At 41.1% G+C, this 264,871-nt stretch overlaps 4 protein-coding genes across 12 annotated transcripts; all 4 read right to left on the reverse strand.

Moving 5' to 3' along the window:
* Nucleotides 1-17,566: 17,566 nt before the first annotated feature.
* Nucleotides 17,567-77,098, reverse strand: PRDM5 (PR/SET domain 5). 3 transcript variants are annotated; one of them, XM_066184884.1, is made up of 16 exons: nucleotides 76,898-77,098; nucleotides 72,492-72,575; nucleotides 65,195-65,317; nucleotides 60,396-60,579; nucleotides 59,479-59,653; nucleotides 58,659-58,751; nucleotides 58,263-58,384; nucleotides 56,455-56,534; nucleotides 53,284-53,368; nucleotides 48,353-48,444; nucleotides 46,809-46,902; nucleotides 45,619-45,779; nucleotides 43,306-43,399; nucleotides 32,132-32,217; nucleotides 22,642-22,746; nucleotides 17,567-18,140 (listed from the first exon to the last, which is right to left on the reverse strand). In XM_066184884.1, exons 1-16 carry the CDS (start codon nucleotides 76,988-76,990, stop codon nucleotides 17,976-17,978), a joined length of 1,836 nt encoding a protein of 611 aa, XP_066040981.1. In that variant the 5' UTR covers nucleotides 76,991-77,098; the 3' UTR covers nucleotides 17,567-17,975. The 3 variants fall into 3 exon arrangements, with proteins under 3 accessions (XP_066040981.1, XP_066040980.1, XP_066040982.1); XM_066184883.1 differs by lacking the exon at nucleotides 48,353-48,444 and adding an exon at nucleotides 51,856-52,013; XM_066184885.1 differs by lacking the exons at nucleotides 48,353-48,444; nucleotides 76,898-77,098 and adding exons at nucleotides 51,856-52,013; nucleotides 76,318-76,338.
* Nucleotides 77,099-96,323: 19,225 nt separating this feature from the next.
* Nucleotides 96,324-117,378, reverse strand: NDNF (neuron derived neurotrophic factor). Of its 4 annotated transcripts, none has more exons than XM_066184889.1 (4): nucleotides 117,027-117,378; nucleotides 100,342-100,536; nucleotides 99,255-99,379; nucleotides 96,324-98,385 (listed from the first exon to the last, which is right to left on the reverse strand). In XM_066184889.1, the coding sequence occupies exons 2-4, from the start codon at nucleotides 100,533-100,535 to the stop codon at nucleotides 96,995-96,997; spliced, it is 1,710 nt and encodes a 569-aa protein (XP_066040986.1). In that variant the 5' UTR covers nucleotide 100,536; nucleotides 117,027-117,378; the 3' UTR covers nucleotides 96,324-96,994. The 4 variants fall into 4 exon arrangements, with proteins under 4 accessions (XP_066040986.1, XP_066040983.1, XP_066040984.1 ...); XM_066184886.1 differs by having other exon boundaries at nucleotides 100,342-100,965; XM_066184887.1 differs by lacking the exon at nucleotides 117,027-117,378 and adding an exon at nucleotides 116,529-116,798 and having other exon boundaries at nucleotides 100,342-100,965.
* Nucleotides 117,379-134,887: 17,509 nt separating this feature from the next.
* On the reverse strand, nucleotides 134,888-183,571 carry TNIP3 (TNFAIP3 interacting protein 3). The gene is made up of 14 exons (XM_066185074.1): nucleotides 183,506-183,571; nucleotides 182,130-182,170; nucleotides 168,271-168,356; nucleotides 161,264-161,396; nucleotides 155,336-155,422; nucleotides 153,773-153,862; nucleotides 153,137-153,202; nucleotides 152,125-152,256; nucleotides 149,846-149,974; nucleotides 147,540-147,656; nucleotides 145,042-145,167; nucleotides 143,425-143,586; nucleotides 140,835-140,895; nucleotides 134,888-135,060 (listed from the first exon to the last, which is right to left on the reverse strand). The coding sequence occupies exons 3-14, from the start codon at nucleotides 168,333-168,335 to the stop codon at nucleotides 135,029-135,031; spliced, it is 1,200 nt and encodes a 399-aa protein (XP_066041171.1). The 5' UTR covers nucleotides 168,336-168,356; nucleotides 182,130-182,170; nucleotides 183,506-183,571; the 3' UTR covers nucleotides 134,888-135,028.
* An 8,125-nt stretch (nucleotides 183,572-191,696) lies between these two features.
* Nucleotides 191,697-205,438, reverse strand: QRFPR (pyroglutamylated RFamide peptide receptor). 4 transcript variants are annotated; one of them, XR_010721133.1, is made up of 7 exons: nucleotides 204,997-205,438; nucleotides 196,957-197,115; nucleotides 196,282-196,343; nucleotides 195,308-195,543; nucleotides 194,869-194,966; nucleotides 193,469-193,923; nucleotides 191,697-193,253 (listed from the first exon to the last, which is right to left on the reverse strand). XR_010721133.1 is itself a non-coding variant. In XM_066184890.1 (6 exons), the coding sequence occupies exons 1-6, from the start codon at nucleotides 205,334-205,336 to the stop codon at nucleotides 193,520-193,522; spliced, it is 1,299 nt and encodes a 432-aa protein (XP_066040987.1). In that variant the 5' UTR covers nucleotides 205,337-205,438; the 3' UTR covers nucleotides 191,697-193,519. The 4 variants fall into 4 exon arrangements, 2 of the variants coding, with proteins under 2 accessions (XP_066040987.1, XP_066040988.1); XR_010721134.1 differs by having other exon boundaries at nucleotides 191,697-192,880; nucleotides 192,972-193,923; XM_066184890.1 differs by having other exon boundaries at nucleotides 191,697-193,923.
* Nucleotides 205,439-264,871: the final 59,433 nt, after the last annotated feature.

Below are 264,871 nucleotides of genomic sequence, written 5' to 3' on the forward strand. Positions count from 1 at the left end.
GTTTCCAAAGTATTCCCACAGAACTTCAGGATTTTGGGTATTTAGCAGTCTACAAACAAGACTTTTTTGTATTTTAAAGAAATATCTACCTTTAATTAGAGGACGAGCAAACCATGCTCCCTTTTTTGTTTTAGATTTTTAATGTGCTATCTCCCACTGTAGCAATCATTTAATGTTTTGTTTTATTGTTGAGATTTGGAAACAGAAAACTCTAAGGAGAATGAACTGAGGAGCAGACAAAAACCAAATTAAACAAAAAGTGCAGCACAAAACCAATGTCTCTTTTTAACCTGAAAATTGTCCCATATGATTGTTAAGACAGTCTTTGCCGCAATATCAGAAGCAGAGGTTCATAAAGAAACCCAGGGGTCCTTCCTTTGCCACTTTGGGATTCAGAGCCTAGGGCTATAAAATCAGCTTTTCCAGGGGTAGAGAGCCACAAAACACACTTAAAAGGAAGTTATGCACCTGCCTTCCTTCCTCTCTCCTCAGAATGGCACATACCAAACTGTAACCAACTTTTTTAATCCAGGCCATTCCTCTGCAAAACCAGAGGGCAAAGCTCAGTCCATATAATGTGTATGTTATAAAAGTTTTTAAAAAAACAAAAAACAACAAACAAACAGAAAATGTATCTTCTCCAAGCACACATTGTGCTTTATACAATTGTTCTTGGTTCCCCGCTCTTGTCTTTCTCTTCTTGTTGGTTCCCCGCTCTTGTCTTTCTCTTCTTGTTGGTTCCCCGCTCTTGTCTTTCTCTTCTTGAACTGCAGAGAAGACCACTTGTCTTATGTGTGTACAGCCCTTAGCTCAGCTGCCAAGGACCTCCAGGCTATACTGAAATGTAGAAGACAAATAAGATAATGGAACACACACACTCAGGGTCAGTCTCAGCAAATCTCTTGATCAAGTAACTTCTCTGAAACAATCAGCCCTTTAAAAGAAGCATGCAGCTTTTTGCTGAGTTTTGTAAAATTTGTTTTATATATATAGAAAGATGGGTAGTGGTGGTGTGAAAATTAAGTGTTGTGTCACTCCAAGAATCTGACACAAAAAAATACAATATACTGTTATCGTATAAATCCAACCTAGGCTGGAAACTGGCCAGTGCTGCACCATTTGAAATTCAGTTTGCATACTGTCACTTATTTAAATCTAAGGGTAACACTACATATCAAAAGCAGATTATTCACATATGGGGAAAATAAAATAAAGGAAAAAATAATTACAAAAACATAGCCAAATCCTAAGTTAAACCAAATCCAAATAATAATCTCCGGGCAAGCATTAATTATGTGGTCAATTGAAAAGCCACTGCTGCAACTGTGGCCTGGGGGACAGGGATGGGAGTGCTCTGTTGATCAAATAAGCCACAATACTCAATGCAAATTTAATACTACTGTCCTGGGTTGAAGTATATTCTATCACCATCTTCATGAACTGTTGAAACCAGGTGAGGCAGTGCTCCCTGCCTCCTCCACTCTGGCTTATCTTCTGTTAATGGGCCCATCAGCACCTTTGCTACACAGCTCACAGATAACCCCCTCCTGGACTACCTCCTGTTAATGGGCCCATCAGGCCTTATCACATGACTCACCATCCCATTGTGGGATGCTCCGCCCAGAGGGAGAAACCAAGCATTCCAGCCTGGATATAAGCTGAGACTCTGAACACCAGAGGGGCGCTTACCCACTGGATTCCCAGAGGACCCGAGCTACCAGACCTTTCTACAGGATCACTGCTTCAGGAAGACCACCTCATCTGGACTGCTTCCATCACTACGCTCAGGTTGTATTCTGACTCTGTCAGCGGTCTTTTGTATTATTGCATCGATTTTATTTTACTTTCTTTCCTTTTTTCTTTTTTCCTATTAAATTGTATCTCTGACTTGGAGCCTCTCATTTGTTTTGCCTTCAAACTACTACAACTACATAGTTCGTTTGAGCAGATATTACAGGCTGAGAGTGTTGCTTTAGTCCTGTGGTAAACAGCAGCTATATCCGTTGTCAAGTGCTTTCTCACCATCTACTCTGAGGTCCTGCTGGCACAAAATACCCAAGGCCAAGCCATGTCTGAAAGGATTCAGATCCTCTGCATCTCTCACTCACCCACTGAAGGGTCACCAAACTAAAGAACATCTCCACTGAAGATGATATGGCCATTGATTTTAATGATAGCACAAGAAACTGTAATGAGCATGTGCCCTGCAATACTGTTCAGTTCATAAGAAACTATAAGTTTCCATCTGCACACTATTTACTGAAACAAGCCAGCACAGCACCTTCCCTTCCTCTCCAGCTAATGACAAGAAATACAAATCATAGTGTGGCTGTTCCATCCATCAATAATTCACATGTAGGGCAATATCAATCTGCTGGGTGATGCTGAGCAATCTTTTTTGAGTCAGCAATGTCTGTGTCCCTTCTGCTGGTTCACAGAAACAGATCTCCTGCAAATAAAAAGTCAACATAAGTCTCTTGAACTTCAGGCATATGTTAGTTTGCACACCATCCATAGCAAGAGCTGAGAGTTTCATTTTGTGGTTCAGTTTTCCAAATTCAGTTTTTACCTGGATGCAATTTCCTTCACAAACTTTCCAACAAGATAAACTTCCTCAAGAAATCTCAGTTTTAAAAGAGCAGAGGAGGACTTTTAAAACTGTTAACAAACATTTCAGACTTGGATCAGATCACTGACTACTCTCAGGGGAATTTAACACTTGAAAATGGCAGAACTTCTAAGAAATAGCTGCAGAGTTTCCTGACTGGCTGCGTCCTCCTGAAAACTTGCTGAGTTTTGCAACTTTTGCCTTTCTACAGTGAGATAAAACTGAAGAACACCATTGAAGAGAAAGGAGTTTGTATGAATGTACTGGCATTGAAACTATAGTTTGATAAAAAATATCAAGCAAGTTCTGTAAATGATTATGCTCCCACGAGTTTACCAGAATATGAATTTGCCTATCATCCTAAGATGTGACTTACTGCTTTTATCCTCCCAGATACCAACTGGTAAGCAAATTTCCAAGTTTCATGCCTGACTGCACAAGGAAGATGGATTTTGAATCACCCACAAGCCTCAGAGCAGAGCACTCATCCCCTTCTCCACTCAGAAACACAAATGGTGCCACATGACTTATGTGGAACTCAGTGTTGTCTGGATTTCTAACATCAGTTTAACACACTGAGAAATGCAACCGCAAATACCAGCCCTAAAGAGGCGAGAAAGAATACATTCAGCCTCCCAGATATTCCTTCAGAGGACACAGAAGTTAAATTACCTCCCAGATATTCCTTCAGAGGACACAGAAGTTAAATTACTCAAAAAGCTACTCACTGTAGACTTTTCACTGGGATCTAGTTAAAATGTAAACAACCATTGGAAATTTAGTTTGTTTTTCCTCTTCCTGTGTTATGCAACATACTCAAGTTACAGAAGGCTATTTTTTCAGCTGGATCACAACATGGTACCACATTTGCAGACCAGTGCTGATGTTTCATTAATGATCTCCATAACAAGAAGATCATTGTTGTCTTTTATGTAAATGTTAGCTAAGTTACATTAAAATTTACTACATTCTTTTGGATGGCCCAGTATCAGAGAGCAGGTCATGTTTCCTATCAGTAAGGACATTCCAACAATGTACAGGCTATTTTGGGTGAGTGCCTGGTGATTAAAAAAGCCACATAGTTAATGAAGTCTGCCAGGAAAAGAGGAAATCTCAGTTGTTCAAGTCAAAACAAGAAGAGAACCTGGTTTGTTAGGTGACATTTAAACTACTCCATATTAAAAAAAACAAAAACAAAAAACATTTTGTGCAGCTGAAACTCTTCCTAGTCAAAGAGTCTGATCTAACAGCTGACTCAGAAGAGTTTGAAATTCTAACTTTGCCACAGACTCAGAGCACGGCCAGGCCAATTAATTATTTCATTCGTCATTTATCAACCACAGACTAGAAATAGTACTTGCCTTCATTTTTCTTTACTATTTAACTAAACTGTAAGCTCACTGGTTAGGAATAACTAACTAGTTACGCCAGAAAGTGACATAGCCTCCCAGGCTGTGAGAAACAACAAGCAGAAGACCACAGTGCACACATCAAATAAAACTGTAATTCTAAGAGTAACATTTTCAATTGGCCACTGAGGTTTTATTTCACAAATCTCAGGAAATACATTTTCCCAAATGAAAATCTTTTAGCATGGTAAAGAACTAGTATCATATTAAAAAAAAGAAAAATTTACACAAGTCACAGTTTTAGGTATGAACTAGCAGGAAAATGATGACAACACATGTAACACCCAAACACTGTTCCAAGCTGAAAACAAGTCTTCAGACCAATTTTTTTTTTTTATTACAGCTTATGTACTAACTTTGTCAAATAGAAAAACATGAACAAAGATCCACCCAATTCCCTCCTCACATGTGGACTCCAACACCCAGACAAGCAACATTTATGCAAACTGGAGATGCTTTAGGAAAAATCCAGCACAAGACAGAACCTATAAAGTATCAGTAACAAGCAATAAGCAATTTGGGTTTTTTTTGTTTTTTTTTTTTAAGAAACCACAACCTTACTAACCTGCAAGAAATTTTCCACAGAGATTGCCACACAGTGGGCTCCTCTTGGATGGGTAAAGTGGGCAGCAGGGAAGCAATTCCAGGGAGATAAAATATCTTCTCATTCAACACAATGCCTCCTTCTCTCACCAACACTTGTGGGTCTCATTCAGCTCCTTCTTTTGGAAATACTGAAATGCTGGATAACTGCACGTGTAGTAAGGAACCAAGTACCCTGGTATTTATCTTCCCAGTTTCTGCTTGGACACATAACCAAAAGCAGTCACTCTCAAGTGCCCTTCTGAATAAACCTAATGATGCTGGCTGCCCTCTATTCAGGCAGCTCTGAAAATGTGAGAAAAATGTGACTGAAATACCCCTTAATTGAGCAGTTCAGTAAAATAATGATCAGTAAAATATTTAAATAATTCAGTGAATCAGTAAAACATTAAAATAATTCAGTAAAATATTTTACTACAGGGGATAGTAACAGTTACATTGCACCGAAGTTAAAAACACATTACAGGTTGGGTCAAACATACCAGAACACAGCTTTTCTAGGGATCTTGACCTCTACATACTTCTTACGTCAGAAAAAACCCTATTCCTGCTTCTGCCACTTGCAGACACGTTTTACTATGTCAACTTTTCTCCTAGAAATCCACAGCAGTGCACAGCCACTGCAGTGAGAGTTTGAGCAGGGATCAAGATCTGGCAGGTGCCTCTGAAGAAAGGCTGCAGAAATACTGCAAAAAAATATTGGTTCAAGTTGTGAAATCTGCAGGGAATACACCACTCATTTTGCACATTTGTTCTTCTGCAAGTAGATGGATGCATCTTTCCAGACTTCTTGGAGAAAGATCTAAATAGAGAGAAAAATGGACAGGAAAGGAAGGGTTGAGAAGGTGACATGGAACAGCAACAATAACCTGAAGGGAAAAGGCAGAGGGAAAAAGAATTAAGTGGGAAAATAGATTTTGTATCATTCCTAATTCTACTCCAAGAATTCTACTAAAATAAAAGATTCAGTGGAATTGAGAACACAGAGGTAAAATATTCCAAGGAAACACTTCTGACATTTGCCAGGACTTCTGCAATTCCATTTTCTTCTATTTCACATGAAAAAAACACCTCAACTTAGATGAAAGTATGAGCTCATTCTGCATCTCATTTGGCATGCACCTAGACTCTGAGATATTCTCTCCTCAGTTTACACACCCTATCCTGCAAAGCCCCACCTTTTAACTATTTCTGCTAGAGAACAATACTGTTCTTGCAGTCTGCTGCTAGCACACTCTCACCGGTTACTCCAGCAGCACCACAGCAACAAGAATGCTGTGAGGAAACAATTCAGCCTCCTCAAAAGAGGCAAATTTGTGTTCAAAATGCAAATATGGCTAAAGGACAGTAGGAAAAAATTTGTCATTCGTGGCCACAGAGGAGGTACAGTTCTTGGCTAGGAAGATCCAAATTGCCAGAGCCACTGCAAGGGATTGTAGTGAAAGGAAACACAGGATCCATTACCAGCTCTTGTCTTTTCCCCTCCTTACTTCTACACTTGGTTATCTATTCTCTTCTGCCACTGAATCACTACAGAGGTTTGTGCAAATCAGATATAACCAGCTTGGCCCACAGAGATCCCAAGTTTCTGCAGCTCCTGCTTCACTCAATGCAAGATGCAAATGTTTGGATTATTGGCAAACAGGGCAATTAACTGCCTTGTGTTTTAGCTTCCTAGTACAGAAAGTGGGAGCAATTTACCCCCTCCTTTTCTCAGATGGGAACACCTGTTCTTCTGCAGCACTGGAAAGGTGAGAAAGCAAGACAAGGAAACAGTCAGAGGACCTCTTCAGGAGTAACAGGAATGTGAACACTATCTGAGCCAGCCTGATAATTACAAGGAAATGAGAGCAGATCTAAATGACGACTGGGTGGGAAGTGGCCCTACCCACAAATGGACAGTCCTAGCAGGTTCTGCTCAGCAGCTCTTTTTGCTGTAACAATATTATTGCACCAAAGTGAAATATTTTAGCCTCACTCCAGTAATAAACGAGGCAGGCAATTGTTCTGGAAGAAAAGTTTGCTCAATGTGATGGAAGCAGCTATTGCCTACTGGAGAGAAAATTCAGCAGAAATCTCTCTATGTTCTGGTATTCTGGACTGAGCCTGGACTTCCTGCCCTGCTGTCAAGAAAAGGAATACTCTGCAAGCAGGAACTCAGCAGAAGACAGTGGTTTGAATATATGTTGCCTTGGTCTGGCATACTGCCTCTTAAAACAGTTACACCTTTTCTCACAACCATAAGACTTTCTGGCTTTCCTCTAAGTCAGATAAATTCACCTAAAACATGGAGTGCAAAGCAGATCTAGTCAGAGTGCATAGATTTTATTGCTGGAATCTACTGGGCATCTTAGAAACCCTGACACTCCAGTCTAGGAGTGTAACATGAATAATGAAAACATTTTGATAATGAGACTGTCAAGCAGAAAACCTAACAGAACACTTTTAAGTACTCAAATGCACTTTAGGTGTAGGTGCACAAGCCCTTTGGCAGCCAATATACTGAAAAGAAAACATCAATATTTGCAGAAGCAGAACACAGACAGGACTTATCCAGATAATGCTCCAACGAGACTCTGACTTCCTGGCTTGTCACTGACACTGTCACCCCATAAAGCAATGCTGGGCAGCAATTATGGAAGGGCAGTTATTCACCACTAAGTCAGGAAAGGGAAAGAAATGAATGAGCTTTCCCAGGCTGCAGTAGTTCCAGATTGTCTCTCAAAGGGCTGCATCAATTACTGTCACTTATTTGTCAGCAGTGTGCAGTGATTAATTGGCGAGATCCACATTTTTCGTGCCTTACGTCCGACATGGCTCGGCTCCCCCATCTGTTCTCACTGGTGTTAGAGACCACAACGTTCCACACCACAGACCTTGTCAAGGCTGTACTAATGTCTCACAATGGACCCAAGCTAAAAGAACTTAAAACCCTACAGATTACCTAAATGTGCTGAAAACAGAGATGTAAAGAGAAGTGACTGAAAGATTTAGTAGAAATGAAAGCTGAGATGCAAAAAACAGCAACAGGCTACATTTCTTCAGCAAAATGAGACTGTCATGTTGGCAGAATAAGGGAGTTTGTTGTCAGTATTAAAATATGTGGAAAAGTTTTTATCACTAATTCAGAGTAAGCAGCACTTTACAAAAACCCCCAAGATATTTACAAAGTAAGTTGTTACTTAGCAAGGACATCAAAAACAGCCTTCAACTTCTCACATCCTTACTTCCCTATTCAGCAAGGCATTTGAATGCCTTTGCTTTGTTTTCTAAAAAACACATGCATTCTATGGATTTTCACGGAAGTCCAACACGCATTTAAATGTTTCCTTGGAGTCCTAGCAAACACATACACACATGTATTTGCTAGGTGGGGAATAAATAATTCCATACACATACTAGAGCACAGAACAGCAGGACAGTATTGGGTAACACACAAACTTATGGTTGTAACTATAACAAAGGATTACTTATCAAAATACCATTTATCATTTATGTGATCATTCTTGTGCGTAGAGATGAATGTGCTTTGAAATTTTATTTCAATGTGTCACAGCATGGTAACAGCATCTTCCTGGGTCCAGGAGTCGTGGTCTATGTGAACTCTGCCAAGGAAATTGCATAGATTTACTTTAATGTCTTTATCTCTTGCAATTTCTATCTGTTGTTTCACTATTTGTAACAGCACCACCTTCACTAAAGTGACCTCTAAAGCCTCTGGTGCCATACTGCAACATCAAAGTGAACAGAGAAAAAAACCAACAAAATCACGGAGATTACAAACCAGCTCTACATGAGGTAGCATATGACACACTGAATTGAATTTTCATGCATTTTGAATATTTTTACTGCTTTCTCAAAATTAAATGAAAAAAAAAATTCTGGAACATCACACGAAATATTCAAATGTAAGCACAGAGGAATAATGTTAATATAGGGGAACATTCATGCCAAAATGCAACTGGCCATGCTTCTGTGATGGCTCTAACCATGACTCCATGCTGGTTATCACAGTATCAGCACTGTCAGTAGGACAGACCCTGACAGCTCCTCATTCCATGCTGTTGTGCAGAACAGAACAAAACCTTCCTATGAGATCTGCCCTTGATGTGGGATTGACTGGTCCCAGACGACAGGTTGTGGTGCATGTCTTGTCTCTGTCTCTCAGGTGCCATCAGCACCTTGGACAGTGAGAGGAAACAAACAACAATTTCCAATTTCTGCTCAAGAATTCACTTTTCACACTTATTTTTCAATTCTTGACTTTGGTCCCATAGTGTACATTTCTCCTTGCTTGTCCTTTGACAGTTATGTTTTGTAAGATATAATCTAAGAGGCTCTGTAAAATATTTTGTGTTGACACAATGACTCTATCTGATAGTTCATTCATTTTACCTTAGCAGAGTCTCTCTGTTGCACACCATGAACATCAAACACTGCTTCCTCCCATTTCTGTAGCAAAATTTAAAGCTGCATTGGCTTAAAAGCATTAACAACATTATGCTTTATTCATTATATTCTACCTTGCAGGCTCACCTACACTAATCCTCCTGGATGCATTCAGCACAGGAGTGATCCCTGGCCTCTGGATTTAAAGCAATTTACTACTACTGCACACACAGCAATACCTTAGACAGAAATTCTGGGTGGGATTGGAAAAGTGTTATGTTGTAGAAGACTCTCATCTGTCTACCTTATGACATTAGAAAAAGCTCCCAAAGCTTTGAATATATCAGTGGTATTTCATATGCCTTGTCATTATCTTTCAATTCATGCTTCCCTGAGACAGATTTGAAGAGCAATTGCGTGACAATAGGGGGTGAAAAATAACAACAAATGCTTGACAAATATGGTTCAAAAACAGACCAAAAGAACTTCCCAAACCAGAGAGTAGGCAGAACAATTCCTTTAGTCAAATAACGCATTCAGAAAAAATGCGGAAGAATCCTTGAACACATACGCCCCTTTCTGTTCTAGGTAATGCAAATTAGTCACCAGATCATCACAAAGACCTGTAGTCTTAACACCCAGACAATTTAAATCTAGAGTATTTAATGCATTTAAAATCCACAAGAGGGTAGACACAGAGGTAAATTGAAGACACACATAAAGACAGCAGATCAAAAGAAGCCTCAAGACCCTGCTTGGTGTTCTGAAATATTTGTGGTTGGGTTTGTCTTGGTTCTGTGGTTTAAGAAGAATTTGACCATTTGATAGGGGGAATTTTATTAATAATGCATTTAGACTCCTGATTAAAAACATAACCTTGCCATATGCTGAAAATATGAATCCTATTAACCAGGTTCAGGCAATTCTTCATTTGTTTTGAAACCAGCTTTGGTTCCACAGATAATTATAATGACCAAAGAATTTGCCTTGTTCAGTCATTATTAAAAATTAATTCACCTTCACAGCAACTCTTGCCTACAGTGTACATGTTTTGATCTGTGTATGTGCATGCATGCTACACACGTAAACTTTTTAACTTTAATATACTGCTTGTGTCTACTGTAAACAGTGAACTCCATAACCACACTCTGGCACATGTATTTACTGTGATAATTTCTTCTTCCTACATAAGTATAAATCAACTTCCCAAAGCAAAGCTAAGCAAGTGCAAGATGAGAACAAGAAAACATTTTTCATCTTCTCAGAGGATGTATTGCCAAAATCTACAGCAGATGTGGATTCACCTAAGGTCAGTCTGAAGTGAAACACAGACCCAAGGATTCATTTGTGATCTATTTTGCTTGGTTTCTCGAAAATACTGTTCTTTAAGTCTGGGGCTTCTCAAAACATGGCATGAGGAACACCAAGCAGAAAAAGAGATAGTGAAAGCAGTTTATCCAGCCAGGATCTGCTTTCAGAAACAGCAAATGCCACATCCACTTTGAGTGCACAGCAAATATGCAGCTCCAGATTCTTTCAGAGTAAGCACATTCAAAAGTTGGTTTTATATTTCTGAAAATACCTTTTGAAGCAAAACATTTATGTGTTTATCCTCTACAGACAGAGAGGTGAACTGTGACTAAGATGGACAACATGACAGCAAGCCCATATGATGAGCAGACCTTGCCAGACTAATTTAGCAAACACCACAGTTAATCATAGGAAATTTGTAATTACAGGACTACTATTTGTAATTACATTTGCTACTGATTGGGCTTTTATATTCACAAGGGAAGTTACCAGCAATTATGAAATAAGTCTGCTAGGGAACACACACATGTTAAGACTTCTTAAGTTTACTAAATTTATGCACCTGACTAATAACTTGACAGCATGATCAGTAGTACGCTCAAGAGTAACAATCTACAATCACAACTAAAGGCTCCAAAACTGACAATTAATTTTCTGTTTCTGGAAAAATCTTGCCTTGTAGCATTTAATACAACTCAGAAGATATAACCTTGTTCACCACCCACACTGAGCAATCACATGGCTGGTAGCTGTTAGCCTGACATCTAAGTAGGATGATTCTTTGTAAGACTTGTCAATTAAAAAAAGATGAATTAGACAACTGCAGCTGAAAGGGTAAATAATTCAGAGTGCCACTAAAATATACAGCAGGAAGGTACCATTCTGGTACAAAGCAAATGCACTCATTTATACCAGGGAAAACCATATTTTTTTTTCTTTTACTTCTCATGGGCTATCAATTGTTTAAGTTTAAAAAGAAATAACTAAACTCGCGTACCAATCAACAATTTCTCTCTCTGACTGAGAACAGCTAAATTTTAACCCCTTTGCCACCCCTATAGTGATTGGCTGAGTCATATTCAGTTTTGTGGTGGCCTTCTACAGACTGACATTTAGAATTGGGAAAACAAACAAACAAACAAACAAGCAAATGAAGTTCAAACCATTGATTTCACAGCTTTTTTCTACTCCAATTTTCATTTGAATTCCAGAGCCACATTCAAACCCTACTATAATTGCTAGGCTAATGAAAAGCATCCAAGCAAGGAGAAGAACCACAGCCACCCTTGCTGCACTGTAAAGGTGTGAGCAGAAGAATTTACAGAAGGTTTGGTTTGCAAGTTTAATACACCTGGCCTCATTTGTAGCTCCAACAGAACTAACTGATCTCAGAATCTTTTTCTATATTGACAAGCTAAGCCCAGCCCTGTAATCCCACACAAGTATTTTGGACATGGCTGAGGAAATAGTTTAGAAAGGGATAACCTCACCTGCTTGAGGTTATCTAGCAACAACTGCCCTTACTGCAGAGGAAACTTTCCACTGCAGTCATTTGAGGAAAACTTTTGGGTTAGGTTATTCAAAATTTCAGGATTTTCTCTCAGACATACAGAGTGAGTTTAGAAAACAAAAATACAGCAAGAGATACAAGAGATTTTAAGAAGGTGTCTTTACATGGCTCAAGGCTGTCCGAATCACAAGGAAGGACAGGAAAGCTGAGGCCTTGGCACCCTCTGCCCAGAATAACCCAGTAATACAACAACCATCTTCTGCAAAAGCCAAAGTGTAGAAAATGTCCTCTGCATATGCTGTCAGTGTCACCTGGCAAGATTGAGTTTCAAGCTAAACTCTGTGCTCAGTACCAGAAGGGAAGGCAGCATCCTGCCCTGGTTAGAAACAGCAAACCCCCATAAACACAGAAAAAGCGTGCATCTTGTAAAGATTAGTGTACTCTTAATTGAATAATTCATCCTCCTCTTGCATTTTCGACACTGAAATAACAGCTATTAAATAAAATTATTAAATAGCTATTTTTAACCATGGTTTTATTATTCTAAGTTTTTAATAATTTTGTTCTAAGTGATAAAGGAAGAAAACAAAGTGAGATGTGTAATAACACATTTTTTCTTCCGTGCCCAAAGGGCTTTTTTCATTTCATGTCAGCAGATCTAATCCCCACTTTACCTACTATTAAACTGAACAAATTGCACACAGATGCACAAGGTAAACCCTCCGAGTTTTATCACAGTATAACAGACCTATCTGAAAAAGTCAGAACATGCCAGACAAAAGGACTTGAATGTTGTAAAACATTTAGAACAAGATGTCATTTTGTGAAACGATTTTGGTACTTCCTGTCTTGCAAAGTGGATTTATGATCTACCTTGAATTTGGCAGATCAGGTTTGTTAAAGAATATTTTAAAGTCTGAGGCATGACACAGAATGATCACAACATTAGTACCAAAGAGATAACCTGACTAATGCTGCAGTGGAGGTCTCTCCTCCAGCAGCAACCTTACCTGTTGTAGCACTTCCTCTCAGTTTTGTTTGAACAGCTGGTAAACTGGAAATGAACTTGTGGATTTAAGGGCTTACAGTCTTTTCCCTGTAGAAGGATAACCAAAAAAACCCTGAAACTACAAACCCAAAACAACTTTTATTATTGGTTCCTTTTTGCTGAATGCCCTTCTGAAAGAAAAACAGAAATTAAAACAACCTCTCTTTGATTATTGTTCAGCCAAGAACATGTTGCTTCACCATGCAACAAATGGAATTAGAAAACTGACTAGTTATTCGCAGCTCACTATATGCTACATGTACCTGATGCTGCTGCTGTACAAACATGCTGAGACACTTCCACTGCTTCAGAGATTTGAAAGATAAAGTCAATGAATACATGACCAATGATATCTGAAGTACAGCCGATCATACCTGTTTGTGATGCAAGATGTCTTATGGGAAATTTATACACAACCAACAAATTAATCATAAAAGGTTGCAATTTTGTCTCACTGTTGCTCTAAATCTTTTTGAATGAAATATCAAATTTAAACTGGGACATTTTCTGGTTGTATTTGTACAGAAGCAAGTTCCTGCTTATCAGGACAACCTGCTAGCAAAAACCTGGACAGTGGAGTCAAATTCCAAAATTTAGTTACTCTACTAATTTCCAGAAACACACACAGAATCAGACTTCCAGAGCCCTATGAAACTGTGATCTCGCCTTTCCATTCTAGCCTTTTATATATCTGACCTATATAACACTTTATGCATATGCATGCACACCTTTTTCATGAAAGTCTTGTGGGATCACACCATTTCAAAAACCTAGGTGACAACTCTTACTATTTTTTCTCTATCCTAAATTGAATAATAATTCCTAAATCCAAGTTTCCTTGGGTTAGTCGCTGGAAAGACCTCATGGTCGCAATACTGTAACACCAGGAGTCAAACACTAAAGTGGTTTTGTTTTTGTTTCTCCATCTTACTACCTAGATTTTCTGATGTATCAGGCCCAGGACATGTGCAGTGATGGAGATCCAGGAATCTTTTCCTGCCTACTTCAGCTGGAGTCCATGGAGACAAATGGACCATCAAGTCTCTCCTGCACTTGTGACACAGATGGGTGTTTCCCCCTCATTTCCCTCATCACTGGAGGGTGATGACAGCTGGATATCAAGGCCAGCTCTGGTCCCACTGCTGCTGTAATGTGAGAGGCAGCTGATGTTAGCAAACTCCAAGACATTGCTACTTGAGCATAACAAACGGGGCTCAGGGAAAGTGAGCAGCAAACACTTTGCAAACACTGAGCTCTGCCAGTTCACTGTCTTCCCCTGCCCACAGCATTGCAGAGAGTCAGGAACAGGAGATAAAACATACTAAATAGGCAGTAACTATTAAATAAAAGACTGGTTATCCCAAGTTGAAATGCTCAATGAATAATTTTCCAGGTCAAGAAAACTTTCTGTGACAACTTTTCAGCTGTGACTTAAATTTCTCCCATCTTATTGATGTACCACAGAACATACAGCTATCAGAATTCACGTTGAAGAACACAACTTTACAGCTGTAACTGCCATTGCATTCTAAGCTCACACTTGCCTAAAAAACCCAAATAAGCAGATTTCAAATCTGAATGTGAAGAAAATTCCAACACTTCAGTGCACTAAGTACATAACTGAACTGAGAACATTTTACAGTATCCTGATCACACCCTGACAGCAGCACACTGAGGTCCTCCACTCAAAGTGGTGCTTTAGAGGGAACTGTTATGCTACCTTTTAAATTGAAAAATTAAAATAAATACAGAGTCAGATGTCTTAGAAGAAGAAAAACACTGGTACTTATTGAAACAAACACAGAGCATTAAAAGCTGCAATCTAAAACACAAAATGCCCAGCAGAGGTTAATTTACACTATTCCCTCCTTTTTCTGATTTCTACTTAGGACTTGATAGCTTAAATTAAAGAATACATGAAATCCTTCACAGTCATACAGACAGACCAGAAATCTAACATTAGAAAGGAAATTTATTATCCTAATGATTTGTATCACCTTTGGGCCACACAGCTGATCAGAATGAAAAGCAAAAGGAACTAGTCAGAGTGCTGTTGTTCCTAACATCAGAGATCCAGCTCTCTCCAAGAGGGGCCAATGGTAATGGAAAAACTGGAAGAACAAATGGAACGGTATCTGCAGAAAATTACAGAACATGGGGAAAAAGTCACAACCTTCTAAAATTGCAGTGACTACACACTCTTACAGGAATATCTCTAGATTTTCATATTATTCTTCAAGGCACCACTTAGTATGGAAATGTCAGTATTTTAACAAATGCTGATTAACAAACAAACATACAAACACAACACTAAAAAATTTACAATTACCTTCAGAGCAACAGGTTTCGCTTTATCACTTTTCAAAATCAGGTGAAGGGAACATTCTCTATTTTTTCCAGGTAATACCACCAAGTGGGACACAGTCAATGGAAATTTTTACTCAAAGAAGAAGGGTTTGCTGGTTTGCTTTTTTCCCCCCCTTTCCCCCGTTTTGGTTTGCTCCTTTTTTTTTTCTTTTAAGAAAGCTATGATCAAATAAAAATACGCAGCATACTGGTAAGTCTGCCTTGCACATAAAATCAATTACACAGTTCATGAATCCAGTAATGTGAAACATATTACCTCTGACTGGGAGAAATTCAGGTCCCCATGGAAAGAACAGGACAGCTCTTGCTGTGGAACCTGGAGTTGCCAAGTCAGGTGCTGGCTCTGTAGCAGCTCAGGTCTGCAGCCATATTAGCCCAAAGGGAAAGTTCCTGGAGGACAAGATAGAAAAGATGCTCACCTGGAGCTGGGCTTCAACCTCCTGCACCTGCTTCTTGTGTTTGCCAGGAAGGTTTGAATTCCCTCATTGATCCTGTCAATCCCTTGTTCTGTTGACACCATTAACAAGATCAAAGCTTCAGATGCTTAACTGCTGTCACTGATTACATACAGCAAGATTAAACTTTATATATTGTAGCTTACCTAGAAATAATTTTAAAAAAAGGACATTCTCCTCTCAACTTACCAATTTTCACAACTGCTCTCTTCTCTAAAGCAGATATTAACCCATAACACGTAGCAACTTTGCAGTACAGATTTATAGCAAAAATCCTATGCCAAACATGTAAATTGGTTAAATTATCCTCTTTTTCTCCCCAAAAGGATTTTCTTCTTTGTATTTTAACAGACTTGTCCCTCAAAAACTCCTTAGAAAACCTTCACTTTCATTTTTGTTTGTTTTTTTGGTTTGTTTGGTTTTTTTAGTGTTTTATTTTCCTTGTACTGTTCTTTGTGCCTGAGTTTGTTCTGACCAAACTGAAGAAGGAAAAACATAAAAGGCTGAAAAACTAAGAATTGGAATCTTGGTTTTCCTATGACTCAACTCTTCCTTTCACTGATGTCAAAAAGGCAAACAACAACTAAAAAGTAACCCACCCCAGACATGTCAAAAAGTCACCAATCTAATTCTCCTTGGAGATAATTACGAACACATAGCTAAAAAACCATCACACAACTGAGTATATGATACTGGTTGCTTTTTGCTATCTAACACTTAAAATTATATTATTTTTGTAGTAACTACCAGTAAATTAAAGTTTTCTGGACCTAGAAGTAAACTGCTCTGAGAAATTGTAACAAAATCTCTATAAACAAGAAAAAGAAATATTCTTTACTCAACTTTATAATGCTTATTTCAACAATATTTGTCTTAAACACATAGAATACACTTGATTTATATGAACAAATGATATGTGGAATGGAACTGGCAAAGTCTCCAAGTTTCTCCTACCTCTCAGGAAGCAAATAGGGCATGAAGGCTTAGGATGCTTTTACACATAGGAGGTTGCCACAAACAAGAGAATTGTTCATAATTACACTGCTCCAAAATCTGCAGGAACCCAGTTCATTTTGCAAAACACTGACAGATTCAAAATTAATCTGAACAGTTTGCTAATGCCAGAGCCTTAATATTAACTGCTGATAACTCAGGAATTCCACATGCAATCACCCTCTGAAGTTACAGTTTTACTGTCCTTGTAGATAAGAATTTCTTGGTTATCTGGCTGTACAAGAGGGCCTGTGGGAACTCTTTTGAAGAGTCTCCTGCAGTAAACAACTCACTCTGATAACATGAAGAATTTGATTGTTACTTGGTTTTAAAGCAGTATTTTTCCCAGTGCTTATGAGCAGAATTAAAAAAAAAAAAAAAAAAAAAAAAGAGAAAGGTATTTAAGAGGTATGAAGAAATCCAGGGCATCTGATTCAGCAGGAAGAAACACTGTGGGAACCAGCTAATCACCAGGAAATCAAATACCTGTATAGTTAACAATTCTAGCTGCTCAAGCCACCCTGTTAAGATGTCTTTCCACTTGCCTTGCCCGCCACAGTGATAAGTATGAACACAGTACTTAAAACTAAATGGCTCAAAATTTTCACTTCAGTCTTGTTTCATATAACCAGAAGAAATAAATCCTCCTCAATCTCATACAGGAATACTGAACATCAACAGATTTCCACAATTCTCTACCCACACATTTTGGCATCTCAAGAACCAATTCAAGTTAATGAGTTTCAAACAGTAATGAGAAAGCTGCAAATAAAATGAGGCAAAATCGTGTTACAACAAAATGCGGAATTATAATATGAATTAAACAAGCCTGGATACAATCAGCAGTTAATTACAATGACAAATTCTGTGTGGTTTCAAATTAAATAATTTTAATGAAGTCTTGTAGCTTTAGATACAAAAATACAGTTGCAGACAGCCAAGAGTTTCATTGCAAGTGTCCAGGATTTCCAGGCACTGCTACTAATATCTAAGTTTCTAAGAATGTCATTAACAAAGAGAAGTTTTCTTAAAGCTTCTTTGTTTAAACGAGAATAACATTTTTCCAAAGTTCTTATATCTTCAATACTTTTTTTATTTCCAAGCTGTTTTACATCAGAATATCTCTGGGTTTTTTCATTACTAACATATTTTAAACGATATTGGGAAAAATAATGTGTGAAATCATTACAGTTGTCTTTCCTGACTGGCCAGGTGGAAAGTCTGGAGTTTGTACACATGCAAATGCACCGCTTTGGATCCACTCCTCTCACTGAGGCCGTATTTAGCTGTCAGTTTCTCCATGGACATTTTCCATGTGCACTTTGAGGTAGTCATTCCTTGTAAACTTCTTGTGGCAGAGCTGGCACTCTGCCATGGGGCGGTTGGGGTTGTGGGTCAGCTTGTGTCGGATCAGCATCTTCTTCAGGCTGAAGGACAGGTCACAAACCTGAGGCAGTGAAGACAAGACAAAGACAAAGTATTGAAACTTCGAGCATGTGTAACACTCCTAAGGTTACATCACTGAGGCCACAGGCACACATATGTGCAGTATTTAATAAATGAGCTGGTCCTTGGAACAAAAACTCCTTCAGAGAACACCTGAAAGATTTTTACTCTGCCTGGCATCTTTTTATATTGTATATTAGGAGTGGTACCACAGGCACAAGGATGCTGTCTGTCTAAAAAAGATTCAATCTTCAACACCTTGAGGTGTTCTGGCAACATTGTGGTGCTTTGTTCAGATTTTTTAAAAGTTATTGTTCTATCTGGGATGCAGCAAAAATGATGACAAAACATCACAAGCATCCATCAGTTCAAATGAAATATTTCCTTCCTGACCTTCAGAATGACACCTGCAGCTTCCAAAAGAATCAGTTCCAATTGCTCAGTTACAAGGAGGGAGGAATGACAATGAAGAGGTTCTGAAGACTGCAAGAAAGGTTAATTACAAATATAAAGGAAACCTCGTTGTTCCAGCCTTTCTCTGCCTGGCCAAGAAAATTGAAGACATACGGTATATGAAGGTGCAATTCTTTTGCACTATTATCTGGTGTGCTGCTTTCCTTCCTCCACTGTACTCCAAGCAGTCCAGTTCATTCTGCCATTTGAATAAACGGATAGAGCAGGAGGGACTCTGCCATACTAAAGTCACCGCTTTATAAAAATCCCTGTACTGAAGTTAAAATGAAAAACACAAAAGGTTAAAAGAACAAGTTCAGCAAAAAAAAGCTAGAATTAAAAGTTAAGGCAAGACACCAACACAACTAAAACTGTGCAGTTATACTGTCACATTCAACTACCATGCAAGGAAATACTGTAAAATGAATTTGACAGGGAAATGAAGAAAAAAAGAAAAGGAAGCAGCTGCTGATTTGATAAATGAAATAGACAAGAGTCATATAATTAAACAAGAACGAACATCTATAGACTTGCACTCTAAAAATTTCATGTTGATTCCAGACAATATCTCCTTCATGCAGAAAAAGGCACAACAAGAGCTGACTATCCAAGTAGATCATCTTGACCTCCAGCATATGGATTTTATGCCAATTAAGGCAAAACCATGAAATGACCAGAAAATGGCAATGGCCAAAGGCAAGTTTTGTACCCAAAATAATTTCTCCCCACACTGTGTGTGCTGCTGTCCTAGAATAATTCTGACTTTAGGACATGATGTAATGCTGAAGACTTTCATACAGTAACTGCAACTCTCCAGCTTTTCCCCCATGAATAATCTCTAAATAAACCTCTTTGAGACCCAAGCAACAGCCACCCTTTTGTTACTGACAGTAACAATTACAGCCCCCACTGGTCAGCTCTGAGAACTGCTTTTGCCAAACATCGGTTTCTGTTTCTCCTCCACAGAGCACACAAAGGGAACCCATAACATTTATCTAAACACAGGCATAAATCCCAGTGTGGCATAAATCCCAGTGTTAGAAGTGTCACACACTTGTAAATACTCCATGTTTCTTGAGAGCCAGGAGGCCAATCAGGGATATACACACACACAAGATGTGTGTGTGTTCTGTGTATCTTACACACACCTCTTCATTTCTAAAATGAACAGCTTATAACATAACCTCAAAGTACATTTTTTCATTTATTCCATACATGTAACCAATATAATGTGTCCTTCCGTTCCTCCAAGGCTCTAGCACCTTGTGTTACCTTCTTTCTTCAAAAAGAGCATGGAATGCCCAGGATTATTAAAGGTATGGCACATCTTGCGCTGTGCTTATGCAGAGAAGTTGCAGATTTAAGAGTTGGCTTCGTATATCAATTTTGTAAGCAAGATTGCTATTTTATAGATTTACAACCACTCTTGCTAATGGGCACTTGAGATCTAATCAATCTCTTCAAAATGATCAAAGTTTTGGTCAGGTAGGGAGGATGGTAGAGACTGACATTTGAAAGAAAGTGTAAGGTCAACCAGCGGCAGAGTGGAAAGAAATACTGTACTGGAAAGAAACCAGACAGGCAGTACTTGACCTTTCTTCCCCCTAAAAATAATCTATTGTCTCTGAGAAACTGAAGTTCAATTTGCCTTCCAGTAAAAAACAGGCTGGTCCATTGAGGACAGATATCTAATTTGCTATGAAAAATTGCATTTCTATTTCCATATTTCAGTTATTTTCACTTTTCTAGGTGACATGTATTAGAATTGCCATCTTAAAATGGGAATATTCAATTTCCACTATGATCCATGGGATGTGAGAGCTTTGAGACATTAAGGACTGAAAATGCTTTTGCTGACTGATAAGACACAGAAACAGACACATAAATAAACTGTAGCACCTTCCTCAAACAGAGTACAAGGATTAGTTTCACACATAACTCAATCCTGCACTGTAATGACTGTTCCATGTGCCTGAGAGAGTGAGACAGGAAGAGAAGACATGATTTTTATTTCTGACTCTGGAAAAAAAATCTGTTTAAAGCAAAAATACAGACTAAAAAAATACTAAAAGAATTGGTATGTGGTATTCTAGAGATAAGAGCTTGTGGAAGTTGTTGTCATGAATTACCACTCAAGTCGTAAGAAAAATAACAAGAGCATCTACAGCTATCTTGAGCTGAATAAAAAATTGTAGGTGAAAATACTTGAGTGCAAAAAGGAAATTTAGTATCAGGTAGCCCCCAATAAATGTCCCCCACAGGGACATTTTTCTGTAATTGTCCACTACTGGTTTTCATGTAACTTCTACATAAACATCTGGAATCATGCAATGTGCAAGGCAGCTCTGGAGGACTGGGCTGCTCTGGGTGACATTTACTGTGCCCCCAGCATGTGCAGATCAGCAGCCCAGGTGAAATAAGGAGAAATTATTGAAAACATCAATTTTAACCCTCTCCAAGTGTGCATTAAGCAACAGACCATGGTGGGCACCTGGGTGACTGGAGCATGCAGGAGTGGAGGAAACTGCTGTTATGTCTAAACCCCGAAAGGTCAGCAGCCTCTGGCAGTGTGCAGCCAGCAAAAGGCTCCTTCTGGAGAGTGATTTCGGTGAAACAAGGCAGAAACTTGGAGTACAAAAAAATATCACCAGTAACTGAAGGTACACTCTGAAAAATTCTCAAGCAAAGGACCAGGACTAGACACAGATTACAGCTGTTTCTAGAAATGCTATGGATTGGGAAAGCACAGCTCTACTTAATTCACGAGGAAAACTGAAGGAATAGCTGAAACAGGGAAATATGTTTTCATACAGCTCCTATTTCTAATTAAAGCAAGGAAAAAGAATAAAATTGAACCACCATACCAAGCTAGTCTGCAAAAGCACACTCTGAATCCAAGAGCAGTGAATCTTGGATCCACAGTGTGGGAAAAACTGCATTTACACTGCAAGCTGGCCAAGAGCTGATAAACAGTATAACAAACTGAAAGCTGAAAAAGTTATTGACAATGATTTGGAATTAGAGAAATCCTCAAGGTACTATCCAGGGCCAGGCTGAGATTATTCCAAAAGAATACAGTAAATCTCCTAACTTGTAGACACCAGCAAAATATCTTAGTTGAACTTTTTCATGAAATCAATATATTTTATTCTCAATGAAATGACATCAGATAATTCATTAAAAACCAGAACAGTTAACAGACCCTTGAAACCTTTCTGCCAAGCTGTTATCCTAATTTTGCATCTAATTATATAATTTCCTGAGCAAATTTACAGCTGGTCAGACTGAGCCATCTAGGATATAACTGAGAGCTGGCAGTCCCCTGTGACTGCTTCATGAAGAGTCAGTATCACAAAACAAAACACCTACACTAATTCTACATCCATTCTGATGCCTTTCTCTAAATCCTTGAGCAACGATTTTGGCATTTGATAGTTCTGAAAGACATTATTCCCCAGCAGTTTCTACGCATTCAGCCTTCCCACCTACCTCCCAAAAGCTGAGAGATGTTATGTATAAGGGGGGGGCAGGCTGCATGAAGGGTACCTGAGAGTGATCTATGAACTGTCACAGGACACGCTGCATTTCAGCCCTAAGAGCATGCACAGCATCCCAGATTTCCTCACTGAACTTCACTTCACTCTTGCTGTTACAAGAGGCTGTGAGCAGATGTTGAAAATATCAGACCAGATTTCACAGGCAATTCTGAATCCATATTTGTGAAAATCAGAAGCACTGAGATTCCATGTAATAAATGAAATCCCTTTTCCTACACAAGCTAATCTCCAACTATTAACCTGTCATACAATTCATACAGGAACCCAAGCAGCATGAATTTGTAAACGGTAACATCCAAATTGCATTACTAATGGTGAAAATAACTCCTATGGGATCCAAAACCATAAAAAGAACGGGTGTGCATGGCTCTTGGCACACAAAAAGGGTACATGAAATTCCATGAATGGCCTTTCATTCCTTGGGCAATGCAATTAAATCCTGCTGCTGCACTGAGGTTGAGAAGACAAAGGGGAAGGAGGAGAGGAACTCACATCACACTGGAAGGGCTTTTCCCCGGTGTGGGTCCTCATGTGCTCATCCAGGCCTCGCTTCTGACTGAAAGCCTTGTTACACTCCGAGCACTGATACGGCTTTTCCTGCATTGAATAACAACAGCGAGTGAAAGTGAGTCAACACAGAGCCCAGGTCATTAAGGAAGTGGAATTCCATGCTGGATGGTGCAAGTTTTATTTTCTCTCCAAGGTATTACAGTCAATGAAAACAACAGAAAATGACTTTCAAATGATTAAGTGAAAGCTGGGAATGCTGTGGCCTGACAGTTTCCACTTCAGCACCCACTTATGAAATAATTATCTGTTCCAGTCTTTCAAACCCAGCCATTTGGGGATTCTGCTTTTTGTCATGTGAAAGGTTCAGAAACATAAAATTTCAATGTTCTTTCCTTTATCCTCCACAAATGCTTAAAGCATACAGACAAGTAAGATTATCCACAAAAACTTCAAGTTTGTTTGGAGGTTTCCAAGTAGAAGAGGTGAGGGGAGGAAGAGGAGGTACAAGGAAAGCTTGTGGTAGCAGAAAACCTTATTTTGAAAAGTGGTGACAGAAGGTTAATCACATACTCAATGCAGAATCTCAAACGAAGTGCAGATGGCAACCAAACCATCTGTATTTTTATTAGAACTATTGGTTAGCAGCCATGGTAAAACATGATGTTAGAAAAGACGAAATCTCACTAACCTCAAATAAGTTATTAGAGATACAAAAGGAAACCCACTTATGTAAAGATATTTTTCTTTGAAGTTCTTCCTTCATATAGGAATTTATATAGGTGTAATTCTTCCTTGATTCCACTAAAGTTACAAAAGAACTGTATAGAAATCAACAATATAGCAATTAAATGAAAGAATTAGTATTATGGCACTGCACATGGCCTCATTAAAATTTTCATTTTCTAGAGGCACACTTATTTTTGAACCAACTAGACTTCCTTCACTCTCATTCTACTTCTTTCTGTGGTCACTAGTTCTGTACACTGCTTGAGTTCTGAAGACAGGTATTTTAAGGCAAAGTAATCATTTTTTACTAAATTAAATTGAAAGCAATGACTATAAATCAATAGGCAAAAAAAAAGCAGCTAGATCTATGAATTAACAAGTAATAGGTAGCAGTCAAGTTCTTTTGGGAGATGATGGGGGATCCAAGGATAAGTGAGATGGAACAACACAGGCATTAAAGCAACAAAGATAATAAGCTGTCTGATTACTGAATTCCTATGCTCAGTCTCTGGGAACCATCAGGTCTCCATACATTGCTGAATCCTGCCAGGATACACCAGCATTCACCACACACCTAACACAGTGCACTATCAATTAGTGCTGGGTATGTCCCAGTCTCTCTCTTTAGGGCAGTTCTCTGCGGGTCCAGAGATCTCAGTGGGTCAAAGACGGGGTTCTTTCATTCTGCAGTCTCCTTCTATCAAGTTTCCTAGAAAAGACATTGTTATTTCTGCGATTCTTCAGCAGACAGGAACACAACAAATTACCTCAAAAAGATCTGACTTGATCTGTGAAAAAAAAAAATTATCATTGAGACCAAAAGTTCATGTCACAGGGAGCTTTGCTGACCAGACTAAAAACTTCATGGAGCAGAGTCTGCACTTTAAAGGGGAATGTAAGAATAAGCCATGTGAAAACCAGGTTTCTGCAACAACCCCTTAATTGGTTTTGCATTGTGGTTAACACAAACCATATTTCTGTGAGTTCTCCAAAAGCAGCCTTTCTGTGTGGAGGCTGTTCCCCAGAAAGTGCAAAGTGAAGTATACAATGTGCACATCTTAAACACCTACGAAAGCATTCACTACTGCAAACTGCACCAGGTGGACTCACTCCCTTTTTATTATCTTGGTCTTCAGCTATCTGAAGAATTGACTTGATAATGACCAGGTCAATCATTCCAGTGCTGAATGGATTTCAGAACTCCATTTTGGACAAAGAGCCATTTTACTCTCTGGGAAGCTGGAGTCACAAACCTGGGCTGTATTATCTTCCCCCAGGTTATGCTTGGCTGTTATATATTTTATATTTGTATCATTCTCTGTGGCAAAAAAGGGTGTATCTAACATCCCCTTGGCATTTGTATTGAAACTCACATATGTAATGAAACACATATGCATGAAACACATCCAAAGCTGTCTTTGATCTAATTTTAGATCCCTTCCATCTGTATATTCCAGTGACTTCAGCAGACATGATTCTGAGTCACACCAGCCTCCTCTCCCCTGAGTGAAGCTGCTCTCCATTCACATCTGTGTCTGTTTCAGGAAAATCAGTAGTGCTGTCCAGAGCAAAACTTGGCCCTCAGTTTATCTCCAGAGAAAAAAAACTTTTACTTTTTGTTGGTTTTGAAGAAAACATCATCCTCATAGATCAACTTCTTGAGAACAAAACAGTCTGTGCTTTTCCTTTTCTCTTTGCTCCTTCTCCCCCTCAAGTCAAATCTCCGTTGCACAATGCTTGGAGAAAGCAACATTTATAACATGGAAAATATGATGTTTGCTTGGCATAACCATCATTGCTTTAAAAGTGAGCAGAGAAAAAAAAGATAAAAACCATGGCAACAGGTCTGAAAAAGTTAATGCCACAGTGAAAGGACAAAAGGGACCAACGCGGAGATAAAAAGAAAACTGGACAGATTTAAAACATCAAGAAAGGGGAAAAAACCTGCTAACTGTGAACGAAACAGGAGCTCATTGGGAAGATGATCCAAGTCTGACTTCAGAGGAGTTAGCAAGTGCTGGTACTGTAAATCTGCCTTCTGTTGAAGAAGCATCTGCCAGGCCATGGCTATGGTGGCAGGCAAGCTGAAGAATTACATGTGTTTTCTTTTACTGACAATCTAAATGAAGAAGGGAGCAGGGAGAGTGAGAGAGACTGGACATGGCTGATACTGCAGTGATTTAATATCACAGTTTTAAAGCATGCCAGGTATGAACAGAAATATGCAGATTAGGATTTACAATCTTCCTGCCTCTGAACAAGGAAAGGCCAAGCAGAGCCCAATGGTACTCTGGAAAGTGCTTTGCTGTAAGACTGACACATGTTAACCTAAAAGCTCCCATCTCAGATGGGTTTCACCATTAAGACTGGTGAATGAGAGAAATTAAAACATTTCTAAAACCACATCAAATAAAACAGTGCCTGCAGCACATACCCCTGTGTCTCTGGATAGCTGAATCACAAATCACACCATGAATTCTAAACAAGCTGTGCTTTGCATTAGAAAGATCTCACTCAGAACATGGCAAATCTCAAGGACATTTGATGCACCTTTGACAGCTTGACACAAAGTGTGCAGTGTCCTGCAAGCACAGCAGATGGAAATACTCAAATGCAGAATATTTGAACTGCTAGCTGCTGCTGCAGTTGCCTGTTTGTCCCTTAAAAATATAAATACATTATGTACATTGAGTTAGCACTTGTGCACTGGTTGCTTCTGTAAACCTGGTCATATTGGTTACACTGGTGAAATGTGAATTACTTTGGTAGGAGTCTCTCCAACTTGCTTTTTAAATTTGAATTTAGAACTATTGCATCAGCTCCACAATTACAGCAAGACAAACATAATTTAAACATTACTATTACAAAATAAACATATCTCAAGATTAAAATAAGAGTTAAGGACACAACTAAGGAGTTGAGAACACAACTACCAGCTTGATGGGTCTGTATTTTCAACATGCATGTATTTTCAACCAAAGCTTGAGAGAAGTTCAGAGAGAAAGAAAAAGGTGTTGTATTACATGTAAATACTTACACTTGTGACATGAAAATGAAAATTGACAGACATGAATAATGGTGATGGCACAGGACACAAAAAAAATTAAAATAAATAATCCTTTCCTTTCCATTATACTAAAACAGAGCCCTCCTTTGCTCCCAGAAACATCTTAAAATGCCTGTTCATGAGATAACATGTAACATCATCTGCTTTCAAAAGGTGTTTTACGTGAAAATTTTGAACATCAGTATTATTCTTAGTAAATATGATTTATGTGCTTGCATTATCACCTGAACAGAGGGTTAATACAAAGGCTGTTTTGAAAAATAATCAGGCAAATGGAAAAATGTGGCCTAGGATGAACAAACATGACCAGCCAGATGGCATTAAAATACATCAGTCATGTCTGAAGCTACCAGGAGTTCGTTACTCTCAAAGGGAAATCAGGAAATCCTACAGCTTTGCCAACCCGCAAATGCAGGAAACCTGCTTACACTTAAAATCACAGATAGCCCAAGTTAGCAGACTCCAGCTTTGTATCCAAGTGTGAAAAAAGTTCAAGAACTAACAAGAAGCTCTCTTAGTAACTGGAAAGTTTCTGCAAGTTACAGCAAGTGGCTGACCCAGAGACAGAGGCCTACTTAACTTACTAACATAACATTGACACTGGAAGACAAAGGGTGATGGGAATTTACAGCTCTACAGAAGTAGTAGGGATTTGAAACTCATAATATTAAGCCTCAATTAAAAATTACTTTACAAGAGCATGTTTCTTCTGTCGAAAAGTAAAATCCCTTAAAAAAATATTTCCAACAACTAGAGCAGGCCAAGAAATTTTCCTGTTAAAACAACTGTGAAGTAATTCTGGCAGATTTAAACAAAAATGTGACTTTTATTCAAAATGACTAATGTTTTTGTTAGAACAGGTCTCAATTAACTCAGTTTCAGGAGTATTAAAGAAATAATATTTTTTGCAATAAATTTATAATTAAAACAAAAGCATGCATCTTCCTGCCTGCCAGGAAAAGAAAAAAAAAAAAGTGCATTTCTAAAAAAGATCCACGATATGCAATTCACGGGGTTTTACCATATCATTAACTTCCCATTTTCATGGTAGTCCTGCCTATTTTCTACCCATAAACTGAAAAGTTCTTATTTCCTTGTGGTTTTCTGAACTGCTGAGGTAATTTTTGCCCCTAAAATTTAGTGAAGGAGCGTTTATTTAATCAGCATCTATGAAAATTCAATAGATGTTCACCTGTTCCTGGAAAATAACAGTATTGATAGAGAAAAACGACATTTCCACTCTACGAGGAAGGGATGATCATCATTCAATATTACATAAAGAAGTGTGAAAATCTAGGTGCAGTGGGATTCAAACCTTTCACATTCTGCGTGCAAACACAGATTCCAGAGGCAAGGAAACCACAGTCCTGGCAAAGCCATCATCCTCAGGCAGATGTCTGGGAACTCACCCCTATCTCACCAACAGGGAAATACAGATAAAATCCGAGATGGAAAAACCCCTCCAAATTCAATCAACACATCATATTATTTCATTACTCACTGTCATGTGCACAGAAGTCTATTTTTTTTTTTTTTACAATAGTGTTCTACGGTGCTTCTAAAACACATGACCCTTTTTCAAACTTTAAGCTCAAATATTTCCTGGGAAACACAGGAAAAGTGAAATTATGTCAATATTGTCCTTGCATTATTTCTCATTTAGAATTATTTTAAGATTCTTCTGGTTAAAAAAGAGGAGGAAGAGTAAAGTTCCAAATGAGAGCCTTGGAAAACCTGTTTAACTCTGGACCTCTTCCTGTTCAGCGAAAAAAAACTGTCTGGAAGAGCCCTCTACAGGAGACTGCCTCACTTCCATACTCACTATGGTTTCTCCCTATTCCCATGAAATTCATAAATAAAACTTGAAATTATTTCAAGGGTGGTTAATTTCCCCACATACCGTGGTTTTAAATGTATTTAAATATTAATGTGTTTTAAAATAGTAGGTACTTATGCATGAAGCAAAAATGATACACTGATATGCCTCTAATTTTTAAATTACCTCAGGAATGTACCTCATTTAAGCACAGGCTGGCAGCTTCCACCCACTGGAACTCAGATTTTTAAACGAGCTATGAAAATTAAATATATCTGTTATATGTAAATATGAAATATTCAAATCAAGTGATGAAAAGCCATTTTCAAATAGCGTTGACTCTTTCTGTTTTCCATCACTGAATCCAACTGTAGAAGAATCACCATTCTCAGAAGTAATGAAAACATCAATTTAACATGACAACAACTATGGGCACCTATCAATGGCTGTACTTCCAAGCATTACCAATTCTATTGCTGTAACACAATAATTTTTCCACATGTTTAAGCTCAAACGTCAGAATGTTAAGTCAGGCACTGAACGAAGCCTTAGGAAAGAGCTGCAGGTTCCTGCAGTGTGAGGGTTGGAAATGTGCATGTAACTCCCTCAAAGCTGATACGGTCTGTAAACTCATTTCATCAACAACTTCACTGAGTTCCTCATTTATGTTTTCCTAGGCTGTTCTATTTCTCCTTAAGGAAGGAAACCCCAAACCCATCAAACCATAAAGCAAACACATTTACTTTCATAGAAACAAATCAGTACTCAGGTGACATTTTAATGTCAGGTGGGTGGTGTTTTCTGCCATGCCCTGGCCAGCAGGGGTTTGGCCTTACCTTCTCTGTTTAATCCAGAGCTGGAGCTGACACCTGTGGCCACCCAGGCTGTGCTCACTTTAGCAGCTGCCAGACCTTAATCAACTCTCTACAATGATTTCTCCAGCAGCTCTCTCTGAACCCCAGCATCAGGTGTGGTATTTAAGCCCACTGGTAAAACACACTGAGATTTAATCTTTACTGTCTTTGGTGAATGTCACAGAATTACTTTTAAGCTACTTCACAAACTTTCCAGCCAAAAAACCAGATTCCTTTTTTCAAGATATTTAGGAGAATAGCCCTTGCAGAAGGGTGCTAAGATTGTGTTTATTTCCACACTGCTAGGCTCAGCTGATACAAAAATACCTTCAGGATTTTATACATCTCGCTATCTATTCTTTCAATAACGACTCAGCATGCAAGAATAAATTTCAAATAAAATGTATGTGTAGGAAAGAGTAAAAAAAGGAAGAGCCAACAACCTTACACCATTTTGAAAAAGTCAGAACATGCGATGACTGAAAAGAGAAATTTCAAGTGTGACTTCCTGGTTTTCCTTGTTCTTAGAACTGACAGAAGGACCCAGACCTTTGGCAAACACAGTGCAGTTTTTATTTTCTAATCTTTAGTTCACCTTTGTTTAAATAGCCTAGGAACACAGAACAAGTCCTAGTGCATTAGCACTGAGCTCAGGGGTCTCAAACTCTTTCTGCACAGGTTTCTCACTTCCCTGGAGAAGTCCTTACACAGCGCAGTTAGAACACATCCTGAACACTCCTTCAGAGTCAGGACTCAGATCACGAGCCCTCACTTCAAGAAAGACACACCTGAACAGCTCAGCAGCTGTTTTCTCTGGTCAGAGGGGGTTGGTTTGGTTCCCGTACTCTGCATACCTGACAAGCATCAACCTACTACTAAGATTAAATAAATCTTCACATTCTTGCCAAACACACAAGAGTTCTTGTAAATAATGGTGTCCTCCCCATTTCCCTCTCAGTATTGTTGCTCCCCCACTTCCTTATTCCCCCTTTCCAATTCCCTTCACCACTCTGTTCTTTCACATCAGCTAAAATATATATTTATTACCTTGTACCTGCACTAATATTTACTCGCCTGAACAATAAAATAACAGCTTATTATCCCACAGTACTTCATGGATAATGTTCTGCAGAACAGACTCAAGAAGAATTCCTCCTTCTGGCTTGAAAATCCATGCAAGTTGGTAATAAATTTTGTTTTCTCTTCTCTTGTTTTTATTAATAATTCTAGCCCATTTTTTTTCCTCCTCCTACTAAGACCACCTTTGATTTTTTAGCTGTCCAGTTCTACTTAAATAAGGTGAACTGTGAGGAAGAGGGAAAGTTGGGACATGCAAGATTATAGTAACAAGCTTCAATTTAGAAATTACTATTAATGTAGATGCTATCAATACTGATTTTTGTTACACCAAAGTAAAAAAAAAAAAAACAACAAAACTATTTACATGGAGATAAAGGAACAGGTAATGGCAATCAAATATGAATGAGCCTCACTGTCAAGTTCTGGAATAGGAGCAGCATTACCACAAAAAGAACCAAAATCTAATCAAGTCTAAGAAAACAATCTTGGCCTGCATATTTTAATCCTACAGCATAGCTGTGGGGATGAGCAGCAGTCTGCTTAGCACCTTCACACACCAAAATAAAAAAAAAAAAAACCTTTCAGATGTAGATGATCAATGCATCTCAAGTATAAGGAAACACTGAGATCACATTTGGTGTGAACAGAGTTCTTTGTACCTCTAAGGATGGTGTTTGGCCTCCATGGTACAGCAGAGCATTTCCTGAGACATTTTAAAGCAAATGTTATTATGTTCTTAGTGCAATACAAAGGCTGTCTACTTACAATGTCTCCATTTATTAAAAAGAAATATCCACTCCTTAAAATTTATTTTCCTAACTCCTCCCTTTCCTATCAGCTAAGAAATGCCTAGAAGAAAACACCACTTGGTGTAAATCACTGTAGACTGTAAAAGCCTAATATCATTATTTTTTCCTCTATTTTTCTCCTATGGAGGCTGAAGGGCGTTTGTTGTTTTTACTCAAACTATATGGAAAATTAGGAAAAAAAATTTAATTTGGCACTGTTTCAGAGCTTGCTTACCCCTCACAGTCATGCAGAACTTAGATGGGTCATGAAATTTCTCCTGGTGCAAACACAATTAAGAGGGGATAGTAACAACAGATGAGAATTTATAGCACTTCTTAAAGTGATTTGACAGCTGGAAGATAGGAGAAACAACCAACAACATGGGACTAGCCTGTTCCCAATGAACTACCAAGAAGGGCTGCAGAAACTACTGATTACTTGTATAGTTTGGGGTACGAAAGCTACCATTTTATAGCTAGAACTTCACAGTTAATATGCTCAAGACCCACACAGAACAGCAGAAATTGAAACAGCTTTTACTTTTACTTATTTAGAAAGCAATTCTGTGTGCCCATTTGCATATGGAGACTACTAAGTTAAATGTCACCTTTCCTATTTCCCAGTAGATGCAGAATTTTCTTGGTTTGGTGTCAAGGCTGCACTGATCTCTGTGAGCTGGAACAGCACCCAGTTAAATAAAAGTTATATAAAAATTGTCATCAGTTAATGAAGTACAGCCTCTAGAAAAGCTCACAGTGACTGGACTTTATAGGCACAGTAAGAATCAAATCACTGGATATTGAAGTTTCAGTAACAGTGAAGCCTTTACAGAACTGTTTAGTCAGTAAACAACATTAATTTATATCTATAAATAACCATGGGTTAAATGAAGTAATTAAATAGTAAAGCTAATATTTCAACATATAAGAAATGAAACATAGAAAAAATAGAAGATAAGGGAGTTTTAATTAGAATTTGTAAGTTAATGACTTGAATCTTTGCCTCTTATTTTAATAGGTATAAAATACCTTGTTTGGCAGAGCCTAATCCCTACCCAAACAGCAATGAATTACTTTTCACCACATGAGTCACAGACAATCCTCAAGGACCCATAAAAACTCATCCTTGTGTGGGGCTTACCCTGGTGTGGGTGCGGATGTGCATCTTCAAGCCGTCGTTCTTGCTGAAAGCTTTGTCACAGTAAGGACACTGGTAAGGACGCTCACCTGAGAACAAGAGAAGCATCAGAACCCAGAAATGTGCCCTCAGAGGATGAAGGCCTTGCAGCACAGCTCTTCGTCAAACTGAACCGCTTTTCTCGTCAAAGAACAGATTTAAACTTTAGAAAAATTACAAATAATCCTGCTGAGCGGGATGCAGCGCTGGATCAAAATATTCCTCTTTGCTGACTGATTTTGTACTACAATATATGAATACACACAGACAGCCTTGGGGGAAATTAAACCAAAAAGAAAACACCTAATGACCTTGCTCAAACCACATTCTACAGTGATTTACACATGGTCACTTTTATGGTTAGACATTAACTGCTCCCAAATATTTTTTTCTATTTCACATCTGGTCGTTATTAGAGGCCTCTGGTGTCAGAATCCCAATGAAAAACAAAACCCACTTTTTAATAATGCTGTATCTATGTTAGAAGCCAGTTAATCAAAAGTTTCTGCAATATTTGTGTCCCAATTTATGACTGAAATAGAAGCAGAAGCAATCTTAGCATCTCCCTTGCAGCATCCCATATCTGAAAGGTATTTGTTTAATGCTCCATTACACTGGTGTCATTTGGCATCTATTTTCCCAAACTCACATTAGTGTAATGTGGATACTGAGCTGTTCAGAGACAAGCAGTAAAGAGTTTCTGAGCACCATCATTTGGAAGAAATATATTTTAATTTTTAACTCTTCAGGCAATACACTGGAATCTGAGCCTACTGCCTCCTGTTCCTGTACACAACACTGTAAAAGCAAAGACCAGGTTGTTTTCAATACAAAACACAGCAGAAAAAATTATTATAGAAAATTTTCTGTCAACAAAATGGATTTTGTTCTACACAACCATAATGCTGAAGGTGTCTTTTCAAATAAAGGTCTGTCACAAGTTAAGTAAAGCCTATTTTATAAAGTCAATGCACAGCTTTCTGCTCACACAGGTATTTCTGCACATTTAGGTTTTACACAATATAGATTTGACACCAAATGTCAAGCACTTACTAACACTCATACTCCATCTTGTAAAATAGGCAAGTAAGATTAATTACATTTTAAAGTTCAAAAAAACCCAAACCACACTATTTCACTGATATCCCAAAGATACTGACTAAGAGTTACTGCTGGACATGAAATCTCCATATCCATACATTGTGTAGAGATTCAAGGGCACCCGAGGTGAGATGGTTATTGAAGGAGGAGGATGGCCACCCTCCCCTATTTTGTAGACAGATTATTTTGTTCTTTTCTGTCTTTTATTCAGGTATAGGTAACTGTGAATGACAGAAGCACATGATTGGCCAACAAGGCACTTCTAAACACAAATACTTTTCTCTCTTGTGTTCTGTCATGTCTCAGAAAGCACAACTGTGTGAATTGGGGTTTGGGGTTTTTTGGGTTTTTTTGGACTATGACAACAATCTCTGTGTTAGAGCTGTGTTTCCACTGAGCAGTCTGATATATGATCCTCTCTCTCCTGACCCTCGATGCCTTTAATTCATGCCTCTGAAATTCAAACACTCCAACAGTTGCCAGTACTCAAATATTTAATTAACTCAGCTGACATTTTTATGTCTGGAGGCTTTTGATGGAGAATTTAAAGCTTTCAGCAGTTTGTAAGCAAATGAGCGATGACGGGTAGGAGTTGTACCCTCCTTCCTCTCTCCCCCACCCTCATGTCTCTTTAGAGAGAAAGACTTCTGCCTTCAAAGGATGGGTTTGAATTTGTCAGAAACAAATTAACAATGTCCCTCTGAAATCAAGCACGGACACCATGGTTCTTGACCAGTAAAAATGCCAGTAGAGGGCAACAATGACTCCACAGCAAGGAGTCATACCTGAAAAAGTCAGGAGCTGCTGTTACAAACTGTCCACTGACAAAAATCTTCACTACTCCAAAACTCAAGGTTACTACAGAACAGAGAATGCCAGCTCTGACTTGACATTCAAACTAGGAACCATCTTGCTTTACTAAATTATATAAATTTGTCATGCACTTTTGTCAATAATTGCCAGTAAAACTACTTAAAAGGTGTTCCTAAGTAATTTTACTGCTGCTCTTATTTTTTGTTATTTTCTTTCAACGCTGGAGCCTGCATGCTTAGAATTTATTCAAGCGTCCTGGTGCTTACATAAGCGTCTACCCCGTGCATACACATCTTTTAAACTTGTAACTTATCTTCTGCCTCAAAAGGTTTTAGGATTTTTACAAAATTAACAATGGGTCTCTTAAAATAAATCTAGCTAGCAATAGGCAAGTTTCTTAGTATAAATTTCTTACTAATTGCTTTCTGGAAAGGACCTCTGTTGTCTGTCTCAGAAGTGAATAAACTGCCCTCTGACAATGTATCTTTTTTGCCATTTACTGTCTCAGGAGCCCAGGTAACTAACTTAGATTAAATATCTGGTCTTGTGGACAGCAGATCTGGCAAGATTATTACAACTCTACATATCACCTTCTTTATCTCTGGTAAATATTAACTTCCTTCCTTCCTTTGCTAGCCTAGCAGACTTGAGACAATGAATGCTAAAAATATTCCTCCCACACATGAAGGCTTGCTGAAGTGCAACATTTCATAGAAAATTATGGCCAGCGTCCACAAAGGAGAGGGGTTTGTGTTTGCACAAAGTTTAGAATTGTCACTGAGACAAACTGGAGAGTAAGGGCCATGTGATAAAAGCTCCTGGGAAAGTGGCATTATCCGTCAGGGCTTTCACATCCATCTACAGCCAGACAAGCACTGCCAAAACCCCATTATAAACATGGCAGTAATAAACTTCAGGTTGTGCACAAGAAATTGTGGAGATTTCCAGAAGCAGAACTCCTCTGATCAGAAAATGAATGGATCCCTAACAAGGAGATTAAGAGCAAAAGTTACCAAGACAAGCATTTTAAATATCTTGCAAGTCATGAACCTCTATTTCTCTTGTCCTCACAAGGAGTTACTAAGAATCAAAGTGAAAGAAAGTGATTTCCACTATGATAAACTACAATTTCTTCTTGGATTTGCAGCTAGAAGAACATTTATGAGATGGTGCCAATTTTTGGTAACACCATACTAAGAGGGGGTGCACTTTAGGTGAAGTCAATGCCAATTAACAAGTATGCCATTTGCACTCTGCATTTTTATATAAACTGATTTTTATATATAGCTATATATATAATATGGAAATATTTTTATGTTTGGGTGTTTTTAAAGTCATCTTTCTAAACAAAACTATTGCTTTCATTAAAATAACAGAACAGTCAAGCAAGTCAAATGTAACAAATGTTAGCTTCACCCCCAAGCTACAGCTGACTGTCATGTCCCTGCTGTTGCAGAACAAACTGCTCAACACATTAATGTACAAATAACACCAAAAAAATAATCCTGGGATAAATTGCAGTGGATTTAGCATAATTCAAAGTCTAGACATTCTACTTCCAGATTTTGCATGAACAAAAAACCAAAGCTTTTAACATAATAAAAATAAATTTAACCTTAATACAAGGATTATGAAAAACAATTCCATGATTGAAAAACATACGGGATCTTGATCTGAAACCATGTTATAACAGAACTGATTTATTTTTCCCTCCATCTCTAGCTTGAGATCACGATACCTAGTGGACCTTAATGTAGCTTAAGAAGTTAAATACCAGATTCTCCCATTCTGGTTTGACTCAAGAGAGTTTCCCATGAGACATCTGCAATCAGAGGCGCTCCAAGGTAGGATTTATACTGAGTTTAGCACATAGATATCCCAAATTCAGATACAAAACAATTAAGAAGCAAATCCATGTATACATTAGTCTTTGAAGATTTCAAGACTTCACTGGCTACAGCTAGACATTGAATAAGTACTTTGAGACAGTTAATCAAACTGGTCATTGCTATCTTCACATTGTATTTTGCATTCCCTGTAGTCAGCTGAGCCACAAAAAAAAAGCTGTTTCTCAAGTTAGGTGGAAACCTGATAGAAGCACCAATGTTAGTGATTACTTCAAAACAACGATCTCAAATAAGATTAAACAAATATGTACTTTACAGGTGAGAAATGCATTCCCACCCAATAAGAAAAATGAAAAAGGAAACATCGAACTGAGAAATATCTGAATTAATCTGAAGAGACTGCAACAAAAGTGTCTGAAGAACCCAGCAAGCCAAAGGAACAGACTCACTGCTCTTTCAAACCATACTCAAGCATTACTTCTATTTCATCTGTGAAATTTACAGTCCTGTTTACTGTCCCTGTTCCCCTGCAGCTTGCTTAGTCACTCAAATACAATTCTCAGTATTCATGTTAGCCTTCAAGCAGGATACCCTGGCTTGCTGTCTTTACTGGAACTCAACTGCTCAGTTAAGGAAGGAAGAATTTGATTTATGCAGTGAAATTATCAAGGTGGGGGTTTTTCATATACTTTTTAATATGTCTCGGCTCAGTTGCTCAGTTGGGGTATTCAGGTCATCAATGGTTTTGGTCAATATTCACAAATATCAGAAAAAAGCCTACAACAAACTGCACTGAACATCACATCAAGTGCAGCAGATGCAGCCTCAAGGAATTCCTCGCTTCGGTTTTCTTTATAAAATGAACAAATATAATTACAGCAACGCGGTCCCTCAGACTGTTCCACAGACCATTTCTCATGTTCCAGATACAGCTCCCTTTCAGATGGTGACCTATTAATTATTGGGATTAGAAGGTTGTTTCTTAAATAAAAATTTTTATATTTTTCTGTATAAACATATATATATGCATTATTTCAAAATACCAGCTTTCAGAACAGTTACAGCAAAACACAATCCTTTCTAAAGTGGCCTCCACCATCGCCCAACTATGATGGAATGAGCACAGTTCACCTGGGGAGGAATTTGGAGGCCATCTGGATCACACATTTAACACTCCTAACCAGATGATCCACAGGGCAGCCCAGAACAGGAATTTCAACGGGGCTTTTTTAGTCAGAGATAATCTGGGGTGATGACAGCATTCAACGGCAAGTAAAGATGGGCAAAAGGTTAATGGATGTAACAAAATCATAATCTGTGACATCTGCTTTAGAACACTGCTCACAGAGGGCACCTGACAGCTTCACACATTTATCCTCAGCTGCTCTTGCCCTTAAACAATGTTCCCACTCAATTAAAAACTTCGTGTCCTTAACTGAACATTATTCAGTTAATGCTCTATGCAAATATGTACACACAAACACAAATAAACCTCAAATACACAGATCTGAATTTCTCCCACACGGAAAGGGACTTCATTAGGAATCAAAATTAAATTAAACAGGAACTCAATGAACCCAGTGATTCCAACAGAACGTCAATTAGAAAATGCCAGGAAAACAATCACTGAGTAAAGATTAAAATTCACAAGTCAAGAAAACATTCAGTAAATTTCACCACTTTGGTGTTGCAGGCCTGTGATAAAACCAACACCTCATTAAAATAATGAACTTCCTCTTGTGTAGAGGTGGCTATTTTCTAAATCCTGAGTAGCATCTCCAAAGCATTGAATACCCTGCATCTCTCAGGCAGTTCTGTAATTCTGACCAGGGATTCCAGGGAGGGAAAAGAACCGAAGAGTAATCAAGAAGCTTGGCCAACTGCAGCAGTGAGCTGATTTCCTTATGACATCTAGACTAGTCTTAATCCAGACTAGACAATAAAAAGTGATCTGGCCTGTGCAAAATCCTGGCCTGCCTCCTTCTCAGCCACTAAACACTCAAAATTTAGCACTTGAGAAGATACAGAAGTCCCCACAAAGGAACAGCTCTCTCTCATGCAAAGAGCTAAGTAACTTTGTGATCTGAAAGATAAAATACTTGAGGACATCAGATGAGACAAGACGCAGTGTTGGGTTTGTTCCCAAACCAAAACACCCAGAAACACCAAAAGCTCAGGTAATTTTATACTCATAGTGGGCCAGATAAAGAAAGAGATAACTCTGCTCTGAGATGAGTCCTGTGCTCCGAGAAACACTCTCACAGGTATGGGGCAATTAGAGAATTTCTTACTTAATTTTAACCAACATTCAAATCTGACAGACTCTGAAGACAAGAGATGAAATGCCTCTGTTTTTTCAGGTGGTTTGTTTCTTCACTGATGATGAATAACTCTAAGTTTGTGTATTTGTGAATGTTTTCTAAGTAAGCTCCAACACTCATTTTCCAGGCACCAGGGAGAACTAGAATTGGTTTCATGTAAATCAACTATGTGTATTTCCCATCCACTAAAAACAGTCACATATTTAATAAGAAAAAACCTCAAATCATTTTCTTTCAAAATAAAGAAAAAACAGAAGGCTTTAAATGTTTTTTTTCTATTACTTGTCTTTTTCTAAGTATTTAGCCATGCTTAAATTTTTGAGGTACGGAAGTGGTATTTTCACAGCTGAGATGGTTTGTTCTCTGCAAAGTTCAGGGTTTATTCAAAAATTCAGATTATTTCTAGTTAAGACCAATAAAACGTTTGCCCTATCTGGTCCCTCAAAATTACCATGATATAATTGAGATATTGGCTATTTGCCACTAAATGAATCATTAAGACTAGTAAAAAACCCTACAAAATAAGACTATCTGAATCCATGCAGTAAAGCATGAACTACCATTATTACTTACATACAGGCTTCCATCAGTTCTACAGTGATATCAAGATTTTAAGTAATTTTAAGTAATAAATAAAAAACAGACACAACTTGAAAGAACAAACCAGTTCCATTCTTTCCAGCTATCACTGGAGTTAAACAATCTGATTTCCCTATGAATGGAAAATGTAACATCTATTACTTCAGTGAACCCAATGGTCAACTAAGTCTTTTAAAGAACATGCATTAATCAGTAACTCATCTGATCTAAAGATATCTCACTCAAACAATCTACCCCTCAAAAGAACATTTCTTCATTCATGGGTGCACAGACAACAAGAAGCTGACAGCTGCATGAAACTTCACAGGTATTTTTAAAGATTTAGCTGTTGTCTGGAGACGAACAAGACAATGATGTATAAACTGAAAGGTTTAGAAATGCAGAATCCTTACCTTTGAGGCCTTCTGCAAGCTCCTTTTTAAACTGGGTAGATAAAAGAGGGATCATTTTTAAGTTATTAATAGAAAGAACCTAGCTGTAGACATTTGCAAGCTGTTCACTGACTAGATACAGATACATTCTGTCACATACTTCATTGGCATATGAGAGGAAGTTCCTTCAAGCTTGCCTTCTATCTTTTTTCCTATGTAAGAAAATATAAATTACCTGTAAGATAATTTAGCAGAAGATCTGCTGGAATCAGGATCCTGGCTGTATATTATTATGCACATGAATAAACAGTTTCTTGTTTAGCTATTAAACCATTGGTGATATATTTTACACCATAATAAATTAAAGTTATTTATTTTATCTCAAACTCATTACTTCCTTCAACTACTTTGTAGTCTTCCGTGTTCAGAGATGACTGCACTACTGTTAAAAACCAAAGATCTTTATTGTTATAACTCCACCACTAATATTTTGCTTGCCCAGGATTTTTTCTTAGAAGTTCAAAATTTGAACTTAACCATTTATACAGTTGGGACTTAAGAAGAATTTTAAGTATACGCAAAAATTTGGTTAAATTGTATAAATGGGACTACAATGGCAAAATTAGGTGCATAACATCAGGCTCAGTGCAAGAGGCATTTCAAGAAGGCAATCAGCACCTGAAGTTATATATTTTTGAAGTCTTATAAAGCAATCTCTTCTTACATAAAATGAAAAGGTAAGATTAACTGTGTTGGCACAAAGGATTTAGAAGTTTGTGGTCCAAATGCTTTTTGCTGTTTTAATGTAATCTCTTGGTAATCTCTTTCATTCATGCACATGGAAGTAAATTTCCAAAGAACCTTCTCAACCCATGCTTAAAAAACAAAGCCGCTTTTTGCACCTAGCAGACTATGTAACATATAACAATGATACAATAAGTCATGGCTTTCCAATGACATAGAATTGAAAAATTCACCTTTTCAGAGAACATCTAGGATAGATGTAAAATTATAGTTATCTTACTGGCTTATTAGCAGGACTTGGACTAACGGTGATGGTAAAAGCAAATAAGGTTATATTTTAACCTATATTTGCATGTAATTTTCTGGAAGACATTTACGGTCATTAGTTGTTTCTCATCAGTCTTTAAGTAACAGTAGGGGAAGGACAGCATAGAAAGGACAGAATTACAGTTAAATCCCCTAGTTCTCCTAACTCTAAAAGAAATTTACCTGCAAATATAAACCACTTCAGAACAACTTTCACTGTTGCACAACTTGATGTGCTACATCCCAAGGATGGAAGGGATTAGAACACAACTAATTAGGAAGGCAGTATAAACAGCAGACAGATAAAATGTGTGTATATACCCAGATCACACAGGCACACACACATCCACACACACCCCCCACAGCAATTAACACCTTTAAGCAGATATGCCTAAGGAAACTGAGAAGCTGCACAAACTGCAGCCAGAAACTGCTAACACTGAAAGTAGCTTAAAACTTCAGGGAAGCAATTAACCTCCCAGTCCCTGGGTTTCAAGCCCATGGAGCAGACCACAGGATTTCTTTTACAATTTATGAACAAGCCGAGGAATTTATATCACAGTCAAAGGATTCTTTTGCTGAATTAACCCCAGATCCCTGTGACCCGAAGAAGTCATAAACCAACAGGATACAGGAGAGGGAGAATGTGCTCTACTGTTTCAGCTGACCTGCAGAGCGCTGTGTCATGCCAAGGCTGAAACCCAGATGATGAATTACAGAGCAACACTCCAGGTTCAGAGGCAAACATCACTCCCTTCCCTCTGTACATGCACATGCAGACACGTTCACTCACCCCAGACCAGCTCAGTCACTGCAAAAGGCCAAGTACTGTTTGGGCTCATTTACAGAGTCTTATTCTAACGCAGAAGAGGGAAGAAAATTGCTTATCCAGGAAGCAGGCATGTCTGAGTGGAACAACATTTAAGAGCACATGCTGCATATTAAATAAAAGACAAAACCCCACTGAGCTTCTCTTTTTGTGTATGGATTATTAAGAGTATCAAAAATACAATTCCAAAGCAGAACCAAAGAGGTACCCTAGAACCTCAGCTTTTGTAAAAAATAACTTCATAAATATAAGGAGGACAAAAAGTGATGCACAGCTCTCTTTTAAAATAACCTCTACCTGAATTTATTTTGTAACTACAGAACAAAACCTCTCACACAAAGTAGACAATTAAACAAAGTCTGGCTGACCACAAAGAGAAAATGGGATAATGCAAATATCTGGACACAGACCTCAAACCTCATCACCTGTAATCACTCAGACAAGAGGTCTTTGCAATATTTACATTTATGGTGGACTGCTGAGTTGCACCAAAAGCTCAAGGCTTATTCAGAAGGATGAATCATCTCCTGAAAACAGACAGTGGCTGCTTGTTTCACTTCTAGCTCAGAATGCAAAGTGATACTTTGAAGTCTGACCGAAGAGAAAAAGGATGGCACAGTTTTGAAATTATTCATTCAAACCCAAAGAATTTAACAGACACCAATACCCTGAAATATTCATCACTGCAACATTTAGAAATTTAGAAATTCATCTCTGAATAAAGTAAGTTCATGGCTCCACTATTCGATGAACTGAAAATTTCTTACTGCTCAGAAATTCCCTGAAAAGTTGTCAAGGGTTTTCACATTGTAGGGAACTTAAGAGTGCTCAATTTTTATTTTTTTTTTACTGTTTGCAGATGACCTGGACTTCCTTCAGCAGCTTCCCTTATGCTCTTTGGGAATGATGCAAGCTATTCCTCAGAAAGCCATGTTTTCTCAGGCTCACTGAATATTGGACAACAATTTCCTCTCATGATCAGTGTGCTTGTGTCATGACCAAGAACAAAAGGGCTGAAGCCTTCAGGTTTGTTTGGTGAAACCAAAAAATACCATCTCTCCAGAACTGCAACTTGGATCCAGCTATGGCAATTTCTCACTCAACTTTACATTAAGCATTTTTCCATGGAACAAAAATATTCTTTTGAAACCTAAAGTCACAAGTTAGCAGCAACTTCCTCCCATTTTTCATCAGGATAATCAAATATTGGCCAGGAACCATAACAGAGCAACCATGAAAATCTATTTTGGTTAATTCTCACAGTGAAAGACGCAAACTACCAAAAATGGAATTGACACTGTACTAGCAGCAAGAGAAAAGGATCAGAGTTTATTTATCAAAGATCATTATAAATGAATTTAGCAAGGCATTTTTCCTGAATTAGGAACAATGACTGCTTCTAGCCTCTTAAGTAAAAAAAAGAGGCCTTGAAAATTTCCCTCCTGCAGCATTATTCATTCATAAACTGTTTCCACAGTCCATATTGCTGTAATTCCAACCTTTATCATCTCCTGGCAAGGCAGTTTCTCCCACTGCATTTAATTTACAAAGGTACTAGAAATCTTCAGTGCCTTTCTGCTTCAAGCAAGTTCAAAATGTCACAGCCCCCTATAATAGAAGTTACAAATTTTGCAAGGCTCTATTCTCAAGGTCGGAGGTCCCTGGTGTGTGGTTTCCCAAAACTCCTGTTAGCCCAACTACTAAATTTAGGAAAGCCTCCTTGAGAGAGCTGAAATCTAACTGGTAGCAGCACACATGTGAAAAGCATTTTTACTTGGACATCACCAGAGCATTTTCCCAAGAGCCATCTGCACTGTGAGCCTGAAAAACTGGGCTTTCTGCTCCAAAACTGAGGGCAATATCAGCCACACACAGAAATTACTGTCATCTCCCTGCGAGCCAAACTTAGTTATGCAGAGGGAAAAAAATGTCATGCCAAAGGCAAATCTCCACCATTTTATGTTGCAAACAAATCATCACAAAGAAACCTCTTTCAGCTGCCTGATGCCACTTATTCCAATGAATGTGTAAACTTGTAAAATGAAACCTGACAACAACTTTTACACATTGAGCAGGTAAAATATCTGACTAAGACGCTGTGTTCAGCCTACCTGTAAATTTGCCCGTTTGTAGATACATAAATTGTGGACACAGAGATACCTTGTTACAGATTTAGAAAGTCTTCTCTGTTCATTATAATAAATACCTGTATGGCTTCGAATATGAACTCTGAGTGTTCCGTTGCTTGCAAACTTCTGTCCACAATACGGGCAAATCTTCTCTTTTTCTCCTGTGTGAGTCTACATGGGGAGGGGAGAGAGAAAAATGACTGTTCAGCACTAAATAAAAAAGTGAAATATGGAATATTTAGTTGTATTGACACTGAATGCTATTACCTCCATTATGTATTTTAACATCACACCAGGCAAAGAATCTAATTAGCTCTTGGTGTTAGAGAATTGATCACGAAAAGAACATTGTAACTATCACCAGTACTAAATCACTGAGTTTGTGTTTAGAAATCAAGCTTTTAGGCCTAGAGAGCCTCACTGATATAAGAATAATTATTGGGAGTTAGGTTTGTTCCTTCTTTCTCTAAAGAAATTTTTCCCCACAAGTTACCAAGGAGACCAACTGTTGGATACTTGAGAGTACTTAACCAAAACAAAGAGGTGGACAAAAGTGGAAGGGGGAGGTAAGGCAGGTAAAAGACAAAGCTTGAGGCAGCTGCGGTTCTTTTTCCGGTGTTCGGGGAGGGAGAGAACGGCTGTTGCTGGCTGGAAGAGTTTCACTGTGGCCAAAGGGATCCAGTCCTGGGAAAATCTACTATCACCGGTTCGGCTTGAATCCCGAGTTTTCCCTGCCACCCGCGGGAGCTGGTCCAGGCCCTGCCTCGCCTTTGGCTTCTTCGGCGCTGCTCCTCTTGCTGTGGCGTGACCCTGCACCCCCTGCGCTGCCGGGACATCCTGCCCCTGCTTTCCGAGACACCCTGCCATCCCAGCTACCAGCCCCGGACTTTCCCACTGTTTCAGCTTGGTGCTCTGAGGATCCTGCAGGGACACCGAAACCAAACTGCCCTGGGTTTTGTGAAACAAAGCCCTCAAGGTTCTTGGTACTGTTGTCGTTTGTCATTAATGCTGTAGTTGTTTGGTGGGGGGGAGTTTTTTTGTGTTTGTTTGCTTTGTATTACATACTAGTAAAGAACTGCTATTCCTATTTCCCAAATCTTTGCCAAAGAGCCTCTGATTGTAATTTTACCTGGCAGATACCTGTCTTCCCAAACCAAGACAATAATTATTTCAAAATAGAAGAAAAACATATTACAAACTCTCCCATCCAAACTGTGAGGTCAGCAGCAAGATCACCCTGAAATCAATTACATACAAGGTCACCATCATTTTTCACTCTGTACTTTCAACACCCAATTCTGAACTGAAGATTTATCAGTCTATTGAATTACTTTTCCTTATAACTGCGGTACTCTTCTCCTTATAACTGCGCCTGTTCTTTCAGTGGAGAATTTCTGATGACTTCATTTAGAAGTGTTAATTTAAATGAGATAGGAAAGATAACACATTCAGTTATATGTGCTGCTGTCTATTTGGGTTTTGAGCTAGCACATGATCCTCTTCAGATAGGGAAATTAATTCTTATTTTGATGAAAGACACTGAAATGACACAAAATTCTTCATTACATCATAAAAAACCTGTATCACATAGTATATTTCATGCTGCAGCAAGAGTAAATGAGATCTCATTTCAATACTGGATGGACTTGCACTGTTTTCATTCCCTGACATTAAAGATATGAATGCTAAACTCCTCTTGATTAGGATACAGTTATTTGGAAATCATTTGTATCTCTAGCAGGAACATTGGGATATACCAGACAGACAGCTACTAATTCATTCCAAAACACCCAAATACCAAAAGGATTCCTGAGAGCAATACACTACAACCACAAGGCTCACAAACACAGCCAGTCCTAGTCTGACAGGAGCACAAAGCAAAAGCAATTCCAATTTTACACATATGTGTCAAGCACATACTATATGGCAAGCAATACATGCATGATGTTTAAACAAATTCTCACAATCTGAATTAGGTGGCAACACCTAAACTGACTTTTCTCAGCCGGTTTTTCTTGACTCAATTATTTTCTTTGCATTTCTTCCCTGTAATATCAATCTCACCTCAGGCCAAACTAGTGAGCAAGCCTCCTTGTAAAGTTTACCCCAATTCCATTGCAGAGTTTGGTGGAAAGGAGGGTGGTAAGAGCAGTGCAACCAGGTCCATCCTGCCACACACCTGATGCTGGAGCACCTACAGTGAGTTGATACACAGGCACCAGCTGTGGATTCTGCTGGGCACCAATAACCTCACTATTGCAATCAGCATTTCAGGGTAAGGACAATCATAGCTTTCTACTGAAAAGCCAGAAAGGCAGAAGCAGCTGGGGATTCTACATTGAATCACAACCTTAAGGACACACAAAAAATGATCAGCTGATTCTACTCACTTTCTTATGGCTCTTCAGGACTGAGGGTGTCACAAAAGCTTTGTCACACAGGTCACACTTGTATTTCTTATGTCCATCATGTACAACTTGAATATGAACATTTAATGTGTCCTTTCTTTTGAAAGTGGCATCACAGTGATCACACTTGAAGGTCCTCTCACCTAACAAAGAGAAAAACAGATTTTCCTGAGCTACTATCCTCTTCAAAAAAAAGTCAAAGCGTATGTTTTTAGAGAAACCTTCAGGAAAACCTACAATTCACACACAGTGAATTATGTATTTGGGATATTCTGCAAATGGTTGTTCATTAGAATACACATTACTGAACAGGTTTTTAACATTTTCCCCTAACATTTAGCATTGGGGAAAAAAATTATGACATCCAATGCTTTAAAAAACTGCAGAAGCTTTGAAAGATAATTGTAAAAGAACAAACTACACTTGCCAATCCAATAATTCATCTAACAGAAACACTGTTATGCAGGATTAAAAAAGGAAAGATTTGTGGTTTTCTTAGTTATGCCAGTATGAATATTCCTCAAGACAAAGTACTGTCTTTTAAGCTACAAGGATTTTAGATCATGAGCATTTTCTAAAATCTAAACTGTTGATATCCAAAGGGTTGAATGATAGTCTAGGGCTCTGCAAGTATTAAAGATGGAGAAAATTCCACCAAAAATAAATCTTAACACAGTCAACTAAAAAAAAAAGGCAGAATGCCAAGAAAAGTTACTCATGAGGGAAAACGGCCACAGCATTTCTCTGAGGTGCTCCAGTTCTATGCCAGAGGCAGCAAACATGAGCCTGGGCTGGCACAGGAGAGACAATCTCAGTGTCAAGCTCTAAACTGGATTACCTACAAAAGCTGAGCAAGTCACCAACTTATCTCTGTTTCCATTTGTCCTTTCTTAAAATGGAGGGAACACTATCACACTTAATGCAGAAATAAATTTCTTGCCATCAGACCTCTATTCATTGCTGGATTTTTTACAGCATATTTGGATTTGCATTTAAGTGCATCTGAAGGCAAGGATTGAATTTGGCTCTGAAATTTTTAACTCCCTGGGTACAGAGTTGAATCTTAGAACCAATTTAACAGAGCAAGTTGCATATTGGAGCAAGGGGCAACATGTTTGTTTTTCTCAGTCACATCTGAGAATGGAGAAAGCTGGTTTTCCTCTGACACTTACTGTTATGGATTAACAGATGTCTTTGTAGAGAGAAGGGGGTTCGGAACAAGGCTTTGCATTCCTCACACTGGAACGGTCTCTCCTCAGAATGGGTCTGTAGACAAAATACAATGTGTCAGACGGAAAGGCTCATGGAAATCCATCAGCGGTCATTATAGTAACTACAGTTAATTTTCTAGACAGGACGCAGGAGGGGATATCACAACTGGAAGCACCAAGGGATGAAGAACTAAAATAATCATTCTACCATTATTCAGGATCCTGAAAGCCAGCACAGCAGCTAATCAGTAACTGCGCCTTCCCCATCCTCACAAGTGTCACATGAGGTGTGCACTTATAAACAGAAACAAATAGAATAACCAGAGAAAAAAACTACAAGCACAGCTGCATTGCTCCAACTGCACTAACACCGGCCTGGAATACTTTTTAATATGAATAAATCCTTTTAAGTTGAATGCACACAAACTCCTTTCTTTTTGGTTAAGTTTTAAGGCAAAACCCATCTGATTTTCAAGACGGCACCTAAAGTTTGGCAGAGAAAATTTCTCAAATCATGAGACTACTTTTATATATAGCTTCTTTTATTGAAAAAAAAAATCAAACAACAAAAACCACCAGATGAAAACCAAAGCCATGGAAGCAAGAGTATTGAGATTTTTGTTTGCTTTAGAAAAATTCCTTGTAGCTGGAAAACAGCCTCAAAGCTATGAATAAAATAAAAGGATAAGCTTGGATGAATCTCCCAGACCGCAGAGTTGTTGAAGCAAATTTCTTTTCTGAAGCTTGGGAAACATCCAACTTTATTTTACTTTTATAAATTCCAAAGCACTTTCCCTGTTTACTAGTGTTTTTAACAGATGTCCCACTGTAGATAATAAGTTGTAATGATTAATTTACTATCTACCCAATTTCCTACTATTTTTGCAAAGGAAAGCAGGTTTTTAAAGCATCAGCATACAAATACTTTATTAGCTCACAAGGACCTTATTATGAGCTGGAGTGCCCAGAAAAAAAGGGGATGGACAGTAAGTGTTTCATAATATGCAGGAAATTAGGTAAATGAGTTATTTTGGTAGATTAAGGGCAAATATTAGCACAGTACATATTTATATAATCTATTTCTGCTATCCAGAATCCACACAACTGTTATTCTACCCCTTCAACTGTGGGGAAAAAAAGGAAGCTGTGGGGAGACAGCATAATTCTTGAGAGGTTGGCTGAGGGCCTTAAACCCAGTTTGATTTTAACACCAGTGTCCTCTCACATACACACAGCACCAAAACCTGAGTGTCCTGCAACGGTTTAGGGAGGCTTTGGGTTCAAAACCAATTCCTTGACCTCGGCCTAAGTCACTGAAGGCAAAAAGGCTGCTGAAAGACCATCACAGGTGTGAAATGTCTCTCATGTTCCTTGAAATCTGCTGCATACTCCAGCCCAGACTACAGGTCCCCATCACAGCTGGCATTAGCTGACAGCCTGCTCAGCCCCCCTGGCAGTGAGGCCAAGGATTGACAGGACATGAAGAGACTGAACTGCCTTCTCACCTCAACAAGGGGTTCCTCCAGAACAGGGTTGGGACACATTGACGAGACACTGTGGGGAAGCTCGCAGTGCTGCTGCCTGTGCTGTACCTGTTCTGTGGATAAATAGAAGGGTTCAGTCTCCAGAGCTGTCAATCTGGCACCTTTCACGAGCGCAAAATTCATGCTGCTTATTTAAAAAATGCCCTGGTTTGGAGCACTCACCAGGTGAGTGACAGTTCTGAAGAGCACAGTGATTTGTACAGAACTCCTCCTTAGCATCTCCTTTACACTCTCCTCATCTTTCGATCAAAATACACAGATTCATCTGCACATCTTAACTTCCCTACAAAAAAAAAATCACCTGACTAGGCATACCCACACGCAAAGGTACACAGATCATCCCAGCAACTGAGGATGGGCTCTTATGGAGCATTTCATGGCAGCCTTTTCTACCACAGCAGCATCTGTGGAGGCTTAAACCCAGCCCAAGGCTACTTATTCCCAACAGATAAACTGATGGAATACAGTTGTTTCAAATCATGACACTCCCCAGGACCAAACAACCCTGGATTAGCCATAAACCCTTTAAAATCCTGTGTCTGATGACCTATTTCTGCTGACTGCCATGTCCTCATATTTTGTTCTCTGAACTCATCCTCTGTACATAGCAACAAAGGAGCAGATGGAGCGAAGACATCTTCGGTGTGGAGGTAATCTGCATTACATGGCTCAGAACATGCACCCTCACCCAGTCTAACCTGCAGGAAAAGTGACTACTATTATCTGTAGCACAACCCCTTTTTGCCTCTTCATTTCAGATAGTGCTCTCTTGCCTTGTCACAGAAATGAAACTGTATTCAAATGATCGTTTAAGACACAGCCTGAACTCTCATAGAGGACATCTGAGCTGGTTCCATATCCCAGAACTTCCCAGCCTTGACACCTCCAAGCAAGGGGCAAAGCCAGCTTGCACATGCAGCTATGCAGAGCAGTGCAGCACCTGTTGGCAGGAGCAGCAGATCACAGAGATACCACAGTTCTAGCCTCAGAGCATAACAAGTGCTGAGTTAAGGTTCACATCCCAATGCTCCACTGAACACAAGCAGACACAGTGGAGTGGCCACGAGCGTATCTCCCAGTGAAATCCTGTGAAATGTGAGGAACTAATCTCCTTCTGCACTTTTGAAATGATCCAACAGACACCCACATCTGAAAGACGTTTAAAAACACCTGTTGTGGGAGCCATTTTTATTCTGAGACTTCCAACACGAAATCAGGTTAAGAAAAAACCCCACACAGGAATTACAGAAACAACAGCAACAAGTTTCCTATCTGAAACACAAATCAAGAATTCAAAGGCACAAAATGTATCTGTACTCTCTTATATATAAAAAGGATGCAAGCCTGCTGTAAAATCCAAAGGTTTTTTAAGCATGTTACTATCAAACTTTAAGGTATGTTTTCTGTTAAATGCTGTTGATTTAAGTGTTTTTAACTCCCATATCCATCATTCCTTCTGCAGGCATCTATGTTCCCTGCTACTAGCCCAGTAACCTAATCCTGAAACCCAGAAAAGTTTTTACACCCTGAAATTTAGAGTTCAATTCTCTTCCTCCAAAAGAAAATAAACCTAGAAGACAACTTGCAGGAAACACACATCTAAAAATCATTAAAAACCCAAGCTGAAGAAATACATAGAAGTATCATACACTATAAAGTTTCACATTTACACTGTTCCTGGATCAGCATTCCTGTGAACAAGCAAGAAAACCACTGTACTCTTTCCCTAGGCAAAGCATTCCCAAAATCATGGCACTCAAAACTATTCTGGCCTCCCAAACCACCACATCCTTGAGTTCTATGCTACAACTGGCTTTTGTGCACATACATCCAGACTCCCCTCTGCTGTCTGCTACCTCTCCTCCTGTTGTTACCTAGGTGGAGAGAGGTGTGTCTAAAAAAGGAACTTAGGCCATCCATGTCAGTTTCCTGTCTCTCTTGTTTGCCTCCTCACTCAGCAAGTGAATTTAGGGACCTACATGTGGATGGGTGAACAGCCACAGCTGTTTGGGTAATCTTCATGCAAACACAGGAACAAGCTTCTCTCAATCCAGACCAGAGTTGATTTACAGCCAGTACTAGGTGCAAACAGGTCCAGGAAACCAGAACTCCAACATGCTCTAAGGAATTCCATCGAAATTCCATACCCACTAAAGCTGTCTAAATTCTAATATTTTTCCCATTAAGTGGAGCCTCTTATGCTTGCTTATGCTGGTGGTGCTGCTGCGTTAAACACAGAACTGGGTCAAAGTGTTCACTCCTTCACACTTAATCCTGAAGTCCATTTTCAAACCAAACTCTCTACTTGTCATCAATGGCAAGTTAACATCAGGAAACATGTAAAAAGTAATCATTTAAAATATAGAGCTATCTTTCTAGATAATATTTTATACATTTTCCTTAGAATATATCTAATCTGCAGGGTTCTGTCCCATTTTCTTAAACTCTAGAACATGAAATATGATGTATGGGAGCTAATCTTGTCCTTCAGCAGGCTGCTGCATGCTTTCTTGTTTTAGACAGTCATCACCATTTCATCCTGTGAGAGGCATTATTATTGCTCTTACATGATTTATGGCTGCAAGTGCAAGAGATGGTGCAAAGATCCTGTGCCAAATTCCCAGATGGAATATAACACGAGCCACACTGTGAAAGACTTGGAGGTATGGCTATATCAGGGTTGGGATTTTTTTCTTGTTTGTTTTTTTGTTTGTTTGTTTTTGGGGTTTTTTGTATGTGTTTTTGTTTGTTTGTTTGTTTGCTTTTTCTTTTTTTTCTTTTTTTTTTTTTTTTTTTTTACAGTCTAGTAATTCTGAAACAGCAGTCCTGGATAGAGCCTTGCCATTAGAAATGTAAGCCCATGTTAAAACCAATGACAGGCATTACTGAAATTAGGCCAAGCAGATTTGAACTTCAATCAACACAGGCAGAACATCCCCTTGTGAATCTATTTTTCATGTAATGTTTCTTCTGATGTTGTTTTAATACATGAACACTGCACCAAGTTCAAATTTAGTGTAGTTTGAAAGCATCTGCTGCTAAGTCCAACAATGACTGCAAGGGGACTACACATAGTTTTATTCAATTACACTGTTTAAAAAAGTATTTGAAGACATCTTAAAGGCAGTAACATTAACTTGGTAACCTAGTACTTAAAAAAACCCACAACTAAAACAAAGCAAAAAGTAAAAACAAAACAAAAAAGTCAAAATGGGACTTATTTGATGCTTTTAACCAAGAAACTATGTTTTTCTTCTGCTTATTTAACTTTTTTGTTTACTAGAATTGATTCAGCCTTTTGAGATTTTGGATATAACAAAGAACACTAAAACTACATTCTCCAATACTTTAATCCCATGTTTATAAGCATGGCAGAGCTTAACGATGAACCACCTAAATGAAAAAAAAAAATCTGCAAATCTGAGGCTGGCAGACCTGTAAACAACAACAGCAGAGTGCTTTACCTTCTTGTGATTCTTGTAAACATTTCTGTGGGCAAATCCCTTTCCACAAAGCTTGCATTTATAAGGCTTATCTTCACTGTGTATTATTTTGTGTGCAGTCACTTGATCAAGTCGTTTGAAGGACTTATTGCAAACCTCGCAGGTGTAGGGGCGTTTTTCTGCAGAAAATGAGTGGGGGACATTTAATCTCCTGTTTATGCAGGGGGAGAAGATGAAAGGCAGAGACAGTCATCTCCTCAGAGAGATTTCTGCAATTAAGTCAACCCAATTAAGATTAAACCAATTAGACAGACACCTAACGCCCTTTATGTTAGACAGTTAAGTCACTCCACAAAAGATGAGCCATGGTGTATCTCAAGAAATTGGCACATTCTTTGCAATACTCGTTGCTAAAACTAAACTCTGATTAATTAGCTTAAATCAAAAGAGAATGACTTCAAAGAGGAAAACTGTGTTTCCAGATTACAAATGTGAAAGAGGGCATGACAGTTTAAATGTTTTAAAACTTAATTAACAATATACATATTAGCTTCCAAACTCAGAAGTTCCTATGCAAAAAGCCTTTATGCTTCAACTGGTGACTGCAACTTAACTGCACTAATGCTCATCCAAAAGTCTCAAAAGAAAGCCAGGAGCCTCTGAGATACAGATAATGTTACAAGAAATGAGCTTTTGCTGTGGATTGATACCAAGAAAATAGTTAAACTCTAAGCCTGTGCAGCTGTAAAAACCTGCGTTTAAATGCTAATGAATTTGACAGAACAATGTTTGTGTTTCCATTGTGTTGCTGATGTTTCTAATCACTGGTGAGGGACACAGAAAACGCTGGATTTGCAGTGACGAGAGACCCTGGCAAAGCCAACTCATGCCACACTGCCAAACCTACAGATGGGACACTCCCTGCTCACAGTGGCCGCATGCTGGCACAAGGGAACCTTTGTGGGTGATCTGTGGATGGACTGGCCCATGAGCTGCTCTCCTCTGACTTAGAGATGCTATAAAGCCAACTAACACATACACAGATTGACAGGAAAACAGTGTGTAGCACAGATCACTGACAGCACATCCAGCTCCCAGCCTCTTCTCCTCAGCATAAAACCTCAGGCAGTGGTTTTTCACCTCCTCTCTAACCCATGCAGCAACTTTTGGCCCCACCCCAGCTCGCTGACCTCATCTACCCCAGCTAGCACAACAGAACAGTTTGACAAAGCAGCAGTAGGAAGACTACACCACTCCACTTGGAATTTTGGAAGGCTTGGAAAGGCTGGCTTGGACAGTTCCCTCGGAACCTGAGATTGGCTAGCCCAGCTCAGGACAGCACAGATTTCATTAAGCCTTCCATAAGAAACTAGGTAAAACTCCACATGCATACATACATACATGAAATACACATCCACACACATACAGTGTGTCATTTCTGTATGTTACCTGAGTGAGTTATCATGTGGCGTTTCAGTTGGTTCACTGATACGAATTTCTTGTCACATTCTTGGCACTCAAAGATCTCATGGACCTGCAAAATGTTTTATGACAATTAAATGTGTGTCTAAAACAAGACCATAACTCTCACATAGACAGAAATTCGCTAACAGAATGTAGCTACCCATTAGCCAGTAGCTATACTAATACTCAGGAATATTCTGAGATATTTCCCCCTTGCTTGTCCCTTGCTGAAAAACATCATCTCCCAAAAAGTAAAAATTCATAACTGCCAACGAAAAATTCATAACTGCCAACAAATCATTACAAACAACACTGCAAGTTTGCATAACCTGTGTTTCTAACTACCAGATCCATTTAAAATACCATTATTAGGAAAGCATTAAAAAACCAAATGCAGACTAACTTGTCAGGACATTTTCTTCTAGACAAGACACATGCCAAAATAACACAGAAACAACTTTATAGCTTCGGTCAGAATTTTAAAAAACAAGTACTACCACACTCTTGAAGGACTGTTTCTCTTAAAAGCTTTTAGTGGCCAGACAATGGAGGGGCAGCATTGTCTCAAACTACAAGTGCAGTATTTTCAACATCACAGCACGCTGCAGCATTTAGGACTAAATGGTGGAAAAACAGGAGGCAGTTGAGAGCAACTTCTGGTAAATAAAAAATAAAGATTGCCCAGTAGGGCAAAACACTGTTCAGTGTTAAACAAAAAGGTCAGAAATTAACCCAAAAGAGATGCTTGGAACTAGAAGGTAAAAAAAAAGGGGGTCAGGATTAGCAAGCAGAGGGGATTTTTAACTGTGACTCTACTCACACCAATTTTGCAGGAAATCCAGCTCTACAAAGTTTAAAAAGTTCAGAGAGACTCAAGGGTTCTTCATACACACTCTCAAACTCTGATCAAAGTAGGATCTACCTTGGTTTGGTCCCTTGGCAGACAACACTACAGCTGAATGGAATTGTACAGGTCCATGTAAGAAACCTGCTGAGACATCCAGAAAGGCCCCAGCACAAACCAGTCCGACCAGTGACACACAAAACCTGCATTTCCAAAGTCAAAAAAAAGTCTGACTGCCCTACACTCAAAGGTGTCCTTAATCTTCTTTCTTAAAAGAATGAGCTGCTTTACCATGAAAACGTGTTCACAGTAAAAGTCAGAAGCTCAGCTCAGAGCTGTATGGGCAGCAAGAGAGAGACTCTCCCAGCTCACCTGTAAACATTGGAAGTGCAGCACTATCAACTCTGACTGGGAAAAAGAAACCAGCAACCCTGGGATTTGTTTGAATGTTTCTTCCCTTTCCACTACAGAACAGTGGAGCACCAGTGGAGAGGCCTGGCAGCCTCTGCTACTCACATGTACCTGCTCACTTTGAAATTTGAGTTCCTGTGAAGAATTCAAATCCAAAATAGGAGATCGTTATATTGAATCATTTAGCAGGAATCTGCATCAGTGAAGATTAACAGTCCCCTTGCTTTCCTCCTCATTATTATCATTGCTGAGTGATTGAACTTTGGATTTTACTCAAACTTCAGAATTCAGTATCAGAATAAAGTTGGACAGTTAAGGGACAAGCAGTGCACAAGACACAGGAAGCTAAAAATGAATTTAAATCTGATATGAAAGCTACAGACACGAATGACAATGTCTTCAGAAAGTAAACTTGTATCAATCCCCTACAGCCACCCTCTTTACCTCCTTTCTCCGTGTTTGTCAGACTTTTCTCTTTCTATTGTTTAGGCCTGTTTTTTGTTGCATTTTACCTCTTTATTCTCTACTTTTATTTCTTTACATTGAAATAAGTGGGGGAAAAAATCCGTCTCTTTCTCCTGGTTTTACCTATTATTTTCTTACTGGTTTTATTGCCTATACAAATGTTTTTGGCAATGTTGATAATCCTGCACCCACTTCCTACAAAAGGAAATTAATTCAAGCAAACAAACAGCATGAGTACTACCGTATGCAATCTCCTTCACTACCTGATATAAGTGTGTAAATCTGGAATACCCATTCTCTGGGTGTTTTAAAAGTAAAGCCAATCAAGAAGAGCAAAGAAAGTTTTATGCACAAAATCTTCATTGTGATTCTTAAGGTAAGTGCTCAACTGACACAATCAATCATATTTGAGAAACTTGTGTGTCACAATGTCTGCCGAGAATTACACCTACTGAAACAGAACAAACATTTAATAAAAAGGACACACTCACCAGGATATTTTGCATTTTAAAGGCCTGATGTGCACAACCTGTGCCAATGTGTAAAACTTTTAATAACATGTGGCAAGGCATACCATGATAACAAAATACAGCCCTATTAGACAAAAAACGCAGGGCACACTAACACAAGCAAGGAGAAGAACAAATCAAAAAGGAGGGGCCCCACCATTTCCTTTGCATATTTTAATTGATATCATTTATATCCTCAATGCATTCAGGTTATAACCAGGGCATTATGAAAGACTTACAGTTAATCTGATAAACAGTACAATGCAGCTTTTTGCAAAAACAGATTCTCCTGGGTTTTAGTGATTTATCAAATTAATCTTGCAGGGACTTCCTTTGGGTATAATGGATTCAGAATCTCATATTCACGGTTCATCTGTATTTCTACATGAACACCCTTATTTCCAATAGATGCTATTCCAACTCTTAACCCCTCCTGTTCTGGTTATAAAAGATTATGTGCAAAAACAAAAAGACATTAAAAATTTGGGTTTGAGAAAGAGTTTTTTTTACTACTGCATAACTACAATAGAAGTAACTCCCCTAAGCGATATTTCAAAAAGTTGTAAGAAAATTACTGTGTTTTGTATAAAAACTGAATGCTCATGAACCTATTTTATAGTCTGTATGTATGCTATCATTACATAACCCAGTGTTTAAGAAAGCTGAAGAACAGCAGGCAACTCTGACTTAATGCTGGACTGCACAAGCATTTGGTAAGAGATGCAAGAGAAAACTTTAGGGAGATATTTGGCTTGAGCCAGTGTGACTACAAAAATAAATACCCACACTAAACCAGGTTGGCTTTGTAACCATGAAAGAGATCACCCAGAGGCTTGCATTACAGCAGCTTGCAAGTGATGTGAGCAGCACAGCCTCACATCTCAGGGAAGTCAGGGCCTGCTGTGAGTCAGCCTTCCTTTCACTGACCTTTCGATGCTCCTGGAGATTTGCTGCGGAGGAACATTTCTTATTGCACACTGAACACATCAGCTTCTTCCTAGAATTTCCTGAAACAGAAACAAAATACCACCAACACCTTAAAGAAGTGCTAAGAAAGAACCTATATGTTTCCACTGAGCCTGTGACTTTTCACAGGTCATTTGACTGACATAAGACTTTCACATTTGTAACCCATTTTCAAAGTGCTCTTTATCAGGAGTTCTCTATGGGTGTCCAACAAACCAGTCACTGCTGGAATGTAAATTAAGAAAACCAGAACAGTAAAGAAAACACCTTTCAAATAGATGTTATCATACACCACCAATCCCACACGAAGAGCACAATTCACAACTGAGAACAGCTCACTTGGCAACTGAACAGCTCATTTCATCCAGAAATCAATACAGGAGTTAGTGAAGTAGTGACAAAAAAGACCTCAAGTCAAAACCATTTCCCATTTTTTTTTTTAATTTAGAAACCATTAAGCATTCTACTATAGAAAAAATCAATAATGGCCTTTAACTGAACAAAACAGGGAAATCGTATTAGCACCAGATCCTGAATTCAAATCTTGTCTAAAATGTAGTTTACAAAACAAGCTATAGGTCAGCTACCAGATATTTTCCTTCCCTCTTCACAGCTGCTTTAAAAAGTCACAGAGCACTTAACTGAGTTTATCTATTACTTACCTTGAGAGATTCATTTTAGTGCCCCACAAAGCCACCATAAACCTAACCCTTTGTTTGTAATTTAAGATGCCCATGCAAGAAAGTTCCTAGCTTAGGTAAAACACATCCACACTACACTGAACAGCAGAAACATTATAAAAGTAAAAACTTATGACAAGTGTTTTTATACACAAATAGACGCATAATATAGGAATACACTTAGTCCTTCAATGTGGAATTCATGTATCACTACATAACTGACGAAAGCTAAGCCTAAATATAACAGTGCTCATGGATGAAAAAAATTATTACTGATACCAAAAAAAGGAGATACTCTTCTGTGAGAATGATTACAGAAAGGTTTCTCTACATTGCCAGAGTTTGGCAGCAGAAAGAGACTGAAAATCTTAAAAAGCATTTCAGTGCTGTCACCATCAACTGGAGACTGTTTCCTGTGCAGTCTGGAATTCTGCTGTCCCCACACATAAAGATATTCCTTTGACACAGAGAGAGGACACACAGAGGGAGTGCAGAATGCCAGAAGTGAGATGTGTGCTGTGGACCTGAGAGCAGTATTTTTGCCCCTTCATGAGTCAGAGTGAAGTTTGAGTGAAAACTATTCACAGCACACAGATACAAAACCACTAGGGCCTAAGAGGACCAGTGGATGGTTTGGTCTGTCTTCCTGCACAACAGACGCTACAGGATTTTATGCAACCCTCATCAAGCTTAATCGTTTGATTAGGCAAAGTAAAGACATCTTATTGTGTCCTGAAAATACCAAAAAAATCAAGAACTGGCCATTTCCTGTAGCAGTTTGTGCCAGTGGTTGATTTTCCTCACTACTGAAACATTTTGCTTCATCTACTCTATGCCTAGTTTAAACTTCTCAAGATTCCTATTACATTTTCTGCAGGAGACTAATGATTCATGTGGCCCTCAGTAATTTCTCCCTGGGGGAGGAGGAATAGTAACTCTTGCAATTAAGTTACTTCTTCATTTTCTATTTGATACAAATGAATCCATTAAAAAAGAAACCAAAGACAATGTTTTCTCTGATTTGCAAATTTAAGGCTAGGACATGTCAGAGGGTTTTTTTTTCTGAAAAAACATTAAACTCTTTCTTACCACTGTGAACATTTTCTTTGTGTTTTTTTAGGGCATCCTTGCTCTTGAACCTCTTCCTGCAGCTATCTGCCTTGCATATGAACCTGGCATCCCCTCTGCACGCCTCCTTGTGCTGCTCATAACTACATGGGATAATAGAAAGAGACAAAAAAAAAAAAACCCGCATCAGGCAGTGTCTCCAGAAACCAGAGCTGTAGTAAGTACTCAGAGCTGAACACATGCTGCACTGCAGAGTTCCAAGGCCACCTCATGCATTACTTACAGCAGAGAGGAATGAAAGCATTTGAGTCCTTGCCCTGTTAGGATTCCCAAACACTACCAAGCTTTTTGGAAAGCTAACATGCAAAGGGAGGCCAACAAGGACAGGACAGCAGTCTTGTAACTCGGACACAAAACCTCGATTCTGAGCTGAAGGCAGTATTGCAAACAGAGCACTGGAAACCTCTGGAGGAGTCTCCTGGGCTGATATTCTCTGTGCACTGAAGAACACTAAGAGACAAATAAAGCAAAAAAAAAAAGTAAGGGCAACATTCTAACAACTTACACAGGCTTGCAGCAGCTATAAACCATACATAGCTTTACAAAAAGTAGATTAACAATATGTAATTAAATGCAAAATAAAAACTAATATATCTATCTAATTGTAAGAAAATACATATATAAACAAAAAAGAAAACCAGCTATGTTTCTGTGCAGAAGCAGAATTCTAAGATATACAGCTTTAGTGACAAAACAGCATACTTACACTCTCAAGGACAATAAAGATATGTTTTTAAATATCACACCTTTTATGTTTCTATTTGGTTTTTCCAACACCCAAATATTTAATTAAGCAAAAATTAACCACCGGTTTTCCTTTTTTTTTTTTTTTTTTTTTCCCTAAATCTTACTTTAATTCTGTACCAGCATCCACAGCTTGAAAATTACACCTCCTAAACTACCAAATATTCCACTGACAGAGAGCAAACTGCTGCTCTGGTCTTGTCTCCAGTGTATGACTTCAACACATTAAAAATCATCAATATTTTTGCAATTCCCATTGAATTCTACAACAAATATGAGAAATTAAGATATTAAAAGATTAAAGCAAAGGGTAAGGGTATAAATACAGATGCATAAAAATTAAAGCTTGGCTTGTGATTTGGTCAAGAGAAATATTGGATCAAATAAAATTGATTTAAATGATCCCTGAAAAAATACTCCTGTTTCTACTCACTGTCTTTGAAGAGCTTGTTTAACAGGGAATTTCTTTCCACAATTTCGGCATTTAAATTCCTTTTCCTCACTGGGTTTTTGGTGAAAAGTCTGCAGATGCTCAGCTAGGATCTCCTGGCTGGCAAAACTGGATTCACAGTTTGGGCAGCCATGGTCCTGTTTGCAGGTGAGGGGATCTGCATGATTGGAAGCAAAATCAATGTAAAGGAGAAGGTCCCAGGTTTTTTGGTTACATTAAGAGAGATTCTCTGCCAGAAACAGATTATGCAGAATGGTGGCATGAAACTCACAAAAAACCAACGTCTCTGAAGGGATTATAGACAACCCATTTTAAGTGGATTAGCATCAGCATTACTGAAAATGGATGGAAAGTATTAAGATGGGTGTGACTTAGACTGTTGGCCCAAATTAGTCATTCAATTCAATTAGAACCTCAGTGCAATTAGTCGTTCATAAATTCATCTTCATCTTTGATAAAGATGCTGAGAATTCCCCAGACAGCTCAGCTCACCTTCCTTTTCCTAGACATCTTACTTTAGGATTGGCTGAATAGCTTTATGGGAACGTTTATTTCTCTCCCACCTAAGTAAGGAGGAAGCTACCCCTCTTAGAGCAAAAGCTCAGTGTTCATACGCCTGTGTGTCAGATGAAACGAACTCTGTCTTTAGTTCAAAAATTAATGGTTACTACTTGAGAAATCCAGGCTCACTCATTCACACAGTAATTCACAAGACTGGCTGCTCCTTATAAGGCAGTGAAGTCAAACTCAAACCCAAAAAGAGATAGAAATAATGCAAGAACTCAGATTAGATCCCAGGGACCTTCCAAGTCCTCAATCCTATACAGCTAGTGTTGTAACTGTTTCTTCATTACCACTTTCAAGCCCTCAAGTTACCCTATATTTTACATATTGCTCACCTGCAATTTTTTCACCAGCTGGTTGCACTTCTTTATTGCTGCCACTGTCTTCATGTTCCTGGGTAACAGTTACTTCCTGCTCCTCCTCCTCCTCTTCTTCCATGTCACTGTCCAAGTACCCAATCAGAAGTTCTGTGTCTGTTTCAATATCTTCCACAGCCAGATAGAAAATATTTTCCCCTTCCTGTTGCAAACAGGAAATAGAGGCAATAAATAATTATGTCAGAAAAACAAAAATCTAGACAAGCATGAGACCCTAAACTAATATTATCCCTCAACTATGGAAAGGTTGGCTCCACTCCTCAGGGAGCACAACAGCCTTGTTAAGACTTCTTTCCCAGTGTGGCTGCATGGATAAGGGTGCATTTGTATTCTGCTATTTTGGGAATACTCCCCTGTCTCGCCTGTGAGACTTTTCCACTATTCCCGGCAGCTTAGACCAAGGTGGAGGTGGCATTGAAGTCCTCTCCTGCCACACTCTGCTTGACAAGAACTTCAGGGTTTGAAAATGAAATATTTGAGAATTAGAAAAACAGCAAAATGTAGATAACCAGCACAGCTTTATCTCACTCCCCAGCTGAGTGCAGGAATTCTAACACAGCCTCCAACAGCATGTTTACATAGTGCTATTTTCTCTCTCTCTCCCTCTCTCTCTCTCTCTCTCTCTCGTTAAGATTCCCAGCCTTCTCCAACAGGCTTTCACCCCTGGTCAGTTATCTTCCCTATCAAATTAGAAGGCACATCTGGAAAATGCTCTTTAAACCCTGTGCTGGTTTAAATCAGTGTAGGTCCACAAAAGGCCAAAGGATCCAGTCCCCATTCTGCACAACAGCACAAACTACATAACGATAAGCTCCAAAAGCTTCTGCATAATGCGTGCACAAGCTTCCAAATAGCTACATAAGCTAAGAAATTTGGGCTTTGACAATACTTGATTAAAGTTACCAAGGCTAGCACTATGGGGTGTGGGGAAGAATCTGCACATCTGTGCCCTAAACTGATACTCTGTAAAATAGATACACCTTTTTTCTTTCTATATGTGAACCAACTGCTTTAGGTACTGACCAAAACACAGGAGACTCATTTCTATGCAGTGAAGACTCCCAAGTTCTATCACAAATCTTCAAGCTTATCTGATTAACACCCAGAAAAGTTAACTGAAGCTTCTCTGCCCTGCATCTAGCCATATATTTTGTAACAAGCTTCCCTGAGCAAGGACAAGGTAATGATTTTTAATTTTTGTAATACACTAAGATTAACTTAAACTGTCAACAGGGATGTAGCATTCCTCGAGCTGCAGAAGGTCTGTTATATTTTACACAAGATACTGTCACACAGGAGTGAAACCTACTTAATTCAGAAAACTCGATAGAGCTACTACTTTCAAGGATGCATCACTTCTCTGTCCTTATCTCAACAGCAGCATTGGAAAACAAAAAATTATGAGGTTTTTTTTTTCTCAAGATCTATTCTGCTGTCCAGGTATCTATCAGCACACCAATCTAACCTCCGTACACACCTAAAAGTTGCTGGGTTTCATATGTCTCTGTCAAGTTGCAGAAACCTTTAATTAAGTACAGTCTAAAGCCAAAACAAATCCTCTTGACATGAGGAAAAGTAAAAGGTTTTTTCTACACTCAGCCTCTACACAGACAGGATAAAACCATTGGGGCAAATCTCCAATATATCACTGTTTAGGACAACCTTATTCTAAAAGTGAGACAACCTAATGAAGGGAAGCACATCTCTATTACTGGATTACCAAAAATAATATTGAAAATAATTTAAAAATTAAGGATTTTGAAAATTAAAAGAAAAAAAAAACAATTAAAAGTCATGTATCCCAGGCAAAAATAGCCCCAGGTACTAGGAGCTGTCAATGCTTGAGTGCTCTGGGTTACATTTGCATTGGTAAGAAATTCACTTTGGTGCCAGCCCAATCTAAACTCCTTTCTCCTCCAAGGTTAATTTGTTTGGCTTTTCCATCCAAACAAATGCTAGTAGCCAGGTATTCAGAGCACTAATTAATCAAGATAGACCCACTTGCTGTAGTAGCCCCTCAAGGCAGCATTTTGAGTGAAAGCAATGGAAGCTCTCCAGAAACCACAAAAGAATTTACACCTCTCCCTCCACCAGCAGCACCTGCATGAATCACATTAATCTATGTGCATGCAGACACAGTAAACAGTCTCTTAAATTATTTTAATAACCCTCCTGTTTCTAAGAACACATCTGCAGCCATTCCACCTGCCCAAGTGCTTAGACCACACTGGCTGTTTTCCTAACACTCATCTGCAGCAGACCACAACCTCCTCTCATATTATTCCTGGTTTATTATTCAATTATTTTTTTCTCACCTCTGCCTTCACTGTCATGTTTTACACTATAAGCCACACAGACCTGCTCAGCAAATACAGTTTTCTAACAGCCCTTGCTATCTCCTTGTTGGTCCACTGCAGGTACCTCTTCCATGCAGACTCTTGGCCTTTCCATATAGTTACACACCTTCATACCTGCTTTGTAAGAGGGAACATGGGATCACTGACAGCCCATCACACTTTCATCCAAAAGCATGAAACACTTATGTTTTCACTCGTGAAAGTTTAAAACACAGGAGGAGGAAGCGGGACAGTCTTGTGTTACCTGAGGGAGTGCAGGGCCTTTCCATCCTTCAGAGCCTGAGCAGCAGGCTCCAACCCAGCCTTCCTAATCCTTACCCACTTTGTCTCTGTGCCCTCAGTGTTACCTGACTTCCCTCTGTATCTGATTCCCTGGCAGCAAAGCAGCTCTTCAGCCTACCTGTTCTGCCAGTTCTCCCTAGCTACCTCTCCAAACAAGCACACTGCCTTTCCCAGTCCTTCCCTGCAGCTCCAGGATGTCAGGTTCGGCAGAGGTAAAACCAATACAGGCAATGTCTGAGGGCAGAAACGGCAATCCAGGAAACGTGTGGAGATGATTTCACACACGGCCCAGAATTCAGATTATACCCCATCTAAAATACAGCACCTGAAGCACACACACACAAGATCCAGAAGCCTCAGCTCTCTCTCCTGATCTATTCCTATGGTGTTATACTGCATGGCAAGGCAGAAAACCTCTGAGACACAAATGTGAGACTGAACAGAACACAAGGCTGAACTACTACAGCAATTCTGACATTTCTCCATACTGCAGTTTTTAGTAATAGCTGGCAACGAAGGCTAGAATATTTTTCCATCTGAATATTCTGTATTAGGATAGGCTTTAAGGTCCTAAAAAACCCCATGAGATAATTTAGCAGATTTTTATTTGTTTCTATCATTTCCCTTCTCAAGAAACCCACTGGTATGCACTGGATATCCCATTAAAACTTCTATTCAGAAGTTCAGGTCATCTACTGGAACGATAATAACGAACATTAATTGTTCACACTGCTCTCTCTTGTGAACCTTACTTTGCATTTGCTAACAGTGACTGTGCACTGATGAGGTGCTAATCACACGTCCTGTATGAGAGCCTTTCTTATCTGCTACCATAAGGAGGTCAACAAATTTCATCAGAAATTAAATTTTGTTTTCTTGGCACGGAAAAAAAAAATTTTTTTGTCTGGCCTCAAAATAAGCTGTAATCATTATGTCAGGAACACGTAGGCTAGTCCTCGGGGAAAAAAATCATCTCATGATGAAAAAGCAGAACAGTAATTTTAAGAAATGCTGATAAATAATTCCGATTTTTTCTGACTGCTTGCCAATTCGGATTACATCAGCAAATACCTTAAGTTAGCCTGAAACAACATTTTGTAAAGTATACATTTTGAGAAAAAAAAATTCACAGTCATGTAATTCTTACTTATGTGGGAGTGGAAATTAATTTACTGTGAAACTGAGCTGTTAAAAAAAAGCAGATAGCTAATTTCTCTAGTAATCTCCAAAAGAACAACAGCAGGAACTGGAAAGGTATTCCTGTCTCAGCTGAATCCTGTAAAGTCACAGAATGCTTCCAAAAATGAGCAATTAAACAGACTAAGACTCTTCAGCCTGAGAGAAGAGCTGTCAAATAAGAGTGAAAGTATGTAACAATTCCAAAAAATCAAAGATGGCATAGAAAAATGAAGTAACTATTCACTGCTATACCAGAACTAGGAAATCAAGTGAAATTAAGGAGTGTCTATTAGAAAAACAGAAGCATATTTCAGCATAATTAAAGCGGTGGAACTCATTACCACAGAGTGCTGCAAACGACAACTGTAAAAATGAAAAAATGAGCTGGATATATTCAGATCAACAGCAAAGACAAGAAAATTATCTTTTTTATTAATTTATCCTCAGGCACTACATGATCATCCTGTCGGATAAACAGATTGTCCAATTTCCTCTTTTCTGCTTAAATATTTTCAGCATCATGCTTCCCTTCAAACCTGTCACACTTTCATAATAATTATGTAATATTTCATGTATATTATATGATACTATTAATTTTATTGAACAATAATGTAAATGCATGATTCTCCTTTACACACACCTAAGCCCATAGCCAAGTTTGGCATGAAACACATACAGGTCTCTAAATAATTAGTCCTTAAACCTTTCAAACAGCATCAGACTCCAAGGACTTTCCTGGTCTCTCATCCTACCACTCTTATTTGTGGTATTATCTGAAGTACGAGAGTTCCCTTCTAAAAAAAAGAAGGCAGAAAAAGAAAAGCAGCTGGCTACTTTCCTCAGATCTTGCAATTCTATCACAAGACATGAAGGCCAAAGAGGAGATTAAATTAGTAAATCAGTAACAGGGAGCAAAAGGTAGGAATCCCCCAAATCTACCTGGATGGCTGCCAGGTTCTTCTGTTCCTGGGATGGAGCCTCATGGACAAACCGCAGCCAGTTCGAATGGCGTGGGTTGCTGGCATCCAGGACATAAAGGACCTCACCTTTGCTCCCACGGACCTGAAACATTTAAAAAAAAAAAAAAAAATCCCCAAGCAAAATTAACATTTTAAAAATGAATATGTCCAGGTTTTCTCCACTCAGTGGAAAAAAACCAAACCAAAACAAAACAACAAACAAACAAACAAACAAAAAAAAAACCACTTTAAAAAAAAGAATTGTGCACACAAAATACATCCATCTCCATATGTAGACTTTTTGGCTACCATTAAAGATCCATAAAATTCAGACGATTTTCAACAATTTTGACAGAATTCCAGCTTACATTGAAAAAGGGAGATAATAGAAATAAAAACTTAGTATTAACTAAGTCATAAATAAGTAATTCTTCTCTCTCAAAACATAAAGACACTGCTGTAAAATGCATCTCTCACTGCCAAAAAATCCCTGTTTGCTTCATTTTAAATAATGGATCAGTTGAATCTCCACTGATCCAGACAACAGAGAGCCATGCAAAAAGGTCGCCCAGTCACACTATTATTTCATGTGACTTATTTATATAATGAATGGATTTTATTTTCCATCTGTCAACAAGAAGTATCCAGGGCAGGTATTTCCTAAGAGCTAGGGAATTTGGCTATGTAAGATCAAAATTAGATTGTCTTTGTGGCTTTGTATATAAATTGCTCACATTCTTGCTATATTTGTTTCTAATAGAATGCAATATCATATTTCTTCAGTATGACTGTTTCAATTACCTAAACGTTTAGGGTATTATTAAAAAGACAAAAACTGTATTCTATTACAATAATAGCTGGTGACAGCACGTTGTTCTCAGATTAAGAAAAAAAAGAATTACTGTAGTTCTGCAAACAAATAAGGATCTTCAAAACTCATTACTGCTCTTCTGAAGGAAAAAGGACACATCATGAAAAGGTGCCAACATTGAAATGTTAAAAGCTCATACTTTCCAACACATGGATTAACCACAGTGAAAAGTGTCAAACCTACACATTGAAATGCACCTGGAAACAATATTACCTGACACTAAGCAATAATGGTTACCCAGAGAGGCCATGGATGTCCCATCCCTGGGAGTGTTCAAGGCCCGATGGGATTGGGCCCTGAGCAACCTGATCCCATGACTGGCATCCCTGTTCCCGGCAGGGGGGCTGGAACTGGATGGTCTTTAAGGCGCTTTTCAACCCAAACCATCCTGTGATACTGGAATAATCACCCAGTTAGTTCTACAGAGGCTTTGTGCTTTAGCGACCAAAGCACAAGTTACAGGAGCCCACCGTGCAGATCCCATAAAGGCTTCCATCAGATCTTGAATTGAATTGAATGAGAAGCAATCCAGGTCCTATTATAAAAACCATACATTACACCAGCTAACTTTTCATCATTTTTTCTTTATTTGCTTGATCCTTAAATTACAGAAGAATAATTTATATTTGCTTCAGTGATACACAGTCATCTCAGTTATGCTTTCAGAGTCTCTGCCAATCCATAAAGAGATGCCAAGCACGAAACAGTGCTTTAACACATAAGGAAACTATCGATAAAGGAATAAGATAAATCCCTTAAAAACATTCTGTATTTTCTACTGCTTTATTCACCTCATAAAGAAATAATGCTGCATTGAATATACAGATGTGAGCACAAAAAGTCAAGAAAAAGTGCAAAAACACTGTCCTTAGCATGGACTAGACTGGTGACATGAACCAATCCCTTTCTGGTTGCATGAATACGGAGTTTCCTCAATGAACTGATGGCAGTGGATCCCAAATGTAGCACTTCAAAACCAGCACCAAAAATGCATACACATATCCCCATTACGTACCTCAGACTGAGGAGACCAAGAATTATCTTCTTGAGAAGCAACACAAAAGGTGCCACTGAAGGAACTGAGTAGAATGCCTTCAATGTAAGATGAAACACATGACTGTCACCACACAGGGTGAGGTTCCATCTCAAAGCCAACCAGGAAAATTTGAATGAGGCCACATTAACAAGCACCAGAAGAGCTCAGGAACAGATGTGTCCCTGATCAACATACAAGCTCCCCATATGAAACCCTACACAGGCCTAAGTAACACCTAAGCTATGGCAATGCCCACCAGCAAGAGGCACTACTCCATCTGGCAGCCTCTCATGCTGCAATGAAATTATCCCCACATTTTCAATATACGTCCATATTTGTCACTTATGCTACTTCAAAATCATCCCAAGTGTATTGCAAATGCTGTACCATGCACACCTGGCAAGAGAAGAACAAAACTTCACTGCAAGTAAGCAGATGGCTACTTTTGGTGAAGGCGGTAAAGGCACTGCCTGCTTTCTGGAAATCACTTCCTAAACATTTCTAAATTGAAAAATCTATGTTCATCAAACAATCATGTAGAGAAAAGTACTGGTTTCTGCATTGCTTCTTTTTTGATTAGCTGAAAATATGATCTTTACTGTTGTAGCATAGAACAGCTAGGTGCAATACTTCTGCATCTTGGGTTTAGACCATCATAGAGCTCACTGCAGACTAGAAACTCATATTTTAACATTGCTGGAGAAAGCATTAAAAAAAACTCCAGCAAAAGAAAGCCGAGGCAGCAACTGCTGATTTGCTCACTCAGTAAGATGTCTGGGACAGAGACAGGACGTGACATTTTCCTTCAGCCAAAACATCCAGCAAGTTTTCCATGCTAATGAAGCTCCTCCTGGTGCAAGACATTACCTGACCCTGCCAGGGACAGAAGGGTACAGGAAGCTCACTCCCAGACTCCTGCAAACATTCGGTGGAGCTTTCAGGAGCAGGGTTGAACTTCCCTTTCTCTGGAATGACACCCAAACCTCCCTAAGCAAACGGTGTGTGATCTTCTGCAGTAAGTTCAGACTGGAATACAAACACCTAAGCCCAGCAACACACGCTTTTCAACCCTTTAAATATATCCCGTAACTGAAGGTGGGAGGCTAACACTCTCAGCTGCTTTCAGGAATAGATCCTTCTCATCACCAAAACCAAAAGATCATTAATGGGCCCCCTCCAAAAGTCATTAAAATTAACACAAACTCATACATTTAACATGGAAAAAGATGACTAAAACAAGTTTTAACAGAGTTGATTATAACAACATTAATAACTATTCTGGACACCTATCTATCCCATTTGAGAATAATTTACTAAAATTGAAATTCCAGGACACAGACTTGCAGTTGAGATAGTACACCAATTCCTGATTTGTGTAAAAGCCCAAATCATTTAAGAAATGAGAATAACAAAAGCATTTCTGAAAATTAAACAAATATTCACCCAAAAACATTTAAAAGCAAACAGTTTTCAATGTAAATAGTATTTGAGGAACAGTGACTGGGAAGGAAGCCTTCATACAGAAAAAACAAAAGACTATATTGTTCAGAACTAGATTTATAATATTATATTCACCTTTTCAGCAAACACAGAATTCATCTAATTAAGATTTATTTTATCATGAATCTATGGACATTATTTGACTGAATTCCTTGTGTGTAAGAGCCTTCCTATGCCAGAAGCACATTTTATAGGCAAGATATCAAAGAAAGAGGAAAAAAAAAAGAAGAAAGCCACTAAAACACACCAAGCCTAACATGCTTGACTTCTTATACCTCAATCCTAAACACCAAAGCTCTGATCTGAAGCTGGCTGCAGCCAATAGCAGATTTTCTGTTGCCTTCACTAGTTTTCAGGAAGGCTTATTTAACTGAAAACAACTGTCACAGCAAAAGTGATGAGAGTTAAGCAGTAGAAATGTAAGTTCATTTCATTTTCTTATATAAATAAACACAAACACTGGCTTCCATTGAAAAACTGATTTCTGATCTCTATGGTTTTAATGTAACAATGAAGAAAACATGATCCTGGCAGACAGACAGAAACCCAACCTGAAATATCTAACATTCAGCATTACATGGCGTATTATGTTCCATCCAACCCTGACCAACATTTCTTCATGCTATGTCAGAGGATTTGAAGAAGGACAAAATCTTTCCAGCCCTCCCTGTTTCAACGTTTGCCAAAATCATCACCAGAAGTACATGCCTGCCACAATCCAATAGGAGTGAAATGAATTCCCCTTTCTTGGTTGAGGATAATGAAGAAAAGGAACTGAACATACATAAATGAACTGGTATCTTCCCTTCACAAAGGCACATCTGAGCCTCCAGAGCAAAAACATCTGTGAACTTTTAATACCTGAAGATTATTCCCTGCTTGCCTTTAAGCACTTGCTTCTCCAGCAAATACACACAGTTCAAAGCTGCTATGCCAAGTTTACTAATACATACAAAGAAATATTTAACCAAGGTGTGAGTGGGATACTAAGAGTAAGAACAGAACTCCCAATTCATCACCAGCAACAAGCTGTGCCCTTCACCAGCACAACACTCAGAGAGCTGGGGGATACACAGAGGTGTTTTTATAACAGAAAGAAAGAGAAAGCACAAAGCCATTTTGGACATTTTTTTGGCTTTTTATTATCACTCTTAACTAAATGGTTGCCACAGGTTTGTTTGGGGTTTTTTTTTTTTTTTTTTTCCTTTCACACTATTCATGAATAAAATATTTCAGCCTGTAGCTCTTTACAAAGATAACAGCAAGATCAAAGATGCTTCCCACCCGCTGGAATCTTCCACTTCCCTGGAATCTGTTGAATGAGCAAGTATAAACCTTTGATTTCTTCACAACTATGCATGTTACAGGCAGAGTAATAGCATTCTGCTATATTTCATTAAAAGAGAAACTCTTAACATCACCAGGATTTTACTGAACAAAATCACTGAGCTCAATCAATCTTTTGGGTGCCACTTATCCCCTGAGACCAAAAGAGACCATAACGTGTGCAATTCCGTCCCAAAGTGATGCCTTGGAGATGCCAACTCACAGTGCTGGTCTGGGAGAAAAAGGAATGGCCTGATCAAAGCAGACCACACCACAGAGCACTACTCTGCACAACTAGAAATGCATGTGGCAAACTTCCTCACAGAAAAACATTCCATAAAATTGAAGCCTGGATCCCAGGCATCACATGCCAAAGAAAGAAATGTTGCACTAATGCCCATTTTTTTTTCCTTGACTTAAAAAAGCCTCTAACTGCTTGAGCCTTCTTTCTGAAGGTGGTCTCTCTATAAACATTTTTTTTTGACTGCCATCAGACTGTGAAGTCAGGCTTCAGTGTGCCTCCCTCCAATAGCCTTCAAATTAATTATTTTTAATATCTTTGGTACAGCTGACTACACACAAACTTGGCCAGTTTCTGTGCGTGCCTCCCACAGGCTCTGGAATAACCATCTACTTGAGCTGTTCAAGTCTTACTCTCTGCATTCCTGGTCTCAATTTTCAACTTCAGACTACTCCCAGCATGATTTAAATTATATTATAAAGCTCACGTTCAGATCAACTTCAGTAAACATGAACAACTTGGGTTAAAACATTCAGGAAGTCATAAAATTTGGTATGCAGGAATCTTTTCAAGGCTCTCAAAACTAGGTTACAGTAAGATATTATGAAATGATTTTAAAACAGCTCATAAAATCTCATTTTCTGATTTGCTGTCAACGGGGTCACATTAGTGTCACCAATAAGTACATGTATTTGCCTGTTCTTTTCTGTCGTGCAGAAACAGATAAATTTCGTTTAAGCACGAGCAGTGAGGAATCTGGAAAATCATAAAGCTTTCCAACAAACCTAAAGGCCTTCTCATTGCTGTAATCCACCCACTGTCCTTTCTGAAAACTTGTTCTAGCACAAGCATGTTACTGACTTAAAACAACCTGCAGAAACATCAGGAAGAGGCAAGGGAGTCAGGGCACAATAACACGTGCTGTGCTCAGCAAACATCTGTAACAAAGGCACATTGTATTGCTCTGTTTTCATCTGGGAACTGAGGGAGATGAAACTGGTTGCTCTGAGTTGCTCTCTCCCCAAAAGGGAAAAGGGAACAAATTGTCCACACCTCTTCTCTGGGAAAGAGCATTTAGATTAAAACAGACAAAAGAAAGGGAAAGGGAGAAAACAGGGCTTCACAGGCTGGAGTTAGCACCCACCTAGGAATACTTCACCACTGACGATATTTCTACTGAGTTTGGGTAAAAAGAGATGGGCTTTCAACACTCTCAGCCATCATTCTAGTGCATGGAATCTATCTGTAGCTCTGCTAAGGCTGCATCAATACTCTGCTTTCTTCATAAGCTGCTCAGTGATGTTAATGCCAGAGATTTTTCAAATAAACATGTATTTTGTGGTAAATGCACTGATAGTGCTTTAAGCCAGATGTCAAACAAGCTTTCTTTGTACAGTCCTCCTTCCACCTCTAACCACAGAAAGGTAAAACAGTAAGAAATGCGTCCCCTCCTCAGAGTAAAAGAAGACTAAGTGTGCAGTCAATAGAAACCGCTTGGCTGAGGAGAAAAAAAAAAAAAAAAAAAAAAAAAAAGAAAGAAGAAATTCTGCTCTAAGACCTACAGCAGCAAATAAAGATTACAAAGACAGAAGAGAGGCACCAGAAAGAAGGCATTTTTAACAAGTTGGAAATGCTGTTATTGCCAGTGTTTTTCAGTCAGTATAATCTCAACTGGTAAACTCAGATTTTACTTCAGGCACACACAGGTACAGCAGGAGCTAGGATGGGTTATGTACCTAATTACAAGAACTAATGTATAAACTGCTGTTCCTGCCTAATGCATACAGAAAACAAAAAGCTGCCCACAGCCCCAGGCTTCTACTTTGCTCAAGACTGCACACTTACTCATTGCACTAAAAACTGCTAAAATTTTAAAACTTAGCTTACATAATTTGCCAAATCCCAACAAAAGTGTTACACCAGGAAATTCATATTACAGCAGAAGAAAGCCATAAGCTGGTACCTGTTCAACAGCATGAATCAGTATCTCTGTAACTTACAATCGGCTTCCCAATTCAAACTATTTTATTTTTTCTAATTATGTTCACGTTTTAATGGCTTTTCACAGTGCTAATATATTTGTATTTGGCTTGACCTGATGTTTTTTCACACTACATTGATTAGAAACCATCATTTGCTTTTTCTTTAAAGAAGTCAATCCTCCTCCACCCAGGCAGCACAATTTAAAAGTACTAAACCTCACTACAGGATCGTTAAGCTGTGAAAAAAAACAGAAAGGATTTGTTACAGTAAAACTTAATTCTGAGAGCACTTTTTGCAAGGTGTGATGTCACTTTACTCACTTCCCACATGAGCCTGCAGTCTGTGCTCTCATCCAGATCCTGCGGCATTCGCTTCTCCCCTGCAAAGGGCCCAAACTTTTCACCCTAAGGAATAATTATAAAAGGAAAAGAATCAGTAGGGGGAAAAAGGAAAAAGGCTAGTGAATCACCAAACTCCAGGAGAGGAGTCATTTTTAGCTTCAAACACAAAAGGAGAGTTTTCCTTTATTGTCCTACTATTTGCCAAGGAGGCGCACATCCTTGAGGGTTCACCTCGAAGCTCTTTCCCATTCTTCTCATACTTCGAAGAATCCCATAAAACCATACCTTCCCTCTGCATGCTTATTTCTCCTTTGGGAAGCAGGATTTTTCCTTATCTTAAACAAGGCTGAAATTTACAAGGCAAATTTCTTACATTTCTAATAAAATTTTCAGGAAGCACCTTGCAACAGGCATCCAACTAAAACAAAGAACTTGGCAAGCACCATGTTTACATTGGAATTATTTGTGAGATTATTTGCAATGCTATTTTTCGAAGTGCCACAAATCAAAAAACTGAATAACTGAGGGCTTGATCATACAGAGAGATTTTTTTAAAAATGTAAGGGAGTATGCACGTGCTTATAAATTAATTTGAGCCATCACAAACAAAGTTAAAATGTTCTACCACCTGCTAGTCATAACACCCTCTGTGAAAGCATCCATGTTCTTCCAAAAGTATTTGGTGTCGAGGTTTCTTTCCTGCACAGATGTCACAGAAGCAGCAGGGTAAAATAATCAAACAGGACTTTCCTCTCCCACAGGCTCAACTTCCCCCCATACACACTGCCCTGTCCCTATTGGCGGGGACAGGCCCTAAAACCTGGAATGCAGGATGCTGTGTTCCTCCAGGCAGCATCCAGATCCAAAAGCACTTACTCTTCCAAGTATTAGAAATTTTAAGTGTGTATTGAAAAGCAACTTTGGTGTTTCTTTTAAAAACAACAGTATTTTGGTTTAAAAAAGTATTCATCTTGTCCACATATATCCCTTCCTGCAGGCACATTCCATATTCCCAGCAATAGCCTGCTACGTGCTTTCCTTCTTGCTTAGTTTTTACAGATTGCCTACGGGAAAAGAGAAAAAAGTGGAATGGAAAACATCCAATACTGCCCCTCCTGGAAATAGGAAATCAATTAAAAAAAACCGAAAAAAAACCGAAAAAAAAAAAAAAAGAAAAAAAAAGAAGAAGAAAAAAAAAAAAAAAAAAAAAAAAACAAAAAAACCACTTGTATTTAAAATTAAACCTGAAGTGGTAATAAACAAAAGGAAAAGAAAACTGGCATTGCAGAATGAGGCAACAGAACTGAGGGACAAATTTCTAAATGTGCACAACAAATATTTCACTTCAAGGAGCAGCAAAGCAGAAGGTAAAAACACAAGAGCAGAAGTCAGCAACTGGAGCCCAGAGCAACAAAGGAGCCAGACAGGGGCAGTGACAGTAAAAACTGGCACTCTGGGGCTTCCCACCCTTACTTCTCATTGATTTCCATACCTCCCTTAATCATTTTGCTGATAAATAATGTCAGAGTTCTTCCCTTGCCAGTTTTTCAAATCCTGGGATTTAAGACTCAGGCTGAAACTTCCTCCTTCTCTTACTTCATCAGCAAAGAAGGTGGAAATGGGTGAATACAGCTGTATGTGTACAGCACCTACAGTGTTCATTTCACTGAGGCCCATAGCACTGCTGGGATGAAGCACAGGAACAGCTCAGAACAAGAAACACCACACATCATTCCCATCTCAGTACTCCAAACCAGGAAATCTCTACTGCAATGTTCAACTATTGAAGACCTTCTGGAAGCTAGAACAACAGCAAAAGCAACAAATCCACCTCTGAACACAGAGTAAACATTACATAAGCTGCAGGTGATGCACATTTCTAAGCACTTTTTATGGCTTCTCAAATTCTGGGGGGAAACCAAAACCTGATGTCTTGGTCCATGGGGATAAGTGTAATTATTTGTTTAGCCTTTCAGAACATTTTCTTCACATATACATATACGCACACACAAACACATTATTTCTGGTTAATAAACATGTTGTTATATGCCAACATACATTAATCAAAAACATACTCAAAAACCACACCATTCCCTCTGATCAATACAAGTGAGGCATACATCACAGTCAGAAGGCAGAGAAAGTATTCAGTACATGAAAGCACATTCTTCCAATGCTGAAAAAGCTATTTTCAACAGTTGCTTCCCAAAAAGCAGCAGTGACTAATTTTACAGTGGCAGCAAAACACTGAGAAACGCAATGGCTCTCTGATGATTACAGAGAGCCTCATGATGTGAGTGCTCTGCAGCCTGAGGACAGCTCATGGAAAACAGAAGGTACACGGGAATCACAGCTTCGTTACGGTAACAAAACGCTCCCAAGTTTCATTATTACAGACAGAATCTTGAAAGCTCCGCACGCCTGAAGGTGCACAAGCAGATGGCAGGCAGCAGAAGTTCAGAATGCATTATTACCAAAACTTCACTAATAGCAGAATTTTCAGAGGCCTCCACAACACTTTTGAAGCTGGTACTGCAATTTCAGACTATAAGATCATCCAGGTTTTTTTTCTTTTACTTTCAGTTCAGACAACTGCAATTGTGTGGCAGGAACAGAGAGAAAACAGTGCAGTATTTCCTACCCAGCACCTTAGGTCTTACTTCACAATAAAGTGTCACATTCAACACCTCCTCCCAATCCCAAAACTCCACGGAATTAATCTAACACCTATAAACTACTCTTTATCACAGCCACGAAGTGTGGTACTCTTGCCTCATTAACTAGACAGGGGAACAAGCTAAGAGCACTTCAGGTGTGAATTTTCTTTCCATGGAAGAGTAAAATGAAGTCTGTCTGCGTCTGATGTACCCACCTGTGTCATTTACACACCCACCCTTCTCCCAACAGAGAACATCCTTTTTAGGTCCTCAACAAATTTTAGGAGTATGTTTTAAAAAACCACAGAGCAACTCAAGAGTTGGTTCCTCTGCCTGTTCTTTTGACCAGGGCTTTGCACACCACAGCTGTCTGTGCTACCAGCACAGGGGACTCACTGCCAAAGGGCAGGTCTGTAACCAACACTGTCACCAGACACTCCAAACTACAAACAGATCCTACTATTGCCTTTACCTTCTGCAGTGCTCACCAAGTACACACCGCACTTGCAACGCTTCTTCTAGGTGCTTGCACAGCTCTGACCTCACACACTTTGTTTGCCTGTACGAAGTCCATAAATAAGGTGGAATAATTCAGGCAGGAAAATTCTCTATTTGTCCCAGCATGCAGCTCTAATGGTTCAATTGCCAACATGTAAAGGACAGAAGCTCAGAGCCCCACAGCTCCGAACTGGGCATTCTGATTCCCATGAGTTTCACTCCAGAGCTCGCTCAGAGTCTAGGGATTAATGCTAATACTGAACAACCTTCCTTGCTGTGTGAACACACAAAATTCTCAAATCAAACTTCGGCAGAGAAGTTTTAAAGAACTAAACCAAATGATATAAAAGTGTTCCCTTTTCAGCCCCCCTCCCCCCCTTAACATGCAGGGACACCGTAAAAATGTGAGACCTCCACCCCACCGTGTCTAAGTCCCGTTGATGACACCACTGAAAAGTTGGGGAAAAAAATCAGAGCCAAAACGAGGACAAAGATGGAAAGGGAAACGTACAACACAGAAAAGTGTACACTAATGATAGGTTCACAGTTTCGGTATGCCTTTAAGTGTCCCAACAAGGCACCTGGACAGTCTCAGCTGGAATTTCATATGATCAAGAGACTTGCAGTTATGAGGTGTGAAGAGGCATCACCTGGTTGGGCTATGAGACTCGGTTCGGCTGAATAACATCGTTCGGGGGCCCGGCTTCATTATGCCTAAAAAAGGAATTAAACCGTGGCCCCGTCGAGCCCGGGAAGCCATGAGGGGGGTGACAGGAGCCCGAGAACTCCGGACGGCCCCCCCCTCCCCTCAGAGCGCGGCCCCTCAGGGAGGCGGTGCCGCCCGGCGGAGCTCTGCCCTCACAACTGGGCCAGACACGCAAACCAAGATTTTTGTTTTTTGGGGTTTTTTTTTTTGGTAACAATTAATTAGTTTTCTTTTAAAAATCACAAAACGGGGAAAATACAATTACTCAGAGCAAAACCTCCGCCGGCCCCCACGCCCCTTCCCGCCTGAGGCGGCAGCACCCCGGAAGGCTCCTTGTACCGGGAGCGGGGAGCGGGCGGGCGGTGCCTCCCGTGAGCAGAGGGAGCCCGGGCGGGCACAGCGCGGCTGAGACGAACTTGGAGCGGGGCAGAGGGGCGGGAGAGCCGCCCAACTCCCCGGTGATACGTGGCATCCGCTCCCCGCCGGGCCGGGCCGGGCCAGGCCGTTCCCCCGCCATCACCCACCTTCTTCACTCTGCGGGCGGTGTAGAGCCCCATCCCGTCCTGCACCCGGGACGACTTCAGGGCGAACCTATCCGGCACGTACATGCCCAGCATTTTTGCACCGAACTCGGGCCCCGCCGCCTGCTACCGGGGAGAAGGAAAAGGCTTACGCGGGACTTCCATCCCACCGGGAGCGGCGAGCTGTCCGGGGGAGGCGGCAGGAAGAGGGGCTGGATGCGGGGCTCCCCCGGCTCTGAGGGGAGGGGCCAGCCCGCGCCACGGGGCGGGGCGGCCGCAGGGGGCGCGCGCGCCCGGCGGGGCAGTGGCGGCAGTGGCGCCATGGCGGCGGTGGCGTCGTCGTGAGGGGAGGGTGGCGGGCGGGAGCGTCCCGGTCGGATTTATTCCCCTTTCTTTTTGTGTTCCGCCAATGCGGGAGGGCAGCTTCGCTTCGATACCAAGTAATCCTTCACGTTCGGGGGTTGGTTTCGAGGGAACGCGTATCTGAAGGCAGAAATTGAGCATCCTTGCGGACACGCAAACATGACGCTTTTTGTCTAAAAAAAACACCATTCTGTATATTCTTACAACATACCGGCAGAAGCATGGTTTTCTGCCTAAAACTAGACGCAATGTGGTCGAACTGGGACGAAAAGTTCGACTTCCACCAGGTTACTAAATCACACCAGTGCTCTTTCATAAAACTACAATATACATTATATATATGCACAATATTACGTTGACCTTCTAGAAAGCTGAATAGTTTTCTTGGGGATTTTTGGGATTTTCCTTGATGCCATACTAATTGTTGCTCTCTAAACTGAAGTGGTGGTGTAGCTAGAAAAGGGATTCGGTTATATCTGATTATGGAATTAAAAATGAGTATGAAGGCATGCAAGGCAAGCAGAAGGAAAAATAAGAAAAGGAGAAAAACTATTTATAGACATAATTTTAAATTGGGCTGCTAATGATAATAATTAAACCACTGGAGCGTAATGTCTTTTCTCTCTACCTCGTTACTTTAACAGATGTATGAATAGTAGACATTAAATATTAAAAGCTCGTAGTTTTCCCTCAAAGTATCAGAAAAATTCTATGTTGGTGTCATTTGGAAGGAACGAAACAAATGTCCTGAATTTTAGTTACCACATGCCAGATCATCGTGAAAGTGCTTTGAATGGGTTGGATTCCTGGCCATCCATAGGTGGACATTTAGGGAAAATTTTAATTTAACAATCAGGTCTATCTGAAGATGAAGCTCCCTTTGACTATATTTTGCTCCCTTATCTATTTGCACACAATGGCTTTTTGTGCTTAGCATCTATGGTGTTTTGGTTTAGCTATCATAAAGCTTCATAAGAAAAATAAATATTTACAAATGTTATAAATGACCAGCCAATTTCAAAAATATAAGGATTTATTAAAATTTGACAGGAAAAAAAAGACTTAAAGCCACAAGCAAAATACAGTTCCGATGCCAGCAATCAGCGCTGTGTTGGAAACACGGATCTGGCCGCTCTGGCAGCGAATCCCCCTTGGTTCACAATTTTGGTTTCATACAGTTTTTCTGGTTTGCACAATCTATTGCTTCATCGGTCTTTGTTTCACTGGTCCTTGATGCATATTTGTTATAAATGGCAGGAAACACAGTTTCCTCCTTGAAATGCCTTTATTAATAAACAGGGTCTCGAGGGGTGGCCTACGCCGCTGCTGCTCCCTTTCGTCCACACCGCTGAGGAGGAGGTGCAATCCACTTTGCTGCTCGTGCTGCAGAGCGGGAGTTCTTGCCTCGCAGGGGTTCCGAAAAACTCTCTTGGCACATGGAGTCCAGGTGTGTCTTGCTCTTTAAGTACTTTAGAAGTTATGGTGAGATACAAAAGCCTATGAAAACCCTCGGCATAAATACCCTTGTGTATGGTTAGTCCAGTGCTGTCCTTGGCAGATTTAAACTTTGAGTTGGCTCGTTTTGGCCAGGGGCTCTTTGTGTTGATAGGGTCCCATCATGCAGCTGGGCTCTTTTAATTCCCATAAGGGTGGCAGCAGCAGCCTGACTGACAGGCCGCTTGTCAGCAGGAAGTAGGAAGAGGATCTGACAGGAAGCGGAGCAAGCAGGGAACAAGCCAATGGGACGGGCTGGGTACAGGCAGGGTGCAGGCAGGTAAAGCAGCAGCAGAAATGGAGAGCGGTGATGCCAGGGAGCGGTGATGCCAGGGAACAGTGATGCCAGGGAGCGGTGATGCCAGGGAGCGGTGATGCCAGGGAGCGGTGATGCCAGGGAGCAGCAACAACTTGACTCGATGGAAAGGCTAAGTGGGATTTTGGGGTAAGGGATACAAAGTGGACAAAACTGCCAAACAGCATTATAACTCTTGAACTAAATGTAACAAAACATTACAACTCTATAACCAACAACTTATAACTTCATCACAATTCTTATTTATCACATATTCATTTGGTTCCTTTTCTGGTTGCTGGTCAGTCCGGTGAATAGTTTTTTTTCCGGAGAGGACTAGGTCTGGGCTTACGGGAATCCAGTATTCAGATGTACATCCTTGACGAGATAGAGGAGATTGATATCAGGTGTTGGTTGATCACTGGGCCAATGACCGCTGATGGCGGTGCTTAGCTCCGTCTCCCATGGAAGCCACGGTCCTTTCTCTCGAGAGTGGGCAATTCCCAGATTCCTGGCAGAGGCAGTCCTTCCAGGAATGTAACATTCCTTAAACTTAAAAATACGGGTTTATACAGCATATCATGATAAACACGAATTAATTTCCAAATATCTACCTGTAGTAGATGTAGTGTAGAAATTCGCGTATAAAATATTGTACGTGATAAATTTGAAATTGTCATTGTAAGATTGGATACCCAAAAGCTGTTCAAGGCGTCTCCGAAATTCCAAGGCCCATTGTACAACTGTGAAATGGCAGAATTTGCAACAGAAATGGCAAGGCTGAGCGGGAGATGCCCCATTCATCAAGGGTGGACCTCCACTTCACGGCTGATCAACATCTGGTATCAATCTTGGTGGAGGAGGTCTGGAGATTGAACAGATCAGCATCCCAATGCGAGGTTCCCGGAACACCTTTCATACTGTCAGAAAATTCTTTCAAAACCCAACTCTGAAATAAAGAAATACATGAATATGCGGACTTTCAATAGACATTGCCTCCGGGCAGAAAAATTGTATAAAATCCGTGTGTAGAGAACCAGCATTCATGGGCAAGGTTGGACAGCACCCTTGCTGCTGCTCCTCTGTCCACCCAGCATTCGATCGATGTTGTCCAATTTTATTGTGGCTGTTTTTAAATTGATTTTGGAAATTGCTAAATAAATAAATTCTTTGATATTGGATTGGCTATTGATCATTTATAACAGATTGGATGCCAATCTTTCTTAATATATATCAGATTAAAATGCTGGCGTTATTTTCCCTCTCTCAGACTTTTTCTGAAGGTCATGAATATTCTAAAATCATTTTACACTTTATGAAGGCCACCGTATTTTTCTCTTCAGAGGAGGAAAATAAAAAATCAATGGGGAAATCTTCATTTTGAACCTTAAAAGATTTCTTCTATGTGAAGTTAAAGGTAATAATACAGCACAGTTTCAATGCTGCTGTGCCCCACATGAAATTCCATGGCAGGAATCCACCTGTGGTGACAAACAAAATAATTGCAAGAGTTTTTGTCTGGAGTTACAGTACTTGTTGTTACAACACCATGCCAGAGGGGACGGTATGTTACTCCCTCCACTCGAGGAACAGCTAATTAAGTGTCACACTTATATATGTCACATTCTAACAAAAAGGATCTAAGACCAAAATGCTCTTCAAGATGTCAGAACTGAACATGCCAGCCGTTGAAGTGTCCAGCAGCTTAGAAAGAAAATGTGTTCTCCTAGAAGAAGAAGGGGTGGCTTTTCACTCCTAATCCCTTGGTTAGCTGGTGTAGTGCAATCTCTAAAATTTTTCAGGGACTTGACATTTCAATCCTCCCTCCTCCTGCTCTGCAGGCAGTTTGACAGAAATCAGAGAGGCTAATGGCTTTTTAATACTTTCAAGAGTTCCTTGCATCGAGCAGTATTAAAATATTAACTTTTGCAGCATCCATAGCAATGCCAGAATTAGATTCTGGCAGCTGACACACCTGAGAAAGGGTGTTACTCATGACAATGGCTCCTCCTTCCCAGTTTGAGCTGGCCCACAAAACATTTCTGCACTGCAGTTTAACCAAGTTTGCAAGTATGTTTTTAAAACTTCCTTCCTGAATCTGTGGATCTCCTCTCCAGTCCCATCCACTTCCTCTTAACCTGGTATGATCAGGAGCAGCTCTTTTAAAGCAAATCTTTGTCTTATCTGGATTGTACCTCATGTGTAGGACGTGAACAGTATTGTCAGACTGTTCCCTCTTAATTCATGTGTACCTGCACGTTTCAGGTGTGCAAATAATGCTTAGCTTTGACCAGAAATGCAAAGGTTTCAGTCAGGTATTTCCCTGGAATTTGCCAAGCCCCTTTCTCTGCCTAGGTACAAAGTCCTTAGCTTCATTTGGGACCATTGTTCTTTTTTCACGGTGACTTCCCAGACCTTCCACACTTCCCAGTGCCTTCCACACTGCCTTCCACACTGCCTTCCACACTGAAAAGGGGATTGCACTGACTCATTTTGCCCTGGAAGTTTTCAGGAAGGGAAGGTTCCAGCTCGCCTCTTGGCAGAGTCTGAGTGAAAGATGGGAAGAGGAATCAGCATAAAAACCTCTCAGGGTTGGGGTTTGTTTCCTTTCCTCAGCTACACAGAGTTCCACTTCGAGAAAAATAAACTACCTGAGCTTGGTAAGAGCTGTGCGCTCCTTTAGGACCTGCCCTGCTTTGGGGACAATGGCACCCTTGCCACCAGTAATCGCCAGGCACAAGGACTCCTGAGTACCTGGAACAAATTGTGTTGACATGGAGTCAATTTAAACCATATGTCAAACTACCAACTCAAAACTCAATCTCTTTCATGTAAAACAATCTACTTTCTGAAACAATTAAATGTGCCTGCTTAAAATATGACAAAAAGTCCCATCTATTCAGTGTCTCCTGGTGGTTTCCAGTTCTAACAATGTTTGTTTTGTCTGCATTTTTTAGTGCTCTGAAAGTTGTTCTTTCCCCAATGCACTTTGATTTGCTGAGCAAAATTCCTTATTCCTTTCAGAGCTATTTTTAAGGATTGCTTTTTTTTTTTTTTTTTTTTTTTGGTCTGCTGCGGTTTTTTTTTTTCCTCTACACTGATTCTTTTAAAGTTTTTTGAATTCAGCAAGCATCGAAATTAAAAAAAATATTTCCCCAGCAAAATTCCTCTTCTAATCAATGCACAGTTGGCTTTTTGGGTTTTCTGTAAACTAATACAGAATCCTTGTGTTGTGATATTCAAGGTCATGAAAAGCTGTAAATTATAAGGTTCATTTTAAACTTGTCTCATTCTTTGCTTACATGCACAGAGTAGTTGCTGTCAAAATATCTCTCTCAGATATTTGAAGACCTAGAATTTGGTGCCAGGATTTCAGAATTAAAATTTTTCTCCTTCCCCTTTGAATATACTAAAATTCAGACATGCATTTGTATTTACATTCCCCAGCTGGTGGCATATTAAGAGTTCACTTCTGTTGTTTGAGAGGGTTTTAAACTAGGGTTAAAAAAACTCAACAAAAACAACAACAACCAAAAAAAACCCCCACAAACATATAAACAAAACCCCCTAGATTTTTGGTAATTAAGAGATTAAGCTAGTAGTTCAGGTTTCACAGTGATGGACCTAAAAAGGAACATAATATAATGAGACTGTAGTAGATTTTCTTTTTTTTTTATTTTTGCTATCTCGCATGAGAACTTCACACAAGTGATATAGGAAAGAAGTCTAAAAAGCAAGTAGGGAATGGTTAAAAATACTTATTTTAAAACATTTAGTGTAAACTATCTCCATCAATTTCTTCAGAGACAGCAACTGACTTTATGTAGTAGCACATGAACTGGGCCACATCCTTGCACATCCCAAACCTGTCTCCCTCAGCTCAGGAGTATCTTATTTCAGCTTGAGAGTGACTTCCCTAATTGATGTTACCCCCCCCCCCCCCGTTTTTCCTGTCAGCCCCTTCAGGATCAACTCAGCCTTTCCTTCATTAATGGAAAGTGACTTCCCAGATCCAACCTCTCCCTGATAAGCTACTTCCTTCAGTCCTAACCATTCCCATACATGCCCTGGTGCATAAAGGTTATACCTTCCCATTTCCCATTACAGCCTGCTCTGGAGCTGATCCCGTGCTCCTTCTGGGAGCAATAAGCCTTAAACTTGCCTGCTTCCTCTTCTACTTGCTACCTAATCATGATCTGGATCTTCATGGAATACGAGGTTCATCACCAAACTAATTCCCATGCTGTGCCCTCTATTTTTATTTGTTGAAAAAACATGGAAATTAGGCACCTTTTCAGTACCTGCTCTGTGCCAGTCGTTTAACTCATCGTGTTTGGCAGTCCAGCCACACAACAAATTCTTTCTAAAACCTTGAAAGAGCTTTAATGTTGTGAAGTATTTTTCCACCATTCCTCAACAGGACATGAAGCTGGAACACCATGTTGGGTTTTTCTGTAGCAGGAAGACAGCTTACTATGAACTCACAGTGGTTTGCTGATATTATTTTAGCAGAAGGATGACAACTCTCATGACTGACCTCTGCCTTTAATGTCTGCACGGTGCTGTTGGATATTCCCATTTTCACTTCTCCATGAATCTCCACTACTTCGAGTATCATTAAGCTGCTTGACAGAATGTTTTTCAATCCTTGGAGAATGACTGCATACACACAGAAGGTATTTCTCAGAACTGCCAGCTATGGAAAATTCATTTTGCCATTCTGAGCACATATTTTCACAATCTGCGCCATCTTTTGCTCAGAGACTTATCTCAGGTCATCTTTCACATAATTTCTATGCACTTTGGCCTCATTGTCTTCCTCCCATTCTCAGTAAAACAACATTTGAACCCCCCTCTTTTCAACAGCATGAGTGTCCACTATACCTTCTTATCTTTCAGTATTCAGCTGTGCCTGACCCACCAGTGAGGGCTTAAATCCCCCAATTATCCACACTACATATGTGTTCATTTCTTCCTGCACTGTGAGCTGGAGCAACTTGATTCCCCTGCTGAGGAAACCTGGTCCCAGAAGGGAACAGTTTGCTTTTAGGTCTACAAAAGCCCAAACCATAAGGGCTGGACACTGTAGATTTGAAATGTGAGAGGAATTCTTCTGACACCAGGGATCTGGGAACTGGGATATTATTTGTAATGCTGTTGGATTTATTTTCTCTTTGTTGGGTTTTAGTTATTTTTAGAACAGCTGAAATCAACCTACCATGTAATTTGACATCCATGTCCTAAGAGGGAATAGCACGCACCAGAGTTAGAGCTACTGACTTAAGAATGGGGAACAGCTATGTTGAACACACCATAGTGCTTTCCTTGGTTCTCAGTCTCCTGCCTACCTGCCCTCCACTGAAGACACTTTCTCAGCTAACAACATTTTCCCTCAGGAAATACTTCTTTCCCAGGCCCCTAACAAATTCCTCTGGAAGAATGGGGAATTCTTACTGCTTTAACACAGGCCTAGAGGACAGACACTTAAATTGCTCTGTGGATCTTTGCTCCGCTCCATCCAAATATATGTTCTGTTCTGAGAAAGAGAAGGAAGCTCTGATTATGAAAATTTTAAACCAGTCTGGGACTTTTCCACCTGGAGGCCTCAGCTGAACCAGCTTCAACATTACTTTAGGGCATGAGTTGCTTTATAAAGCTTAGGGGGTTGCATAATCAGGGACACCATTTGCATGTTTAGAATGAACTGAGCCTAACAAAAACCAAACAACCAAAAAAAAAAAAAAATTTCAAACCTCCAACATTTGTCAGGAATTAAGTTCTCATTAAACCATGCAGGATAAGCATTTGAAAAAGGCTTTTCTGTTGAATGCTTCCACTTAAAAATTCTCATCCTCATTATATTCCATCTGACACCAGGGGTACTCAGCAGCTCTGTCCCAAACATCAATATGTCAGACTAGACTGTAAAAAATATAAGAATCATCAAATACATGATGCTGTCTCAAATGATTTTTGGATATTATTGCCAAGGCCTTCGAGGATCAACTGTAAATTTACTTATGCACATTAGAAAAACAAACAGTCAAGGAAAAATGAAAAAAAAACAATAGCTGTTTCAAAGGTTGTGTTCTTACAAATACTTCATAGTTAAATTACTTGGTTTTGAAAGCAATAGGAGCATTAAAGGCAGGAGTATAATTTTTCTTTATTCGTTTTATTATTATGTTTTTGAAATTAGGACAAAAAATTAGAAATGTGTCCTTCCTTACACGCAATGATAGGATGATTCAAATAAGTTCCCTCTTTCAGACAGAGCCTTCTATTTAAACTTTACAGGTCTACTCAGCTTCACAAAGCAGAGATGTCTGGAGACTGAAGTAATTGGGGAGAGGATCTCACGTGGTCCCCTGTCAGGAGCTACCTTCACTGTTCACCAAGAGCAGAAGCTGATTCAAACTCTTGATACACCTGCACTTTGGGGCAGAAGTTGATTTTGAGAGCAGATTAAAGTCCACAAGGAATTCTGTAAGTATCTGAAACTAGAGTAGGACCAATGGAAGAATGCTTCTGTCTGTATGTACAGAGCAATCATTAGATTAGTAAGAGTGTGTGTGTGCTCTGAAAAGCAGGCTTTTTGAAGAAAAGCAATAGTTGTAAAAGACTTCTGTAAGATGCCTGCTACTTCCTTTCTGAAGTGCTCACCCTCGGTTAACAAAACCCACAACTCCTCAGACTAAAGCTGGAGCTGGTTCTGCTTTTCCATGTGCCAAGCCTGCCTGTCCAAATGCTTCCCCTGAGCTGCAGTGAGTGCTGGCATTTCAGAGAGTACAATGGCACCCCCCTGGGCCGGGCTGCAGCGAGTTTGGGTTGGAGGTTGTTTGTGGGTACGCCGTTCTATTTATCACACAATAGAGTTTCTGTTTCTCCTTCGACCCCATCATGTTCAGTCACATGGTTGTTTTTGGTTTTTTGTTTGTTTGTTTGTTTTAAGTTAGGTTTTAAGTTATAGCCTGTCAGGCGCCCTGGGGCATCTGGACACTGGGTGCACCATAAACTTGAAGTTATTACTGCTCAGGACTGCCGTAAATGAGTTAGTCATCTTTATTCATAAGGCAGCAAGGCAATAGGCTGAAAGTACAGGGCAGCTGCATCTTATTTAAAAGTGTGTCTTTCAAGAGGTACAAGACATTAACATGCCCTTTTGGAAATTATATGAAAGTCTGCCCAAACTGTAATAAGTCATCACAGAAAGTCTGGAAAAAGTCCTGTCTGCACTCCAAGAGCAGCCACAGTTAGTCCCTGTACCACGTGTCTGTGCCCAGCCTGCAGCCAAGCACACTTGCCTGGTCTGTCACTGGGGATGAAAAGCATTCACCTGCGTAGAGTCACAGGATACATCACAGGGGATGTGCTTGTGCCTGACCCCTGCCTGAGCGAGGTTATCCTTGCAGCACCAAGGGAGCCCTGGGAGAACTGGCAGGGAAGGAAGCAGTGGATGCAGAGCACTTGGTGTGCAGTTTCTGGTAGGATCCTGCCTGTCTAACCAGTGAACTTTTGAACCCACCACCAACCTGGTCCTCCCAGAGGCACATCTATAGACATGGAGCCCCCAGCAGAAAACAGAAGCAGAGTCTCCATTTCCCTTCTCACTTTATTTAGAGAGAGACCATTTTTTGGCACTTTGGAGTTGCTGAATTCCATTATTTGTGCAATAATTCTTGACGCTACATTATTTCCATTTAGTTTACAACCTGCAATAGGAGTTGTTGGTTTATATGCCACACACTTTAATTCTGGTAAAACACCATAAAATAAGATTGGCAGTAGTTTAATTTTACTTTGTTTCACCTCTACAGACTTGGAGGCTGTGGGCATAACCATTACTCTTAATAAAATTCTGAAGGTTGGAGAAAAATTATAGTAACCTAACACGAAATTTTCATAAAAGACATAGGAAAAAGATACAACAATCTAAAAGTCTTGAAAAAAACCTTGAATAGACACGGGTGTTTGTTATCACAGGTATTTTTACTCTATTTAGTTGAACACAATCTCTAACGCTCTTCAGTTGGCTTTTGTAAATTTATGAATAGAGATTCAAGTCACATAATTTATGAGAGATTAAAGTCACATAATGACCCCTGATTTAAGAGCCAGATGGTTATTGGATCTGATAGGTCCCACTATTGAAAGCTATTAGAAAGAAGTGAAAATTTAAAAGGTTTCAATATACAAAAAAAAAAAAAAAAAAAAGAAAAGAAAAAGAAAGAAAAAGAAATCTGAATACTTTCTTCATAAGAAATCTAGTGTTTTGAGAGGTCTAGGAAGGAACAGCTACTGATTTTGGTACCATCCCATATGGTATTTTTTCCATCCCTTCAGCTTATAGTATTTGCCTAATAGGGGAACTCATCCAAAACCCCCATCACCATATAAATGGAGACATTTATCCATTTCAAATGCATTTACCTATTTCAAATGTCCATTTCATATGACACTGCTGAGGGCTGTAGCAGTCAACGTCAGTATTAACTAAAATTCCACAAGTTATTTTTAGCATACTCCAATTTTTAGGACAGACACTAAGCATACCTTATTACGACAAAACATATACTAAACATTTACTAAAAATCTTCTTTCCCCTCTCCCCTCACTTCCCTCCCATAGAAAAAATGAAAAAGAGGAAGAAAACATCAAATGTTAAAAATTCACATTGAAATGGAGAGAGGCATCGTCAGGAGCATGGTTTCCTGCAGGTTTGAGGAACCTGCAAGCTTTCACTTGTTCCTTCAGGCATCAAAGAGCATTTACCCCCTGGTCTTGTCCAAGGGACAGACATTTGAATTGCATTAAGCTTCCAGGGGGTATGTGTGCAAAAACTCCAGTATGGAACAGTCATTAAAAAGGCTGCATGTTTGCTATTTCTGTGGTTTGTCAGAAAGGTCATTGTTTAAGATGTTTTCATTTAATGACAATGTACCTCTGTTCTTGTTATTATTGTTTGTTTCTTTCATGTCAGTTCCTCCTCCTCAGTATCATTGTTTGTCCCTGTCCTGTGAAGTGTCTTGCTGTTCTGGTGCCATGGGGTTAGGAAGATGTTATAGATTTGTGAAACTTCTCACTACACTGGTGGTTCATTTACAGAGGGGTGAACTTATTGGGAAGATTTATTTTGGAGCAGGGAAGAGGAACCATATTCAGTTATGCAGAGCTCCATTACTTTAGCAGATGAAGGCTTGTTACAGTTCCCAGAAACTCCTCATTGGATCGCCACCTATCAGAACTGCCCTCTTAACCAAAGCCCCTACTTGCATTCACACAGTTCTACAACAGCAGAAAACGGGAGCAGAAATATTCATCCCATGCAGAAAGTACACCAAATACTAAACCAAATTCTTCATTATAAGCACATCTCCTGAACTGGCAGAAATAAGCAGCCCAGGCCACCAAAAACAAACAAACAAACAAACAAAACCAAAAAAACCCCCCCAAAACCACCACCAACTAAGGACCTGAAAGCACAAATTCCAGCTGAAATACAAGATATTAACCTTGCACAAACTGGAGGTGTGGGTAACTGCTCTTTTTCTCCATTATTTGAGAACTAAAAAGATGGTTTTCATTTTGAGATGGGAAAGAACAGTTTTGTACAATGGAAACATCATACAAAAAAGCACTCAACTTTGAAAAGATAGCAGGAAACATTAACAGATGAGTTAACAGTAGCTACATATCTATATTGCACGTTCCACATTTATCACAACAAACCCTTCTTTTTCCAGAAAAAGTATCTGGGTTAGGGGCTAGGACAGAGTATCCAATTTAATTGTTTCTCTTGGTATATCATGCTCCTTTAAAGGGGACAACACAGCCAAGTGGGCCCCTCTGCAGGGGAGAAGATGTGGTATCTTCATGTATGAGCTACTGGGTGTGCTTTAGAGGGGAGAAGCAAACATCAAGGAGACACAGCACATGGCTCAGGACATAGCTGAGAGCAGCAGGACAAGCCAGAAACCAGCCCTAGTGACAGTGGGAACAGTTCCCTAGGGATCACAATGAACTTGCAGTCTGCTTCAGCCCAGAAAGCCACAAAGCTGACTGAAAGCAAGACTGGAAGCAGGGACAAAGTGAGCAGCAGGGGATTTATTTATAAACCCTTCCCCATGTCTAGTCTGCCTTTTCTCTCTCTCATCTCTGTTGCAAGAGGTTTGTCTGATGTAGGCTTTGTTCAAAGAAAACCTGAGGTTTGAGTTGAAATGCTCTTTGAGTGAAGAGCTCTGGACAAACCTACCTCAGTGCTCTTGTCAAAGATTTGTATTCTTTAATGACAGAGGTATTTTGGTGTTTCATTTAATTATGATGACAAAGACTTGGCTGCTATGTGCAACACGGAAGTAGTGGCTTTGTCAAGCTTTACCTCTTAGAGAAGGGTGAGTGGGTGCCAGCACCACAAGCTGTCTGAGTGCAGGAACAGCCATGATCTCGGAAGCAATTCCTGCACACTTGGAAATAAAGGCAGCACGAGGTTCTGGTAAAAAGGATTTCATAACTTTCCAGTCTTCCTCCACTTCTCCTGTGCTCCATCTGAACTAGGAGCTGCTGACAAAAAGCTCTGGGCAGAGCCTCCTACAAAGCCTGTCCTGAACGCTAGACTGAGTTATTATACAATCAGCAGTGATGCCACTCGGGCAAGGCCAGAGGACAGTGATCAAACAGCTCCAAAACACAATGAGAAAAGGGCCTTTGTCGGTGCCAACAGGGAACCTATGACTACCCAGGATCCAGAAACAGTTATGTCTTGCTTTAACCCACTGCTCCCACCAAAGCAGCCTTTTCTGCGTGTCCTTTAGCCTGTTCCACCCGCTCTGGAGAGGGCATGAGCCTAATTACCGGCACTCAGCAGCCACCAATTACCGAGGGAGCAGAGCCCCTGCATTGTCCATGCCCTGTCAGGCAGCATCTGCCTGCCAAGCGTGCTGCAGCAGCCTTTGTCACCGTGCTGTCCCCCCGGCAGCCAGCTGCATAGCTTGAACGAGAGCGGGAGAGAACATAAGGAAGCCATTAGAGGTTGGGAGCAGTTGCCCAACATGGCTCAAAGAGGGATCTGAGGAAACATAATGGAATCACTCATGAGCAACTGTCCGTCCGGTCCACATCTGCAGGCGGTCTGCAGCTGCTCTGCTCTCAGCACAGACCAGACCAGCTCTCCAGAACAGCATTAGCTTAGTGTACCTGCCCATTAGTTTTAAAAGAAAAAACCCAAACAAAACGAGTGGTCTGTGAGAGAGTGGCCGTGAAGAGACGGTACTTGTGAAAACAAAAACCAGGGGGAGGAACAAAGCCTCCCCGTTGAACGACAAATGGAGAGAGCTGGCTCCAGCTTGTAATTACAACACCAACTTGAAGCAATGAAGCCAAGCAACTTGAAGTAAATGTATTTGTGTTTTATTTCACACTCAGCTCCCCAGCTGTGCGATGGGAAATCGAGGAGAAAGAGCACACTAATATTGCTGAGGCAGGACTGCAGCTGGCACAGGCATGGGTGCGTGGGAGGAAAAACATCCGGAGTGCCCACAGCCTTCATGTGAGCCCTGCCTGTGCTCAGCAGGGCTCCTCGGCCCTGTGTCCTCAGAGAATTAACTCATTTCCCAGGACACAGGAGGTAAATCCTGATTCCACTAATGAGCAAAATAAGACCCATAGTTAACTGCCTGAGGCACCCTCCCACCATCATCCCTCCCTCATGCTATCTGCCTTTGAGCTGTAACATCCTTTTTAACAGCCATACTATTTTATGTCCATAAACAGCAAATATTCGAGTAGCAACACTTTCACCTGCTCCTTTTCAGTTTTCTTTGCTGTAGACAGGATCAGTAAAAGAAGCCTTCAGAGGAAAAGAGGATCTCATTTTAAAGTGAAAGATAAATGTTTATCTAACAGTTCATCAAAGGGTACCTCAATTCCACAGTTTTCAGCAGGCAGAAATCAAATTGTGACTCAGTTGGCTTTCTAAAATACACGATAACTGCAAGATCAGATGCCAGCTCTGCATTCATTATTCACTTATGCCTATTTTGAGGTAGGTAAGTCCCTTTTTTTGTTAGACAAATTGTGCTGGGAAGTAATAACTAGCTGCATTCACAAAACCCATCAGTGTTACTGGGTCACTTCAACTTTCATTTATAAACAGTTCTCTTTAAAAGAAATGGCTTAAAAAAAGAGGGGAGGGAGGACGTTCCCCACAGCCTGGTATCAGCAGTGGTTGTCTAGGCAGGCTGAGGATTTTGATTATTATAGCCAGTGATGTGGACTCCAGAGAAGTGATAAAAGCATTCTTCCGACGTAGGCTTTAGAACCATCAAACACATGAAATAAAGTAAGATTTTGTCTCTCTGACAGGATTAATACCAGAAGTTTATAAACCAGTCTAAACACTTATTTAGAAGACTAAACCATCCCTGAATTGTGTCAGTTGCTGTTGTAGCCTTTCATGGATTCAGTGAAATGCTAAAGGGATTCAGAAATCCATAGAGCACCTCAAGACAACCAAAGAAAGGCTCTCCTCACTAACACAGAGCTACTGGGAAAAGGGTTTAATATGGAAATTATGTGAAAAGCTCAGCTTCTCCTCTACATATAGGATTAAATTGCACAGCCAGAAACAGCTGCTGCAGCTCAACAGGAAAATCCAACATTTGTAAAACAGTAGCTCAAAAAGGCAGGGAGTGGGGAAGTCAATATTTACAACACACTCATTTCTATTTAACAGTTAAAATAATCAGGAGGTGGGGGAGACTAAAGTAATTTACTTCACAAAATATCTCAATTTTAGTTCTCTAACTCTCTTTCTTCTAAACCAATGTGCAATTTCAAGTGTGGAACAGCACAGGTAAAATCAGTATTAATTACGAATTACATTAAACCACTGAATACCAGAATCATATCATTTTATAATCCAGACTCTCTGATCCTTCCCCCCCCCATCCAAAAAAATCCATACTTTGAGAATTAGTAGGATTATTTCTTAACTTCCATTCTAGAAGCAAAGCAAGCTACAACAGTGTGTCCCCTTTGTGGTGTTACTCCTACCTTACAACCAGATTTCAGAGTGAGACAAACTCTTCACTACCGCACTTGCTAGACTTAGAAAAAGGATTTGAACACAATTAAAACAAGAATTCAGATCTCTTTGCAAGGTATGCATTATAAGATTAATACTTAATAATCCTGTCAGCATTTATTTAAGCTAAGCCATTGGAGCAGAAATTTACAGTCCTTTTAGCTGCCTGTTGCTGCAAACACACATTTCTCTAAATCAAGGGAAACAATTAGGCATGTGACTGCTTACCTCTAGCAGGTGTTACCCTACATGAATATCCAAACCCAGAATTAAGACAGCCATAGTGTGTATCAATACAGCAATAAAACCCTCAAAAACCAGCAATTAATTCTTTCCTCTCTATCAGCCCTTCAGCAGCTTTGCCATTATATTTTCCACACACATTTGGGATACAAAGCATTTACTCATTGTTTGCTCAGAGAACGGAAAAAATAATTCTTTTGTTTACTCTCTGAAGTAAGACATTATAGCTGAAGTTAAACTTCTTAGGCACGAGGTTAGCAGGTTTAGGAGACCTCAAGAAGCAAACAGGCTTTTTCACACTTTTTCAGAAAAAAGGAGAAAAAAAGTGGGAAAATGTATTTTAATATGGCCACACTTACTAACCCCTCACAAATAACTGGTTGAAATACCAGTATCACAATACAAAATCAAGTGACTCTCTCTGACAGAGTTAAAGCATAAAAACAAAGCCTCTGAAGGTCTGAACATTCTCCTTTTACTTAAAAACAGACCTAAAAAAGCAAAGACAGACTGACCCACCTACCTTTAAGAACACACTGCCATCCTCCATCCTCCTATGGTAGGGGATGGCAAGGTATCTTCCAGAGGTGCCATGTATAGTTACATAGTTGGTCATTAAAGGAAGCAGCGCCACCAGTGGTGGGGCTGCTAATGGAGCCCAGCTACATCCTCCTGGACTCTGGGTGTTGTTTCCCTGGGGAATTGGCTTGCACTTTGTATCACTGCTCACATCAGTGGAAGTGGGGTAAAATCAGATGGAAAAAAAGCCACCTTCTTTGGAGGGCTTTTATTTTCCACATATATTGCCATTAAAAAGTCCATGTAAGAGGGAAAACCAGCAAAGAAAGGCATTTTTACAAGGTTTTCCTCAGATTTCTATGGCCTTAGTTGCCTTTGCTGATATGTCACAGGACCATGGTTTTAAACACGAACAGTTTAACTTGCCTCCCAGAAGAGGAAGAGAAATTGCTTGGACTTTGTTTATTGGGCAGAACTGTGCATCTCATTCTCCTTCACCGTCTACATGGAAGTGAAGTGTTTGAAAGAAAACCAGCGGCAAGAAGGAAGAGACAAAAAAAAAAGAAGTGTGTAATAATCAAGAATTTAAAAATCATGTTTCTCTAGCCTCCTAACATCACTGGAATGCCAGGACATCTTTTAAGTACTAGCAAACATTATCAAATGGAAGAGGACATCAAGGAAAATGGGAATTAGAATTAATAGATGCAGAACTGAGAATATGAGTTACCAGCTGTGCTGTGCACACCTGGGACAATCTCAATCAGACCAGATTCATGTATTGCCACAAAATTGAGGGCTGATCTCTGCTATCACAAAGGTTTCTGAATAGGTTTCCAAGCAAAGAGAGGAAGAGTTCAGGGTAGGGTTCCTGGTACACAGTTTCCCAGCATGGCTTATGTACTGAATTAAATAAAATGCATTTTCACATCCCATTTACCTGAGTATATCCAAACATGGTAACTGTAACTAGTGAAAGGACTTTGAGCAACCACAACTATTGCATTTTTTTGCCAAATGCTAAGGTAAATGTTTGCTGTTCAAAATAAGGATTTGCTTTCTCCCTGTTATGTTACCAGTCTTAAAACTGCTACTTAAATACCAAAGAAATATGGCTCTGAGACCCATCTGTTGTTGCTACAGGTGGAGTTCTTGAAATGTTTGTGTGTATCACTGATGGATTTATTCTGCAGCTTTGACACCATCATAACCTTTTGTTCTGTAACTCATGGACCATTTTGGGCTCTCTGAAGCTTCCATGGTAAGGCAGCTGCCACATTTGCCGGTGAGTAAAGCAGTAAAACCAAGTAAGCCCCCCTTGACTGATGAAGGTGTTGAAGATTATCTTGCTGTGGTTTGCAGCAGCTCAGTGACTCCTTAGCAGCTTTGAAACAAACCTCATCTGTAGAGAATTTCTCTGTTACAGTCCTGCAATAGATGAGCCCTAAGGAGGTGCTGCCATCCCTGTGAGCCACCTCTGCTGCTTTCCTATAACCCTGCGTGTTCCTCAGCTGCAAATTCCAGCATGGCATTCTGTCCCAAAGGGACACATACCATCAGTATGAATACCGAACTCCATGTAACCTTCTATTTCCCAGCTTAGGTTTCTATTTTAATTAACTCACCAGCTTTGTGCTTTAAAAAGCCCCTATGTATATTTGTATGTATATTTATATATATATATTTGATATACTGGCTTTTTTTTTTTAACCTTTTATACCAGGTATCTATCTATTACATTCTTTTTAGATTCTTTTCATATATGTTTCAATGCTGCCCATGCTATGACTTCTTACATGGGCTCTCTGCTTTCACAAATGCTCACTCTGGAGCTTTCCCAGCAGATGAGACCTATTTTACTTTAACACCTGCTTCTGTCACCTCTCAGTAAAGGCTGACTTATATTTGCACTGTATAAAAACAGTGCCCTTATTTTAACGCTATCCTTCAAAGAACAGCCTCTCTCAGATCATTAAGACCTGAATAATAATGTGATGATTAGTAGATATGGTACTAGTATGGTCTCAAATTTCATCCAGAAGAGTAAATAGAGCTAGCTGTTCAGGAAAAGAAGAATTCCAGTGAGAAATAAAGACAACTGTTGTGACATTTTTCTTGGAAAACAGTGTGTTCACAAATAGAAGCTGCACATACCTTGGGGAGTTTTTTAATTTTGTGACATGCTGCAAACATAAGGGGTTAGCAGGCAGAAAAGCCAAGTGAGCTGGGTGAATATCCAGAGAAATCTGGCTAAAGAGAACAAGCAGAGCTGGAATTGTGGTAAAGCATGTTTTGAAGTAAACATCATACTAGGCCAGTGGAAGGGGTACTCATCCCCACACAACTGGCAGCAGTAAAGAGAGAAATGCTTTAAAAAATTATCTTTAGCTTAAGGATTCAGTAGCTTTCCAGACTATGAAATATTGGGAAAGTATCTCCCTGGCAACTGGTGATCTAACCTTTGTACCAGTGTCCTGTTCTTGAGGATTCCCCACTAGAGTTGCCTACTGTTCCTGTACACCCATGGTAATCCACCAAGCATGTGTTTTTGAGTTCCTTTAGGAAATCAGAGAGATCGTCTCCAGAGAAATCTGAATTCCCATTCTTCCATTTATTATATAACCACATTAAACACAGCAGATGTCTTCTGATCAATCTTCATAGGGTACCTACGGGGTTTTTTGGGACAATCACAACAAACTCAGCATGTGGAATGGCACATGAGCTTGTGCAGCCACAAAACCTTACTGTAACGCACCGGTCTGCAACCTGGAATGTGCTGGGGGCAGCAGAAAGGAAAACGTGAGGAGCTCAACACTGTGGGGCCGAGGAAAACTGGAGCTCGCCTCTGCAAGGAAGGACAAATCTGGTTTTCCCTGTCAGCAGCCTAAGAGGAGCCTGCTCTCAGCATTTATACGGATTTCGGTCCCTTTCCCTCCAACCTTCACTGCTTGAAATGGGGCTGGCCTAGCTGCTTCTCTGAGGAGTGTTTTCTGTTAAGCAGCTCTCTACAGGCTTTTGAATCAATGGAGGTGATGTGGAAAAACAAAGGGGACAATTTAGAAAATATGATATCTAGAAATATAATATCTTAAAGAAATCTACACCATGGAAATAACTGCAAATTAAATTAAACTACCTGGGGGTTTGGTAGCACTACCATTCTTGTCAATGGAAAAAGTACAATCTTTTCAGCTTCTTACTATTGTGGTCAAACCCAGCAGCATCCAGGAAGCAAATGCTTCCAATGACAATCTCACAGAAACAAACAAATGACCATACAAAAGATCTGCATGGTCACCCTAACTCAGAATCCAAGCCATGATGAAACAGGAAAACTGAATTCAGTTCAAGTTTCAGCATGTCTCTTCTGTCCCCACGTCTGTCTGCCCACTTAGAATGTAAAAAAAACCAAAAGGCAACAAAAAGTCAATAATACATAATCTAATATTTTTAATTTTATGTACAGGAATATAATGTTATGGCAACTTTGTACATGAAATACATACAGTATTTAAACATGAAAATCAGTTAGGTAAGAATTTACATTAGCAATGAAACTGCTTCATGTGCAGCCCAGTTAATACTTAGTTTAGATCTGTATTTTACTGGGGGCAGATTTTAATACTTTACAATCATAGAAACATAAACATTTAAAACAAGACTCTATAAAATAATTTACAGAAACCCTACCATCTACACTGAGAGAAAGGGCATATGTCTGTGAGCTGTGTGTGTGAATAACAGGGTGGAGAAATTATGTATCTCTGCCTTTTAAAGTATAAAATAATTTAGAAGCAGTTCATGCAATATGGAAGCAAAGGCGTGCCAGTTCCTTCGAGGTTTTCTGCTACCTTGGACATCTACTGAGCATCACATGTGGGTCACTGGACACGATAACACCGCTGCCAGGTGCTACCAGACAGCACCAGCCTCAGTTCCTCCAGACAAGGACTCATGTAAACATAAATATACAAGCTGATATCTTTTCTACACAGTACAAATACAGGTCACAACTTCTCAGCTGTGCAAATAGTCAATCCGTATACTCGGAAGCAGGATAATGCTCAGTCCAGAATTCCTCGTGTTCCTCTGTCCAGGGCCACTAACAGAACTTCCTTGTTTTCACCAGTTTGCTCTGGTATTTCACCGAGTGTCCACCGTGTCCTATCACGTAAACATCCAGCAGGTAGGACTTGCCAGGCTGCAGGCCTCTGATTGTCTCTGTGGTCACTGCTTTCTGGATGTTCTGGCTGTGGAAGTATTTACAGAGAACCTTTTCTGACTTTTTCCTCGTGTCTGGACCCAAGCACTGGTTCTGCTCTCTTTTCTTCTGCTCATCGTTGTAATTGTCATCCACTTCTCTCTTGTAGATGCAGAATTTGTTCCTCTCCTGCGTGCCCAGCCATGCCACTGTGACCGAGGAGCATGTGCGGAGCTTGTCAAAGGCTTTGATCCGCGTATCTTCGGGAAGGGAAGGGAATGACTGCTTGTTAGGCCTCGTTGTAGCCAGGACCTTTAGCATGGAAGCGCCTTTCTTGCTGCCCTTCAGCCTAATAAGGTATTTTGCTTTTGCTTTCCCCCGGAGCTGGAACTGCCGCACACCCTCCACACTTTGAGACAAGAGAAGTTTCCCATCCCTCCTAACTTGGATCTGAACAACATCCAAGCAGGAATGAACAGAAAAGGTGACTTTTTGGTGAGATGATACAGGGGCAAAACGTAGAAATTTGGCTCCCTTTCTTTTGATGAATACATCTGTAACTTTGCCATCCTTCAGCTCAATTGTTTTCTGCTTTGCCTCCTCCTTGGTCCTGGCAAAGGTGCCGACATAGGCGGTGCTCATGTTGGTGTTGGTGTTCACTGCAAACATGTCAAAGTAGTACTGCGTGTCTGGCTTCAGGTCAGACACGGTGAAGATGTTCTTGTTCCCAATACAAACTCTATGCAGGTCAACTCTTGGCTTTGGGGGTGTTTGCCGCCCAAACTTGGATGATTTTAGGAAACCACGTTCTTTGCCAGAGTTGTTGTCTGCAGGGAAGCCAAAATGGGCAAAGTCAAAGGGACTGAAATCCAGGCCTGGCTTTGGAGCCATCATGAACGCATCATCAGAGCTGAGTTTGGCTTCGACAGCACAGAGGCTTTTGAAGTTGTGCTCCTTGTTGATGACTATGCAGTACTGGATGGGCTGTTGCAGTAAGGAGGCCGTAGGGCTGGGTTTCCACGCCAGCGTCACTGTTGTACGTCCCAGAGAGGTGACATCGATTCTGGGATCATATGGTAACTCAGGATAAGGCTGGTCTGACTCTGGAGTCGTGGTTGCATACACTTTAAAATGGGTGTCCTTCTCTGTTGACAGCAGATCCAGCTGGTACAGCCCAGATGGGGAACTAGAGGACACAAAGTACTCCACGTCATTGCCTTTGTAGGAGAAGAGCTCCGTGCCTTCCTCATTGGTAATCTGCTGTTTCTGTTGCTCAAGGGGCTCTGGATCACCTGGAATACAAGCAAAAGAAAGCATTTGTACAGACACTCTCTGCAAATGTGAAAAACAGAGCTCCAACAGGCACATTTTACTACATAAAATACAAATGTGAGATGGAAAAGGAAGGTTTTGTCGTCTGAGGAAGATGTAATTGATCAACACTTCTGTCAAATCAGAGAAGAAAATTGGTTGTCACTCAGGTTAAACCCAGACACAACAGAAATTCCACCTGATCAGCGTTAATGGAGTCTCATGAATGGTAGCTAACACCTTCCACTGGAGTGCCAGGAATCCCACTTGGAGTTGCCATGCAGTTTTTTTCCCCAGGGGAAACTCACTCACCTGCCTGTTCCTGGATGTGGACCCTTGGCTTTGGCCGTCTGAGTCACACTAAAATTTTGTTGCTAAACACAGTGGGGACCAGAGGTGTGTCTGCCATACAGTGTGGTGTGTGTGACAGTTCAGCATGTGTGTCAGAGGCTCTGGCAGCTCTTTTCTCTCCTGAGCAGCACCTACATGGCTCTGTATCTGGAGATGAGCTCCTTCAAGGGGTGAGCTCAGTTCTGCTGCAATGCCAGCCCTGTCTCTCCAATTCTTATCTTGTGTAAACGCTTCACAGCAAAGCCCCCAACAAACTGAGTCACTCTAGGCAAACAGTTTGCTCTGGCAGCATCCAGACCTCTGTGACTGCAACCTCAGCTTTTACTTCTTTGTAGCCTTTTTCCTTTTCATGTTGCTCCCTGTTGTCAATCTCCTGCACTGGAAGACCAAAACAGCAGATCATAAAGACAGGCCTGCTGTGACACTCAGTGTTTGAGGAACCTTAAATCCAGAAGAAGAGCAGGGAAGGGGATAGGGGAAGTCACTGATGGTTTGTTACCTGATCCTTCCCCACTGGCTTCCTCTGGAAGCTCCTGCACACTCAGTTTCCACTCCAGAGGGGCATCACATGGTGTCACTGTCACTGCTAAGGGAGTGTTGTCCTCTTCAACCACGAAGAAATACCTAGAGGGAGGTTAACAGACCCACGCGTCAGGAACTCCTGGTGGCAGTCAATGGACAGGGATTGATTTAGCACAATCAGGGATGGTCGTGGTGGGGCCACAGAGTCAAAAGTGCTCCCAGCAGGCAGAAGGAGCATGGAAAGGCTGGTGGGCCAGAGCTAAGGATCAGAGTTCAAAATTCTGTGTCAAGGCAGAGCAGAGGCGTTTCTGGCCTCCTACCCTCCCCTCCCCTCCAGTAGCTTTACTTTCTACCCCTATTATATTACCTAGGCACAAATAATCACAGAAGGAAATGAGGGAAAAGAGATCTCTCCTGGAACTTAGGGCTATGCTCTTCTATACAGGACACACGTTTTACATTGTATCCAGGTAAGCACATAGATACACATACCCAGCTGCCCTCCCAACACCCCTCCAGACACTACACATCACCTATTGTAAAATGTTCCTCATCAAAGAAGGCTGGAGGAAGAATGTGATAATGAGGCAATGCAGCTCGTCCCTGAATTCCCTGGAGTCTCAGGTTCTTCCCCAGTGTAACCCTCAGTATTTTCTGACCCATAGGGTGGAGTTTGGGAAGTGAGGAGGTCAGAGCAGGCTGCCTCATGCTGCTTCTTTAAAGCACAGTAGGGAACAATGAAGAGGGACAAGTGTGGTGGGTCAAGCCTGTAGTTTTCTAATTTCCTTCCTGCTCCCGTTGTCTTCAGACATGTTAGTGGCCCCACTTCAGGGAAATTCTGCAGTCTGGGGGAGCTCTGGGCTTATCCCAGAAATCAAATAAATTGGACAGACCCTCAGCTGGGGAGGCCAGATTGGGGTGGAGGCTCGCATATTTACTTCACCAAATTGAACACTGGCATTTGTATTTTTCTGGTTGGGATCCAGTTTTTATCTCAAAGCACCCAGCAACCAGAGCTACTGTCTTTAAAGTTCAGCTTCCTTACTCGGGCCAGACAGAAATACCTTTTGGGGGTGTCTCGGAAGAGGTAGCTGCTGATTTCAGCTCCATCGGGGATGACTGATGAGTCGTGGAAAAACGCCTTGTCCCTGATCTGCATCTGGAAGAGCTCCTCATCCCTGGTGGGCAACTTCTGGGGCCTGGACTTGGGCGGCAACAGCAGCAGCAGGAGCAGCAGTGGGCAGTGCAGCAGGAGCATCCTGCAGCAATGACAGGGAGTCCCACCTCAGGAGGGGCACCACATGCAGCTCGTCTGTGCTGGAATGTGGGCACACCTACAGCAACCTCACATGCATGTTGCGTTTTGCAGGCACCTTCACTGCCCCACAGACGCCAGGAAAACTCACTGTAACGACTGAACTCGCACTGTCACAGCACTTGGATAAAGGGTGTCACCAAGAGTTTCCCATCCTGAACTGTGACTGAAGCAAGTCCAGGCACTGGTTTCAGACTGGATTCGCTACCAAAGAGCAAAAGCCTTCCACATGCTTTGGTGAGTTACACTTTGATGTTTTGCATAGCAGAGACAGAGTTCACTGGCCTTGGGAGCTACAGTAAGCACAGAGCAGATGGAGGGTACATCAGCTTCACTTCCCTTAGGAGATTTTGGCTGGGCTTCCAACAATCCTCTGGAAAGTAAATATTTCCAGTGAAACAGTTCTTTACAAAAACAGCGAATTAGGAAAACATGTGATACAAACCCACACATATTCAAAGCACATTGGTATTAGCATGCAATTCAGCGGGGTTTAATCCTCAAGCCTGATGGGAATTGCAAAACACAAAAGCAGAGAATCCTTTACAAATTAGGCATAATAATTCATAATCTCAGGCTTTCATTATTATGTCTATAACTAGGTCAGAATTGACTACCCTAACATACACAGTGGGACAGGCTGGAAATCTCCTTTCAGTACAATAGATAATCTCATATATAATGGCTCTGGGATGGAGGGGAGAGGGGAAAAAGCCCATTTCAGGTACAAGTATATCAAGTTTAAATTGTTAAATGATAACCATTTTTAATTAGGAGAAAAAAAAAAAAAAAGACATTTAGGCCATTACCTAAACTGTGTTAGCACTGATTCTGGGGAGAAACATGGTAAAAAGCTGAGCTAGCATGAACAGTTTAATCTTGTCCCTTGGCTGAGTGTGAAGTCATGCACTGTTCTGGGTACTGCACTGTGAAGTAACCATAACTTTATAGCAAACTCTTTCTTTCACCTTTAAGACCAAATCTGCTGCTGAGATAGCTCTTTTTCCCACCACCCCTAATATTTTATGTAAAAATAGCAAACATGAAGCTCCTTGAGAAGTGGCACACTGCAGTCCAAGCCAACTGCTCTTCCTACATCCCTCTCCCTGCTGCCTCCAGCTCCCCTTCTGCCAGTGCTGTTCTCAGGATGGCTAAACACAGCCACTCACATGCTGCACAGCAGGGCTTCTGACACCAGCAAGGCCCTGGAGGGCTATTTTCACCCTCATTTTGCTTTCTCTGCCTCTGACGTTGTTATTTAATCATTCCTTCCACCAACATGCAGGTCCCCCCCATTCACCCTCTCTGCTCTTCCCTGCTATCAGCTCATTCCCTTCCCCCTTTCTACTGTTTTCTCCAAGTCTTGCTATCCAGCTCAGTTCCTTCATCTTTCTATTTTCCCATTGAAATTGGTGATGGGAGAGGGAAAACACATGGCAAACTCAGCAGTATCCATAAGCCAGGAGTGAAGTGCACTGAGCACTCCCTTACAGCACGCAATTTTAGGTCTCAAATGGTGTGCTCTGTTATCATTTGGGATGGTTTAATGACAGGTTACTGCATTGCTGTGCCCTACAGAAGGGAAAGGAGTCCAGGACTTTACCTAACACATGCAATTGCTACCTACAGGTAAATCCTGATTTAGCTTTCCCAGCCTTTGTCAAAATCTACCCCAACCAGGTCCTGAATTAGCTTTTGATGACAGTGGATACAGTTCCTCAAATTCAGACTGAAGTGTTGATTCTTACCAGCAAAGTTAAAGACATTTGACCTTTAGGAGCAAAGATCGTAAGTCAAAATACTTGCTGGCTTGAGTCATTGAAGCTGGCAGAAAGCTCCCCTCACACAAAGCACGATGAGTTTCGTGTGCTCTATCACGCTGTTTATTGATTTTTCGAGTATTATTGTTGGCCAATAGGGATGAAATTCCTTCCAACTTAATCACAACTGTTAGAGCAGATTATTTGGTTAGGTAAGAAACTCTGACACTTTCTGCAGACAGCGTCCTCCACTTGAACTCCCTGAAATTGCAATCCTGTATATTCCCATAGTCAGTTCCAGCGCAATGTAACCTCTACTAAAATAAATCATTTTGATTATAGGCTAAGCTTCACTTCTTAAATAATTTCACTAGCTAATGCACTTTAAAAACTCCCATAAACAGTGTTTCTACCCCACTAACAGCCACAGAGCAGTGACAAGGTACAGATTTGTCTACAATTTCTTTTTCTAAATGCTTCTAAAAAGCATTTCAGCTTAACAATAACTCCAAAAAGACACATTAAATTTAGTTCTGTGATCCCTGCCCATCCCACACATGAAATACCTTGCAAAGTTGTCAGCTGCTACTGAAAAAGGAAACTTTTATAATCTCTGTTCTTTGACAAATTAATAGAATTTTGAGTGCTTTCATTTTCATGTATCTAACCTCAGAGGCTTAAAATGGACCCTGTTTTCATCCATGACACTTCCAAAAGTGGGACAACAACAAAGAGGCATCCAAACCTTGCTCACAGTTTTTGGAAGCTGTGCCATCAGTGTTATACCACCCTTTCACACCAGTTAATAAACAGATTTGAGTTTTTGCAGTGCACTTGTTATAATTTGGCAGGGTTTCAAGTTAAACCCTCTATAGTTTACCCATGCAAAACATCAAGAGGAAAGCAAAAAGCCCATTTATTCATCCCATGTTTGTTTCTGGGCAAGCTCACCAATAACTTTGACAGAGTCCCTCAGAAAATGCACTTGCTAGATGTGAGCCTATGAATTCATGCTCTGCCACCCAGCCCACAGAAACCCCCAACAAACCATTTTCTTGTCTTGGATTCGATTTTAGAAGCCAGGTACAAGCTGAGGCCTTAGCACTGCCCTGCTAAGCCACACAAATTACATTAAGTACGTTGTGTGATTTTTTTGTTCTCTAGGCTGTGCTGCCTCCCTAAATGTCTTTTATTCCATTTTCTACAAGTTTGTCTTGTTTTCTTTTCTTCTAAACTCTGAGTCAATATTTTATTGATATACTCCTGCTGACTGGAGGGATTTGGCTGCTGTTTATCACTGAATTTAAGAGAGTGCCAAAATAAACAGTCCTAAGTGAAATAATAAGCACCCTTTTCCTTTTCCAGGATTGCAAAAGTGCCCTCTAATGGCCCATCTGTACCTCTCACTTCTTCCCCAAACTCTGTCTCAACTGAGCCTTAAAGCCAGAGGGAAATGTCCTGCTGGCTGACCAACTGTGGGAGTCAGACTGAGGATGGAGCATCCAGAGGGTCCCATCGCCTCACAGACAGGGCTGCTTCCAGGCGACAAGGCCACTCAGTTTCACCTGCCAGGCATCAAGACACTGAATCCAAGCAGGCTGAGGTAGCCAGGGTAGGTGGCCAGGGTTTCCTTGGATTTGAACCCGGAATGCGGCAGTGCTGTCCCCAGGTGAGCAGCTCCCAGGCTACACAAACACTCCAGTAGCAAGAGCCACACCTCAGGAGAGGTTTGCTCAATGAACCCAGCTGTATTTACCTAGAAAGATCAACAGAAGAAAAATACATGTTGTACATTGGAGAGGGAGATACATGATTTTAAACACTTCAAAATTCACCACCTTGCCAGAGGCTTGAGGCTTTTCCCTTCTTTCACAAAGTATAAATAACCATTTTATAAACGGCATTTTATAACCCTGAGCTATAAGCGCATACATGAAAACAATTGTTAAGTCAGGTCGCGGGTTTTATGACAATTACAATTAATTCCTATCTTTTTAATAATCTCCTTACCCAACCTTTCCAAAATCCCACCCACAAAAGCCCTTCACAGCCCTCTCTCCTGCCTTTAAGACCTCCAGATAACAAACTCCATCTGCAAATCTCCAGGTAAACTGCAATTAGGACCAGAAATGGAGAGGATAATGGGATTTGCAGCTGGCTCAGGTTCTGTGAGGGACAAATTAGCTGGAGTTGTGGCAGCTCCTCGTGGGGTTTTCCCACAGGCTCAGCAGGATGGGCACATCCCCAACCCAAGCCAGAAACAGGTGGCCTTGGGGACAAATGAAATCACCCCATTTTTGATTCCCCTGCTCAAGCCTATGGCATTTTCTGACTGACCTTTTTTTCCCAGAACTGAAACGTGGCTGTGCAGGGCGTACTCTATAAGGGATCAGAGGCCCCCTGCCTGCATCCCACCACAGAAATCCCACCCAGCAAGCCAAGGATCCATTTTGTTTGGCTGTTGGGAATCCAAGCAGTTGTGTCCTCCTGTTTGGGCTTCACTGTGCATTTATTTCACACAGACACTCACAGGAAGGCTCAATCTCACCGAACACACCTATGCTGTGGAAAAAGGGAGCAAAGTATTGGATTCATCACATGCAACACTGGCACCTGTTCATGGTCATCTTCCTTGACCTATGGAAATAATTTGCTTTACTCCTCAGCTGTCTGCAGGTCAGCCACACCTGTGAAGGACTTAAAATACCAAAACAAAAAAGATCTGGGTTTACCTGGAGCAACTGCGTCTGGAATAACCAAACCCTCACGTGAATGGGAAGAGTGCGACTGTAATTTACTGAGGATAATTTCAAGGCACTGCCTGACACAGTGCTCTTGGGTTGCATTTCTTCTCTTTTTATTGTATGGATGGTTAACTTTTTTTCCTCCTTACATCCTATTTTTAAACTCTGGTGTGCTGGGGGTGGGTTTTTTTTTTTCTGTTTACATTACCCATGCTGCATCTCATAGTAAGTCTGCAGATTTATTGACATGATTTAAGTCCAGCTTTGGAAATAAAAGGGCACTGTGTGACTGCTTTGACTTATTATAGGAATGCTGCAAGTAAAGAGGCCGTGAGCTTCTCCATTATACCCTCCTTTTCCAGAGATATATGCCACAAATACATGCACCTCAGCACACACAGTTATCACCTGAGCAACAGAGTTTAAAAGCACTTATAAATTTGGATTGTAGTGCAATTAGTTCTTTTTAATGGGCAAACAAGGAAAAAGAATGCATTTGCAATTTAAGCATTTAATGGAAGCTGCTCAGTTTGTTTGTTTAGGGGGAGACCAGAGGGGAAAAGTGAAGGTCTGCTGTTTAATGCTGACTATTCCCTAAAGGATGTGGAAAACGCTTGGTATGCTTTTCATTTGGACGTTTTTGTGATTCCTTTTTTTTTTTTTTTTTTAGCATTGCTTTTGAAAACTTGTTGTTCGGTCCTGCCTGGTGCCTGGGGAAAAAGCATGGGCCAGGCAGGGCTGTGGGACCTCTTCAGGGGCTCAGAACAAGGAATGCAGCCCTAACAGGGATGCAAGGGTGTATCACTGTCTCTGTGGATTTTAAAGACCAATTTTTTGTGTAGTGCCACAGCCAGCTTGACATGGCAGCTCCCGTTGGCAGGACCAGCTGTAACTGGGAGGGCAGGAGCTCCCAGGGACCTGTAATCCATGGATTAAAGCTCCCTAAGTATGCAGGGACATGATGGACTATAATGGCCCCTTTGAAGCATGGAGAGTCCACCGTGTCAGTAATTTGTGGATTGACCGAGTACTTCTTGCAATTCCAGTTTTCCTTTGCTGAGAGTATTGTTTTAGCCAAGCAAATCACTGTAGCATTAAAGGGAAAAAATACAACCATGTAAAATTAGGAAGGTATGAAGAAATAAGGGTACATTTCTACCAAATCTTAATGGACAACAGTGGCAGTGAGGTACAGCTTGGGGGAGAGGTTAACTCCAAAGGGGCATCATTAGAAAATACAGAACTGTCTCAAATTAGACATGTTAGAAAGCAAACGTACTCAGGGAGATACGGTATCAAAAAAATCAAATTTTACACAGACTATTTTGTTTCTAAACTGAGACTTATTTATTTTTCCACTATTAGTGGAAACAGATTCAGCCCTGATCACATCAAAATCATCACCCCGGAGCTGGTGGCAGCTGGACGCTTCGAAAACCAGCTGAGCCAGGAGATGCCATTTGGGACACTCAAGGAAATGGTTCTTAGTTTTCTTTTTTTCAAAGAGAGATCAAATACCAGCGCTGCTCTCTTCTCTTTCACAGCCACCTCTGCCCACGAGACTCAGCGCTGAGTGTCAAACCCAAACAGACAGCGTGTCCCCGGCGGCCCCTGTTACAATGCTCGGTTGTTCCGTGCCTCGCCTTGAGAGTGGGTGGCAGCGGCATGGGGAGCAGGGATGTGCTGGAGCACGGGGTGGCAGCCAGCTGACAGCCTTCCCTCCAGGAGAGACGTTACCTCCCCTGGCCACTCCAGCACCGGCTGGATCCCTGCTGCTGTCCCTGCTCATCCTCACAAGCCTGTACAGAACCTCCAGGTGGCTGGATGTCACTCCTGGAGAGGGCAGACATCATGGGATAAGTGACTGCTACCAGCTCCTTCAGAGGAAAATGTGTCACACTCGGAGAGTCTGACCCAAGTCGGAGTAGAGGAATTTTTTCCATAGTCTCAGCAGGGGTTGAGCCCCAGTTGGAGAAATAAGGCAGAGAAATCTCAGTTTGCACAACTCCAGGCCATTTAAGATAACCAGTCCTGAATGCCACACAGCTCTACCACAAATATTTCAGTGCAAGCGCTGGAGGTGTTTTATAATGGAAAGTAATTATTATCCCCCTGTTACAAGCAATAAAAGTAGGGCAGAGACTTTCCTTGTTCAAGGAAATCCCAATATAATCCTTTGCTTTAATCATAAAACAATAGCTTTCCTCGGCCAAGTCATTCCGCCTTCAGCACAGCTCTCCGGGTGTAGGTTGCTCACTCTGTGATAAATTTCAGCGAGGGGATTAGCGGGGAAGAACACACAAACAATTACAAATTACAACCAACACCAGCGTGTTGGTATTTGCTACAGTTTCCCACTGTTCCTCTGGAATACGTCGGGATGACATTATGAGTGAGCACCCTTGCCAAAATCCTCCAGGGACAGGGATGAAATGTCAGGGCATGATACAGAGCAGGGACAGAACCAGGATCTGCATCTTGCTGTCACATCCTCAAACCATCAGGGCAGGAAGACTTGGAAAAGTGCCACAACATAAACCCAAAGTCATTAACTTTGTTAACTACTGAAGGAGTTAAAGTTGCTTGAGCCATTCCTAGGGAATACCGCTGGCATGGCAGCTGCTCCTGGCCAACAAGGTGTTTGCTAAAGGGGAGAACACAAGGGGCAGGCACAGGGCAGGGAGCAGTGGGAGAGGTAGGGACAGGCAGGGAGCTGCAGGTCACCTGAGTGACTCCCAGAGCAGGAGCAGAGCTCAGCAGCTCCAGCAACAACCGGGGCACTCACATTCTGGGGAAAGCTGTGCCAACAGCACACTGGAATTCCTTATGCACTTCTCCCCTTCTGCTCTTTGGTTGGTGATTAATAAAGGGAACATTGCTTGGAAAACCTGTCAAGTGCACAGGGGCTGATTCCCACAGGTTCCATGAGACACGCAGTTTCCTTCAGCATCAGGAACACCATCACACACATACACAGGATTACAAACCACAGCCAGCCCACGGGTATTGCTATTCCCACTCACTCCCCTACCTCTACACACACAGATTTCCCACAACAGCGACTCAGGAATTCTCCTTTGTCATGTTACCACACCACCCCTTATTACCACCAAGGGTTTCTCACCTGCCATAGCACAGAGAGGAACAGCAGCAGCTTTCCAGAAAGCTGGAAGAGCAGAGCAGAAGAGACTGCATCCCTGTGCTGCCACCAGAATGGTGTCCTGCAGTGGTGCTGACCCCAAAGGAATGGTGAGTTTTTGTACTGTGTTCAGAGTTTGGCCCATTTGAGAATTGTTTAGGTTGGAAAAGCCCTCTAAGACCATTGAGTGCAGTTGCTAACCCAGCACGGCGTCGGCCAGTGTAACCCATGTCCCCAAGTGCTACAACTACTTATATTTTAGATACCCCCACTGCCCTGGAAAACCTGTTCCAATGTCTGAAAACCCTTTCCACGAAGAAGTTTTTTCTAATATCCAATCTAAACCTCCTCTGGCACAGCTTGAGGCCATTTCCACTTCTCCCATTTGGGAGTAGAGACCAGTACATATTACCTATGACCACAGTAATATATGTTATATTGATAGCTAATCCCTCAAAATTTCCAATCTCTGAATTATCATCAGAATCCAAATCTCTCTGATTGCACTTACTATCCAAAACTGGATTAATTTTTAATATTTTTTGTCTTCAGCTTTAAAAGTATGCAAAGGAAACCTTAGGCCTTGCAAGTCCTTAATGAACCCTTAAGGTGCTCTCTCATAATGATTTGTTGCATATCAGAGTAATTCACAGAGGCTGTGTCTCATTTTCCCAAGCTGGAAAAGGGCTGCTGAAAATATGTAAACATTTGTCAAGTATTTGAAAATGGAAAGTATCAAATGTAGGGCTGAAGCTGTTGATATTTACATATTTCTACCAGCAGCTCTTAGTGTTAGAGCTGGCAAATCTCAGCCACGGTTACAGCAGCAAAGACTCCCAAGATCCAGCATGGATATTGTCTCCCACACTGATCCCCAGCATCTCCAGGAAGCAGCACAGATCATTTCTTAGCACCGGTTCTTGAGGGGCTGCAGTGGCTTAGAGCACAGGATGGCTCATCCTGGATGAACCACATCCCAGGGAACACAGTCAGCCTCAGAACTGCTCCTGGATGCCACTCAGCAAATTCCCCCTTTTGCATGCTTGCTTTTCTACAGTACATGGGTGGGTAGGTAGGTGAAGGAATGCTCACACTGCCTATATTTTGTATTTATTCCCCCAGCATCCTGCTTTTAAAAAAGACACAGATTCCCACAGATAAATTAGTGAAATTAGCTCAAAAAATTAATTAAAGATGTTAGTGGAGGGTATGAGCTGCTCCAAATTTCTCAACATAGCTCCCTGCTGTCCCCACCATGGTGCCTGACACTTCCCACTGCTTCCAGAGAAAATCCAAACTTCCCCCGGCTGCTCATCCAGCATCACTCAATCACTCAACCCCTCCAGCACTAAGGAGCCATGTGACAGAGCAAGGATTTGACTGCAAAGGGCAAAATGAAGGGGAGACAGTAAGGGAGAGCCATGGAGATTGCCTTGGTCAGAGCTGACACATGCACACTTGTCTGGAGAGGCTGTAAGACCCCACGAGTCCAACCACAGCTCACCAGCCCATCACACCAAAGCAAGACAGGAGCATGTTTGGGAGCTGCCAGTCTTCAGTCTTCCTTCTGGCACTTTTTAGTTTTCTAAGCAGTGGACTTGTGCATTTCTGAGCTGGAAAGTCCTTCCTAAGTGGAAAAGGGATGGGTGCTCCAAAGGGATGTGGTGCCAGAGTTCAAACCTACCAGGGTCACCTGCAAAGCTGTGGTAAGGGGTCTGAAAAATCAGATTATTGCAAGAGTTGGTTTCAGCTCCACTTGAGTGCTAGGCCAGTGGTTATTTGTGCAGGCTGGCAGGGGAAAGGCAAGCCCTTCATGTGCTGGCTGCCAACAAAAGCAGAGGGGACCCATGAGGGCAGGGAGGCCGGGCTGTCATGGGTGAGCGAACATCCAAACAGCCCCAAAACCTCCGGCCTCCTTATGGTGGCCATACATCCCGGGCTGACACAGGAGGAAAGAAGGGAGAAGAAGGGAGGAGCTTCTGCATTCAGAGATGACTGAAATGCACACCAAGGGCATTTCTTTTCCCAAAGGGGGAAAAAATGGTAAGAGCTCTGGTATGGGGTCTGGTGCTGCCTTCTGGGAGTGTCCCTTTGCCAGCAGCTGGAAATGGCTGCAACATTTTTGGGTGAAAACTGCTGCTACAGGACGAAGCGTCATTCCAGCATCACTGCTGATCGTTGTTAAACCCAAAAAGCTGTAAATTCTTAAAACAGTGTCTGCTCCTTGGTGCTTTGTCCCCTCAAGGCATCTCAGCAGAGGCTTGGACTGGAACCATGTGGGGGCTCTGCCCATGGCGATGATGCCCCCAGGTCTCACTTCACTCCCACACATTTTGCTGAGGGCCAGGAGTCGAGGTCTGCCCAGTCTTGGTGAACAGACCCACAATGCGCCCACAGCGCCCAGTGGGGATGCTCATGTGCCCTGTGAGCAATAGGCTGAGCCAGAGCATGTTTTGGGCTACTGGAAACACACTTTGCTGAGGTCTCTGAATTTTGCATTTTCTAATTTAAGCCCTAACTGCCTGGATTTTCTCATAAACACCTTGCAACTGCTTTTTCTTAGATGAGTGGGAATTAGAATGTGTTCCATAAATTAACATAGCACATTTCCTTCCCTGAGCCTGCCACCCTGCTAACACACACTTGCAAGAGATGTCTTAGAGTCCTGCTTTAAAATACCTGCTTAATCCAAACATTAAATTTAGACTTGTTCACATGATGTGAGAGGGTCTTAAAACCTACTTATTTTCCCTCTTACTATTTTTTCTGACTATTGTACTATAACAGGATTATAAAAGTTTTAATCGACTGACATTAAATCTTCCCTGCAAAATTGTAACTTTAATACCCCCTAGGACTATTAGACTTTTATTCATTATTTCTCATTACTGAAAAATCAGTTTGAGAGAGCCCCTAGAGTCTTCCCCAAGTAAGGATAAGATCCTATTAGTCATACAAATCATACTCAAGTAAGTAATTCTTACCCAGGAGAGAAAACCCCTGGGGAATTAAGCACAGATTTAGTAGCCAAAGGAAGGGAAGGAATGGGGACTAGAAACTGTTAACGCTGCTCACTGATGTTTTCCTTCACATCCAGAGACCAGCTGACAGCTCCAGGACACTTGGTTTTCCCACACCATCATCATCCTGATCTGTAAACTGCTTAATTTCCATCAGGTTTCTGGATTTCAGAATGCTGAGGCACGTTTAGACTGTTTGACTATAAACAAATTAGCAGTAAATCTGCTGCACCTAAACAAAGTAGAGAGAGACCGATGGAGACAGAGAGAGAGCACTCGCTTCTTCACAATATTCTGGCTGCTTTGTACAAACAGATCTTCCTTTTCAATCATTCTTGCAAATGTGTGTGAGGAACCCGCAATCTTGCTGCTTCTTGGCTGGTCTGGTGCTGCTCTGTCTTGGTACTGAGCAAGCTAAAGGTGAGAAAGATGAAAAGCATCATTTTACTCACCCCCTAATAAAGTTTCAACAAAGTTGTGTTTTCTCAAATAATACAGGGGGAAAAAAAGACAGAAGAAATAGACTCAATTAGGCAAACAATGCTTTCGCCCTGTAAATCACGGGGGAAGTGTCGGCCTCAGTGCTGTGTCACCTTGGGAGCGTGTGAGGGTCACGCTGGAAGGGCACTCATATCCGGACCTGTGGAGCAGGGAATGAGGTAGGAGAGATAAATTATTGCCTTTTGCTTTTCAGTTTCCCAGCTGCTCACAGCAAGTACCCACTGCTTCCTATCTCAGCTGTCACACAAGCAACAAACATCTCTCTAACCCCTGAGTTTAATTACCCTGAAGCAAGAGCAGTCCCAGTTCAGGCCAAATTTGAACAACTCTGAGAAATCTGTGAGAAATGCTGAAAATAGCTGCCTGGGTGGAAGGCCAGAGCCCACTGCAAGACGCTCTGTGCAGGATCTGCTGCACCCCTCTGGTAACAGGCATGTTTGTGTTTAGTGAAGCAGTTGTGGAGTGGGGCTGGCTTCTCAGGCCGCTCGTGTTTCTGATTACTGCAATGTCATTTAAAATCTATCCTGTAAAATACCCTCCATCAGGCTTTTGGTGAATTTGGACTGTCAGCTACCTCACACATGAGGTGACATGACATACTGCCTGTTTCTGATGTGTCCCACATGACTGACATGCTCCCTGCAGAGCAGTCCAAGCCATCCACGCAATCGTGAGATTTTCATCTGGTTCCTGTTACAGCTCTGTGTTAACATTTATCCTTCTCCTGTTCAGTGGGTGTCCTTGCATGCAGCAAATGAGAAAATTGATTCTGAAAGAACAAGCTTCTTTCTAATATTTACTCTCTTTCTCTCCCCTCTGAATGTATTTCCAGCTTTAAGCACATTCTCCTGGAGTTATGATTTATTATCCTGACCTGCTTTCTAATCTAAGGGCAAATACTTCCTCTCCTAATGACATTTTGCTAAAGTTTTCAAACATAACATCTCCTCAGCCTTCAAAGCTCCTTCCATCCATCCAGGAGCTTATTTCAGTCATCTTCTCAGGCAGAAACTATCCCTGTTTGATCTAACGAGGATTTTTGCCACAGAAGTAGATCTTAGTCACGATGTGAAACAGAACAGTTTCTGCACTCCACCCCTTCCCCAAAGCGATGCTCGCTCACTCACTGCTCCACTCATGAGTTAACAGAGCTCAAGCAGTGCTGTAAGTCCCTTCTCACTGGTCTTACCTGGGATATTCTTCTTCCTTGGATGTAATTCTGATTTCTTCTGCTTTATGCCTGCCCATACAGTCAGTGACACCAAAATGCAGAGCTCACCAGCATTCAGTATCACCCCAGGTGCTCCATGATCAGCATAAACTCCAGTCTCATGGCCTATCTATGCTCTCTCACATGGAACTTAAATTTCAAACACGTATTCCTTGATACATAACTGGCTGGGGTTATCCTCCCTGATGCTGGAGGATAACCTGTTCCTAGCAGTACGTGCACCTTTCTGTAAGGGCTTGCAAACTTGTTTTTTGTATAAAAGAGGTAGCCCTTCCCTCCTTCAGTCCAGTCTACTCTTCTCCTCTGCATTTTATAATCAAACAGAAAAAGAAAGCAAACTCTCCCCCGTTACTTTAACTGTCATGAGTGGCCGAGATGGTAGCCCAGAGCAGCTCTATCACCCTCCAGGTTACCAACCTCAGTCCCTTTGAGTGCTGTGAAGAAGAAACTTTCATGAGGCTGCCCCTAATGCAGAAAACGTGCTGGTTCGGCAGGGGCGAATGGAAACACGCCTGCCCTCCCCGGAGTGGACATCACTACAAATTAGCAAAGCTGCCTCCCGTCAAAGTGAGCCTAGCACCAAGAAGATAAATACCCACTTTGCACAGCAAAATAAAACCAGCCCCAGAAAGATGTGAGACCCTGGAGGGGGACTGAAACAGCCCCTTGCAAACAGTGAAGTAATGGGCTTACAGTTTTATTATTTGTATAAAGTTTAGTGACTTCAAAATGAACGTGAAGCCAGGCAAGATTTGTTATCCCACTAAAATCTGCTCTGTAACTGAAGCCAGTGCCCAGATGTTCCGTGGTAAAATCCACTGCCTTGCTGCATAAAAGCACCACAAACCCTGACGTACAGTCCTGGCTTGCCTTTATCCAAACCTACTTAGATTCTGGATTGTTCTTCTAGCAATCCTTTCAACTGCCATGGGAAGCATAAAAGGTGGTCTACAAAACCATTTGGTACCAGCTTGAAATGTAACCATTTGCAGAAATAAATCAGGATTTCTTTTTAATAAACTGTTTATCACCAGCCTCTTGGGACATAAATCATAGAAGAAAAAGCAGGGTCTGAGTTTATTAAACATTTCATCTTTTTATATATATTAAGGCAGAAGACCCTGGCACACTTCAGAGTGAAACATCCGGCAAACAGCCTCCTTCCAGCCCTATTGAGGGCATGGGATGGAGCAGAAGGCCACTGCATGGATGGAGCTTTCAGGAAAGGGTTTATCCCTTGGTTTTAAGGGGACATCTAAGGTAGGCAAACCTAAGGAGGACAAAGGGGACTTGAAGACACCCTTTCTGCCCCGGCATGCAGTTCTGGTCTGTGAGCCACGTTGCTTTGGGGCAGCCTGGGCTCTGGGAGCCCTGAAGGATGCTCAGGCTCCAATGAGCATGTGGTGCTGCATGTGGAGCCATGGCACTGACCCTGCCCACGGCGCTGCACCCCCAGCCTGGCTGGCAGGAGGAGGAGGAGAGGGGTGCTGGGAAAGCCCTGCAGATGGGCCGGGGCTGTGTGCCGGGAGCTCCAAATGACAGATGAACACCGGCTCTGTGGTGAAGGCATTTAAACCGAGTGGGGAAGGCAGCGCAGGCATGACGTGATTTTGAACAGCTTGCTTGACAGTTTGCACCAGATTGTATTTATAAACATTGAGGAAACCTCAGAGCTTTGCCTCCACATTTCCAAAGTGCTCACCCACAACAACACAGGCGCGCAGGGCGATCCTACACAGCTCTGCCTTGCCTCGGTGACAAACTTCTCACAATTAAATAAAAGTGGCCCATGGTCATCTCGGTGGGATCTGCATCCCACACAGTGCTCAAATTCCCTCTTATCTGACCACCAAATCCTGACCTTCCCCAGGGCACCTGGGGCGGTGACCTGCTGGCCCACGATGCCAGCAGCACGTCACACATGTGTGCCACCGCCTGCCAGGTGTGGCTGGTGCCAGGGAGCTGCTGGCGGAGCCTGGCATGTCCCCATTCAGGAGTGGGACATGCATATTTTGTCACTTTGCTGGTAGGGCTGCAATGATGCACTGTGGTGCCCACCCTCCACAGCACAGAAATCAACAGGATTTCTGTCCAGGGCCACACAGAGACAAGGAGAGTGGGATGCACCCACAGTCCTCAGCATGGAAATGTGACAAGGAATTTTGCAGACATATTATAAAGCTCTTTCAAAATTAAGAAGGGCTTGTTATCTGCTGACACAGAAAATCCAGGAGGAGCAGGTATCACTTTGCTCACAACAGAGTCAAACACATCCACAGGACCCTGGATACATCCACACAGTACCTGCACGTGATGCACTACTGCACATCTCACCACATTCTTAATGGTCAGACTAAAAGGTAAAAATCCCTCAGTGTTTTAAAAAAGTCCTCTCATACTTCAAATATCAGCAAGTTTTAAATTCTAGGCATTGCTCTGAATACTTCAGAGAGTTGTAGTGGCACTAGAAAGCTGACCTGGGCAGCTCTCCTTCAGGTATGTGCTTCGCGATGAGGTAGGAGAGCGCGGCGGGGGGGATGAGGCATTCCTGAAAAGAAGCAATCCTAAATGCCATTCCTAAAATAGCTCCGATTCAGCGATTTTCAAAGTAGGCTGAGCAGAAACACAAAGTTTTTCCCCCTGCTCCCTCATGGCACAGCCAAGGGTGCTGATGGTGTCTAACACCCAAGCGCTGTTTTTATGGAAACCAGGTTATGGCCAAGCCAGCAGTGCCTGGGCCAGGGTCACCGATGCCATAAATCACTCGCCGCCAACCACCCAGGGAGGAATTCACCCTCACATCACTCTCGCCCCTTCCACTTTTACAGACAGAACTCCACTGTCTCGACCAAGCATGACGGGTGCATCAAGGCTGGGAGCCCATCCTCAGTGCTGGATGCGGCTGCCAGAGCAGTCTGACTGCGGAGTGCTCCAGTGGAGTGCAGTGCCACGGTTGTGCCATCATCTGCTATCCTTGGCTGCTCGCAAACAGCCAGCTGGGATAGGGAGGTCCGGGAATTTACGGCAGGGACCTTGCCTCCCCCTTGGAGCTCACCTCCTGCCGCTCAGTCGAGCCGCAAGAAGAGCGATACTGTTTAATTGCTGTAATTAACGTTGTAACTAGATGCTACCCAGCTCCTTTGGTGGGGAGGCGAAATCCCAAGAGAAGCTACAAGCTTCACGACCCGCTGTCTGAAACCAGCCTTGCTGAGGCTGCCTAGTCCACGTCGGTGTCCACCGGGATGATTTCCAGAGCAGCGCCGGCCGGCATGGCACAGACAGGATCACACTCATCCCTGGCACCACGCTAACCCGTCCGGGAAACCAGGGCATGCTACCGCTCAAGTGTTAAATTCATCCAGAGTAAACACGCTCAGAGAATCACAGCTTTTCAAAATTCTGCGCTAGCCTTTAACTGCTAAGGTTTAAATGCATAAAAGTTCTATCTGCAAGTGATTAAACAACGCTTTGTAGCCATTGTCTCTGAGCTGTCGGAATAAAAACAGAACCAAGGTTGCACCTAGCAAACCTCAGCACTTACTCATCCCACCGAAGAGTTTTCTGTCGGCTTTTTTTTTTTTTTTTTCGTAGCCACGTTTTTTTCTCCGAGAGCAACGTATGATGCTGGCGAAGCCGGAGCCGCTGCCTTGCTGGCACACACCCGCTCCGCGGCAGCGCCGGAGGACGAGTCGGGCTTCCCGGCAGCCGCACGGGCTGTGGGGCACCGGCCGCCGCGGGCTGCAAGAGGGCAAAAATGGGGAGGAAAAAACAAACCTCGAAAGCGAGGGAGGGATCCAAGAGGGCGCCGATGTTTCTCCCGGCAGCATCCCGCAAAAGCCGCGGCGGAGCGGTGCCGGGACGCGGGCTCAGCGCCGCAGCCGCGGCTGCAGGGACGGCGCCAGGGTGGCCGCGGCGCCAGCCCCGCTCTGGCCGAGGGTCCCGCAGCCGGGTCGGGGCACCGCGGCCCCCGCCCGCCCCGGGGTAATCGGAGGGGGCTGCGCGGGCGGCCCCTCTCCCTGCCCCGCTGCCGGTGCCTTACCTTGCGGCGTCCGGTCCCGGCCCGTCCTGTGCTGCCCCTCCCGCAGTAGGAGAGGCTTGGGTTGTTTTGGGTTGTTTTTTAGGGGGGTGGGTGTTGACCTAGCCCCCCCCGCTACGGCGGAGACGGGCTGCAGCGGGGACTGTGTCACGCACGTCCCTTCGCGCTTTATAGCCCCTTCCCTTCCCCACCCCTCCCCGCGGGGAAGAAGGAGGAGGGGGGGGGAATAGATGAAAAACAATAAAAAGCTGGGGAAAGAAGCCGAGAGCTCCCCGGGCACCCGCCGCCGCCCAGGACGAGGGCTCGGCTCCGGCTTCGTCTCCCGGGAGGAGTCGCGGGGCGGCCGAGCGCCGGCAAAAGTTTGGCGGAGGGGGCGCGGAGCGGCGGCGCCCGGCGCGTCTCGCTGCTGCCGCCGGGGCGGGCGGGCAGGGGGTGCCCCGCGGGCGCGGCCGCCCCGCCCCGCCACCGCTCCGCCACCGCAGGGGCGGGCCCGGGGGGAGTCCACGGCAGCGAGGGGAGCCCGGCCCGGCCCGCCGCCCGCGGCAGAGCCAGCGCCGCGCCGCCCGGCTTTGTGCCGCGCTCGGCCGCGCTGCCCGAGCCTACTCAACATCCATCTTGCAGGGTTGGATCCTGCCTGAAAGCAAAGCCGGGACGGGGGAATGCGGGGACTCGGGGCACGCAACCGGCTCCTCTCTTTCATGCAGCCGCTGCCTTGATTCGGTCGGGGCTGCGGGAACGCTGCGGAACATCCCAACAGCGATGGAGGCGGGAGAGATCGTCAAGGATGCGTGAGAAACGGGATTTATAAAACCCTGCTGCAAGTGAGCAAACGGGTCTCGAAGCTGCATCTTCACCCTCTCACCTTCTCCCTCATCACGTTTTGGTCAGAGGCAGCTTTCAGGTTTGCAGACCGAGGGACAATTTTCTTGCTATTACCTGAGAGCTACAACGAGAAGACAAAAGCTATCCTTTGCCATTTAAAAAACAAACCTATCTCTTTTTGTTTCCTTTCTGGCACATCAGTCATAAAAACGTCAAGTGCTACATAAGCATTAGACAAGTTATTACTGATAAGAGCTGATGGGTAATTCCCAGAAGCTAATCATTCCTGCCCTATTATTTCAACAGATTTGGGGAGCAAAAATTAAATAAACCCTCTGAATTTTTTTTTTTTTTAATTCTCCTTGCAAGACAGCTGAGCAAATCTGACGGCAAAGCCTCAGTGGAGGGATGCAAATTGTCATATTCTGTAGGGTGACGTGTAGGGTGACAAACAGCTCCACTCTGAAGACACAACACCCTGAAGAGCTCATGCCTTCAGGGACACGTAGCTGTCCAAGACCTCTGCTAATTGCCATTAGTTATTGCCACTTACCTCCCATTCTGTCAACTCACAGAGCAGCCGGGTCCGGCCAGCCAGCATTCTGCCCAAGGTTCTGCTCAGAAATATAAGTTCACTGAAAGAAACCCAGGATTAAGAAAAAGAGCCCCGTGGGAGCCCCTATCCAGTTATCCTTCTGTTTTCATGTCCCTATTTTTACATATTTAACAACTCTATTAATCATTTTCAAATAGGTTTTAAGGGTAGGAGTTTAGGGAAGAGAGAAAGACACAGTTTAGGATTAATTTGCGCATGTTTAAGGAGAACCAAAAAATACCTGGTATTTGCACACAGCATCCTGACTTCTCTATTCCTAGAGGATCGTTTGCTTCCAACGGCAACACCTCAATAAAAAAATCTCAGCAAACTACATATGCTCCTCTTCTGATGCAGAAGACACAGAGATTCAATCACCCAGAAATGGGAGAAGCTGACTAAATGAGAAAGCTGAAATTAGTGAAGAAAACCTGGTACATTCTGATGAGCTTCCCCCCACAAGCCTTTGGAGCGTGCAGGAGCCAGCAGGGAGGGATGTGTTCAGGTGAAGGCAGCAGCTACCGGGTGCAATTCATGGCACAACGGGGTTTTGTAGAGCCTGCAAAAAAATGGCTGGTTCGGGTTTGAGGTCATTAGAGGTAAAATATTGCTACCCAGCCAAAGAGCTCTGGAGACCGTGTGCCTCACACACAGGCAAACCGATTATTTTGAAGCCAAGGACAGTTTTAGTGCTATTGTTCTTAGGGGGTATCACTGTCTGTGATTCCAGGGGAAGCAATGTGACATCCCTGGGATATTATTTGCAGGGGTGTGTGCACACCAGGTCCTCTGCACAGGTAAAACTCTTGTTTTGGATGCCTGTGGTTCCACATCTATTCCCCCTGTAAATCTTCATTGTGACTTAACGCCCAGCACAGAGTGAGACTCCCAGCCAGGGGCACTTTTAAAACACTTGCACAACAAGATTCCCCTCTCCCAAAATTTATAAGGTACAAAAACATTCAACACAGATACAGGAAGCAGATTTGGGATTTAGATGCTGGAAACTACAGGAATGTCTGGAAGGCACTGGGGCAGCCTTCTAAATAGAAACCAAACCATGAAAACCAAACGTGGAAAATTCCCTCATGTAGGTGATTCCTTTGAAATACCTTAAATAGTAGTTGGGATAGCCCCAGCTTCTATCCCAGCTCCCAGAAAATTGGCATTAAAATATTACCCCCTGGAACCAGAGATGATTCACAATCATTTACAGGAACGGGTCCCAGGCATGGTCACATACAACACCCAAGGCAAGAAGTCCTCAAGTGTAAAATGCTATTCCTTATGTCTTTGGGGCAAAACTGAGAAAGTAGAGGGGCAGAAGAGCAGCAAACCTCTAAATGATTTCTCCCTTGGCACCCACCTTCTCCTTCCACCCTCTCAGAGGCTTCCAGGCAGCTGAGTAACCAAATTATTCATCCACATGCAGTCTGAACCTCTGTCTGTTGCCGTGGATCGCTTTCTGGGGGGCTGAGACAGCTTTGAGTCCAGTGAGCAAATAAATATCCCAAATTTTGAACATCTCTAATTGGATCCCAAGGAGGGCTGTAAACTGTTGGGGTAAAAACTACACTCCTCACAGTTTCCCAACACTGGGAGGTCCCTTAGAGGGGATGGATAGGCGCTACCAGGAAACAAGATGCATGTTATATACGATGGAGAAAAAGAGCAGCAAATGTTTAATAAGCAATCCAGTGAAAAAAAATCCCGAATAATGAACCTTTCCAAAACAAAAATGGAAATGGGCAATTGGATATTCTAGGAGGTGAGAAAGAAAGATAATGCATCATATAAATAATTCATTGCAAGTTTTAGCAGCCGGCGCTGCCGTGCATTTGGTATGGAAGACAGATCAAACTGGGAGTGCCTGCGTGTGTGCTTAATTTTGTGTATACACAATTTTTTTTTGCCCAATTATATGGTTCTCATTGTGGGGCAGGTCTGAAGATCCATTATCAGTAGCCCATTGATTAGCATTTGTTACTAGGGAGAGGGTATTGCTACTTCTTAACATCAAAAACTGAGGTGCTAAACCAGTCACGCTGATCGATGCTGCCTAATAAGCCAGGCTGTGATGGGTTTTAGTTATGCAGCATCACACAGAGCTCACTCTCCCTGAAGAGGGATGGGCGGGACAGCAGGGGCTTCCAGACATCTTGGAAGCCTCTGGCTTCAGAGCTGCCACTGCCTTTCCCAGAGGAGCCACACACGAGTGCCCATGTGGAACATGAGCAGCAACAGCACCCAAGAAGGGCTGAAACCAAATACTGTGAGTATGGAGATCATGCTCCTACTTCCAGCAGGAATACTGATGGTGCCTACAGGTTTCATCTGAGGAAGAGGGTTTTTTTCCTGCCCTTTAGGAAGCAGATGGGTGCTTCTTGAAGCAGTGACCTGTGGCAGAGGTGACAGCCTTGTGGGGCCTGGCAGGGCACGGGCCTAAGCCAACACCTTCCCCCCTGTGCTTCTGCTCCATGAGCACAGCCAGGCAGGGAGCACAGTGCCCAGCACTCATGGCTGGCCCCCTGCTAGCCCCAGCCCCAGTTTCTTTTCCTAATAACAGGCATTTTTCCTCCCCTCTCCTGAGGGAAATCAAGAGCAGGAGCAGCGGTTGGCGTGCCACTCGCAACTGAGCCCAGTGTTTGTGCCCCTGGAAGCGCTGGTGGGAGCAGGATAAAACGAGGCACCCCCACGGCACAGCCCTGTTAATACAACACCACACCTCCAGCCTTCACCCAGATGCAGCACAGGCTGATGCATTGCTACTGACCCCAAGAAATTACACATTCAGGCTGCCCTCAACTCATTACTTGCCCATTTTATCCAATTATGTTTTATTTATTAAGCTACTCTTGAAACTCTCCCGGCATTGGCTGTTTTACACCTTCAGTGCACTTTTTAAAATCCTACTGTTTTATGAACATATTAACAAGAGCTACTGCTCCACAGCACAAAAACACAATACAAATCTAAAATACAGTCCAATTGAATCAAGAATCTAGCACTGGCTTTTCCATATCACTATTGGCAAACAACTGCTGTTAGACACTACTGCAGCACTTGTTTTATTTTGCCAAATCCGATATAATATTATAAAACCAGTTTGAAGATGAACAACTTCACTCTAAAATCCCATTTATGAATGTGAAAAATAATGACAAGCAGAGGTTTCATGCTCCAAGTGTTATTTCTTACTCATAACTTCATTCTACTGAGAAAGAAAAACAAATCTACTTTGCATAATTTAAATAATCTAATCTACTTTCCAGATAAAATTGTCAACAAATCATTGATTTAATCTCGAGTGCCCAACAGACCCCTTAAACTCTGATGCCAAATATGTATTCTTTTAATTAAAACAAATGAATTTAATAAAGATGACTGGTATGGTAAATAGACATATTATGAAGTATAGGCTACTTTGATCTAGAACACGCACCCTTGAATTCTTGTGTGAAGGTGTTCCCACAGACACAGCCCAGACCTGAGTTCTTGTGATATTCCTGTCTTCAAAGAATAATTATTTCAGACACGTCACTGCAAAGTGCTGATTAAAGTCACCATTTTTTCACCACAATTTACACACTCACACAATGGAGCACCAAGAATTAGCTATTCAAATATGGCACTTGAAACTAATTGCTAAATTTTTTCTTTATTTGCATTTATTGCTTCCCATGCCCTTACCTTCAGCTCTGCACACGTGTAGGCAAATAGGACATTCTGCTGCCTGTAAATCCTCATTTCAAGAGAATTAATTGCAATTTTTAGGGTCAAAAGTATTTTGTGTTTCAGAACACAAAAGACTGCAAAACCTAGAAGACTGGAATGGGTTTGAAGAATTGATTTTAGGTTTATGTGATGACAGCTGATCAAGAAGGATTTACCTTTACACAGGACAGACAAGGGAAGTCTGTAATGTCCTAATTCCTTCCACTGAGAAATCCACAGCATCAACCTCCTCTGCTTCTCCTTCCTCCCTCAAAGTGAAGGGATATCTGATATCTTCAGCTCCCATTTCAAGATCAAGACTTCTTCCCTCCTGGTTAACCAGTGGCACACAGGGTTCCCAGGAAATCGGAATATGCAATTTACTGAATAGACAGAAAACACAGAAAGAAAGATAAAAGGGAAATTATCATTCATTGACCAGTGATACCTTAACTGGGAGAACCTGAGACACAGCAGAGCTAAGATTTGATTCTCTGTCATTACTGACAGGGAGCAATGAGAGAACAAACCTTTCTCCTCTGGGGAGCCCCAGGTTCCAACTTTGACCATTTTCAAGGTCTGCACTACAGGCTGTAACAACACAAAGAGAGGTTAAATTAAGCATGGTGCCACATCTGACTACTGCAGAACTACAGCCAGCATTCAAAGCACACATCCAGCTCTCTTAAAGCACATATGCTCCTTTTTTTCCTACCCAAGTGCATCCAGCAGCACTCAGCAATTAGCAGGGATGTTTTGTGTGCTGGCATTCACATGCACACAGCAGAGGAGAGCTCCAGGCAATGACAGAGTGGGATGGCCAGCAACAGAATGGTTCTTCTGAAGGCATTACTGAAGGCAAGCTCATCCTCTGTGATTTAGAATAAAAGCTCATCTGAGTGGTTTTTGTCTCACAAAGCGAGAAATCCCATGGCATGAGGCAGGAGGCCCTGCTCCGTGCTGGCTGAAATTAAAGGCTGTTCAGGATGAACGAATTTGTTGGTTGGTTGGTGGAGCTTAAAATAAATCTGATAGCAAGCGAGTCTAACTCAGCTAAACCGTACCCCCAGGCTGTCCCCAGTGCCACCAGGATGGGTGGCAGGGAGCAGAGGTGTGCTGCAAGGGCCTGTCTCATCAGGAGGTGAAACCGGGGGCATTTATTTGCTGTTTTCCATGGAGAACGTGACTTGTGGCCACCTTGTCGCCACCTTGTGTTCGGAGCAGGGGTCGAGCCCCGCCGGTGCCTGCACTGCCCGTGTTGAAGGTAAGCACCACTTCCTCGTAGCCAGTGTTTACACTGCTCCCTGATATATTGCTGGAGCAGCTTGATTGCACGAATAACAAATGGGCTTCTGAAAATGCGTTTTTAAAAGCCTTTGAAGCACAAGGCTGAGAGGTGACGTGCACGCCAAAATTAGCACGGCAATGATTGTAGCTGGACCTCTGAATTCGTGGGTTACACTTTGCAGATTAAGACGTGCTCAATGCTGCTTTCTTTGCCACACTTCAAAGTTTTATTAGCTGTCTTTCAGGTAACTAAGTTTAAGGCTGAATACTTTTCCTTTCCACTCCCCAAATGTTTTTTTCCTTTTAAACCACTAAGGAAGTTTTCCACTGCTTTGATTTTACATGGATTTAGTAACTAAAGGGTGAAGTTATTACAATTAAATATGAGAAGCACACTAAGGGACACATATATTTGAGGGAATGAGTGCTAAAATAGTTCTGCAAAATGAAGACAGCGTCAAGAAAATTAAAACATGAGTGAAAGCTCCAAGCACAAGTTTCTAGCTGCAAAAACACTTCCTTTTCCTGCATCTTTAGCATTGAACTTTTCTGTTACATGCAAAAGCTTGGGAAGCCAGGCTTCAACTCACCCCTGTTGCTGAAAAAATCCAATAAAAAATCCAATAAAAAACTATGTCCTATTTTCCCAGCTCCTCGCTGGAGCTTGATTCCCTCAAGCACGAGCACCATCTGGTGGGCTTTCCCAAAAAGTCGGAGCATCTATCCCCCTCTGCTAGGGGCGAAATACACGTGGCCCAGCACGGGAATTCCAACCATAACTTGCGTCAGGGGATTGATTTTGGTCCTCAGGGTCAAACCCAGAGGTACAAACACTTCCAAGGAGAACTCAGAGGACAGACCATCCAGCATCAGCCCTTTGCCACAGAGCTGGTCTTGCTTTGGAAATTAAAGCTTCTTCAGCCTCCTGAAGAAAGCACCCAACACCCTCTGAGACATCTCTGGGGGTCCTGTCTGGCCACAGCTCCCTGCACTGAAGGGCAAATCCTCCCATTGCCAAAAACATGTCTGCGGATGTTTTAGTTACACAGTGGCATCTCAGATGGCACCGGGTGACTGTTTTTAGCTGGCAAAGTGAGCCAGGTGTGACACCTGGCAAGCAGGGACAGCAGCCCAAATCCCTCAGCACCCACTCCAGCTAACGTGCAGAGCTTCATCAATGGGAGACAGGACAGCTCAGGAAGGACAAAGTTCCCAAGTTTGCACTCCAGGATGTTATCACAGTTTAAAATCCTCTCTCCTACTATAAAACACAGAATCCCATTAAAGACGTTTTGCTGTGTCTAAGTAGGACATCTCTTTCAAAGATCTATAATTGCTTCCCATCTTGAGTGAAGAGATGATAAAGCCCAATGCAGCAGATTACAAGTTAATTGTAATAAATTGCATTGGCCAGGAAAGCAAAATTTAAAAACACACAAGATTGAAATGATAGAGAGCACAATTATGCAAAGCTTCAAGCCCAACCGCTTATGTAACTGCAGGAATTTGTCTCTGCCTCAAGAACACGGTGTGTGGGAATGCACGTAACTGGTTTGCCTTCAGAAGCGCTTGCTCCTGCCCAAACTGGGCAGGGGAGCAGGATTCATATGGATAAAACCTCAGACGTGTGTGTGGAGGGAACAAGCCCCAGTGGTGTGTCTGTTTTTTCATAGCATTCATATGTTGTGAGGAGCAAAAGGCACAACAGAGATGCCTCTATTGATTCGCCATTCCCTGGGAGCCCAGCACATCCAAGCTATTCAGAGGAAGTTGTTTGCCACTCTGGAGAAGCTGCTTGTTAGAAGGTGGGTAATTAGCAGAAAAAACATGCCAGAGGAAGCTGAGTGTCTGTGTGGTCCCTGGCAAAGCCCATGGGACAGCTTGCCTCAAGACATCAAGAAATCTGTACAGAAGAGCTGACTACCAAAGGGCCAAAGAGGAATTGATGGGATACATTTAATTAATCTTTCCTGTCATTTTTACAACTCCAGCTGGAGGAACACAGGGAATCAACTGAATCAGGGAGCGTGGAAAGAGCACCCCTGAACTAAGGCTGGAAGTGCTTTTGGGGTGGGTGTTACTATTCCAAGTGGAATTGTTTTCTTAAAGATAATTATTTTTCTCAGCACCAGCTTTAAGGATTTTTGTACAAGCGAATGAAATGTTTTCCAGCCTCAGTTTCTTCTCCCACTTCTCACAGAACTGGCATTTATTGTCTGTAAATACCTCAACAATCTGTGTACATCTACCCCAAGGACAAGTCCCAGAAAATAAGGCCATCCCCTACCTGGTGATATCCCCAGTGTTGCTGAGAAAATGGGTCTTCCAGAGTTCCTTTCTAAGATTTGCCAGGTTGGCTCAGCAAGGAGAAAAGGAAGGAAACAGTATTTTAAAACCAGGCAAAAGCCAAATAGGAAACACACAGCAGCCACTAATTTTCCCCAGGACCATTACAATCTTTGAAAGCAGGGGAAGATGCAGTACATTTGTTTTCAAATAGTATTTTACTCCTGTTAAAGAAGATGGAGCACTAAAGAAAAAGATGGCTTTAGCACCAGGTGCTCCCTTAATAGTTCCACGTTTCCAGAGAAGGTAGAGTGGTTCCTCTGTTTAGCCATTAGGATGATGATGATGATGATGTCCACAAAAATCCCCTTGCCAAATCTAGGGAAGGCCAGCATCAAAGCACTTCAGCCTGGCGTCAGTGATGACATTTCAATGTATTGATGGGATCAGCTGCCAGCCCATCAGCTCATTTATCATGCACTAATTTGTCATGTTCTCCTGCTTTATTGACAGCTTTGCAGATTCCCTCTTCACTGGCCTGGATCTGGATTACAAATGTCCCACAATTTACATGCTCCTTCCTTCTAGAGCCAATGAAGATCCTACCCAGTGCAAAGCCACACAGGCAGTTGTTTGGAGAACTTTAGGATCTCCAAGGCAGAGATGAGTCTGTACTGCAGTGACTATATTTTGACACCCTTATGCAAAGTTCCCACTGATGAAAATGGCCAGGTGGGATCCCATCTTCTGAACATGTCCTGATTTTTAGTTATGCACACACTCACGTACACATGGTGTCACTGACACTTTGTCAGTGTGTAACACACATCCCACATTTATGTGTTATGGCCTGCCTCTCCCCCTCAGAAAAACCTCAGCAGCTTGCACCCTGCAGAGGCAGGGATGGAGATCAAACAGGCAGCTCTGTGACCCTGGCTCACTGAAGCTGGGTGGCCTGGGGACAGGTCCCACCTGGCTGAGGTCCTGCTTGCATTCTCTGGTGCCCACCAAGCCCAGAGAACACGCTGAGATTTCCTTGAGCTGAAAGGCTCTCCCATCTTCCACTTGCTCACCTCTAGGAAGCCAACACCCTTGGTATCTATTGGCTTTGTATCAAATCTGACATTTCACAGATGATGCAAAGTCACTGGGAAGGCCTGCCAGACACGTGGCCTGCACAGAGCCAGCACAGCTCTACAAACACTGCTCCGGAGGAAAGCAGGCAAAGACCATGGACCTGCTCTGCCTGGGTGCCTTACCCAGAGCTCCTAAAAATATTTTGTTCTCTGCAAGGCAAGTTTGTGCCTTGCAGAAGGAAAATAGCTCTGTGAGGTGAGGAAATGGCCTGAGGAGTCTTTGGGGAAGCCAGTTTTTGTACTGTATTTTCTCTCTACAAAAGAGAAGTGTTTAAATAACCAGGAATGCTTTTTCAACCTGGTCTAAAATAATGTCATTTTGGACAAATCCTTACTCTCAGCTGTGAGCACAACTCTGCTGGGGAGGCACTGACCTTCTCCATCCTGGTGAAACCCCACACGGTGCTGGGTGGAGGAGGCTGAGGAGAGGAAAGGTGTCCACACCCATTCCCATTCCAGAGATGCACCAGGAGACTTTCCACAGCCTGCAGGCAGGGAGGAGATGGTGGTTTAGCTCCAGAGGCCCCTCATCACCAAAGGAAAAACAGAAGCAGAGTAACAGCACAATTTTGTGAGCAGGAGGGACTGCTTTGGAGCCCAGTTAAACTCTTCCAGTAAACTGGGAGCAGTTTTATAAAAGAGTAAATAAAACCCAATGGAAACACAGCTTCTCCCTCAGCAGAGGATAAACATAAAGCTTGCACTGAGAAAGCAAGCAGGGTGGCAGTGGGCTCTGCCAGCTCTGAATGCAACACATCCAACAATTACCACAGGCAAAGCTGCTCAGCCTGGAAAGACTTGAAAAATCAGACCCTGGTGAAGATTGAACTCCAGGCTGAAGAGAAACTTTCATTTTCTCTCACTACAACACTCTTCCCTGGGGACACTGACTCTTGTTATGTGTCCAGGTTAAAAGTGTTAGCAACCTTGCTAAACCTCTTAGAGATTTCTCTCCTGGAGGGAAGAGCACGTGTAGGGATATATTTAGCTCCTACACTCAAACCTTCATAAGTGAACACTTGTTTTCTATGTATATAATAGAAATAGGAATATGCAAGTGCACACAGGAGCACAGACTGTGCACAAACAGAATCACCTGTACGTACAGGCCCTAGACCACCTGGAAGAGCCTGAGTTTTCCACACAGTTTTTTCCTACAGAGCAAGGAAAATCTGTGCAGTTCAGCAAAGCCAGACTCGGTCTGGGCTCTGCAGACCCCTCCCTCTGGGGACTTCACAGGCAGAATGTCTGCACAATTTCAGGGGCTAATATGTCAAAGCTTAAAGTAGCCTGAAGAATTTAATGGGGATTTAGATGCCTGCAACTGAAATGTAGTATTTTTGAGAACAGTTGATTGAGATGAATGGCATCTTCTCAGGAGTCATGAAACATCCTGCCAGTGTCACACCTTCCCAGCACACATGAATTGAGGTGCAATGCCTTCTCAGAAGAGGAAAGGCTGACAGTTGTCATAAACTGAAGTTGTTCCAAGCCAAAATGAAACACTGCTCATAAACAGTAGTGGTGTTTACATACAGAAACTAAACAAATTTGGGCAGAACAGACTGAATGAATATGAACAAACAAGGAACTCATAAGGGATATTCCTTCCTTATTAATATCCTCCCCCTCCCTGGTACTGCTCAGGGTTTTGTTTGCATTTCCCACATCTCTTATCTGTGCTTTCAGATACAGAAAGCCACACAGCATGCCGTAGCTTGAATGTTTGCATTCATCAAAGTAAAAATGTCTATTAATAAGGATTCAATTATTTGGAAAAAAGTTCCTGGCAATACAGCACCACCTTTCTAAGTTCTTTTCCAATGGGAATTTTACTTTCTGCAAACCTTGTTTGACTCAAAAAAGAAAAGAAAACAAATTACAAATAGATGGTCTGCTGTGACTCCAGAGCGAAGGGCTGCAAAGAAATGAGCATGAAAAGTAGAACTTGTCACAAGCATCTGTGGAACAGCAGGAAATTATGGCCAGCTTGTGACAGTAGCACTAAGACTCCACATGGGAATACTATTAAATTAACAGCACGTTGAGATTAATTGCCTTTTTTGTTTCTGGGGATTTTAATTTTTTTTTTCTTTTTTTTTTTTTTTTTTTTTTTTTTTTTTTAGTTGCCCAACAGGTATCTTGTAATGCAATGGGTTTGATTTGGTGGGGAGATTTTCTGGCTTTGCAGCTCTTTCTGAGCTGTGTTTCCAAGACCTGTGTTATTAATTTATCACTCAGGAATAGAAAAGCAGCTCCAGTGCTCTGACCCAACCCCACCCAAATCCTCAGAGAAGTCAGATGTCTCTTCAGAAGTCATGGGCAGTGAGATAACAACATCACACACACGCTTTGAATTTTAATTATCACTATTAAGGATTAGGAACAATCCCTGTGAGCAACCAATTTTGCTGGCATTACTAAGCCAGATTCAAGCCTGCTTTTAGTTAACTGTAATGCAATATTCATGCCTCAAACCTGATTTTAGCGAGTTCCCTTCCCTTCTGGGGAAGTACATCACTGAAGGCTCCAAGTCCCCTCTGGCATCCCCACCCTCACTTAATTCTTGACCACAGGGGAATTTTAACAGGGAATAAACTAATCCCTCTCTTGCTACTGCCAACATAAGAGAGTACTGTTAAGAGAACAGCTTTTTTCCTCTTAAGCTTTTCTTTCCTAAAAGAAAGCTGGAAATGTGGGGAGATTGACTGTCCCTCCAAAGCTGCTTTAGCATCTGAACAGGTCACTTACACAGAAAGAATTTTCTTTGAAATATCCTAGTGTCAGTGACCGTGTTTTTCTGGTATCATTGCTAATCCCCTCTATTCCATAACTAGGATTGTTTCTCCTGACAGTATGTCTACAGATTCCATGCTGAGGCATGGCTATAAAGGATGGGCTGCAAATCTGGCACTGAGGAGAAAGAGGGAACAAGAATAGGAATTGCGAAAATACCAGCTCTCATTTAAACCTTCAGAAAAGTGCAGTTTTTCCTAATTTTTGGCATAGGGAAATGACCTGGCTGGTGCTTTTTGCCTAACCTTAAGTGAGAGTTTTAAGTGACTGCTATATTTAATCAAAGAGAGAGCTGGTTTGGTGAATAACTTGCAAAGAATCTCTGCATGTGCCAGCCCTGCAGGGTAATGCCATTGTGTTAAATGGATTAACGTGGGATTAACATGACCAACAGCTGACACACAGGATGCCCGAACACAGGAAGACACAACACGAAAACTTCCTCCAAGAAAATTAAAACATCTCCCTCTCTTCTCCCAGCTACACCAAGCAATTAAATGAAAGGAACAGCCCAGATGACAAAAAGGCCAACAAAGGAACTTTACCATTCGCCAGAGCTGTCACTTCTCTCTCAATCAGGTCATGTGCTACAAACATTAGCAGCACACATCCTGCTTTCTCCCTTCTCCAAATCCTTGCCCTCGGCCGTAGGAAGAGCCTCAGACACCCCACCCCCCCTTGGGCTGATATCTCCCATTAGACGGAAGTTGCAAGCTACATTCTCACTGTTGTGAGGTCCTAACTCCTGCACTGATGAAGAGACGATGATGAACCCACCAAGAGCCCTCCCCACTGCCAGCCCATGGCCAGTGTGTGCCTTTGGCTCTCACAAAGCAACCCTTGGACGGAAGCACCTGGGTGCTGCCCTTTTATGGGGCAGGTGGAAGCAGGGCTGTTGCTGCTCTAAGTGAAAACACAGCATTGACCAGCATGCTGGCTCCTGGGGGGAAAGTGTTTTATTAATCAGAAAAATGCTTTCCACCCGATGGTGTCTTGCAGACCTTTAAACTTGCATCTGCACAAATCAGAGAAATTCTTCTGTCATTCTCACAAGAGTAAATATACAGAAACCATTTTTTGACTTCAGGATTACTTTTGTTTTAAATAAGAGAGAGAAGTTTAACCTGATTAGAATTACCCTCTCAGCTCAGCACAGGGTGCTATGGGCAAGGCATAATTTCCAGGGTACGTTCCCCATCCATTAGAGTGGGAAATTGAGATTGCTTGACCAAAAGGCACAGTCATACACCACCTGCTTTTTCTCATTCTATTCTGGACTACTGAAAGAGAGAGAGGGCATGAAGACCAGAAATGTTGGGCACTCCATAATCCTGATTACCCAGAAATCGCTGTCACAACTGTGATATATGCCGTGGAATTAATTCGTGTTTTATTGTAATATACTGTATAAAACCATTTTAAGTTTGAATAAAAAAATTCCAGGAATTGGACTGCCCCTTCCAGGAACCAGGGAAGTGGTCCATTCTCAAGAGAAAGAAGGGTGGCACCCAGGAGAGATAAGGCTGCCCAGGATAAGCCCGGTGATCAGCGGCCATGACTTGGTGATCAACACCTGATATTAATCTTATCTACCTCGTCAACGATGTGCATCTGAATACAAGATTCCCATAGACCTAAACAAAGGTCCATTCCTCCCTGGAAAAAAACTGTTCACCAGACCAGCGGCAAGAAAATAAACCGAATGAATAAGCAAAAAGAACCAAAGAAACAAAGACGGATGAGGCAACCTACTGTACAAACCAAAAACTGCAAAAAAGCAGACCCTGCACAGACCAAAATTGTGAACTGGGAGGATTCGGTGTGTAATAGATACATAGTATTAAATTCGTGGATTAAAACTGTGTGTATTAAAACTGTGCAGTGGAATGTAAAAACCCCTGAATTCCTGGAAACAGTTCCAGGGCATCTCTTTGCATACCACAGTCTTTTCACAGTCCAAAGGTGTTACCTCGACATCTGCCATAGAGATAACCGGGAAACGGCCCATTAAGCATGGACTGACCACACCTTCACAGTTCATCAGGAGATCCGATACCAGTCTGGGCGGAGGGCGGCAGAAACCTTCTGACAGAAGATTCGGAGACTTTTCATTCAGACGTCTTTTCAATTTCTCAGGAAACTCTTTCAGATATCCCTTGCGGACACCAGGCATTTCAATGATTATGTTATGCACATGATGTCATGTTCTTCGGGTTCTTTGTTACCATCTTGTTTTCGCCTCAGGGTAGAAAAATTGTATAAAACACCTACCCTGAGACCCCGAATTTGTGGGCAGTACTCCGGAGAAGCACCCTTTGCTGCTCACGGATTGTCCACCCAACATTCGATCGATGTTGTCCTGATTTATTGTGGCGTTTCCCAAAATTGCTTTTCAAATTTGTTAAATAAATCTTTGATTTTGGAAATTGGCTCTGATCATTTATAACAGGTGCAATAGAGGTCGAATCTGTGGTTCACCCGGCGCCGATCCCTGGATCGGAGCTGCATTTTGATTGTGGCTTTCTCAGACTTTTATATCGCAATTGTGCAATAAATTTCTTTATTAAAATATTGGCTAATCATTTATAACAACGACCAAGCAGTGACTGGCAGGAAGCTGGAAGGATGATGTGAAGATAATGAAGTGCAAGTCTTTGGGCGTGAGGACCCAGAGCCAAAGGGTACAGAGCATTATTTCACCCACAGCGTTCACCATGCATTTCTAGTGTTACTGTTTATACAATTCATTTAATCTGAGAAGAAAATATTTTCATGGATGGTGTGTTCTTGTTATAATTCAAGAGACTATGTATAAAAGCAAAACATTTTTCTCCACAGGAAAAAAAAAAAAAAGAAAAAAAGGAAAGCGACAAAAAATCCCCAAAGACCCCAAATATTTAAGGGAGAACTGGGAGTGTTGATATCCAGTTTTGGCAGAGCTCGAGGAAGGAAAAAAATCCCTGCTAAAAACACTATGGTTGATTTTAACTAAAATAACTCACCCCTCACAGTTGTCTGGGTCACTGCAGAAAGTGTTTCCTTTGGGGGTCTTTGAGCCTGACAATGCTAATTCAGACAGATGACAGCACCTGCATCGGGGGAACACACATCATTCCAAGAAAATCAAGCAGAAAAGCAACTTCCAGGCATTCTACGTGCATTTTAAAAGATACAAACTCTCCATCATACAACACTACGAATACCCCAGGCTTGGCGTGATTAGGATTTGTGTGAGACAAAGTTTGCAGTCTTGTGCCCAAGCCTGACAAACATTAAAAGCCTGTGACTATAAAGATAGCCCTGCAAACACCATTTTCTCTCTGTGAATAGCTCGCGTTCAATCGTCCTTTTGGGCCGGCTAATGCTGTAAGAGAATGAGTTAAGCACCACAAATGGCCAGAGCAAACCTTCGCGGACGGCTGGGGGAAAACAGAGGCAGTGAAAGGAGCGGGCCGCTGCCCCCACACCGAGCGAACTGAGCGCGTCTGTTCGGGGGATTCCCAGCGACTTTGAGCGTGGGGTGCTCTGCCCGTAGCGTCGGTCACCTGCTGGGAGCTCCCATTCAATGAGGTTACATTCTAATTGGATTTTCCGAATGCAGTGCATTAGCATTTTCCATGATCTCACCCTTATTAGCCAAATCGCTAATCAGGAGGATCGCGGCTATATTGTGCGCTGGTTGCATTATCTGCTGCCACAGCGTCTGCAAGCCAGCTCCAAATTCATGCAGAGATAGAAACTCCCCTCCCTCTAGCAGGGACTCGAGAGTCTATAGTGGAGCTAAGGTTGCAGTCAAACTGATTTTCAATAGTTCAGCAAAAAACAACTTCTCTCAGACAACTTCTCTCAGTGTTTCGCTCCTGCTCTTCCTGAGTCCGTACTATATAAGATAGGAATGTCAGTTCTTTCATCCCTGTTGGCAGAAGCAGCATTGCTCTGCAATGGAAAAGCAGAAGAATCCTTTCCTGTGGACGGTTGCCCATTGAGTCCAGAATCAAATGCTAGACATGTTTAATCCTGTAACGTCATTATTTCCACGCACAGGCCTTTGTATATTGAAAGGAATGGAAACACCTGTTCTATAAGCAGAAATGACACACAGAGGCAGTACTGTAGCCGACGACTCTGGCTTTGCACAACTCAAAAAACTGTGTCAAAACTTAAATCCACATGAAGTACTCCTGAGCTACCAGGAAAGTAGGCACGACATCTCACATCCTGCAAAAATCTGTTTCTTCTTTCAGCTGGGGTCCCAGCAGGTTTGGATACCTGTTTCTCAACAGCAGCCTTCTTAAAAGCCTGAAGGAAAGAGACAATCGTGCACGTAGATTATCAAGTAATGCTTGCTGGACACTCATCCACCAAAATTTTCTGGAAAAAATAATTGTCTAAATACAATTTCACTTAAAAAGTCAGGTTTTATTCTTGGTTAGAGGTTACATGATGATTGTTGGATTCATTACAAGAATAATTTGGAAATATAAAGCCATATTCATGGACAAGTTAAACCCATTTCTATGAAAATTCTTGCAATACAAATAAGTACACAGAGAAAAAAAAAAAAAAACCCTGTGATTATGTTTTACATGTAATTCTAGAGCCAAAACAAAAGGAGATCTGACCTGGACTCAGAAAGGGGAAGTGGGCACCTTTCACCTGGCATAGCACTGGTGGTACCCTGATTACAACTACACAAATGGGTTTAAACAGGAAGCAGATTTCCCTTTTACCAATCAAGAAGGAGAGGACAGAATTCAAGGTGATGTATCAACAAATCATTCTCTGGAATAAAAAAACCCCTCATAATTCCCAAACAACAACAAGAACAACAAAACAAATTACACCAATATTGAGCTTGTAAGCTCTTGAATATGACAACCCAGAACCAGATGTGACACTCTGAATTCCCAGCAAGAACTGCATCTCTTCTCATCGGGCTTTTAGAGAGATTCTCACAAGGCAGCACAAACAGCACCTTCAGAACAAAGGGCAGTAACGCTCCCCCCAGCAGAGTTTAACTGGATCCTGGGGATCACCAGCCTGTGTGAGCTGCTTTTCTATTGTCCTCGCAGGGATTTTACCAGACACAAATCACATGCACTGAAGAGATAAGGAGCTAGGGAAAAAAAAAAAAAAAAACAACAAACCAAAACAAACAAACCAAAAAAAACCCCCCCAAACCCCACCAACCAACCAACCAAAAAAAAAAACAACCCACAACCCCCAAAAAAAACAACAACAAAAAACCCAAAAAAACAAAAAAAGCAAAGCAAACAAACAAAGAAAAAAAAAAAACAGAAGAAAACAGAATAATGAAGTTGCAAGAGTCCCTTGCACCTTTGGTTTACACTTCTCCAGTCCAGAGGCTGTCAGCGATGGGCTCCCTTCTCCAGCGAAAAATCTGCAAAAGCAAAATCAATGGGAATGATTGTGACATTGAGAAATGCAACTCACTTAGGAGTCATTTTCCTCTATTTTCTAACACTTTCACACATACAGCCCCCCAAAGCCAACACTATACTTCATCACAAGACTGTAATCAAACCAATGCAAGTGGCAGTAGGAGTGAAGAAGCAAAAGAGAGTGGGGATATCATAGAGTGCTCCAGGAGTCTCTGTCTCAACTTTCCTCTAATCCTGATAGTTGACACAGACAGAGCAAACAGTAGGGTCTAATGGCTTAAAGCCCCCCTGTAAAATCTTTCCAGTCTTCTGAAAAGATCAGCTGACATTCAGCAGCACTCAGAGGTGCACCCAAGAGAGCTAAATCTGACAGAGGGAATAATTAGGTGGTAGTACCCATGGCTAAGCAGGTGTCTGTGGTTCAAAAATGTGTTTGATAGTAAGTCACTCAAGCTAGGAAAATAAAAGAAAATTGAAGAAAGGAAATATGCTATTGCTGGTGCAACACATGCATCCTGAAGCTTCAAAAGGTTTTGGAAATGCTCTAACACATCTCTAGTGCTAGAACAGAAGTGCACTCAGTATTTCAGTTTAAAAGAAACATTAGGAATGATGAATCCTGATCTGCTGGCTCATAGAAATAAAATTATCAAATCCTGCAGCTGTTTAAATCACACAGCCTGCTCCTCTTACCATGAGACTTTTCTGCCTGGTACTCTGAAGAACTACAACATATTCTGTGATCTTCAGGTCAAACGGACTTTTAAAAGCACTTTATCTGCACTTGTTCTGGAGTTAGGAATCAGAAGAATGGCCTTTTTGCAATAGCAGAAATCAAGTTGTATCAGTAAAAATGCTGAAAATAATCACATTTTCATTCCCAATGGAGATGGCATGCTGCTAATTAAATCTGTCTTGACTACTTGGAAGCACTGATAATTTCTCATGTAATGTATGCACTGAGGACAGACTAATGCCAAAAATGTTAAGGGTCTGGGATTTTTTCCAGGAAAGTTAAGATGTCAATTAATTGACTTTTTTTTTTTTAATCTGGTTTTTATTGAAGACCTCCACAAATACATTTTTTCCCATGTTTTCGTATTTTCCCCCGTCTACCTACAGATGTCATTATTTTCAGTGGCAAAGCCCACACTTCTCCCTCCTCTTCTTCCAATTAGCTGTAATTATAACAACATTAGCAGCAAATTAGGTGCCTTGAGGGCAAAAATCTGGGAAGCAGCAGAGTGTGGAAAGGAAGAGGAGATGAGATTGTAATGGAAGTAAGAGGGCAGATCCATGTGCTCATCTGGGCACCCTTAGGGCTTTGCAAGTTGAGCTCTGCTTCCCCTGAGCGTGCCAAGACGAGGAGGTGACCAGCTGCTCCCACAAGCCTCCAGAGCTACCCCTGAAGAGGGAAGCCAAAGGCTCAATTTGGGCTTCTCCCCATGCCTGGCATCACTGGATCCAGCACAGGTTGGAGAAACCTACTGTTTGTATCTGCTGTTCTGAAGGGGTAATTTGGGCCCTTAATGCATCTGCTAGAAATCTTTCTGCCAAGGAAAGAAATGGAGTAGGATTAATTGTGGAAGTGAAAAAGGCAAGACATGCCAGCAGTTGCAGCATGCGAAAGCGTTCTTGCTCCGAGTAGGCTTTTGAGCAGTAAACCTTTTTTCCAGAGAATTCTGCATTAAAAATCTGGGTCCAGGGAAAATCTCCAAGATCAAGCTCTTTTTTACAACTGTCTTTTCAATTTTGCACGGTTGGATAAGGAAGGAAGTCAACACTGCTTGCCAAATAAAGTGACATTAAGTACATTTTCTGGAAATCTTTCTGCTTCGCTCCTTAAAAATTAAAAAAAAAAAAAAACAACCAAAAAAAACCCAACCCAACACAAAAAACCAAAAAAACCCCAAAAACCCCCAAAAAAACAAAACCAAAAAAACCCAAACCAACAACAAGAAAAACCAAAACCAAAAGCCCCCAAATGAACTGCAAAAACCAAACAGAACCACGTAACCAAGATCAAAAAGGTTGGAAACTGACATCAGGGGTGTGACAGAGCACAGAGAGACTTAGGAGCTAAAGTTTGTCCTAAGACAGCACTGTTGGTCCAATAAGGCAAGGCTGGGAGAATTCAAGCACAATTTAGAACTAAGACTTCCTGCACAGCAAGGTACCTGGGGAGGGAGCAGTCCAGAGGTGGGAAAGAAGAGTTATTCCTTTAGAAATATATTGTCAGTGCATTAAGGAAATATTTCATCATCTTCCTTAATCTCTGTCATGGGTTTTATAAAGAGCATATTATTCTATTCCATCTGGGTGGACCAGAATTGCTTATCTTTGCCCAAATGGGTCAGTGTCACTTATCAGATGGTGGAGTGCTACTTATCTCTCTTCATTGTTTCACTACTTCCATGGGAATGTCTTCTGCTAATGGACCATTGGGAGCTCATCAATGACATTACACATTACACTGCACTATTGTAAGCTGCTCCACACAGGGAGGAGGAGCCAAACCATCTTAACCCAGATAAAAAGGAGCCACAGTCCCACTAGGTATCCAGTTTTTCCACCGGATCCCTGGAGGAAGAGCGGACCCATCTCACCATTACTGGACCCTTTTTCTTCAACGGGACCATCTCTACTCCAACAGAACCACATCTGCCACTCCAGGAGGGCTTACTTTGGACTGCTTCCAACACCCTGACCAACAGGGTGTCAGGTTGTATTTCTGACTCTGTCAGGGTTTTCTAGGATTTCTTGTTTGTTTATTTGTTTGCTTATTCTTCTGTACTACAACATCTGTATTTTTATATCCCTAGTAAAGAACTGCTATACCTATTCCCAAAATCTTTGCCTGACAGCCTTTTAATTGCAAATTTATGATAATTTGGAAAAGGGGGGAGGGGCTTACATTTCAAGGGAGACTCCAACCCTTCCTGGCAGATACCTGTCTATCTAAACCAAGACAATCTCTGTCTTGTACCACCTACACTTCCACTTTGCTTCTCCTTCTTTATTGGGACCTTAAAGGAATCACCTTTGCTTTTTTGGAAGACAAGCTAAACTCTGCCATGAGTTATCTGAGGTTCTAAGCAGTTTTTTGAGGGTTGGGGTTTTTATTTCCTCTCATTTTGCCCACCCTATTCCCCTCATCCTTTCCTGTTTTCTGATGAATTTATTCTCAGTTTATTAGAAAGGGCTCAGATCCAAAGGTGCCAGATCCAAACCATCACACAACTACGAGAACTCAGTGCCGGACACAACATTGCATCAGTGATCCTCTGCCAACCAAAACACACCTTCCAAAAACACATCTCTGGGTAAAATAACAGTCTGGAGAGCAAACTTTGGAAAATAGCATCAAATAGTGTTCATCAAATTTCTGTAGCATAGGGTGTTTTTGTTTTGTTTTGTTTTGTTTTTTTAATTAAAAAAGTTCTTCAGAGATAATTCTATATTATTTAAACAAAATTAAATGACAAACTGGGGTTACAAAGGCAGCAGTCCTTTGAGACAGCCTCCTCATGCCATGGGAGCAGCTAAGGAAAGTGGTGCCAGTCAGAAGAAAAGTACAGATGTGGTTACAGGAGAAGCAGAAAACATGAGATTACAGCTGGTTACAGAAGGACCGGCAGAACCCAAGTCAAATCCTAAAGTACCTGGGTGCAAACACCTTCCCCCCTCACTAGAGAGGGAGGAAAACGCAATGAAGGTGCAAAACTATACAAAGCTACAGAAAACATTAGTAATTCCTGCTTAGTGACCTTTAAAGTCCAAATCATATTATGAGACATTCACAGATTTCAGATATCTCTAAACCAGGTTTTTTAAATGGAATATTACAAAAAATATCAGTTTTCCAATTAATTTCATTTGTGTTCAGCTCTGAAGTTACAACCTGTGACCTCTGTTTCATAATTATTACTTCAGAAAAAATGCCCAGCGTCAAAGGAAAATTTGTTAAGAGAAATTTAAAGGTTTTCCTTAGAAACATTAATCTACTGAAATAGCATTCCTAGAGGAAACTGTTTCATGCCTAAATGTTGCTGCACTGCTGATTTGTTTCCTATAATGAAGACCTAGCTCAGCAGGGAGAAGATTGGTCCATTTATAATCTACTGAGAAAATGAAGGATGAGAACTGAGAATCAGGAATGCTGCTGCACATACTGGCTCATTTAGACCCACCAGTGTAATTAGCACTTGTACAAAATGGAGCAAAGAAATGGGAACATCAAGAACTCTTGCTTGTGACGTATTCTTGGAGCTTCTATCTTGGAAACCCTACTCAAAATACTAACAGGCAGATTAAATACAGACAATTATAAACAATACATAAAGCCAGGCTAGTGACTCAATATTTTGAAAGTAGAGTTTGACCTCTGTGTGATCAATGGATAGATCAAAATAATCTGTTTTAGCAGCCAGGATAAAAAGAATAAGAGCGCAGAAGGTGTTAAAGCAGACATCCTACACAGCACTATGACTGTTAAGAAATCCTCTTTAAAGGGACTGGAGCAACAAGGGAAGGGAAAAGTCTCCAAGTTTCCAAATCCCTGTCCTCTTGAGAAGGAGGTGTTTGGATATTCTGGCCAAGGAACAGAAATAGAAAGACAGAGCACAGATTTGCAAGAAGTTTTTTTCAGGGAGTGAGAAGTCAAGTCACATAGTTGAGCAGGGTGGAAGAAGAATTCTCTTTCTTCAGATCCCCCAAGTGCAGTGCCCTGGACCACAGCTGCAGCTGGTGGCTGGACTGGTTTCATTCCCTGTTATAAACATCCTTCCTGTATCCTCTGATGCAGTAAATCACTTGCAGTTTGAGTGGGAGGAATGGCAAAATTAATCTCCTGTTCTCTTGTGCAGGCACAGCACTACTTTCCCTGTGACCACATCAGAACCCTCCAAAGAGTGGCCATGTAATTATGGGATGCCCATCAGACATTTTGGTGAGCTATATTCCCACCCTACCCTCTCTTCTGGGCAAACGTGGATGACAGCAAATAATGGTACAGCTCCTCTGTAGCCATGTTCTTCTTCCAGGTGTAACAAAACAGCTTCTGGACTCAGCAGTCCCTGCCACCCCACAGGGGTGGCACCATGGGATGGCAGATTCCCACCCAGAAAAGATTCCTTGTGGTGCCCATCTTTTGAATGGTCTGAAACAAGTACTTCAAAATACCCAGGAATGATTTCAAATCCAGATACAAATATTAATTACTCCTCCCCGTTTCAAAAAAAATAGTGGGTACTGACCCTTTGGCAAGTATTTAACTCTGTTCACTTGCATGACTCTATTTTCAGACCTGGCACCCTGGACTACCAGAACAGATCAGGAACAGTAATGGGCATTTTGCCTTTAAGGTGAGAAAACATCCTAAACCCTGCACTTTGCTACCAAGGGCTCCTAAACCTGCCCCATGCTGGCCCCCAGTTTTGGCACATCATTAAATTTGGTCTTAGAGCAACAGAAGCTCTAAGGAGAATTCTGAGGGTACCTTTTCTTTAGGACAATTACTAGGTTTTTAATGAGGCAACAGTGTGATTCTATAATGTGTAACAGAGATATTTTATGAATTGCAACAAAGCTATAACATAGATGGTGTTACATCAGAAACCTCACCTGTGTTGCACACACACCAACCTTGACTCTCCGAGGCAAAGCTGTCACATAAGCACTCAACAGATAGACAGGAAAGTTTACTCTACATCCCTCAAAGGCCTCCACTTGAAAAAAAAAAATTAATACATGCTCTGTACAGCTGTTGTCTTACCATTTGTCTTGTGCTGCACATCTGGCGGAAGCTGGTCAGGAACATACCACTGATAGTCTGGCTGCACAGAACAATAAAACATTATTGCAGCAATATGGACTTCACAGGCATTTCAAACAAAAGAACAGTGACATGATAAAAACATAATTGTGCTGTGAAGCTTCTCGTTAGCCATACAAAAGCAGTTTACAAAAAAAAAAATCTAATATTTAGGTTGGTATCCACTGATCCCAGTCTTCCAGCCTGCCTCCTCTCCTACAGCATCAGAAAAATTCGTTCAAACCTTTCTAGATCCCACAATCTCAACAAAACATTGAGAGAACCAAACCAGATTTTAAAAGGGTTAAGGAATAAAGTGCAGCAGAAGATACAAGCAGACATCTCCTTAACCAAAGAACTCCAGAGAAACCTGTCCCACTGACAGATGAAGTCTCTTCAGTTTGAATGCATCTGCAACAGCTGTAAAATGCTCCAGTGTGACAGGAATTAACCATGGAATAAAGTTCTCCCCCCTCCTCCCTCTCCTCACAGGTTAGCACTGCTGTTACTGTAACATTAGCTATTATCAGATAACTTCCTGAAAATACCGTGGGATAGGGAAAATTCCCATCTTTCTCGTAAGAGGAAGTACTGGGAAGGTTGTGTCCATGCAGACATAGTTTTGTCCAGGGAAATCTTGGAAGAAATAGTGCATTACAGTTTATACCACCCACTGTGGTAAATGAGTAGCAAATTACCACTAGAGTAAACAACTTTGGGAACAGCCATTTCAGCTGAAGCTGTGTTAGGCTGTCTGTCTGGAATAAGAAGTCCATGCAAGCTTGTCAAATTCTAGGTAATTGCTGCTTCAAATTAGTTACACTGGAAAAAATGATTCTTGTTCTGCAGAAATGACTCTGACAGAATCATTGACTTGTCCCAAGGGGAATCTTGCAGATTTCAATTTGCAGGAAACAAATTTCATACACTCCTACAGAAGTTTTGCCTGAATTAGGGTTGCAGGATGAAGCTGTAGATAGAGAAAACAGATTCAACTTCTATGTTTTGCTGTCATTCATGCTTGTACAGCAGTAATCACTCTCATACACTGTCAGGAAAAAATGGAGCTATTGTATTTTAACTTAAATTGTACCAGTCACAGGAATAATTAACTAATTCTGTGCTTGTGGGCAAACAAAGTGGACTTTGACACAAAGCTTTTAGCACAGGTAGTTTTTCACCAATGGCTCAAATTACATGCATTTGCATTGCTTTTTTGAGTTTCTGGTTAATTTTGTGTTCTCTGACCACTTTTCTCTTTTTATGTACCTATATCCCACAAACCTGAATGAATTTTAGGAACAAGAAGTGTATTTCACATCAGACTGACAAAATATTTCTACTAGAGTGCAAAAAGGAAAGAAAAAGCACAAGAACAGAAAAAGAATGAAAAAGCAAAAGCACAGCCTCAACATGCAGGATTATGTATCAGGACACCCATTAAATTCTAACACCTTTCTCCATTGCTAACAAATTGCTCAGGGAGGTACCCAAAGCTCAGAGCAGCAACTCACAGACAAAGAATTGAAAAAAAAAAAAAGGTCAGAATGAAACTGGGAGTTACAAAGCAACCAGTCAGACTGACACCAGCGCTCCGGCAGGAATGACAGAGTTGTAAACCCAGTGATCCCTCACAGAATTAGAAACCCAGATGATGAAAGTTCAGGGAGAAGAGCCAAAAAAATCTGGGCCAGTGTCCAAATTGCAGGGAAAAACATTTTGCAATACTTCCAACTCTGATAAATAGGCAGATAAGCACACTCCTGAAGCACAGAAATTACTTGTCTGACCAGAGCTTTTCCATTGGATTTCTACAGCCTGAAAGCCTTACATGCATTTTGCAAAAATTCAGCTATAATTTCTCTAATTATGAGCATCTTTCCATATGTGACAGCTTTATAGCCAGAAACAGATACAGTGTATTTAAAAGGATATTCACCATGTTTAAATGCATTCTCACTGGATTGGAACGAGCCAGCCCACTTAGATAACCCAAAGCACTTCAAAAAAATGCGCTTTGAAGGAGTATTTTCCCTGGAATAAATAACTTCCACTCACAGAACCTGGTCCAGTGCAAAGCTATCCTTCTTCACGCTGAGGAAGACAGGACCCTGCTGTGTTCCAGGAAAAAAGGCACATTTCCCATTGTGTTAGCCATACTCAGATAGAACTTCCACTTCTGCTGATTTGGTTTTTATTATCTTATGTTGAAGGCTTAGAGCAGATCCCTACTTCTCAAGTGAAGTAATTATACAACTAGAAAGGGCTCTGAATGTGTGTCATGGAAATAAATTAATCTAAGGAATCAGCAAGACTCCAATCAAACAACCTTATTTTTTTAATTAACAAACAAATGTAAAAGAATCCTGCTTTTCTTCTTAGCACTGTTACAGATGAAGAGTATTTGCCAAAGTAAATTCGATCTTAATCTGGACTAAACAACACACTAGGAGAGCACAGGTTCAGTTGCTGCTGAGGATGGCAGGGTGATGGTCACCATGCTGTGAGAAAATCAGCGTCCTTGTCACACCGGTGGTGGTGGGAACCTTACCGAGCGCTGCTCCTGCTGCTTCTGTGCCCTGCGAGGCACCGGATGCACCCGAGGGTCAGGATAGTGAAGAACCATCCCACAGCCCCCATAACTGACACATGGAGAGAGGAAGAGTGGAGCTGGGTAACTGGGCCTCTCAGGCTGTACTGGGAGGTCTTTTGTCTGTCAAGAAAATAAGGACAAGAAGAAAAGCATTAGCACTGGAATACAACCAACAGAACATTCAGGTACAAGTGGATTGTAGCACTGCTTGTTTAGACCCTTCAGACTACTTATCATTAAAAAAATTATTTAAGATAGCTGACCTGTGCCACACCAGAGTCTTGATGCCTTTTATGCGAGGAAAATATTGGTTCCAAGATACGACAAGCACATTTCTGTGTGTCTTTTATATTCCAAAACAAATCTAAATTTTCACTACACACAGTAGCTTTCAATAGTTTGAAGCAGAACTACATGGACAGTCACTTGCATGACAAGATAAGTAAATCATTTTGGTATAGGACCAAAGCTGCTGGCCTCAGATTTGGGTCTGCCTTTTTTAGGTCCTCTGCTTTCCAGTAGAGCCAACAGGAATTTGCCTAAGGACAGAACAAGGAGGGGTAAAAGTTGATTAATATTCTGTGACTGTGAGTCACAACTAAATAATTTGACTTAAGAAAACAAACTAATAAATATTTTATATGCTTGCTCTCATCTTTAAAGTCCTCCACAAGCTCTGTTTAATCAAACACCAAGGCAGGAAGAGACAAGCAGGAAGAGACAAGCAGGAAGATCTCCAGTGTGAACTGTTGGTGCACTGCGGGGACAGTCAAGCACAACAGCTCTGAAACTGGCCAGAGTGATGGGCACAGGGCAGCACCTGGCCTCTGACACTTCAGCAAGACCCCTCTGATGCATGGCTTGGTTGAGAATAAGACAATCCTGAAGTTTCTGTGTCACAACAGAGTTGGGGAGGACAATAAATCACCACAGAGCATTTTGGTAACCGGCCGTTCTTTTAAAGTATTGCACAATTCTGTCAAGACAGGAAACCTTGGAATTTCATCATTCTTAAATGGGGATTGAGAAAGTTCAGAGTTTTGCATGCCATGATTTTACTATGGCTTCCTACTGACACTACTTTGAAGAGATAAAAAGGATGTTGCAATAAAAAATTATTCCAGAGGCTGCTCAGCTAATTTGCATGGAGACCATTATTTTCCTCAGTGATATTAACATCACTCTGTAATTCAATTGCAGAGGTCAGGATTAACTACAGAAGTTGTTTATTTCAAAAGTTAGTTTGATCTTACAACTCTTATATCAAGTGCCAGTGAAACAATCAAAGTCCTCTGGATTTGTTTTTGGTGGTGTCCACCCTCCCCCTCCTCCATTTTCAGATATGTTTAAGAAGTTTCTGCAATAAATACTCCCTTCATCTACTTATTTTGGAAGTCTTCTCTAATTATTTTTCATCTTCTCAATGCATTACTTCAGAATGATTTCATCCCAGGTGGTGACCTCATATAAAATCCAATGTCCGTTAATGGAAGCCAGAAAGCCTTGAGTTGTGTGGAAAGTGAGAAAAAAAAAATACACATGTGCTGGCAATGGGAGCTTTCTTTTGACTCATACCTGAGAGCTGAGTTTACTCAGTTGAGATTGCAATCTCTCATTAATTTTCTGCAATGCTTCTTTTTCCTCATTAAGCTTCTCTCGGTCAGATCTCTCCTTTCTGAAGTCTTCCTCATATATTTGGACCTGCAATCGTCATGAACCACGTGTGAACTTCAGCAGAGCCACTCTGTGGTTTGGTTGCTTTCTAAACACTGCCCAACCAGAAGGGTGAATTCCAAGGGGATCCCTGCTCTGTACAATCCTCCAAACAAAAGTTTCCTTGGTCTTTTTTTGTGACCAATACAAAGTGACACACAACGGCCATTCTCCAGTGGTACACACATCAATTGAAACAGTCCCCAGTGCCAGTTTTTGTACAACCTTGCAATTCAAAAAGCTGACTGGCAAACATCAGTTTCAAATATTATAAATGAGATAGCAAATACTAGTATTGGTCTTTTTAAGGGATTAGCAGTAGCAGGACAAACATTTTACCAACAATTTTCCGGTTTTCTCTTCAGTTATGGGCACTTTTAACTCCTTCCTGTATCTCAGGTGCAAGGAATTTGAAAAGAACATCCCCACCCCAGTGCAGAGGCAGAGGGGAGCATAATGTACACAGTTCCAAATGGAATGTAATGTACACAATTCCCAGTGGAAATACAGACATTTGACCTTTTTCCTAGAAAATAAGCTGCCTTGCAAATGCTGAGGGATGCAGTGGCTTAGTTCTTTTTTATGTGGTCAGGAATCACCGAGTTTCATCCCATTAAAAAATATCTGAACACCCCAGGCACAGGCAGTGAGCACACAGATTCAGAAACAAAACAAAAATCCATAAATTATTTGGTGTTAAGATGACTGCCTTAGTTCTTCAGCTAATGGGCAGGCACCCACCTGGTGAGAAGCTGGAGGATGGTGGAACTTCTACTGACAAATAACAAAGGCATGTTTGGGTGGGAACCACCACCAGAACTTTCAGAAGCCCTTTCATGTCCTCTTGGGTGCTCACTAAAGCCTGTTGACAGTCTCCTCCCAAAAAACTTGCTTGCTGTTGCTCATGCCCTGCCCATTGGACAGACCCAGTTTTCTTTTACTGGAAGCAGTGCTATGACTTCACAGAAGGACTAGAAAACTGTTAATATCTCAGGGGACATATTAACAGAAGGGAAGAAAAAGGTCAACACAGGGCTCTATAAACTCTTTTCCTGACCTTCCGAAGCAGAGAAAAAGCTGTTACTTGCAGAAATCCCTGCATCCCTTGCCCATCTACACGCTTCTCTCCTCAGTATTTCCCCATTTCTTCTTCCCCAATTCCTTTTCTGCTGTCCCACCTCCCTCCCACTCCCTAGCTGTATAGCTCCTGGCTGGAGCTGCAAGGGAACATCTTTGGCACAGTTTTGCCATTGATTCTGTTGCCCTGAGAAAGCGGGGACACCTCCCATGGTAACAAATGCCTTTGTCTCTGCTGCCGTGACCAGGGAAGGGCTGACAACAGCTGAGCCCCCGTGGGACTCTATCATATCACTCCTTGTCCCAAGAGACCATCCTCCATCCAGTCAGAGCTTTCTGGTCCATTTCGTGTAGAAGGAAGTCTGGGATCACTGTACTGATTTATACAACTAGAAAAACACATTCATAAAATGGATACCCCATGAGAATTTTGGAAAAAGAAAAAAAAGGTTTTCTCTATTTTATTGTGTAGAATGAAATAACTCATTACTGTACAATCAAGGGCAGGATTTTGTTCTCCAGCATGTGGCAAGCATTACAGTAGAGAGAAAAATCTGGCTCTGTTGTCAAACGTGACAGAAACAAGTATTTTATTACCACTGAATAAAATTCCCATTCTGATCACATCCATTTGTGTGTCAATAACGTTAACCCTGACACTATCCAGGACAGCAGACCTGAAGTGTTAAAATTATCTGAAAACTATATAGTTTTTAAACTGATTCTTTCATATGGAAAGAAATACAGTGCACAAAGCACTTGAGCTGCTCAGAACAAAGATGAACAAACAAATAAATACATGTCTATAGTGCTTGGGATACAGGTTATGGATGCAAATGGTTGGCCTCACACTTAGAAAACTGCAATGCCAATGCTCTAGTTTTCCAAGACTGGAATTCTTGGATATTTCACTACACTGGCAATTTCTAAGATAAAAGGAGCAGGAGACAAAATCAGTAACTCATGAATCTTAGCATTCCCTCTAGATGACCGTCAGCCCCTACCAGTGAGCTGGCAGGACACGTTCAGGAGTCAGGAGAGCCATTCTGCTGCTTTGAGTCCTTCACAAGCCCTTGCTCCAGTCCTTTGCCAGGACTCAGTTTCACTGGGTGGACACGGCTGTGAGGACAGCATCTGGGGAAACATCACTCCAAAGTGCTGTGGCTAAACTGGCTCTCCCTTTCAAAAGCTCTACACAGCACATCTACCAGCCACAACCCCTGCCAGAGAAGGCAAAATTATGCTGTGTGAAATCAACCCAGGCTCTCTTGAGCTGTTCTTACCTGCTGTTTAAGAACTTCAAGCTGGGTTCTCATCTCCTCAATGCTGCTCCTGTCACCCTTCGCTGGAGGAGTCCCGACAACAGGTGGGTGCTGCTTTTTCAATGCATCCAGAAGGGCCTGCAGCATCAAACAGCAAAATTACTAAACAGAGATTCACTACAGGAAAAAAGAAAAAAATATCCTTTAAAATTATTAGAAAGAGGTTTCCCCTTCACTTGTCATTGCTTCACCGGATAATAAACCCACTTTAGTACAGTAAAGTCTGACTGAAAGGAAGTAGATTCCCTCACGTGGAAAAAAGTAAACCCTCCCGTTTGAGAGGAAGTTGTGTAGTCTCGATAGTTTGTCACTAGAGGGAGTTAGGGATACACACAACACCAGTACCACACTTAACTGTGTTATACACTGAAATTCTGCCATAGTTCTTTGCAGACTCCGTTGATTTGTAACAGTACCACACGGCTCTCCCTCGGACTCGAGTAATCTTTAAATCACTCCTACATCTCTCTGTCTATAACCATACATTATAATTATCTATTATTTTCTCTACTCTTGCACAAATACCATTCAGCACTTTTCAAATTCGCTCACATATGAATCCCTATCTTCACCCCTTTTAGAAGTTGAATTCATGCCGACGAGCCTCAACTCTCTCTTGCTGCCCACATTCCATGCGGGAAGGATGGAAGATATTTGGAGGAGGAAGAGGCAAATGGGGAAGAAGTGGCCAAGCAGGAGAACCAGTATCCGAAGTAACCCAAGGATTAGTATTAATTATCCAAGGCACAATGAACACCAAGCACTTTCCATGGAAGGCACAGAAACGGAAGACTTTGTATCTGATGCGCTGCTGTCTCTAAGAATTGTGCAGAAGTGAAACTGGCATAATCGTGGCAAAGCTTGTGTTCCAAGCCTGTACCTAAAAGAGGGTTGAACTTAAACTGGGAGGGTGAAAATACTGTTACCCTGATTACTGATTAACCCTTCCTCTACCCCTTTGAATCCCCTTTAATACCTTTTTGAGAAGATTCTACAAGTCAGAATTATGAAGGGGGGGAAAAAAAAAGAAAATCCAGAAAATAAATATTCAAAAGGTTAATTGTAAGGTGAAGATTATTTTCAAACTGTATTTGAATTGTGAGACCCTGCCTTATGCATTCACATAAAAAGAAGAAAAAGTTGTTTGATTTCAGAGAATTGGTAATAACTTCAAGTGGCTGAACCTGAAATAGCAGGGGACTAAAGTCAGGAGGGCACAGCAGGTTCCTTCCTGTCTCGTGCATTCATGACATGAGGCTTGAAGGATGCAAATGCACAGAAAATCAGTAAACTGCTTTCGTGAAAGTGTATATGAAATTGATGCTTCATTCAAAAGAATGCTCTATATACCCATATGTCTTATTACAGCCGTATCATAAGACAGCAAAATAAAACATTTAAATAAGTTGTTTAACAAACAAGTCCTTGTATTAAATTTAGACTGGAGCTTTGAGCAAGTCCTGTCAATGCATTTCAAAAAGAGCTAGAGACAATGGGATCTGTCAGAGTTTTTCTTATGGCAGCATTCTGTTTTTTGGCTTGACTTCTGTACATCATGGGCCTTTAGCTTATTAAAGCATTTATTAAAGTTACACAGCAATGGTTACTGCAGTGCATTTCCTCAGGGAGTGTTTGTGGTTCACTATGAAATACAAAATTGTTAGAAAACACCCACTGCTTTATGTGATCTTTTGATTAAACAAAATTATATTTATTACTTTCCTTCAGTTAAAAAAATTCCTATTTAACTATTTAATGACAATTTCCTCAGTGAGACATATATACACATAATATTATAGGTATGAACATATGTGTGTATAGCTATAAACAGTAAGGCAGGACCATGTCTTGTGAAGAGCAGCCATTATTCTGAAACACAGAATACATGTACAACAGTTTTTAAACTGTGTGACCTTTCTTTTCAAAAACCGTCTTTCACTAGATACATATAGAAGCATCTTTGTGCCATTTCCCTTTTGCTCTGAGAAGGATGCAGAGAGGGCTTAGACATGACATGTAGAGAGGTTTTATAGGAGAAGCCAAATACTCTCTGAATTTTTCTCCTTGCAATGCAGCCCTACTACCTGCCAAGAGCAGCATGTACAGGTCTGAGCTGAAGTGAGATTTTGTGTTTCCCCAGCTCCCAGATGGTGATCATGTTTTTGCCACCAGCTTGTTCACCCAGGATTGAAATGATGGTATCTGGGAGGTCACTGACAACAGAGATCCCAGAATTAGAGGAATCAGTAGCTCACTCCTGCTCCTACCTTGTTGAGACGACTTATTTCACTCTCATAGTGTTCTTTCTTGCTGGTCATTGAGGCGTTCTTCTGCTTCAGGAGCCTGTTCTCTTCCTTCATTTCATGGAGAGCTTCACTGAGGACCTCTGTATCTTTCTGGGATGCAAAAATACAGAGAGATGCTGCAGAAATGAAGATGGAAACATTTTTCAAGAACCATTTTCAGAATGCTCTTCTGTCTGACAGATGTGCTGCATTTTTGTTGTCCCATACATAGTTGGGAAGGGAGGTAACAGGAAGCTAGATCATTAGTACACCCAGATATGATAAAGTCTGTAGAAATTGTTTTGATCACTCACCATATGATGAGACAGAGACAACATACCAGACTAAATATCTGCTCTCTGCAGTTGCACGAAGGCATGGGAATGCTGGCAAGCCAAGCAGATCAAAATCACATCCACAGTTACCCCAGACTTGCATTTCTCTTATGTACTCAGAGAATAAGACCAGGGCAAAATGCTGGTGGAGTCCTAGCCATTCCCAGTGCCATACAACATGGAAGAAAAAACCCAGTATTTCAAATCTTTTCTGCAGCTGCTTTATGTGAATAAAAAAGTGAGATACAACATTCACAGGCACAGCACACCACAGGAATGGGGTTTTTTTTTCTGTATAAAAGACATATCTTTGTGCAGCCAGTCACAGTTTGGGCTCACCAGAAATTCATCACCATGTGCTAATTGAGCCAGTGAAAAACACTCCTGAGTAACTGTTGCTTACACAGGAGGGAACTTGACTCTGCAGTGTTCTAAGTTAGCTTGGACATTTCATTTTCTCCAAAAACTAGGCAAGATTAGCAGGGTATCTCTGCAATAACTATGGGAACTCATCCTATACTTATACTAGCTTGAGCTAGCTCAAGCTGACAAGAACTTACTGGCTGACTGTGTAACTCAAAAGAAATTGCAGATTTAAGACCAAAGTTCCGTGCTGGTTAACCTGTCCCCATAAAAAAAAAAAAAATTTGGACTATACTGTCATTTAGTTAATTTGTCATGTGTGCAGTAAAAAAATCTGAGAGAGTGTACTACTCATCCTTATTTTTATAAAATGGTAGCTATTTTTCCAGGTATCATACATTAAAAGGCAGGTAGTAACATGAACAGAAATATGGACTGTCTCACATTGAATCAACACTTTGAGCAAATACAGGCAGTGATTCAACAAGTACATAACACAGTTTGTCTTAAAACATGTAAATTGCTCTATGGATTTGGAATCAAGTATGTGCTTAGCTAAGACTAACTGATAAGTAACTGAGATGAATGTTCCGCTTGTGCAGATGTAAGCTAAGGGGGTTGCATTTCTTGTCTTGCAGCAGCTAACTCACACCTTAATCAGAGCCTGGAAGCAATGCAATTGCCACTTGTTTCAGGTTACCACGTGAATAGAGAAGCCCAACTTCAGCCATCATCCGCCCTTCAGAAACTCTCACTAGAGGTCAGGAAGTACATGATACTACGAAGCAAAATGGGAACAGGAAGCACCACTCTGTGGGGTTTCTAAAATGGAGCACAAAGTTTTGTGTAGGTGCCCATCATTTAGGCTGGTGGTTTTACTGAGGTGGGAATCCAGCTCAGAGACCTAAATTTAGATACAGAAGCCCCCCACAAGTGCTAGTGCGCAAAGAGTCCTGAGAGAGGAGCCCAATCATTATAAGGGTGAGGTGAACACCACTCCGGAGCAGCTGATCAACTCAAACACTTCCAGCCCTGATAACTGCACTGACAGTGTCACTAATATTTGCAGGGAGCTGAGATAGCTAGCACATGTATGAGGAGCCTATATTGTCAATACCCAAACCTGGGGGACTGGAGCTGCGTTCATTCCTCGAGTATTTCTTGCCAAGCACTTTGTGTAACATCAGCACTGGTGTTCCTCTTCCATTTGAAACAACGGCAGCGTTTTCCTTCACAAAGAAATTCACCCTGAACTGAACTCTGAGGAAGGAAATCCGTGCAGTGTAGATAACAACCTGCTCTTTACTCCCCCCCCCCCCCCTCCCCACACACTCCCCCTCCCTCTCCTGTCTGCCAGTCATACTGAAATGACTTTTTCTCTATACACAGTTCTGTGATGAGGCAGCTCAGCAGCTGCTGCCTTGGGTAGGTTATTGAGGAGCCACAGCCTCACCTCTGGGCTGTGCACAACCCACTCTGTGCCTCACACAAGGGGAGAAAGATGAAAGGCAGGAGAGAGCTCACCACAGAGCACAAAAGGCGTGCCACAGGGCACTCTCCTACCTTTTCCTGCAGCAGCCTCTCTCTGCCCAGCGCTCGCCGCCTCTCCTCCTCTGGAGGCTGCCGGTGTCTCTCCTGTTCCAGCTCACTCACTCTCCTCTCCGACGCGTCCAGCTTTGCCTTCACCTCTGTCAGCTGAAAAGCAAGGGACAGACCATGCTGGGCTCACCGGGGATTCTGAAAGGCACAACACCCTCAGGATGTTGAGCCAGAGGCATTAAACAGTACCAGATTAAATAAGGAAGAGCCATTTGCATTCCTCTTCTTTTTTGGGGAAAAAGAAAATGAATGATTCAGGTTCTCAGTAAAGCCTTCAGGAAAATATTAGAGAGAAAAATTTCCTGATAAGCACATTAAGTCATTCTATAAACTTCTTTTCATAGAAGGAAACAGTAGATGATAAGTGCCAGTCAATGAACCAACCTGGGTTCTGGAATACTAGACAAAATTGTAAGCACTGAACTTCACTAGGAAGCTGATGATAATGTCTGCAGCAATGATGCCACACAGCCATAAGCATGGAGTAAAAGCTACATCACTTGGATCTTGGCTAGGGGAAAGAAAAAAAAAATTAAAATATTTATTTACAATTCATTTTGAAAGTCTCGGCTTAGAGAGGGCAGCTTTCATGGAGAATTTACCAGGGAGCTCCCAGGCTTTACAAGAGATGGGACAAGAACCAGCACTTATGTAATGATGTGGCACATCAGGCTGATTTTCAGTTAATCGTGCTCTCAGTTATGTGCAGTTTTTACTACAGTGTGGAGGGCATGAAGATGCTGTCGTGTCCACACTGGTCCCTACTATTTTAGGGACACCCTGCTTCTCTGGTTAGTTTGTCCTGCTGAAGATTGACACACGTTGACTTCACTTTTGTATGATGAAGCTTTTTCAATTTATGAGCTCAAGACAAAATAAGATATTTACCATGGCTATGGCTGGCTGACATTTAAACACAGACTTAACTGTCAGCAGGTGGCACACATATTGCGACAAAAGTTGTCAGCATAGTTACCTGCTTTTCATAAAGCTGTTTCATACTTCTAAATTGATGATCCCATTGCTTGTTCACCTCCAGAAGCTGTAATTATCAAGAAGGCACAGTAAATAACCCTTATTTCAACATTTTCAGTAAATCAAAAACAGACTGGCATTCTAATCCACTGTCAGTGAGTGTTCCCAACCTCCTCATCATCTGGCCAGTTCATTTATTTCAAAAGAAGCAAGTTTAAGGTTTGGGCAAGCCTTGCAGCCCATCTGCCTGTGCTTTGGTATTTCGGTTAAATTACATGAATATTCAGGAAGCAACACTCAGGAAACATGCAAATACACGATAAACTACAGGTGTATCATTTGCAACCCTGCACAAATCCCAGGCTGCAACTCCTAAATGGCGGAGGACTTTCCTGCTACTTTGTTACAAGTGCCATGAACATATTTCCAATTAGAAGGTCTTCGACTTCAAAAAAATGAATGGAAGACACCTACTGACTGGAATACTACTGGGTGCAAACCCTTATTGTTCCTTGGCCTTTAGCAATAATGGTCATCAATAACATTTTCCCTTTGAACTAAATAAACCTCTGTTCTTCCAGATTCATGGGCATGGTACAATCAGTCACCATGTGGTTAAGGGTATATTTAGGATTACCTCTCGTCTCTGTCTTTCCAGTGTGAGGATCTGTTGCTCCACAGAATTGGATGATAAAGGCTTCTTTTTGCTCAGTAATGTGTACCTTGACTGGGAAAAAGGAACAAATTTAAGCCTCTGGCCTGTTCTCTCCAAGATTCTCATGTAAAGCTCCTATCCACCCTGACAGCTGCACATAAAGAAACTGAAACAAACATTTTCTTACACCGAATTTGTATCCAAATACCTTCACACCTGCTGACAGCTGATTCTGGAGAATACATTTGCTTTAAACCACTCAGGCTGTGTTTTAATTGAAGCATTATGCAAACAGCCACTGAAATAACCAAAATTGTATCTATTTGTACCATGTGAGACACACACAGAACACAAAATAGGATTTTAATTATGACAATTCAAACAAGTAGTGCAAGCCACAAAAGTTGAGCATGACTTGGAGTGGTTGTAAGTAATTCCCCTCATTTACAAGAACTAGAATAATTAGTAGGATTGCCTCTGGTGAGTGCTTGCAGGCCCAAGGCAAAAAACTTTTGGTCAATGGCCTCAAAACAAGCAGTACAGAAAAAAAATAGGCCATTTGGAGAAATTTAGAAGATCAGTCTCTAATTGTTCCATTTTTTTAAAGCGTGGCGTTTCACCCATGCAGGACAGCAGCAGCTAGACTCTCCTTTTTATAATGGCGGTGTTGTATATCATAATTTCCAAGAAGTTTCTATGGATTGTCATGAAAACAAACACGTGATCTATTAGGGAGAGCGAGAACTGTACTGGAAAAAAAGAGACAGCTGCATAAAAATAGAACATACTCTGTTCAGACACATGCTCAGGGATTTTTGCTTCCCTCCCTAAATTCTCAACCAATATATGAAAAACAAGAATAATAGTGTGAGCACTTTTGAGGTCTGGAATAAATTTTCTGTAGATAGAGAATTTAATGCTGAAAACCAATGAAGATCAAAGGACAGTTTTGGTGTGTCTTTTCAAAGGCAAAAATCCCAACCACATATTTGCCCCATGGCCAGTCCTGCTGAATTCTGATGTAGAGCCCTTGACTTCCAGGCCAGAAAACACTTAAACCCTCTTCTTGTAGTTCACAGACATGTTTAATTTAGAGTATCTGAAGCAATACCTGGCAGCTAATGGAGTTATTCCCATGCTGAATTGCTTTCAGCATCTGGGCCTTAGGAATATATTGAAGAGCGTGTTTAAGAATAGTAATAAAGTGAATAGGACAACTCACAAATCTAACAATTACACATACACTTGGCACCAACTAGCCCAAATACTGCTCACAGAAGTTGTGGGGCCACTCAAATGAACCACTTTGCACCTTTTGTGCAGCTTCTGGAGGGCAAAAAACACCCATTAGGAAAGGTTTTTTTCTAAGAATGCCACATGCAAAAATATTTCTAACATTTTCTTCCACTCTTACACATTTGAAATAATTCAGAAAAATTTATTAGAACACGAAGATCAGCCCATAACTGTCAATCTACAAAGTGACCTGCACCAGCTCCTGTTGATCAGAAAACACTTCAGAGAACAGCCAACACAGTCACTTACTTCCAGTGGTTTCGCTGGTGCTTCCATGTCACTCCCACCTGCCCAGGTGCATCCAAGCCAGCCTGGAGCGTTTCCTTCACTGTGGGTCTTTGGAGGAAGAAGAGCAACGAAACAGAGATTTTATGTTGTCTAAAGGAGCAGGAGAACTGCTTTCAGACCCAGAAGATCCAGGAGTGCTGCCTGTGGAAGCAGCCAAGGTCCAGAAAGAAGTGATGGAATTCTGATTTTAGCCTTTTCCTCCTTCCTGGCTGGGGCTTCCCAGAATGGATGAAGCACAATGCCTATGACTAATGTGCCAGGCAAGGCAGCTCTCTGCTTTGTGTGCATGGAAATCACAATTGCCTGGCCAGTTCTCCCCAGAGAGGAAGTTGCATGTGTAAGGGAAGGAAGGGCATTTGCTTTTTCAGTAAATAAGAGGACAGGCTATCCCTGCTTCCAGTTATAAAAAAGGACTTAAATAATTACAGCAATTATTGACACTAAGAGTGAACTATCAGAACAGAAAAATGAGTGAGTCATGCCTCTAAAAGAGCAGTAGCAAAGTCTGTTAACAGCTACAAGGAAGGGTACCCCCGTAGAAAAACCCCAAGACGTTTAGGGGAAAACCAAAATTGGAAAATTTATTTGTTTCCCCAAAGAAAAGCTCCACAAAGATGAAGAATGACAGATGTTTTATTTGCACTTCTGCCACTTGCCTTACCTGAGCACAGATCCAGCTTCAAGCTACTCAAGACTTGGGTGCTCAGGGGTACCCAACACTCCAAACCTGTGCATCAGTGTCCCGTTTGGAGGAAGACGTTAGCCTTACCAAGTTAAGCTCACAGAAAAGATTAACAAAGAAAAGGTTTCCACGGACTTCCTATTCAAAGTCAGAAAGAGACAGAAAAGTGCCAAGTGTTCTCATCTTCAGTCCTGGAATTCTGAATAATAATGGATTTCAGAGGGAAGCATGAAAGAAAAAGTCTGCTCCTTATTGTGGAATGATCTCTGGGTCTGTGGCTTTTGCAGTTGCTTATTTCATTTGCAAACAATGAAATGAAACCTAGCCAGTGAAATTTGACATAAAATCTTAGAAACCCCTCTGTCAATTTACAGAAATGGATTTACACAAAGTACAGTAATCCTGTGAAATACTGGAATTTTGCAGCCACATTCCAGATCTCTGGTTCACAATGTGTGACTAAGCAACTCCTCTTTTGCAAGATACAAACCCCAATTTGGAAGACAGCTACTATTTTATAATATTTGCATATGAAATATGTCCTGCTACCTTGAGGTTCTTTCCATTTTTCTCCAAGTTTCTGGACCAGCTGGAAAACTTGTGGTGTTCCAAGAGAAAAATAATTTTAAACAGGTTATTTTAATGAGGACATTTCAGATTCTACATAGTAGTCATCCTACTCATCAAAAAACTAGAAGAATTTTGTCTGTACCTAGTTCAAAACTAGACATTGAGCATACCAGGTACAGCATTGAAGACTATAAACTGGTGTAGAAGAGCACCAACACTGGGCATCTGAATAATGAAAACACAATCACAAACTTTCCACATTGCACATCTGCTCTTGAGGGCAATGCTTCCCAAGCCCAGACAACACTGTCCCATCCCCAGCTCCCACCAGTCTCATTCCCACTCCAGTAGCACGTTCCCTTTTGGAGAAAGGTCAGGTTGAACAGCTGCATTTTATGGTCTGGCCTGCAAAAGTGAAGCAGCCCCAGTCTCTGGTTTCCTCCCAGGAACACGCTGGGATGTGTTGAGTGAGGTGCTGAGTGGTCCCTGAAGTGGGGACAGAAGAGCAAACCCAGGGCACAGCCCCACTCACAAATCACAGTTCCCACTTGAAAGATATTATTGCTCAAATTACTTTGAAGAGCGGATGAGGCTGAGACCTTGGCTGATACTGTAATTTAGGTCACAACAGTTTCCTGGAGAGCTGAGTAGTTTCCTGGAAAGCTACCTGGACATTAGGATGCCAAGCCCTTTGTCAGTGATTTCTTCATGACTGCAATCATTGACTTAAAGTCAATGATTTTGCATAAAACTGGACAGACTAGAACTCAGAATAAAGTACTTTTCAGTGCCTGTCTCATCCACCTTAGTACACATAGGAATAAAATCAGTAATAAGATAATCTATAAAAACAGATTGGAAAGAAAAGAGTCTATCTGAAATCTGTATGAACAGAAGAGATGCCAATGAGTAGGGAACAAAAACTCAAGCTCTTCAGAGGTATCCTGGTGGTATTCTAGCAAAAACTGGGAGGTTGAAGCAAAATCATTGCCTGTGTCTGGTGAAAACAGTTAATAGCACCAAAAAGAAAGGGAAGGAGATTACAAAATTAATTTTCATTGATATCACAGTGATAAAGACACTACATTTGTTTGTGTTTATTGCCACCGAGAAAACTCTTAGCTGTACAACAGCACTGCAGAAACCTGAGATATCCAGAAATCCTTGAAAGAAGGACACTTTCAGACCTACCAGGTTTCAGAATTCAAAAAGCCCCACAAATATTTTAAAGCATTTATGCTTGGTTTGAAGCTACCGAACAAAACACAGTTTTAAATTGCTTGGAAAATTCCAGTTGACAAACAGAGTGTAAATGCAGTCACAAACCTAAAATTCTGCCAGGTATGGAAAAAGCTGCTCAGGAAGTAAATGGGAGAATTTGCTGCTCCTCACACTCCCTAAGTTAACTCCCAAGTGGCATCTAACAACAACTTAGAACTCTGTAATTTCTATTAGTAGCAGCTTTGAGATTGTTGTTTTGTTTTCTTTTAATGTCCTGTTTAAAAATGAGAAATATTTTAGCTTGTACTCTAGGACCTGGGCTCCCTGAGCACAGAGGCCCTTTAGGCATCTTTGGGAAGCTTGCAGTGGGAGAATAACCACAGCCTTGGAGCTGTAGCCAGCACTGAATCTTCTCACAAGCCTCGGCACCACAAGAAGATGAAAGTTCTCATTTTCAGAGTGCTGGATCTTAATTCTGGGAACAACTTGTGTCACAGTATTACAAAATATCACTCAAATTCAGATAATGAAAACTATTTCTCACTTTTGAAAATTCTGTCTGTTCAGCAACTGCAGTGAAACCAAGAACCATTAAAAGGCTTGATACAAGCAAATGTGAGACTTTCCTTGATAACAAAATTGTACAAAATGACAAAGTAATTTTTTTTCCTAGCTGATCATGCATCTGCTGTGAGGTTTCCTGGGGATTATTTTTATTTTAATTTTTAAAAAATTTATATTAAAAAATTTGTTCAGTTGCAGACCTGTAGAAGCAAGATTAACTCTGAGATTACTTGGGTTAAAATTTAGTGGCTTTTGTGGAGCCTTACTTTGCTTAGGTTTCAGTTGAGCTTTGTTTTTGGCTTTATTGCTGAAGCTGTTATGTGAGCAGTGTTTGCCAAAATATCCATTTTCCCATTCCGAGGCATGTGGTGAAATGGTAGAAAATGAGAGATTTTGGCTGAAGAATAAAATTGGCTCTTGAACCAGAAGAAGAATCTGCCTCCTCCTGTCTCAACCCGGCTCCCATGCCTCACCAGAGAGGTGTGCTAGAAAGGGATTTTCCCTTCAGTGAGTGTGTCAGCCTCAGCCTTTTGTGGTGCTCAGTTATGTACTGCCTGTGACAGAAAAATAGGTGCAGATACAAATTTGTGTCTTAATATGTGGGAACCAGATAAAATTACAGCAAAACATGGTTTCAGTGTAAATCAAAATATTTGAGTACAGGCTCCTACTTCAGGATTTCCTTTTTCCACTAACCATAAGGGCATGGCATCCCAAGTACCTAAGCATTTGCAAACTCAGGCCTGCTGATGAAAATCCAAATTTCATGTGAAAATAATTGGATGACAATTTGCAAATCTAAAAAATGCAAATCTATTCCCTTTCCTGGAATGGAGAATGCAGCATCAGGACAAGCTGCATCTGAAGGAATCATAGGCTGGAAGGATGTGCTGAGAAGTTCATTCTGCAGAACTATATTTTCTCTCTCTCTCAAATATTTGCATTTAAAACCACACTAATATAATAAAATTTTATGGAAGAAAAATCCTAGCAAAAAGGGGAATTTATTTATGAACATTTACAGATCAGTCTTGAAAGTGATTTAAGGTCAGAGGGAAATGCCTTTCTGCAGAGTGCAATTTGTACTCCTCACTCCAGAAAAAAAGTTACAGAATGAAAATGACCTGCTGGCTCTGACTAATAACTTCCTGATGAATGACTGACACTACAGGGAAGGGTACATTTTTGTTTCATTATTAACTTTTTCTTAACTCCTAAACATATAATTTGCCCCTCATTTTAAGTCCAAATCAGCATAATTTCACAAACCGATAGTTTCCGGTGTGGGGATTTAAAAATATTATTTCATAATCTTCACAAAGTCTACTAGGTGTTAAAAATAGGACCTCCTTTCCCAAAACACACCATCCAAGACAGGTATTCCCAGCACCTTACACTGAGGTAGTTGAAGCTCATCAGAAATGTCAAGCTGTCACTCACTTGAAGCCCAGCTCAATAACCAGCCAAGTGAAAAGTTGCTTGACTTAAAAGTATTAATAAAAATTAGCCAGCATGTGTCTAGTGCAGAAATATCATGAAGTGTCTCTCTGAGCTCTGAAAATCACACACACACATTTTACAGGCAAGAAGTGCTATAAATGCAAAGAGCATAAAAGCACCACAGATTAAATACTGCCACGGTCTCCCGAGTGAAGAAGCACTGCAGCACCCTTCAGAAAGGGTCCATGTAAGTATATGTGTTTCTCTTTCTTCCCCATACTCCCCACATCCCCCAAATCTTTTCCTATGTCTCCTTCTGCTGGAGAGAGGCTAACATGTAGAACCCGGTGTTTTCCATGGATCATTCGCGTCTTGTAATTTCGCAGCCTGGTTCTGCACTGACTTCTGCTTCACCACGTTTATTTCTCCCCTGCCTCCGGGAATCCCCATCCCTCCCTGTGGCTTCTCTCTCACCGTTTCTAATCCCACTGGTCTGACCCCTGCGGTGTCTCCTTAGGCTCGGCTCAGCTTCATGCCTGAGGTCATGAGTCATTCTGGAGATGGCGGTTTGCATGTGAAAGGAGCCGTGTGTAATTTCGGATTTCGTAGAAGAGAGTCATCTCCCTTTTACTCCTCACCAATTTCCTGCATCGTGCCCCGGAGTGCAGCCTTCAGAGTTTTCCTTTCCCCATTCCGTGCTGGAGTCACACAAGTAAGAGTGACATCCCTTGCAGGTGGATCATTCATGGTTTAATCACTCCTCTCCTCCGCACCCCTCCCTCCTCCTGTTCCTAGTTTGTGGAAAAGGGGAAAATTCCTTCTATTCGCTGTTTCAGGGGAGAATAGTGAAACTGAGAGGGAAACCCAGAATAAGTTTCTGTCAGGGTTGTTAACCACTGCTTCACTGCAGGCAAAGACAACCACATTTGCAGGTGCCTTACAATTTTCTGTTTGCAATACCACAGAAGTGTGGGTTTGAATCATCATTTTCCTTCTCCTCTCTTCCTATTCATCTAAAAGCCTTTCTGACACTTCCACAGGTCTTTGTGTACCACACCTCTGCTCGTTCCCAGTTAAATCTGAACTTCCAAATGCATGAAAAATGACAGTGTCCCAGGGGTCACACAGTTCCAAGGAACTGTGTTATCCAAAAGGCACATCTGGCTACAGGGTTTGACACTTAGGATAATAATCAGTGGGTTTAGCTGACCTTTTAAAGCACTATAAAATGTACCTTCTCAGTCACTCTTCCTCATACCAGAAAGTAGCTATATCAGGGGGAAAAAAAAGTGTAGCAAGTTCATTGCATCATTTCAGAAATCCTAAAGTTTCATGCATAGTCAAGTCCTGCAGAGAACATCCCCTGAACGTTCTTTCCTGGTAGATAAACATTGCAAAAGCACACTGATTACCTTAAGGGAACACGAAGTTCTCTGAGGGCTCAGCCTCTCTTGGGCAAGAGATTTGGGGTCCTCACACAACTCAAAAGCGCTGCTCTTCCCTATCAGGTTCCTTATTTCAACATCCAGCTCTTTACTTTCAAACCTGCTTAGGAAGAAAATGCAATGTTAAACTTTACACCAGAACCTGAGGCTTTCTTCCAAATGTGAGAACGCAGAGCTGGTCCTGCACCAGGCTCCTGCTCCCTTCCTTCCTGATAACACACGCAGAGAGCACCAGGGCAGTGACACACAGTATCTATCTAAGTGCTTTCTCGCAGAAATTAATTTGAAATACTTACACAAGAAGCCTTTATGAATTGTACCACTTTTCACCTCCAAAATCCAAATCCACCCTTTCGGGGATTATATGAAGACTGCCATGTGCCCTCAAACTCACCTACTCAGTTTCAAGAGTTTTAAATTCAGCTTAGGCAAAAATGCAATCAGAATAGTTTAATAGGTTTAGAACTGCAAAACTAGGTGATCAGTTCAGTCTTTTGATGGCACATTTTGTTTTCTCTAACACTTTGTAGCAGACACCTGACATGCATTTTCAATTTTTTTTTCCTTAAAGGTTCCTTCTAAAAATATTTGTATCTTGTAAAAAAATTTGTCTGCTGAAAAAAATTAAAATTATCTATTCTTAATGGGAAAATTCTTTTCTTTCAGTCTCTCTGCTAAGGACATAGAGGGCTTAGGCGCACATAAGGGCTTGTTCCAAATTCACAGAACAAACTTGCAACTAGGGCTGATTCTCTTGATACACTGTAATGGTGGAATGTGACTTCCAGATTATTAACTGAGATGTAATTAACACAAGCCCCTAAATCTCCTAGATCAACCCAAGTTATCAAGAAAGATTCATCTCTTTTGCAAGCTTAGACTTCATTGTTTAGTCAACACAAACCAATTCTAAATATTAAGTAACGCGTGACCAGAAAGCAAACTGCAAGGCTCAATAATATCACCAACCTGTTAAAGCAAGATTACTTCTTGATTTAGGCAGAAAATACAAAATTCTTTATTTGAACCACCAGGAAAACTGAAAGCTGTAGGAGTTTATCAATTATACTTCCTGAAGTTTAGACAGGCAATCCTCAGGGATTGCACCGCAGGTTCTGAGGAAGCTCTTGAAGCGAAATTGATAAAATTACCCAATAAACAAACCCATCCATCTTAATCATAAGAGTAAATAAGTGTGGTGAATTTCATGCTAATAGTATAGAATGATTCATTTAACGCCCGATATTTAAAACACAGAGACTGTAGCAGGAATACATTTTCACTAAGCATGGATACAAAATCATTTCAAAGTGGAAATTGAACACCAACAGTAGCAAATAAGGGCTAGTAAAATTCCACAGTTTTAATTTTTTTTTTTTTCTTTTTTGACTTGCTGCTGAGAATTAGATAAGCTGTACTTTCACGGCCACGAGGATTAAAAAGAAAGACCATCCCAAGGCACATTTGCAGGAACTCTACGGTGGTGCAGGAGGCTGCAGCTGCTCGGAGGGCTGGTGGCAGTTTCCAAAGCCTCAGCTGTGTGTGGGCGGCAGGTGAGCCCCAGCAGCAGCACCAGCACCGCGTGGCAGCTCAAGGAGAAAACTGCAGGGGGAAAGCAACGAGCCTTGCGAAAAAAGATCCAGCCCCTTTCCGTCTGGCTAAATGTTGCAAAATCCTGGATAAGCCAGGGCAAGGGGCACTTTTTCTAAGCAATTCTGTGCTGAGGTTCCGGGACCTCAGGCAGCAGCCAGAGCAAGCACTCTGCACTCTCAAGTGCACTTCCCTGGAAAACAGCACCTTCAGCCCATTTGGACTCCTATTCCTAATGCCATCTGAGGTAGCTGTGTGTAACAGAGGTGCACATACCCTGTGCAGAGCCATCGCTGCTTCTGAGGCTGCTCAGAAGAACTGCAAAGCCACAGCACGGAAGCATCCACTCGCTGCTGCAATTTACCACCCCAGCTGCCCGCACAACCTATTCCCCCAGCTCGGGCAAAGTAGCTCGTGCTTCTTAAACTCTTTTAAGACAAATAAAACAGCTTAGCCTAAAAAAAAAAAAAAAAAAAAAAAAAAAAAAAAAAACCCAAACCAAACCAAACCAAACCAAACCAAACCAACAAAAAAACCCCCCAAAACCAGAACAAAACTCAGAATAAAAGAACAATGCCCAGGCGCAGCCCTGGGGACAGTAAGAGACGAGTCTGGCAAGAGCGCAGCAGCAAATGCTTAGGCAGGCTGCATTCGGTTTTGCTGCTGGTTCAGCCACAGCAAGTGGAGATGTGTGATCACAACCTCCTGAGGTCAGAGCATGAACCAAGCTGAGAAATACCCATAAACATGGGAGGTTTGCTTTAAATATCTTTTTTTCAGCCAGGAAGCGTTCATTCCTCTGCTCTGCTCCCCACATTTTGATATTGTAGCTGTAAATGATATTCACCTCCTGCTGTTCCTACCCTTGCCTCTCTCTCTACATTCTTCTTTCTGGACTTACCTGGAAAAGAGCTCGACTCAGCTGTGCCTGGGTTAAAGAAAGAGAACTATAAAAAGCTCAGAACTCTACAAACCAATTTCTGCTCTGTAATATCCATGCGTTTGACAATTATAATGAAAGTCAGAAAGTTACTTCATTTTAAGACTAAGAAACTATTACTGCATTTATCTGCATTTTAGTATCAGCCACTGATAATCAGAAGGATACATTTATGGTGAGCTAGAACATCAGTCATATCTGCTGTGTAGATCTGATTTAGAATCTGGACTTTCAGAGCACACAAGATGCTATGAGTGCTTGAATACATCAAGGGACTCGTGATCAGGACCTAAGCCAGACGAAGAGAAGCTGACTACCAGATCTCACCCCAGAGAGCTCTAGAGGGCACACAGCACTGAGATTCTACACAGAATAGTTTTCAAAACTGTTTTGGGTTTCCTGGAGCTTGCAGGTACACATCTGCACCATTAAAACTTTTCAGAAAATATTTAAAGCATTTTTCTGTGGTCACACAAGACAAAGTATATCCCTTCTATGTGCTAAAGCTTTCTAAAGTATACAAAGATATAAAAACTACACATAGCAAGCTGTGATTACTGCAGGAGACAATAGAAGATTAGAATGTTAACTCTTCTCTGTAAATTTTGAGTTAGTTGCAAAATTTCCTTCTTGTTTTGAAAAATTAAGGTATTTTACTTGGAAGCAGAAGGTACAGATGCAATGAAGGAAGCTGGCCTCCCACCACAAGTTTTAGCAGCTTGCAGGGAAAGATGAGAGCCCAACATTCCTCATTTCCATATCATATCTGAAAAGCCATGTCCTCCAAGAATAAAAAATTAGGCATGTTCCCTTTGGTTTTCAAGTTGTCATATCCATGCAGAACTTCACTGCACTCCATTGAAGGTGTTTTCATTTCTTCCATATGTTCAACTTGCTGCCTTCAAAATGGTCTTCGCTTCTTTCCCTGTGGTACATCTTTGCACCACTTCAGTTTCTAGGCTCCACTGGCCTATCTATTTACAATTATTGATATTATTTATAATAGTGTAATACTCCAAGTAATAATTGGTATTTTATAAACCGTTGCATACTTTCTACAGCAATTCCATTTTTAAGCTGAGAGCCAGAACATGATCAGCCCCATGTTTTGGGCTTGAGCAGCACAGATTTAAGGCTGAAAAAATAGAAGTTTCTCAAATAAGAAGGTAGAAGCTCCATAAGAGTCCCAGTTTTGCATCTCTTGGCTTTCCCGGTTTTTCACTGGAAACTGGCAGTTTTCCTTACTCATAGCAGTTACATGGCAACAATGGACATACCTACAAGATGTCCCAAGGCGTTAATTGCACAATATTAATACCCAAGCCACATAATTCTATTTGAAATATTAATTTCAAGGCTGGCATGCCAGGGTCATTCTCTTGTGGTGGTAAAAGCACAAATACACACCATAAACAATTGTGAAAAAAGGCTTAAAGCCAGGATTTACAGCCAGACACCAACACCATGGACTCATATTTTGATGGGAAATGATTTCCAGAGTTTAATGGTAAAACATGTGCTTCATCCCCTTGGGTGGGCATTTGGGATGTAGGATTTTTGTTTGGCTAAGCCTAGGGAGTAAATTAATGGAAAGAAAGAAATTTCTGCGTTTGAATTATGGAGAATGAACCGGTCAGATAAATTACAAACGTGGCAAATTCCAAGACAAATTGTTTCTGCTAATATTTCCCTTATTTATGATAATAGACTTCATGTCAGAAAAAGGGGGAGAATCTGATTGTAGAATAAGGGGGGGAATCTGATTGAATTAGAGAATATTTTATTTAACTTGTACTAGAAATAGACTTAAAATAGGAATAAAATTAGGGCTATAATTCTTAAAAATGACAGTTTATCTATAGAAAGAGCCTATTCTCTTATGTTCCATGTGATTTTACAGAATTTTTGCTCTCTTTTAATTCAGTTTTGTAGAATTCTTGGGGTTTTTTATAAAAATACATTGGGATTTTTATGTTAAAATCTTCTCCAGTTAAGACTAAATAACAACAAATAAGTTCCAGTCTGGTAAGCAACAGGAAGAATAAAATTTTGCCAAGAAGACAAAAAGACTTTTGTTACAGAAAAAAAAAAATTTGCAGCCCCAAAAGCTCTTAGCAGTTTAGCAGACTCTGAGCTGACAGAGAATAGTTAAAATGTGGTGCAACTCCCTAAGGACCAATGGTGCTATTCCAGTACTCAACACTCCACTCAGAGTTCAGGCTCGGATTTGAGCCAAAACTTTTGAAATTGAGCTCTACTCATTCCATGTTCCACCTCACATGTACCACCATAAAAAATAGTTTATTGGGCATAAAGCATACTATGCTCAGACAAACACAAAAAGAACACCTGCCTTTGATGATTACAAGTAGATACTTAAAAAGTGAGTTTAGAGGGGGGAAAAAAGGGCAACACATTATTTCAAACTGTTTCTAGCTTAATATTTTAACCTGAGTTTTACCTCAAAAAATTCACCAGTATTTCAAGAGCATAGCTGGAAAACCAGCCAAGCGTCTGCTGAGATTTACCTGGCAGAACTGCACTGTCTTCAGAATGAGACGTCCCACAGGTCAGTGTGGGATTAGGAATAATCTCACCCCAGTGCCAAGAAGAGAGCTCCATAAGGTGCATGATAGGAGTCGAAACATGCACTGTGACCATAGCAGAGAAACTACTTAAAACTTTCCCTCAAATCTTATGTAGCCAAAACATCTGCCTCTCACCCCATAAACGTCCCTACACTTCTGTTCCCTTTACGACAAAGGAATGGGCCTTTTAAGGCACATTTAATAGCCAGCAGCTGTTGGGCTGGCAAATACTACATCTGGAGAAGCTGTGTGCTGTTAATGTGAGCAGAAACAATTATTCCTCAATACTTTTGCCTAATTTTAAGAATTACACAAATGACAACAAAAGGGGGGCATGCTCTTAATGGAAACACATCTGGTTTTCTCTGAAAACAAGCCCGAAAAAAAGGGGGGAGTGTGTGCCCAGTGATTAAGTGAAGCTGCACTTACAATCCAACCCAGCTCAGTGAGGAGAAGGACAGCTACTGATATACAGGCACTCAGTGTCTCTCAGTGTTTGATTACTTGCCTCAGGAAATTTGCAACATGCAAGACGACCATGGCTGTTGGTTTGCATTAAATGATGTTACTTATCACACGGTGCTGTTCCCTCTATGCCTGGATATTGCTGCCCCTTGGGAAGCTTCCATGCTGCTGCCTCACTTCTCTACCCCACACAGCTTGTACATCAGGAAAAGAGCATCATCCCCCTTTCACTTGGATCTTCTACTTAATTACACCAGCAAGACATTGACTATCTTCCTGATGGACAGCATTTGGGCTGTGTTCAAACCTCAGGAAAGCCAATTAAATTATTTCCACCAACTTCCTCAGGCTTCAAATGAGCTGTGAGTTGCAGACAACTGTCTCCCTGGAGAGGCAGCAGGGCACTGTCACCCAGACTCATCCCCAAGGCATCACGTAGCTGCGTGTGGATCACCAGTGGAAAGGGAATTGATTTTTGCCATGAAAAATAATCAACTGAAAAGCTTGGCCAAGCAGAGCCACCAAGCAGCATGTGCTGTCTGAGCAGATGAATTCCCCCACCGAAAGGCACACATGCAGAAAGCTGTGGGGATGTGGCAGCAATGTGTTGAAAGAACTGAAAGCCAAAACGACACGAAGGGAGGCAAATCTAGATGTTTTCAAGTGCTCACTCTTTTACTGTGGAGATCAATGCCCAGGAAAGCTTGTGCCCCTTTCAGGGCACTTTCCTGGCCTCAGTATGTGCCTTTTTGAAATTGTGTCCCTCCCATGGCCCCTTGTGGATTGGCTGCTTGCCTTGCAGATTCAGCTGGAGCCCCACGAGTCTGTTCACGTCTCACATGTACTTGCTTCTCTGGACAGCTGGGACTCTGATGCACTGCAATTGCACAGAGCTGACATTTTTAACTGGTACTTGACACCACTACTCTCTTTTTGAATCAGGCATCACCACAAGCAGCCCATTCTGCCTCCTAATTCAGCCTGGGCCAGTATGGGGATGCTTCACCAATGCTTTGCTGAGCTGGGCTCACAGGTGAGATGAACTTTTGGAGGTAAACAAGCCTATGATTCATTTGAGTCCATGTCCCCCACACAGGGCTGAGGTATTTGCAGTGATCTAGTAACAGCATGAGCAGAACAGACACATGAAAACCATTCGGAAATGCAGCCAGGAAGTGCAACATATAGTAGCTGATGGGACAACCAGCTCTTTAAGTCAGGTCAGCTCCTTGCCTATGGTGGCTTTCATGCAGTCTCATCTGAATTATACCCACTGCATTATACTCAATACTCTCAGTATTATCAGTAGAACTAATATTACCTTATGAAACTGCAGGTGGCCAAAAAAAATTTTAGCAAAGGAGTTTTTCCATGTAACATTAACACAGTACCTTTCCATCTCAACACACTGATGGGGGCACACCTCCGTGCAATCCTCTGCATCTTTCTTCTTCATTTTGAGCTCCTCACAGTGAATCTATTAGGAACAGGGAAAAAAAGAAAGAGTTTTTAAGGGAAAGTAAAAAAAATCAACAATGTAAGAAGAAAAAGTTAAGTATTCAATTACAATGAGAACAGAAAACAGTGTATTGTATTTCTATTTTATTCTTCATTAACTACAAATGGTTGACAAGCAAATCAGGAATCTACTTCCTCCTTCCCAGCACCATCTTCTGTTCAGTCCACCACTGTGTCAGGGACAGTTCTGCAAGGGCAGAAGCAACAACAATGTCTGGCTGTGGTGACAAAAATCTACCCAAGGAACAAAGCTGCCAGTAGTTGCAGGAATATTGGAAGGGTTGCAAAAAGGGCTTTTATTAATCACCCTAAAAGAATCAACTACTTTTTATACTCTAGAATTCAAGTGTGTCCTCACATTGTCCAAAAAATTCCTATGCTTTATGGAAGTGCCCAGTAAAACTAGTGCTCCAAAATGAAGAGAATTTGAGTAATGACTCTGATCTAAATCCCTTGGAGAGAAAAGAAAAGGAGCCACATGTAAGTTATTGAGCACGGGTGTGTTGTTCAAGCACTCTACAAGCTCCTAACAAGCTCTGGTCAGGCAAGTTACTCCCCAGCACTGCATTTCCAAAGAGAAGAGAGATAAATAAAAAATCCCAAACCAAGCTTGCAGAGAAAAGAGCTGTTACAGGTAACAGTAAGCAGTCCACGTTAAGGTAATCCCTTGAAACTGGAGGTTTTGTATTAAAACCCCACACATGGAAAAAGCAAGCACCACCTCTCCATCTCAACTGGGAGAAGAGATTGTATAAAGAGTGAGCCAACTTCACCTCATCCAGATGAATCATTCTGCTCCTGTGCTGCAAGCTGGTGACAGCCCTGGGTATGTTTCCTCAGACACCCCTAGTTCATCAGAAAAGGAGCCCAGGAGACTTATTCTTCTCTTTAGATCAAGCAACATCATTATGGTAGCTGCTAGAACTGAAAATCGACAGGTTTCATAAGACCCATCTTAAGGACAGCAAGGTGACCACTCAAATGAAGTGGGGAGCCATCCAGAGCTAAACCTGCTATTTATAAGCAAATAAGTTTTCAATTACAAGTCACACTCTTTATTGGTAACATCAACTTAATGTGAAACCACAGCTGAACATTTTACAGAAACCATGCTGCTTCATCTATGTGCAGGGCAGAAATTTAAAGTGAAAGGTTGCCAGTAGAAGATCTGAGGTGTTTGGCATCCCTCCTTCTTAATTTCAATTCCTGCAGGCATTTCACACATTCTAAGTGTATCTGGTAATCACTAATTACAAGGATCCTATTAAGGAAAAAAAGAAGTCAGTTCAGTTTCATATGAAACTTGATTCCAGCTTGTCTGAGTTTTGTGAGTATCTGTTTAATCATAACACAATCATGTTGAAGCATGGAAAGCTGCATTTGATTGATTTCAATGGGAGCAACAGACACTGGGGACTAATGAGGATTAAGCCTTATTTTGGAGTGCCTGAACTTGGCCTGCATGTGTCTGACTTTAAAGTATCAAATTTGAAAAACATTGACCTCAAATGAATACTCTCTACTGCCACTGAAACAACAACAACAAAAAAAATTGAGCAAATGACTAAAAAAAATCAGAATGAAAAAATCCCAAAACTGACCCAGAACACCACAGAATTCAGACTTCTACTCCAGCTCTAATATGTCCAACTGAGCTTTGACATTTCACCAGTTTCAGATATATTTGCCAAGCTGGGCACAGTATTGCAGCCCACATTAAAGGGATAGAGGTTACACGTTACTGAAATATGACACCCATGTTGGTAAGAGTCTTGAAAGAAGCAAACAACATTCTGAAAAACTGGAAAAGAAAAAAGCAGTGGTGAAGGAACAAAAATATATTTATTTAGTTATTAGATGTGTTCTTTCCTGGTTCTGCAGTGTGAAGCAGATTTGGAGGCCCTGCGTGGGAGCTCTCCAGTGCTTCATTGCGGGTGCTCTGGGTTTTCTGTGTCCCTGCTCTGCCAAGCCAGGAAAACACAGAAAAAGCTGCTAAAAGCTGACAAGTCCCACATCCCTGCGTGGCCCAGCTGCACACCCAGGCAGCATAAACATGTATTTCTCCAGAAGCTCTGCTGCTCACGCTGCTGGGGTGAGGGACGTGTGGCAGATCTCCTGACTCTTAGTCATATGCAGATTTTGCAGCTAAAATCCAAATCTCTACTTGAGAGCCTGAATGAAAGAGATGCAACCCAGTGATTGTGCCCCGTACAAGTGTTTGTTATAAGAACAACCAGAAGTTTTCACAACCATAATATGCAGTGTAATACTGTAGGTTTTTATTAGACCTGGCAGACTGAAGCCAAGATGGATAAAATTCAGCTACTTCGAAGAATTAAGGCTCTGTAAAAGAGGGGCTTGTAATGGTCATGTAAAGGATTGCTCAGAATTACATAAATTTTATGCTTTCTGTCAAGGCTTTTAAGAACAGGAACACCCTGAAGTAAAACAGAATCAGTTCTGCTCACAGATGTATGGGGTTTTGCAATAATTGGAAATGTTTGTCAAAAAGTGTGCAGAATTTCCTTGGTGCTCACCCACAAAATTTATCACAGCTCCAAGACCTAAGTATCTCCCAGATACTCCCAGAATATGTAAAAAAGGCATTTTTTTGGCTGGAGTATTAATTTGCATTAAAAACAAGTTTCTCATATAGAAAAAAAAAACACATTTGGAGAGGGGAAAAAACCACATTGTTCAAGAAAGACAATGAGACTCACTAATTTTAATGAAATCTTAACTGTAAAATTGATTACAACCAGAGAGGCACTCATCACACGGGTGTTTCAAAATATTATCCAAAATGCTTTTCACAAACATCCTTATTGTAAATTTTAATCCTGCACCACCTCTTGCCCCATTCTCTTTTTATTTATCCAAGTCTAGTTCTAGCTTAAGATCATCTGCTGTTTCCAAAGCCCTGCTCATTTTACCCTAACTTGCTCAGTAATTCACTTGTATTTCATTTGTACCAAAGCAATATTTTGTGCATGCAGTGTAATATGAATGACATGAGATGAGGCAGACTAAAAGCACAGAAAAGGGGAAAGGAGATCTTTGGTTTGGTTTTCCTGCCTAGATCAACTCAATGGCTCTGTTTTACAGATCACCACCACCACCAGACATTCTCCCAGTAGAGAGAACAGAAAAGAAACAATAAGCCAAATAAATTAAAGTACATGCTCACAAAATTCACATAAGGAATAAACCCATTCTAAGTTACCTTTCCAGTAATACACATTTTTCTTTTGTGAAAGCTGCAGGGCCTGTCACAGCCAGGCTGACTAAACTCACCTCTTTTAAGCATTACTCATATTGCAAAATAGCTCCAAAATAAAGTGGAACAAACACCATCACCAATGCTGTTGATAGATAAGACAGCAGGTTACACATTATTTGGCTGTCATGCAGGAGGAGTGGGAGGGAGAAATGGATTATTACAGTAAATGTGATCAAAATGGAAGAACAACCAGAGAAATAAAAGAGCATTTGATGAAAGAGAGCCTAAGCAACACTCACTGAAACTAACCTAAAACAGGAATAAACCTTCGAGACTTTTTTCGCATGAAGAAATCAAACATAGAACATTTCTGCCATCTCCCCCTACCCAGATATTCCCAGGTTTGGTTCTCAGAGTAGCACCTGAACCAGCCATTACACTGCATGCCTGCCCTTTGCTGAAAATGCAGCTTCATACACAAATGTTGCCTAGAAAAAGCCACAAACACAGCAAGATCTGCCAGTTGTCTCCTCCCCCATTATTTCCTGATAAAGTGCTGAAACTTCAATATAAGACAGTTTCTAACCAAAATTTTAAATCTGAAGCTTGATTTTAGCCAAAAATAAAGAGCAGATAGTTTCGTCAGTTCTGTCTTGCCTAATTTAATTTTGACAAAATGAAACTGGTACCTGTCCTGTGGGATGCAGGAAGATTGAATGCTGAATACCTTAAGCTGATCTCAATATTAGGTACAATTTCCCTTGATTAAGGTAACAGTAGATTTTGAGCAGAAATCCCCCCCAAAGGACTTAATTCCCAAAGGAGCTGTGATATCCACTGCTTGATAAGCAGTGTGGGCTATGCTCCCCCATACTGGGTGTGTGAAAATGCCTCTCTCGACAGACGCACACAAATTCGTGTCAGTGGTGAGTGCAAAACACTGCTGTAAAGGACCTTATTCAAAAATCAATACAACACTTGTTTCTTGAACTGAAACAAAACCAATTTACAGGCATGTTTCTCCTTTTGCCAATCAGCAAATTTCTAAACATCTTTGGACTGAAGATCTCGAGAAGATCTAAAAGTCAGAAGATGATTCCCCAAAGAGTAAAAATCCCCTCTTCAAGTAGAAATCAGTTGCACAAATGTCACCAAAAAGCCACCACAGTCGTGCTCAGCCTTGGGTAACACACATTTTACCTTTGGGCTTACCATGTCAGCCACTCCACACAGGCATCTGCACAAGTGAGTTTAAAACACACAGAGTCGTTTGAAAGGCCATGAAACATAAGCTCGGTGCCAAAAAAATCCTGACAACACTTCCAACATGCAAAAGAGTCACATAAGAAGTGACCAGAGGAAGTTGCAAATATCATCTCACCAAGCCATCAAAGTCACACAGTCTACCTCAAAACACCCTCAGTACTTCTCCTGTTAAAATGAGATTCCTCAATTTTAATACTTTTAGAAGAAATCTTTTCTTCATGGCAAATGTTCAGTTCAGCTAAAGCCAATTAGTGTGCAGAGGTCTGGGCACAAAGTCCATGATACTTGGAGCACACTTACTGTACATAATTTCTCTGGAAGCAAACTGTTAATAGAATACAAATTAATTTTTTAACAACTATTAAATATGTTGATAAAATAAAGCTTTCAACAATTAATATCTTTTCAATGCTATTTTCTCATTTTCTGTGTCCAACTTTAATTTGCTCAACAAATTATTTGGAGATGAGCAACATGGGAAGGAAGTACTTCGTTACTTCTTCAATGTCAACTGTAAATTAAGCAGTAAAAAAAAAAAAAAATCTTTATTATTATTCCCTACCAAAGCACAGATAGGAAGCTTTCCAAAAGATAAAATACAGAAGTGAAAAGAAAAAATGCTGCAAGATAAAAGCAAGATTACTAACTATGATATTCATAGATAGCACCCGAAATGTGGGATTTTTGCAGAACAATTTTTCATAGAGATGTCACTGCAGTGAAACTGTGATGTCGTGACAGGAAAGGATGAAACTTGCTGGTACAATCCAAACCAAGAGATAAAAGGCTGTATCAAATCCACGACTTTGGAATCAAATCTCTGCAGTATAAGGAGGTAAAATATAAAAATCTACCAGAAAGGAGATTGCTCCAAGTACAGGAGTCACGTTGCTGTAAAAGAAGGCACAGGCAGCTCCAGCTACAAAAAGCTGTGCACCAAAAAGAAGAGAAGTTTAACAGCAAGAAGACAAGAAGGGTTCGTTTAGAAGAGGAATGTAGCCTTGTTCTATGTAAGATTTATACCCTCCAAACAAGCTTCAAAATCCCAGGACAAAAACAAACAAACAAACAAACAACAGCAACCCCCCCCCAAAAAAAAAAAACCCAACAAAACAAAACAAAACACACAAAAAAACCCCCAAAAAACACAACCCCCCCCAAAAAAAACCCCAAAAACAAACAAACAAACAAACAAAAAAAAACAAAACAAAAAACAAAGGAGAAAGAAGAGCCCACAGAAAGGTAGGAACAATCCAACCAGCCAGTTGCAAAAAAACATTGGCATTGTTTGGCTGGCAGGAACACCAGTCCTAAAAGATCCAGAAGCATATGTTGCTCTCCACACATTCCAGCACTCCCACACTTCTGGATATGTGCTACTGCTGCTGCCAGAAATTTGGACTCTGCCAGCAGCATGTTATGATGTCCTGAGGATCCAGAATCAAGACAAGGGAAGATGAGAACTTTTGCTTCATTTTGGGAGGGAGGAAGAACAGTCTAGAGCTCCTACAGCTGCCCCAGCACAAACAGGAATGTGCCCTCTGGCAGCAAACAACACTGGCCCTGGAAAAAGGAGGTAGTAATATTGCAGCTCCAAGTATTCCTTACTCAAGGTTAGGATGCATCAAAATTTCTGAGGTGCAGCTTTAATGCCAATTTATAGCCACAAAGCAAGCAAAATATCACCTAGCCCATACTCAAATGCTATGTGAACTATAGAAAATAATTTGTAGTAGATGTCTTAATGATAGAACTACGTAAGGGAATCCTGTGCCTGGTCCAGGCAGAGTCAGTAGCTCAGAGAACACCCCAAACTCCACAGAACAGATGAAACTTCCAAAGTTCTCAGCAGAAACCTTATTCAAAAAGAGGGGTTTTGGTCAAACCCAGCACAGGTGCACTGAATCTACTCCAAAATAACTGTTTAATATGGTCAGTAACATATATGGTAATACATCCTTTACTATCACTGTACTCTTCATTGTCCAACTTTATTCAGGCAAAGTAAATAAAAGAATATTCCTATAGTCATTCTATGTAAACAGTAGGAAGAAAGTAAAAAGCTACTTAGGAGAAAAAAAAAAGCCCAAAAAACACCAAACCCTTTAAAATACCAGGTTTTGGATTTGAGGTCTTTTTGGTAGATGAGAAAGGAAAAGAGGCACATGACTTCACTCTGAGGCTTGGAAGAGACCGACCCCCCCCCCCCCCCCCCCCGGTACAAATTTCTAATGAATGCAGATGTTACTCACCATATTTAGGGAAGGTGTCCCTCTCTGTACTGCCAGGCTAGGATATCCCAGTCACAAATAAAGGCTCTCTGAATCAAATGAGAACTGAGTGGTTTGGAGGCAAAAGTATATCTGTGTATATATATCTCAAGGTTTAACCTACACCCCAGGCTTAAGGGAAACCCCTTTCCTAAAGTCATTTGACCATTGAGAGCATATTCATCTCTCAAACACAGCCCACACAGACCTACTTGAAAGCACTGCTTGTAAGAGACCACAGAGGATTCCCTCTCATTCTCCAGATTAGCACAGAACAGTGACACAACGCTTCACCCACGCACCAGCAAGAGCTGCTCTGTGGGAAAAGTGGTGCTCTAGCATGGTGGAAAAGTTGCATCAACTCAGATTGAATAGAACACAACTATCAATCTAGAAGCCGAATAATTTACTGTAAGGGGCAAATAGGTCAGGGAGCCATTTCTAGGAATGCATTTTATTTAGAATTTATTTCAAAGGTTTCCCTTACAGAATCAGTGCTCAGTTTGACCAGCTACAGTCTCCTCATCAGCAGTGATATTCAGCTCTGCCCCTGACCAGAAACACCAGCCTAATATACCTGATTTTCATTCTGAGAAAGAGGGCTAATAGAGGTGAAGGCTGCAGAAATCTCTCCCCTTCACCAGACAAGAAGTGATGCAGAATTTTCAAGAATCTACTATTCATTCCAGGCTATAGCCCCCTGCACACAGGAGTTGATTAATCAAGTTTCACAGATGATAAAAATTAACATTGTCATGCTGTCATCTAAAAGTGAAAGACTCATCATAGGTCAGCTCAGAAAAACACTCTTCTCTAAGTCTGATCGTTACACCAGTTTTGGTTTTGATGACAACAAAACCTGTGCAGTTCTGGACTGAGAACTAAAACCATGTTGAGATTTTTAGGAGATTCCTGTTGGAACATTCGTGATCTAACTGCCCTGAGAGCATTCCCATCCTCCTAGCAAAAACATCTCACCTTCTCAGGAGTGCAGGGTGGATCTTTTTCTGTCAAAGCACTTACACTCAGCTCCTCACATGCACAGAGAGCAGTCATTTGCAAATTCATGCTCAATTCACTGCAGGTTTGTTCAAACGAAACTATTCTGGACATATTTGCAAATATAACAGAGGAAACAACAGGCCAGGGTCAGGATGTGGGAAACCAAGGTCCAGTTCTTTCCCCTGCCTTTCCCTGAAGGGAGTTTAACTGTGTTTGTACCTCCTGGATCAATGTTTTAACTGCTGGAGATGCAGGGTGATTTCTCCGGTCTTTTGCAATAATAGTGTTCCACTCCATAGGAAGCATTTACCGTCACTTTCTCAGACAAAGTGTTAATGACTTCAGTTTGATGGTTCACACATTTACCAACAAGAGCTCAGATTTACTGGCTGCCTGCTTAAAATAAATAATAAAAAATGCAACAGCATCAGCATCTTCCACTTCTCAGAAGAGCATCCTATACACTCAGCACCACATCAGTCACCTGTTCTTACCCTGATCTCTTGTTTAATTCTATATAAGCATTTATAAAAGCTGAACAGCCTCAACAGGGGATGTTTGAAACCCAGCAAAGGCGCAGTAGCAAAGTGCTGGAGCAGTGTCTTGGGAGGTGAGTGACACTTACTCAAATCCAAGCAGGAAAAGAAATCAAAGCCAAGAGGTAATGCTCTGAGGGGAAATGCTTTTCCCACTGGATGACTAAATAAGAGGGGAATAGCATTAAATATTACTCAGCAATGCATTCACACAGAATACAGTGAATTTAGCCTTCTATATTTTTGAAGGCTTTCACTGCACGCAAACACAGCTTTCACCTTTGGACTGACCAACATTCTTAACTGCAATGGGACTGGAAATAGTTCAAGGCCTGCAGCTCCACAGTGATGAGGCTAAATTAGAACTTTGCATATGTGAAGCTCCTAGGTTTATTATCCATCACCAACTGAACCACTGTGGTTTCTGCCAGGGACACCAGGAACAGCTGCTTCTTTCCTCATGCATGACAATGCAAACCCAGGACTCTTAAGGCTTTAAGGCCAGGTGCCTTCTTATGCCATCCCATGAGCTAAGAGAAGTGACCAAAGATGAGGATTGATGCTGGGAAGCATTCCCTGAATAAAATACAAAGCAACTAAAAATATTTTAACTGGAGTCCTTCTGAGCCTGGACATTTCCTATTCTGCTCGGCTACTCCAAGCACCAGCCATGCCCAAGGCAGGCACAGGCAGGGATGGGATGTTCAATCTGTGCAGCAGAGGTTAACAGGACACAGCATCCTCTTCCTGCTTCCAGAGAAGAGGAGATGAACACGTGGGCCCTTCCCTTCCTGTTAACAGCAGCTTCACAGCCCTCCTGACTCAAACAATTAGAGAGTTTTCTTTTTTAACTTCTGGAAACATTGGTGATATGAAAGTATTGACATGTTCAGCACAGCAAAGCAAGCACAACAAAGTGTTTTGTGGAGGCAGAGAAAAGCAGTCAATGGAAAATTTGAAGGGGGAACTCTTAACCTCCAGTGGAAAACTGTGGAGATACAGCAGAAATCACCTTTTTTTACCTGACTTTCCCACTGTCCCCATTCAGAAGAAAACCCCTTTGGCTACACCACTTATAATAGAATAACAAAAATTTCATTGCTTCTTATGGATACTCAAATAATTTTTTTAGAAAAAGGCCGGGTTGGATGGCTGCCATTCAAATTATTTTATTGTCCACTGAAGAACTGCTTGTTTTAGGGCTTCCCATAGGGGGAAAATAAGGAAATGAGTTAGAGAAAATTTAATATAATGCAAATACAACAGCTTAAAGTACCGTATCCTCAGTAACTTGTAAAGGGCTTAAGTGACATGTAAGTATTATTCAGAAGAGAGAAGACCACTACAAAGAAGAAAGAAGACCAGGGAAAAAGAAACCAATTTCAAAAGTGCTCAAAACACTTTGGGACTCCAGTATTCTGGAGGGGCAGCTTAAGACACATTTGTTGCCCAGAAATGTTCTGAGATTAACTTGAGGCTGACACTTTGATACCACACTTAGGGCATTAGGAGTTTGCTCTGCTGAAAAAAGGCAGCCTGCTGTCCTCCACACATGCCTTACTTACTCCCTGGCTGTCTGCAGCTGTCCTCCTTTCTCTCTGGTGCACAAATGAGAACTGCTCCCATGCACTCAGGGCTTTCTCAAGCTAAAATACTCTCTTCTGCTTCATTCACAAGTAGGTTGGCTGCTCTTTTTTAGTTATATTTGTCTTGAACAGGTTCACATGCCCGAGATCAAGAAGCAGCAGAGAGACAGCCATCCCAGCTGTCAGGTTTTTGAGGTGAACTAAACACTTAAAGGTGAGGTTATCTCTTATCCGCTCTTCATACACTATTAAAATATGCTATCTCAGAAGTGGCTTTCTGAAGGAAGGAGATGCTGCTGCCTAGCTCTACCCTAAATTTTAGTGAACTGCTTTGATTTTAGTTTGGACTAAACCAGCTTTTGCCTGAGGTGTATTAAAAGTCAAGGCACTTCCCACTCATTTTGTTCCTGCTAGCTGTGTGGCTTCACTGCTTAGCCATGAACAGAAGACCACCCACAACAAAATCTTTCATCCTTATGGAATAATTGGAAATGCCACAGCTCCTTTATGAGGTCTTAGACAGGGATTCTATGAATTCTTTACTTTCACTCAAATACATTATGCTGTTTCACTGGATTTTCCTGAAGATGTTCATGAAATTGATAAAACATTAAGTATGAAAACAAGCTTTACATCAGGCCAGCAGCAGGCTCCAGCAGAACGTCCCTTCCATCGTATTTGTCAATCCCACAAACTTTAAGCATGCAGCTTAGTGTCAGGGAGTCACAAACTTTTTTTCTTGGCAATAAGGCCACCTTGTTCTCCAGCTGGTTGCCCACGCACTGGTCTCTGCCACTATTTTTTTACTGAATTACTGCAGTGTTTAAATTCTGGTCCAAATTGGAATTTAACCTAATTTTAAGCAGTGTCTAAATCTTCCAAGAAAGCATTTTCTCTTTCTGCACCAACTTCTGAGAGATTTCTTCCCGATCCATATGCACTTTCACTTGCTTGCCAATTACCAAGAGAGAAAAGTCTACCCTGGAGCTATACTAAATTTACTACCCTCTACATCAATGAAATCTTAAAGCAACATGTAGTGGTTTGACAGAAAAATGACCTTTACCACATGGGGACATGGTATTTTTGCAGGAAGCAAAGCATTTTCACTCAGATTCAGGGACTGCCAAAACCTGCAAGTTGCAGACACTTTCCTGCCTTTTGCTATTTGTTGGCTGAGTTGCAAAAATAAAATCAGATGCACAGCCCAGAGGACTTAGAATTTTCTCAACAGCTTGATCCACCACAAAACTAGGTTTTTCTGGTCTCTGCTTTTTATCTCAGCAGTAAGGACTGCAACGAGCTACTGTTTACCCAGAACAGTGGATGCCCCCACAGACAGGGCTGAGAATGGAATAAGGTGATAGACAACAACATGAGTCTGGATGAAAAATTAAAGGAAAAAGGAAGCAAAGTAAGAAAAGGAAGAAAGGAAATATCTCTGATGGACCCAGTGAGAGATGTTGCTTGTCCTCAGGACAGGCAGTTGAATAGAGGAAGATGCCTCCACCTGGGTTTGCAGCTGACCAAGGGCAAAGAGAAGTGGGGGTATCTCAGAAGAGGTATCCTGGCTGTTGGTGGACAGGAGGAAAGGCACTTTGGAGGAGAGGAAGGTGGGGAGAGGTGACACATCTACATTTTAGATGCGAATTTTTCTCTTTCCTGGCTTCTCTGGAGGATCTGATGACCTTTCCACAAGCACCAGCATTCATCATAGCACTGAAGCAGAAGTTGTTCGTCCCACCTTCCCCATAAGGCATATGAATCTAATTTTTTCCCTTTTTGTGAAATCAAGAGTAATATCTGCTTACAACTCTGCAATATTGTTCTCCAAGTGTGTGGTAAAGCTAATAACCACACAAAAGAGAGTTCTCTCTGGCTGTTAGAAGCCAGATCCAAATACTACTAAGGCAGCTCTCCATCACATAAGCATGCAGACACACACACACAAATCTATAAAGGCAAACACTCCTATATATCCTACAAGCAAACTGCTTTAGAGCTGTTTCCTGTTACCAAAAGAAAGGACCATAAAAATGAAGGAACTCCTGATCTCAGGCTGCTGTTTTCATATGACCTTAATTTTATAGAAACTGTACCCTCGTGTTATTTAGATTTTACTCATAAAACATAGACAGAGGCAGTGTATAGGCATTGGAGAACAATCAAGAAAAATGTAAAACTTCTTCGAACAGTAAATAAAAAAGTTGTTAAAATGATTAATTTTTATAAATGATGTAAGGAAAAGCCATTTGCTGGAGTGGAGAAGAGGTTTTTTTGTGTTGTTTTTTTCCCCCCTATTTTCCTGTAAGAAGAAAAAGAAAAAAAACCAAACAAACAAACCAAAACAACAAGTTCTGGGAGCCCTGAAATGTTATAGCAAACAAAGTTCTACTTCCCTTATGTACTTCCCCAGCAATTATAACCTAGAAAAAACATTAAACACTAAGGATTTTTTAGTAATGTACGGATATTTATCTACCTATTAATCACGACCTTACTCTAAGCTTCTGCAGTTCTCTGTGAATCCTATTTGGAAGGAAGCCTTAAACCACAGCAGAGTACCAGTGAGTCTGAGAGATTATTACTTGTAAGTCTTCTAAATGTTTGCAAGCATTCAAGGTTAGTTCAACCTAAACTCCCAAAAAAGCATATTCAGCCTTTGGCCCTGTTACTTGAGAGGATTACAGCTAAGAAAGTCACGCATTATACAGCATTGCTATGGGATTCTGAGTCTTCAGCATTAAATACCTTTGAAGAGATGCAAACCCAAAAGCATTTTGGGGGTTGAGGGACGGAGTTGTGTCCTCCTATTCAGCACAGGCACCTCCTGTCAGGAAGTTAGGAATCCACTGTCTCCCAGTCTGGTTCAGAGCAAGGCCCTTTCAAGCATTCTTCCTAAGGAAATCTCCCCACCTTCAGCTCAGTGTTTTTTTAACTTCTGTCTTTCTTACAGCATTAGTCAAAGGCTATGGGAAATTGTACATCTTTGTGGCTTTTATTAACTTATTTCCCTTCCAGCAATATGCTGTAAAACCAGTAGTGAGACTCTTTAAACTTGAGTGTTACTGTGGCGCTACCAGCAGCCTTGTGGTCCTTTTCAATGCTCAATAACCACAGCCTTGAAGATCTTAGGATTGAACACATCGATACAAAACGCCTTTAAATGGTGCCTTTTGTGGTTTGGGGGGTTGTTTTGCTGTAGCCTGTAGAAGTTCTCAGGGGAACTTTGAAAATAAGGAAATCCAGAGCTGAAAGAAGGTGCAAAGTCATGGTTCAGAGGATAGACCTGGATTGCCTTCATCCCTGACAGGACCAAAACCCACTTCAAATTACAATCTTCATATCTTGTATGCACACACAGGGATTTAGAAACTGGTCAAAACTCCAGCATGACAGAGCAATGCAGCAGTTACTTCAGCTGAAAGAAAGTGATAGACAATGGTTTCAGAACATTGCAGCTTAAAGCAGCAGGGTTAAACCAACAGTAATATAGATGTGAGGATAGTCAGATTAATAATGAAGGAAGAAAACTGAAAGCAATCTTCCATGTCTAAAATGACCATTTTTATAGCAATTCAATTTTGAATCCCGAATGAACAAAAAGACACACAAAAAAGTCCACCAACTATGCTTCTTGTTAAACTGATTTTAGTATCCATTGCTAGAAACACACAAACTATTATGGTTTCGGGGGTGTTTTTTGATTCTTTATGCTCAGCTTCAGAGATACAGAACTGCTTTTTAGCTAGAGATTGGTCTTGATCTACTAGACTTCAAAGCTGCGTACTTGTTACTGGAATTGCCATTAGGCCCTGAGTAAACAAACCAACAGCAACACTGCTTACTCACCTTACAACTCCACCAGACCTTTCTCTGCTTTCAACGGCAACCTACACAATGGAACAGGATTCTATTTTAGCAATAATACAATTTCATAGTTGGAATCCCCTTCAGTTTGAACCAAACAGCAGCAGTGACTCATCACAAGGCATTTGAAAAAAAAGGGGATTTCCAACTGAAGTAAAGCACCAATGAACATTGCAGAAGGCAAAAATCAGCGAAGATCACAGTAAAGAGGGAGACCAAGGATTCCTTAGGGAGGTGATACAACTACAGAAAAAAAGTAATGGCTTTTATTTCAGCTGGAGGCTCATGATCCAAACTGGATTTGTTATTCTAAAACTGAAACCAGACACACACGTGTGAGGCTTCATTCTGAAGCTCAGCTGAGCCAACACAGAGCTGCTTTCAGCAGCCAGCAGTGGTTTTAAAGCTTTTGATTCACTCTGGATTCTGGCAGGGCCAGAGCCATCATACACATCACCCACAATATGGTACCTGAGACAGAACTAGGCTTGAATTAACTGCTAAACCAGGCAGTAGAGGGAAATGCTATCATTCCCCAATACCTGGGCTCCTTCCATGAGTCACAGCCAAGCACTCTGCTGCTTTCAGTAAGTATGAAGGTCACCTTTCAAGTTACTGTTTCTAGTAAAGATAAACTCCTCTGCACAGTGAAGGCAGAAGTGTGGTTGCAAACTACGTGGGTTGTTTCATACGTAGGCTGTTCATAGAAAGGAGCTGCCTCCTGCCTTGAATACAGATGCCAACTATTAGGATTTTTAGTAACTGGGGTTTTTTGCCCAGTGGGTGAGGCTCTCAGAGCACCACAAGTTTGCCTTGGCATCATGTTTTTGGAGAAAGATCAGCAGGCAGAGCCTGAACCCAGGGTTGTTCTGCCACTGGACCACAGTGCTACCTCACCAAGTCACAACTTCTGTCTGCTTTAGTCCAGGAGAGAATGAAAACCGCACAGCTTCATGGTCCTCCTGCACTCAGCCCCCCAACAAGAGCTGCTTTAGGTATCAGCTTTGTACTAAGTTTGGCTACAAAAGTTCTTATTCTTCACTACAGAGAGACGGAAACTGGAAGCAACACCAGCAGGTAAATCTGTCTTCTGTCTCTGCCCTCTACCTGTGCTATCTGCATGCAAACAAAATGCCACAAAACTGAGCAACAATTCAATATCTCACTTTCACACGCCAGGCATGGAAAGCAAGAAGTAAGCAGGCAGTATCAACATATATTACTTAAAAGGAAAGCAATATAAGAGGTATAAAACAGCTTCAGTTCTTCACAGGAGCTGCAGAAGAAGACCTGACCAAAACCTCCCCAAAATTGTTTGTGTATTATTAATTACTATATCAATTAGAGATCAAACTCACCCCTTTGTAAAGCTGTTGTTCTTTCACAGCAGAGTTTTGTGGAAGGTCTTTAAATAGAAGAGGTCCTCTGGACTGATTAGTAGATTCAGGTGTTAAGAGACCCCTTTTTAGTTTTCTCAGGCTCAGCTGGCCCAGTGCTTCCATCTAGGGAAAAAACATGGAAACAAACAACACTCTCAATGGAATCAAGAGCATCAATTAAAGGACTAATCACACAACTCTGCAGGAGCCTGCAATGGCTAAGGGAGGTGTAGAAAGCCAGAGGCATGCATGGGAAAGAAAGGCTGAGTGTTTAGATAAAAACAAAACAAAACAAAAAAACCAACCAACCAACCAACCAACCAAAAAATCAGTCCAGCTGGGCTCTGCTGGAAGACAACCCACAGCATTTTCTAGAAGGCTCCAATTCCTCCTTCTCAGTCAGTAAAGGATCAAGCTAAATTTCCATTCATTATACTTATGCACAGGCAGAAGAAATATTCTTCTGAGCAAGTAAGAAACAGAAAATCTTTTTCAAATCTCTTTTCAGTCTTCTTTCCCAAATTCTCTTCATCTAGCAATTTATCTTGCTACATCACCCCCGCTATAACCTCCACACCCATAGACCCAGCAAGAAAAATTCAGATTTTTATTTGGTTTTAATTATTTCAATTTGGTTCAACTGGTCTGTCTCAAAAATAAAACTGCTCTGTTCCCCCAGGGTTAGCTGGGATTCATCTTCTGACCAGCACAAGGCAGCAGGCATTTTGAAATGACAAATGGGTGAAGCTGCAATCAGCACAGAACTTTAAGAACATAAAAGAGATCCGTTTTATACGTTCTCTACAGGAGATTTTGGTTACCCCCAGACTTGGCCATTTCTACACAATGAGAGCAAGCAACAGGAAACAAATCTTTCAACACATCTAGCCAGAACAGTTATCCAGTATCACTCAACAGGAAAAAAAAAGATCTTATAAGTAGGTGAAAATCACCAAAAGGTTGTAAAAATGAATTATTGGATAGTGAAATATTGATTAAATTTCTCTAAATACTCATTTTTGAACAGAATTTAAATTGATTTGGGTTATTTTTCCTGGCCAGTTTTTCCTCAGAACATCAAACCTTTACCAGGCAGGACAATGTGTACTGAGTACACCTAAATCATGTCAGCTGCAACTGATTCCCAACATTCCCGTTTTCACATTGTTTCCCTCTAAAGTGAATCTGAATATGTTTATTTCTAAAAGTTAAATTTTATTTTGAAATATTATCATCTGTATATCCACAACGGGTGAAGTATTTAACACCTCAAGGGACTAAGGAAGGACAACTTCAACATGAGAAGGTGTATCTGTAGAGTTTATCTTTAATTATAGGTGAGTGCAGAGGTTTAAGTGTATCCCAGTATTTGGGCAGCTTTTTAAACGTTGCCATTTATACCTTCCCCAAAAAAGTCGTAGGCGATTCTGTGAAACGTCCCACAAAGTGTCACTAGAGATGGATCAGCCAAAAAAATCCTCCAAAGCCCTTCCTTATCCTTGCTCCCCCTGTCTTGGAAACATGTTAGACAGCTTAGGAATGGGATCAGAATTAATGCCTGAGCAGGAGCGTCCTGGTGCAGTGGGGGCCTTTCAGCTGTGAGCAGCAAGGCAATGATTTGAACAGTCAACGAACCGAGTGCACACAGATCAATGGGAAATGCAAACAACTTCAGCCATCAACTTTTAATGAACTACCTCAAAAAACTGACCCCAACACAGAAAAAGAAATAAAATCAATCATCAGCTGTGCCTATCAGCTGTGCCTCAGTTCCATGCTAATGTTGGGAAAGATGATTTGTCTCATTTTATTTTGATCATTCACAGTTTCATGCCCATCTTTCACAACTAACCCTGAAAGCTACACAAATGTCTTGCAAAAATCTGCTATCAGATATAATGGTGTGCTTGTTCCTCATTTATAGTTATCACTTAAGGCCCTTTCTACTGAACACTGCATGAACACAGCATGAATTCAAAACTACTGTGCTGGATTTAAAAAGAATATGCCCCCTATATTCCCCCTTCTACCACCCCACTGTATTTCCCTTTCTTGAAAAAAACCCCCCAGATCTCACTTCAGAGAAGGGTTGCTTAACATTTAAAAATCATCTCTGACCCAGCTCTCAGGCAGAATTACAATCCAGTATCTAATTTTTCATAATCTCTAAAAAATAAGTAGGATTTGGAGCTTTAGAAGATGACATAATTACTCACAGGTGAACAGAGGCAGAGCTGACCCAGCACTCAACTGCTCCAAGATGCCCCAAGTACACCAGGTGTAAGGACTTACTTTGCCTATCTCCTGGCAGACACACAGCTGTGCACATCTTCCAGGAAAAAAGTTCCAGCAGCATTTGGGATCTTCAAAATTTATTTTTAAAAATCAGGATGGAATAACATGGCTACTCTCTAAGTTTACTTTAGAGAGGAAAATACCATATGCTAAGAAGACTAACATTATGTTCCTTAAAAAAAAAAAAAGCCAGTGTTTGCCTTGATTTTCACAAGATTATCAAATATTTCCACTCAAAAGAGCTAATTACTGTAAATTCAGAAAGTTCCTTTGCCTGTACAGGTTACTTTGCAAACAAACCACTTTTGTGGCTACATCCTTCTCTGCTCCTCCCCCCTCATCAGTAAAGTGGGTTTATTGTACTTCAGACTTTATGAACACACATCAATACCTCACAGAAAAATATTATCATTCCATGAGCAAATTATGACAAAGACTTTCCACTTCTTCTCATGGTTTGTGTTACCTTGGATAGCCAGGAGTCTTATCCTCCTTTTACATTCTTAACAAGGTCAAATAATACCACCATCATTTGCCCTAGTATATGTGGAGCCTTAACTTAAATCACTATGGCAAGACTTGTAATTTACAGCTGATCTTGACAGGCTGCTAAATTTGTTTCCCTGCACAAGGGTATTTTTTGCTTTTTTAAAACTTTAATAGCAAAGCTCTTCGGCTCCCTTTGATAATTTAGAGGGTTTTTTTAGTGTGCATAAAATGTTTAAGGGAGTATCTGTGAAGACTGTAACAAAAACAGATCACTTTTTGAGACACTTTATATTTTTAAGTTCACCACTTAGGAACTGAGATTTCTCCTGATTGCTAATAAATAACACTTTATTCTCTCTTCTTTCCATTTCCCCTTTGGCTTCCCTCCACTATATCCCCAGATTTTGGAAGGGGGATGTCTACAGCTACAGGCTTTTTATCACACTCAGGGGAATCTGGAAATTTCACAGAGCCTTGATCTCTATTATTTTTTCTGTAGATCCATTCACTGATTTGTATTTCAAATGCTCAGCTCCAAAACAAGAGAGAACACAAGAGAGTGGGGGGTTTTTTTGATTTTGGTGTTTTTTTTTTTTTTTTAAACAAGTTTGCAAAGTAAAAGAGATGACTTCTAGATGAAAATTTAAACATCTGAGATACAACAAAACCAATTTTGACTGGGTTGTTTATACCATTGGTCCTTGTTCCTTCACAAGCTCCAACTGCTTTTCAAAGCACTGTTTCACAAAGGAAAAAAAAAAAATCTAACACCTCTCTCCGTGTTTCTCTCTAATCCTAGGGAAAGAGAAACTATCAAACCCTTACCAAGTCCTACGATGAAATGCATGCTTCCAAACGCCTGTAGGATAACAATTCCCTTGGGAGGGACTGGAAGAGCTCGGCTTTTCATGTGCAGCAACGCTGCCGTCTACAGCCCGAGCGAGGCCACAACAACCCCACCGAGCTGCTGGAGCCACAGAGATAGCTCTCAGATGTGTTTTATCTGCTCTTCCAAAATTCAAGCCTGTCTGAGGACGAAACTTTAACATGATATTTAATACTGATACTTAGTAGGATATATTTTATACTTTACCCATGGAGACACTAAATATTTTCCAGCTGTTTATTCTCAGGCTGCATGGTCTTTAAGATTCTTCACTCACTAATAGCTAAACTGGGTGTTTAGCAGATGTATCTATGGAAACCATGTGTTAGAGGCAAGAAGCAGAAGAACATTTCATTTTTGTTGTCACACACACACAGAAGACACTGCACAGCGTGTATTTTACAGACTGCCAGAAGAAAGTGGACCTTATTATAAGCCATAGTTTAGCTATCATCTGTATAATAAAGACTGCCATCTATATTTGTTATTTAAAGCAAAAAACCCCCAACTCTCTCAGTACAGCTGGCATGTTATGGAAAAGCCTCACTTCCTAGGAATTAGAAATTTGTAAAGTAAAAGAAAAAAAATAAAATGGAAATATGTCAATAAGCAGCCTGAGAAATGAAATGTCAATATATAAAGTCGATTCAGTAGCAAAATCTACACATGCAAACCTAATGTAATCAGTAGGGTGGGCAAGGTCTTTCCAAGGGTGCCTGAAATAAAGACTGGAATTGCAGTTTGTAATCTGATAATCAGACTTGACGGAATAACAATTCCGAACCACAGGGCTGCTTCACTTTCTTCTCAAAACCCACTGCCTGTTTTTTCTAATCTGTATAAAAGAGATAAGGTCACAAGAAACTCAAGGAGTTGCTTCAGGGAAAGCAATAGGGAGAAAAAAAAAAAAAAGGACAGACACTAAGTGAAAAAGTAAAACAAACCAGTAAGATTAAAAAAAAAGGAGCAAGGCAAAAGGCAGAAGTCAAAGCTCAAGTTCCTACTAAACAAAGTTTAGTTGTTAAGAAAAGGAGGGATCTTAAGCAAAGACAGCTGCAGAGTTTAGTGACACCCTGAAAGCAGAAGGTTCCTAGGGATGCCAACAAGCAGAGCACAGAGCAGCCCTGATACAATCTGAGAAGTATAATCCAGACTCTTCCCACACACTCCAGTCAGCAGCTTTCTCACCCTGCATAGCAGAATCTGGGCACTGGGGAAAGACATGTTAAAAAGTAATTAAGGAGAATTTTTTTAAAAAAACCTCAAACATGCTGACCTTTTTCTTTTTCAAGTAGAAAGATGATTTAGGAATTTTTTTTCCTAAAATACTTGAAATCTTTTTCCCCTCCAGTGTGATGGATCTGTAAGTCAGTGCACTTCTGCTTTATTAAATCAGTCAATAATTTATTTGTCAACACTGGAAAATACAGTTCAACCCTGACTAATTCTTGCTGGAGCAAACTTTTGAAGCAGAAAATGAAATGAAAAGATTACACCTGTGACACCACAGGAGAACTATCTCTGATCCTGCAACAGTTCTATGCCAATACATTAGAATATTTATCATGGTGGCATAAATGCAAATAGCAAGGATGCCTATTTCAGATGGGAAAATGAAATAGATTTACAAATCAGATCCGAGAGCACTGAAAAAGCCTGAAAGCTTTCTCGTGACTTTCCAAGATGTAACAAGAGATTTATGGAGACTGTGCCATAAATTTTAAATAATTTAATTCAGGCTTTTCTCAGGAGCATGGGGAAAGATGGTGTAAGACCACACAACTTAATAAAGCATGGAAAAGATTAGAGATAGAGAAAAAAAGGACCATGTCCAAGGGAACAGTAAATTCAACCGGTGAGAGTGAGTCCTGAGGAACCCTGGTGAAATAACTTTAGAAAAAAATAGTGATTGCATTGAAAAGAGCAAATAAAAATTAGAAGGCTATAAAGAGATTTCAACAGAAACTTAAAAAAAAAAAAAAGACATTTTCCTCTAAGAAGTCCTAATGTAAAAAAAGCTTTTCAATACAAGCACATGATGCCATTTTAGGACAGAGTCCCTTTCAAAAACTGAACATATTCCACAATATGTTTGGGGCAAAGGTTGCATGATTATTTCTCCAAAGAATAAGAAATAAACAGAAGTTTCTGCTTTGTGGAAAAAAAATGGAAAATGCAAGGAAATAAGAGCTTTTCATAGAAAGCTTTGTGTTGCTCCACAGGAGGCTGAGAAACAGATTTCAAGCCTTGGTTGGCATTTTAAGTACCCTACAGGGCACAGATGTAATTTGTAGAAGTTTGTTCGTATCTCGATTACATTTCTTCTCTTATGAATGCATAAGGTACATGCAAAAACGCTTCAATCTTCTCAGAAACAACCCTGGCTTGCAGGACAGCACTTTTGTAGCAAAACAAACATTGTGTGAGCCTAACTTGTAGGAACAGTGGGTCTGTATTTTTGAAATGAAAGGAACCAGGCTTTACTGCTTTTGACTGAGTATGTTTTATTGTACTGATGTGGATGAGGAATTGGGGGGGAGACTAAACTCTTGTAATAAACCAGCATGTGGCCCTTCAATCTCAAACCACACCAGAGCTTTTAAAATAACTTCATAATCCACCAGCTCCACTGGAGCTTCAACAGGGGAAGCTCATGACTGGCTTGAATGTCCAGCAGTCCTACTTCTGGAATAGCTTCCAATGTCCTACTTCTGGAAGCCAGTTTTGAGGGGTAAAGCAGGACTTTGAGTAGAGACAGAAATAAAAGAGATTGTTATGTCAATGTTTCTGAAGGAATATACATAATGGCACCTCTTCAGTGTGCATTAAATCCACATTTACCTGTCTCCTCGTCAGGCTGGGAAGCTCCTGGTCCCTTCCACTGCTCCCACCTGGAGAGGCAGCAAAAAGGCAGCTTCCACTCTTCCCAGTCTTTTGCCCTGTGCACTGAGATGCTGCTCTGTTCACAAAACTGCTCTCTGAATACAGTTCCTAAACTCTCCCAACTTTTCTAACACTCAGATCAACTCTATACAAAACTACAGCTTGCCATGATTATCTTCCTCTCCCATATCTCCAAGTCAACAGCTCTACTAAATCCTTTCCTCTGCTTATTCCTTCTTATTTTTTTTTTCCTGACAATAACAATCTAGGTCTCCTCTTCAATGTATTTCTCTGATCTCTCAGGTGTCCTTTTCACTTTGCTGAATCATTTGTTTCAACCGCTTCTGCCATGCTTCAAGACTCTGCCAGCAGCACATCCAAGGACTGCACATGAGCTAATCCTGTAATCAGCACATGGGCAGGCCTAACACATCTCTAGGCTGAGAATTTATGTACTTCCACCCTGGATGCAGGCACATCACACATCTCTGCTGCTTTGGCAATCATTGGCCATTGGTAATTCCTTGGAACAGGCTGATATTGGATATTTTTTAATTGCTACTGTTACAGTTACTGAGAGGGTTCACTCCCTTCTACTCACTGTTTTTCTTGTATCTGGTATCAGTTGAACAAGTTGACAAATCTGACACTTTTCCCTCATCCATTTGATTTCCAGAGTCTCTGTTCAGCAGAATGTGTCCTTTCAGACTCCTGTCTCCATCAGTTGAAGTTCTTGTCAGTTCCTGGCATCATCTCACTGCAACTTAAAGCTTAGCCCCTTGCAGCTCAGAACAAAAGAAGTTTCTCTTTAACTTTATCAAGGATATTATAAGTAATTCATAACAAAGACAATAAAAATCTTCAAGAAACATTTCTCCCCAAAGAACACAACAGCTTTGATAAATATTCTCAGTTTAGGGAAATGAGTGTAGTTATTTTTTCTGTTCTCCGATAAATTCATTGGCCAGGAATATTTTTGTGATCAGATGAACCAGGCAATTCTGTTACTGGAAGATGGAAATAAACCCAGGCAGGCTGAGGGACAGCAGGGCTTTTCCTGGTTTGAAGCACTCAGTTACAACCACACACAGGGTACAAGCCACTGCAAGGGACAGGCTGCCAGCCTGGACTCAAAACGGACACACTTCAACAGAGCAACTGATTTTGTTGGCTACATCAAAGCTGGAGTTCTGACAGATTTAAAACACATGGGCAAAATCCTGGTGGTGCTTGGGTCAATAATGGATCTTTTATCCCTACCTGGCTTCAAGATAACTACCCTGTCAAAAACGCACAAATAATATAATTACCATTAAGAACAGCATGAGAACTGTCTTTCATATTTTGGTTTTTATTTAATCTAACCACAGCCCCAACAAATCTGCTGAAACATTTATCACTTCTACTTTAGAAGGCAGTCTTAGAGATTGGACTTTTCTTCCTCTTTCTCACCTTATTCTGAAAAGTCCTTTAAATCACAGCTCTCAGGATTACAGGAGCAGCTGGCACCTGTAACAGGACTGGAATTTAATCACTAAAGAGGCACAAATAAGCTCACATGAATCTTTAAACAAAGACAGACTCAGCAGATACAAAGTGCAAAACAGAACCAACAAAGCCATAAAGGAATTTTAATGAAAATAAAATTAATACTACAACAGTTAATCATTGACACAATTTTTTATGAGACAACAGAAGATGCAGGTAAAACAAAACAAAAACACAAGACACTTGGAAGTTTTGGTTAAATGCTTGTTAAAATCTGTCACTGAAATTAGCAGTGCAAAAAAATAAATAGCTTAAATTAGTTTTCAGTCACAGATTCTATCCAAACACATAGTTCTCACCATCAGGCAGTTGAACTTTACATCTGCTGAGGAAAACCTTGACAATAACCCATTAAACTGTTAATTCCTGGCCCTCAGGACAAGTCAGGAACTTCCTGTCAGTGCACAGGATGTACCACATAGAATATAAAATATATATGTGAATAAAGTGCATCACAAACCCATTGCAATCTGTAGACATGAAAGAAGGATCAGATTACTTCCAAATTATACAAAGCTATTTAATGCTAAATTTTCCTTTACAATGAAGGGTAAAGTAGCAATGTAAAAGAATCTTAAATTGACTGCCAAGGCAGCACCAAGGTCCCATAGGTGAGGCAAGGGGTGACAGAAGAGAGCACTGACATTTTACAGGCTGTTAAAGGATCCAACCTAACCTCAGCTGGAGTGCCAAATTCTGTATTTCAAGGCTTTATTTATGGGATCAGATCCCAGCCTACCAGTCTACATCACACTTCTCCCCCAGTCCCACAATGGCAAACATACCTTTGCAATTTTGCAGTTTGGGCCACTGAGAGCAAAAACATTTCAAATTTATATGGATATCAACTCCACAATTTACTGTGAAGCCTACAATAAAAAAGCAGTGGCCCAGTTCTCAGACAGCAATTAATCCCCTTTGAAGATGATGGACAGACAGAAAAATACAAGCATGTCTTCAGAGAAGCATCTGGTCAAAAGACAATGATATTCCATTGAAAATCATATGTGAAGTCCCAACAGGCTCTGGATCAGGCACTCATAACCCTCCAGAAAATGGCAACATCGCCCTTTCAACCAGAGAGTCACATATCCAAGCATGACTGAAGTTCCAATCACTGTTTACTCCACAGACCACACCTCCTGCCTCTGCACTCTCTCCTACAGCACTTTTTCAGCTTCTCCATTTTCCAGCAGAACAAGATAGTTTGCAGGGCAGTACAATGGCACTTAAATCTGTACCCAAGAATTAACCTGTAAAAACAGCACCGTAATTATGCATTAATTGTTATTTACTAATATGCTTCCTGTTAACAAAATCTGAACAAGCATGCAATGTTTAAACCTTAAATCTCTTCAGAGTCTTGCTCTGGATAACTCTTTCATATTCCCTTTCTTTTTTCTAAAACAGAATTGTATCTCAATCTCCATCTTTCCTGAACTCAGATCTGAAGCTCCTCCGTCCTCAAAGCTGCAGAGAGCAGATCTTAAAATGTCAGCTCCATGTCAAACTTCCAAGTTGTCCCAAAAAGGTGCACATTCTCTCCATAGTTCCTGTCTTCTGGCATTCAGCTGTGTAGAGTCCAGACACAGAATAAATGGAGCAAGCAACAGTTGTTTTGTTTACCTAAAGCAGAGGGCAAACAAGCCCTAAATTAGCTCAGGAAGAATTTTTTTTTTCTCCTGGAAATCATACAGTAATGTTGTTTTCCAAAGTTTTACTCCTCTTCATTACAAAATAAATACATTTTCTCAGCCACTATCCCAACATTATTAGAGTCCACACATCATTTCCCCCCCCTCCTTTCAGCATGCAAAGTAGCAAACTCTTAAATGGCTTACTGAAATGATCATGAAGAGAATGACTTCTCCATTCCCAAACCCCTTGTGATGCTACTGTCCGTTTCCTACTGCAGAGTGCACAGTAAGCTCAGAGCTGAACAGGACCAGGTGCCTTTTCAAATTCCTTCTGGAAGCTGGCTGATCACAGAACCTGACCTCAATGTTGCCATCACTGAATGCCTCCCTCCTGCCTTCGTCTGAATCCACGGGATCTCTCCGACACGCACTTGGCTTTTGCCTCCTCATAGTCATTCCTGAGTTCCCAAGCTGCCTGCCTGGGGATGTGCTGTCTTTCACAAGGCAGAAGCAGAGGGCAGACAGAAAATTTTTCTTGAAGTTCTCATTCATGAAAGCATACACAATAGGGTTGCAAATAGAATTGAAGAATCCTATGATCTGAACAATGGCAAAGATCATTTTGATTGTCACATCATCATACTCCTCCTCAAAATTACCTGGAGAGGAGAAGGGAAATATGCTGTAAGCACAGAATGTCATAAATGCTTACTAGTTAGCCTATTTATATCCAGTTTGGCATTAGGTGCTTTTCTTTAAAATGAACAAAAACTCATGCTGGAAGTTCTTAGCATTAGCAATTGAGTTTCATCAACAAAATAAAATCAAGGTCTATCACATAGTCCTGCTTTGCATGTAGGTAGTAACAGAATCAACTGAAAGAGAAAATTTATAAGCCAAAAAAGCCGACTGGCTGAACTATTGATTTGTCTGCTATAATCTTATTCTTGATAGGAAACAAAGAAACAGCTTCCGCCTTTAGCAAGTAAAGTACTACAACTACTGAAAATTTCCTCTTGTTCCTGCAGATAGGCTGCTCCTGTATCCATGGAGGAGGTAGGAGATGAACAATGGAAGACCCCAGAGAATAAGGAAAACAGCAAAAAAAGCCAACAAGCATTGAGGGCCTTTCCAAGCCAGTTTTCAGTAAAGAGCCTTGAAAAACTCCAGCTGGATTCATTTGGTATCACCACTGTCATGTCCAGTATTTATATTTCCAATATGCCTACCTCAATAAAAAGGATAAATGTTCCATTTAAACTCCAAACAGTCAAGTTAAATAAAATATAATAAAAAAAAAAAACTTCAAGAGGTTTTATGCTCAGAAATAACTTTTGCCTTCCAGCCAAGTACTTTTGACCTTTCAGCAAATGAGGGCACCATAAAAGACATGGTAAGAAAAAGAATCTACACAGAGATGCTCACCCCCCTAATAGTCCGGTTTTTCCTTAGGTTGTTCTTATAAGCAGAACATCAACCTTTGCTAGCAGAAGGTATTCTAGAGCTGAATCATGTAGCATCATTAGCTTTTCACAACCTGAAGTTCCATTACTAACAAAATCCAAGACACCCAGACTGTTCTATGAGATATGGCAGGTACTCACTGTATTCCATCATCATGTGAATCACGTGGAAAGGGGCCCAACAGACTGCAAAGAGAAACACCACTGTCACCATCATAACAATTGCTCGCTTCTTCTTCCTGAAATTGCACCAAGAATTCCACACTGAATCACTGGGAACCAGCTGGCAGTTACCTATCTCTCTTCAAAAGTTAGACCTGTGACTGTGTTCTGATGGCTGCAGATGCAAAAAAAACACTGAAGGAATGCTCAGAAGTACACAATTCCCTTGGAAACAAAAAAATGCAGCATCATATAAATCTAGCACTTTATTTTTCTCTTTTTCTGGGACAGCAGAGGACTTGGCAGCATGACATCAGCATGTCTTGAAAGGCATTTTCAACTCTATTCAAGAGGAATAAAAAAGTCAGGGAAAAAGCTTTCTCGAAGTCAAAATTTCAAGTGTATTTTGCTTACAAACCTTGATATTTTAGACATTTCACTCCCATGAATGGTTTGAAGAACTGAAGTGTCTCCCACTCGTTTCTTAATCCAGAGTTCATAGCCAATTTTAGTGTACAAGAAAAGCATCAGCATCAGTGGAAGAAGGAAGAGTATAACTAGAATAACGGTCGTATAGATCTTCTGATAAATGGGACTGGCCCATTCTTCCAAGCAACAAACATGCACTTTTTCATATAGAAAATCGTATTTAACCTGTAACAAATGCAAAGAAGATGAGTCACTAAGGTGTTTATCCCAAGTGTAAAACCCAAGCACATTCAGACATTCCTTGCTCTTAATGGAACAACCAAAATTCATCAGCTTTTTCAAAATGACAAAATTCTTTCAGGCTCTTTTCCACATCAAGTGATGGGTTCAATCCAAATTGACAAAGAGAGGCCAGGAGACGCTCTGATTTGCAGTCCAAAGGAGACCTTGGCTACACATTTTGCAAGTAAAGATGGATGTATAGAAGCCTCACACAAATTATTAACATTCAGACTCACAAGCAGCAGATTCTGCCAAGCCTCCTGCTTAACCCCCAAATGTAATTCATCTACTATAATGAGCAGATAATTAATTTTAAACTAAGCACAGGTCTTCCAGATCTTGGAGAGCACTGTCATTCTGAAACAGCAATCTAAGCCCTCTGTTGCTGTGTGCCAGTGCACCTATAAACCAAAAGAAAGCTACAGTGACAGTCACAGATTTAATTACTGTTCTTTGACATAATTAGGGAGAGTAGGCATGACTAGTCCCTGTTGGTATTCCTTCTTCCAGCACATGCAAGTTCTAATCCTCAGCCTTTCCCGGGCAGGGACATAGAACAAAAGCTCCACCTCCCTTATCCCCCTCTAATTTCATAGGAGTTGATTCAATTTCACCTAAAGGTACAGGAAGATCCAGCAAGGACTGAATTGAATAAGCAAATCCCCGTATGACCTAACCTACCTCAAGCCGTTGCACGTACCACATGGGCAACCCAACAATAAGAGCCAGGAACCAGACTATGCCTGTAAACAAATACATCTTTTAATATTTTGTCCAACAAGCAGGATTTGGCATGTACAATTGAACAGCTTTGAAAAGTCAAGCAAGGCAGAAAATTGTAGCAAAGAACAAGGTTTCCTATGAGGCATACATACATATTGTCAACATCAATAACATCACATCAATAACTCACATCAATAACAGCATGCTGTTTTGACATCAGCTTTCTGTCTCCCAAACTACCTCCATTTACTGATATTCCACAGGAAGAGCCACTTAATATGCACAAGAGCATTAAGTAAATCTCTTTGGGTAACAATGGAAGGACCATTTCCCTGCGACTTTGTTTAAGCAGCACATGTACGCTTTGAACATTTCTTTTAAAAAAAGAAGAAATGGCTGCTAAAGGTTTATCTTTGTTAAGTACATTTTTAACTTCAGATGCTAAGTCCCTTGTGAGAATTTTGGCTAGTAAATACTGTGCTTGTAGGCACTATTTTTCAGCTATTTATTTTACAAAGGTCAATTAACTCCGTCTCTGTATCACTAGTCATATGAGTGCCTTCTGTTCTGCCATGCCATCCACACTGAAGATCATTTCTCACACACAATTACTGGAGATGCTTAAAATCTTACCAAGCATCGTGAAAGCTCTTTTATTGGTGTACTGCCACTTCATTTTTAGTGGATGTACAATTCCCTGGTGTCTTTCCACAGCAATGCAGGCCATTGTAAGAATCTCAGTTACAATAGCAGTGGACTGAACAAACGGTACCATCTTGCAAGCAAAGGCACCTGCAATAATCAGAAAGTAAGGCATGCAACAGCTATTAACACTAGACTCCACTACTAAAAATAACAGACTGAAATTCTTAGATTTATTGTAACATCTAAACTGCTAAGCCACCTCTTTAAGCCATTTGTCAAATGCAGCTCCCCATAGCCATTCTTTATTGCATACATCTGCAAAGCCAAGATTTCTAAGGACATATTCACTTGCTCTGTTACCAGTCTGACACTTACTCCCACTACACCTTTGACCAAGTCTTCCATCATCTGATTTCAAACACGTCAAGTTACAGATACATTTATTATTTTTTTTATTTTGGCAGATTACTCTGCAGTTTATGAAGGTCTGGGTGTTAGCTGTTAAAAAGTTTACCTTTTCAGCTGTTGCAAACACATTCCTTAAGCTCGTTTAGATATCACTCTAATATCTAATCACTTTGGCATTTAATGCATCATCCTGTCAAGTGAGATATACAGAGGAGGAGGCATAAGAGGAAAAGTTTAACCTCTTCATCATCCTTCTGTTCTCCAAGTCCTCCTCTCTGCTGATTTCCAAATTATGTTAGAGCCACTGTCCAAACAAAATGCAATTTCCTGCCCGCATTTTCTAAGTTGTATAAATTCCTACTGTGTTCATACAACTTCAAGTTTTATTGCTGCCACAGCTTTCCAAAGTCCACATTCAATTCTTAACATATTAGTCATTCTCCATTACCCATTCTCAAGTCCTAGCCATCTTAGAAAGTGGTATATATTAATCTGTAAAAAATCTTACCTAAATGCCCTCCCAATCTACTTCTCATTTACCCATTTTCTGATCCTGAGATAATTTTCCCTCTCCATATTACTACAGTTCCCTCACACTCTTACAGTTCAGTATCAGCTATTCATTTCAGCAACAGTCAGGGGTATTTTCCTTATTAGACCATTATTTATACATTACTCAGATATAACCCATTAACTCAAAACAGCCTAAGGAGCACCTAATCCAATTTTCAGTCAAGCTTTAAGGTGCTATAGACACTTTAAGAAGTAACAGCATATAAAACAGAAAACAAACAGAAAACTCTGAAAACTTAATCCATGAAGGGAACAAGGAACAGGGAAACTTCTGCTTGTTAGGCCAGACTAAATGCCACTCCATCTTACAAGAAGGAACTGGTTTGCTTCTAGTCTTACCAATTCAAGTTGCCCAAAAATCCCTTTTTCTGTGGCTCCACAAAGGGAAGGAGAGGACAAGCAGCAATGGGTGGAAATCAAGCACCATTCAAGCACATATTCAACACCAGCAACACAATGGATGTGCACACAGATCTGGCTTAAACCAGAATAAAAACACACCATACAGCCCAATTTCAAGTTCCTTGAATGAAATCTTAGCATGGCCAGTAGGTAATGCATGGCTGAGGATGCATTGGGCTGCATGTCTGTTTTTCACCTGGTATGTATTTTTCCAGGGCATGAGAAAGAGCAAGAAAAGACATCCTCACATCTTGTACCAACTGCAAGATATAAAATAAAATTCCCCCTGCTTCTTCCTTTGCTTTACTAATGCGTTAAGGAAACGCCTCATGAAACACAGCCAGTATTTACTCACTCAGCATCTCATTAGTTTCTCACTACACCCAGTACAGAAAATTCTGCACATATGGCACCAGACCCATTCTGTCAAATTCACATCCTTCACCCAGTGGCCCTTAACTTCTCCTGTGAGACAAAACCAAAAGCAAGCTCAAATCCTACCTACTCTGCACATGGCAAATGGTGGATGTGACCAAAGAGTTGGTTTTAAATTTTTGCTTCACTAAAATAGAAGGGACTCCTGCTACAAATAATAAACAGAAGAGCAAAACATGTTAATGAAATGTTAACATTCCTGTTTCGCTAAGGAAATGAATTGCTCCAGCCTGAGTGCTGAAGCTGGGAGAAAACCAAAAACAAGCAAACAAACACAAAACAAAACTGAAAAAAAACAACCCAAACTTTCACCACAGGCTACTTCTTAAGTTTGAGAAAGGCCAGACTTAATTTAAGTCCACTTGAGCTATTGCAGGCACCACAGGGATTTCCCTGTAATGCACTACTCCTCCACTGAAGTCCCAGCATCCCAGGTATCCCTAGGAAGCAAAGAATTATCATTACTACTCAAGTAACAAAATGAGACAGACTTTCACCATTAGCCTGTTGGAATTTCCAGTTGGTGCCAAACTTTACAAAGGACAAAGAGAATACCCCAAACTCTATATCCCCAATCTGGGAGATGAACTCCAAAATTCCCAGATGCCCATTGTGTTTTTACAGAGGTTTTCTCATTTTCTTCCAAGTAACCACACTGTCAAGGAGCACAGACTACCACTCTGCCTTTAGCTGAACTCCCAGGAGAAAAGGCTGCAAAAAACCTCTATTTCATCTTTTTGAAGACCTACAAAAAGTAAGCACTTAAACTGTATAAAAGTAGCTAAAAGCAAAAAATCTACATAATGCCTGCAGGTTAAGCCTACTGAGCTGGACAAGGAATGACATTAGCACTCCCAGAAATGGGAGGGAAAAGGATATTTTCCATTAGACCCAGTTGACTGGAATAGAAACACCTGCTCTGAGGCATACATCAAACACTTTGGGGACCTGGAGCCCACAGCAAAACAGCCACAAGGTTTTGTTATAAGCAAGAAACAGAATTGATACTTTCAAATGAATAGTAGGTAAAAGCTACTAAAAAAGCATCTGTGTACCAAAAGTGAAAATACAACAGAACTTGAGCTTCCCTGAAGGTTCTGATGGCACCGTGCACAGGGTCTCTGGGTATAACTGTTATTAACAATATAATATCCCTTTAGGGCTCTTGTGCTGAACTGTCACTCACTACACAAATCCTCCCCATTTTCTGAAATCACGAGACCCTCAAGTGCCTTGAAATTCAAACCTCCATCAAGGTTAAGAGACCTAAGCAAGGAAGTCAACTCTCCCTCACAGAAGTATTTAAAACAGATTTGTCTGATGGAAAAAGGAAAATAAATAAACTGTTTAGAATGTCAGGGCCAACTGAAGAGCCATCAACTTCAATGGAAATCTGACATCAACACACCTGAGAGCTAGCTCCACCATCCTGTGTTTCAATGGGGTTTAATCCTGAGATACCAGGAGTCCTTGTACTTGGCAGAATAGTGAATGTTTTTCACATGAAGCCTCTTCTTAGTTTTCAAACCCATTGTTTTATGTATATATAGCAGCCATTCCCAACTGCTTAGATAATTACTAGAGACTTTCACCAGATCTTTCAATACTTTAAATTACATAACTAATGTTTTCAAACCACAAACATAAACAGGCCTTTACACATGGAAATGAAATTTACTGTTAAATAATGTAATTATTTCAGAATAATGCATGCACATTTCACTTAATAATTTAATACATTTGTGTAGAACAAGTTTCACCTGAAGCAAGAAGAAATTGATTCAACCCCAACCTCAAGAGTATGTTAGTTGTTAGTTCCTTATGGAAAAACTGAGAAAAAAGTGCCAGTTTTTACCGTAAGGAAGACATGGTAAATTTTGAGGAAAAAAATTAATTATGCTATTACATCATAGTAAAGACAGTGAAATTAAAATAAGACTGAGACAGGCAAAAAGCAGCTGTGTCAAACATACATCAAAATCATTTCAAGCAAATTTTCACATTTGTGTTCAGACTTAACGCAGAGTAACAGAAGATTTTCAAGGAATATACTAGCTTCAATCTTTGTTGTAATCCAGCTGGTAAAGATGTGGCTCTTTGGAACATGGTTTGGAGATTATATGACTAACAAACAAACACAAAGAACAGAAGTCCACGTCAGTGAGGTTCAGTCAAGGTCATTGAAAAATCACTCCATCAGTTTTCCCAGTGCTGGGTTAAAGGCTAAAGTGCTGGGATCACCTAAAAAATCACTGGAACTGGGTTAATTTCTGCACTGGTGGCAGTACAGAAAAGTGTTGACTCTTCTGAATAATTTAAATAATGATAACACTTTGATTAATATCTTAAGTACGTATCAAAATGTTTAAAATTCCACAGTGTCAGGCTGCGTGCAGTCAGGACAGCACTGTAGCTTCTAATACTGACCACTTTCAACTGGAAATGAAAATTATTTGCAGCAGAACACTTGGAATGAAAATAACTAATTACCTCTCTTTTTTTTAAGAGGCTAAAAGTATTCCTTATGCACTGCTCGCTAAAATCTGCATAGATTATTCAAGCAGTGAAAAGTTTTCCAAATAATAATATATGCAGAGACTGCAAATATAAGTTGTGTTCTCTTAAACAATGTTTTATGCCTTCATTATCAGACACTGTGCCTGGAACTGTGATTTAGTAATTTCAAATATCACTTTTTATTTTATCAGTGTAACAAAAGTAAAAGCCTGAAACCATTCTCTGGTAAACGTTAAATTGCTCCTTCCTCTGGTAAAACGCTGTTGCTCAAGCCCGTGCACTAGAATTTCTATCAGAGTTTATAATGAGCTCTCTCCACCTCACTTGAAGCAAGCAAGTTGATTTTTCTCACATTTTTTACCTCGGGGCAGTACACATCAGTCATCGTCACACAGATGATATCCTTAAGGGCATTGCATACATGGGCAATGCATTGTTTTACATTACAAGATTTAGTTCTCATCCCTCAGCAAGGAATGTTTATGTGCTCTCACACAGGGAAGTTCCAAGGTAACAGACTGCTTGACACAAGACATTTGGCAAGTAACAGCACCTTAAAGACTCAGCTGGGTAGAAGGTGCCACTTAGTTTTTCACCAGGCCTTTAGAGAAGAGGAAGGTGTCATATCAAGAGGCAGCAGACGTGACAGCAACATACAGAACACCCACCCCTCTCCTGAGTGGCAGCTGGAGGTCAGACAAGATACATGGAGGGTACCTCAGTACTCAGGAGGGCCTCAGGCGACTCACTACTCTCAAAGTGACAGGCAAAGTCACCCTCTGACACCTGTCTCAAGAATACACATTCCAACTGATAGGAGGCAAATTTCCCAAGAATGTAGCACGGTGCGGGCTGTACTGTAAGCTCAAGTTGTGCCCTTATCTTCTGCCAGGACTGTTATATTACACAACATTAAATTAATCCTCCCGTTGGCCCAGGCAGCTCTGTAAAGACAACACTCAGCTAGCTAAGCAGTGTCAGGAAATAAAGCAACTGTTGTAATACTTGACCCAGAAACAAAACCCCAAATTGATCTTTAATAGTGCTGTCATCAGTATGACAGGACCACTACTGCTGCCTCCCACTTCTATATACGACAGCAAGTCCTCAACTGCTTCATCTTGCACCAAGACACACTATTGCTGTATGCACTCGTTTGCTCCCACTTCATCCTTCATTTCAATAAATATCATCCCAGAGATCATTTATGACAAAGCCACAATCTTCATTTTCTTCTGCATTACAGAGAGATGAGCATACTGGATTTTCATTCAAAGCTCCCCTAGAAATTGCAGCCACTTCAGCTGTGAAGCTTAAATTTGGAAATTAAATCATATATTGTCACTACTACACTCGCACAGCAACACATTCTTAAAGAGATCAGAACATCAAAAGCAGGACCAATTCATATCTATTTTTAGTCAATATGGTGCTGCTTCCAGCTGGTGCCTATATAAAGGGTCTGTGTTAATGCTGCTTGATCATCAGGCAAAGTGAGGTACGCTGAGATTTTTAACTGCAGGTGAAGTTAAGTGTGTATTAGTGAAAAGACTATGGCAAAAATGGCAGCTTCAAGTACGCTGAAACTGTGGCTGTCCTTCTGTTTGCATTATGGTGTTTGCAGTTCTCTCCTCCCCCCTACCATTCTTCTGTGGGTTTCTGAAGGGGAAGAAACGCAAACACACATATACAAGCATGGAAATAAAGAACCAGTTCTAAATTAAAGACAAGTACAAAATATACACATCTCAGTTCACAACACCTAGTACAGACACTTGTTTTAGTGATGCAAATAAATCAAGATATAAAGTGACTAAAGGCTCAGAATCCACAATAAATTTTTAGCATCAAGTGTCTCAGGATGTGCCACTTTGTCCACCAAGGATATATCACAAGTCAAATCACCTTTTTTATAACAGAGTTGGATCTTGCACTACTCAGTGATGTTGCATTAAAGTGGATGAAAACAAGATCTTTTCTCAGACTCCAAAATGAAAGGCAAAAGGCAAATTAAACCAGTTAAGCTAGCAAGGAAAAGACTCCTCCAGGACTGGCAGGCTCTGATGTGCAGTACAACTGTAATCACCACTCACACTTCAGTGTGTAAGCATCAGGAACCAGATACCCTTGGGATACCATCAGTTCATGTATTTGTTTTCCTCAATTTTACTTCATACCCCCATCCCCCAGTGTAAAGGGTTAACACCCATCAGTGAGATTACTTATTACGTCTTCCCAACACTGTGAGTTCAAGGTAATGATTTCACCAGATCAAAAGACCTATGGATTCACTTGCACTGAAAACCCTCTAGCACAACAAAGAGGGCAGGCAAAAAATACAGTAATCCCCAGAGAACAGTGTACTTTAGCTACCCAAACACTGAGTATCTGAAGAGATTTGTTGTAACTAGGCTAGATCTTTTACATTCACTACTTCTAGATTTCTGTGTGGAATCCTCCGTAACAGAGTGTAAAGACGTACATACTTTCCCCATCCTGTTCCACATGCCCATGCCCTATCTCCTGTAATTCACCCCTCACAGAAGCTTCAGCTGCTTCTGTTCAGGTGTTTGGTCAAGCTGACAGATCAGAGCCTTCCTTAGGAGAGAGATGAATCACAAAGGTTATCTTCCCCAAAACAGCTCATAAGAAAATAGCACAGTTGCCCTTACTACCAGTAGTCCCAGGAGGTTTAAATTCATCACTTCTCACTGAAGTTTCTGTAATGAAGCCCATTTCTCACATGTGTTCCAGGTCTCCTCTGACCTGTCAATTTGCACCCAGCATTCTAGTCTCTAGGAAGTTGTGGAATTAAATCTCCATGTCCTGACAATAACCTTCATTGTCTCCAAACAACAGAAACACAGTAAGCCCTGGAAATTGAAACATAAATGTGTCACTTTATCAACATCTTTACTGATCATTCTGAAATATTCTGAAAAATATTTCAATTTGTGGTTGTACAAGATGTTGTCTGCTACTTGCTGCAAAACCATCCCTTTGATTTTTCCACTTACAGTTGTCAAACACTGTTTTAAGAACAAAAAAAGAAGATAAATACCATATACAGTTCTACTGCACCTTTCTCTACTTGCTCTTTACTACTTTAGAACTGGGATGCATGGAAAAGGGGAAAAAAAAATCCTCCTTTCTAAGCATCAGGGAAGCTTTGCCAAAAGGTTGTTCACATCAACAGGAATACAACATAGCTCCCAAGAAAAAAATGAATCAAAAAAAAATTTAAAGGACGCATTATTTCATCATAAATTCTACATGCTCTCAGTCTCCTGTTCCCCCAAACAAGTTCCTTTTTTTCACAGAAGGTTAAGGAGGTCTGTCTCCGAGCTGACAGTTGCCAGAGGAACTTAAATGTATAAAGGCTGATACCTCACTTGCCAGACAGATTTTATTACTTAGCGGAAAAAAAAAAGTACGGCAAGGTTTCCCGGCCAGCTCCACTCAACAAACCTCTTCCCACACGCACACCACAACTTTAAAGGAATACAAGCAGGAAGGCGCCCTGGGTTATTTTAACATGACCTGAGTGAGGGATGGAGACGGCATCCCTCGCAGGGGGCGGGAAGGGGAAGGGTCCCTCAGAGACGGGGAAACGGAGGTCTCGGCGGCGGCGCTGCCCCTCACCGTCCTCCCCGCTGCCCCCTCCCCGCAGCGCGGCCCGGGACCGGCACCCACCGCCGAGCCAGTTGGAGGAGATGTTCTGCAGCATGGTAAAGGGCACGCAGAAGAAGGCGATGAGGAGGTCGCTGAGCGCCAGGGAGCAGATAAAGATGTTAGTGACGGTCCTCATGGCTTTGCTGCGGGTCACCACGTAGAGCACCAGGCAGTTGCCGAAGAGCGCCAGGGCGAAAATGAGAACGCAGATGAGGACGAACGCCACCTTGGTGCGCCCCGGCAGCTCCGGGATGTACACCAGCGGCTGCAGCCCATAGAGAGCAATGAACTGCTCCCGCGTCACGTTGTTGTCCCGCAGGAGCTGCGCGAACTGCTCCGGGGTGATGTTCAGGGACCGCATGGCGCCCGCTCGGGGTCCGACACCAACCCCCCTCAGCCGCTTCAGCGCCGCCGCCCGCGCCCCGCCACGGCCAGACCACCGCCCCTCCGGCGCTCGGCCGGACCGGACCCCGCGGTGCGGCGGCGGCGGCTGCTCCGCCCGGACACACACTTGGAGCAGCGGCGGCACCGCCCGCGGCGGACGGGAGCCAATCAGCGCCGGGCGCGCGCCCGCCCCGCCCCCAGCGCTGTGGAGCGGGACGGACGCGAGGCGGCTTCTCTGCGGAAGGAGCGCGCGGGGAGCCCCTCAAATCTCCGCCCCTCACAGCGCCGGTGGTCTCTTACAACCCCTCACAGCGCTGAGACACCCCCTCACAGCGCTGGGACTCCTTCACACCTGCCCCTCATGGTGCTGGGCCCCCCAGCCTCCCACTGCACTGGGACCCCTCATAGTTGCCCCTCACATCTCTGTCCCCCTCACAGGTGTCTCAGCCCAGGCTCGAAATGCCCAAGGTGGGTACTGAAACTCCCAAACCAACCTCTCCTCAACGTTCGGATCAGGCTGAGAGGGAAAGGAAAAAGATGATGCTGTGGGGAACACGGCCTCCTGCGGGAGGGGAGGCTTATACCACCCACAGTAGGTCAGGCTGCTGCTGGTTCATGCGCAGCCCAAATGAGACAGCTCAGGAATTTTATCTGCCCCTCCAGCCCCCTTTGTGCCAACGCCACTACAGGCCCTCCCCAAAGCTCAGACAGAAAAGTAGTTTTCCAAACTTCAGCCATTGAACTCACTGAGAGGACAGAAGGCTCCTGAAGACCCCTTTCCCAGCAGCACAACCACTCTTGCCAGAGATGTGACCGAATTCCCTCCCACACAATCTGACTGGCGAGGCTACTCAGGGAGGAGGCTACTAAGATGCACTCAGCTAACTGGCTAAAAAAAAAAAAAAAAAAAAAAAAAAAAAAAAAAAAAAAAGCCGCTGCAGTTTAAATGTGAATAATAATGACAGTTAAGGTCTAACAGAGGGACAGAGTTGAAAATATGCATTAATTTCTCTTCCAGCTTATTTAAATTGCCCAGTACAGCTTTCTCACTAGCACTGGCAATATCCCCTTTGTACAATATTACATTGAGTAGCAACAATTTACTTAAATCAGTCACATAAGAAATTACAAAAAGTATCCAGAGAAGACAATAATATGGAAGCCTGTTCTGGCAACACTTCCCACCCCCACAGAGATAGATGTTTTGTAGGGAAACCACATCACCAGGGAGAATGCTGCAAAATTAGATTTTGTATAGAGTGGATGCTCCATGCCCTGGGTACATAACTTTACCTGTACAAGGGAACTCTAGAAAAGAATTAAGAAAAGTCTAGAAAAAGCTGTGTTTTTATAGAGTTTCTGGCTTGCCAAGGAAAGTTGGGGAAGGAAGAATTCACCACCAATTAATTTTCAGCAAAAAAACCTGATGCCTTGGGAAGGCTGATCTGAAACAGAGACTGGACAGAGCTAGAGAATTAAGTAGATGTTTATTGAAGAGCCTTTAAATGGTACGCTTTGGGCAGGACAAGAGCCTGACCAGGGCTACACAACAAGACCAAAGATATTTTGTGTAATCTTTGAAAACAAAACAAAAAAAATCTGTCAAGTAGAAATCAACTGATAGACGTTCCAATGCCTGCACTAACCTGTTCTGCTTCAGTCCTCCAAGTGCTGGCAACCCTCTGTAAAGGTGTAGGTCCATGGCAAAGACTGTCCTTATTATCACATGGTGAGAGGAGATGTCACTTTTCTTTGGTGCAGCATTGCCGTGTGTTTTCCACTTGAGACCAATGTCATCAGGCTCCCTTCTCTCTGACTGACTTTCTAAGCCTTGTTCTGGAAGGCAAATGCTCCTTAGAGTGTCTTAAATGCTGACAGGCCCTTTCACATTCCCTTAGGCCTGCTTTGTTGGCTAGAGAAACTTGGTCTTTTATTCCCATAATGACCCTGCTGAGCTTATGCTCTGTATCACACAGACAGACTTCTTCTGAGATCAATTTTCCCAGCACCTTCTCTTGAACTATCCATTAACTACACCAGGTACAGCCTGAAGCCACCTTCATGTCCCCTGTTCACACACCCTTTCCTGTACCTCTTTTTCTTTTCCTTCTTTTCCCTCCACTTTGTGCTGGTAACATACACCTCATTTGGGAGCTCTTCTATTAACAAACAAGCCAGATGTGTTTCAGCAGCTTTCCTTCCTATCATAGATAAAGGGCCAAACCTGGAGGCCAGTCTGTCATCGTGGACTGCAGTGTTGTGTTGTTCATTGTAAAAAGCATCCAACTGTGTCAGGAACAAATAAATGGGAATAAGCTCTCACCTAAATACTGCAGATGTAGTCTGGGTTTATGGTTAGCATGGACATTTGTTTTTTCATATATCCTTATTTTATTACTATGATTGCTCGTTACAAGTAATCAAACAGCATTAAAAATTAACAACATCTGAATGGTAATTCCACAGAATATAAACAAATCTTGAAGCTGTAGGCAACGGAAGGGTGCCACTGCATCTAGTGCAGATTTAGCTGGGTTTTTTGCATGCAAAGAAAGGCACAATGCAGATCATTTTACAGATAACTTTTCTTGTCAATACTTACCTACATGGTGAAGATAAATGTAGGATTTACAGAAACTTTCCTTTTCTTTGAGCATTATTCATCATCTTAGCTGAAACAATAAGAGCAGAGACATCATACAGGTTGTAGGGCAAATCACTAGTAACTGTATTTCCCAGCTCCCTGCCTTGCATGAAATTATATTTGGAGTTAAAAGGGTTGAGTTACAAAAGGTGACCTCACCTCAAACTTGTTGAAATTACTGAAATGACTTCTCCGCTTCCCTGGGCTACAAATAATTGGCAGGTAGTTAAAAGTGTTTATTCTTCAGGGTACGCCTTATGTTCTGCCTTATCCTGCACCCCACTTCTCCAGCTCCTGCTGCTTCTGGCAGCCACAAAGCAGGGCTGTGTGGGGTGGCTGTGACCCTCCCCACACAGTGAAATCACCAGCCATGTAACGTGTTTTGGTTTTGGCTGTACAAGTCTTCTTAATCAAAAACGTATGAAACTGCTTTGTTGAAGAAAAGGGGTTATTTTTCCTTAATTGATGTTCCTAATTCAAAGATTTGAGCAACTGCCTTGCTGCCTTGCTCTCCAAAATATGTACATACAGACATACCTTGCTTTGTCCTGCATGACTGCTTTCAGATTTTACTGATGAATTTTTCCCAATTCTTATCAGCAACCTCCAAATCCACTCCTGGTACCATTGGAGGCTATGGAGTTCTGCATCAATGGGACATGTGTCATACCCTTACATAATCTTTGCAATAACAAATTAATCTCCGCTCTAAATTTTGAGAACCTCTAGTATGCTGTAAAAAACCCAAAAACTATTAGTAGCCTGTACATAATAATAAATTACAAGGCACTGTTCTGTTCCTTTCACAATTATTTATTAAACTGATGCATTTATAAATATAAAGCAGGGTTTGAAAAAGCCCAAAATCTTTTAATAAATAATTGATTATATGGAAACAATGTATTTCTCATAATTCTTAACTGAAAAAAATTAAGCCTCCTACTGATAGGGTGGCTAGAAATATTTTACTTCTGTATCTAGAATCCTGGTGGAAAAATCTTGCAGCTGGAACAGAGATCAAATCTTGGGTAATTCTTCTTTGGCTTCAGAAGGATTGTATATTCTTTGGTCACAAACTGACAGACTGATAAACACAGAAAGTTGTGAAATGTGTGTTGTACCAGACTGCACTCTTATCAAAATCACTCATTGCTTCCTGCCACCATATGCTAATTTGTTTATTGCCTACATGATTTATCTGCATGACACTTCCTTCTCATTCAAAAGAGTCAGTGGATTTTCTGCAGACTGAGAAAATCTGTTAGTCAGTGAGTAACCTTTTCTGTTACAGAGAGGAGAGAAGCTGTACTTGCACTCTGTTTCCCTTTTAACAGCATGCAAAGAGATCCACATCTGGCAGCTGTGAAAAAAAAACAAGAATGTGCCTTCATAGTTTTGCATAAGTTTTGACAACTGAGCCTGAAGATTGTAGAAACTGCGAGCAGAAGACATTTGAAACACTGGGAAGGCACATATACTTTACTGTATAACCCTAAACAAGAAAATTTAAAACACATTTTCTTCCTTTCCAAATCTCTACTCATACTGTCGAGTTCAGGCAAAAGAGGTGACAGAACTAACAAAGAATCCATTTCCTCCTCCTCTTTCATTCCCTTGACAAGTCAAAATACTTGGGAAGAGACAATTCAGATCCATGTTACCAACTTCTAAACAGCCACTGAAACTAATGATTAGTAAACCTTCCTGGCCTTGAATCCTTTGGTAGATACATAGGGGATGAGCTCCTCTCCAATCCAGATGAGTACCACGCCTTTTAGGATGATTCTTTAAAGCAATGGAACAGCTTACAATCATCATTAGGTAATTTTAGATTATGTCAGATATAGAGTGGCTCTTAAAATTGTCAAAGTAGCCCCTGAAACATAAATTTAAATGAAGCATTTGCTGTTGTTGAGGATATATGTTTTGGAGAGAGCACTGAGGCTAAGACTTCAACTTAAGATTTACTTGCTTTTATACACTTAACCAAACCATAAATTATCTTGGAAAAGGGAACACTCGATACTAGAATCTTACTTGGTATCTAAGGATACAGCTCAAAGTTGGTCTTATCCGTGTATACTTAATTTTGGCTCTTGTCTCATCTTCATGCATGCTTTATTTTCCATCACTCGTGGAGACAGGCAGCTTCCACAAAACAATATTTATGAAGAGAAGCATCAATCCCTAAAGCAGAGTAGCACACAGTTGCAAAATATGTTGGAGTGACTCAACAGAAAATAAATTCTGTTAACTTAGCACATCGGCTCCAAATGCTTCGTCTCCCACTGTGTGGCTGTGCTGATAAACACTGCTGGCTGCTAATCTTTATTCTTGTGAAGCCTGGTGTCTTTGCACCTCTAGATTTAGGGATCCCCACTGAGCTTTATTACCCAGCCCCTTCTATCAGTGATATTAATGCAGTGTGTGCATGGTGGGGTGGAGGACACAAACCTTACAGCCCCATAGAACTTGCTGGTCATACTAGATACAGCAATCAAATGATAAAGAACTGCATGCATGAACTGGTCTTTGTTTAAGCTTGGGAAGCCCAACCTCACCAGGCTGCAGGTACTCCCAACAACTTCCCCATGGGACCCTGCCACTGTGACACCTGTGAAGAATTAACACAGAGACTAACTTGATGTCTTTGAGAAAAAGCAGCCACCCAGCCCAGTGCAGGCTCTTACTCATCCACACCGAGACTTTGTTGCTCAGGTTGTTCTGACATTATTTGATTTACAGTTTCTCTCCCAGATTGTTCAGCTGGCATGGACATTGGTTCATTGAGCAAGAGCCTTTTAAAATCACCTTGAGAAATTGTTCCCTTCCCTCAAAAGAAGCATATTTCTCATAGTTCCAGGTGCATGTGATACTTACCTCCACTTACTTTTACCCCACCTTCTGACAACCTTCCGTTGGGCTCCCTCCACAGGTTTTCTTCCTACTGCAAATAAATACTTCTCAAAGTCTGTGGTGGACTAGGATTTATTCTTTTAGACACTTTGTCTCCTCGTGCCATTTGTCATCCCAACAATGTTTAGTGAACTTGTGGAATCAAAAATAAACTGCAGCAAGCACAATGCTCAAAGGAAATAATTTAATGTACTTGCTTTTTCTATTTTCCTTCCTTTTCTCCTCTATTCCCTTTCCTCATGCAAATGAAATAAAAAAAAAGGAAAATGGTCAACAGTTCCACAACTTAAAAGAAAAATTACATATGTTATATAAAATACTTAATTTGTGAGGATTTGGGGATTTTTGGAGGCGAGTTTAATTTTAAAAAAATTAGCCAGTGATGATGTGCAGGTAGCATTTGATATACATGCCAAAATACTATGCTGTGTATTAATTGGGCTTTTAACTTCCTTCCTTGTGCTGAGCAGCAGTTCATCCATCCTCAATTCACTAAATTTTTCCAGTCTCATACACAATTCCAATTGGTATTATCTTTTATACACATACACAGAAAACCAGCTATTTTTTGCCACCAATTATCAACTGCCACAATTTGCCAAGATATGAAATTAAATTTCTTCATCTTCTGATTTAATACCAAGTCTAATCCCTGGCCCAGTCCCATTTGTTAGGAACAGTCACAAGTCCCACAACAAACAGCCACAAATCTTTTTCTGTTGTTCTCAGAACATCAGGAGACAATGGCAACAGCACCATGATGCAAATGTCCTCACTCCTTGTAGCCCTCATGTCATTTTCATTTCTTTCAATTATTTCCAGATGACTTTTACCCAAAAATCAGTTCTAAGCCTGTTATAAATATCATTTGCACTTACAGAGAAAGGTGTGCAAGAGTGACTCTTTTCTTTCATCTAAAATCTTTTAGCTACAAATGTATTAGAAAGTCTGAATACCCCTTGCTTGTTCTGTCACTTTAAGTAACCATTTTTGTAGTAATTTTTAAGACTTTAGTTGACTGTCACACAAAGTCTTACCTAATTGTAAAAGGCCAATTACCTGGCACAGCTTTTAGCTGTTAGCATTCTATTTATCTTGCAGCAGAATTCATTCTCCATCTAAGAGCAGACACAGTCATCTCCACATTTTCATTCAAGAACTGAAATATAACAGTAATTTTATTTCCTGCTAGTCCAGTTCTCATTTTCTTCCTTTCTATTGATGCTAGTACCCAGCTTTGTCATTTGCAAAATGTGGTGTTTAATGTCTGTACTGTAGTGACCTGGATCTTCTGCTTATCACAAAAAAACTGATTCAATTCTAGATGTCGACTTAAAATCAAGAGAGACTTTATGTCTAAGCCTCCACAGGGACATGCAGAATATGGTGTTAGAGGGATTGAAAAGGGAAGCTGCACCATTTTGGAAAAAAACCCCCACTTATGGGAACCTGTTATTAGCATTTTAAATTTAAGTTACCGTTGTGATTTGGTGCAGTATTATTATTAAAATACTGTGAGATATGAAGATTATCATACTGTAATGCTCTCAATAATTTTAAATCTTTCTATTTTTAATCATTAATTTGATGTTGTCAAGTAGAGTTTTAAGCTGTTTTCACCTATAAGGAGTGTGTGACAGAATTTCAGTCTCTCATTTTCACATATCAAATACACCTCAGGGAAGGTTCTTTTCTAAAGAATATAATTCTGCAGTCCTATGTGTCAGGTATTCAGTGATATAAATGACCCTAAATTATTTCTGAAAGAAAAACCCCTGTTAAAAAATATACTTTAAAGGTGAAATGAGCTCATTAAACTTCTGTAAGCAAGATAACAGAATCCTACCTTCTGGCCAAGTGAAAGCACTAATTCACCAATTATCCTTCGAAAAACTCACCAAAAGAGCTTGAGATATACAGTAGAGTTCAGGACAGTTCACTGCTGGGAATTTCATGGCAATTATTCATATTTTGCTTTAGGATAGTGGATTTCATGCTTTATAGCTGCTGCATCTGCAAGAATGGCTTTTGCTTTCTGAAAAGATACTGGTAAGAAGTTAATGTATGTTCTGACATTTTGCAAGCTCTAAAGGCTGTATATTCCATACTCTGGAGCAAAGCAATTTTCTGACTGACTTCCTTTATACCCTGGTGTTACATAAACACTTAAAAATCCAAACTCCTCTTGGACCAAATGCCAGGTAAACAGAAGATGCCATAATCACTTCCATGTGAAAATCTAACATTTTTTTCTATGTTAGATTAGTATTTGAAACCCTTTAAGAATCCTTTTACGAGTTACAGTGGCTTTATAAAGGAAAAATAACCACCTCAAATACAAGAGAGTGAGTGTTGCTGAGAAATTATTTGGGGAAAAAGCTGATGAATAGAATAAGAAACCTTGGAAATACAGACTGCAACAGCAATAACTGGGGAAGATTAATGTAAAAGTATTAGCAAATTTGGTAGTATTGTTGGCCTCATAATCCCCTTCCACAAAAGAGCTTTCAGAGTAAAGAGAGAGAAATGAAGGTGGCCCACAGGAAGATAAAATATTTCTTATCCTTTTTGATGAAATCAGAATTAGACTCTCAGACTTGTTTTCATATTAGAGCCTTCCTATTGTGATTAATCAGCACTTTCTCTGAGAAGGTAATTAAAACAATCCCACTTGTACAAAAGATTTTCAAAAACCATCTAGTGGCTTAACAAGTACTAGTCCCAGTGAAAGGCACCACCACTTAGGAAACTCTCAGGAAACAGCTACTCCTACCCTTTTTGATCTGGGAGTTCGCTGCTTTGCCATGATTTGAGCAGTAGCTGAACTTGTCCCTCTAAACTCCAGAGGGTTTTATTACATCCAAGATAATTCTAACCCCCACGTTTGGTCCAATTGACAGCACTTTCCTAATTATACGATAATCACAATATTTCAGAAAGGGTTAAAACAAAATCAGTTCACGAAATGCCCTGTGCACCACTCTGCTTCAAACAATCCCCATGGTATTCAAGGGTAAATCGGAGGCACAGGAACATGGGGCTCATGGGAGTGCCAATGAGGCTCTTTGGCTGTAAGCTGGGTATCAATAAGCATTCTTTAATACTGTTCTGACTGGTGACCTTGCTACGATGCTATTGCACTATGGTTTAGTTAGATGTGATTAATTTCATATAACCCTTATTATTCTAAATTAGATCAGCTTGCTCTGAATAAGCAATTTCTTTCTTTCAATTAGAATATTAATTCATTCTTCTTCCTTTCTAATGTTTTGCATAATGTCAGCTAGACAGAGTGGTTTCATGTGCTGCACAGCAAGAGGCTAGTGCTGGCACATTTCTGCTGCTTGTATTGCTGTTACCACCTACTGTCCCCAAAATAAAATTTAAAGAAGGGGATGTATGTGCAAACACACAGATTTCAACGTACAGGCAGATTCCAGGGTGTAATTATAAATAAATTATTTAAAGAAATTTAACTGAAAGCATATTAAAAATGCCAGGATCAACAGCATACAGAAGCAATTGAATTTGGTTTGGGGGTTGTTTTCCACTTGGCTAAAGATGACGATGATGACTTCAGGGACAAGTTGGGTAATTTATTTTCAGTTAACGCATCTCCATGAATCAAGTGTCACATAATGCCACGTAAGGTTAACAGTAGGAAGAGGTACAATTTGTCACATGGCCACAGCAGATTAACGAGGTAGTCACTGGGTTGGCAAAAGCATTGGCAAATAGAAGACTGAGGGGAAAGAACGGGAGTGGGAAGAGATAGGACCTCACTCTCACAGTCGCTGTGGGCAAAACAAGAGTTTATCTCCCACTTCAAGCACCACTGCAGTTCTGGGTTATACCTTGCTTTTGAATAACAGGTTAAAAGTAAATATAGTTACAAAAGAATTTAAAATATTCAAGTATTGAATAAGCAAACATCATAATCAACTAGAAAAAGATGTGGGATTTTCATTGTCCGTCACAGAATTTCAGTCTAAGGCTGAAACAACAAAAAGTTCTCCCAGGTAGATGCAACCACTAAGGATCAGAATTTTGGGCAATTTTATGCACTGGGGTGGTATTCAACAACAGGAAGCTTTTATAGGCATAAAACCTAAAACAGTCCTTAAGACAAGAGTTATTTGGACAGGTAGCAACTTCTTCAGAATATTCCAAGGATAAAAAAGTCAGGGAAGAAAAAGCGTTAAGTACTAAATTGTGTAAAAAATCCTGAGAATCTTAAGTTAACTGAAGTGCAATGAAATAATCTAATCTTTAAATGGTGTCCGTATCAATAAGCATTTTTGGCACACTTTACTTTTCGCACTACAGAAATGTACTCAGGGCCACTGTGGTCTTTGTTTTGTACAAATGTGAGTGGTTTACAAAGTGAACAACCAGGAAATAAACCTGAGAGTTTTCTCCTGAATGTAACAGAGACAAGAAAAATAGAGCTATAAATCAAATCTTTGCCATTTAATATTTCATAGCTATTGTTATATTGTACACTGCTCACCATGAACTTCTAGATAATTTTATATGGAAAAAAGGTCAGAAAATATTCAGCCTATAAAGGAATCAATGGCAGAGAACTCTGCATTTTTTCAAGGAATGCTTTGACCATGGCTCCATGACAGGTTCCAGTCATTTACTGGGAAATGAATTATTTAGTTGAAATAGGCAACGACATTTGGCAAAAAACCCCAGTAAATCAGAAAGTCTTATGCCGGTACATAAGTTAGAGGTTTCCCAAATCCTCAAAAGTTAAACCACTTGTGTATTAAGAACCTCATCCATGTTTCACTAGAAGTGCAAGGAGTTTTCCGAAACAGCTGATTTGTTTGGACAAATAAGCTTGGGTAAGCTTTTGTGTTTGAGGGAGCTACAGGTAGCAGGGCCACAGATGAGGTAAGTGCATAACTCCCCTTCAGTAAATTCCTAGAAAAGTTTTCCTAAGCTGTGAGCTTTCTCGTTTGGCCCATATTCAAAACAACCCCATGGCTGCAGTTCCAGGTGTAACATCAGTGAACAAAGACAGGTTTAACAAGGAACTCTTCCTTAAATTAGAAAGGACAGAATAATGTTAGTTATAATTAAGTTAATGGCAAGTGCTTGTGATGCCTCTGGAATACAATGGGGCAGGTCAACAGAATCTGTCATCAATTGACATCCAAATGCTTGACAAAGAGAGCAGTAAACACTGTTAAGGGGAAAGCTGAGGTACAGAGAGAGATGATTTCTTAAAGAATATTCATAGACAAAACCAGCCTTGGCACCTGGGCATTAGACCAATGCTTTTTCCACTAGACTACAACTTCCCCATCACGAGAAACAATTGCATAGGTTTGCTCTTCTTTCTGTCAGCTCTTGCCTGAGATAAAGTGCGTGCCACTAGACAGTGTCTACCTTGGCATGGGGAAAGAGGGTTCTCATCTAAAGAGCTCCTCCTTTTCCTAACACCATGTCCCATATCCCATCCTGGCAAGCTGGAAAACTCATCTGGGACAGACACATGCGGAATCATTTTAGTTTAAGAATCAGGAAAAGTCAACATTTTTATGAAACCTTACCAATGCATCAGCCTATGCAATACCAATGTGTTGAACGTGAAATGCAGTTTTAATTATTCTGTTTAAAGACAATCAAACCAAGCTGCAACAGGTGTAGAGAAGGATGGTTAGTGGGGCCAAGTTCTCCTATGTCCAAAACTCTTCAGCTTGGAAATGGACAACTAAAGGGAAGAGAGAATAAGAGTCTAAGACCAATACTGAGTGACAGAAGCTGGTGAAGTGAGCATGGCTGTTTCTTAATATAAACAAACAAAAAAAAAAACCCAAACCAAATTAATTTCCGTGGTTATGTTTTCTCTTTTCAAGTTGACTACGGCATAAAATATTAAACCCACAATTCTGAGAAGCCAAATAGGGTTTAGTTTTCCAGGTCATTGTTAAGTCCATTATGCTGAAATATTAAATGTCACAAAAGAAAAAAAAATATTATTTCACCCAGACCAAAAACTAGAGATAGTCATTAATAAACATCATATGTTGTCATTCCCAGCTCCAGCAAGCTGCCAAATCTCTATGACTTGGCTTTTCGTCCGTTGCTACCTTCAGGTTCTAGGCTGACAACACTTGTCAAGCTTTGGAAATTGCCCTTCCTTGACTGTTATCCAGAGAAAAGAAAAAATCATCCCAAACCTACAAGAGCCATTGAATGTGAAAAAGAAAAACTTTTAAGACACAACCAAGTCCAACAGTGAAGTGTCCCTTCCATGTCACTGCCCAGCCTAGCTGACATCAGCTGCTGCTTCAGTCTAAGCCCTGGCATGAGAAATGGAGCAAGAGCTGTGCGATGGGTGACAGCTGAGCTGGGGCCATTGCTGGGAAATGGCTTTCTGATATTGGGAAAAACAGATCAGGAAGACACAGCAACCAGATGAACTGAAGCTTGAGGAAGAGCGAAGGAAAAGCAGAATGCCTGCAGGAATCTTTTCCCTAGTGCAGGCTCCAGCTGACTTCCTGTCTGGAAACACAAGTCCTCTGCCCAAGGGCCTGTTTATGAGTTACCTTCACAAATGGCAGCAAGACACTTCACCTTGTGCTGGTGGGACATGGATGAAGAAACATGGGATAGAGTTGAGAGGGAGCAGGAAGTGGGTACTGGACATGGAAACAGCATTTTCACTAACCACTGATTTTAAATGACACAATTGAACTTTACCTGTGTTCAGGAAAAAAGTATTATTTTCTAATTTCTCTGTCTTCTACGTTCTCAAGTTTATGGCAGTCAAGATATTTCAGTGCACAAAAGATTTTTGAAGTTACTTCTTTTGAATAAAAAGCCTGCAGCTTAGACAGTTTTTCCTAAATACATTTTCTACCTAAAATAACATTTGAAATAATTACATTTTTTAAAATGCAACCTAGAATTTTTTGAATTGGTAATTAAGCAACCATGTTGTAAAGAGTGAAAACCACTGGATGAGGAAAACCACTGACTAAGGAATTGGTAATGGATTTTTTTGATAACTGTCCAAGTGAACTGTTATGAATCGGTCCTGTGGACTTGGCTTCCCTGCAAATCAGCTTACCACAAAAGTTACCATTCAGTGCAGCTCAGCTGCTCTTTGCAAACCAATTAAGTATGAATGCTAAAGGAAAGGAAATTTGGGTATGAAAACATGATTGCTTCCTGTAGCTTTAAAAAACATTGCTTTATATCAATCCTCATTATTTATTCTTATCTTTTTGCCTTTGCAGAAAAATATCATTGAAGTCCTTTTCTTATCACTTCCATGTAAAAAGAAAGAGTATATTTTCCAGACGATGTTATTATGGATTTTTTTTTAACTCCGAGACAAAATAAGTACCACAGCAATCAGACACCTGGTATTTAAAATTTGATAAAATGAGAGACCTTCAGAGAACCATCTGCCAGATATCAAGATTTCATCTTTTCTTAGCTTGACAGAGTTCTGCTAGCTCCAGAGATTACCCTACCTCACCACATGAAGCTTCTACAGAAGAGCACTGCAGAAAACTTTTTAATACATTTTTCCTTGCCATCTCTCAAGATCTCACAGATCCCTAGACTGGAACTCTTTTTCATTTTAATATGGTTCACTGAAAATATTCTTATACAGACACAAGCTAAAAGCCTGAAATGCTACAGGCAACCAGATACCCAAGAAATGTTTCAGGACAAAGTAATCCCTCTTTCACCTGCTGCTGAGCCATGTTAGTTTTCCCAGCTTCAAGTAGTTGCTCATCCTCTCAAGTGTTCTTAGTGTGCTTAGAAAGAGCTGTCAGCTTCTCCCTCAGACACTGTTTTGTTGGCTATTTACTGGAAAAAATAACTCTGGAGGGAACCTCATATGTGTCATTTGTCAGTTCTGCTTTTTTTCTTATTTAAAGGCATGACTCACTGAGCTGAGGTATACAGCATAAATAAACAGCATGTCAGAGAGCAAGTGCTAGGTTGGTCTGCTATTCCTTTTTGCCCTCTGTTCCTGTCACTTAAGTCCCCAAAGTTTCCCTTTCTTCTGACTACAGTGCAGCTCTCAGCCCTCTGGGAATGAGAAAGCCCTAACCATTTTCCAGAACTACAGTCCTTTGGGCATCTGGCATAAATAAGTAGCTATTACTGTTATACCACTGTACTCGGACCTCTCACATGTAGCCCACAGTAGCCAGGCTGAGCCTTCCCTGTCACAGGGGCTGCCCCAAATGATGGCTGGCACAGTGGCACCACAAGAAAGGATACCTGAATCATGAATGAGCTCCTAAGAAACGCTGTCAGGTAATTAAAACTGTAATATTGTGATGATAGACAAGACAAACACCTCTGAACAAAGATTCCTTCATGTTGTCACAGGCTGAGTGTAGTAGTCTCAAAAACCTGCTCTAGTTTAGCTGGCATGTGGAATTACTTTATACTTTTTTAGGTAGATCACATCCACACATGTTTTTTTCAAGTGTTGAATTTACTATATTCTTAAAAAAAATTAGTATTTTATGTTTAAAAGGCAGCTTGGAATAAATTATAGGTAAGATATCTACAGGGCATTAATTTCAAGAGGTAATCACTCTCACTTTGCCAGCAGCAGCAGCAACTTAATGAAAAGAGCAGGTGTTTGGCAATGCCTTACAGGCTTCACATAAGCCTGGCCCAGGAGATGTCACGAATCCTGAGTGTCGCACTAAGAGTCAAATCCTTGAGGCAATATTCCTTCCTTCTCTAACTTTTCAAACTTTTGAAAACAGCTATCAACAACAACAAAACTTCAGTAAGGTGTTTTGTTGTTGTTGTTAGCTGTTTTTACACAAGAAGAGTGATTTCTGCAGGCATTGCTGGGTCTGTTTTCAGCTGAAATTATTTCCCCAGAAACAGCACTTACTTGTATGATTTCAATGGCAACTGGCACCTGGAACCACTTCTAATTACTATCCTGTTCTTTACTAGAAGGTTTCTTTCCCACAGTGCCCTCATATTTTTACAGGTGTACTTCATCTAAACTTGTTCCCCTTAAAACTGGATATATTTGGCAACAGAAAATATACAAGAGGAAATAACTGACCACATTTAAATCTTTAATCTCTCAGCCCACTGAAGGGCTGTTTTTGGGCTGCTGAAATAACTGCCTCATTCCCTCTGAGAGCAGTGTCCTCCCTTGCTGACATCTGAGTGGCACCTGATAAGTCTGCATATAAAAACTAATATAAACACACACTGTCAGGCAGACAGAAATGGACATGGGAAATAAGGTAGCCTCAATGCTTTGGAGACAGTGAGAGGAATTACCACCATCAAGAGAAATGAACACTGAGAACAGAGCAGGGAAAGGGAGCCGTACCACGTTTACCATTGCCATCGATTTTGAAAGCATTAACTCCACATATTTTTCACTGGTCAACAGAATCAGTCATAGAGGAGCAAGAATAACCCTTACAGCATTATGTTTGCCTAACTGTAATCAAAGTTTCCAGTTTTCTCCAAGTTTAATGAGTAAAACACGTTTTGAACTGTTAGGTTGGACTTAAGTCGTTTATCGTTCATACTTTTCCCCCAGAGAAGCACCTCTCTTGCAATGCACTAACCCTTGCATTGACAAGCAGGGTTTCTCCTAGACCTGAAACGTCACAGGACTTTATAAAGTCAGTGTCACTTCTCAGAAGTGTTTCTCTTGAATGGCTACAAAGCGATTCCCTTTCTTATTCATTAACTCCTTTAACTCTGCTCAGTGGCATGTTACAAAGCCCTATTATAGCTGTGTTGGTGAGATCACAGTCATCTAGGTGGCTGTGATGGTGCAGAAAGGTTGCTGATATCAGACACCTGTCCTACAGCATACCAGTGAGTGAGAACTGTTCCCAGACGGAAATGTAACCGTCTATACTTGTGACAACATTTATTTCTGATCCTGTCCGTGAAGAAGACACAGCTTATGTTAGTACTCTGGGTCACTGGTTGGACATGGGGTGAAGGACAGCAGAGTAAATACTATTTGCTGTCCCAGAGCTGTGACAAACTGGGGAACTGCTGACTCCTGCAGTGATGCTCACTTCCTTCCATAAGCTCACTGCTTTCAGGAAAGACTTCTTTTCCCTGAAAGATGCTTTTATTTTAACACTGGGCTCCATTCATTTTGAATAAGCCTCTGTCCTCCTCACTGCTGAGTTGAAGAATCACTGCTTTTATTTCTGCCTGAGATTTGTAGCTACTGACAGCCTCTTCGTCAGATACTGCTTGAAATTTCAGCCACAGGAAGGCATAATCATTTCTGGCTTGTTAAAAGCATATATTCCCATGACAACCTAGCATCTCGTTCTTAAAATAAATTTAAAAAAACCCCAAACAGTAATAATTCTATCCTGCTTTACACTCATACCCACATCTGCATATTTGAAGTTAATCATTAATAAAGCATTAGGAAATACTTTAAATTGCTGGAAATACTTTTTCTTTTCTTTTTTTTTTTTTTCTTTTTTTCAAATTTTCTTGTTACTGAGCACACAAAAGTCTGTATTGAAATAACCCTCTGGCAGCAGCAGCTTTGATGGTAACTTTGTGCTGTCACTCACAACTCAAATCAACCTATATAAAAAAAAAAGGAGTGATCCCTTCCCAACAGGCACACTAGGAGACTATCTTGGCATTCAACAGCATCTTCATCTGGAAGGGCAGGTGTTATTTTCTTCCAGGAAGGACTGAGAAAAGTTGAATGGCAATAACCTGTGAAAACATTCTACTCTTTCAGCTCTTAGAAATGCATCAAGACTTTTGCTGCACCCTCTTTGGTACAACTGGACACTTCCTTGGCTTAGGGACCTCACAGCAGCACCAGGGTCCAGACAGGAATGCTGCCTGGAGAGAACACTTCCTTTCCAGCTCAGAGAACCTGCAATACCCACATTTCACCTTCGCTTGGATGTTTTTTAAGCACCACAAGGGTGTTTAATAGACATGACTTAGAGTCAATCTTGTCTCATTAGTAAGGCAGGGGTTCACCAATCCTTTTAATTCCAACCACAAGTTTCCAAAAAACACACTAGGGCACTGCTTCCGCACATGCTGCAGATCATGAACATGCCCCTGCTTTGTCTCTTGACAGCAATCATGAAGAAAAAATAGTGGGGATAATCTGAGATTGCCAACTGGTCAGATACTGCTTTGCAATTAGTTTCAAGGGCATGAATGGCATTTTCATCCCCAGAAAAGACCCTTGAATCAAGCCCAACCACTAAGCTGGCACTGCCAAGATCAGCACTAAACCATGTCCCTACATGTCGCATCTACACATCTTTTAAACACCTTCAGGGATGGTGACCCCATCACTTCCCTGGACAACCTGTGCCAGGGCTTGACAATCCTTTGGGTGAAGAAATTTTTTTCTAATATCCAACCTGAACCTGCCCTGACGCAACTTAGGGCCATTTCCTCTTGTCCTGTGTCACTTGCTACCTGGGAGAAGGGACTGACCTCCACCTGGCTACAAGCTCCTTTCAGGCAGTTTGCGGAGAGTGATGAAGTCCCCCCAAACCTCCTCTTCCCCAGGTTTAACACCCCCAGTTTCCTCAACTGCTCTTCAGATCCTTCACCAACTCTATTGCTCTCCTTTGGATGTGGAGAAAAGGACCAAAAGAAAAGGAAATGGGAAAGAAATAGTTACTCTGAGTCATTCATCTCTGTCACACAAAAATCAAAGTTTCCATTAAATTAAAGGGGGGGGGGGAAATCACTTGTTCCTTAAATTGAAAGATTAGTTAAAAATTTAATGTAATTTAAAAGTTTTTTAAGATGGAATGTTAGCTCTGCTCCTGGAGGCCATTATTCTTACAGCTTAGAATTACATTTTACTGAGAGGTGTTCAATATAGCCCACCTACTGCCTTGGTTCTTCTGAAAATTCAACTGCAGCTATTTATTTTACCATAAAGGAGAGGTGCAAAATTATCAAGATATACAAAAGAATTACCATCTGCTAAAAATAATTAGATCCAACATCAAATGCAGCTTCAAAAAAGCTTACTGATTCTTAATTGCTTTCCTCCATTAATGGCTGCCTGCATTGTACAGCTCCCACTCATTAACCAGTGGCATCTCTGCCACCTCATGGGGTGCCACCGTGTAAGCAGCACAACAAAGCTGTGGCAGCTCCAACTGAGGTGGAGATTGCTCCCTTCACAGGAATTATTATCCAAGGCAATGGGCTTTCAGTGCTCACCCACCACACTGGGGTGTGGACAGCTCACAGGCAGTTCAGCAGCACCACCACCCTCTCTCTGCAGAGACCACAGTAGGGCTGGAGGCTCCATAGGTGAGTTCCAAGCTATGAAAGTGTCCCTGGAGAAAGATAAGGGCATAAGCTGCCTTTATGCAGAATAAGGGCACAAGTTGCCTTTGGAAAGTGATGGTGTATCCATTTCAATGTATCCTCTCATAAAATCTAAGGGAAGAAATTCACCTCTCCTCTAGTTTCCCTCTGGCTCACCTATGTAAAGCCCAGTGAACTTGATCTAAAGTGCTGCAGCTATCAGGAGGGTCCTGTTTCCCAGACAAGGACAGGACAATTATTCCCCAGGTGGCAGTTGTAGCAGAGAATTCATTGAGTGACATAATCCCTAACAGCTCCATCACTCCAGGCTTCAGAGAAAGGTGGAAATCTGAGAGATCCCTGTGAGGCAAAATAATTTCCAAATGAATGGAGGAAAGATACTCATCTCAAAGAGGATGCTCAAAGCTGAGCACATATGTGGAAGAAAAAATGACAAGGAAAGACCAGGAAAAAGAATCCTTTGTGCTACCTCAAAGATCTGTCCCATGGGAATCTTGTGCCTTCATCTCCAGCTAAGTTCAGTGCCAGCATGCCAGAGGAAGGCAGGAAAATGGATTCTGTTCCACTCACAGCTGAGGAATGAAGGAGATGACCTTCATTCATGGGTCTCCTGGCCATGACAAGACCCTCCACAAGAATTTGTCTTAATACAGACCCACAGTGACTAAAGGGAAAGCAGGGGAAGCAACTTCAATTACCTCATGCAATTGTGATTTGAAATTGCTGAATATGAGAGCTTGATTCAAATCATGAATTCCAGTTTTAGTTTGCATCTGCATTTTTTAGCAATTTGTTGTTTCAAATTTTCTCAGAAATTGGAATTTGCAAGTAGAACAGGAGCATAGATGCTATATTGAAACCAGTGCTACTGTTCTCAAAACAAGAGGGAAGCGTTAAATATACATGTTAAAACGGCAGCCATGGAACTCAATATTTGTTTAGTGCATGATCAGGTGATACTTTGTTTTAACAAATGTAGGTTACCTGCCAATTCCTATTGAAATCATACTAACATAGCATTTACTATTTATTAATTTAACCAGCACTACTTTATGACTGCTGCAGAGTTCCTCAGGGGCATCAAAAACACACACACAAGTCCCTCAAGGTATCATTTTCTGCTTTCCTTGTAGCGCTCAGAACGGCTGCCTTTTACTGGGCTGGCACAGGCATACTCTGTACAGGAGGCTGCTTACACGAGTTCCTGGCAGCCTCTTCTTTAAATTTTCTTCCTTACTCTTGCTTCTCAATGAGCACAGGCTGTGCACACTCACTCTCAGCCTTCAGCAGCTACAAGGTCATCCTGATTATCTCCTTCTCCTTTACTGGGGGCTGAGGTAATTCAGTTACCTCAGGTTTGCCTTTAGCCATGAACACATGCAGTGTGTAACACAGCCCCTCTGCTCCTTCAATTTACATCTGGAGTACAAGGTCTCTACTTCTAAGAAAACATCTCAAAGATGTCTTGCATTCTAGAAACTGGTTTATATATTTTTAAGCTTTCCATACTTTAAAACATCCCCCATCCATACTCCACTTTATGTAAACAACCCATGCATATCAACTAGGGATTCCACTGAATTCTTAGAGAAATTAACAGGAAAAAAAAACTGTTCAAATTTACATTATATTTAACACGTTAGTGCTTATTTCTGGTTTTTGCTAAGATGAGTTTCCTCATATCAATTATTTTAAGAACATAAATTATGCTTCCTTCCTGCTGATAATCTTTATTTTTCTTTAGAGCAAGCAAACAAATATACATCTACTATATCTGAAACTTCTCTGCCTTTGGAATCTATATAAAGAAACTCACCCTCTACTCTGTATAAGAGAACATCCTGTTGGTAAAAAACAACCAGTTCCCAGGCCTTGAAAGCAGCATCCCTTTCCACAGGCCTATAGATAAGGACCGTAAGGACACATGATGCCCATGAGTTGCTTGGCTTCAGTTAAGATGACAGCTATGCACATCACGCCAGCCTCCAGCCAGAGTCCTCCAGAAAGGTTCAACGCCTGTTTCTGGGCAACTGTGGAAATTAAAGGTTTGGGTGAAATTCTTCTACTTTCATCTGCTGGTCTGAATCAGTGTTTTCACTGGTGCTGGCTGGTAGAATTTATTTATTGGTCCATTTGTCTTTGCACTGCTGGGCAGCAATTGCAAATCTAATTACTGCCAAAGTGGCTCTTGGGGCTTGTGCACAGGTGTTTTGCTTAATACTAAATCTAAATAAAAAACTCACTAGCAGGGCCCTGTTCATAATAATCTGTGACATGCATGCTCTCAAGGAGAAAAGGCACAGCTTTCAGACTCCTCTCCCTCCTCCAGCCCCTTGCTATTTAATTCTTCAGGCAGTAGCACTGTGCAAATCAGCAGTCATCATTACACCATTTCCAGGTAACAGCTTTTAGAGTTGCCAAGCAAGCTTATTCATCTGGGGCTTTCCCTCTCCAGCACTGCTGACAATGAAAACTTAACTGATCTGTGAAGCTTTATCTCGATGAGACAGCTTTGGACATTTTCCTTAAGCTGTGTTCTCAGTTACATCTATATAGTCCCACAGATGCAACTGTCAAGAATAATAAATAATTCCATTCAAAAGCCTGAGAAGGAATTGAAAGTAAGCCAAAATGCTTCAAAAAACAATTAAAAATGTGTTCACTACTCTACAAGGCACACTTTTTTTTAGTAGATACACCAATACACACAACAGAAATTGCCCTTTTAAACACAGTGTAGTGCTGGAGTTCTCAGAGCTTGACTCCAAAATTCTGATGCAAAGAGCACAGCTGTGACCAATAAAAAAATACTCTAAAAGGTGTTAACACTCACTGTTCTTCATCCTGTGCTTCAAGATTTGATATTAAATATCTGTGTAGGCTAGAGGGGTCTTAAATGAATGATGAGCTAATTTATTAACAGCTGTGCTTCTCTAGCATCCCAGCAATTTATATTACCTGATTAGAAACCTATGCTCAGGGAGTTATTTAATTAGATTTTCAAGTTTCTGCTGTTTCAGGGGAATATGAGTGTAGAAGACAGTTGAAGGATAAAAACATGTAACAGTTTATTTTGCTGACTTCAAAGAGGTTTTTGCTTAAACTTTTATCTTCTTTAGAGTGCTGAATGTCTTTTACGTATTTTGAATCAGCCAGTTATACTCCCTCCTGCGAGCCTCATCACTGATTGCTTTGACAAGATGAACAGGAGTAACCCGCCCAGGAGCCTACTGTTGCTGCCTTCTCCAAGGTAATGAAAAGAAATAAAGAAATGCCCATAACAGGTTTAGCGACTGTTCCAGTCTAACAGGGAAGAAAGGCAAATTTCAAACTTTTTGGCCAGTGATCACCCATCTTCCTCTGCTTTTGACTGATTCAATCCCATTTATTCAACCAAAATCTAAGGTTTACAAAAAAATCGGGGGGTGGGGGGAACTTTATCTGTACCATGTCATGACTTAGTTGTGATTCTCAATAAGCTCAGAATGTAAAAAAAAACCCAAAAGATCCATTTTAAAGAAAGAGAAATGGAGAAACAAGACACAAAGTACATCCTGTAAATGCCACAGTCTATTTTTAGGGATGGCTGCAATTGTTTTAGCTGTTTTTTTTAATAATGAATCAACAAAACTATAAGTAAGGAATAGGAGTACAGGTTAAAATAGCAATTATAAGAGCCAGTGTGTTTCCCATGATGATAAAAGCAACAGAAATGCCTTATTTTAGGTCTTGTTAATAATCAAATAGGACATTCTAATATGGTTAGAAAATTGCTACATTTATCCTAATTCATTCAGTACTGTCAGTCACATCTGTACTTTTCTTGAACCACAGGTATTTCTATTTCATTACTGTGGCTAGAAAAATGTCTGTGGGCTAAAACTGCAGTTCAACTAGGCAGAAAACTGTGCTTCAGCATAGAAAACCATCTTGCTAGTAATTCTTTCTTCCTCAGATTTGTGTGCATAATACTGAGTTTTAATATCAAATGGAAAAACGTTGGAGAAGATACAGTGATCAGCCTGAAAGTATAACTGGCAGTAAAAATCCACTGAGAAGATCAAAATGTTTTCCAGAAAAAAAGGTGTTGTGGGTTTTGTAAAGAACATGTTATTCTGTTCCATCTGGGTGGAGCAGAATTTGCTTATCTTTGCCCAAATGGGTCGGTGTCGCTTATCAGATGGTGGAGTGCTTCTTATCTCTCTTCATTGTTTCACTACTCCCATGGGAATATCTTCTGCTAATGGACCACTAAGGGGTCATCAATGACATGACACATTACATTGTACTATTGTAAGATGCTTCACACAGGGAGGAGGAGCCAAACCATCTTAACCTAAATAAAAAGGAGCCACAGTACCACTAGGTATCCAGTTTTCCACCGGATCCCTGGAGGAAGAGCGGACCCATCTCACCATTACTGGACCCTTTTTTCTTCAACGGGACCATCTCTACTCCAACAGAACCACATCTACCACACCAGGAGGGCTTACTTTGGACTGCTTCCAACACCCTGACCAACAGGGTGTCAGGTTGTATTTCTGATTCTGTCAGGATTTTCTAGGATTTCTTGTTTGTTTATTTGCTTGCTTATTCTTCTATACTACAACATCTGTATTTTTTTATCCCTAGTAAAGAACTGCTATTCACCTATTCCCAAAATCTTTGCCTGACAGCCCTTTAATTGCAAATTTATGATAATTTGAAAAAAAGGAGAGGGACTTACATTTTAAGAGAAACTCCAGCCCTTCCTGGCAGATACCTGTCTATCTAAACCAAGACAATGTCAAACAAAGTCAACAAATTTGTAATTCCAACCAGGGCAAGAGGTAATGGTCATTTGGGTTTTTTGAATGTTTAAAATCCTAATTATATCATTTTTTTCAAAAGTAGAACCAAACTTGCTCCAAATCTTCCAGGGAAAATTAGAAATCAGTTCAATGTCCCATCTCAAAAAAAAAAAAAAAGGCAGAAAAATGACCGCTGACAAGCACAGGTGCTTATTTGAAATTACTCGCCTCAGTTTCTAATTTTGACTAGAGGTTTCTTGACAGCTCCATATTCCTGATTTCAGAGCCTTTCACTTCTGAGCTAAGAGTATCAGGACAAATAATCTTTCATGACTCTGCACTCCATCCACTTCATCCAGCTTTGATAAAAGCAGGTTGATAGACAGAAAGCTATTTTCTGCACATTTTGCAACTTCAGAAAAAGTTTCAGCAGAATTTCATTCTAAAAATGAGTAAAAATTTTAAGTTGTGCCTGGAGTAAGAGACTCATTTTTCAAGTCAGCTAGCTTGGTTCTCAAGCTAGGGTCTCACACTCTTCCTGGTCCTGAAACCATTTCCTTTGTAAAAGCAACACCTTTCTGTCACAGAACAGATTTTAAATGGGTAAGTACAAAACAGGGGATGTTAGTCATTCTCTGTGAGGAACCAGGAAAGGAAATATGAAGGCATTCTGCAGAACACTGGGACAGAAGGAAATCTCGTGTACTGCTTAGAACCATGGCATTGCCAGGAGAAGGAATGAACTTCACATAAGTCTAAGGAAACACAGCTGGACAAGGCAACACAAAAGCATGAGAGTGAACATGGAAGGTGTCCTCAGAGGTGGAGATTCAACTCACCTTCTGCCTTGATTTCATCAGGTATTTAAAGATTAAAGTTTTACTTCAGGGCACTTGAGGGTGGTTTTGGCAAGTCAAGAACTTGGAGCAATTTTACCACTGACCTGCAGAGGAAAGACAGAGTGAATCTTTTCATCTTCAGCTTACTCCTATCCCTGGGTAGTTGACCTCCTCACCTACTTCATATTTAACTATAGAGAATTCCTGCTCCAAACTAATATAGCATTAAGAAACAAGTTAATGTGATAGTGTAGTGTACTCCACACTAGCAATAACAGAACTACTCCTTATCTTTGGGCTAGCTGTAGAGTGAACGGCAGCCTGAATTTCCCATATACCTCCCACTGAGCTCTGAAGCCCACATTGCTGTGGCTCTGCTTTTAAAATCCTGTTTCTTTGTATGTTTATGAATTTAGAATGCAGTTCTCAACACATGAAAAATACTGTCTTCTTTACCACGTAAAATAGATCAAAATAGTGAAACATTAGCAAGTATTCAAGTATTTCAGTGAATAGCTTGCCCAACGATTTTTATGCATTTTATAGGCACCCACCCATTTCATAATAAATTTTCAATATAAAATCTGATTGACAGTTCTTACAGAGACTTTAAAGAACTCAGTCTTCACTGAAAAATCAAAAATAGAGTTTAGTTTATATAAAAAGATAACAAAATAAAATCTCTTAATACTAAAAGCCTGAAGAACTAGACACTTGATCCATTAAGTGGAAAGAGCACCCTAACAGATTCATTTATTCCAGGAAACGTTCGTGTTGAGTTTATCTGCTGGAAAGAACCTTTCGAAAGGTACTCACCCCACAAAAGAGTAAATCCAACTTGCCTAATAGATAGGTAGGTAGGTATAGAGGAAATAGACAGCATTTTTGGAAGGTATAAAAACTGAAAACCAGCAGTAGCCATTACACTTGACTTAAGCTTCAGCTCCCTGGGAGCACACAGCCTTCATGCCTGAAGCAGACTCACAAGCACACACCAGCACAGAGCAGGCAGGATGCAGACTCCACCACAGCCTGGTAAGACTTTATCTCCCAAATACCTTTTTAAAAAACTCACTATCTTCATCTCATTTCAGTTTATGGGATGACTGAGAAAGGCCATTTGAGATGCGTAGTTGCTGACATGACAAACAACTCAACAGTTGTAGATTCTTCATTTGTAAAGAGATCAAACTGCCAAATGCAAGGAGGTGAAAAAACCAGCACATTTTGGGGAGGGGGCCAAGGATGTGTATAAGTGACTAGAGGAAAGTTATTGTCTATCAAGAGCTGATAAATTCTACCATGTACAAGCATCACCCAGTCTGCTCATGCTCCTGTTCACCACTGTTGCCTCACACATGGAAGCTGTGCAGCGAGTAAGATCCCCAGAATTCATGGCCCAGCTGTGAGCTTGGGAAGGATTCCTTTTCTGTGCCCCGGGGCATGACAAGCTGTATGCATTAATCCTGACATGTATTTCTGCACCTTCTTCTTAAAGGCTTCAGAGCCTGACAGATTTCAGTGTTTCCAATCCTTACAAACATTTCTCTACCTTTGAAAAGTCCGAGGAAGCACCCTCTAATTTCCTTCAATTTAAGCCTATTCATGCTTGCTTCACCAGGAGCAGCTAGGCAGAACAAGTCATTCCCTTCCCCACTGCAACAGTCTGTAATTAAGTGCAAAGGATGGATCCTCTAAATCCTCTCTTCTTCAAGCTCAAGAATATCAATTTGATTAATCTGTCAAAAATCATGTTTTCACACTTTCAACAACTCTCTTTTCCTCTCCCTACACAGTCCTCAATCGGTGCACAGCTTGCTTGATTTTGGTACCCAAATGCTCTAGGATTTGGTACCTCATCCTCTAGGACAGGCCCTAATTGAGCAGAACAACCCACTCATCTCCCATCCAGGCTAATAATCTCATGCACATGCCTTAATAGCATTTTTCTTTTTATAGTGTTCCCTGGAAACTGCCATCCAATTCTGTACAAACACAGACTTCACAGCCAGCTCTTCCCATGCCATTGCTATTCCAAAGTACTGTGCTTGGAATTTGTAACTGTTGATGAATTTTTATTCTTTTCAAACTACACCGCCTGTTTGAAAAGATCATTCCAAAAAAATCCTGAGCTTTTCATTCAATCACACACTTGTGGCACCTACTCCACATAGTGTGCTCAGAGGATTTGAACATTTCCATCTCCAGTTCCTTGTCCTAATTATTAATAAAAGTCAGATGTGTGATACCAAGGAGCATGTAGATTCAAACCCCTCTGTGCATAACCAGATAGGGAGTTTGGAATGTACACAGAACTCAATAGCAGTGAGATTTTAGCTCCTCCAAAACTAAACCAACACTACTCTAACATTTTATAATTTCAGCTTTTGTGCTCTTTTTTATTCCATTAACTGAGCTGCTGCCTTATTGTGTAACTCCCTACTTTAAAAAAAATGTATCACTGCTACAATGCAATTACAGTAATAATTGTTTAAAGATAAGCATGTATTTTGAGAAACTAGCTTCTCACTGACAATGAAGGCCATTGTTTAAGAGTAAGAAAAGCATCTCATGAAGATGCTTCTCATCTCTGAGAAAACTTACTTTTATTTCACCTAAGAACAGTTTGTCAAGAATCTTTCTATTCCTCTAAGCCTCTCTCAAGGTTATCTCACAGGTGTTCAGAAATTAATCGAAAGTAACAAGAACTAAGTAGAGAAAGCTTTTGCTCCTAGAAGTGATTTTTAAGTGACAGTTAACTCTCATAATCACTGTGTGCAGCCAGAAGCAGGTGCAGGCATGGCCCAGAATAATTTAAGCACTCGCAGTACTGACAGGGACTGAGTTGTATCCAACCTTGAGAATCCTACAAAATAATTGAAGGAATAGCAGTCTTCTCTCAGGAGCCTGAAACAGAGGAGAGCATTTCCTGGATGTTTCAAGCCTGGCTGCTCTCCTGCCAGTGGCACTGGGGAAAAGGGCTGACAAGGCTGAGTGAGCCCCACATCATCAGGGAAGCCCACCCATGAAAGGTGGAGTCTCAGACCATCACTTCTAACCTTTTAGCACATTGATATCACCAAGGCAATGGTAAAGGCCCTTCAAAAAGTTCCAGATTAGACCAGATACATCCACATTTTATCTGTCATCCCTCTGCTTCTGTGGTGAGGAGCAGCAGCTATCTAAAGTACCATTTGGCAGCACCAACCAGCAGTAGACAGGCAGCAGAGTTTCCCATCTGACTGGGAACAAGAAGCCAGCTGTAACACACAGATCAACAACCAGACAGAAGCCTGTTGCCAGCCCTTTGTGTCTGAACAGGGAATCACAAATCAGGCCAACAAGCTGCTGCTGGAGAGACACCCCAGGGCCAACTGAAGCAGAGGCCCAGCTGTGCAAGAAGGTAGCCCACTGCACAAGCTTCTCAGGAGGAAAACCAAAGCAAGGCTGTATGGTTAAAGCCATTTTATTAGGGAGAGGAAAAGGTGGGGTGCATGGGAAAATCATAGCAGGAAAAATCACATTTCAACCCCAGATGCCAAACATACCTTAACAATCTATAAGGTTAAAGAGAGAAAACATCTGAAAAGAAAGTAGCAAAGGTCTGATCTCACTGCAAGATGTCTGAGAAACTGTGAAACCCAAATGAAGATGAATCAGATTTAGAGTCTCAAGTCTGCTAGATGCCCTGAGAACTGTACCCTAATACAGGCTATATACTGTGTTAAACCAAGCTCTCAACACACTCCATGAAAGTGAACTTTTCAAAGGCTACCAAAGGGGCTGTCACCCAATGAAGAAGTTTGTAATGGTCAGCTTGGAACACAATAAGGGAGGCTAACATTAAACATAGCACCATTTTCTTTTTTTCTCAGAGGGGAGAGATATGGTCATTTAAAGCAAGAGAGAGACAGATGTATGCAAATGTATGGAGACTGGAAAAAACATGGGGGTCAGAGACCTCTTATTTGCCTAGATCCCACTCAAACGTGCATAGTAGTGTAGTGCCAGACATGAGAGACACAAGGACAGGGAGAAAAGTCCCTGAAAATGCCTGGAACAGCTGGAGGAAGTGACTGTGAAGCACAGATTTTGGGCATGGTGTAATCAGGAAGGAAAATATCTGACTGTAAAAATTTGTGTACTACCTGTATAGCCAGAAAAAGATGAAGGGAAGGAATTAAAACCCCCAGCTTGTTATGTACTGTTGGCTTTCCTTCTTTTTCTCTCATAGGCTGCAGACTAACAACTTCTTCAGTTGAAAAGACTTTTTGCCCCTAAAATTGAAGTACACACAGGTAAAGAAAAGCAACTAAATTCAACCATCGTGACTTGGATTTTTTTTTTCCCTTAAATATGATCTGGCTGTTGGTCTGTGCGACTGAGTCAGTGTCAATGAATGTTGCAGAGGCTGACTCACAGGGATCAGTCAGTCCCAGGCAGTTTCTGTTAGAAGGGAATATTTTGTAAAATCTCACCTTTTATTTGGCACCTTTTCCCAAACTAAATATAATCTTACAAATAATGCTGTTATGCAAAATGCCTTTACTTCATATCAAGTTAAGTCTCCAACTATTCAGAAGCTGTATTTCAAACACATTTTCAAATCATTAAAATACACAAATAGGTTGCCTCTGATCTGCTGTTTTGGCCACAAATCAACTTTCACAGCCACTGCAACAGGAAAACTTCCTTGGGATGTAGCCAAAACAAGAAAAATCAAAGCAAGTTGTTTGGAAAACAAGTTCTGTAATCCTGGCTTGCTTTCATTGGAGCTCTGCAGTCATTGACAAACTGCTAATAACAACTAAATAGTGTAAAACAGGACCCGTTTTTTCACAGCTGTCAGTATATTTGCTGCTGTAACTACTCTAGTAACTTTTCCTGCCACATGTTTATCCCCCTAAACCATATGTCATGATCAGAAACAAGACTGTACAACTCCAGGTAAGCAAATGTAAAAGACTTTAGGTCAATAGAGAAGCCAAAGTTTTTGACGGCTGACAAGTCAGGAACCCCAAGAAGTCCAAGCTCAGCTTTACAACTGCTTTTTATATTTTCCAGACTGTATTACATCAAAGGGATTTCTCTTGCTTCTTTGGGCACACAGAGCACAGAACACTCATAACTTACAGTTTCATTCAGCCATCTCTCATTTGCATAATCTACATTTATTAATCGTACAAATTTTGGGTTTCCTCCATCTGGAGGCACAGCAGATTTGACAAGTCAGCAGCAAACTGGCAGTTGCTTTCCTGGGGCTGTGACCAGAGCTGCAGAGGCTCCCTTAAATAGGGAAACAGTGACAAAACCCAAGCACATGCTGGTCAGCTGAAAGCAGTAGCCTGTCTGACCCCATTCCCAGCCATGTGCCACCACTAACCACATTCCTCCTGTTGTCTCGACAGCTTCCCAACACTCAGGGAATCCTTTGTACTGTTCTGAGTCTCCAACGTTTTGAAAGAAACTAAAGCAAAGCTCAGTCCAAATCTTTGCCCCTCACAGTCAAACACCTTACAGTGTCTTTTTTGGATCTGTTGACCCACTGATCATTGGAATGAAGTTTTGAAGTGACATTCCACATCTGAAACCAAAAATGCAGTTTGATTCCTAAACAACTTGGTTGAAGCACCTTCACTTTAGATGCTCTGGTTTAATGACAAGAGACTTTTTCCACCAAGAGACCATAAAAGTGAAGCTAAAGAATAAAAACACTTGATTTTTTTCCCTTCCTTCTGAACTTTCACACAGACTTACAAAACAACAAAGTGCGGAATTTGGCCAATGCTGTATCTGAGGAAATAGCTCCCAGGCCAATGTCACAGCTCTTTCTAACTACAATAGGTTCATAAAAATTTATTGGAAACCAACAGCAATCTTACAGTCTGTGCCAGGATGTAAGGGTCTCTGAGCTGCCTTCAGCCTGGTAACCAGAAGCAGATTGACTGCAGCAATCATATGGCCAAACAGATTAACCTGCACTGAGCTCTGTGCTGGCAGACCCATGCTTGCCTGCTCATGTGAAGGGGCTTCAGCACCTGCTGAGGAGCCAGAAAGCTGGTACAGTTGTTCCTGGGTTTCTGGCTCATTATGAAAGGAAGACCATCTATTTTAATTATAATTTCAAAAGGCCCTTGTGCAAGGCAGTGCTCTGAAATTCTTATGCACACACTTGAACTTGGGATAGTGGCAGTTTTAATCTGTTTCAGGGTAGATTCATCAAACAGTAATCATAACAGAAGACATCAATGCATGCAAAAGAATAGCATAGGTATCCATCATCTGAAGTGTTTCCTCTGAAACATCTTATTTAGCATTATTTTTTCCCCCTTTCCTTTTTTCTCTCTCCATGTAATCACAGTCCTCAGTGTCATCACTCAATAGACTTTGCTCTTACCAGCTCAAGATGCTTTACCTTTTAAGTGGTGAAAAGAAGCTTCACTTTTTTCACACTCAATATGCTGTTCTTCTGGAGTTCCTTATTTCTCCCACAAGTAGAAAATTGTTTGGAGTGAGAAAGGCTGATTACAATATTTCCAAAGGAAAAAAAATCAGGTTATTACATTGTCTGAAAATTTGTTTCCCTGAATGTTCCAGTCTGACTTTTCAGACCACAGATGTTTGAAACCTTCACAAACTCCACTGATGTTGTTCATTGCTAACAGAATTTCACTATTTCTAATGTGCACTGTTGCTGTTTTCCCCCTTGTCTTTGGGTTTTCAGCCATTTATTCTGCCAACCTAGATTCCATGATGGGTGATAACTCCAAGCCATAAAAGTCTTACCTGTCTCCACTTGGAAAACCTTTTTTCATTGCTAGTCACTTCCTCCATAATCCTGCTTGCTTCTCCCAGTTATGCTACCTGCCCACAGTCCTGCTCGTTATCTGACTTGTTATGTATAAAGAAAAATACCAATTTGCTTTGAAAACCAGAGCCAGGAGCCTACATTTACCCTGTGCCTTTACTTGCTGCTCTTACCCCTCTGCTTCCCACCCCACACCACTAACCAAAGCTGCTAATGCTGCACCACATAAAAAGCTATTCTTCTTTAGCTAAAGTATAAAAGGAAGAAATCTGTTGGGATCCAATTTGTCTCTTGCTGGTGCAGAATGTGGACCTCCAGGGGAATCTGAACTGCACCAGGTATTTACTACCTCAGCATCCCCTACAAAACAGTTGCCTTAACTGCACATCCCTTCAGGACAGCTGCAAAGCTCATCAGCTTTAGTTCTGCTGGTGCCCTGAGCCATATCAGCTCCAGCAAGTGATGTGCAGGCAGGTAAAGTGTGACATCCAGCAGTGCCCCGAGTTTTAGCATGTTCAGTTGTCAGGGTAATGTAAGCTGTTTCATGCCAGCACTGAGATGCTGCATATGGCAACGGGATGTACAGGAAAGTCTGTGCCTGCTGGCTGTGCTGGGGAGGGTGTAGAATCTCTGGGGCAGAAATAAAGGAATCAGTGGGAAATAGCTGCACTTTTTGGCCAGGTCCACGTGGCACCACAGGAAACATTAAGACTGTACTGATGCCTTGGAAGGCTGACCTCAAACAGAGACTGGACAGAGCTAGAGAATAAAGTAGGTGCTTATTGAAAGGCCTTCAGGATCCACCTTGGGCAGGACAGGAGCCTGACCAGGGCTACACCCAGGGTGGACTAAGAATAGTCACAAAATGGCTGACTGGTCACAAGATCTTACATTTTTGTAAGTTTTGGTCTATTTGCATATTGGGGTTTAATTGTCCAATTGCAGCTTCAGGTTGTGAGGTCTCATCCTTCTTGTTTTCTCCCTTTAGTTCACTGTTGTTTACGCTGTTGGGCTGAAAGTTGCCCTTGGCTCTCCAGAACAATGAAATCCCAGGAAAAGGATTTGTTTTGTCTACCTACTCTGTGAAGAGAGCTTACTGCCACTTAATATGAGGCACAGAGCTGCATCCCTAGGCAGCACAGAATCTGCAAATATGAAAGCTAAAGCTTAAGGCATGAGTATCAACTAAACTAACCCCAGGAAAGGGAGATGCGGGTATTTGCATCATGGCAGCTCTTACCCTGTAATTTGGTTGCTGCTTCAGCCATCATTGATTTATGTTTTTCTGACTGTAGCAAGCCAAGATCTAATTTATTATCAAATTAATCCTCGGGAAAGAAAACTTTAGGGCCTAATAACATTTAGTACTTTCCAGTACTGGAAAGCCTCATCACTGTCTTTCATTGATTTTATTTCCTCAGATATTTTTCTTGTTAGAGATGCACATTTTATTGCACACTCTCCAAAATTCCAGGAAAAAAAAATTCTCCTTGGATTTAGCAGACTTTTCCCTTCATGTGCTCACAATAGCATTTCAGTGTATTGATAAAAATAGGCTCCCAAAATGGTCTCTCTGCTTTAAAGCACACTACTCTCCCAAATTCCATGCTGCAAGGGGCACAGAAACTTACAGTTAAGGGTAATGGCCACGCAGCTTTGTATCATATTCCTCACTAAAGGAAGCAAATTCCGTGATTTTGGGATGTTATGTAAGTTTTAATTGCAAAATGTTGTGAATGACAAAGTCTTGTAATTGGAAACACTATAGCAGAACAGTGATAAACTGGCTACATATTCAATTTAAAGTGATTTTTGCACATAATTAAATGAAAATTTGTTTTTCAGTGATTTATCAATATTTATGTCACTCAATTTTTGTGTTTCTCTGAGCAGGTTTTTTTCTGCTTTATTATGCCACATGGGTTTAAATTTTACAGGTATAAGTATTTTTCCATCCATCTAATAACTGAAGAAAACTAATCCGATGTAAAACATAGAAAGTTAATTTAAAACATTTAAAATCTTACCTGTATTTTACATATTGCAACTCAAGTTAATTAAAATTCAGTATAGAATAAGAATGAAGAAGGCTTTGATTTTTGTGTAAGACATGTGGAAGCCTGACAGACACTCTTATTTTCTAGTGAAAAGGAAAGCAAAAAAGGTTTTAAAGAGTAACTAAGTGTTCCCATGTGCCAACCCTTGGTTCCTGGGTTTTATCAAGTAGGAATAATCTACAGTTGCTGTTCCACAGCTCCCACAAGTCTGCTTGTAGAGCTGGGGCCCCCATGCTTAAAACTGACATTGAATCAGCAGCTTTATTGTAAAAAATTAATGAAATTTACTCTGTTGAAAAGTATTCTGAAAACTCTCTCCTTGAAAACTTTCCAGTTGCCAGAAGCAGGACTCGAGAGTATGAAGTCCAAACAAAATACAAATTAAAAGTATCTTCTGAAAGAGTTCCTTAGTTGTATTTCAAAATCCCACCCAGAACTGAGCTTTATGCAACAGACAATCCTACAGGGGACTGCTTCCTCTGTTCTCAGGGACAAAAAATCTATATTACTTCTTGTAGCAATCATTCTAAGAGCATCAGAATATGAATAAATGATTTATACCACTGCTACATAAATAAGCTCAGAAAGCTTTTTTTAGAAGTTTATGACAATAATGTATGTTCTGTAGCTGAGCTGATGTGATAAAAATAATGAAAAAGAAATCAACCACAATGCAGGCATTACCCAGCTCAGATATTAAATGCCTTAAATTCTTCAATGCCATTTGAGAAAAGCATCAAGTAGATTACAGAGAAATGTATAAATTAAAATTAATTTCACCAAAATTTATCCAAAATTGGCATAAGGACAATCATATTCTCTAAGTTTGTAAGAAAAAGTACAACTACTAATGCTGTGTGTAACTATCTGGGGCAACATCAAAATGAACCCTGTAAAGAGAATGACTGTCTGCTCACAGAAATGCAGCCACCAAAAGCAGTTTTCAAAGAACAAAGGGCTCACTCCATTCCATTATTCTAGACTATTTCAGCCCTCATTACACTAATGGATAATTGGCCCATAACCAATTTGCTAAGGAAGCAAAGAACTAGGTGAGGATTTTAAGAATTCATTACTCAAGGGTAAAACAAAACAAAACAACCCAAAAAACAAACAAACAAAAAAAACCCCACAAAAACCAACCAACAAACAAAAAAACCCACCAAACAACAACAACAACAAAAAACCAAGAAAAACAAACCACAAAATCCCCTAATATGATCCACCACAAAATGCATGCCCTATTTCTGAATATTGTTGTCAGAACAATTAATTTAGTACCTTAACAGCATGTGATTGTCAGGTGATAAAGCTTTGTACTTTTTAATAACCTTGAGACATTTTTGCTCAGAGAAAACTAGAGTGCAGATAATCACCACTTACCACATTTTGTCTGTTTTTTCCTTCATATGTTGAACAATCATATGTTTGAAGTTTTAGGGAATTACAGAAATTAATTATTGAACAAAAAGTACTAGTGCTGTATTTAAGCTATCTTAGTCCTTTATATCACAGTGGGATTCTATTCTACTGCTATACAAGGAGCTGAATTTGTCTTTGTGACTGGGTTCAAATCAGGTTTATCTGTTCTACTTGTGACTCATCCTGATATTGCCATACAGAAAATCACACAGAAGCATGAAGTTACACAGCCTGAGGAGCAAGAGTTTGCTCAGTCACAGTCCCTCTGAGAAAATCAGGAGATCAGCCCAAGGTTAATTTCAGTAATGCTCATGCAGTAAGTCAGGTAGGAAGTCTAGGGAAAAAGCTGAAAACTTTCTTTATGAAGTGTACCTAAATGATCTACTTAGAGAAATGTCCTAGTTATCATTTGTCTAGTTGTGCATTCATCCTGTCAAGGGGGCTTGGAGGAAGTTTTGGTTCTCTTTGCTGAGGGGGTTACATTTGGGATTTGGTGGAGGGTTTTATACTGATGAGATTGCTTTCAGAGACAGCTTCAGTACTTGCTAATTCACAAATAATTTCTTACTATCATCTGGTAATCTGGGCCTAACCTGGGCTCTGAGAACAGCTGTGTACTGTTGAGAAAGCAGACACTTCTCTTTAAAAATCAAACCTTTTTTTTTTTTGAAGCTTAGCAAGGCTAAGTGATTTTTTTTTTTTTAATTTGTAAGTGAAAGCATAGAAGAAAACACTGCTGCAGAAATAAGATAAGCTTATCTTGAATCTCAGAAACCCAAAAACCTGAAGTTTGGGAAGAGGGGGAAAAAGCATTTCTTTGATAAGATTTAGCTGATGAGTGAGCTCCAACTGCCCCTTGAGTATCATGGCATAACCAGATTGGCTTTTCCTCCAACACCAACATTTCTGCAAAGAAGATGGCTGAGAAGGCAGATAATATTTCTGAAAACAGGAATTCCAGGGAATCAGGTACTCAACTTTACCTGGCGAGCAAGAGATAAAAGCATGCATTCAATTCCATTTTAAGAAAAACTGTTATCTGCTTCAATGGCTAAAATTGTAATTTGAAAGCTTATCGATGACACAGATATATTTCCCATTTACCAGGGACAGTATTTTCTGTTCTCACCTTAATGCATAAAGGAAATACTATCTCCCATCTCAGCAACAAGCCATGCACTTATTTCCCATGACATACATATTCTTCTTCAGCAGCCTACAAATCTCTGGCAATATTTGTAAATGCTGTAAGACAGTGCATTCCAAAAACTTTAGAAAAGAAAGGCAATTTGATTTTCAATGGTCTTTTACAGCTGGCACACTGCAGTCCTGGTCATCCATTAAAAAAAAAAAAAAAAGAATCCAAGCTAAAATGGTGAAGTGGAGCGGAAAGCAGAGCAGCCACCTCACCAAGAGGAGAGTTAAAGATTGCCCTTGTGCAATCAGCCTGGTAAATTAGGGACTGGAAGGCAGGACATGACTGCTTCCCAGAAACGCATGAAATCCTGTGAGGAGTAAGTGCTACTCAAGATGAGACAATTCCCAAGAAATAGGAATACAGTGGCTGGTTTTAAACTGAAAATTAGAAGGATCAGTAGAGCAATGATGTCCTGGGACAGTCAGGAGAAAAGGAAACGGAGATGAGGAAGCAAATTTTAAGATGGAATAAATACATTTACAAAGAGGATTGTAGGATGTGTTGGCTACGTCAGCAAGGTGATCAAGATGACCAGACTTGGTCATCCAGGACATCTTTTTTAATCCCATGATCTTGAATATAGACATAAAACAAAGAAGAAATGTTTTTCCCTCCTGTTTAGGTAAGATTCAAATTTAAAAGGTACACAGACAAGTATTCCTATAGGGCAAACTCCAGGTGTGGGAGGGCAGCATTTCTGTAGTAGGCTGCAAAGCTATGAATGATTTAGCAAATAAAGACAAAGCCCTCTCAATTATAACATTTCACTTTCAACATTTCAATCAGTGCAGAAATAGCTCACAGAAATACCAATTAGCTGCATCAGAACAACAAACAATTTATCCCCATTGGTATCTATGTGATAGTCTCAATTCACGTTTCATGAGTTCCTCTGCCTCTTCTGCTGTGCTGTTTTAGCAATAAATAGCACTTTAGTGTCAGTAGGGAAACTACAAAGTCACACTGTCATCATGAGAGACAATTTCAGCTCCCCTTGCCTGGCATTGCATATGCCAGCCCTGATAGCAGCCAGTGCCACTGATCCAACACTGAAAGTCTGGGGGTAGGATAGCAAATTCCCAGTGTTACAGCACAAGCAAATCTCATTGGTAGGATTCAAATGTGTGGAATTTCTACCAGCTATGCACAGGAGAAGACAATGGGCATATTTCTGGACAAAAAGCAATTCTTAAGGCTGTATTTTCTAGTTTAATTCTCTTTGCTTGAAGAAATAAATTGCCATGTTCCCTCCCTCCCCCCCCCCCCTCCCCCCAATTCCATATGCAACAGATTTTTCAACAGAAAGTTGAAGTGAGACGAGGCCAACAGTACTTTAAGAGCACTGAAAGCTACTTTCAGTTTTAAAGTGCAGACAAAACCTGCAGTTTTATGTACTTGCACTCCTTAGAGGGAGTGCCAGCACCTGTTCAGGTCCACGCCCTTCCCCAGGCACTAGGTGAGCCACAGCATATCCATGGTAACTACTTAAGCCCATTTATTGGATCACACAGAGAGAGTAACACCATACACCTGTTGTAAGGCTAGTTTAATTCTAGTCTCCTCTTTAGACAGGTTGCTGGAATACCAGAACTCCTATAGAATTCAAGGCTTTTTTTGAGCTTTGACAAGATCAATTGCTGGATATTGACTTCAAACTCTGCACACCACAACACTTCAATCTCATAAAAGCGCCTTCGGTTTACCATTAAAAAAAAAAATCCAAACAAAGCTATACAAATCCAATGTAAGAAGCAGCAGAAATCAATCCTGTATCTGACTATGTTTTATGGTAACAGACAGTCTGGATGGAAATAAATTCCTTGAAATGTGCTGCATCTGAACTATTACTTCTGAATCTCTTGCATAAGTTGAAATTGAGGTTTTGTTTTATCTTCTTGAAAATGTGCAAACATGTCAGGAGAACAAGATTTGATTGCATTGAAATTTGTAGTTCATCTCACTTCATGTTTTCATGCTGTCATTTTGCCTTGCTCTTCACTCTGAGAAGCAACGCTGGCTTTTCGTGATCCTTAAAGCCTCGTTTGCATTCACTCTTTACATAATGTGTCCATCCTTCAACATTAAGTTTTAGAAAGCAAGAACAAAGTGACTGGACCTGACTGGAGCTAATTCAACAGATGCATCACTTCATCCTGAGAGAGCAGGTGAAATCACGTATACAAAGCCGGTTTCAGCATCCACTCCTTAGTTCTTTGGAAAGATGAATCACTTATTCCTTACCAACTCAGAAGTGAAATAACAAAGCCTGTTATTTTCACAGTTGACATTAGGTAATAAATACAAGGCTGTCAGTAAACAGTAGCTGGAGATGCTCACAGTTGACATAGGCTACTAAATTAATTACCGCAATCTAGAATAATTTCTAATTAGAATTGAACATGACCTTTCTTGCTGGAAGCCAGACAAAAACTTTGTGAATGCTCACAGCAGAGTAGGCATAGTTAATGTTAAGCCTTTAGGAATAGATTTTCGCCCAAACAATTACAAACATACAAATACTTGCACTTGTAAATCTCTCTGAAGCCTGCAAATTAATTTTTGTCTTTTCATGTATTCCTGCCACTTGATCCCAAAGCTCAGAAGGAGCAGTGAAGTGGCATTACTCTGTGCATTGAAAATCTTCATGCGCCCAAGTCAGAGGTACTGGATTGAGCCTAAAGATCCAATTTCCCTCCCCTGCGGCCATCACAGGGCCCACTTAGGCAGATTCTCATGGAGAATAAGCATTGGAAGGAGGCTTGTGGTGCATCTTTGCATGGGGCTGCACTGGGCCACCTCAGAGAAGCAAGGCATTGTACTGAACTGGGCAGGAAGAACAGCCCAGAAGTCCTGCTGTTTTCCCCTCCTGCACACCTTCACACCCTCAAAACCCTGCGAGTGCAAGCCCAGAAAATAATGAGCAGTTCCTCTTTACTGTGACATGAGGGATGCTACACCCACAAGTTACCCTGCTGCACTGAGCAACAAGGTTCTTCTGTTATTTTACTGTTTCTGCTGGAAATGATTTCTAAGGACAGGTATCTTTATTTGAACCACCAGGAGACATAACAGCATGGAATAAAATCTTGGGACAATATAGCCCCAGTATTCACAGCCTCTGACAACACTCCCATGTTAATCTCTAGGTTTACCCTGCAGCCTATTTGAACTGTGGTCATTTTGCTTTCCAGAATTCAGCATTGAAACACACAGTTGTGATCCTGTTAGCTCCCAAATCCTGTAGGCTCCTCTAGCACCAAACTGTACCCCTGTTCCTTGTCAGCTGCCTGACTCCTGTCTGGCCAGGCACCAGCCACTGATTCCTCTTCCCTACCAGCAGCAGCCTCCTCCTCCACTTCAAATCACTCTAACACTTCAAATCTCCATCCTCCACACCTCAAACACTAACTTCAGCATCTTGCAGTGCTGGGACTGGGGCTGCTGAACCCCCAAGATAAGCAAAGTGTGAGCTCCGTGCCAGCCAAGTGTACATCTTCCAAAAAGTGGCATCTGCCACACGAGTGAACTGCTCAGTGCCCTCAAAGTTCAGAGTGAATTATGCAAATATAAATTGAGACTAAACAAGCCACCCATGGGGCATACCAAGGAAATAAAGACATTAAAACTGGATTCCTGAATATGTTAGTGATAGAACTATGCCAGGGATGAGAAATTGAGACCTGGGGGCTGACAAAATAATTAGCAAATGAAAAACTGCCATTCCAATTCCTAAGTGGCATCAGCAGCATTTCCAAGCAGCTGATTCTGAGGTGTGGTTAGGAAAAGCAGGCAGAGGTACCATGAACATGGACTAACAGATCACAAAAGGACTCATGGATTATTAGAAAAATTAGTACTGAAAATGGTCATAGTGACCTCAGCCAGTTAAATACCAACAAGTAACTTTTAATTAATTATTTAGTAACAATAAATAGTTAATTGTTAATTAATTATTAATTAATATTGGAGTTCTGGTTATAAAAGGCATTCCAGCCAACCCCTGTTAAATTCTGCTTTTTTAAATTAAATAGTTGCATGGTACTGAAGGCAAAGGTTAAACATCCTATAAAGAAAATGCACCACATACATAAAAGTATTTAGGTGGTAAACACAAGCTGGATTTTTATATTCTTTGCATATCACCTATTTATGCCAAAATTATACAGCCCACTACAGTTGTATTAGGCATCATTCTACTGCCTCTTTTTGAAAATGACTGCACGATGCAAAATGATGGAGAAGTCATAGGTCAGAATGTACAGCCCTTCTGTTTGACAATGGCTTTTCCAAATAAAATGTTCTACTTGGAATAAGATCTCTGTAATAGATTGTTGGGGGTTAGACAAAGATGTAGTGTATAAATTCGCATATTAAAATTGTACGTGGAAAAATTATACATTGTAACTCAAAACCTGGATTCTTGGAGGCAGTCTGAGGGCGTCTCCAAGAATTCCAAAGTCTTTTTTGGTCTAGCGATGCCACCACGAAATTTGCAACAGAAATAGGGGAGATAACCTGGAGATGGCCCATTAATCAAGGGCAGGCCACATTTTTGCAGCTACTCAAGAATCTGATACTGATCATGATGGAAAATCTGGTGGATGATTTCATCAAGTGCCCCAAAAGAAGATCCAGTAAATCTTTTGGGACATCTTTTCAATTCAACAGGAAACCCTTTCAAAACCTCACTCGGAGAGAAAAGAATACATGAATATTCAGACTTTTCAATGGACAGTGCCTCTGGGCAGAAAAACTGTATAAAAACCCTGCACTGAGACCCAGAATTTGTGGGCAATATCGGAAGACACCCTTGTTGCTGTCCCGGTTGTCCACCCAGCATTCGATCGATATTGTCCTGATTTATCGTGGTGTTTCGAAATTGATTTTTGAAATTGCTAAATATACCTTTGGATTTTGGATTGGCTCTTGATCATTTATAACATACTCCAAATAGAATAATGAGAGAAGAATAAGTTCTATAAATAAAATAATCAAGATTTGAAACAGCAAGAAATACAGACTTGTGCATACCGAGAAGAAGAGAGAAATGGAAGAGCAGGCCCTGTTCTGCCATGAGAGAACTCTGCCATCCCTCAGCATTCTTCACCTAATAGTGGCTTTCACTGCTGTTCCTTGCTAAAGCACCTGCTAACCTGTATTTGGCTATGAGCAAATGGCAGCCTTGGGAAGGATATGTCACCATGCCCTTCATTTAGACATTTCCAGGTTAATTTCAATTGAAATGCAATTGAGAAGATCCACATTATTAATTTTAAACAGATACACCTCCAACACTAAGCTTTACAATTGATAACTACAATATTCCAGGAGTCTTAATTGAAATGCTAAATAAGTTCTTCACTTGTTTAAAAAGATGGATCTTCTGCCATATGAGAAATTCTAATAGGTTTTTTTTCTGTTTTGAATGAAAATGTCAACAACAGCAGCCAAACAAAAAAAAACCCCTCATCTCAAAAGAAACACCTCAATCTTTTTTCAGAAGTACTGAACTATTATTTCAATTCAGAACTGTAAGAGGATTTCATTTTACTAGTGAGGTAAATTGGTGTAGAGAAGTAGATACAAAATCATTGAAAAATATTTAAGATTACATAGAATAGAAACAGAACACGGCTATTTTAACATAACATAGATGGAACCAGGTTACATTAAACTACTTCTAAGACCGACAGATTCCAAAAAATATTTTGCTTGTTTTTACAACAGAAAGAGTTAGCATAGAATCTGTTCGACTGATTTCTTTTTCCATCATGTTTCACTATAAATGCAGGACAAAAACAATCAAAGACAAGACAGAATTATGGCAATTAAATTCAGAGGAAGACTACAAGCATCAAAGTCACAATTGCAGAGTTAAAAGGTCTTGCTCCTGAGTTCACCTTCAACAAAATCTTTTACTTCTGGTTTATCCTAACCTGGCAGCAACAGCACAGAGGGAAGAACGGCACACATTTTGTCCCAGTTCTCCAATTCTCTGTACCGTGTGTAATAATTTCTAAGTGTATGACAACAAACCATAAAGAGCTGAGATATTTTACAGCCACACTGCACAAGTGTAAATCTCTACATGAAGTACAGAGGAATGACTAACTGGGCACTAAGTAAGGGATTGGCAAGGCACAAAACATGAGACCTGGGTTTGTTTGTTTGTTTGGTTTTTTTTGTAATTTCAGCTCTGGGAGGCACAGCATTTGGGCTTCACGGTTCCCCAGCTTTCAGTAGGGCACTCAGGGTGTGCCCTCACCAACCCTGCTTCTGCCACCTGGAAAGCTTAACTCTTGCTCCTCTAAGAGATGTGGCACATCCAAGTCTTCAATGATTCAGAAAAGGAATTCATAAAATGCAGCTCTGGAGCAGATCCTGCTGTGTATCAATCTCATCATGGCAGATGGTGAGCAATTCCCACCCTGGAAGCTGAGCAGTCCTAGAGTGAGCAACAGAGGCTTGAAGTGAACATGTATTTGGCACTTTTTTATTTAACTGGGCTCATTGCTAAGGAAGGAACATTTAGGGAATGAGCTAATTTACACGTTTATTAGGGCACAGAGCAGAGCAAAAAGCCTGGGATTAATCACAGCAACCCATGAGTTTATGTGAAAGAGAACAAAAGCTAAATAGCTGTTTTGAAAACAGGGTAAATCTAACCCCATGGCTCCCATCCATGAATGCTCATTAGCTTCCGTTCTTTAGTCACAGACAGTGTATGGAGGCTTGCTTTCCTCCCCGCCTCTTGTTTGAAAGCTCTGGAAAGGGACCTGCCTCTCGCTTGCGGGGAAAGCAGATCTGTTCGTGTCTTACTGTAAAACCAGGCTGCTCTGAAATCCCTTGGATTTCCCCCACAAACATCCTCTGCCACTTACACTGTCATCCTAATTCTGCAGGCAGCAAAGAACACCACCTGAGAGGTTGAGGGATTTTAGGTACTGAAAGAAAACATCCGATTTGTTTCTTTTCACATAAATGATGCATTATTTATATAAGTATTTCAACCACCCACACTCCTAAAACTCCCCCACTCCCACTTCTTCCAGAGCTCACCATTCTCAATCAAAAAATTCATGCTTACATTTTCCCTACTTTAAATTCTCACCCTATTCTCAGCAAGCACCATCTCTTGCTTCCACTACGAGCACTCTCAGGCAGAATTGTTAATGGCCCATGACAACATCCCAAGTCAGAAGCAGCCCTGTGGCTTTTGGATTTTGTACACAGCCTAATGCACAATACCAGGACCCTTTGGCTTTTTGGGAGGATGCAGCCAATTTCAAACTCACTGTAACTAATAAAATCCTGTGAAGCAGACTGAATCCTCTAGGAAATCAGGAAGACCCTCTCCTTCCCACGTTGTATTTGGCATGTCAGCAGAGGAGGGCTAAACCTGCAGAGATGAATGGGTATCACAGATATATTTTGCATTCCATATGCAGGCTTCCTGCATGCAGGAGATTCCCCTTAAGTCTGAACTGAACACAGCAGGTGCCCCATTTCCCTTTCCCATCCCAGGCTTGGCTTTAGCAGCTGTCCATAACCTTTAAGACTGGGTCTGTTGCCAATCTCACTCTAACACTGGCACTGACCGAGGGAAAAGCAATTCATCCCGCTTCAGAAAATTGTCAATCACCTGCCTGAAGGGGACAGAAAAAGTGCTGGGACTCACCCTCAGCAAGAGATTCTCTCTCATGGCAAAGCTGTGTGGCAGAGGTCCAGGTCAGCCTCCAGTTTGGAAGGAAATATATGCAGAGAGCACCTTATTTGCAAGTAAGGCTCTCAGTACATCCTTGGTGGGCTGGGCAAACTCCTCACACAAACAGCCCATGTCAATCCAATTATCAGAATATTACAGCAATACTAAAGAAGGGATTTCTGTGGCTTACAGAGGAACATTTTAGTTATCTTGGGTTTGTTCCTTTAAATTCATTTTAGGCAATTACTAAAGGATTGCAGCCCACTTGAGATTAGGTTCATTAGGTCCATAGATTGTGATTTGTAACAGCAAGTGCTGTTACAGCAGCCCCAAGCCAGTGAGAGCCAGCAGTCTGTGACCACCTGCCTTCCTCCTCTGCTCTTCCTCTCTCAGTATGTACAGCCAGAGGTGGCAAAGAAGTCAGTTGCTCTGTGAAATACACATTGAAACTGAATGAAAGTCAAAGCCAAGGGAGCCATCCTACCTGAGCCTGATAAGCAGAGATCCAGGGATCGCTGCCTGGTGCAGGCTCCACACCACAGGGCTTTACCCTCTGCACTGCCTTCAGCAGAATGAGATGCCCAAGGCACAATCATGCTCCAGTCAGATCTACTCCTTCCTTCTGTGGCTCATACAAATCACAAACCAAGCTTAACTATTACAAACTAAAGAGATGTTTCCTCTGATGCAACAAAATCCTCCTAATTTGCTCTAGTGAGACACCTGCAGTGCTGCCCTGGGGTGCCCAGCACAGGAAGGGCTTTGGAGCCAGTCAGTGAGATGATTAGAGGAATGGAACAGCTTTCCTACAAGGAAAGGGCAAGAGAATTGGGATTTTTCAGCTGGGAGACAAGAAGGTTTTGGGGTTGCCTAATTGTGACCTTCCCAGTACCTGAAGGGAACCTTAAAGAAAGCTGGAGAGGGACTTGTTACAAGGTCCTGCAGTGACAGGACAAGGGGGAATGGCTTCAAACTGACAGAGAATAGGTTTAGATTAGATATCAGGAAGAAATTGTTCCCTGTGAGGGTGGTGAGGCCCTGGCACAGGTTGGCCAGAGAAGCTGTGGATGCCCCATCTCTGGTAGTGTTCAAGGCCAGGTTGGATGGGGCTCTGAGCAGCCTGGGATAATGGGAGGTGTCCCTGTTCATGGGGGTGGAACAAGATGATCTTTAAAGCCCCTTCTAGGCCATTCTGTGATTCTACTATTTAATTGTATTGAAGGTGATACAAGAGAAAAAACAAAAGAAACAAGGAAGAGGGATGGGCTTTGGGGGCAAGAGCACCAAACATATGCCTAGAATAGCTCTTTGAAAAAGAAACCAAAATTTCCTTTTATTTTATTTTTAAGTTTGCAAGCTAATACACCCATTAAATTAAACATGGGACTTGAATTAAAAACACACCTTGAGATTCATCCAGCAAATAATTCAAGTCCAAGTGTTCCCTCTCAAGGATAGAACAGCCCAGGCTAAGTAAAATTATATAAACAGTTTTTTGCAAAACAAAACAAGTATAACAAATTCAACAAACTGCTGTAAGATGCAAAGGGAGGTACATTCACAGATTGCTGGATCCTCCCAAGAGGGGCTAGAAAGGAAAACAAGAGCTATATAACATTCTAATGACTGCTCAAATCACATTACTGCAGCACTGGGGAAGGATTCCAACTTCCAGAACTGAAACAGTGGGGCTGCTTACATTCCTGCATCAGGTACAGAATTTGTCCTTACAGTTACAACAAAGGAAAGTATCACTTCTGTGCAATAGTGTTTGAGAGGAAAATATTGGAAACACAAGTTGAAGAAAAGTTCTAGAAGAGATGAACTAAAAAAGGTTCAATTTTGGTGCATTCATAAGGCACCATCAATGAGCTTCCCATAAAGATGGCCCGTAGAGGAAGATATCCTGAATACTCTCATGAGGCCACTGCCCTAAGACTACCATTAAAGAGCCATCAATGCCATATCACTAAATAATCCCTCAGTATGGTGGTAGTAAAATATTTGTTTGGAAGGGCTGTCACTTCACTCCAAAGCAACATTGTGAGGTTCAAGTCAGCTTTCAAAATGACACATAACTAAGCATTTGATCAATTTAATTGGTAGAACAATCTCTCATCACTACCAGCAGAGCTTGCAAGTGGGAATCTTCCCAACAGACACATTCACTGTGTGTTAAAAACAGGCTTCCAGCACCAGGGCTTTCATGTACCAGTACCATAAGCACAATACCAATTTTGAAATAAGATCAGGTAACACGCATCCAAGGATAAAAATTTTAACTGTGGTCCTTGTTAGAGCTGCATAAAGAATCATCCCCCACTGAGATGCACAGCAGTCACTGTAGGATGGCCTTGGGCTGCTGGCATCTCCTGGGACTGTTTCTCAGGTGCTCTGGCAGCCTCAGAGTGGTCACTGCATGTGACCTTTCACTCAAGACATCACTAAAAACAAAGTCATGGAGCAATGAAGGCATAAGACTGAACCAATAAATCATTCCTCATTTAGGCTACTGGAAAGCTCCTTCACTGTCCTAAGCAGGAAAAAGCCCTCATTATGGAGCTACAGCATCCCTTTCTCTTAACGACTGGTTTTCTTTTTTGGACCTTTAATCAGCTTTTCATCCCTCCAGGTTCTAAAACAGTCCCAGCAATGAGGGTTCAGTGCTTTCCAGGAATCCACTTACAAAGCCAGTAGTTCTAACCATGAGAAAATTTCATCCTAAATGTTGTACCTGGCTTGATTTCATCCCATTATTTTGGTTGTAGCCAAATAAATAAATTCTTCATCTATCTTCTGCTTAATTTTTGTAACACATCAGCTTTTTCATTACCTTCCAGCTGGTGTCAAGACTCCATCTTGTTTGCCAAAAATCTTTGTCTATATGATATTTAAAATCCAGTCTTCTAAATTGCAAAGACACATTGCAAATAGAATAAGGGCTTGCTCCCTGCTTGGTAATGGGGTTCCCAGACCAGCCAGAATGGCTCCTGTTGCAGTTACACAACACTGCAGTTGCCATCTACTCACCTATCCTTAAGTTTCTCTTTGCATTACTTTATTTTCCATATTTCTGCCTCAGATCTATCATCTCCTCACTTGGACTATTTTTTCCTTTTCATGTGCTAGTTTGCACTTTTCCTAGTTAACTACGAAGTTTTCTGACCACACAGTGAGATCTCTGGTCCTGAGCTATTACTCCTATCAAAAAGTGATCTTCTTACATATAAATTAGCTTTGCAAACTGGCAGTCCCCTCACAACTAGAAGCATGTACACATTTCTTATCAGCAAAAGTAAATAGCCAAAACTGTAATCTTTTCAATATTAGAAGTAAAACTTTCTATATTTCAACAAGTCAACCAAAGAGACATGATGATTTTCCCTCATTATTATAAAGTCCTTCCTGCAAAGACAAAGACTTATTTAAAAGTTGCTCATGTTTCTCTAAGACATTAAATGAGAGAGTCCCAACATACAAGGAAATGCTGAGTATTTTACATCTCTCTGCAACTAAGCACATACAGATGGAAGAATATAATGGAAGATTTCTTACCTGCTCCCCAAATTGTTCCTCAAAACCAAGAGCACACTCTGACCGCATGGCAGCAAACTACTCACTGGTCTACAACAAACAAAGTCCCCCCCCATCTCAATTCAGAAAACCTTGAGGTACTGAGGGATCCTGTGTTTATCCTCTCTGAAAAACCACAGATATTTTTCTGAAAGAGCAGAACAGCTAAGGAGAATAAGCTTAATTCTCCCTCCAACTCCTATGACAGCTAGGAGCCTGAAGTAATTGGTAAACATGATGCAATTACTTTTGATATACAAAATCAAGAGAAAAAGCACCAACCTCCTGCCATGTGATAACAGCAGGGAAAATAAGCTTCTTTATACTTCTACCTTTCTTCTGTGTGTTAGACAGTTTATTTGTTCTTGGGACACATGGGTCGCTATGTGTGGATCCATCAGTCACTTAATTGCATTCCATTTGTTTGGTTTAAGTCACAGAACATGGTTTCTTTTAAACACCACCACTAGGCAGCAAAATAAGCCATGCTTTTGCCAAAGTCCTGGCTAAAACTGTGGAAGGAGCTCCACTCCAGAAGGAAAGGATTAGGCAGACCTGTTTTGGTAGCATCTCTGCAAGCACCAGAGAAAGAAGTTTTCAAGACCAGAAAAAATACAGGCCAGGAAAGAGACTGAAACCCAGCCAGCAGAACAAGTGGAGCCTGGGAAACAGAAAGGCACACTCAGATTCAGGTATCTGAAGGGCCTCAGTGGAGTTCATCAACAAAAAGTTCCCAGAACAAGTACAGAACCAGCACTGGGGTAGGACCTAGGGAAGACAGCATTACAATGTCTCCTTGTCTTGGTTTGGGAAGACAGGTATCTGCCAGGTAAAATTACAATCAGAGGCTCTTTGGCAAAGATTTGGGAAATAGGAATAGCAGTTCTTTACTAGTATGTAATACAAAACAAACAAACACAAAAAAACTCCCCTCCCCATCAAACAACTACAGCATTAATGACAAACAACAACAGTACCAAGAACCTTGAGGGCTTTGTTTCACAAAACCCAGGGCAGTTTGGTTTCGGTGTCCCTGCAGGATCCTCAGAGCACCAAGCTGAAACAGTGGAAAAGTCCGGGGCTGGTAGCTGGGATGGCAGGGTGTCTCGGAAAGCAGGGGCAGGATGTCCCGGCAGCGCAGGGGGTGCAGGGTCACGCCGCAGCAAGAGGAGCAGCACTGAAGAAGCCGAAGGTGAGGCAGGGCCTGGACCAGCTCCCGCGGGTGGCAGGGAAAACTCAGGATTCAGGCCGAACCGGTGATAGTAGATTTTCCAGGACTGGATCCCTTTGGCCACAGTGAAACTCCTCCAGCCAGCAACAGCCGTTCTCTGCTCGGCGTGCTTTGTGGCGGCTGACATCCTCGAGGAGCGGCAGACACGCGTCTGCTCGGCGTGCTTTGCGGCGGCTGAGATCCTCGAGGAGCGAGGAGTGGCAGACACGCGTCTCCCCGAACGCCGGAAAAAGAAAAGCACGCAGCTGCCTCAAGCTTTGCCTTTTACCTGCGTTATCTCCCCCTTCCACCTTTGTCCACCTCTTTGTTTCAGTTAAGTACTCTCAAGTATCCAACACTTGGTCTCCTTGGTAACTTGTGGGGAAAAAATTCTTTAGAGAAAGAACAAACCTAACCCCCAACACTCCTCTACTCTGTTTTGCCTGCCATTGAACTCTTTTAAACAGGGGAAAAAAAAGTCGATGTTTCTCTGACTTTTAAATCTATAAATCTCTTTTCAGTTTGCCCTCATGGAACAGATCTCGGTATGTTTACCTCAAAAGCTCAGGTCTCAGCCCACACACAGAAATGCAGCCCTAGAGCATAGCCTGGTGTGCCAGCACCGTACCCAGCACAAGAGCCAGCTCCAAGAGCTATCCCAGTATGGCACAACACAGGCAGGGAGGAAAGCTGTTTGTTCTACAGCAGCCTGGAACTCAGGGGCTGCATTTCCAACCCCTTGGCTCTCTCCACAGAGCCCTTCCACCCATATCCTCCATGCTGCACTTCACTGTCCAGAGGCTGGAGAAAACACTTGCTGCACTTTCCCTTTGTTCTCCACACAGCTGGCAGCCCAAAACTCAAGAGTCAGAATGAAAACCAAATCCTCACTTGAGAAAGTTACACAGGATAACATATTGCAGCCCAGCTCTCACACTTTATCAGTGCAGAGCTTTTCTGAAGCTCCCAGCTTACATCCCAAATGCTGCTGTGTTACACCAACCAGAGTGCCCAGGGTCACCGAACCCACAGGCACCACCAGCCCTGATCCCTGAGCAGGCTGCCAGAGGCAAAGGAGCAGATTAAAGGATTTGTACATCATGACAAAGTAATAAACACCACATTGGCCAGACCAAATAATTCGAGCTGACAGCTGTTATGGATGGCATGGCAACAGGTAACCAAAACCACAATAACAAGATAGTTTAAACCTGCACAAAAGGGAGTGATGCATATCATAAACCTGAGAAGGGATCTGTATCCATATTCTGATTGCCCTGTGCATGAAAATCTGTGATGTGTACTGAGTTTTGGGGTGGGTTTTTGTTTGCTCAGAGTTTGGGGGTTTTTAATTAAGCCTGTATAAAATGGCAACACTACTTCACACCAAAGGAGTTTTGCTCATTCATGCATCGCAGCAGATAGCTAGAACCACAGGGCAAGAAGAAACCTCTTTGTTTACTATGCAAAATGTCTGCAGCTTAAGCGACACCCAGAGGATGAATGATTCACACAGTCATGAAGATTTTGAATATTCCTGTGACAGGTGTTTTGAGGACAATAATTTGAAAAATCCTGGAAAGATGTTTAAGCAATAAAATTGATGCCTCATTTCTTCCATCTTATAATTGTTTCTTGAAGGCATAAGAACTTTGCTATAACAGCCCATGAGACTGAAGTTTGTCAGTGTCTTTGCCAGTGCCTTTAAAGAGCGATAAAAACACAAAATACTCCAGGTTTTCCATTAGGTTGATATGTCACAAGCCTGAGTTCCATCCTATTTTGCAGAGTTTTATGCTTGGAATGTCTTCAAACAAGAAATCTCTGAAGCAACCCTGTGAATTTTTCCTCATTAGACCACGAATCTCCAAGGGACTTCAGCCAGGATGTGGTTCCCCAAAATGTGTATAGTTATATTTTTTCATTGCTCCTGGTCTAAAGGACTTTCTGAAAGAGGCTTTCTCTAAGGCACATAGTAGCTGAGAACTGCTCTAAACTTCTGCAGAACAAAACAATCTCTGGTTCAAATAATTCCTTCATTTTGACTGCTTTCATTCAAACCTTTACTTGCTCCTAATACCTTCAACTACCCCTTTGTTTCTACAACAATTGATTTCCCCCAGGTCCATCAATCCCTGTGTAGTAGTTTGAAGGCAAAACAAATGAGAGGCTCCAAGTCAGAGATACAATTTAATAGGAAAAAAAAAAAAGAAAGAAAGTAAAATAAAATAGATGCAATAATACAAAAGACCACTGACAGAGTCAGAATACAACCTGAGCGGAGTGATGGAAGCAGTCCAGATGAGGTGGTCTTCTTGAAGCAGTGATCCTGTAGAAAGGTCTGGTAGCTCGGGTCCTCTGGGAATCCAGTGGGTAAGCGCCCCTCTGGTGTTCAGAGTCTCAGCTTATATCCAGGCTGGAATGCTTGGTTTCTCCCTCTGGGCGGAGCATCTCACAATGGGATGATGAGTCATGTGATAAGCCCTGATGGGCCCATTAACAGGAGGTAGTCCAGGAGGGGGTTATCTGTGAGCTGTGTAGCAAAGGTGCTGATGGGCCCATTAACAGAAGATAAGCCAGAGTGGAGGAGGCAGGGAGCACTGCCTCACCTGGTTTCAACAGTTCATGAAGATGGTGATAGAATATACTTCAACCCAGGACACCCTGCAAGATTAAACAGAGCCCATGCAGTCCAACAGTGTGATATCATTATAGCCAGTGCCCCCCAAGGGCAGATTGGGAGCAAAAAGGCCTTTTGCCAGACGCCAGGTATTTCCATGTAGGGAAGCTCAGTCTCCTGAAGCCCACCTCAGAGAGCACAGCATGCTGGCAGCATTTATCCCTTCATAAACCAGCAGTCCCCACCTATCGATGTCTGCCTGCTTTCCTTTGCTCTCCTTTAGAGACAAGTTTACTCTGAATACCACTGGAGGTAACTGAGCTGTGTAAGTAATTTGTTGAATTACAGAAAGAGCTCAGGAATGCTCTGATGTAAACTCCAAGGAGCAATGTTAAAGTGTAGAGCCACTCTCCTTCTCTTCTGCAGTGCTGACAAGCCAGTTACCTTGTAATGCTCCATCACTACATTCTAAAGGCTCAGAAAATACATTCCCTTTATTAAATGGCTACTAAATGTTTTATTGTAGTCTTATTTTGAGCCATATGCAAAACAGGGATTCAAGAGTCTCTCCTTTCTGTATTAGAAAGCAAGGTTAGGATACAGAAAGCATCTAAATTAGCAAGAGACTGTTGACTCCACATTGGTCTCACACCAGCAGAGATGACACTTCTAGTAAGTCTAACAGAATACACTCCCCAAAAAGACTTCTTCACTTAAATAACCATTTTCCAGATCACCTTTCTTTAAATTCATGCACCAGACCTGAAATGCCAGCAAAAACAAAACCCCCTGCGTTTAAGGTTTTGCTGATTAAGAACCAAAGAAATGCATCCAGTCAGAGTGCAGGACTTCAATGTTATCTTTGTACAGAACCGAAACAGATTCTACACCAAGCCTGTGGCAAGGGAGAGTAGCACAAGGGAAAACCTGCACTTTTCACAGCAGATGCAGGCAAACAGATAACTGGGCAGGCTGCTCATTGCTCTATGAAATACTGGGGTTGTGTGACATCCTTTCAGACCAACACCATGAACCCCTGCAGATCCCCCAAGACATTTCTGTCCTCATTCTTTTAAGCTGGCCCTATGCCAACCAGCGAATTCCAAAATGAATTCCCTACTGTGTCTTTCTGAAACCAAAACAGCTGCCTTTACATACAGCCCAAAATAAACTGATTTCTTTGCCTGGAATTTAATTTTGGATTACCTATTACAACCCAGCAGGAATTGCCAGCAGTACGGCAACAAAAAGAGAACTGAGCATGGCAGAACATGGAGTTGGGGGGTACCCATGGAAGGGAAAACCAGTCAGTAACTCCTTGGCAGATATCCTAGGAATTTGCTTGATACAGTCAGGTTTAAAAGGACAGCTCAAGAAATACACTGGAAGTTTTTTTGAAAAATAAATCCTGATGGTCCTGGTCATTTGCCTATTATTGTTAGGGTACAGTGTCTGTAATTTAGAGCCATATGGTGGTTACTTCCTTTTACATCCCTCCAAATTAGCAGCCTGCGTTGCCATCAGTAAGATCTTGCATCATTTGTGTTCAGTTTCATTACAGGAATCTGCACATATCTGTGACAAGTTATTTAGCAAAATTCAAGGGGGAAATAAAATCAAATGCTCACCATTATTTGCAGTTTGCTTTGGATACGCACCAAACAGGAAGTCGTCTCTTTTTTTTCATTGATAATGCTCACTGAGGCTTGGCTTATACCTGCTCGGTCAATATGAGGCAACAGAGAGAACTTAGTGACAGTTTTGAATTTGACATCTTTGCTCACACAAAGAAAAACAAAGACGCAGCCAGACTCTTTTGAAGATAGCAGACACTGATGCGGAGGGAATAAAACAGCTTTTTCCCTTCTTATAGTAAAAGCTTTTCCAGAATGCACGTGAAAATTGTGACCACCATATTTCTCCCCACTTTCTCTTACTCTGCTATCACAACAATAATACTCATTCCTTCATGTGGCATCCATAACACTGAGACAGACAAGAAGCCCAAGGTTAAGTTATTCCATTAAAAGTATGGAGTACTTGGTCTTCCTCTAAGCAGTTGCAAACCTATATGGAAAATCCTCACAGCAGCAGTGAGGACACAAGAGAAATGGGATCAATTCCCTTTTCTGTAATGCTTTGACTAAGGTCCAGAATTCCTAATTTGACTATTTTGAACTTTTGCCAGAATCCATTCCCTTTCAGAAAGCCTTAAAGATAACACAAAGGTTTCATTTCAAGTGACTTTAAATGTAAATTATATAAAGTCTCTGTCTCATAACCAACCCAAAGGGCCTGAGATGAGAGCAAAGGAGCTAGAGTGTGCAAATATGAGCACAGGGTGATACCTCATGGACTTCCTCCCAGTTTTACAGGTCCACTTCCTACTTCTGTTGCACAGATTTATTTTTCCTTAATCAAACTTATCTGCTTACTCATTTTCTAAGCAAAACACTTGGATTGTTTCTCCTCTTACGAAAAATAAGCCTATTTTTTCATTACATTTGCTCACAGCCAAATAAAATGTCTTTTCATTTGTAATAACATAATAAAGAAGCCAAAGTTAGAGTTTGCTCTCCTGCTCCTCTGCTGTCTCTGTGTGCTTGTAATGCAGTCATTGATTTGGGAGTAAAAGAGATTAATACTAATTGGCACAAGCTGCAGCGAGGAAAACTTTGACTAGCAATAAGAAAACATATATTTACAGCAACAGCAGCTAAGCACTGGAATAGACTGCTGAGCAAAGCTGGAGGATATTCCTGGGGATGTTTAAAACTGGGCCAGGCAAGCCCCAGAACAACCAGATCTCACTTTAAAGCTAATATTGGGTTGGACTATACAGCCTCCAAAGCTCCCTTTCAATGTAAATTTAATGCCAGATCGAAGAACCAGGTATTTATTGTCAGCTTGTGTACCTACAAATCTTTGTAGATCTATACCCCAAATCAAGTTTTAATTCCCAGCCTTGTGGAAATGAGACATAAGCCATGCAAGTCCATGCTGTTTGTACGACCTTTGTTCTTTGCCACCTTCTCCCAAATCTGCAACAACTTTGGAAACAACTGAGCCAACACCAGAGAGATTTGATAGAGGGCTCAGAGCTAATCATATTTCTAAGTGTTTCAAAATAAATATAAACATTGACACACACAATAAGCAGTCACACAGCTGGAGGCAACCAGAGCACACCACTAGAGTAGATGGCTCTATCATTAAATGCTTTGCAACATTCCTCTTTCCCTGCCTAAGGCCTTCATCCTGAATGAAATACAGCTGTAAAGGGACTGGCAGAGCAGGTTGGCTGCCTCTCTGAGGCAAGATGTAAGACAGACAGGATAAGAGCATCCCTGAGTGCACCAAAGGAATACAAGGAAAAATATTGGGCAGGAGAAGATGCATTTAATCCATGTATATGTGCTGATCTATATCCTCACATGACAACTTCCCTTATGACTTGCTGTGTCTTGATAAATGCCTGAAATTCTATAAAATAGGAAAAAAAAAAACCAAACCAACAACAACAACAACAAAAACCCCACCAGAAATACCTTATAAAGAGTTCTGCTCAGTAGAATAAGAAAAAAAGCAAAAGCAGTGCAATACACACAGGATCTGTCAGCAGGACAGGTCCCTCCTTGTCACCAGGAGGGTCACAGCAGCACTAACTACACTAGGCTGGTGCACAGCTTCTGCTGATTTTCTGTGTGGCCCACACTGGAGACAGAAATGCCACTTTAAACAAGACATCCAGGAGGAAATCTTCATGGTTCCTGCTCCTTCAGAGAAACTACTTCATTGATAAGGGGGCCACAATCCAAATCAATGAAAAAGTAATCAGAAAGCAGACCAGAAGCACAGTAGGAAAGCAAGAAGCACAGACAAGAGGCACTTACTGTGCCTTTCCTTTAAAAGCTTCAAAATCTAAAGTGTTTCTTGTGTCCAACAGACAATATTTTACACAAAACAGTGGCAAAATGCAAAAGCTCTAAGAGCTGTCAGCTCCAACATACCTGCAGGAAGAATTTTCCACCGCAAACAAAGTCTCCAATAAATCAAATAGCAAGACCCATTTCACCACTGCAGAGAAGAGAGGTGCTTTGGGGCTTACACTTGAAGAACACAAATCCATCCACACAAACAAGAAACTGAATGAAGGTTTTTCTTCTGCTGCAGACAAATTTTAAGCACTTCAAGGTCATCTAAGTGTGATATCTTCTTTCAAATGGGGATTTCTCTGGCTTTCAATAAAGTAGTGACTGGAGTCCCCACTTGAAGGACAGAGTTCCAAATTAGGTGTGGCACTTCAGTGGTAAGATGTGACTCAAGAAATTTTAGATGCATTTTCTCATAGCTTTTCTGTTTAATTATTCAATTTTCAAACTTTTGGACTTTAAGTTGCAGTCTTATGAACCAGCCGGCACTGAATAACTCTGCTAAAGGTCATAAAATAATTTTGCATCTATGCCATTACTACAAGCAAGTTGTTACTGTGCAAAAATCATTGCTTCAAGCCATCTCTTAAATCATGACCTCACTCATCAGTAAGTGTTAACAATTAATTGATTAATCAATCTGTAGTAGCTTACCATATAGCCAGGTCAAAAAAAATCTAGGAATTGCCTGTTCAGATCTATGCAAGCCAACAAACTCATTTGTTCTGGTCTACTAAATTCACCAGAATTCAGCAGTGAGATTCTGGCTGAGACCAATTTGAGCCAGCAACAAATACCTCACAGCGTTCTGGTTCTATTTCCATTATTTGTCTTATCTCTATCGTGGAAAGGGAAAAACAACACACCCCAATACACACCCTCCCCCTCCAAAAAGCAACTACTTTTTTTTTTTTTTCAGAAACATAAATTAAGACAGACCCAAAAAATGTCAACATCAACAACAACAAAAGGTTGTCTTTTCTCAAACCTCAGTAGATACAAGAAATTAAATAGCCCAAGGGTATCATGTTCTGTCTTTTAACATTATGAAAAATTTTCAGATCTGGATTGCCAAGGACTTCGTTAGTGTACACTGTTTTATTTCATGTAAGTTTAATCACAAAAAGTAATTCAATCTTACTTCTTGTACCAGCATATCAGCATTTCATTTTCTGAACATTTGCTTCAACTGGTTTTATATAGCCATCTAGAAAACCCAATACCTCCTAACATTTTTCTAACACTTTTCATTCAAAACTAAATCACATTTTCTATAGTCCCTACTGAAGTCCCCCCTCTCTTTTTTCTCTGTACTTATTTATTGAGCCAGCCAGGCTAAATATCTGTCACCCTTTAAATAATTTATTTTTTCAGGCTTCCAGTGGGTTGTAAGCTAAAGAATATAAGTCTCTTGTGGTACCACCAGACAGCCTCATGTATTTCACGGGAACTCGTAGAGATTACTAGAGTGGAAAGCACATCACATACATCAAAACAAGCAAACAAAAAAAGACAATTCTGATTTACTACTCAACTGCATTTTTCAGATGTTATGTAAATGCGTGCATTATGTTTTTTCTGCCCAGGAAACAGTGTAAAATCAAAATAAAGAAGCTGTTCAATGCTGGCACTGGAAATACATTTTAAAAGTGAGACTGGCATAAAATAGTGTGGGATTGTCATGGCAAGTTACCTTCTTCCTGCCTTACTTTCTCAGCCCTGCTTTGGGAAGGCAGAGCTCTTCCCTGGCACTTCTGCTCCCCCGGGTCCTCACCAGCTTCCCAAGAGGGACACTTTTTTTTTTTTTTTGCTTATGTGACAGTCAACACCGTGGAAAATTGAAGGTGTTCCAGGTTCCCTCCTCCTTCACCACTTTCATGACTTCCCATATCTTCTCTCATTCCCTTCCCTCTTTCCTTTCTGCAGATCCTGGAAATAGTTGTATATTTCAACAAGAACATTTTGTTACAGCCTAAATTTAAACTATAATTTGTGACTGCATGTTAGAAGCCACAGAAAAGATACTGAATTCAACCATCAGCCAGGAAAGGCCTTATTGATTATCTGCACTTACCTTTCACAGAAAGCCACCTCTCTATTTCATGTCGTTCTTTAATTGTAAATTCCCTATGATGGGTGTCTCTCAGGCTAAATTTCCACCATCAATTACTGTGAGAAAGCCACTGTTCCAGACAGCCACAGATTCTCACAGATTTTAAAAGTCATCATCATATTTGAGATCATTTTGTCTGGCTGTTGAGTGATGCCAAAAACAGCTGCCCCTCAACTCACAGTAAGCTAAGTAAAATACAATTCTGGGAAGAGAAGACGATCTAAGGTATCCTTACAGTCCAGGTAACTGCCACAGAGAAGAGATGGAAAGGACAAGGCTGCTAGATTCAGTGCAGCCCTGAGGAAGGAGCCAAGAGGTTGAAGCCCCCCTGGGCCTGCCCAGAGGAAGTGGAAGGAAAGCAGCAGGTAGTCTGAGTTCTGTAAAATTTTGATGACCTAAGGTAACAGTATCTAATGACAGAGTAATTCTAAGACCCCTTGCAAAAGGGCTTTACTGAAGTGGCCTATTCAAACAAGTTAAAAGCCACATATTTAACCAACATGATCCCAAGGTCTTAGTCATCTCCTTGTCATTAAAAGGCTGCATAATCTTGCTAGATGTGACCTATCACAACCTAAACTGAACATGTACCTGTGTAATACCGTGCTTGTATGAGGCATCTGGTACACTGTTAAGGTCTGATTTCCAGTTGTCAGTGCTATTTAAATCCCCCATTTAAGATATTCTGGCAGTTTCTGAAGCCTAAAGACATTAAGGTGCATGATTTCTTGTCTTCACAACTTCAGAGTTCACCATCAATGCCAAACCCAAGAGATTTTTACCCTCAGTGCGGTGAATCTACAAAGGTGCAGGTCTCTGGCAGAGATGGATAATGAAAGCTCTTCTCTGCCTCTCTGCTATTTTTCCACATTAAGAACAAAGTGACTTCTACAAGCAAATCCTAAAGAAATGTCATGCCAGTGTCCTGTTTTCAATACCCCTCTCTGCTGGGATAAGCATGACAAAATGCAAGCATTTACAGAATTCGCTGTTGGGGGATTTATGAGTTTATTCAACACTTAACTGAAATCTTTTCCAGTTCTGCTCAGCAGAGATCCACAAAATAGAATATCCATTTAGCTTTTTCAAGTTCTATTAAGTATATTACATGGAGGGAACTAAGTTACATCTCTTCATAAAGCCAGATGATCTGATAACCAAAGCAAGTCAACAGCTGAATTTAGCTTCATGCAGAAAAAATACCAGTTCAGTATATTTTCCAGCTCAGTAGATATTTTTCTCCTCATCTATGCATAATTCTGGTGCCATTAAAATACTGGATAACATGACAAAACTTAAATCTCCTGTACATCCAATCAGAGTTTCCACATGGCTTGCAACCATCAGCACCCCAGGAGCCATCAATTAACATTTCTGCAGCTATCTGAGCATTTTGTTGTGTTAACAGCAGTGATCGCAGAAAAGGGGAACCATCACTGGCTTGCTGTTTTGAACTCAGGCAAATACTTGTGCTTTTGCTTCCATTTTCACTACCCCAAAAATGACAAAACTCAATCTTCATTTGTGAAAGGTTCTCTCATGGGTTGAGCAGATGGATAAAGAATATTTTTGTTGCTAATTCCCTTTGAGTTTTGGTGAGAGATGCAGAGAGTTAAGTTCCAAAAATATCAGTCGTTCATTCTTAGGCAGACACAGAAAAAACATAGGTACTGCAAACCTACAGTGAAGCTGCTTAAACATTTAATGCCTGGTTTGGGGCATGCCCTGAAGTGCATCAATCTTACAGGAGCTCAGCCAGCTCTTCCAAATGGAATTTGCAACAAAATCTTCAGGGACATCATGTTCTGAAGTTGGCAGTCGACATCTCTAAAGCAGGTATGATTATAGCTATTAAAAGTTCTGTTAACTTAAGTACCAGGTTAGAAATAACATGGTAATAGGCTCTCAGTGCAAAAGGCTCTGTGAGGTTCTGTTTTCTAGGTACTAAATCAAACCAGAACACTTCTGAATAATTGGCAGCTCAGGATGGATTTTGTTTCTCCCCGTTCTCTTCCATGAGTTTCTATCATCATACTTTGTTACTGTAACACTTGCTAGAAAAATGATGAGGGAAAAATAAGCTTACACAGTCTGGGAACAAAAGAAATTTTTTCAGGCCAGCCATGGTGTTCTGCAAGGTTTTCGTTATGTGAGCATCAAATTAGACTAAAATGCAATCAAAAATTGTTCTGAAAGTGCCATAAAACCTTGATTTCTTCCTATCGCTCTATTCTCAAGAAAGTTGCCCACAGTTTAGCGGTTGTGACTTGACACCAATTAACCCTAATCATGGCTCTCTCCCTGCAACCCCTTCGCCACACGACTTTCTCCAGGACTGACAGCACATTTATGTCATAGTCAAGACAACCACTGCACTCAGAACACTTCAATAAAAACTTCAGGGGACTCCAAGCATCAGCACCATGTTATCTAGAACTCCTCCATACCTTTTCTATGTAGCAATCCTATGGACAGCTCCAGCTCTTTCTCTCCTTCTTCTCTCTTCCTTCTGCAGTTCTGGCTGCAGAAGGAGGCTCTCTGCTTCCTGTCCCTAGCACCTAACCCTATCTGTCCCACGTACACTAGCTCACCTTATCTGTCCCCTGCACAACCTCCTGTCCCTTCCTCCTCACAGCATAGCCAGCAGACGCCAACTGACTCACTCTTTTATCACACCCATAGCTGGGAGCAAGGCTGTTCCCACTCTTGACTAATTAACACAGCTGCAATATATTGAAGGCAGGATTGCCTTTAACACTATCTCTATCTGTCTTACCACACATTTACAGAATCAAAATCACACCCCCCCCCCCCCCCCCCATCCCGTCTGTCCCATTTCTCTGAGCCAGCAACAAATGAACACAGTGCACCTTGGAGCAAAGAGTGTCTGGGAAGGAATGAAATATCACCAGGTCAGTCTTTCCCAGGATAATTTCAGGGCAACAGAATATCCCAAAGACCCTAACTGCTGTGATCTAAGGCCAAAATCTAATCATACTTCCAGAATTTAGAGAGGAATAATCCTTTGCTCTATATTGCTCTGTTCATACCACTTCTCAATAATAGTGGACTGAGCATTGACAGTATAGGAAATTACATTCTTTTTATAGACAAAACCTCAAGAAATTTTAGGGGTAAGAAGACTAAAATTAAGCACATTCTAAACTTCTTTTATGGACAATGGCCAATTTTGAAGTTGCAGAAAAGGTTTAGACTTTACCAGAGAAGCAAAGAACAAAACTTCTGACCAGCAAACTAGCAGGGTCACTTCTTTTCCGACTTGCCTCTTGAGCCACTGCTGTGAAAGCCTGTTACACTTGCACTCAGAGAATACTGAGATTTACAGCTCCCACAG

This window comes from Chamaea fasciata, unplaced genomic scaffold (assembly GCF_029207755.1).
Source record: "Chamaea fasciata isolate MVZ Bird 193981 ecotype frontalis unplaced genomic scaffold, bChaFas1.0.hap1 SCAF_6, whole genome shotgun sequence".
Classification (NCBI taxonomy): domain Eukaryota; kingdom Metazoa; phylum Chordata; class Aves; order Passeriformes; family Sylviidae; genus Chamaea; species Chamaea fasciata.

Coding starts and splice junctions, on each gene's coding strand:
- QRFPR (XM_066184890.1), bottom strand. CDS start 205,336: ATGCGGTCCCTGAACATCACCCCGGAGCAGTTCGCGCAGCTCCTGCGG. Junction 197,116..204,996: donor CTCCTCCAACTGGCTCGGCG/GTGGGTGCCGGT, acceptor TGATTATTGCAG/GTGCCTTTGCTTGCAAGATG. Junction 196,344..196,956: donor AAGAGCTTTCACGATGCTTG/GTAAGATTTTAA, acceptor ATTTGTTTACAG/GCATAGTCTGGTTCCTGGCT.
- NDNF (XM_066184889.1), bottom strand. CDS start 100,535: ATGCTCCTGCTGCACTGCCCACTGCTGCTCCTGCTGCTGCTGTTGCCG. Junction 99,380..100,341: donor TTCCGAGACACCCCCAAAAG/GTATTTCTGTCT, acceptor ACCTCCCTCTAG/GTATTTCTTCGTGGTTGAAG. Junction 98,386..99,254: donor AGCCAGTGGGGAAGGATCAG/GTAACAAACCAT, acceptor CTTGTATTCCAG/GTGATCCAGAGCCCCTTGAG.
- PRDM5 (XM_066184883.1), bottom strand. CDS start 76,990: ATGCTGGGCATGTACGTGCCGGATAGGTTCGCCCTGAAGTCGTCCCGG. Junction 53,369..56,454: donor ATCTCCAGGAGCATCGAAAG/GTCAGTGAAAGG, acceptor AACATTTTGCAG/GTCCATGAGATCTTTGAGTG. Junction 45,780..46,808: donor ACATCTGTTAATCCATAACA/GTAAGTGTCAGA, acceptor TCTCTTTGTTAG/GTGAGAGGACCTTCAAGTGT.
- TNIP3 (XM_066185074.1), bottom strand. CDS start 168,335: ATGAAGAAGAAAGATGCAGAGGATTGCACGGAGGTGTGCCCCCATCAG. Junction 149,975..152,124: donor AGAGGCTGCTGCAGGAAAAG/GTAGGAGAGTGC, acceptor TTTGCATCCCAG/AAAGATACAGAGGTCCTCAG. Junction 147,657..149,845: donor AAATAAGTCGTCTCAACAAG/GTAGGAGCAGGA, acceptor TTGATGCTGCAG/GCCCTTCTGGATGCATTGAA.